The sequence below is a fragment of the Apteryx mantelli genome, chromosome Z (assembly GCF_036417845.1).
Source record: "Apteryx mantelli isolate bAptMan1 chromosome Z, bAptMan1.hap1, whole genome shotgun sequence".
NCBI classification, from domain to species: domain Eukaryota; kingdom Metazoa; phylum Chordata; class Aves; order Apterygiformes; family Apterygidae; genus Apteryx; species Apteryx mantelli.
Window position 1 is genome coordinate 75,066,635 of NC_090020.1, and position 270,523 is coordinate 75,337,157.

General features: G+C 44.7%; 1 protein-coding gene and 1 long non-coding RNA gene across 2 annotated transcripts; one reads left to right on the forward strand and one right to left on the reverse strand.

Annotated features, from left to right (window-relative positions):
* Positions 1-59,440: 59,440 nt before the first annotated feature.
* On the forward strand, positions 59,441-207,453 carry PDZD2 (PDZ domain containing 2). Its single transcript, XM_067315910.1, has 24 exons — positions 59,441-60,011; positions 136,182-136,584; positions 149,533-149,675; positions 150,478-150,610; positions 152,661-152,828; positions 168,151-168,262; positions 170,494-170,642; positions 171,267-171,386; positions 173,902-174,016; positions 175,767-175,840; positions 176,011-176,236; positions 177,340-177,457; positions 179,692-179,824; positions 182,321-182,402; positions 183,370-183,473; positions 184,122-184,281; positions 185,430-186,220; positions 187,435-187,579; positions 189,300-192,954; positions 193,702-193,819; positions 197,478-197,579; positions 199,382-199,652; positions 201,548-201,682; positions 203,278-207,453. The coding sequence occupies exons 1-24, from the start codon at positions 59,533-59,535 to the stop codon at positions 203,442-203,444; spliced, it is 8,103 nt and encodes a 2,700-aa protein (XP_067172011.1). The 5' UTR covers positions 59,441-59,532; the 3' UTR covers positions 203,445-207,453.
* Positions 207,454-213,917: 6,464 nt separating this feature from the next.
* LOC136995403 (uncharacterized) lies at positions 213,918-217,398 on the reverse strand. The gene is made up of 2 exons (XR_010886983.1): positions 217,314-217,398; positions 213,918-214,862 (listed from the first exon to the last, which is right to left on the reverse strand). It is a non-coding gene; the product is annotated as an uncharacterized lncRNA (long non-coding RNA).
* Between the last annotated feature and the right edge of the window lie 53,125 nt (positions 217,399-270,523).

Here is a 270,523-nt window from a genome sequence, read left to right on the forward strand (position 1 = left end):
GGTTTCTGGCTGGTGTGTGCTGGTGCTGCTGGCCGGTGTGGAACTGGGGCAGCTGTGGGGGGCTTGTTTTGAGGGCTTTGGCCCACACCCTTTTCTTTCATTTCACATCGAGGCACTAATCAAAGGATTTAATGCTCTGTACATTGAATGGTCTTAAGTGCAGTGAATCACAGCTCCTAGATGACTAGGATGGAAAGGACTTGCTCATCTAGCCTTGGGTCTTGGTACTTGGGTCATCTAGCCTTTTGCTTTGCTTTCAAAAGTATTCTTTCTAATTAAAGTATGATTGGTGATTGCAAGATGTCTTGTTTGGGCAGTTTAATGAATTATCACCTTCTCTGCTAAAAGTTAAAGCGTATTTACTAGCTGACTGTAAATGTCTCAGCTGTGGGGTGGTTATTTACTAAACTATTCTAATGCAAATGTGTGTTGTTATGTTTCCATTGATCATACAGGCATTGCCCACAGACTTTATTTCTTGGTGGTTTTAGGCTTACTTTTTCTCCTTCCTGCCATATCTGTTCCACTATGCACTACGTAATAGAAATTCCTTGATGTGCCATTTAGCAGTCTAGAGCTATAACAATTAAAAATATTCTTCCTTCTCCAATGAATTTCGATTCTCGGCAATGAGCTATTTGTATTTGTCTAGAGAACATTTTATTAAAGCATTCAGCATTTTATAGGTGTATTTACTTTTAAATGTATTCCAACCAAAAGGTAATTGACTGCAACTATATAAAGAGCATTCATCTTAAGAGCCATGTGGCTAATTGTAGCGCTCTCAGTGTGGATGCAGCTTGAATGCTCCAGGCTGATGGATATGAAATCACTGTTCATGTTGTGAGAGGCTTGTAACCTGCCCAAGAGGCTGCAGCTGCCCTCTTGCAATGTGCGTGTGGTGGCATGAGGTAGGGTGAGGTCTGGATATCACAGTCACAATTTTCCACACTGAACTAGGTCTTAAAGTTTGTTCATTAGTCCTAAGGCCTGTATCGCCTGCATATTTCTTTCGTGGAAGTGGGTTTGGTCGCAAGTGTCAAAAATGTTGGCTAAGCTTGAGAAATACATGGAAACTCCTTCAAATTGATGTTTCTTTTTGGAATCTTCCTTTAATACAATAGCTGCTTCTTTTTCATATACTAAGACTTTAGAAAAGCAGAGTCTGAGTAGGAAGTCTTGCCTTGAAATAGACTGCTTTGTGATTAAGGATTTTATCTGTAGCCTTTTAATTACCACTAGAGATAGGATAATAGCTCGACAGTAAAAGATGGAAAGCAAAGAAGTGCTACTGGTTGCAAGATATGACTGGCATCTTTCACTGTCTCTCCTCAGTGTTTAATGGGGATAGTCCTGCCCTGGGTAGGGGATGCCCTTTAATGTGGTGGAGCTCAGGTTAGAGTCTAACTGCTCTAGGTACCAGCTTCTAATCTATAGTGAGTAAAACTATTAGTTTGGATCTTGTAAGCAAACAAAGAAATACAGAAAAGGTTAGGAAACCTCTTCATCTTTATGTACTATTTGATAATTAAGGCTCATAGGACTATGCCTGGATTCACTGATTTCTGTTTTTATTGAGAGGGAGGGAGAGGGGTGGAACTTGTTTAAAAACTATTGTAAGCTGCTAAGACCAATTACATGATTTTTTTTTAATTGTTAATTGAAAAGATAACTTGATGAGAGCTGGTTACACAACAGAAACGGCTGTTAATCTTTCAAAAATGAATGCAAGCTCTTCTATGAAAGATCTGATATTTGCCTTAAATCTTGTTTTGGTCTACAACTGCCTGTAGTTTGCTTGGCTGCATGGACTGTGGAAAGTGGTTGGTATGTCAAGCCGCGCTATCTCTCAAGATTGCCATAAAGGTAGCTCTGCTGCTCTCAGTGTTTGTGTGAGTGTCAGCGTCCCTTATTTGTGCGAAAATGATCCATTGGGACCCATTTCTGCTAGGCCCAGAACAAACCTGGAACAAAAAGCCTGTGGATCCCATAGTCGTCTTTTTATTCCAGCTCCCAGCTTCTATTTATTGTATTATGCTGTTGGCACTGCTGGGAGGGTTCACTCTTCCTCTGCCCGGGACGGAAATTTTTTCTGTTTGCTGGGAGGTGCAGCTGGAACCTGTATTTGGCAGTTTATGTTGAGGGACAAATTAGAATTCCAGTTTAAATGAGGTGCTGTTTTTTCTCTTTCTTTAATAAAAACTCCTTTAAATGGAATCAGGCTAAAACCCAAGTAAGAATCTTTAAAGAAGACCTTCCGATCTATAGGAGTCAAGGTGGTGATCTGCACAGACGTGCCAGCGTTTGGGAGAGGTGACCTTCACAACAGCGTCCCTGTCTGCTCTCGAAGCTGCCCGTGAAAGAGCAGGCTCTCTGTTCCCCGTGAGTCTGGCCAAATTCTGACGCGATGGCGGGAAAAGTGGTCTAGCTTGTATTGACACAACGTAGCCTGAGATTTTCCTAGACCTGTTTGTTTCGATGAAGCGTGTGTAGGGATAGTCTAGTTTGGCATATCAGGAAAGGCTTATGAAAACATTCAGGACTACACGCAGCTGCTTTTTCTGGCTTCTGGCCTGCTTTCTTCTGGCCACTTGGCGGCAGTTATAAGGTCCTGCTCAGTCTGGGCCACCTTCTGAAGTGAAGTCCTAAAGGATGTGTAAGGCCATGCGTGGTGGATGTGAGCCTGGAACGAGGAAGCCCCTCTCTGTGCTACAGTGTAGATAGAGGCAGTCTACTTGCTGCATAGCACTGTGCATTGCAGGAGCCCAAACTGTTAACCAAAATATGAATTTAAAGGTAGTCTCAGAAGCTATACCTGCCTCTGAGTTTTCCTAATCACTTTGGTAAATGTAATTCCCCCCGCTGCTGTCCTCTTACTCTCCTGTTGCTATGAAGAAAAGCAAACAGGCAGGAGATACTGATTACATGCTTGAGAAACAATGAAACTTTATGGTATTAGAAATGCTGCCAAAACATGAAAAGGAAAGGGAAAGGATGAATCTGGGGGAAAAAAAATATTTTTCCTTCTCACATTGTGTGTATCAGTAATGGATGGAAAATTATTTCAGACAAAGCTGTGAATTTTGTTTGTCCTTATAAAAACACTGTAGTTTTTTGAAAAGCTTCCCTTTGAGAATTATGGCCAACCTTATTTCACAGTTAGATATATTCATCTCTGTTAAATTCAATGGACAAAATCTGCACAAAACAACTGCTTAAAATTATAAGCAGCTTGCATAAACATGAATTATTAAGGTTACTAAAGCTCCTAGAAACCCAGATAAGTGAGTGCACAGTTGCATTTCTTTTTCAAAACATGCATTAATTAATAAGGGGCTTAGTTCCCAATTTGTTCTCCCTCCCACTCCTATTTTCCTTTCATCTGGAAGAGAGGAAAAGTGTCACTTTTCTCCTTCCCTCCTCCCTTTCCTTTGGCCTGAAGCATAGAGATGTGCCAGACTTCAACCCACAGAAATCCATCATTCACAGCCATGATATCCTGAAATGATCACTCACGTTCTGTTGGGGGAGTCACACCCTCAAAAATGGTCAGGCGTTGCATTTGGTGCCTGCCTGGACTACCTGCGTGTCTACTGGTGCAAAGCTGTATTACCTCTGTACGGCTGAAATGAAGTTTCCAGGAGCTGAAGAGCAGTCATGCTAACTTATATGGACAGCATGGAGAGGGCAAGGTGATCACAGGAGACCTGTGGAAGAGGAGTAGGAGAAGGTTACAGATGATGTGGTAGTACCTAGAGATGCCATCCTCCCTCTGGACATGCAGAACAGGAGCCTGCCTCTGTTTTGAAGAACATTTCTTTTGCCTAGGTCAGGTGTAAAATTAGGGGATGCAGTGGAGAGATGGGGCAACCCCAAGGACCCCAGAAATCCAAGTCTACATTACAGATGGGTGCATCTAATTTATCGTCTTAGTGTGGATCAGGAATTGGCTTCTGAAGCAAATCTCCTGGCTGGGCTTTGGACTGCATCATGGAGTGGTCTCAGAGTGCATGAACCAGGATCGTGCCTAGGAGGAAGATCTGCTCCAGGAGATACCTACTACAGCCCAGCCACAAATGGCCACTCGCTCCCTGCGTCCTGCCTAGAGATAGGCCACTGTGAAAACAAGCACACACCCCAAAATGAGTATGTATGGGAGTCAGTTTCTCCATGGGTCTGCTCTATCTGCTGATGTGGGCATAGCCAGTAAGTGTTGGTTGTGGTCCCACAGGTATCGGAGCAGCGGGAGTGTGTGGAGGGGGCTCTTCTCCAGCCTTTTCCTGGCACAGGAAAGAATGCAAAGGTGCTTTTTTAGGAAATGAGATGAGAGCTGCTGTGATTGAGAGGCTGAGCCCCACGTGTATTCAGAGCAGAGTCAAAGTACATACAAATATATGTCAAAGTCAAACAGAGGAAGACCTATGAAACAAAGAGTTGAAAAAGGGAAAATCAAGAGAAGAGCAATGTGATTATTTTTTCCTATTTTGGTTGCTGTGGTGCTGTCTGGAGCAAAAGCAGGTCAGACTTTCATTAAGAGGAAAAAAAGAGGTTGCAGTAATCGAGGTGTGAGATGAAGAGAACTATGATGCTGAGTGCTGGTTGTCTGGCTGGAGAGGGAAGGTCAAACCTTAGTGAGCTTATGCAAGACCAGACAGCTCAGATGAGGGAGCCTCTTCATGGGAACTTACATCTGGGAGAAAGAATGTCTTCAGAGATGGTCATAAAATGTCAAAAATATTAAGAGGCTGCAAGCAAACTTGTGTATAAGGGGTAGGGTTGAGTCTTGGGGTCCTGGAGGTAGCAACAGATGTGAGTTTTGCTTGTGTGGTTTGTACTGTAAATAAAGTCTCCCTGGGAATGATACAGGCCCACAGTGGGGTTATTCTGCTTCTTCTGGAGCTGCTCTGAGGCATATGCTTCACTATGTTTATCACTGCTCAGTGAGGAGAAAATGAGGACGAAGGTAGACGGTTAATAATTCTGTCTGTGATGCTGGCATCTGCAGAAGAAACTCAGGTACTCAGCATTTGGAGTACTGAGCTCCAGAACGATGAAGTCAGTATTTCTGGACTTGCTGGGTTTTAGTGATTCCACTTCTGCTTCGCGCCCTAATGAAATATAACGCAAATGTCACAGAATCACAGAATCACTGAGGTTGGAAGGGACCTCTGGAGATCATCTAGTCCAACCCCCCTGCTCAAGCAGGGTCACCTAGAGCACATTGCACAGGATTGCATCCAGGCGCATTTTGAATATCTCCAGAGAAGGAGACTCCACCACCTCTCGGGGCAACCTGTTCCAGTGCTCTGTCACCCTCACAGTGAAAAAGTTTTTCCTCATGTTAAGATGGAAGTGTCTGTGTTTCAGTTTGTGCCCATTGCCTCGCGTCCTGTCGCTCGGCACCACTGAAAAGAGTCTGGCCCCATCCTCTCGACACCCTCCCTTCAGATACTTGTACACATTGATAAGATCTCCTCTCAGCCTTCTCTTCTGCAGGCTAAATAGGCCCAGCTCTCTCAGCCTTTCCTCATAAGAGAGATGTTCCAGTCCCCTAATCGTCTTTGTGGCCCTTCGCTGGACTTGCTCCAGTAGTGCCACATCCCTCTTGTACTGGGGAGCCCAGAACTGGACGCAGTACTCCAGATGTGGCCTCAGCAGGGCTGAGTAGAGGGGGAGAATCACCTCCCTCGACCTGCTGGCAACACTCTTCCTGATGCAGCCCAGGATACCATTGGCCTTCTTGGCCACAAGGGCACATTGCTGCCTCATACTTAACTTGGTGTCCACCAGCACTCCCAGGTCCTTCTCCGCAGAGCTGCTTTCCAGCAGACATCAAATGTGGTCTTTTAAAAATCTTCCTAGGTACAGCAACTGCTCTTTATCTGTGAGGAATCTAATTTCTGCAGCCACTGGAGAAACCTTTCAAGGAGAGACAAATGTTAAAGCCATTATCTAAATGCTTATGTTCTGCGGCTGATACCTGGTTTTGGCTTAACAAACAGCAAAGAGATTCTCTGGAATGAGTTTGGAGGGAGGAGCTGGCCTCCATGGTGCTGCAAGATAAGGCACAAAGGCCATGGTCCAAACGTTTATCCCTTAGGATAACGCTTATGGGGCAGCGTTGTTAGAGAGGAAAGAAAACCTTTGTCCCATGCTTTATTCCAGCACGGTTTCTGAAAATAACTAGCCAAGGATTGCTTTTGATATATAATTAAAAAAAACTCTAACCAACAAAGGGGCTTTAAAACAAGCAAAGACTTGACATATTTGTTAATACACATGGTAACAGTACATTAATTTTAAGGCATGCTTTTTAGTTTTTTTAAAATGAAATGAGGACACTAACTAAAATTAGTTCCTCTATAAATCTTTCTGCATCCAATTTTCAAGCATAAATAAAACATTTGCCTTGTCTGTCTCTTTTCTCATCATGAGACAATACAGACCATGTAGCCTGTAACTTCTTTAAGGTAATAAGCAGTGAAGGCTGTCTTAAATGATTTGCTAAAAGATATAAAAACTGTTTTCACAGTAGAGGTGGCTTTCGAAGAGTGGGGAAGATGGCAGCAGGAATGTTGGGAGTGCCTTAAAATGGTTTTTAATGCTTGCCTTTGGGAGCAAAACTTTAATGAATTTATCACTGTATATTTTATAATGCGGATTATCACACTGAGAAATGCACGTCAAGGAGAGCAGCCAGTGGACTGCTCATTTTGGTGAGACAGGTGGAAACGGAGGGCAGAGAGGCAGCCAGGGTGAGAAACAGCTCAGATTTGTAGCTGACAGACCCAGGAAGGATTTCCACTGGTAGAATTAGGGAAAAGGAAGGTAGCAAAGTAGATCAGAAGACCACTCCACAAAGGTGCCATATTCCATTAATTTCTGTGATTCAAAAGAAAAAAAAGGGCTTATGGCAAAGAAACTCTTTAAAGTTCTTGTTACGTGACACTTGAGACTGCAGCATTGTCAATGCTGAAGATTTTATTCTCTGCCTTGTTTAAAAAGGAAGCTAAACATGACCTTGGTTCTACAATTGTTGGTACCTCCTTAATGTATGTTAATTAGTAAAGACTATGAGAAAAGTAGTACAGCTGCTGAGGGATCTATATATTCTAATTTTTAACATGTTCCAGATATTACCAGTTGTGCCTGAAGATCTGTCATACAGTTATGGTTGTGTGGACGTTGCTAGTGAGTGTGCAGTCACGTACCGCGTTAAAGCATTTTCACGTATGGTGATGGCAAAACTGTTAAAAAAAAAAAAAGTGTCTGTAGATTATATTCTAAACTCTAACGGCAAAGCTGTGTGTCTTTGCTCCTTCTTGTGCCACGCAGAAGGGAAGAGATAGTAATGTGCAGGTCTGGTGTGTGTGAAGATGTTCCCCTCTGCTTTCAGATGCAGATTTTTAATAAGAAAAGTATGCATCTCTGCTTCTTGTCACCCCTGTCCCAGGGATGTTTTGCATCTCTTGCTAGGTTTTTATCAGTTTCCTGCTCTTTGGTGTTGATGTCTGTTCTTCATAAACCTTCCAGTCTGCCCGGCCTTGCACTGACCCCAGTCTGGTTCCCTGCCTTCTTTGCCGGAAAGCGAGCTGAGCAGCTGCAGATAAAATGAAGGTAGGAGGAGAAAAATCGCAAGGACCGAGAGCAAAATGTGCAGACCAAAGTTGGGCTGGCCTGGGAAGGAGGGGCTTGCTGTGGCTGTCGTATAAATGCAAATAGCCAAACTGTTTCTAACTGTTTAGTGAACTAGCAGATTGTAAGTATAGATAGAGTTGTTTCCCGTAGTGTTTGAACTCTAAATATTTATACCTGGTGATTAGGTTCATTGTTCCAAATTTCCCAGAGACGCAGCGTTGCCCAGGTAGGGGGTTTTGCGAGTTTTTCCTCCAAGGCTAATGGGGTTTAGTTTAATGATAGCATGTTTGTGGCTCTAAAACTGAGCTCCTGGAACCTACTGTTTTGAGTGATGCTTCTTGTAATCAGTCACATTTTGGGAAGGCATAAGGAAACGCATGTTGCAATTGCAGGAGTTAATGCTCCATCGTCTGTTTGCTCCATGTCTTCTTCTCCCGTGTGAGGTGGGGGAATGGCAGGAGCCGGGGCTGGGAACTCGCCCTCCACCTCGCCAGTAAATGAAAGGATTTCTCGTTGCAAAGGGACACGAAAGCAACCTCAGCATCAGGCTGCGATGGGATTTTTGTGCTGTGCAGTCTGTTTTCCTCTTTAAAGGACTACGCAAAATCACTTCCTTACTTCCAGCTACAAATTCAAAAATGCTAACCACCCACCCTATAGCTGCTAATACACAGATTATCTCCACGGCCAACAGCTTTAAATAATCAAACAAACAGGGATAATTTTACCCCTGTGATCCAACAAATAAAAACAAGATTCAGGCAAATCCTCTCACCCATAGTTCTACCTCGGTTTTCAAGGGCAGGGTGAAGGCTTTCATCAAAAGCGGTGGCAGTGGGGAGGTCATCAGGTTTGTCCTACCTTGGTTTGATGATGGGTTAAGGCCGTGTGGCGGTGTGAGGTGCTGGTGAGAGCAGGCTGTTTTGTAATCTGGTGAGACTGCCTGGCCACTGCTGCTGTGAAAGACGTTAAATGAGAGGAGCAAAAACGGGAAGCTGTGTGCGCCGTGCTGCTTTCACGGGAAGAATCGTGGCTTGGAATATCTTTCTTTAGTGACTCCAGTCTTTAACTTTCTGTTGGCAGGGAGAGTGGGCGTTTCTTATCACTAACATGGTGTTAGTACCACTGAGAAAACACAACTCAGTGTTGGGTGTTTTACCATTGCATCTGTGGATTCCTAGTCGTGGACTTTGATCTGTACAAATGCTGAGGAAGAAGGAAGTTCTAGCCCAAAAGTCATATCAGAAAACACTTTCCTTTTAAGTTTTAAAAGTCTGATTCTTTTTGCCTTTATTTCCTCAAGTCAACTGGTTTGTTTTATTCAAAATGAAGTCTCAACTTTTTGTGTTAGTAAATTCTAGCTTCTCAGAGTTTTTAATCTCCCTTTCCCCCTCTGTTCTAGGAAGCTCATTTTCTTATTCTTGCTATTAAGGTTACTTAGTGTGTTGTCATCGGGAAGCAGCACTCATTTCTTCATGGGAAGAAGCTGCTTAATGTTTCATGTATTACAGTGAATAATTAAATAAAGAAAAATATATAAGCCCACAAAACTATCTGGCAGCTGAAAGGAAGAAAGCATTTCTAGTCTGTTGGGGAAAAGTGACACTCTTGGCCTGGTGTCTTAAACCACAAGGGTAAGGTTTAAAAATGAATATGTCTGGCAGGACATTCAAAAGTCTGGATTTTCAACTTTCAATGCATTTATATCATTAATCTTTAATTGTCATATTCTTGAGCTACTGGCTGCTAGAACAGAGCCCAAATTTATGCGGCTAAGGAAAAACAGACTGGTAAGTGGAAAGAAGTATCTTCAGGGACTGTCACCTTGTGAACTGCCAAGGCTAGAAAGGCTGTCAGCACTCCGACAAGCGGGGAGCTTGGCAGTCTGATAGCGCACAGCACTCACACCGTTCACGTAGGATGTCTAAATGCATTGGCCTCTCGAGTTGTTTGCACCCTTTCCAGGCTGCTACAGTTGTTTTCCTCTTTTCCTTTGATTTTATAACAAATCTTACTCTGTCGCGTGTCAAACGCAACTCTTAGCTCTGTGGGGATGGGACAAAAAAACTGGGGAGATGGGACGTCTGTGCAGAGAGTTGGGAGAGGGGTGACTGGTTCCAAAATGATTTAAACAGACCCTGGATTTTTTTTTTTTAATAGATCCAGAACTGAGCTATAATTTTGCAGTGACCTTTGCTATTTTACAAAGTGAGATGAGACACCTGCCATCCTGGTGGCACTCTGTGCTGAGTGCTCTGTACCTCCGTAGGAATTATTTATGTGAATCCAGCGTGCTTGATATACACCGGAGTGACTGCTCTAATAACCAGAGGACCAGAGCAGTACGACTTGCAAATGCTTCGCTGCCCTGCCAGCGTGACTCAGGCCTGACCTCTGCTCAGAGCGAAAGATCAGGGCCAATTCGTCTTGTAGCAAAACAGGGTGAGGAGTAGGGAACTGTTGCAGCATCCTGGAGAGCATCTGAAACTAGGAGAGAGGGGACTTTTTGGTTCCAACGAGACTGTCACAGATTCTTACTGAGGGCTGGGTTACATCAGTGCTGTTGTCCTATCTATGCGCTGCTGAAGTAGTGGCCGTTTATACTGTGCTCAGCTACCCATCCCAAAATTGACAGAAGCTGCACAAAAATGCTTCGTAAGACAGATGCTGAAAAGGCAAGGAGCAGTTGGAGAGGAGCGTGGATTTTAATTACTGCCTCGTGCACCTCAGCACCTCAGCTGTTTTTGAGGGGAAGCAAATGCAGATGAAGTGGTAGCTTGCAAATTTGTGATCGGATATATTATAGCAGAAAGGATAATGGTATTTTAAATGTGTTGCTTGTAGAGATGGCTTAGACTTTTCATTTAGGCTTGATTCAGCGTGGTACTTAACCTATATATTTAGTTGGAATCACATGAATAATGTTGCCGAAATTAGTGACACTGTTCCTGTGGTCCATTTAAGGTGTGTGGTTGGAGCGTGACCCAGTTCCTGCTGAAACAGATAGCAGAAATTTCTATTATTCTGATAAGCCCAGATAGGTTCTAAATCCATTTAACCCTTAGGGCTGCTGCAGATGTCTGCTTATCACGCTACCGCGTGCTGGGAGCGGTGCAAACACTGGCACGCGCTACAGCGAGCTGCGCGCTTTCCTCACTGCGCACCAAAGAGAGTAGCTCTCCTGGGCCCCTAATACCATGCGCTGCCATTTATCTTCTGCCGCTGCTTTGTGCTACTACTTGATTACTCACCTGCCTCAAACATTCTTAGTTTTATTTTGGAAAATCTGCATTTTCTCTTTGCATGTCAGAGTGTCTTCTGGAAGTCAGAGCAATAGTTAGGACAAATTAGGGACAAGTGCAGGTGAGTGGAGAGTTAAATCGTTTCAGGCCTGCAGAGCATCTCCTGCGAACACTTGCTGGGAGGCTTTAACTCCTGTGTTATAGACACAGACTCAGTAGCAGGTAAGTGGAAGCGCTTGTGTCTCCAGAGCTCTTTTGTCAGTAAGAGTGCAACGGTTGTTGGTGCAGCAGGGAGATCTGGAAACCTAGTCACCTTGGTACTATGCAGCTGAGAATTTGAGGCCAGACTGCCACATTGCTGGTAAAAAGCTTTAAAGAGCTGAGGAAAAAAGAATGCATGTCTCTATTTCTTTTGCAGTAACTTTTTAGTTAGAGGCTCTTAAAATGCCGTAGCAGTGAACTGCAGAGCCGCCACCAGAGATCTAGCAGAGCTCAGCGGAGCTCGGTGATCCCGTTGCTGGGGTTTTGCTTGTCGTCTGCAGTAAAAGGATTAAAGCCTTAACCTTTGTACGGCTTTTCAAAGAATAGCATGTTTGTGTTCATACAGTGTAGCAGGAAAGTGTTTTTTTCCCCCCTCCTAATTTTAATGATATAACTAAAGATCTGGGAACGGATGGGCCGATGTAAAATGAAGTCTCGTGCTTTAAACCATCGTAAACGTAGCACGGTGCCCTCGCGCCTCTCTCTGCCGGGGTTGTGCTGTGAGCTAGCCGGGGCACCCTGTGGAGCAATGGGGCCTGAGCCCGGGAGCAGCCTGTGGCCGCGGAGGGGCTGCAGCCCCAACGGGGCTCGTGCCCGGCGGGCGAGTGGTTGGGCTTTTTTTGCCCGTGCAGAAGTAAACTCTGTGCTCGGGCTGATGGACGTGCGAGCCGTCCCGCTGGACCCTGGTCCACGTCAGTCTGGCACGTGGTGGCCAACTGTGGCGGTTCCTTCACCTCCGGCTCCGGGGTGGCTTCGGTTAACGGGTTTCAGAGCTCTGCAGCTGGAGCGTAGCTCTGAGCGAGTGGCAGTGTCAGGGCTTTTTGGGGTTGTTTTTGACTATACCATCACTAGCTAAAGTTTTCAAAAGCAGCCAAGTGATTTAATGAATTTGTTGCCAGCTGCAAAACGGACTGAAATCCTATTAATCAGCTTTGAGAGGGATTCGAGGTCTGTCCCTTGAGCATTTTTCTCCTCTCTTGAGCTGTGCATATTAGTAAAAGAAACAAACCAAAGCGTACGCAGTTTTGTAAGGGCTTTTCAGCATTGATGAAGAATTACAGTAGAGGCAACTGTCAGCATTAAGATCAGCAAACGGTTAAAAAAAAAAATCCTTTTGACTCTTTCTTTTCACAACAGACTGAATATAAGAAAGATGATATAACTTTGTCATCTGGATTAGATAACAGCTTTAGCATCTGGACTGTCATCACATTCAGTAACTGTTCTCGCCTCCATCAAACTATATCTGGAATGGTTCTTTTCTAGACACAACAGTCCAAAATACTATTAAAAATAGTAATAAAAGAGTAATAGTATGAATAGTAATAGTATAAAAAATAGTAATTTACAAACGACAATATATCGAAAACCCATGGATCAACATGTCTGTCACTAAGAAGCTGTAATATCCAGCCAGGTCCAGGACCTGAGAGACAGCTACTTTCCCTCCAAAGACAGTATTTGCAACATTAGCCTCTAAAGAAGGTTGTTGTCATCAACGACTTTCCTCCAGGAAAAAGCTGTTTTAATGACCCTCTGAATATTGCATAAAAGTGTACTTTAAAGAGAATCCTTAATCAGAGCGATGTAACAACAGGAGCATTTACTTATCCACTCTCCCCTGGAAGTGGTAAGTCACAGGTAGTTAACCATTCTCAGGAGGATTCTACCTCCGATGAAATTTGTCCTGCCCTTCCTAAATTAAAAAGCGAACTCCCTGGTGTGTCCTGCACACTGAAAGGAATACAGACTTGAGAAATACACATTAAATTTGCCAACAGTTCTGCACAACCTCTGCAACAAATACTTCTTGCATCATTTCCATCAAAATCTGTGGATTGCAAGCCTATGCTTTCTGGAGTGTAATATAGTTTATCCACTCCACCAAATGCCCATTTGGAAATTGTAAGTGAAATTTAAGCACTGGGTACCAGAACGAACTTGCATAGACAGTTGATTTAGGACACAAACACTTTGTTCCAGTTCTTGACTGTAAGTTTTTCATACTCAATTCACAGCAAGCATTTTATAGTCAAACAAGTTGGGCTGGACATTAGGCTATATGGTGTGTAACATGAAGAATTAGATGCAAATATGGTTACAAATTTGAAACTCTATTTTTGGAAACTCTGTGTAACATTTCTGAGAATTCCACTTGATCTAGAACTCTTGAATAAAGGCAGGAGAAGAGATGTGAAGGCAGTTGAAGTGAATTAATTAAGAAAGCCTAAGTGAATATTAATGGAAACTGCTATATTCAACAATGTACAAGTGTGTCTGGCATTTATAAATGAACTCTGCTGTTTGTTATATATTACATTAGAGAAGAATTCTGAAGCAACATATCAAAATGTCAAACCACAGCATTTTTATTTGAGGTTCTTTTTTGTTAAAATGAATTATTGATAGCCTTTTTCATGGCGGGTAGGAGACATTTCTGATTTTTATCTGCTTATTAGATCAAATCTCTTATTTCTTATGTAGGCAGAACTCTTAAACAATATCTAGATGTGATACATGTAATTACAGAGCTCAGCTTCTTTCTTGTGGGGAATGTTCTCCCCGCCCATTCCTTGTCACTATGATTTCTTAAGCTGATATTTTCATTGGAAGTCTTTAAGCAAATATATAGCCCACCCTGATGCTGGAGGTCAGGATCAGGGTGCGATGGCTTTGTGTGGGCCCACAGACCACACTGGTGGATCTCTGGGTCCTATAAAGGCATCTGAGTTGGCTTATCCTGGGATCTGCGCAGAAAAAGCTACTCCGTTTTCAGTGGTTTGGCTTTGGAAGGTGTCTTGCCTGAGCAAGGTCTAATTTGTGATAGGATTCAGAAAGTCCAAGGGGAGAAAGGGTTTGCGTAGTTCTTGGTGTCTCAGTGGCATCTTTAAATAACAAGATCCCTATTAGCCACTGTCGCCTGCTCCAGGAACCAGCAAAGTCTGGGTCCCCACCAGAGCTCCCAGCTGTGTGTTGGCTCTTCTGGGCTATGTGATGATATCTGTTGCAAATGATATGTAATTACTCAACCTTTTCACTGCTTTGAGTTTCACGGTTTGAAAAGCTCTTTTACTTTTCAAACATAACTCTAATTATGCTTTTGTGAGTTGTGTATTTCTTTTAAAGACTTACCTTGCCCATCAAACTTGGCAACCCCCAGACCCATTTGCTGCACTCCACCTATAAATGCAGAAGTGTTTTTGGCTTGACTTTATTTTAAGGTCAAAAGTCTCTGTCAGAGTTACAAAGGGAAAAAATAAAGCTTCCTCTTCACGGTCTCCCATTCATCCTGTTTACCATTTGTTGTTTTTAATTGCTCGCAAAAGATCCTACATGAGTTGGGAGCACAAACTCAGGCAGTTCTTAGTGGGGCTGTTCCTCCCAAATCAGCTGAGTTTGCTCTGGCACTAGGTAGGAGGGTGGAAGACATGGCCATAAGACTTATGAGGCTCATTGAGGGTTTTAAATCCTGATGGATTAAAATTGTCTCACTTGGTTTTAATCAGAATATATTCACTGGGGACTATGGGTGGCTATAGGAAAACTGCTGTATGGAGGATGGAGGGACACGCTTATCTTCTCCTACCCCCCCAAGAGTGTTTCTGTTACCTCCATCCTGTTGCAGACTGGGAAAATGCAGTTCCCTTCCTGCAGTGTCAGAGGGGATTTTTGCCTTGTGGCTGTGCTGAGCCCCTGCACAGTGGAGCCTGCAAGCACCTTTCCCTGCCTTCTGCCGCAAGCGAGCTTGCCCTGTTTTTTAATGCAAAAATCAGATTTTCTCTCTCATTTTGGGTGACCCAGTTTAGGCTCTTTGAATCTACGGCGCGTGGCAGAGGTCCCCGGTGGCTGGTATTTTGGCTTAGGAGGGATATGCCTGGGCTATTAAACTGAGAGGGACTGACTTAGGAAATGATAGCGGGGCTCCCGACCGCGAGTGAGGAGGGAGGCCCGGTAAGCAGGGTGGGTGCTGTGCTCCTTGGTTAGCGCCTGTGTATTTGGCTGAACGTTTTTCTCTCTCAACAGCAGCCCAGGGTGTATTTAATAAAAGCTGAGGTTTTATTTAGAGGCTTGCTAGAGCAAACAGTCTGCAGCGGTGTTACTGACACACAACCTCATGCTTCATGCCTTAATAGTACCTGACAGAAGTTGGTCATAGGCACTAGCCCAGTGCCAAGGAAATTACAGATCATGTCTCTCACTCTGCCTCTGTCGTGGCCCCTTTTCCCTCTATTTAGGGCAGCCTAAGTCCCAGACAAGATCCCCTGTCTGAATTCCTTCAGAAGTGCTGGGGAAGCCCTCCCCACCTCCCTGTTTTGTCCTTGGGTCCCAGCTGCAAATTAAGCTGCTTTCCTGGTGGTGAGCGTGACTCTTTTGGTGGGTGGGTGAGGATGCTGGGCTTGCTCCAGACCATGTGCTGCACCTCTGACTACAAAATGATGATTGCAGCTCTGTGGTAGTAATTATGTCGGATCGAGGAGTGATGGTAGGAGAGAGAAGCAGTGGGTTGAGATGACTCAGTGTTGGGATGACGCAAGTTTGGGGCTTGACTTTCTCTTCACTGGCTCCAGAAACATCCCTTTGAAAGACAACATCTGGTTCAGCGAGTGATTTACCACATGGCTGTGAGTCTCCACTCTCCCTGCTCAGCACAGGCCCTGCCTCCACTGCAAAGATCTCCAGAAAAAGTGTGAGACCATTTATTTTCGCTGTTTTTGTTGTTATTTAGAGATGTCCCGTCTGGTCGGAGGACCTCAGGTGGTGCAGGCGAAACTAAGGACTTGCCTTCATGAGAATTATTCATGATGAATTCCCTGTCTGTTGGCATTTGGGGTGGAAGAAGGGAACTTTTATTACAAACTGTTTTTATCTCCTCCCACTTCCATTTAACCCAAACCAGCAATTTTGTTTTAAACTCCAGGTTTGCTTTAATCTGGATGACTCTTCCTGTGTAGACACGCTCTGGGGCATCACAGGCTTCTGAGTCTGCGCAAAGCTCCTCTGGTGCTGCAGCAGCAAAATCATGTGTGAACAAAAGCCTCTGGCCCTTCAGCATGGGAGACGGCAGCTTGCGTTTCATTGCCGTATTTATGGCCTTTGCACGGTCAGTAAATTGAGCCACACGGGGAGGAAGTCGCCTGGATGGGGACTCCTTTCCAGAAGCGCCCCCGGTAATGCACGTCACCTCAGCTGCTGGCCGGCTGTCAGGTGGGATTGTCTCTGGCCCTGACGCAGGAAAAGGACAGTTATGGCTCATCCCCCCTTCTCCTAAATGCTTTTTCGGATCCAGCCACTCAACCCCATAGGTAAGGGCATGGGAGGATGGGTTTATGGATGACCTACCTGTTGGCTGGCAGGCAGAGACTGGCTTGTTGTAACTTGGTGGCCTTTCCCATAACATGTACTTTGCTATTCAGGCTGTCCATAATGAAAGATTTTGCAAGTTTTGCCCTGTATGAGACAACATCGCTGTGTAAAAGCAGAAATTGCCTCAGAATCTCTGGTACAGATATGATATATTTTTATTTTTGTAGCCTCTGTTGTTGTCTGTCCTCTTTCTCCTTGTATGTCTTCAGGGGGGATTACTCCTAGCACTAGAACACTTTCTTCTAAATCCCATTGCTGTTTTTCTCATCTAGCTTTAGTATTTACTGTAGAAAATAGGTGGCTTCTGAAAATTAGTACAAATTATATTTGGTTGAGTAAAAGTGTGTGGGTGATGGCTCTGCAAGTTTTCCCACCCTGGTTATTTTGGTCTTGGCTCTCCGGAGCAGAGATTGCTAATCGGGCCAAGCTGTGCCAGAACGTCTGGTGGTTTATGATGTACGCGTACAGGAACTGCTGCAGACCACCAGTTTCATTTTTCTCTTGAGATCTCTCCAGGATTTAAGCTCTGCAATGAAGGCAAGTGCAAAAACCCTTCTCCACACACGTGGTATTAATACTTTATGCGTATTTATAGAAAAGGCTGGTATTTTTTGCTGTTGATATTCAAGTATTGGGAGAAGGGTGGAAACCCTACTAAAAGGCGGTTCTTCCTCTCTGTAAGTAACAAGTGAGTATTTGTCTTCTGCTCTCTAGTAACTGTGTGACACTGAGGTTGGATGGTCATTTTTGGAGCTCTGTCTGCTGAACTCGACTGTACTCGTTTGGGTTAGGCACAGGTCCTGGACACACTTCCACACCACGGCAGTGTTTCTCACGTGTTGCCGCATGTGCAGGCTTGCCCGTTGTTTATGTTTGTTTCTTGGACACCGGATTGAGAGCGTGTGCTTGCAGCACAGTGATAAGCCTGAAGAGCAGAGGTAAGGCATTGCTTCATTTTTGAACTGAGACTAGACTGACTCCAGGAGAGCACAGTGGGGAAAGCGGGGGCTTACTGCTGCCTTCAGGACAGGGAAGGAACAGTAGGACTCGCTCCATATTCATGCCAATAATATAGTGGTAAAATTTTTTGTAATTTCTCCAAAAATCAGCTGTGGGTTTTACTTCTTTGCAGTGGCTATTTTGTTGGTGGTACAGGCTAAATTTCTTGCAGGGGGTGTGTTTTGTGTTCTTATTCATTTAATTGATGTACAGGTGTCTAGGTTGGCACTCATCAGATCAAATACAGACGATCTCTGAGCTGTTGCTCTAGATTCTCTTTACGCTCAGGGGAGAAAAATTGGCACTGCTTTGGGGCAGTTCAGGTCACCCAGAAGTAGGTGTCTAGAAAAAGACTAATGAATTATTCCTTAAAAAAGCCGTTTTTCCTCTGCCAGCTAAAATGGATGTTCAGATATATAATGTAGGCAATGGAAGTGAGGGGAAATTAATTCAACCCTTATTTCCTATAGTGACAAAATACCCGAATAACTTAATTCTAGATTGGCCCAAGATGGCACTGTGTGTGTAAACCCTGCTAAAGTAATATTATGCTTGCAACAGACCATTTGTACTGTCTAAACGCAAGCCACATCTCTTCAACTTGCAATCTGCAGGACACAGAGCATCATGTCCATTTAAAAAGCAGAACCAGCAAAGCCTTTGCTGGCTGCACAGTTCTCCTGGGGAGGTGAAGAGGCAATAAACCAGATGTGACGGATATGTATACAAATGTCACTATACAGCGCTTAAATGATGGCAATGAGGGTGGCAGAAAAGCTAGGAGGTTCATAGCTAAAAGGAAACTTAATGGTTGATGCCCAAAACATGACCAAATATCTTTTTATTCTTTTCCTTTTTATTTATTGATAAGGTGGTGTAATTCCTAGGTTTTAATATTTTATGAAACTGTTTTGCTGTTCTGTTCTTTTATCTCCTCCCCAAAAGACTAACTACGCAGAGGTTAGCAGCCCAGGGTATACTCCTCCAAAAGGGAGAAGAGACAAACCCACAGCAAAATCTGACTGCTAAGGAAGTAGAGTTTCCAAGGAATAGGTCCAAAATGATAAAAAGTTTCTTCCTTCTGTGCATGAGGAAAAAATTCTGAAATACTCAAAAGGTGGCAGGATAGAGGGATAAGTATGGTACCTTAATCTTACATTATAGATGGGTTTTGGAAATTCTTAAGATCAGAGGGATTAGCCAAAGTTATATTTTAATGAATAGAAGATCATCAGGTATATGTTTAATTTCATTTTGTGTCTTAAGTTGCACGTGAGGTTTTTTTTTTTTTCCTTGTACAGTAATTTTTGTGAGTCTGCTTTAATGATTTTCTTGTCTGTCTGGAAAAATGAAAAAAAGAAATTTTAAAAATAATTAAACTTTTCTCCTTATCCACTTTCTCTGTAGCTGTCATCTATAATTCCTTAATGATGTACATGCTTTGAATAAACCATATATTTAAAAATGATTTCTATAGCAAAAAACCTTCATATTTTTGCATTGTATTTTTTTTATAATAAATTTTATCAGGCTACAAATGAAAATTTTTTTCCATTTTGAACTTTCTGTAATGGAATGAGATAAAATCCAATTCTGCACTTCACATAATCCATGGGCCAACTCAGTCCTTCATTTAATTCCATTAAGCTGGTTTTGCAGAGAAAGGAATAATTTACAGGAAACACTTGGCCCCAAACCATTTTCAGAGTGAACGACAAATTAGGTATTGTACAGACCAGGAGGTGGGTCCTACTGCAGCCGTGCTCCTATCAGTAAAAGATTAAATGAAACCCCGAATGGCAGAATGTTTTCCATGAAAAGGAGGGATGATAGCCGGAGCTTTGCAGTTACGCTGCTGCTCTGTTAAAATTGTGCCGTTGGTGGGCTCAGGTCCTTGCCGAACCTCTGCCTCGTGCGTCCCCAGGGGGACGCTGGCCACACGGATCAACACTGATTGCATGTCCCACAGCTTCGACTGGGTGCTTCTGCCCCAGTAGCGAGACTGTTCACATGCAAGATCAGATGTGGAAAAGTCTTGTAGGACTGTGCGGCCATCTCGGCACGTAGTGGCTTTGTGCAGTTTAGTAGAGCCCGTTATTTCAGATGACATCAAACTTAAAAAAAGACTCTTTTTTCTTCTCCCCTCCCTCTCCCTGCAACTGGCAACTTTGTGCCGGTGCCATGGGATGTCCTCCTGCTTCCCCGTCGCTCCCCAAAATGCACAAACCCTCCTCCAGGCACGGTGTAACTAATCCGTTCTGCTGACTGAGTGCTGCCGGCGCCTTTAAAGTAATGCCAGCTCCTATGCACTAAATGTAGCATGGCAGCTTTTCACAGGGAAGCGAAAAACCCCAATCCAATAAGCAGGGAAATAACCATTACGGTGAAGTCCTGGTTTCCCTTTGGTCTGTCAGCTCGCTGCTTGGCGGGACAGACGGGTGGCTTTTCACTACAAGTTGGCCGTGGACCACAGGATAGAAATATGAAGACTTTGTTTTTCTTTAAGCTTGAATCTGTGAAGAGATGCATTTCTTTTAATCTATAGGAAAATCGCTTTATTTTCAGGGATGAGTTTTCAGGCAGTGAAACTGCCTGAAATTCTCTGTGCTGGGATTAGTAAACAGCAGCAAAACTCACACTTCTCTTTACAAATCCCACTTCAAAATGGAAGTGAGGTTGCCCAGCTCAGGTTTTGTTATTTTGAGACTGAACTGTGGTGTTTGAAAAAGAATATCAGCGAGGTGATTCTGATTGTGCAGTGTATTGGCTTTCGTGAAAATTAGCAGAACAATTTTGTAAGCATATTTGCATTTCAAGCGACCGCAAGGCATTCTATAGCGAAGATGTGTTGTGAAGAAAACGGGTTAAATGGTTTCTGGTTTGTTTAATTTGTGGGGAGAAGAGGGCTTTGCAAAAGAGCAAAAGACCCCCCAAAATGCAGCCACTGAACAGATGGAGGTGGGGGCACCCAATCTGATAGAAAGGGCACGGGGGGGGTCCATCCTGCCACGAGTGTCTGCCGAGAGCGAGGGGATGCTCTGCGGTCTCGTAAAATGGCAGAGAGAAATTTCTCTTCTGCAAGAACATCTTGAGGTAAACCTGTTCTTAGAAGGTTTCATAAGGGCAATTTTCTTTTTCTTTTTTTTTTTTTAATTGAACGGAAAATCAGGAAATTCACCAGTGTGAGAAGGATTAAGTGTGGATAATCCATTTTTGTGACTTATTCTGATAAGAGAAGAGCTCATCAAGTCCCTGTAGCCTTGCATCTGAAGACAGTTGCTGACAGATTGCACAAAATATGTCTCTGCATTTTTAGGACCCTGAGACAGCATCTTGCAAGCAGATAAAACCAAATAAAACTTGACAAACCATCTTTGTACTGGAGGGATGAGAAGGAAGATGCGGATAAATTTTGTTGTAGGATTTGAATATGAAATTATGAGGAAAGGCATCGAGTTGAGGCAATTCTTTAAATATTCTGTTAAACATGCAGGATCTCAGTTAATTAAAAGTTATTGCATAACTGTTGCTGGGGAGTGAAAAGTTTATTTTTAATTACACTGTGTTACATAATGGTTACATGATGACAGAGGCAGCAAGATGAAGTGGTAGAGATTAAGTACGCTTTTTTTAATATACTGAAATTAAAAAGTAAGGTGTTGACGCATTCATTTCATCCTTGACTTGTAGTGCCTACCTGGATCTGTTTCATGTCCTATGCTTAAAATCTGAGCTTTTAGGGGCAGTATAATTTGGCTCTGTACTAGTGGAGCCCATTGCCAAAGGCTGCTCTTGTCCATGGCGAAGACTTCTTGAATATGCTGTTCATCAAAATAATAAACATTCTAGTCTGCCATCAAAATAATAAATATTCTAGTCTGCTTTCAGCTTCTCATTTGATCTTCAAATGTTTTGACCAGCAGACCCGTACACATGCATCTGTAACTAATATGCTAACAAATCACTTTTATCATTTATTGTAATTGTGGAAGGCCTATTTAATCTGAATGATTTCTTAATTAATTTATTTAACATTGGTTATAAAACTGTGTTATCTGCCTTGATACAATCAACAGTTGTATTTAAAATCTAAGCACGCAACAGGGGAGTTAAGTCTGTTGTTGTTAACTGGAGAGAACAGCTACTGAAAAGTTGCTAACAGGAAAAAGGGAAGTGTGACTAATGAATTGTGAACTAAATTTTTGCTTATAATGTAATAAAAAACAAACTTCTTTTTTGCCTCACCTAGAAATGCCTCCTATGAAATATTGTCTCCTCTCCCTACTTTGCAGACTCCGTGCAGCATATGTATACCTGTACATTAACCAAGGTCAGAGAGGTGTTAGTTTGCTGCTTTGGGCTGTTAGAGAAATTTTCAGTTTGAACGCTGTGTTTTTTCTCACTCGCTTTACTTTCTAAGCAGATAACGAGATCTCTGATGTCGGGGTCCCGCGGGGGATCCCCAGACCTCGTCAGCCAGGGCCCATCTTGCTGTGCCCCGCTCAGCTCCAAGCGGCTCCTGGGGCTGTGGATGGCCAAGGAGATGAAGCTGAAAGGAAAACCAGCCAGGAAAATGGTGGCTTGCAGAGTGGTCCTGGCTTGACATTGTTGGACATAAAAAGGCTTGTTGGGAGCCGTGAGCAAACTACTGTCCCCTTCCCCTTGCTTTGACAACCTGCTTTCCTAGGAAGGGAATGATGATGATGATGATTTTTGATTTAGCCTATATAATGAGGGTTTTTAAAGTTAAATGGTGAAAGACACTTGTAATATCTCCAAGCAAATCTGGTGTGAGACTCTTCTTTGTGGCCTCAGTCTACCCTTCCCCCTCTCCAAAGGCTGTAATTTATCTAAGCATCCAAGACATTCTTTGAGAAAAGCTGATTGATTTACAAGCTGACTTAATGCAGCTTTCATCAGAAACTCCTGGCTATTGAATATTTGTAGGCAAAGTATTATTAGTGGTTTAGCGTTTGCTTTGTGAAAATGCTGTTTAGTAACTGATGTGTGCCTCTTCCATGGCTTTGTTTTTTCAGGAATGAAGACCATCACAATTAGGATTTAATTGTAATGGTTTTTGAATTCTTTTCTCTTAAAAGTGTTGGTCAGCAAAAGGCTATGAAATTGAACAGATGTAAAGGTTAATAACATCTATTAAAATCCTTTCAATGATGGTGAATTAATTTATTGAATATCTTCAACATTAGGTTGTGTCTGAGCAATAGGAGATGCAAACATCTCTGTCTGAGATGCATGAGATCTTATGGCTGAGTTTGAATTTATTGGAAACGATGAGACTTTCTAACTTCTTGTGACCTTATATGAACACACTTTCATCCTATTATTTGAGGTAGAGATAAACAGCTGGATCAGTATCACATGCCTGGCATTAACATGTACCTGCATGGATAGCAGGCTTGGTGCGCTGATGGTCTTTTTTGTGCTTGTCCATATATCTTTGATTGCCACATAAGAAAAGCTAGTATTACAAAGGGAAAAGCAGTAATTTAAATGTTCATATGTGAGCTGTAGTTTGGTCATCTAAAATATATGCTTCTTCTGTTACTGTCCTTTTGAAGGACTTCATTAAATTCAGATACATGGGAAAAGAAAGAAAAGAAGGGAAGTGGTTGGTGTCGGATATGCGCTGAGCCATTTGATTTCCCACAGCCAGGGTATGATTGGGAATCTTCACAAGGATTAAGATACCTGTATGATTTTGAGGGTGGTATGCTATGATCCTTCTGTTGGCAAGGCGATTACTGTAGTATCAGGACTATATTGTGTGTTGCTCCTATTCGTTATTTTTCTTAAATATTACTGGAAAGCGTGTGTTGCTTGTGAAGCTGAAGGCAGAGGCTTAACAGATAGGCAATGAGGCCAAGATCTGCTTTGGTGTCAGAGAAGGGACTTAGTGGAAGGAATGGTTCAGCTCCACGTCCTCAAGCTGCAGACATATGGCAAAAGGGAAAAGGACGCTGAGGAGTTACAACACACAGCAAATAACCCCATCTAGCTGCCTACCCCAGGAATAACTAACTGTGCCCATTTGGATACCATCTTAGACGCATCATCTAGGCCCAGAAATGTTACTTACTGGAGGGGAGAGCAATAAAAGACTGCCAAGAGTAGTTAGTGCTTTTCCCTGATGACTTCTGGCAACTGTGATTCAGCCTTCCCGAACGCCCCATCAGTCAAGCCAGCGCACCGGAGCCATCGTGTCCTCAGCGGCGCTGTTAACTTTTCTTTGGTCTTTGTAAATTAATTGGCTTTCACCAGCAGCTAGAAAAATAAGTCCGAGCTTTAAACTCTGTCTCACTGTGCTCAGCACTGCAAATTAAAACCTGGTTGTAATCTGGACTTTTGCTGAGCTCTTCTTTAGAGGGAGAGCCCCTCACTCTCAAGGCTAGTTTCTCTGGGACGTGGCTGAAAATATGCTGCTGTCATTGCCTTGCAGGTGTGTGTGTGTCCCTGAGATAGACAGTGCTTGGTATCTTTCTTTGCACCCTGCCCTGACCAGCTGACATTTTACACTGGAGTTTTTGAAGTTTTAGGTCAGTTAAAAAACAAGAAAAGGTAGAACTTACATTTGAAACCTTACGTCGTGGTGCATTGCGAATATTTAACGGTCTGTTTTAGCAGTTAAGAGCCATTTTTCTCAGGGGTACGAGACCTTTGCAGGGAGGGAGTGAGCAGCGAACTGTTCATTTGTTTTCCTAAGTAATGAATTTCTTTCCCCCCCATAAATGTAACCAGAAAGGAGGCAGCATCATTTGGCAACGGAACGTTTATGTTAAGTTTCGTTTTGCCGGAAATGTTTTTGCTTAGTTCTTAAGAACAGATTGAGGTTTTTGACAGCACAATGTGGTGTCCAGCCTATGTGTGGGTGGCAGGGAAGACTTTGTAGGGGGTGCCAGATGTTTTCCTCTGCCTCGGGGAATTTTGCTGAAAACACTCACCCTTTTGGTGCAATCCACTGCTTTGCAAACTGCAGAACCTTATGTGGATCCCAAACATAGGCTTTGCCTGTGGGCAGTGAGCACAAGTATCCACAGGGAGCTCCAGAGGAAGCCAGGAGATCTTCCCATTTGAGTTGGAGTTCAAGGGCCACCCCACGCTCTGAGTTGTCTTCCCCAGTGCTAACACAGATGACTGGGATTCGCAGAGGGTTTGTAATCGAGGTAACATCCCTCCTGGTCACTGGTCGTGCTGGCTGTCACATTTTGGGTGTAGATTCTCCTGCCTCTGTTGGTACTGTGAGAACTGCTGTGTCTCGCTGAACGATATGACTTTTTCCCAGTCATTTTGGAGGGAGGGATTGAAAATACCTGCTTTGCTCTTGCAGTCAGAGTGGAAACTTCCATTCTACTGATTTTTGTTTTACCAGTGCTCAGCTGCCCTGAGATGAATATTGAGTGCAACTACTTGAACGTCTGTTTTCCCACACTGGCTTAGAGGATCAGTTTAGAAAAAAGAGGTCTATACTCTTGGCGTGGACATGGCATTCAATAGCATGGCATTTGGCCATCTGGGGTGAAATGTGCCTGTTTTCTGCCAGTTATCCTTTTTTGCTCCCAGGAGGAATATGGACCAGAAAATTAATAAAGTTATAGGGCTGGAGGGAATTACAGTCTAGCTGCCCATCCTGGAGGAGGACCAATATACTTAGGTAAGCCTTGATTTCTTAGTCTGTTCTTCTAAAAACCTAACTGAAGGACATTACACAACATCTTTTAGTAGCTTATTCTGATACTCCCTGTCCTTGCAATTTTTTCCTAATATATAACCTAAATATTCCTTGCTGCAAATTAAGCTGGTTAATTTTTGTTTTACTCTCAATGGGCACAGAGTACAACTGACTACTGCTGTCCTTTTTATAACCTTATACAGATCTGAAGTTTGTTATTATGCTCAGACCTCTCTTTCTGAGAATAAACAAACTTGTTCTTCTAGCTTTTCCTCAGAGGGATGCACAGCCTTGCAGTAAAATATCCCAAATCTGGAATAATTCTGTGGGTCACCAAGTAGGTTGTCTTGGAAGCTTTCTTACTGTATATATGGTGGAATTAATTCATGGAGAAATGCTTGTTATAATCCATGATGCCTGTCTTTATTAGCACTGTTATCAACATCTAAAAAGTTTATTCATTCTAAACCTCTTTATAAAGGTGACTTTACCAGACATGAATATACATGTAAGCAAAAAAAAAAAAAAAAACTCTAGGACACAACATTATTGAAGTTCATTTTTTTTGTACAATAGCAGTTAAAGTTCTTCTTTCTTCCTTTCAAAATCTAAAATGCAAAGATTCAGGGAATCATAAAGCTTTTTTCTCCCTTCTTTCCTACAATCCTCACTACAGAAATCTTGCACTTTCCAGAATACTACAGAGTAACTTTCTCAACATTGAGGCAACCAGAGCTGGTGTTGCTCTGCAGATTTGAATGACTTCAAGCTATTTTCTTGCAGCTGACTATTTGGCTGTATGGGTGGGTTTTCTAGTTACTCTCTCCTTTCCTAAAAGGTATGAAAAGATGGGTAAAAAACACTCTAAGTAAATTCTAGTTCCAAATTTATCTAACGGATTACAGCTTCTATATCATGGACACAGACTATCTTGCTAATATTTTTAAAGAAAGGAGACAGTGCCACACACATACCTGCAATTAATATTTTGCTTCAGCAAAATATTGTGATGTAACTGTCTTGATTCTCCATATGTACAAAATCAAGCCGTAACTTTTTTCAAGTGTTATTTTGCACTCTGCTTTAGTTTCTTGGGAGATTCTCTGCAGCAGAAACTGGTACTAACTGCTACTTACTCAGCTTATAAAAAGCTCAGTCGGTACCACATGGAAGGATGTTTGTGCTGTGTGATGTGGTGTGGTGTATCCTGTCTTCAAATTAGAGAGGGTTAGAGCTAATTACAAGTGTAATGCCAGGCTACAGCCAGATTGGTGGCCACTTTGCCTATTCTTTTTGCCAGCTTCCCATGCTACACCCACTGTGCAAACATCAGAGATGTTGAATGCTGGTGTTCACTGGTGCAAAATATGGAGCAGGCGTCTACCCACGTGGGCTGCTGCTCTTGCTCCCTGCTGAGAGGCACCGCTCTTGGACAGACATGCTCCCAAGGTACCTTTTTTTGGAGGCGATGGTTTCCCTTGCGACCCTCTGTCCTGGTGTGGAAGGAGCTAAGGAGGGAGCTGACCTGACTGGGGGACCTGTGCCAGCTTCAGCATGGTGACCCTACTGACAGCGTGCAATGCCAGACGTATTTAGGTCTGTTGTGTCGAGCAGCCACCCGGGAACGCTGCCAGCGCTTTTCCCTGCTAGGGCTTTTGCATAAGAAGAGAACAGGACTCCTCTGGATTTTTTCTTTCTTTATTATTAGCAGAGCAAGATAAGCAGTTATCTCCTGTGACAAAATGTGCCCGTAAAGATCAGCTGCCTGCTTGCTTGGTGACTCATTAGTTTGGCTCCTATGGTGCTGTATTAAGCTAACATAGAGGGTGGGAGAGCTTCAGCACTTGTAGACAGCACCTTTGCTCCTTTGAGAGTGAGAGAGGGGTCTTGCTTCCCGAGTACCAGCTGCCTTGGGGGAGCCTGGCTGGGGCGTGCGTGCTGAAGGACTGAAACGCTCTCGATATCCCTGCAGTAAGAGGAAGGCCCTGGCTCTGGCCTTTGCAAAGAGTGTGCAAGCAGGATCTGGACCTAACTGAGATCGGTTTAACTGACTTGGGCCTCGTGAAGTGAAAACTAAGCTAATGGTGAGCATCTGTAGAGGGTGGGGCTTTTTTTCCCTTCTTCCTTAATCACTTAAAAAATAGTTCTCAGGTGCTTTGTTACAGCCAGTAAATACATGATTGAAGAAAGCTGATGGGTCACTGCCTTGTGTGACACAAGTGCCTGTTAGGGTCATATAGTCAGGATAGCAGTGCATATCCAGAGGATACCTTACCTGCATCTTCGTCAAAAGGCAGGAGACATTACAGGTAAAGGTGGAGGAGTTAAAACCTGATGTCCAAGGACTTCTGGAAGAGGGACTGAAGTGCGGTTAGTCCATAGCACTGACACCAGCTCCCAGAAGTGCAATAAGTGATTTGTGGGTTAGTGTTGCTGCTACCCAGTGAGGCTGAGGCTAAGCTTCATAATAGCCAGTGTGCTTCATTTTAAGTGAGGGTTTCTGTTAACTAGAAGGTCAGGACTCTGGATAATAGCAAATAAAACCCTCAATATCAACCAAAAGGTGCTTAATGCACCTTTGTATTCCCTGCTCTTTAGAAATGTTAAGTTGTACCTACTCTACAAGTCAGTTTATTTCTTTCCTTTTTAACTCTACCTGTTTCCTTCATCATAATATCATGGATGCTACTCAGTCCAGATGATCAGCAAATCACCATCATGTCCCTGTCTGTGCAGCCATGCACTCCCCTTTTTATCAGGAGCATGTGTAACTCATTTATGGAAGTACTTGGGATTTGCAGACCTGGTGGGGATTGAAATTGGTTTTCTCTCTTATGGTAACCACCAGTTTCTGTGAACTCCTTCATAAGGAGGTAAATTTTTATAGAGAAATAACTGATAGAAAGACAAAGCTGTTGCGTGTTTAGAGATGAGGTGTCTTACCTGAATTGCTACTTCTAGAGAAGTTGCCTTCTTGTTTTCTGTTTACTTACTTACTGCTTAAGTTGGCACCCTTTGTCCTGGCTAACAATGATTTTCTGGTCTCCCACTGGACACTGGGACTTTGCCTAGAATTTGTTTTCTTAAACAGTAATTCTTGCAGCCTCATCTCAATTTGCAATCATCTCCTCTCTCCCTAGTCTCCCCGATTTTACTAAATCCTAAATATCCTGCATGTCCTTTGCCCATTATTTCTTCCCTGTGCCTCAACCAATTCCCTGCCCTCTTTCTAACATTTACTCCTGAGGTTGTTTTTTATTTAGCCTGTGGTTTCACATTAATTGGTCTGGGTTCTGTGACTGGTTCATCTTGCAGTACAATTTTAATTTGGATCAAGAGTGAGCATACTGTTGCTTTTGCTGAATTAGCATAGATGCTATGCAAGTTATTTTCTGGCTGTCTGCGAGAGGACAGCTCTTGTGCATTGCTCTGGCACCCAACGTGCCATTAGAGCTGCTGTGAGTTGGCTGCTGACGGTTGTCTTCTCTGCTGGTGCGGAGGCAGTACAGCTTACGCCACCTCTGCGGCTCTTCCCCTTTTTGGCATAGGGGAGCTGCGATTAGAAATGGAGCAGTGGCAGTGGGGAATTATAAGCTGGTGCAATTTAGGACAGTTCGGAGATTCTCCTAAGTTGTGTTGGGAAATGGGCTGAGTTGAAGCTGGCACAGAAAAGCACCCAGTTCTGCTGGTGTATGAGCACAGAGCTCTGCTCCAGTGCAGCTGAGGACACAGCTGAGTAATATTTTAAAGATAAGTTTCTGTCATTCGTGTGTTCATATATTATATTTTCGGCTAGTGTCCAGGCAGTCCAACAGATTCTGTTAACAGTATGATCCTAAGGGAATTAGCTAATGACTTTCCATACTGATTGGGTAATGACTTTTCGGAAAGCGAGAGCTCAGCAGAAAACAATCCTGGCAATTACTGTCTGCTAATGTCAATACTGCAAGTGCTGCAGAGCAGCTGCATGAATGAAATGGCTCAACTTCGCAAATTAAGTCTCTCTGTCTCTCTAACCTCCCTGCAGAGTCTGCTACTCTTGTCTGATACAAGGATATCTTCTATGCTCTCATGTCTTCAGGGGCGAGAACAGTTACTGCCTCTTTGAACCATCTTTTGCTCCATCTTCCGCAGTGCCTCCACACAGCGGAGTACCCTGGGTCTTGCCGGTGTTTTGGGCACAGTCCCACGATGCAGCCAGGCATGGCAAGGGCTGGTGGCTGCTGGAAAGGCACGTTCGTGTCCTTCCTTCCTCTCCCAGCTGCGTAGATCTATCCCCTCCTTTGCCCCCATGGAGTTATGCTTCGTGTAACTGCCAGAAAGCTTTCATTTGGGGCAGTCTGGATTTTTGTGCCCTGAACCACCAGCTTGGCATGGGGCTGGGGAGGCAACGCTGTCAGCAGGGAAGTAGCTGGGATGTCTCCCTCGCTGGCAAGAGCTGGCTGCCGGGTCGTCTTAGCTGCGTTTCCCAGCCACACTCTTAGTGTTGTCTGAAGCATCTCTCCCTGTGCATAGGCTGATGCCGGTGTGGTGGCCTTGCTGCTCCTTGCCCTGCAACACCACCAGATGGATCAGAAAAGTAACCCTGCAGGGGGAAAAGATCGGCTCTCCCTGCAGGGCCAGGCAAGCAGCAGCACTTGCCCAGGGGAAGTGCTGGGCTTATGGGACTGGGGGATTCAGGATTGCCCCTGTGGGGCAGAAGCCGGGAATTAGGTGGGCTTGGTGGTGGCACTGGTTTGCATCTGAGAGCTTTGATTTTTCAAATGAACATCTTGGAGTATCCAGATCCTAGTAAAAGAAGTGATTTTAGGTATCCAAACCTGGTACTGGCACAACTGCCAACATAAATGCTGTCCTGAATATCAGTGATCCAGTTGCGAGGCAGTCTCTGAGCAGGTCCCTGAATGAAGGGCTGGAAGTAAGAGGAGAAATAATTGAATGTTCAGACTCTCACAACTCAGAAAGGGCAATTTTTCAGCCAGACTTATCTCCCTTCCAAAAAGGTGCAGTCTAACCTCACATTGACCCTTAGTATGTGCAAAGGAGAGCAGTTATGTGACAAGGACAACCCAGAGGAAAACAAAATTACACCCAGGAAGAACTGGATGCTGTAGGGCTTTGCTCCCTCATGGAGGCAAAGAAGGATGCACAGCACAGCTTGCTGGCATTTGTGGACATTCGTGCTTTTTCTAAGCACCTGTTTTGCCAACAAGACAACAGTTAAGACACACACACAGCTGCAACTGCAGCCTTCAATCATTGTCTTCTACCGAATAATTAGTCTGTATTTTACAGTGTCTCTTGTGCTCCCGGTAGTCTGGTTTGAGAGCCAAAGCACATCACTGGTAACTGAGATGTGCTGGGTCCCATCCCAGATGCTGAAACTCATTTATTAACCAGGGACTATAGTCTAATCGTACTGCTTGGGGTTTTTTGTTTGTTTGTTTTGTTCCCCTACCCCCACCCCATTGGCATAACATGGATTTCACGTTGGTTATAAGGGGGTAGCTAATGTAGTTAACTTTTAAATCCCTTTGAACTTGGCTTCTGTCCAGTCCTGACTGTAGATATCCTCATTCTGAATTTATAGGCCTCATCTTTTGCCCCACCCCTTTATATATATATATAAAAATTATTATATATAATTATATATATACATATAAATTATTTGCCCCTTGAAATCAGAAATGCAAGCAAGTTCATCTTTCCCTCCCAACGTCATTTCCAGAGAGAACTTTCTGTCTCAGGATGGGTCCATGGCTGTTCTCTCCCCACATCTTTCTCCTGGGACAATCCAGGAGGGAAGTGTCCAGGGATACGTAGTTAGAAGGGAATGTCCAAATTGGGCAAGTATATAGCGATAACTTCAGCAAAGCTGTCTTCCAGCTCTGGGCTTTGTGGACTTGCTTGCCAAGCCTGAGGCTATGTGTAATAGCTGTCAGTGAACTTCTTTCTTATGAATTTGTTTAATTGTGTTTTTGAGCCCACTTTATATTTTTGGCAGCCACAACATCCTGTGGCAGTAAGTTCCCCGGTATAATTGTGTGTGAAAAGCCTTTGCTGCTTGATGATCCCACTTGGAGCCCCTGTCCCTCAGTTTGGAAAAAGAGGGGATGAATGGAGGGGCATGAATTAATTGTATGATGTATCACTATTAAATGTAAAAACTAAAAAACCCCACCCCACCTATAAATGGGATAGCAAAGTTTGTAAGCAACAGTAGTTTGGCCTGCATGCTACAGATTGCGTCCCGATGTGTAACGTTCATAAAATATGTCTATAACAAATAATCAGGAAGAGGAAAAACTGGTGATATACTGTAGTTAAATCTAGCTGCTCCACTCTTAGTTGCGTCTTTCTTTTGCTTACCTTAGTATTAAAGTGACTGGAAATTAGTTTTGCATTTCCAACAGATACTCCACAGATGAGGCTCAGACAGACAAAGAGTAGGTTTCCACTGTTGCTACTACTGTTGGAAACAGTCTTATGCAGTGTTGGTAAAGTTGGTTATAAAAAGCAACTTAAAAATGTAAATGTTGAATGAATGATAGAACATGATGGTGAGCTCATAGACTCACATGGTTAAGAATAATTCTTCTTGTGCTCGTTTCTCCCGATGAGGATTGCTTTGCAGAGTTACCTGTGGTATGTGCAAGTGTGTCCTCCAATGGGTGCAAACTCACCTCTACTACCACAGTTGCTCAGGCCAAGGGGAGCCTGCAGTAACGGCACAAAAAGGACAAAGTTGGTTGTGTGTGGATAGGAACCAAAAGAAGTGTTGAGTTGAGCTTAACCTTCCTTTTTAGGTGGACCTAAGCTGATCTCGGACTTGCTGTTGGGCATTAAGGTGACGCGTGGGCCCAGGAATCGGTGTAGCTGACACTTCAGGCACTGTTTGGCTCCTTGCCCCTCTTACCACAACGGGGATCCTTGAGCCTCTCTTCTTTCCCAGGATGCTGTTTTCTCTCCCTCTCAATTTCTAGGTGATACGGCTGAAAGAAGGGGTGCAGAGAGCAGATCTGCCTGGCTCTCTGCAGCTCTTTAATCCCGCTGTGGTTATTGTGAGTTTGTGCCTCCGATAGCAATCCAGTGCTCCCTCTCCCTCCCTCTACAAACAGGCACTGATCCTCACAGAGGATCATGAGATGCCCAGCTTTCGGGGGGATTTATTGCGGTCTTGCTCAGCTGAGGTGCAGTAAGATTTCTTCTTTGCTTTGGCAACTATACTTTTGCCACTCATCTTCATTTACAGCACAAAACTCGAGAGGTTTTGTGCAAACTGTTTCTTCCGCCTTCTCCTCCTCAAAAAAAAAAAAAAAGGCAGCAGCACATTTTTCTCTGGAGACCAAGTATGAGATGTTATGAGTTACAAACTCAGAAGATTATAATGCAGATTGATTTGCAGCCTTTAAGTATGGTGGACATTGCCAGCTGTTGACCATAATAAAGTGCTGTTGTGTCTCTCTGTTTGGAGCCTGCTGTCATCTCTAGCAATCCTATGAGTGGTGCCAAGCGCATCTGCTTGCATGCCCTCAGAAGGAAGCTGCTCCAAAAACTCTTAAAGCAGCCACCATCCAAAGGGCATCCACTCATCGCGTGAGCCACATGCTCCCCAGGAGCAAGTCCCCACTGCTGCCGCTCATCTTCCTTCTACCCTTGCTAAGCCAAAGCCTTGCAGATGTCTCCTTTCACTGCACTCCTCGTCTTCCAACTACTGCCTTTCATCCTTGCCTGGTCCTGGGGCAGGCTCTGCTGCCTTGCAGAAGAGTGGCTTAAAGTCTTATGGCTTTAAATGTTGTTTGTATTCCTCAAAACATTCCAGTTGTGTTGTCTCTCTGTGATCCCACGTTTTAACAGGCTGTAAGTAATTGCCAGTGCTCCCAAGCACTTTTGCACCTTCAGCATTTTGAGTCTCAGTCTAAAACTTACTACTTGAGCCAATTTCTGATATTCTCATTCCTTGTTCTGATTTTGCAGATTATAAATTTAAATAAAAGGACTCTGATTTTCTTCTCCACTGCTCCCAGCCCCTTGCTGCACAGTAAATGACCACTGACATGAACTACACGGAAAATCATGCATGTTCCTGCTGACATTGTTGATGGCAGAGCTCATGCATGAGAAAATCTCCTAAAGCATAGTAGCTCTGTAGACTTCTGCTCTATTTAATACAGGAGTCAGAACATAGGTCAAAACTCCTCTAAGAATGGGAGATGACATTTCCCCATCTGCTAGTGCAAGGGAAGGAGTTTGTCATTTGAAAAGCAGAATAAGAGAAGACAAATGAGCAGGCCAAAACACAGTATGCTACATGGGTAATTGCTCCCGAGTTGCAAATGTGTTCGGTGAGCGAGTGTTGTGTAGAAATGCTGTTGGGAATGCTTGTGAGGACTTTTTAATGATGCTGGCAAAGTGGAATGGTGCTTCTTTCTGACCACTAAACTAAATAAGATGAGGATTTCATAGTGATTTAAAAATAAGGAATAAGAAGAAAGTTATGTGCTTTTTATTTAAACTGTCTTCTCTCCCTCTCCCAAACTGTTCTCATTTGCAAAACCAGAGAACCAGAGATCAGTCTATAGCCATGGTGATCATGTTCCACGTAACTCTCCACAGCTGGGTGACAGCTATGATGTTCCTTTCCATATTGAAGTTTCTATACTTTTGTATACCATGCTTCAACAGTCAGGGCAATGGGGACCCAGAGCCCAGGTCTTGTCTTACGTGCACCTTGTGCAGTCATTCATGCCAAATGCTGAAATTGCCTCTCTGAAATATAAATATTACAAAACGGGAGTTGCCAATAAGATCTGTCCAAGAGGCAGGTGATCTGCATGCAATTCCCCTACCCTCTGAGGGATTTGAAATCAGTATGACAAACACGTCATACTGCATCCTGCCCTATTCACTAGTTTATTGGGGGGGGAAAAAAAAAAAAGGCTGTTTTCTTGCTGATTTTATGGACTAAGTCTAAATCCAGTCTTCCTTTTCTGTTGTTCTGCCTACATTAAATATGCTCCCATGTTTCCATTAAAAATGGAAACAATGTGTTTTGTTTGGGTCATATACTTCCACGTGAATTGAACACATGCACAAAGCTTTTTAGCATTTTGTTTCGGCTAAGAAAGACAAAGAGCTTTTATTTTTTTCAGTTTAGATCTGCATGTGAGTTTTCATGTGTCTTTCGCATTTCAGGGTTAGTACTGGAAGTGAAAAACCAATTGTTTCTATGGCTTTGCTGTCACCTTCCTAGTTTGTTTAAAACTGATTATGCACAGCGATAGACCTGTGGCTAATCTGTGTGTTGCTGCTGCCTTATACTGAGTGAAATGTCAAATGGATGTGCCATCCTGAACAGCAAACTGGTGCTTCACCTGAAGGATCTTAATTTTTTTAACTGAAGGTGCAGAATGTGACTTCCTGGGAAGCTGCGGGGTGCATGTCCTGTATCCCTCTCTGCTTGCGCAGGTTTGGGTGTTTCATGAAATTATGCGATCGATTGCGCACATGAGTGGCCGGCCAGCCACCGGCGGCCACATCCTTCCCTCACTCACCCACCCAGAGCAGGTCCTTTCCCGAGGTTTGTATGATGGAAGACAGATGTTTGAGGGTGGTGGTAATGCTGGTGGTTAATATTTGCTAATATCTAATAGCGCTTTGTGCCGAACTTTAGAGCTGTTGCAAATGCACTTAATAAAGATGATGGACTGCAACCTGTTGGATCTGGAGAATGTTTATACCTGTAAGTTGGGTTATTAATGCATACACTGGCTCCTCTGTGTAATCAGGCACCTGAAAGTGGTGCCTTTTCAGCTGTAAATGCTCAAAGCAGGAATTTTAAATATTCCAGTATGGTGTTTTCTTCTGGGAAGAACATTGCTGACCTGCCTCTGTGCGCCCGTTGACTGCTGTTTGTGCTGTCGAAATGCCAGCTGGCTGCACGTATCTGCATTCAGTCCCATGCCGTGAATGAACAAGCGGTGTTTGGTAGAATCTCATAAATAGCTTTTGTTCATTCATGGAAAATACAGTAATTATAAACACACTAGTTTAATAATGGTATTTAATTAATGGAAGGTTAGTAAATGATGTGTGGAGGAAAGGTTAAAATTTACTAGTGACTGTTGCCTTATGGCTCTTAATTGAATTAAGTGCATATTAAACTGGGCTTCTTGTCGTACCCAAGAGGAACAAGCGTATAGCATTGAAATTTATGGGGTCTAACAATTTCAGAAAGCTGTAGTTTAAAGGCTGTACCAAAATGCTCTGTGGCCGAAGTCCAGATTGTTTTGTATATGTCATAAGACCATGGCAGTGTTAATATAAAAAAATTAGGGAATATGTTGTTTGCTTAAGGAATTTAACGTATATAAAATAATTACAAGTCATTTCCAAGCAGTACCATTTAAAAAAAAATGGACCTACAGTCACAATTTTAGCCTTATTTTACAGCCATTAGTTCTTTTTATAGCTTTTCTCTGGGAGAGTGGGTTGTCCTGTGTGTATTTTCTTTTTGTATATAAAAAAGGTACACAGACACACTGTAAAAAGTTTACTCTTTCTCTTATTACTCATAAATATAGACCAAAATTTTCCCATCCTCTAAATGTATCCATCAATCAAAAAAACCCGATATTCTGAAGAAAAATGTAAAGGAAAACAGCAATAGTCTGTTTCTTCAGCAGAAATAGGACATGCCCAGCAATGTGTCATTCATAGGAAAGAGGAAAAATAATCCTCAGAGAAGGTTTGCAACAAAGTTAAATCAAGCCAGGACCTGCCAAGTCCTAGGTAGTGTGTGTTTGTGTCCCCTTTATTTTATAGAGTCTGATTTCATGTTTGCATTAGTCGTGTCCTCAGCACAGGGTAAGGCATGCTGGAAAGTTGCAGGCACATGTGTAGTGAAGGTTGGCTCATTTCGCAAAGGAGAAAATTATGGAGAAGCTGCTGCAGAGTTTGCTGGAAGCTCTGGATAAATACTAAGGTTTTACTTGCTGGAGTAATTTTCTTCAACTTTTGGGATAAATGCTTCTAGTGGAGTTTTTAACATATTTTGAGGGCCAGAATAAAATACTTTAAAGGAATCTTTTTATGTTTTATGAATATGTATACGTTCCCACTGTGTTCATGTGCCTTCTTTCTGCAATGTCCTCCAGATGTTGTAGCTTTGCAGGTAGTTCACTTGGAGTCAGCATGAGCTTTATCAGCACAGCAAGCCAGGGTTTGTTTGGGGGTTTTATTTTTCTCCTCCCTCGGGAAATGCAAATTGTGCACTCAGGAAAAGGCAATTTGTGTGGACCAAACGGGTCAGTAGCGTTCCCCCCCCCCCCCGAAAAAACCTGAGTGAGACTTTGCAGAGAAAGAACTTCCTTTTTTTGTCACCTACAGATCCACAACCTCCAAGCTCAGAGCCTTGTCAGAGATACTGGATAACTGAATCCCCAAATGCGGGCAGTCTGTGCTTGAGTAGTTTCTTTTTCTCCTATCGCATAGGTTGCAGTATCAGAAATAATCTAAGGAGGCCATCAGAACAAAACTGGGGTGCTGGATATGTAGATAGGGTGTTCCTGGTGCTGGATATTTACTATTTGACCAAGCCCTCAATTAGGGCATTTTGTCAGAAAAGCAGTTTTCCCTCAAAATAGATGAATTCTGTTTAAACCTAAAAAGGCAGATATTGTGCAGAATTTGTTTCCCATTTTTGTTAAAAACATTTTTCTAGTTTTACACAAAAGTAGGGCACACTAGGGTGCACTGTTTCCTTCTGCTGCTTACATACAAAAATGTAATCATAGAAGGATTTTTTTTAATGAAATAATTAACAGGGGGCTATGTAAAAGCCTCTGAAGAATGTCAGGTTTCTAGAAAGCCAGGCAGCTTGTGAAAGGACCAGACTTTTAAGAAATTCAGTTATCTGTCAGATTATTTTAAATGCATGAAGTATCAACAATAAGGTAACGAACACAAGTGATTTACAAAAATATGCAAAGATATTTAGTGGGGTTGGGGGTTTGAAAAAATCAAGAAGTGGAGGAAGTGTTTATAGACAACTACTGAAAAAGAGTAAGAAAACAGAATGTAAAAGCTGCTGTGCTGGGCTCAAACCAGCTCTCGGTCTCTGTGCTATTTGTGCCCTCGCAGTGCCACCAGTCCCAACTCTGCTGGTGCGAGGGTGAAGTGTGAACTTTCAGCCCACGTGAAAGCTCTGCTAGTTCACACAGCATTTTTATGCCTTGATCTTAGGGTACCTCCTATGCAAGCAGATCCCTATGTTCTACGCACAGCTCTGTGCAGGATCGAGGTACTAGTTTTGCGGATGAAACTGATTCCTTTTAAAAGTCAGTGCTGCAGCTTGGGAGCCAGTATCATGCTCTTCTGGTTTGTTTTGTGTTGCAGGGGAGTATTTTGCCTTTTTTTTTTTTTTTTTTTTTTTCCTCCCTTCCTGGGAGAAATGCATCTGGCTAGAACTAGTGCAAGTTAAAACTGATAAATCTTGCTCGTTTGGTAAAGTTAGTCTCTGATGGACTTTTGAATTAATAACATTACTATCCTACAAACTAATGTGGCTGAACATAAGTTGCTTCAAAGAAATCCTTCAGGTGTCACTGCTTGTTAACCTACAACATTTGGGTTAAACAGCAGGGAAAAAAAAAAGGTGGATTAGCTTTGATGTCTGATACTGTTATGAGCGCATTGCTCTTTCCTGCTTCAGAGAGCTTCTCACAGCTGTCGAGAGAAGTACTTAGCCCCAAAATGCAAGACTTCTATCCCCCAGGGCCGGTGGAGAAGAGGTTGTGAATAATTTGACTTGAAGTCAAGGTGGTGCTCGGTGGAGCAGGAAATTAGGAGTGCTATTTTTAAATGCTGAAGAACTTATTAAAAAGCAGTAATAGTTTTCATTAGACAAAGAGCTTTGAGTTTGGGAGGCTTGTGATTTGAGGTAGCATCATTCATCAAGTAAGTGTTTTTTCAAGAGTGCCAAGTAAATCTGTCTTTCTGGAAGTGTTGGTGACTATCAGAAGAATTAAGTAGGGGATGTGAATCTTAGTGACATGAATCTTGGCATGCCAGCTAAGTCTCTGTGAATTGGCAGCTGGTGTTGCCACACATTAGCGTTTAGAATAAAACAAAAAAGACAAACTTATCTAATGTGAGAATAAAACTAATATAGGAATTCTGCCCAGTCTGTGCTTTTTGTTCCTGGCTCTCCTTTGCTCTGTTTCTGTGGGCTTCTAAGCCTCTTGAAGATGAGCAAGGCACAAACTCGCACACGCCCTGCTCTTCTAAGACAGGATAGAAAATGGCACATTGGCACAGGCTTGCAGCAGAGGAGACATTAAAGAAGAGAATTCTAACTGTAAGGGTGGGAATCGCTGGAAGAAGTTACCTAGAGAGGCTGGAGAATCTGCATCAGAGGAGATTTTTAAAGAATTGTTATGGAGAAAACTGCAGGAATATTCTAGCTCTATTTGGTCCTATTTCAGAGCAGGGGGATAGACTAGATGGCTGTTGAGGTACCTTCTAAAATAGGTTAGTATGGTTTCGCTGACATAAAAGGGGGAGTCAACCTTTGATGGCAGTTGTACTAGTTTAAAATTAGAGAATCAGAAGTCTTGCCTCCTTTGCCCTTGCCCAAGACAGAAAAGCATGTTAATACAAAGAATATTTGACATTAAAAAATTATGTACAGCCAGAGCAGAATAAGGTCCAGATCCCCATGGCTGCAAAAAGTCGCTTTGATTCCCCCCCCCCCCCCCCCCGACCTTTGGGTTTCTTAGCAGCGAGTTCTCTGCCTAAGGGCTTTTCAGAGAATGGCAAGTCTAAAGCTGGCAGGTCTTGCGATTCATCTTATATTTTTCTGCTGAACATAAGTCCAGGATAATTCCTTGGAAGAAGTGTAGTAATCATGATAACACATATGTGGGTCCACTAAAACACCCCAATCCTGGACAGGTGGTAAGCTTCAAAAGGTAACTGTTTTCCATGTTGTTAAAATAGCTTTTATTGTTCTTTAACTTTGTAAGACTTTAATAGTTCCATAGAATGTAAACAAAAGATTAATATTTGGGGCTTCAGGAAGATTTTTCTATTTCTTAATGACCAAGATATCTCTTCTTTCCAAAATAAGAATTGTTTTTGAGGTAGTCATACTCTTTAGCACCTGTTTGCACAGATTGGTAAATGAGAGATTTCTTTGTACTGGTCAGTCGCTCTTGTTCAAGGAGCAGTATATATATATATATAAGTAAAACTAATGATTTTTTTTTTCCACTGATTAGTCAATGGAAAGCTGATTAGCAAGACCTTGAAACCTGATATTCCCAACAGACTGTTTATAGCAGTATATGAAACCTGGTTTGCATTAGACAATTAAAGATTAGAGGTGACTTGAGAGCAAGCCATTATGTTTGGAGGGGAAATTCAGACTCAGGCACACAGTGGAGTTTGCATCGTATGGCAATTACCACGTGTCAGCTGAGCCATGATAACTGTGACTCAGTGATTGCCTCCAACAACCTAAGACAGGTCTAAAGCAATCTGCTGGAGTGGTCCTGTCTTCCTGTTCACTACCAGTGCGTGTTTCTGCCCGTTCCCGTTCGCAGGCACTAATGCCTGTGTGACCTGGTCTCGAGCCTGCCTGGCGGTGTGGGCTCACCAGCCCTGCTTCCACGCAGAGCAGTGGAAGAGGACTAGCCTCAAACGACCTTCTGCTTCCTTGGGATGAGGGTGTGTGTGAGGATATGGTACATCCACAGAGCTGCAGCAAGGCGCTTGGTGAGCCATGATACCCTGGCCGTGGCTCTGAATTTTTGGTAGTTACAATGTCATATTTTCTACTTCCGCTTGCTTGCCACCCTCATGACAAAGAATGCTCTGTATAGTTGCCGAGCTAAGGAAAATCATGCTTCCCAATGTCAGACGAGGTTTGCTTCTAGTCTAGTGACTTGCAGAATATGTCTGAAGCTTGCTGAAGCTGCCTGTGGGTTTTAGAACCCACTGCGTTTGAAGTGAGGGGTTTGGGGTGCTAAATCCCCTTCCAATGGTGTTGAAAATCCTTCCTTAAGCCTTTCAGGCAGCTGTTGTGATTCAGACTTGCGGCTCTTTTCAGGCATTGCTCCAGGTTTAATAAAGCGTATTTACAGTGTTTGGAACAGGGTAGGTTTTGACTCTTGCCTTGCTAATTTGACCACAGCACCCAAAAGCAAGGGTGGTGGGAAGAGAGAGTGGAAGAACGAAGGGGAGTAGAGAAATGGCCGCAAAACCAGTGTCTGGTGTGTGCGGGTGGGAAGCTGGGAATTGTTTGCTGAAGGAGGAAAGCAAATTGCACGCTGGTGATTGCGCTGAGGGCACAGTCCTGCTCTCGGTTCACTGCCTGCTGGTTGGGAAGGGCAGCCCGGCTGGAGTTCTGCCTGCTCTCAGATAAATCTCTGCTCTCTTCAGTCTTTACTGCTCTAGGTGTACAGATTAGCATTTTGGGTCATGCTCCCAAGGTGTTTGAAGCAGTGGCAGATTGGTGCCCATTCCCTTGATCTTCATTAAGGTGCATTTAGATGATTTTTGCCTAACTTCACCTGAGCTGCTTTGGGCTGTGACCAAGCTTTTCTCCCTCACTTAGTCTTCGTTATTTGTCTATTCTGCATGTGGAGCCTGGTGCAAAGGGACGGAGACGCCAAGTGCACCAATTCCTCCACGCAGAGCTGGGCCTGGGGGCAACAAAGTTATGTTGGACACGTGCTGGGATTACAGTGCTGCCCGACGCACAAGCTGTTGTGTCCCACCTCTCTGTTCTTGGTTGTCCTGCAGGAATCATGTTGGGACAGAGCAGGGGGAGGGGAAAATCAGGAAGGGGAGAAAAAGGGGACTGTGCAGCCAGGCCCAGCAGGATCCTGCCCGATGCGAGCAGCTCCTGCCGTGTCCCTGGGGGCTGCAAAGGGGGGGGTTGAGCGTGGATCTTGTGTTTCAGGGTCCTTCTTGATGGCGGCAACGGCTCTGACACGAAGATGAGCTGCCGGGCCCCAGTAAGAGGGCAGAAGCGGCGCAGAGGTGTAGCAAGGCCTCTGGGCACGGCCAGCGAGCGTCGGTGCTGTCCCCATGCCGCCGCCGCGCACCTGCGCCCGCCTCGGTCACCGAACGCTCACAGCCGTCCGCGGCGTCCCTCAGCTGTTGGGACCCCGAGGTGGCGGCCGAGGGTGGCCGGCAGGTTTGGACAGGGCGCGTGGGAGGCCTCTGTCCCACCAGGTGCTGTGGGAATTGGGTCCCCGGTGTTTCGGATCAGACGTGTAAAGGTACCGGACCCATGTGTATGTGCAACATACGGACCTCGGTGCCCCGGTTCCTCGAGTCTGGGGCCATCAGGGAGGCCGGGCAGGAGTTGGGGACGGAGACGAGCCGCCACGCAGGTGGGGCCGAGGCCTGGCCAGGAGACCTGGAGGTGGCAGGGCGCCTCGGATAAGGAGGCTGAAACAACCTTCTGAGCAGCTTCTCCGCTCCTTCCTTCCTTCCTTCCCTGCTCCCTGGAAGAGGCCTTGGGGGGGGGGGGGGCATGTGATCTTAAAATTACGAACTGTGACATAATGTATCCAGGCAACCTTATTTTTGGAGCCCCCCCTCTTTCCTCTCCAAGTGTTGTACTTCTGCTTTGGAAGCCTGTCCACTTTATTTTTATCCCTCTCACATGACAATCCAGAAAGCTTGCTTGTGTCCTCACTTTTTTCCTTTTTTTTTTGTCTTTTGGTGAAGTAAAATTAATTTTTCATGAAAGATGAACAGTTTCTAAAATGCAAATGTACAAATGCAACGTTGCAGTGCGGCGGGAGGAGGGAAGTCCTGAGCGACCTGCCGGCCCCCAGGATGCCTTGGCGGGGCTGGGAGGTTGGAAACCCTGGGCACAGTCAGCGCCGATGTAACACCAGGTAGCTTTTCCTTTTCCTTTCCCTCTCCCCCTGCCCCCACCCCTTTTTTTTTTTTTTAATTTAAACTATTGTTAACTGGTATACTAAGCATATTCAAAGAAAGTTAGTCCAAAATGTCTCTTGGCAGACTGTAGCTTCAAGAAAGCCTAATTTCATTCTCCTTCCTTCCTTACTGGATTTCTGTTGCTGCTTGTACTTGCAGGTATTTTGTAGAGCTGCTGAACAATTTTCTATCAATGTATTTTTTTCAGTGAGGAACACAGATTTCATAAAATAGCTATTCCTCATAGGAAACCTTGCCATGGTAATTCATGTGAGATGCTGCTATTCGCTACAGGCAAAACTGCCTGTTCTAGCTTGCCTCCCGCAACGTGTTGTGGGCTTTTTCCCTTGGACTGAAGATTCGCAGTATTAGGGGAACAGCAGGATGATGATGTGTGACCAGCGGTCAGTAAGAAGCTGAAGAGTCTGGGTGTCTAATAAAGAGGTGCATGAAGGCAAAAAAAGAGAAATACTTTGAGATTTCTCATTACAATTCTTTAGAACTTTCAGATCTGTGAAGTACATGTGTTTAATATTTTCATCTTAATTTGGTGTGAATATGTGTCTTTAAAATACTAGGATTTCCCAGTGGATGAAGATTCCAGTTTTTGACCAATTCTACTTGACTGAATTTTTAGGGTTTCTCATGTTGAGACTGGGCATCTGGCTTCAGTTTTCCTTTTCTTAGAAAAGCACTGGGACATTTAAATAATTCAAGGAAGAAATTACATGTGCTCTGCAAACAGATGTCAAAAAATGAAAGAAGCTAAAAATCTAAGCCTCCAAAGTCACTTCCATATATTTCCCTTAAAGAATGCATTTTTAACTACCTTTTAGGAACAAAGTGCCATGCTAACATATACATACTTGCCCAAGGCTTTATCATGGGACAGAACAAAGAAGATGAAACTGAAGTTGCAAACTATTGAGCTGTAACGTGCCAAATGTATGTTATGATACCTCATCAATTTGCCTTATAAAGCCCAGAGTTATAAGACTCAGTATTGCAGTTTTCCAGCCAGTATGAAGACGACAGAATGTGCTTCTATGGTTGAAGATTTCTGACCTCTGTGGTCTACATTAGCTGCTTGTCAATCCTGTGTGCATTTGTGCTGTGCTTTGCAACACCTGAGGTTCAGACAAGAGCTCTCCTGGCTGTGGTAAAAATAAATAATAAAAAACATGAATTAAGAGTTCCCTTTTCTGGGTAGGAAGAGCAGCGTTCTAACTGTGATTTGCATTTTGTGATCTCATTCAGCGCATTTTCCTAAGACTGAGTTCATCATTACGGGGGTGAGGTTTTGATTCTGACTGCCCCTCTGCGTGCAGCAGACCCGCGGGATAGCTCCTGCCTTCCGCAGCCCATCCAGGGAAGCGGCTGTTATGATCCCCCATTGACAAAGCTCTTTATCTAAAGCCAGAATTGAAGCATGTTAGCAGTTTCCTGCCTAACACAAACCCCCAACATAGTATCGTGGGAAAACTTTTAGTGTGTCTTACCTGGATTTACCTGTAATCAAAATAAGAGTAAAATAATTCTACAAAAAGGAAAGGTGGAAGTCAGGCCACACGGGCCTTTGTGCTGCCAAGGGGTGTATGTGTGCGGTGCCTTCCCAGTACTGCGTAGGCTTGGGTAACTGCAGCTACCTAGTATCGTTTGAACTGTCAGCCAAAATATGAAGCATCTGAAGCATACGAATAGTACAAGTATAGGAAGTACAATAATCTGAAGGTAGTCTTGCATATTTTCATAGAATTAACAAGAGAAAAGTAGCTGAAGAAAGACAGAAGGATTATATCCTTCCTGCTGTCAGTGTGAGTGCATTTACTCGGGCTTGGCGTGAGCCTGATGATAAAGCTCCCATTGCCACATGGTTTCTTGGTGCCACTATATCATTAATTTGACTTTGAATTTGACCTGAGGCGAGGAAGTGTTACAGTCCTGCTTTAATGCCTGGGTGGAGCTGTGACAGAGAGACTGATTTCCATCAGCTGCAGGTTTCCTTTGGGCATCTGGCAGAACAGGGAACTGTGCTGGATCTCCGGAGCACTCCAGCCTCTTCCTCCTTTGGGAAATCCCTCCACGCATCAGGCAGGCACTGAGTTTATGAAAATGTTTGAAGGTGACTGAATAATCCAGTGAGGAACAAAGGTTGCTAGGCTTTCAGGATGGTGATCTTCCAGCCGCATCTCCAAAGGTGGATCAGACTCAGTGGAAGCAAATTGTTTCCTGCCACCCACTGTCATCACCATGCAGATGATTGTTTCTTAGTTTGTCACTTGATCTTTTTTCATGGAGGAAGGGGTTGCTCAGGTTTTATGGGGTCTTTTTAAGGTTCTGTGTGACACCTCCTTCTTTCCCTGCCCGCCCTTCCTGGCAGTACCACATTTGAAAAAAAAGCTGCTATTTAATCAGGTCCATATTTCTTGCACGGCGGCTGCCAGAATAGAATAACATGGGGCTTGCAAAGCAGGGAAGGGTGCACCAGCACCGTCCGAAACAACACTTAGTCACGCTTTGGCTTTCCTAGCTGCTGGATTGTCAGCACGTGCTTCCAGGTCCTCAAGAGCTTTCCTGCTTGGAAAGAGCAGCTCTTTCTACATTTTGCAGAGCCATAGTGTCTTCTGTTCTCTCCGTCATTTTTTTTTCTTGTTGGCACAGGGTCTTCTCTGCCTGGGGGCTGCTCATAATGAAATGTTAATCATCACAGCACTAAAACTTATCTCTTTGCTTAGACACATGTGCAGTAATATGGCTATCAAATCTCCGTCTCTGGCAGGATCTTGTTATCTTGCACAGTAAGGCAGCCTGAGTTGCTGTTTCTGGAGATGTTTTTGAAGCTGAAAGTGCTTAAGAAAAGTGCTGAAATACATGTTTAGTATTGAATAAATATTGAACGGAGTTTGGGAATATTTTGATGATAACATATATCTGTATTAGCTCCTGATCCTGTACTTATTTCTAAGCACATGATAAGACAGATGGATTTCGATAGGTCTACTGATATGAGCAATGTTACATAGCCACTTAAGTGTTTGAAGAATTAGGAGTTTAGTTTTCAGTATCTGAATTTTTGTGCTCTTGCTTTTTTCTTAAAAAACAAAATGTGTATTTATTTATTTTTTCCCAGTTTGGTAGAAGGTTTCAGGGAAGCACAGAGGTGTGTGGTGGTTCTGTTTTGTGTCCCTTTCTTTTAATGGCTATACCCTTTGACGAAGGATAACTATCATGAGGACTTAGGTGGGGTAGTCAGCTTGTTGCCTTTCTTAAGTCTTTGTCGTGTCTCAGGAAGCCTGTATGACTTCTTTTTAAATATGATCTGCTGTTACCCACATCTGCACAGCATAATACATGAAAGTGCATATGAAGCTTCTGTAAGTCCAGTGTATGGTTAATATAACAATACTACATAGCATAGTTATGTGTGTTTGCTCCGGATGGACTTGCTCTTCTGTTCTTTCTGCCCAGTAAGAACATTGGCTCAGAAACTTGAATATTTAAAATGCCCAAAGGCAAGACTTTGCTTTCCAGGCTTTGCTCTTTGTCTTTGTAGAGATGATGACTGCATAAAAACATGTGACTAGATAAAGCATTGAATGACTATTTATAGACCATAACATTTATTTATGTATTTTAAATTCTAATTTTAATTCAACACTGAAGTATTTTAAAGCATCAAAGGGATGTATGAAAACTACCATGACAATGATTTCTATACTTGAAATCTCTGCCCTAGACCATGTGAAGCTTTAGTGAGATCATATGTAGCCAGTCAGGATGAACGGGTGAAGTATATGGTGATAACAGGAGTCCCTGATGGGCGATGTCATGTGGCCATCTATCCAATGTGTTCTGCGTTGTGGCATCTGGTCGTGTTAAGTTTGTATGGAGACTTCCAGGAGACGAGCACCTCCTGAAGTTATCCTGTGAGCCCGCACTGGACTGGTTGGGTGTAGGTCCTGTAGTCCTGGCATAAAATACTTAGTAGTTGCCAAAAGCATGGGCAAAACTAACTTTTGAACAAGCTAAACTTGCTTTTTCTCTAGTCTGCTCTCCTCCTCCCCCATTTTTTTCCTTAATAGATTTAAGTCTGCCAAAAAAAATCTGTTACGAGGAATTGGACCAAAGGCCGCAATGTTTTACCCCGTCCAGCTATTGCTGGAACTAGAGGACTGTCCTGGGTTTTGTTGTGCTAAACCTCAGAGGCAGCCACAAAATTTGGCAGCCTCCAAAAGCAAGACCATACATTGCCCTGGGAAGGTCAGAGTAGCCTGGTCTGTTCTCACGCAAGCTTTCCTGGCGCGCACCGCTTAACGCCCTCTTTTTTTTTTTTTTTTTAACCGCAGTTGAATGCAGCGTGTTTGTTCCCGGTGGCCATGCACCGGCTTGAGGGCCAGCGGTCCGCGGCAGAGGTGCCAGTGGCTCGGCAAACGGGCAGACCCGGAGCAGCTCGCGGCGAGGGCAGGCGCAGGGACCCGCGCTGGCTCGGGAGCGGAGGCACCGGCTCTCGGATTCCCTCTCGAGGCCGGCAGCTGAGCGCTGGCAGTGGGAGGAAACGGCTCTCAGCTTCCAGCGAGTTTCTACCAGCAGGGTCAACCATCAGTATGGGAGAGAAAAATGCAGGCTGGCATGCAGGCCTTGGGAGGCTGCTGATCCTCGCTGTAGTTCAGCTGGAGGTTAAGAGGACCAAGGCAGGAATGACAGGGTTATGTTGTGGCTTGTGTCCTTCAGAGGTCATGGATGAGCCCTCCTTGCCTCAAAAAGCTCTGCATTGACTCTGGGAGCTGGAACAGGAGCTAAACTAAAACCGCAGAGTGCCGAGGCTGCCCCTCCAGCGATGGAAATCATGCCACGCATCTCCAGTGCGCTGTGCTGTTGGGGACAGTCGAAGGTACCTCCTGGTTTCACTGATGTATGTACTGAGATTTTGGTGGGTAGTTGGCTTCAGGCCAGCTCTTGCTTGTAGATCAGGGCTGCATGGAGGGAAGCTGAGTTGTGCCAATGTGTTGAACTGTTTTGCACAACAAAATTGACTCTCTGTGGGAGCATGAGTGAAGTGCAACTCGATAGCATTGAAGACAAATGCATTTATTGCCCCCAGTTAGATATTTCTGATAGCAATTTACATCTCTACCACCAACTATCTGAACACCCTTAAGTTTAAAAATTTTGTTAGGCACATTTGCTTTTTTAATATAGAGTGACAGTATTAGAACATCAGATGTTTGTGGTTTGTTTGTAACTTTGGATTCATGATTCCTGCAGACAATGTGGTCCAAAGTTAACATGTTATTTGCATTTTCTTGTTTTATGAATAATTATTGCAGAAGTCTTTCCCACAGGAAGGTCTTGAGAAAAGTGGAACCATTTAAAATAATTGCACATGTACAAAACCTTTTTTGTCTCTTATGTAAATCTTTTTTTCAGAAAGAACTACTGTGTGCAGTAAATTCCTATAGGGGTGCTTAAAACGTCACATAGAAGCCCAGTCCCTTTCTTTAGAAAGTCTTGAAAATGTGGAATTTGGTTTTGTGGCTATTGAGGTGTAGATAAATGCTTATTTCAAGATCATATATGAGCAGTTGACATTAGTGAGGGTTTTTGAAAACCGGGTCATTTATTTAGATGCCTAAATATAGACTTAAACTCTGACTCTGTTATTTCTCTGTATGTAGTTTTGGGCTAGCTCTCTGTGTGCATGTGTGTGTGCAAGAGAGCTATGCTATTTTAAAACTTGGTAAGGGGATGTTTCTAGGAATATGCTTATTTAAAATTAGATTTCTCTTGTGGTTACACAACTGTAAAGTAAACCCAAAAAAGCATCTCCGACTTTAATTATGTTACCCCAGGTTTATGCTTCTATAAATGATGTCAGAAACTAATTCTGAATATTCTGAAAATTCATAATAGTGCTTCCCAGAACTAGCTCTAAACTGTTCAGCAAGTGGAGTAGATCCAAGTAATGGTTAGGTGTGTTGGCATATAGAGGATGCTGAACAACTGCAGAATTATATGGGTGTCATTCTTCAAGAAAGTCTTTAAATATATCTCTTTCCTCATTCAACAGACTTGCAATAACTTGTTTTCTTAAGCAAGCTTTTGTGGTTTTGCTACAAAACTGAGTAGTCTTAAGAGGGCCATAGATATTTATTTTTTAATATCCAACTTTCATAGAAGTTTGCTTTGGTACAGTCTGGAACATTAGAACATGTGAGAATTAGCTGATTTGAAATTTTGTCTTTGAAATAAGTTGCTTCATTCTGGTTTAGATGAATGCAGAGAGGCAAGCTTATCTGTCTTCAATACTCAAATAAGTTCAGTGTAAAAGAGTCTTGGAATAATTTAAGAAGTCATTTAGAAATTGCAGAGCTTTTCCATTGTTCCACCTGATCTGGACTTGGAGAAGAGGCTGGCTGGTGGAGGCATTTGTGTAAAAAGGGAAGGACTAAAGAGAATAATTTGACCATACTAAAGGTCTTCTGTATCAGCGTCATAAAAAGTTTTAATTTGATCCTCTCATTAATAATGGATAGCAAGACTAATACTTCCTCCCCTGCCCTCTTCTTTTTAGTTCATCTGAATGATTTTTGGAAAATACGGTTAGAGCTAGGCACTCTCTCTAGTTTTAAAAGCTTGCTGTGTTTGTCCCTGGACCTCCTCTAACACCACAGCAGTTTTGCCAGGTTGAAAAGTACCCTCTGAAGATTTCTTTCCCAAGCTGAGCAGGTCAAACAACCCGGTTGTTATTTAATGCAGAAAAGACCTAAACCTGTGAAACTGCCTCATCCCAGGCCCTGGCTCAGAGTTCTCTTACCATGTACAACACCACTGCACTTGTTTTTTCCTGGTTTCAGTCTGGGGAACTGCCTGAATGACTGCCTCATACCGAAAGGCATCACACGTGCAGTTTCCAGGGGGGCACCAGCCACTTTCATGTAGGCAACGCTGCAGCAGTATGCAGCAAGAGGAGGGCTAGTCCTGTCTTACCTTAGCGAGGTAGCCAGAGGCTTTGGTCAGCACTACACTTCAAAGTATTACTGTTGTCCTCTGACAAGCTACAAATTTTTTTTCAACTTCCATGTATGCATATTTTAGTAAAACTTTGTTATGTTCCTAGCCAAGTGGAACTACTTTCCAGGAAGGTACGAACCCTGAATTTTGGTGTAATTTCACTGGTCCAGTAGCAATTTGGATGCTGTGTTAGCTATGTCTGTGCAAACACTCTGTTGCAGTCCTACAGTATCCTAGCCCATGACAGCGAGTGCTCTGATGCTTTTGGGTTTCAGTGTCTGCAGCCTCTCTGCTCTTGGTTAAAACCCCCCAGTGTGTTTTGGAAACATGCCTCGTCGTGCACATTTCCAAATGCATAGTTCGCAATGCACTGTGCATAGTTTGCTTATGGAAACTCTTGTGCCTAGGCTCTGTGTAAAGTTGTGGTAAAAACTTGGGGAGCCCTCTGAGTAGAGGAAAAGTGTCCTTGGGTAGTGTGAAGGGTGGAAGGAAGCCTGGAGAGCAGTGATGTGGAGTTGTATGGACATAGAAACAAAGAGAAAGAAGGTAGTGGATGACTTCAGGGCTCTGTGAGGAACAAGCAGCTCCTGCCAAGGGGCAGTGGGGGGATTTGTAAGAACTGAGGCTGCTTCTCCTGAATGCTGCTACTACAGAGGATGTACCTGATGGCCTTTGAGGTCATGCGGGTGATCAAAGCCTCTGCAGACTTTATAGCGGTGGTAAAGCAATCGTTCCTGGGCTGAGAGTGATCCGGCGTTGCAGGGTTCTGCTGTGCTATCAGCATGTACTTGGAGCACATCTTGGTTTAGTGTCTGTCCTTGGGGCTGCTGCAGCCTCGGCATGCAACTCCCAAACTTGTCGTATCTGAGAATCCCATGGCCACAGCTCCTTCATCCCAGATTCACTTCATTACATGAAATCACCATCTGCTCCACGATTTGTAGCCAGTCACTGAATACACAGAGCAGCTAGTGACTTCCCCTCCCGTGCGCTGGGATTTCGCTATTCCCGTACTCAGCAGGGCTACAGCCGCCCAGGCGTCTGGGAATGCGGGAGACCTGAGAGCCTGCGCTCCGCGGAGACGGGCACAGCTCTGCTGAGCTGATCATCTTTCTGACAGCAAGATTGCAGAGGAACTGAGCCCTGGGGCTAAAAAGAGTAAATTACAGGATGGGCCATGGCGAACCGTGGAATTTTAAAACAACAGCACAGAGAGAAGATTAGGGGCTAGGAGAGAAGGAATTACGGGAGCCTTGCTCCAGTTGCCATGGCCCTGTGGAGGTGGCTGCTCACCCCGACTGCCCTGCACGCGGCCGAGTAGCACAGGCAGCAGCAGGACTGTGGTAAAAGGGAAAGGAAGTTGCTTATTCTCATGCAATGTGTCTTTTGCCAGTATTGGGGCTTAGTGCGAGGACCTCGTGTCCAGACATTGCCAGCCAGGTGCTCTGGCCCAGCAGCCGTCCTGGAGGCTATCTGTAGGCACATATCATACTTATAAAATTTTCTAGTGGAATTTTGGCCATCAGAAGACTTTAACGTGAGGCTTTATAGGATGCGTGCAGTGGCCTTTTTGTAGCTCTGTTCCCTCCCTATAAAAACAGGGACAATAGCATTTTCTTGACTAAATATTTTACTAATTGCCACTTGCTTGCAAACTATGAGAGCACCTGGCAAATAAATACCTGTGATGGAGAGCCATGTGAGCACTACAGTACTGGTGGTGAGGTTTTTAAAACCAATCCAAATATACAGCTAGATTTTTACTAACTGTTCTACCTACTTTATGGTGTAATGTTTCTTGTACAAGTTTTGCATTTTTCACTCTGCTTTTCCACTTGCCTAGTTCACTGTCCTCTTCCTGAACTGTTCTTTGTTCTCAGAGCTTGCTTGGGCTGATACTGTAAACATCCTGGCAATTGCAAGGGTTGATTTAAGAAGTCTTAATGTTTGCACAGGTCTTTTGATTTTTGATTTCGTCAACATAAATACTGGAAAATCAAAGCAGTGAAGAATGCAATGTTGGGGATATTTTTGCAAGAGCTGATAGGATGTTTGCCACTGCCTTTGTTCAGCTGTGCTTTTATTAGATTTTTTTTTTCTATCTCTGATTTCTCTGGTTAATTACATGTTTTACGGTAGGATTCATCTGATCACATTCACATATCCCTGTTTGAGTTAGCTACGCGTTTTTCAGGCAATGGAGCAGAAAATGCACTTAAAAGGTATGCTGCATCTTGTCCAAAAGTATATATGTACAAGAGGCCAGATGAACCGCTTCCTAGGAGATCCCGTTTCTCTCTGGTGGCCAGAAAGGGAGCCCACGGTGACTAGCTCAGGTGAAGATTCAGTGGATGCTAGGAAAGGAATTTTTCATGTCCCTATATTCCTGTTTGTTACTTGTGGTAGGCCAAGCCTGAGGCTGTGGTTTGCCTGTACTGTAAATCCAGTTTCAGGCCTCCTAGAGCTGGATTAAAAGCACTGAGGCCACACGATGTAAAATGCTGACTGCTATAAAACTCTCTCTGTCAATTCAAATTTGTTCAAAATCTCTTAAAGCCTGCCAGTGTAAGATTTAAATTTTTATGCCAGGTCAAGTATCAGTAGTCTTCCTACGACTGGCATAAAGCTGACCCTGGGGATGTCCGCTCAGGCTAATTCAGCAGAAATATAACCATGTGCCCATGTCTGATTTGTACCACTGGGTAATCCAGAATGACACAGGTTTGGTACTGCCAGTGGTGCAAGTCAGACCTTGGACTGCTGCAGCAAAACTTTCCTTCAGCAGTAGTATGTCTTTTAGTGAAACATCTCAATCCAGTTCTTAAGTATTTTTTTTTCTCTGCTGTTTTCTTTGCTATTAGTTGCTAACTGAGAAATAGAAGAAATGAAAGCTCCACTTGAATAGAAATTAGTAAATGAACATCTTTTGCTGGTAGGGGATTTATTTCTCTGGTGCTCAAATGCACAGATGAGTTTAAGAAAACAAGAATGATGCCTTCATGTATATATAAAAGATTAATGGTACCTGTCAGATGTAACCTTGAAAGAAATTATAAAGTGGTATCACTTAGGGGATAAAAGGAATTTTTAAAATAACTATATATATGTTTTTCTGGAAGTTTGGGCTAGGCTAGAAATGCCTGAGGGATTATTCTGGAGGACTGTGTGTTAGCCATTCACACAAATCATCTTTTAAAAATCGGTAATGGGACATTTTAATGACCCTCTTTATTTCTTTTTCCACCTATGAGAAAGCGATTATTGGGAGCTTTTTACATCATTCCTTTGAGGATGGTGATCTAGGAGGGAAAAGCTCAGCTTGTCGGAAAAGAAACAGAAGTTGTGTGTATACCATGAATATCCATATATGCTTTTTTGGTAATTCCAGTCTCAAATCATTTAAAGAAAATATTATTATTCTCCAATAAACACCCATTACAGATGACCCTTCCTTAAAAAAGCCTAAAAAAAAGCAACCCCTCTTTACCTCCATCACCTATGTTTAACTCATATTAGTGTCTTGAACTGGAAGACTGGAGATTAAGAAAGAAGTGTTGCTTCTGGATCCATAACTAAAGACTTTCACTGGGAAAGGGAGAAGAGGGCATCCAGTTTATTTATGTGGGTGGCATTTCAGCCTTTGAGAGCACGTCTTGTGTGAGAGGGGTGGGTGGAACAAGGGAAGATAACAGCTGATTTTTCTGCCTGTAAATACTCTGGGGATGAAGGTGAGAAGAGCTGATAGACACCAAGAAGAGCAGAGCGCTATGTAAGCTAAATGTCTGAGGGTATAAACTGATTATGAGTACACTGCGGCTGGAACGTAGACCGTTTCCAGCTGTGAAAGCAGTGATGTGCTGGGACAGCTTTCCAGCAGAGTAACGTCGGGAAGGGGCATGTGTCCCATGGCTGGCTGTGTTGGCGGGTGCAAGGAGGTGAATGTGCACTGCGTCGGCATCGCTGGGTGAGGCGGTCTCCTTCAGCATCTTTCTGATCCTCTGAGAGCTTCATCCCCTTGGAAAAGAGGGGGGCTGTCCCCCGTGCTGTGTCTCGGCTATGTGTGCAGCCAGGGGGCTCCTGCAGGGCAGGAGTGTAAATCTGTGCCCCAAGGCCCGTGCTTGGTGTGGCAGGGCTCTTCCTAAACTGAGAGCCCACACAGGGGTAATCTCTCCAGGGGACTCCTCAAAATAAGTGGTCATACTGTGACCCAGCTATTTAAACAGGATCATAATTATTTCCATACGGCATCCAGCAAAGGAAGTAGGATTCCCCCCGCTCCCCCCCTCCCCCCCAATATCTTTCCAGTTGAGAAGTTCTTAGGCTGCAAACCTCTAACTGCAAAATCTTAGTTATTCTTTAAAGTGCAAACTAAAAATCTTACAGACCACACTTAGACCCAGGTAGGCTATAAGATTAAATCACTGGCCATAGTGTGGGATCCAGAGGGATCCACAGCAATTAGGACAAAATCTCTTTGGTAGAGGGTTGTCCCCAGGAGCGGGGACTCCTGTCCCTCAGGGCTGTCCATTCCTAGCCCTGGCCTGGTTTACTCTAGGCAAGTGTCAATGCTAGGGGTGGAGGCAGAGTTTTTTATATGCAAATCTTTTATTGTTCATGAGGCTGTAAGCAGTTTGGCAGATGTCACCTACAAAAGTAAGCAAGGTGTTCATAACTCCAGTAAGTTCTCTCACGTGGGTCTTGGGTCTATTTCTGTGGAAGTCAAGAGCAAAAATCAATTTTATCTTAGTGTTGAGTTTGCTGTTTTTATCAGGCAGATCTATTTTTTTCCCTTGAAGAAAAATTTGCCACCTTTCTATTTTTTCCTCTTGTCGGTATTGGACAGTCTGAGCTGTTATTCTCACCAGCCTAAATGTGTTCAATTTAGACATGAAACCCGACTTTACAGGGAATGGAGAAGAGTTTTTGTTGAATTTTCCCTGAGGCCTCCCTGCGCAGTGGTGTGCTGCGTGTTTCATCTGGAAGGAGTATTTCCTATTTATGGCTGTCAGAGTCTTTTTACTGAAGCCAAAAAGGTTTTGTTTGAGAAAATCAAACCCCTTGAAAGTACTGTATAATTATCTATGCGATTATCTTAAGTGTCTGTCACGGCTCTGCAGTGAGCTCAGGGGCGTAGACAGGCAACACACAGCGTCTCGACTCATAGGAAAAACACATGGGGAGGAGGATAGCGTTTCGGAAGCTGCCTGCAGAGCGGCTGGGAGCTGCTGGAGCCAAAAGCGTGAGCTGCTTTCACGGACCCAAGTTGGGCAGGTTGGAGATGGCAGCAGCGCTTTTGCTCTGCGGATAGTGTGCAAGAGCAGCCTGTAATGTGTCCACCCAGTGTCAAAACCGTCCAGCTTGGAGTAAAACTCCTCAAATCATTAGGCCAAAAAGGTCATCCAGTCTGATCACCTCTCGAGCTTGAATAAATTTGAACCCTGTGTGGTTTCAGAAGCCGTGCTGATGTTTCTCTCTGAAGCAATTGTATGGGTGTCATTATAATAACTTGCTGGATGTCTTCTGCTATATGAAAAAATCTGATCTCACTGTTCCACAGAAAGATGGAAAATGATGCTGAAAGCTAAAAAATGTAAATGGGACTGAAATGGGGGGATCTGATCTGTCCCACAGCCCAAGGATAGGATTGACTCTAATTTTTGTTCTTGACAGATATTTGTTTAATGTCACCCTAGACAGTGTAGTTCAGTGTTTCGGTATTCTTTACCTGTTTTAGTTTTACCTAACAGCTAACCTAAAGCTACCCTGATGTAACTCATAACCATTACTGCACCATGGGCAAGCAGAACAGACTTTTCCTCTGGCTTTTTTCCTCTTCATTATTGTGGGGTATTTTTAGGTACTTGAGGACCTTTAGCTTGTGTTCTCGCACCTCACCTGCACTGCTTTTTCCTTTTTAGACTAACTGGGCCTAATTTCTTGAGTATTTCCTAACAAGTCGCATTTTCTAGCCTGGTAATCTTCTTGGTGCTCTGCTCAAATTGAGCAGTTTTCCAGCTGAGACATTCCCACGCTAAGTGAGGCTACAGGAGTACTTCACACACCTAACAGGCTTCATTTCTTTTTACACATCCTGGGACAATAACCTGTTTTTCCTACAATAGCCAGACTCCACTGACATGTATGATTCACTATAAATCCTGCTTTTTTTCCCAAAGATGTGCTACCTAGCCAATCCTATGTCTGCATGATTTCCTTTAGCAGTACTTTGCACTTGTCCTTACTGAACTTTATCCTAATTTTTAGACAACTTTTTTTCATTTTGCTGAGATAATTTTGGATTCTAATCCAGTCTTCCAGTGCGTCTGCAGTAACTCCCAGCTTCATATCATCGGCAAATTTAGTAAGTGCTCTGTTCCATCGTCCAGGTCACTAATGAATATGCTGAACAGAACCAGACTATACAGATCCAGCAGAGCTCCACTCAGACTGCCCTTCTGTTTTCACAGCATACCATTAATAACTACTCCCTGGGTATGTTTCCCTAGTTTGTTTATGAGAAAGTTGTATGAGATGGTGTCAAAAGCTATAATAAAGCCCAGATAACTGACATCTAACAACTTCTCTATTATGAAAAGAAATTAATTTGGTTTGATACGATTTTTTTTCTTGTCACTTCTGTGTCTGCTTCTGCTTATGTTTTTGTTATCTTCCAGGTACTTGCAAACCGTTTCTTTGACGTTTTGTTTTAGAGTTTTTTCAGAGAATTCAAGTTAGACTGTCTGTTCTAGCATCCCTTTGCTGCTTTTCTTTTTACCCGTGAAGACAGGCAATGCATTTGCCTTTCCCTGGCACCTTTCCTGCCTGCGTTCTCACAGATAACTGCGAGGCGTTCTGAGATTGCTTCGGCCTGCTCTGTAGGTAATTTAGAAGGTGGCTCGTCACACCCTGCTGATCTGGAAATGTCCAACTTGTATAGAGTACTGATCCCACTGTAGAATGGGGAGAGAAAAGGACATATACCTTTGTAGTGATAATGGGTCATAGTATTAACTGTACTAATCCCCTGTGCATGGTAGGCATTTTTAACAAAGCCTAAGCAAAAATCAAACAGACTTTGCTTCTTTTGCTGTCACTTTTCAATAACTTTCCCTCTATCTGAGCGATGCTTTTCCTGACTGTCGTATTAGTATTAATATACATATAAAGCGTAACAAGAAATATTTTTTTTATGTTCTCCAAGTTTCATTTCATTTTTGTGCTCTTTTGCTTCTAATGTTTTTGCCTGTGTATTCACACTGTTCTTTAACTCATGCTCCATAACCTTTTGGTGTGCTTTCTTCTCGTCTTTGAGATAAATGAAAAGCTCGTGATGTTGCCAAGTCTTCTGATCCTTCTTCTGCACTGAGATGTTTTTGTGCTTGTGCCTTTTAAGCACAACATATTGTTTCTTTGCAAAACTACAATTCTCCTTGATTTCTTTTTCCTTTAAACTTTACTTCATGAAATCCTACCTAGCAGTTTTCTGTACATACTGAGGTGAGGCGTTTCTATTTTGCTGTTCCCAAGCCTTTGCATGTGGCAGATTTCATCATTAGCAGTCACTTCTACATGACTTTCCTTCCACCTTCGTCCCCCAACAAGTACTTTTCTTGTGAATACAGTCAGGTCTGGAAGCACTTTGCCACTAATGATTATTTGACCCATCAGTTATATGAGAATATTGTTTCTAAGGCACAAGGACTGTCTCTCTTGAATTGCTTTCCTTTCTAGATATCTGGTGCTTATGCTCTCCCATTGCCATCAAGTCAGTTGTTATCAAGTAGCCTGATCCATTTAATCTTCTTGGTTTGGGGGTTTACTGTGCCCTCCCCACCCCTTTCCTCTGACTTTCTCCCATGTTTTTTTCCTCTTATTATTAACCAAAGAATTTAACAGGTCTGCCTCCCTCTGTGTTCTGGACCTCAAAGCAAACATACACATCAACCCTTGGTATACAAAGTGATGCTGTCTGTTTTCTCTGCCAGTCTTTTCTGAATAAGCTATACCTCTTATATTTGTATTCCAGTATTATGTCTTATTCCAACAGCTGCCAGTTATGCCAATTAAAAAAAACACATTTGACTTATATTAAACCTGAGATCTTAATTAAGACCTAAGTCCAAGTTAAAAGTAATCTACTTGCCAATCTTGCATTAGATGTCTAAGATATTCAAAAGATTTAATCCAATTTCCCAGTCCTTCTGTGACCTCGTTACCACTGCTGCTTTTAGAGCTGTGTCCAGGCTGCTTCTGTGTTTGTGCTCCCCCCTCCCCCCCTTTTTTTTTGTCTCCTCTATATACTACTCTGAGCCTAAACCTCTCACTGAGCAATGGGCCAATTTCTCCCTTTGTTCAGCCATTTGTGGAACATCATCCTCTTGCTGAAGGTGCCAGAGCCCTCCTGGAGCAACATCTGTAACCCTGATGTCTTGTCTCTCCCCCTTCCTGAGCCTCCTCGGGATCATTCTTGTCCGTCTAGTTAGTGCCACACAGTGAGGAAGGTGGGCAAACCTTGGCAGTATTTCTGTGACACTTTGGATTTGGCTTTTGGACAGCAGCGTCTTGTGAGAGTCTCTGTTAATACCCCCTGCTCTCAGGGTCAGGGACTGTTGTTACAGGCTGTTCTGCCCAACTTGAGTCCCGCATCCTCCTTACGGTGCGGCGATAAATTGGAGACGTAGTCTGCAGACTCTAAGCTGTAGCCTTCTTTTACCTTCCTAGAGCATAGCTCACTGAGCAGTATAGCTGCTAGAAGATTACTCCCCAAAAGAAACCAAGTGACCAGACTTGACTGATTGCAGGATTTTTCCGTATTTCTTTAGGATAGGTCCTCATGATCCTAGAAGAACCCCCTTCTCACCCTCTTGCCTGCTAACCCCCAGCTCTTGCTGCTTCCTGGCCTATCTATGAGCAGCTCCCTCCTTGAATTTGCTAGAAATTGGGAAACTCACCCGCTCAGCTGTTAACATCCATGGGAAGAGGATGACCATGTCCTGTAGATGCAGGGGGAGCAGAGGCACAAAACAGCTCATGGATGGCTTCTAGAGGTCACTTAGGAGCTCTGGGTGCCTGTCCAAGGCAGGGCGTACGTACAGCTGAGTGGTCCTGGGGCACTGTCGAGGGGCAGGAGGCTGCTGGGGGCTCCCCTTCACTCCATCGGCACAGAAAAAAGCCATTTCCAGGTTTGTCTCTGAAGGCAGAGGGATGGGGAAAGGGGCTAGCCACCAAGTCACACGTGGGTGGTGGCAGTCTTTGGAGAAAGGGCAGCAGCTGTGGGAAGAGGGATGTGCTGAAGATAGCTCATAAGGGCTGTTTTGGGAACAGGCTTGCAGCTTAACAGCTGGTTTTACTGAGTCACTGACAGCACAGTGCTGTCAGTGCTTTACTTGCAGGGCAGGTTTAAACTGCTGTAATCCGCCACTGCCAGTAAGGGAAGAGACACCCCACTGATTATTTTACCCCTTCATGTTTGCTACTGCCCTTTCCCTTGACCCATCCCTCCATCCCTCATGCTACCTGATGGGAACCAGCTAAGGGGACTGATGCAGATTAAAATAGACCAAGCCCCAAAACACTGTCATGGAAAAGGGTAGAACCACCTTCTTCAGCAGCAGTGTCAACCAGCTTCAGTCCACAGTGAAACTACAATGTTAAGTGCCTCTTCAGCATTTCTCTGAGCAGAAAGGGTCAGACATTGTTCAGCTGTCTGTTGGAGACCGTTCTGTGTTGGCGTGGGGCTCAGAGCTGTGGCATTTGTGGTTGCACAGTTCATAAATTTTGTCTTCGCTAGGAAGGTCAGGAGCTAATGGTGACCTTTTATTCCCTTGCTGAGAAGGGCAGTTGGTGCCCTCAAGTGGTAGATAGCAGAAGGAAACAGATTTTGGCTGTGAAAGTCCAGGTCCTGAGCTCCTGCCTGCAGTCCTTACTAGCAGGGTTGGTGGCAGCGTTGGTGGCATTGCTAACTGTGCTGTCTTCTCCTTTCAGGGCAAACTGGTGCAGCTGACCGTGGTAGGAAGAAGACGTCACTCCTGGTGGAGTGTGGGATCCCGATGGCATATGCAACTGGACAGCTGTAAAAGCCACCGGAGAAGCTCACTGCTGCTTCCTTCTGCTGACCTCTCTGCGGGGCTGGTTCTAGCGTGGTCATAAAAAAACGGCCTGCTCAGCTGTGCTTTGCCAAGCAGCATGGTTAGTGGAGCCCAACTGCTGTAAGATTAGATGGGTCAGGGGCTTGTTTTCAGCTTTGATCCCGCCTCCAGCATGGTCCTGGTGGAAACAGACGGCTGCCCAGACCCTGGCAGGTGGGTTAGCGAAGGCTTGTGGAGCAGATGCTGGAAGCGGCTCTTCCCATGACGGGGTGCACAGGTGGCCACGATGCCCATCACCCAGGAGAACGCAGGGCTCTTCCTCCCCCTCTTGTGCCAGTGGCTTCAGAACAGCCTGCGGGAGGAGGTGGAGGGTCCTGAGCAGAGCCTGTGTCGTTCAGCCATCCAGAAGCTGCGAGAGTACATCCAGCTGAACTTCTCTGTGGACGAAAGTAAACTGCAGCAAGGTGGTTCCAGTACTTTAGACATGGAGATCTGCACGGCTTACTTAGCCCAGGAGATGAGAAAAACTGAGGTTCTAGGTTTGAGTTTTGGGAACATCCCTGCTTTGGGAGACTATGGAGAGAAACGGCGGGGAGGAAAAAAGAGAAAGGGTCATAAAGGTCCAGTGCTTGATGTTGGATGTATCTGGGTGACGGACTTGAAGAAAAACAGCCCAGCAGGGAAGTGCGGGAGAGTGCGACTGAAAGATGAGGTCCTTTCCCTGAACGGACAGTTGATGGTTGGCGTGGATGTCAGTGGGGCAAGGTAAGTATGAAGCAACAGTTGCTGCTCCACTGCATGTAATGACCCATGGAGTAGGTTGTGGTTGATCCCGATTTGTGAGAGAAGGGGTTTTAACCTCTGCTTTGCCAGCCCCCAAGAGATCTGGGGGTTCTTTCTTGTGGGTCTGTAGAAAATATAAAAGCAAAGCAATTAGTAGGCCTACATTTGCTGCCTGCACATTCACTGGAAAATTTTGAGGGGTCATTGTGTCAAAAAATACCATGTCAGAAGCAGCAGAGGGTCTTCACTAAAACAGGATTCTTTCTGGTTTTCGATAAGACTTTTCTTCTAGTAAAATGAACACAGACTTAGCAGCACTGCAAGGTTATTTGGAGGTATATCTTATTTTTGTTGAATCATTTCAGTTGAGGGAAGCTTTCTTGACAGCTAAATGTTGTCTGAGACTTTTTCAAAGCAAGACATTTTTGTGTTTTCCAGGTTGAAACAGCTTCATGTTAACAAATTCACTTTGATTTTTATTTCATTTCACTCTTTTTCCTGTTTTGGTGTCTCCTGTCCCAGAAAACCTGAAGCCTTTAAGAGTTCAAATCAGAAATGAATGTACTTGTAACAATGTAAATTAGTCCGTCCCCCCCCCCGTTGTTGCATACTGTAAAACTGGTTACTGACCCAGCTTTGCTCTTTGTGGGCCAGGAAACTTGCTCGCAATTCACTTTGCAAAGGCAAAAACCTCTCTCTGATAAAGATGAGGATGCAAATGTTAGTTCATACTTGAGGCTGCAATGTACTTGAGGGCATAAAATTCCCACCCTCTTGCTGAAGGGTGCAATTTAGGGATGGACAGTTTTGGAAACAAAGCACTAGTTGAATGGATCTTCTGTAAAAGAAAACTTTTAGTGGCTTGATCTGCAGCCTGAATAATCCAGCATACTTTGTGGGTCTCAGGAGTGGTATTTTATTCCAAAAGAGAAATGGCCCGGCAAGTGAAATCTGCAACAGGGACAAATAACAGATTTTAACTGAAATAAGCTGTATTTTCCCCTACTGAATATTGTGGGGAGGGAGAAGCTGAATCTTTACACATTCCTTCAGTAAGGATATAGCATTGATAATGAGACTAATTGGTTGTTTGTCTGCTGCTTAAGTTGTCAGACTTGCAAAGCCCAACAGCCTTGATCCGAGGGGGTAAAGCATGATAATTGCAATCTGGCAGAGTGCGTGGCCTTCGCTGCCAATAGGTAGAAAACAGCCTCCACCCTGAAGCCCTCCTGTGACAGTGGTTTGGGGCAACCATTACTCCTGATTCTGCTGCGTGCTTCTGACCTTGTAGAAGTCACCTGGTGTGTCCCGGTTCCCTCTCCCATAAATGAGCCTCATGATACTCCATTTTGCTGCGGCTTTGTCTCTGTGCTCTGTTCTGACTGCTGGTTCTTCTGCACAACATTTGAGTCTTACTCTGTGCTTGCACGTTAGCTTGCAAAATGGTCTTGGTTGGAAAAAGAAGAAGCAGTAGATAATGCAAGCAGTAAATAAAAGCAGTGACTTTTCAATCTGTGGATGCTGGGAAAGGTAGTTGGTTTAAAAAACAATCAGCTCACCTGGATCTGCTGGATTGACCTCTCTTAAACATCCTCTTTGAGTTCAGCTTTTGCATTGCAGGTATGATAACAGGCCTCTGTAATTTCAAGCCTCTATGTGTATAAATACTGATACTGTGACTATAAACTCTCTGATCAGTGGCACCCCAAAATCTGAGAATTTTTCTATGGAAAAAACAATTAGCATGCTGTTTGCCAGAAGTCTCTGTTTCTAAAATCCAAGGGAATCGGTTGCAGAGGCCAGCAATAATGTTATGTTGTTATTAATGCAAAAAGAAAGATAATACTCAATGCAGTCCAAAATGTTTGGGTATCTGTTCTTACTATCCTATCCCTGAAGGCTTCATTTAGGGTTTGTTCCTTTCTGAAAGCTCTGTTAGTAGACCACCAAGCTGTGACTGTTTCTAATGAGAACCATGTGTTCCTTTTTCCTTAGTTCAGGTATTTTTTTGCCATCATAAAGGTAGAGTTCCTACAGTTTGGTGGTATGAGGCCAGTGTTGTTGTTCTTAAGATCCTGATTTAGAATGTTCTATGTCCTAAATTTGGGCTTAAATTGGACGTCTCTTAGTCAGAACCTGATGTATTTTCAGCATCCAAAGCTTCCTTCCTAGCTTACTGTCAACCACTATTTGACTAGGGTGATGCTGGTAGATGACAGTTTGAGATCTTGGTTTTACTTCTCGGAGATCTGGCTGGTTGCCCCAACACCTGTGTCCCACCCTGCACATCTGTTTGGGTCCAAGATGCTTTGGGCGTCCTTCTGGTTTCTCTATTGGCGTTATCAAAATAGAGATAATTCTGTGTTCGTCTATAATCAGTTGAAAGACAGTGTCAGTTGCATTTTGGGAAAACTGTTTCAAAGCATCAACTTTCCTAAAGTATTTCTGTATTACTGCCACAATAGCAGAGCCCTTTCCCCTTGGTTCTTCAAGGTGTTGGAGCAGGACAGCACTGAATGGAGATACTGCGTAGTCCTGGTTGTATTTCTGTCTGTGTGCCTGCCTGTGTAATTATTCGTTGGCTGTGCAAGAAACAGTTCTAGGTGGATACGAAGGGGTTTTATTGCTGTGATTTCTGCATGACGTAGCTGTGCTGGAATTAGTGAAGTTAAAATTCTGCCTGTAGCTCCTGTTGGCACCAGGTTGGATTGGGCAAGCAAAAGCACTGATTTCATGCTTGTTCCTCACTCACCAGGTACGTCAGGGCAGCCCCATCTTGCCTGGTGAGTGTGTTGCAGTCTGCACTGGCATTTTTAGGGTATCTCTTGATTTAGTTTCATAACAGTGGGGAATTTGGCATGTGCTTCAGGACTCCGGGCACGGAGCAGAGGGTTTCATGATTTTGCCTCTTTCCTGGAAGTTACCACCCTTGCTGCAGGATCTCTCTTTGTGGTCAAGCAACTTTTAAAAATCAAATTATCTTATTATCCTCCCTCCCCACCCACCCCTGCCTTTTCACAATCAGTGATTGTATTCGCACCTCAAATAGCCTCTCTTCTGCTGCCTCTGTGCAGGAAAGGCACAAATTGTTCCTTGTGAGTTGTTCTCTCGGCCCCTGATTTTGGCAGGTACTGTGCCTAAGCGTCCTCAGCTCTCAAAGGGGTAATGGGGTCAGTAACCGTGCAGAAGAGAAGCACTCAGTTTCCTGGGAGAGCAGGCTGCTGGTATCGCTAGTCTGTCATTCCCTTTTAGGGAAGCTGAATCTGATTTTACTTTTTAAAAAATTATGATTTATTTAAATTCCACCTGATTGCCATGTGTACAGCAGAAACAGGTTAATTATTGCTGATCTTGTTTCTTTCTTGTTTCTTTTCATTTAGAGAAAGATTATGCATTAATATAATCATCAAAGCTCTTTGCTTAACAGCATATTATTACATTAGAGTAATGATGTAGGTGGTGGTATTTTTAGTGAGGTTAGTGACTGGAGGAAAATTATTGCTCTCTTCAGAGTTAGCAAATTGTGCATGTCTATCAAATACAATTGCAGGGAAATGAGCTGTATTGGAGTACTGAATAAAGGTTAGTCAAAACTCTGCATATTTATTTATCTTCTGTCTATAAAACTGTCTTTCAAAAACACATGGATTATTTTCCCCCTGACAACAACTTCCTATATATTTTGGAACTACTCCTTTCATTTTGGGCTATTACTCATTTTCTGGAGGGAGGCTGTTAGTATTCTTGCAGATGACAGACAAATCCTTCATTTCTTGAGCGTGACTGAGTGGGACTTCTATGAGGAAGTCCTGGGAGGATTGCTAAAGAATTATTTTGTCATGAATCTCCTCCAGTTTGAAATACTTGATTATGAATTGCATCAAGCATAGCTGCAATGCTTGGATACAGCTACCATATACATCTAATCTTTAATATCAGTGCTGAATAGATTTTCAAATTCAAACTGTTTTTGAAGAAAGCAAAGTGATTCCAAGTGATGACAGTGTGGTATAAACATGAGATGTTATTATAATTTTGTCATTGAGGAAACGCAGCCACTACTTCAAAATATCATGTTCCTCATCTCCAAAAATGTCCAAACATCACAATGTGTGGAAATACAGTCAAAGAACTGGCTGGCTTCTTCTTAGTCCACAACCCTGAGTAGCTTCCAAAAAGTGAACAGAGAACTGTTCTGACAGCTGTACCTTTGCATGGCCTTTTCTTAGTCTCTCCTCCTCAGCCAGTGTCCTGGGGGAGTTCCTGGGACTCCTCCCCAGCATGAGATACAGCATGCAGAATGTCAGGGAAATCAGTTTATTTCTGAAGAGGCTGAGAAAGATCTTCAGAAATCAGACTTGCAATGGAGAGTGAGTTTCAAGTGTAACTACTAAAGGTGAAGCTTTGACCTTACCTGAAGTTAGTGGTTTCAAGCACTGCTGAGATCTTCCGTGAGTGCTTGCTGCTACTGCATGTCGCATGTACATGTTTCAGGATAGTTGTAAACATGAAGATAACGTCATGGTCCACCTAACAGGTCAGTGCTGTTCTGAGAAGAATCTTGCACATAGTACTTTCATGATATACAGACATCCTAAATACAGTCCTAGCTCCAAGGGCTAGCAGGTGATTGCAGAGCATGACACTGAACTTCTAATGAACTTCTAAAGACCCAAGTACATGTCTCAAAACACGCAAAGCACTTTGGGCTGCTTGCTTGACACAGTCAGTGACAGTCCTGGGCCTTGTGCTTGCTTGTTTGAACCCTTCAGGGTCTGTATTGGAACAGTTTCTATTGGTGCTGGGAATGCAATATGCAGTCCCTAGCTGTATTCAGAGCCAAATTCTGCTCTAGCCAGTGGTCTTCATGAGGTTGCTGTTCTTCCTGGCCCCTGTGCTGGGGATCTCTGCATGCAGGGAGAACACAGAATGGCAAATCTGCAGCATGGACTGGAATGAAGGACTTGGACCTATGCCTCTTCTGAGCAGAGCCGCTCAAGTGGTGAGGAGAGAAATCTGATACTGTGGATTGAAAACATTGATGTTTCTGAAGAGCGAACCTTTCAATGAACTTTTTTCAAGCTCCCTCCTCCCCAGAAGTTTGAACTGAATGATTTTTTTAATCATAACCTGCTCTGCCCCCACCCCTGACATATAAAAGATATTCTTGTTGAGAAGGACTCCCACAAAAATGTGGCCACCCTTTGATATCAAAGTGCAGTGCTCCAGTTTGCATTTTATATGGGGTACAGCTTCCTGCCACGCTGTGGTGAAATGTTGTCATTGCAATAGGTTAGATGTCCTTGCCATAGTCACTTTTTCCCTGCTGTTTGGGGCTGTGGTTGTCTCTGGAGCATCTGCAAGGTTTTATAATGCTATGTTGCTCAGTGATGTGTTCAAAATGCTTGCAAATGCTCTGACTGATGAGTGGGGATGGCACAGCTTGGGCATGATGAGCAAGATTAACTTTGAAATGATGCCCTGCAAATTGTAGTGGTTTATCCTCAACTGATGCGCAGGTCTGTGAGTCCTGTGCCAGGGTGTGATAAGCCATACCCTGTCTGCTGACCTAGGCTATGCTACTTCTGCTCATCAACTAGGGCCCTCAGTTAAAGGCTTTGGCAATAAATCTGCTCTTTATTAGGGTTAGACGTTAGGGCTGCCTGCATCATTCACTCTTCCGTATGAAAGCATCTGACAGTAGATGGTCTGGTGGTAGGGAAGGGGAGGTTTTCAGATTTTTGTGCCTGTGATGGACTTGGGTTTCTCTGGAACTTATGATGGATTTACTTTCTGCTTGGCAGAGCAGTCTTCTTTTTACATCCCTATTTAGGAAAAATCCCCTCCAAGAAAACTATCCCTGGTCATCACAGAAAGCTTTCTCTCTCTTCCTCCCCCCTCCTTGCGGGCACATCAGCTTGCACAGATTGATTGCTCTGTTTTACTTTGTTTCCTCACCTCCTTCCTAAAGCAAAAATGCTGCCAACAAAAAGTGCTGCTCAGTATAAGCAGCTGCTTTGCCTGGTGTTACTAGGTCCTTCTCTTGGTTATGTTCATAAGAAAATATTTTTGTTTTAATAGGAAAACAAATGGAAATGTATCCTGGCCCTTTGCCCTTGGCCAAGGGGCAAACATTTCTGTGGGAGCTCCTTGTTAAAATATTAACAGGGCTGACTACACAGCAAAAAACAAACACTGTGATCTTGGAGAGTGGAGCCACCAAATACAATCACAGGGAATAGATTTTTCTTAAGTGGACTAAAAAATACCCCCAACATCTTACAGAGTTCAATTAGTTTTGGTTTTCTTATCATACTAACAATCTTCATACTGCAAAATGACGGCTCGGTGTACAGAGGCCTGAGACCTGGGGCTCATTATCACGGGCATGGATGAGTTGCATGTGCTGACGTGTCCTCCGAGCTGCCTGGCAGGAGAGTACTGAGGATGGAGAATAAGCAGCATGTAGGGATCTTGGCTGGGGGGGTTTTCTCTTCCAGTTGAGCTTCTATAACTGGGGAGACAGCAAATGTGTGATCAACCCATGTGAAATGAGAGGAAGCCAATGAATGTATAACATACCTCAGGCACGGCGTAAGTCTCGCTATGCTCCTAAACCCTTGTATGTTGGAGCATGGAGCCTTCTCTGAGCATGTCTGCTGTATTTCATTGCGATAGTGAATATATGCCCCCTCCCCCCCATCCCCAGACTATAACAGGACTAAGAAATAAATGGAGATGTTTTTCTTTCCTTTAAATCCTCAGGAAAGGTGTGGGCAGATTTAGCCACCCGTGTTGAGAAATAAATTGCATTGAAGAAATGAGCTTTATCCCAAATCCTCTCAAGAGCAAAAGGCTTAAGCAGAAGGTCACTAATCCCCAGACTCAACAGAGATCATTTAGCTTGTTCGTCATCTTTGCTTCATTAATCTGAGTGAACCCACACTCAGATTAGCTTCTGCACCCTCTGGTTCCTGCCTTCCCTTTCAACCTCCCTGCGCAGAGTCCAGCGTCTGCTGAGGCACAGCCCATTCCCTTGTAGTGATGGCTATTTGCAGCATCCCACTGCTACAACTGCCTCCTCATCAGGCACTAGCTTTCCAAACCCCTCTTCCTTCTTGTTTTTGCATCTTCTTTGTCTTCTGGCTCAGCTCTGCTTTATCTAAAAGCCATAAAAGACAATGGAGAGACTCCCACTAATTTAAATGGTTTATGTTCTATATATACGTTCATATGTTTGTTCCAAAATTTTGGGAGCGATATGCTTGTCATAGCCTTCTACACACTGTCCCCACTGAACTGTGGGAGAAATGAAAGAGAGCTGGTCTCTCTCTCTGTAGAAGGTGTGCAAAGCTGGGGCTGCATTGGCTGCAGATGTCCCTGGGGATGTCAGCTAGTTACGTGTCTGTCCTTCTGCAGATCTGAGGGATTGTATCAGGTTTGAAAAGTATTGGACAGAGGTTGGTAGTGTTGCCTTAGGAGGTATAAAAACTTCAGAGGTGAAGAGCGGATTGTCTTGAAATGTGTTTTTTGTCTGTTTTCATTCTGTTCCATAACAAGCTTAGAAGGATGTGTCTGGTTGCCAAATGTATGGTGTACATCTCCATTTAATTGGGTGTTCCACTTGTGCTGCAATTACAAGAGAACAAGTTCACTGTTTGGGAGAGGAGCTCTTTCTTTCTCATTGATCTACAGTGGGAATAGTCTTCTGGTTTGGTGAATTAGCCTTGTCAGTTATCCCTAAAGCCAAAGTGTCACCAGGTTGAGCCCTTTTCCATCTTGAGTGGGATTTTAAGTCCTGTATGCAGCAATCATCCCATGTTGTAAGGTCATCTGAGAATACAGTCAGGATTCATCAGAACTTATTCACTGTTGAACTTTTGTAATGCTTAAAAGAGGGTCACTTTTTTTTCTACCACCCAGCTAAAGAGCAGGGGAGGATTTTTGGTTACAGAAGTAGTTATTTTCACAAACTCTCCAGAAGTGCATTTGCTAGCATAGAACAGTGTTTTAGCCATCAATAATTAAAAAAGATAGATGCTCAAAAACCTGAGCAAGGAACACTTTGGGCCCATTATTCCTGCCTGTGCCCTTACACACCAATTTTGCAATGTTCAGTCATTCAGTGTCTCTTCTAATCCATAAATGTGAAGCAACTGCTCTTAATATTCTGGGAGTCCAAAGTTTTGCAAAAAGCACCTTGCGTGCTCAAGAATGATCTCTGTGAGGGAGAAGCTTTGAGCTGCTGCAGGAGGAAGAGCTGATCGGAGTCAGATTACCATGCTCCAGAGATACATGGCAGGTTCTCCTTTTTCACCCATACTGACTGATGTGGCATGAGTCCTGGAAAAGCATGGCAACAGCTTCTCCACTCTTCATTGAAATGTTTTTTTCTCATAATATTGGGCTAAGCAGAGAAGCGTACCTCTTCTCAGAAGAGTTTCAGGACAGCTGTGCAAGCTGTGCAAGGAAGGGGCAGTCACGTCTTCTTGCCCACCTTATGTAACTTTGGGTGTGATGGTTGCTGTCCCGGAAGATACATTTGGGACCAAACTGTGACCCTCTAGAGCTAAAAACATTAACTGTGGCAGCTTAAAACCTGCCTAGCCCCTGTCCCTGGAATCGGGTCTTATTTGAGGAGTGGAGAAGGTTGAAAGATGATGAATAGGAGATGGTTCCACGTGGAGAGGCTGTGCTTGATGTCAGCCTTTGAGAGACAGCTTGTCAGCTTGAACCTGCCATCTAGGAACACAAGTGAGAGGATAAATACAAGAAATGGAGATCTGATCAGCAGGCAAGCAGGTATATAACACCAGAGATGGCTGCTGCGGCGAATAGCTTTAGGGCCAGGCTTTTTTTTTTTCCCCTCCTCTGTGAAAAACTCATTGCTCTTCTTATCAGATGTGACGCCTCCAGGCTCAGAGCATTATCACATGCTCCCTGAAGCTTATTTTCTTGTCTCCTTTCTATGAGGTGTAGGCTAAGATGGGAAGGGCTTATATTTCAACTGTAGGCGCTTTAACATCATTCACTGTTCTCACTACTTTCCCTGGAGGAAACGTACGACGCCCAGCATGGCAGTCTGGGCCTCCAAAGGGAAGCTCTTGTCACAGACCTGTATCAAGAAAAAGATAACTTAGCAGGAACTCCTGGAAGTATTTAAGATTGGGGCAGCTCAGGAGGATCAACTTGTACCTACTGAGACAGGACAAGAGTGGGTAAATATGATTATTAGCGGTAAACTTCATTCTAGAGCATCTGAAACTCTAGAAACCCAGCCAGATTGAAGGCTTTTTAATAAGTCCATCTGTGAAAAGCTAGGGGTAGATGGAAAATGTATTCAAGCTTTTTCAAAATGCGCGCATGCGCACACACACACACACATACACACGCACAAAAGAATCGATGAAATCTGGGATTACTGTTTCTGCTGATGACTAAGATGCTCTTTTCTATTGTTTAGAGTGATGCTGAAGTCTGTTTTTTTACATCTTCCCTAAGTAGGTATTATGGAAAACTGGGCTTTTGAAAAAAAATAGGAAAAATTAATAGCAGATAAATTGAACTTAGAACGACAGTTTTGACTGTTTTTCTGGTCCATTACTTGAGCACTGGAATGGGTTCAGGCTAGCAGAGTAACTATCTGATGGGGGAAAAGAGCATCGGTGATGTCCCTCATCCTCATATACGTTGACCAGCCTCTCTTTGTGCCATAATAACTGAAGAGTTACCAGCTGCCTGTGGATTTCTCATAGTCTGTGCTATTTTTATTATGGTAGTGATAAGAAAAACCCAGATGTGTTGTAACCCCTAAATTTTGTGGTACCACCTGAACGCTGAGCCCATCTCCCAGCCAGAGAGTTGAGGAATGTGAGCAAGAGGTTGTGAAATTCCTTCTCCAAAACTTAGAGCGATGGTAAACAAAACCAGTCTGGCGTGTGAAGTTTTTACTGAAAATGGCTGCTAACACACTAACTGTTCTGTTGAAACACTACGTTTCCTATTTTCACCTGTACAAAATTCCACTAAAACTTAGATTTTTCTCAGTTTCCTCTAGGGGGCAATGTCATATAAATATTAAGCGTTTTGGGGTTATGTCAATGGGCAATCTAGCTTGCCTTATCGAGGATTTCATAAAACGGCAGTGAAAGGTCTTTCTTTACAGGCTTTTTAGGTGTGTATGTTTGCAATATAGCTACTTTAATTGTTTCTTGGACCTATTCACATATAAACGAAGCACATAAATACTGTTTGCATTCGGGGCAGATTCGTGTATGCTGGAATGCAAATGGAGGGAGCTGTTCAGGAAGACCTGATGCTTTTGTTACACCTGTGCAACTTCTACGACTTTCAGCTGGTACTCCAGCAAAAGAGTATAATCCAGTCCTTTGACAGTGAAGGAGTCACCAGTTGCTGTAGCTTATGTTGGTAGTCAGAACTTAAGTGGAGAAGATAAATCTGAATACCAATTTAGTGATCTGTTTGACCTTGGAAACAGAAGGGTTTTGTGTTACTACCTTATTTCCCTAGGAATTTGGGTATTCTCAAATTCATTATTTATACAGCTTGGTTAATGAATGTTAATAACAGCCCAGTTTTCAAATTAATTGTCCATATAAACAGCTCCTAAAATTAGTACAAATCAAAGATGGCTACACTGGCCCTTAATAATTGATCTTAAGGGATATCATCTCTTATTTCCTGTCTCTGCAGTGTAAAAATGGCAAATACAGATAAAAGAGATGTTTTGTTTTTCTCAAAGTTCAGATGTGTAATTTGAAACATGCTTACATGGGCACAAACTTTTTTGTTGTCTCTATCGTTATATTAGTTCCCTCCCCCCAAAATGACTACTATTAAAAGGGAAATTTGCTATTGACTTCCCAACATGAAAATGGCATTAGGGAAATCCTTTTAGAAGTTGGCTTCTTTCCCCTCTTGATGGTAACTAGTCTTCTGGAGCATCAGCATAATGCCCTTATTGGATTATCTTGCAAATCCCACATATTTACTGAATTTGTGGGTTAAAATTCTTTGTAAAATGATCCATTCCAAAAAAGTAACTGGCGATCAGCAGTTGCCAAGTTTCTGAATGCATAAACCTGTTTGTTTGTTTTTCCCCAAACAGGAAAAGCAATTAATTCAAGTAAAACACTTATTCCCCGGAGTGCTCTATTTGAAAACAAGGGCCTGTGAAAAAAAGAGCAGTAGTTACATTGGCTTCCAAGCCAGTAGTCATCGGGCATAGCAAGCAGGATTTGCCCTCTGCTTTGGAGTAATAGGAGCCCTAGCACAATGCAAGGACACAGCTCTTCTGTAGCCTTTGCAAGTTAAACAGGTGAGAACTGCTTTTTAATTCCAGCTGCTGGCCGGACAGGCTTTTTTCATGGATTTAAACGCTCTCCTAACAGAAATGTGATATGGGTTTTGTAAACTTTAAGTTGCTGGGAAAGAGGGGTAGAAGCCCAATTTTGTAGAGAAGCTAATGGTGACTAAGTATTCTTAGTTTCCCTTCTCAGGCTACGTGGATCTGATGAATTGCTTTGGGTTCGAACCATATATTCATGCACGCCTTGGTTTAGGGCTCATGTCTGCATCTTGCTGAGCAGTGGGCTGTAACTATCTAACAGGTTAATGCTGAATCAGGGGGGACTATTCTTTGCCTTCAGCTGGAAGGAGCTATGTTTGGGGGCGTGGGTGTGTGGGGAGGTTGATTCACTCCGAGCTGTGATATCTGTGTGTGCGTAGCCCTGGAAATGTCACGCTTGCATAGCTGCAGGTACCGAACAAACCACCGAGGGTTCATAACATGATCTTCTCCTGCTTCTTCTCTCTTTCTTGACTGCTGCAGAGTGGTCTAAGGAGCAGCCTTATTGCATGGAAAAGCAAAGCTAGGAAACCTGTGTCTGAGATCACTGGCAATAAGGGAACACTGTGGTCTCCAGTGGAATTGCTTCCAGTTTGCCTGCATGGAAACTTAAAGGCTCTGCCTTCCACATTTCCTCCTGCTATTCTATATCTGACCTAATAATACAAAAAACTGTCTCCTCAGTGAGTTTTTAGGTCATTGCCTGCATTCAGAAAGTAAGTGGTATATACAGCAGAGCAGAAAATTTATATAGTAAACTATTCAATTTCATCGGGATGAACTATGTGGTTAATTATTTTGTGACTCATGCTTTCTCTAGTGACCCAGGAATCAAATCATAATCTGGGGAAATGAGTTTGAGGGGAATCATCTGGTAAAAGAGATTTCAGGCAAGTTAGTACAGAAATAAACATCTCTCTTGAGAGAGGTGGACTTCAGAAGAGTTTGGAAAACAACAAAAGAGGTAAAAAGACAAAATGGTAGAAATAATTCTATGGCAGAAGAAGGGCATAGAATAGTTGGTATCCAATGAACTTTTGAGGATTGGGAAGGCAGATTCATTAATTCTGGCTGGCTGAATGGTAATCAAAAGTGTTTTCACTAATGTAATTAAATTAGATAAATATATCTGTTAAAACTGTTCAGCCAGCTCTGATAACCAAGGAAATTAATCCTGAATCCAGGTGTCAGCTCCCATATTCTACTCCCTGCGGTTTTTCCAGACTTGAGGATATTCTCTCACCTAATGATGGTATCAAATAGTATTAAAGAATATGAGAAGGCATATTCTTCCTTGTTTATGCAATCCTCAGCCTACACAGAGGACACTTGGGATCCACTGGCCTTATACTAAGTCTGTGGAGTCATGCTACTCTTGATGAAACTAAGTCAGGAACTCCTTTGCAAGATGTCATATACCTTGTCATATACCAAGTCATACGCTGGTGCAGCTTAGAGAAGAATCCAGCACGTACCCAATATAAATAGCTTAAATTCTATTTAAACTTCTGCCTCATGCATATTGGTGACACTTGCTATCTGTTTATAGTCTGTGTTGCTCTCTGCAGCAAGCCGGTGCTCGCTGCCTCTGTTGCGTGCCAGGGGCACTGCTGAATGTGTTGAACTTTAGTTCTTTTTCTCCTCTGGACACTTTTATTTTAAATCATTTATTTGTAATTTATTTTTACATAAGCCTTATATGACTTACAGCTAGGTATCAAGCTCCTGTCAAGGTATTACAGCCTAATGGGTATCACATGTGAATTTGAGAAATGTTGGGTCCTGGTCAAGCCTTTTCTCCTCACTGCGACCAAGTCACATCACCTGTGACAGGGAGATGATGACAGCAACTTGTTTTGTGCAGGTGCTGGGAGCTCTCGGAGGGGGAAAGCGCTTTATTATATGCTGCTATTACTGTGGAGCATTTCTTTCCAGGTATCTGCTTGTCTGCTGGAGGATTATAAAGTAAGAGCAGTTTCATAAGAGCCAAAATTCTTTTAAAATGTCTACATCTGCAGACATGCATTTTCAGCAATACAAATAAGCCCTACCATATGAGATACCTTCCTGGTTATGAATTTAGCCACTGTCCAGTCTCCCCCAGTGTCTCTAAGAGGTGTTGGTGTAAACAAGTGAGAAGACTTATTTACCTGTAGAGTATTGCTGGAATAGTTACAGAATGGAAAAAATGAATTCTGTTTTTCCAAGGCCTTGAGGCCAAAACACTGTCTTTCTCTGTTCCTAGTGCAAGCTTTGAGAGAAAACTTTGTTTTTGTCATGGTGTTCCAGCCAACATGCAGCTGAAGCTTGATTTCCAGATATGGTATTTGGGTTTTTTTGTGAGGTAAGAAGGTTCAAAGCCAAGCCTTCTGGAGCTGCCAATTTTCTGGTTGGAGCAGTTGCTCCCTGACAAGAGAAGTACATGCAGTTTTGTAAAACTTTGCCTAATGTACCATCACCTGCTTATCTTTTAGAGCTGAAGCAGTGCAAAAGTCAAGCAGTGAGGCTCTGCTTGTGGAATGTATGTCTTTTGGGGAAAAAAGAGCCACTAGGACTCTAGGAAAATGTATCTGTGGCAATGAAATGGTATTCTGTTCAATACAACTCGTTTTTGGTGAGTACTCTTTTGCAAGCCTAAACAGGCTCCTTGGAAAGCAACTGAACTGAGGAGAAAACAGTATCAGAATCAAGATAAGCATGCAAGAAAAAGAGAAACAGGGTTAAATATAGCCATATAATTATTCCTATAGCTGCATGCTTACATAGTAGGAACAGTCTGGTAAAGCTGGGCGCGTCTCCCCCACCCCAGCGCCCCAGATCCTCTCTTCCATGGGGAGCAACGTTGGGCATCCTGGGGTGGCCTGTTGGAGGCGAACCTGCGGGGCTCGCCTGGACCTTCGGGAGTTTTGAGGTTCAGGGTGTTCGTGCTGCTGCCGTCGTTCTCGTCCGATGACTTCGTTTTCTGGGGTTTGCCGGACGTCTCTTTTGAGGACTAGGTTTGTGCAGGGAACATGACCAAAAAAAGTGAATGTGAGGTAAGGCTGAGGATTTAGATCGCAGAGATGTGATACTGCCTGCTTTTTCTTCAGCATTCATCAAAGAAACCTGAAGATTGTGTCCTGGAGAAATGGGTTCATCTGCCTGATTGAATATTTAAATTTTAAACTTACTGTCACTCTTATTTGTCTCTAGGTCAGCTGCATATTGGAACTTTTAACCTTTAGATTATGTCAATTGATCAAAATGTTCCTGTGTTATACTGAGGCCTGATATATATATATATATATATATATATATATATATATTTTTCCCCCTTTTCTTTCAATTGATGACAAAAACTGTTCTTGATCCTCAAGAAGGGCTGTACCAAATGAAAACCTGAAACAGAGGAGGAGCATCTGTTGTTCATAATACCCATTCTATTTGGGTACAGTCAAATGACAGATTATTTTTGACCCCTTAGAAAATTAGTTTGCCTTTTTCCTCCCCCCCGCCCCAGACATTTTAATCACTGAGAGGGTGAATCCCAAATATTAGGGGATATAGGAGTGGTTCCTGATTTTCACATGTATGAGTATTATGCCAGGGTAATTCAGTTAACTAAAAAAGTAACTCTTGGTTTATGACTGTGTAGAAGGAGAACTGGAACTGCAGTATATGTTTTCAAATGCAGTAAGCTGCCATGGATTGGTCCATAAGAAAACACCACAGCTCCAAAAAATTAGCATGAAGCTATGGACCAGTCATAAATCTCAGATCCAACAAGATACAGGGATATTCTAGGGTAAATGCAAAACACATCAGAAATACAAGGAAGATCCTGCCCATGGAGTGCCTTAAGCATCATGTCCAAGATCCTGCAGTCGGTACCAGCTGCCACTGACACGATATGGAGACTGTAACAAAGACACACTGGACCCATCCAACTCGAGCAAGAAGCCTTGCAGATTAAATTTGTATTAGCTGGAGCCTGCAAATTGCTTTAGCAAGCAAAACTGAGCCTGGGTGTTAAGACAATCTGGATCAAGAAAACCAAATTAGGTTTCATACTTAAAGAGAAACGAACACATTTTGGCAATGGCTTTCATAATGGTTTTAGAAAGAAAACATTTGGAAACAGATTCAGTATGTTTCTCTATATTAAATCCAGTCTGTCAAATAAAACTGCTCTTTCTGACTGCAGAGAATGGTCAGAGTATTCCTGGAACAAAATCTTTCTGAAATCTCATGCATGTGTTAAGGAAGACTCTTGAAACATTAATAAGTGATGGGAGTATGGCACATTTTGACAGTCCCTGGGTAGTCGACAGAGATAAAATGCAGGATGCTTGGTGATGTTTAAAAAGCAAACAGGATTTGGGCTTCTACTTTGAATATCATAAGGTATGGAGCACATTTTATTGCATTAACGGAAACTATTCTAGCATCAAATGAAAAATGATGTTTGTGTGAAACAAGCTCTGCAGTCCTGGTTTAGGACATTGGGGAGAGTAATATAAAATGACTTCAGGTTGGAGCACGAGTTGCTGGAGGGGGCAGCCTCTGCTGTCACCTACATTATTCTTGTAGTTTAAGAGAAGAGAAAAATGTTACCTTGATATTTCTTAGTGAGCAGGGCAGTGTATTTCCTAGGGGGAAAGTTAACCCCTGAACAGAGAGCTCACGCACCCCTCTCCACTGCTTGAGCGCCCGCGGTTGGATGCTGGGAGGGAAAGTGGTGCGTGACCATCGTGCTAGCAGCTCGCAGCACATCGCTCCTCGGGCCGCTCTGGAGGTGCAGCGTGCCAGAGCTTGTATTGCTTCCAGCAGAGGTGGACGTGAGTGTCCACGTGCTGGAGATGCCATCCTGGAGCAGATGGCCCATGGTGGTTGCCTTCCCCCCAGCTCACAGCGCTGCTCCATGCCTGGGGCTGAGAGCAAAGTCCTGCTGATTCGCTATCTTCCTCTGCGGAACGGTGATGGGGCAGTCGAGCCGGTGGCCAAACTGACCTTGCCTGGCAGCTGTGCGTTTGGTAGTCCTCCTCCTGAGCTGCGCACGGGGCGAGGGGAGCGCCGGGCGAGAGGCGCCGGGTGCAGAGCCCTCGCGACCTGCCACAGCGCCGTGCTGTCTCTAGCTAGCGGCTGGTGTTTAAGTGCATTTTTCAAATATCTGGTGGCCCTTCAGGTTTCTGATGAGATGTACATCGTGTACTGTGCATGGAGAGTCTTGTTGCCCAAAGATTCAGATCGCTGTTCGTGTGCAAGCAGAGCAACCCCCTTTGGTAGCTGTGTTCCCTTAGGCTGCCGAGCTCCTGGTGTAACATTTTACACCCAAGAGAGCTCAACACAGTTAAAAATAGTTTTCTTGTCAAGATATTTCTTGGGAGTAAAAATGACCTTAGGATACTTGCTGAAATGCTAACCTTTGGACCAGACAGGGGAAGAAAAAATCAGAACGCAGTCTTCAACCCTACAAAAAAGTTTGCCTTTAGTTGCACAACTCTGGAGGAAGGTTAAGAACTGAGCAAACTGGCTTCACCCTGAGGAGGGAGAAGAATGGAATTTAAATAGAGATATAAGGGCGAGTACTTATTTTAAGATATTATATCTTTGTAAAGTATTTCTTTTTTGGGGCATGAAAGATTATCAGAGAGAAAATGCCTGGCTCTGTGTAGTGGTTTGAGGTCTTGCTGAAAATTTTCTTTGAATTTGGGGGGGGGGGGGGGGAGGGGGTAAAAACTGGCCTTTCACTTTTTTGCGTTTAAAGGATAATGTCAATTCTAAATCTGGCCTCCAAGTTATCATTTCTAAAAACAAGCCTAGATAAGTGTTTCCACCCAGGAAAAAAAACCCACACCCTCAGTGATAACAGATTGTTTTGAGCAAAGACATGTTCCAATGTAGAGTCTCAAACTTGGGCCATGCACAATAAAAAAGTTAATGTATTTAGTGAATAGAAATTAAAATAAAACAGAGGCCACTACTAAGAAAAATGGAAACAGTAAATAAGGATTGAGAGATGAAAGATAGCTCAACAATTTTTTCATTTTAATAAGCCTAGCTGGTGTTAAATGTAGTAGGTAGGCAAATTGTTTTAAGACTGTGTGATTTCTAAGTTATTAATATCTTTCATTTCAATAGTATCAATAGATTTCCTTACCTGTTTTCTGCTCTCTGATGTTTAGTTACCACTTTGTGTATTTTGAATTTAAATACAGCATGCTTAATGCGATGTGGATCTATTCCGTTGTGCACTAATTGATACAGTATTATAACACTGTAAAGCTCATACCAGAATTTGAGAACCATCTGGATGAGAGGGCTTTATCTCCTACAGATTTATAGTAACCTCTAAATAAATTCTACGAGGTTATAAAGAAAGTTAATAAAAAATGAGTTCAGAGCGGTAAATGTAGATATGTTGCACCGTGGTTCGGTGTTTGATGGAACATTCTCTGAAAGTGGGAATCTTCTTGTGTATGGAATTGATTTTTAAACGATCAGTCTGTAAATAAACTGCAAATGCATAAAATCTGCTCTAATATGGCTGCTCACCAAACAAACGCTACCCTATAAGTGTTTCACAGACAGCTCTGGGCCCGTCGAGCTCAGCCTCTGGTTAACGGAGCGCGTTTGGAAAAGGTATCCCAGAAAGGGGCGCGTGGGGAGCCCGGGGAGAGGGTTAGGAGCACAGGCAGCCTTACCTCGCCCTCCCAAGAAACCCCCAAGCACACAAACAAAAACAGTCCAGCGGTGAGACTTTCTTAAAATTTCTCTTTTGAAGGCTAGTGAGCTGTCATGTGCTGAATATTGATTAGCCTTAACATAGCCAGTTACAATGTTAAGCTCTCTGGGACAAGGACCATATGTTTTTATTCTTCCATACAAATAACCAACTGTATTTTGAGTGCTATAAAAATAATAAATGTGGATAAATGAAAATATTAAGAAGACTGAGAGGTTAAATTTCCCAACAGCTAGCAATACTGTTTCTTGTGCTCTGCATTTCATATTTTGCCTAAAAAACCCCTTTTTTTCTGTAATAGGCTATAAGCCGAGATGTTTTCTCCTATGTAGCTAAGGAACACAACTGAAGGACATACTAGCATGAGGGCACAAGACTTCAGATCACCCCCCCCCCCCCAAATGACTCAAAACCAACTCATTTACTACTAATTGTACAGTGGGAGGAATAAGTGAGTGTTTGCAAGCAATCTTAGTACAGCTCTTGCAAGGGCCTGTTGGCTTTCAATTTTCACATAAAAACCCACTAAAGATGAAGGTCTCGGACGTTTGCAATGAGATCTGAAGCTGTTTGGAATTTTTTTGGTCACTGGTGTTGTGGTGAGCCCCCCATGACCTTGTGGCTGGCTTATAGCTGGCATGAGAGGAGGAGGGTGTCACTCCTAGATGAGCCCTGGGTGGCTCCATGGGCTGCCGACTGTGGGCTGCGGTATCCAGGGCTGTTTATAGTAGTTGTGTGTTAGAGCTATTAAACTTACTTTTTTATTATTATTATTTTTACATGCTTTTTGTTGTTCTTGTGTGCAGAAGAAATGGTAAGGGAAAGCTTTTCTCTGCAGCATTTGTCACCTAATATACGTGGTACAGAAATGGGGCTTTTTGAAGTTGGTGTTTATGGAGACTTAGGGAACTCAAAGGCCTGAACGTACTGAATCAAGCTAGCAGACTGTGAGGAGATCCACGCGGAGGTCGGTGAAGGGATTTTTGTATTTACACTGGCATAGCTGGGAGCACAACGTGGCCTTTGCAGTGCTTGGCTCTGCCTCTGCCTCTGCTTGCTAGACTTCTATTCAGTTTTAACCCTCTTTTGTGTCATTTTTGTGGTTTCTGGCTGAGTTCTGAAGTTTGTTGTTTTCTTTTAGGAAAAAAAAAAAAGGAACATCATGTTGTTCTGCATATATGTGGTCCTGGATGTAGATACTCATTGTGTTCTCAAAGGAATTTAATTTAAATTTATATATTTATTTTGCTACCCATCAGATCCACCACAGTCTTGGATCCCATGAACATGTACTATGTAATTGACTTTATCTGTGTGTGTTGTATTTCAAGGGTGTGGGACATCTGGTGCCCAGGACACATCGGTGTTTGGAAAATATAAATATCTGTGTCTATTTTAAAGAAAAAATGTTTCTAGTGCTTCAGCTTCCAAAGGTAATGCTTGAAGTATGAATTGAATGTCTTGCAATTTTAGACACTTGGAAACAGACTTAGCGCTTATGAAGTGTCCTTAGTTGCTTCCTTGAAGTATTAACTTCTAATATTAACACGTTACTGGAGCTGATTTCAGTGACAGTTTTAGTTTGTATGAGTGTGCATCTAAGATGACTCGTGTCATCTTTTGAGTGTGAACGAGGAACTTGCATATACAAAGAAGACGACAAACAAAAAGCCAAAAAAAGCAGTAGTCCCCAAATGCCATGTGTCATTTTCCCTATGAAGTGATATGGAATTCAATTGCAACTTCATTAGCTAAGTACCAAACTGATCTTTCTGCAGACTTCTTCTGACTGCACTGGGAAATGGTTTCATCAGTCCACAGTTTCTCCATCCTTAATTTTGCAGTCCTGAAATTGGAGCTGTCCTATTCTGTGGTGCAGTAGAAGGTGGTCTGCTCTTCCAAGTAGTTTTTCTTGTTGCTTGTGTATGTATGAAGCCATTTTTCTTTTGGATAGACTTGCTGTATGTGTTTATAAATCAATGCTTTTATCTGTAATAAAACATATGACTCAAATACTGTTTTGGCTTACATCACAACAGATTACTTTGAAATGCGTGGCTGCATGTGTGTGCCTAAAATATCTAAATGCTATCAGTGCTCTCTACAATGAGAGCTGAGGAGATTTAGGGCCAAATCCTCCAAAATTTCAGTGCAATGTAGGCTCCTAAATAGACCTAGAAAAGCTCTCTACAGCTGTCACTAACTCTGAACTGTCTGACATTAGTGATGCCCAAAGGCTTGTTTCTGTGCTTGTCCAGAGCACTTCGGTCTTGTGTGGGACTAAGCATCTTGCCTGTCCTTGGCCCCCTGGGAATCCCCAGGGTGTTTTCCCCCCGTGCCCTGCCTGGGGGCTCTGCACAGTCAGAAGTTGCCTCCTCCGCACACGTTAGTGGACCGCACATCGTGATTAGCAGCAGCGTCTGCTTAGATTTTACTAGCCGAGATGACGGTGGCAGCGCCTCCTTTTGCACCCTAAGTGGATAAAGTCAGAGAGTTCACAGAAATGGGGAAGATCCCGGTTCATTTTCTTCTTCCGTTCCAACGGATTCAGACTTCGTGTCCTCTTTTCCCACCCAGGAGTGAGAGCAGCCCTCAGCAGCTGTGTGTGCAGAGTGTTCCTGGAGCTACGTCCACCTCTCATGTCGCATCCCAGAGAGAGGGCGTACAGGGGTTAAACAGGTAGCAAAGACTTATTTTGTGGAAAAACACTCTATGGACCTTTCTGGTCTTCATATCTCTCCCAGATTGGACAGGATAATCCATGTTGTCTCTTTTCTCTGTATGACTCTGTAGACCAATTACTTAGGGAGACAAAAGGAGATGTTCCAGGGTGTGATTCCTGCTCCCAAACTCTTTAGTGTTACTACATTAAGCAGTTATTGGAGACAGCACAGAAATGGTTTTTGGAGTAGGGTACTCACAGCTCAGGACAACTTATTCTCCCACATGAATGTCCTGAATCTTGGATTGTTCAGCAGAGGGATGCAGCCACCACCCCTCCTCTGACTGTAGCTACAACCGTGATCTGTTCTCTGCTGTTTCAATAAAGCGGCTGGGGAGTTTTTCCTCAGGAGACGTCAGGCTGTGAATTGTGGAGGGAAGCGAGGCATTTGCTGGTTAGCAGTATCGAGCCCCAGAAAGGGGCACATCCCAGTGTTTGAAAGCTTTCCTTTTGGTATGTTCACTATTGCTGTGTTGAGTTTTGGCACCTAATTAACTACCTGTGCTGTCTGGGAGCTGAGGCACTGACACCAGGCCTATGGATTTTGCTCCAAGGAACAAAGAGGTCTAAACTCCTGGAAGGCTGAAAAATCAGGCTGAAAATCCTGGAAAAACAAGAGAGACTGTCTTTTTCTGTATCTAGTAGTGTATGTGAGAGCCAGGACACCTGTGAGCAAAGCAAAGTTGTTAAAAGACTGCTTGAATTCAGCATGGGAGTCAGCAGACAGGTTTCATCCTTGTCCAGCTTGATTCCAGGCTGACCTGCTCACTAGTTGGGCAATTATTGTATTTTTTTTTTTTTCACATTTACAGTGGTGGGTTTGGGCCTGGTGTATGGCCAGGACTTCTGTCATCAAAATATGAGTGTGACCACAGGTATGTAGTTTAGACTGGAAGAAAAAACCCCAGTCTTATTCAGGAGGAGCTGCCTGCAGTTGGACCCTCCGGGAACTGAACCACCACACATGTGAAAAATGGCCATGAGATGTTAAATGTCAGCCTGTGATAAAGGTGCTGGCTTTGGCACATCAGGCCATGCTCCAGGGAGGAAGACAACCCCTGGGAGCTGCGTGGAGACAGCAGTGGGAATTTTAACAACTTTGAAGGCCCTGAGTGGAAACATTTTCAAAGTGTGTGGGTGAAAGTATGCAAGAGGGCTGTGAACAGCAGTGTGGTTCAGATGGCACAAGCGCGTAGGAGTGAAAAATACACTGTCCAGAGCAGGCCGTGCTGGGAAGCGACCTGTTACCACTTCTTCAGGGCAGAGCTTTGGGGCTGCCCGGCTTCTCCCCGCGGCAGGCGGGGCGGGGAGGGCGGAGGGGGGGGACCCCGAGGGCAGGTGCCGGGCGCGGAGCGGAGCGGCGCGGCGGGGGGGCTCTGCCGGGGGCGCCGCCGCGGTGCCTCGCCCGGGGGCGGCACGTCGCGGGTCGCTGCGCGGCCCCTCCGCGCGGCCGGCGGCGCGCCGTGCGCGCGGCTCTGCGCGGCGCGGGGCCCGTGCGCGGCCGTGCGCGGGGCGGGGCGCGGCGCGGGCTGTGCGCGGCCCCGCAGCAGCGCGGCCGCCTGCAGACGCGCCCCGCGCCCGGGAGGCGGCGGCGCCGCCGAAAGTGCCGCCCCGTCGGCAGCCGCAGCCAGCGCCGCCGGCGCGCAGCGGCTCCGCGGCTCGGGCGCCGGCAGGTGATTAAGCCAATTAACAGCCTGCGGGGATTATAGCCGGCGCCGCCAGCTGCTGCGAGGACGCGGAGCGCCGCGGAGCGAAGGGGCGCCCAGGAGGGGCCGGCGAGCGGAGAGGTGCGCGGGGCTTCGCAGGCGCAAGTTGCGCGGGGCGGCGGGCGCGGGGCAGCGGAGCCTCCGCGGCTGCTGCGCCGCGGGGGGCTGCGGGGGGTGCGGGCGGCGGCGCCGGGCTCCGCGCCGGGCGCAAACTTTATCCGCGGGCTCGCGTGAGGTTGCGATGTGCCCCGGGGGCAGGACTCTGTCCGAAACCGCTGAACAGTTCGTTTGGAGAAAACCTTTGCGGCTCGAGGCACAAAACGTTTCCCTGCGGGACACGAATATCAGATTTTTAAAATGAAAGCCTTGCTGAAAGCTTTGCAGAGGAGCTTCGCTTGGCGAGCTTCTGTGCTGAAGGCTTTTAAAAAAGAAAATATGTTATCTTCCAATTGGATGCAAAAAATAGAGCTGAATTGCCACTTCCTAAATCTGTCGTGATTTCTGGCTTTCAGTTAGGAGAGCTTTTGGTGGCGTTCAAGTGCCACAGCCATCGTGTTCTTTAAATATCTACTAATCCCCAAACAAACAGAAGTCTGTTGGTGCTTAGTGGGTTTTGTACATGTATGGCATAAGCGTACTTAATTCTCATTTCATATTTACTTTATTTTGATACAAATTCGATGCTTCTGCTCAGCCTTGCGTTTTGGCAGGGTCCTGTCTTGCAGCGGAACTGGGGGGACCTTCTGAATGAAGCTAACAAGTAAAATATGCTTTGAAATGGAGTGCAGATGGGAAGCATCTCAGTGTTGCGTTGCACAACAGTGCGCGCGCTGTGTGTGCCAGTCAGCTCACAAAACACTAGGTATTAGGAATGCGTCTGCAATCTGAACTAGACCTTGCACTGTTCAGGAGAAGTTGGGTAAATATCATGCATTAATATCCTGAACAACAGCAGTTCTGATGAGAAAGGTTAATTCATCTCTCTCCTGACAGCACTTCTGATGCCTGACACCTCCAGTCAGCATGTCTGTTAGAAACGTGTGTGTGTCCTAGAAGTAAGTTTTTAATTCCAAACTACCTTCCGATCAAATAAGAATAGTAACCGGGGTTTGCCCGGCTCGGGTGGGTGGTGTCTAACTTTTCTAGAGCTGTTTCATGAGAAACGTACTAGTCTCTTACATGCTAAAGCATCATCACAGGTTTCCGTTTCATGTTGACTGCTCATAATTGGCTGGTAGTAAGCACCCCTCACAACAGAAATTGGGGTTCTCTACGTTGCCGTTCCCCTTGCCCCCCACATCTCACCCTTTCTTCACGGTAGGTTATTTCTCTTTGGCTCCATCTCCTGACTCAAAAAAGGGATCCCTTATTATGGAGGGTGTCTGGAGAGATAGGAACATCTGGGTGGTTTTGGTCAGGCACGGATAGGAAAGGTGATGAAGATGTTTCTTGTCAGACTTGAATTGTGATCTTGGAACCTATTACAGCAAAATGCCTTTGTTGTCCAGCTGAAGTGGCAAATAAGTATTCAGTATTTCATAGGAAGAGAGCATTAGTCTCTTATGTTACTTTTTCTTATGTCTTGGAAAGATTTGTGATATAGTGCCTAAATATTATCATGGTATTTAGAAATCATAATTTAGTATTTCATTCTCACATGGATCTGCTGGAAGGGTTAGTCATCATGCCTGATATATCTCTGCGTGATCCTTTGGTAGAAATGTGTTAATGATATATCCTTTATGTCATGATTTTTCTGCATGGTCAGGAAAGTGTGTTGCCTGCAAATTATTAATCCACTTAAAATAGAAAACCTGTGGCAGTGTGGACAGATCTTGCTGTGATTTAGCAAATGCATGACTACACATGAACTTCGAGAGTGGGCAGAGAGAATCCTGTTCTTTCGGCAGCACAGTGAGATGACAGGATCTTTCCTTTGTGGAGGGTCTAATGTATGCCCTGTCTTTAGTGGAGCACCGTTTCCTTCAAGTGCCAAAGACGGGAGGAGAAGATCCTTAGCCAGACTGTAGAACTAGGATACCCATCCTCCTCATGGCAGCTGGTGACCTCTGCACCAAGCCACCTTGCCCCAGAGTGAAATGGGAAGGTGGCAGACTTAAGGGCGTCCGTCCTTAAGATGTTATTGTGTGGAGCAGAACAACTTCTTGAAGCATGCAGATATGTGAAATGGCAAAGATCCCCCCCCCCTTTTTTTTTCTATATACATATCCTGTGAATTCCAGAAAACACCAGACAGACCTGCTTATGTCACTGCTATTTAATGCTTCATTATTTTTTTTTTAAAGTGTGATAAAGTATGATTGTGTGGGCTTGGGGTGACGAAGGCAGCCTGATCTGGTGCAGGTAGTGCCCATTTTCTTATTTGTGTGGTGCGATCCTTTTCTTTCAGTCTCAAGGAATCGAAATGCAATGGATCTTTTCCTGTCAAGTGACGGGTCTGGAGTGCGTTTGTAGCGGGTATAGCCCTTCCTATGGACGCTAGGTTTTTCTGCCCTTGTGCAGAGTATCCCCTGCATGGGTGCAGAGAATTTTATCCATACACACAGAGTATTGCAGTGGGGAAGTCCCTGGGAAAGAGGATGGCCTCTGGTCAGCTGCATTGGCCTGAGCAATCTCTCCGGTCATTCGGAGCCTCTCCCTTGAGGCTGAATGGTAGCATGTCTCTTGGAGCGTGTTAAGTCCACAAAGTCTGCTGCAGAGGGGAAAAAATACACATCTCAGTAGATTTGCTCTGTGTATCTTCTGAAGTCTGCTTCTAACTTTTTACCATTGCCTGTTATGACCACAGAACCACCACCAGCCCTAGAAAACTGAGCTGAATTATTTTCTGACTTACTGTACCACCAAGGGAAACATCAGCTACAGTAGCTTCCCCCTGCAGAATTTCTGTGTGCAGCATGTCTTGTTTCTATGTTATTTCCTTAAAGAAACTGCTGGTTTGGTGAAGAGTTGTTGGCTGGCTAAGACTCTTAAACCACCCCCCCTCTGAACCCTTCTAGCCCTGGGATACAACAGTCAAGTTGTGTTTTGTCTGCTTTATAAGTAAGGCTAAGGTCCACAGTGGTCACAGAGAACTTTAAGCCGTAACCTGTTTAACATGTGTGGGTAGAAATGGATGCTTTTGTGGTTACTGTGTGTTCACCAAGGACAGCATGAAGGCAGCTGTCCTTGAAGAATGCTTCAAAAGATTTAAACGGGGAGGTGTCCACAGCCAGCCTCATGAAAATGCTGGTTGCAAGGGCTCTAGTGAAGTTTGAGTCATCTAAATATGTCCTAAGTTCACGCCCTCACTCACTCACTCACTCACATACTTGCACTTTGATTCACTCTGTAGGTTGAGGCAGGCACATTTCTTCAGAATCTTGTCACTTTTCTTTTCTTCTTTCCTATCCTTTGTCCTCTTCCAGACCTCACATCGTGGTAGTTGTCCCTCTGGCTGAGAGGTTCATTTTGCAGTGAAGCCTGCATTACCTGAGAGGTGGTGCACAACCTGTGGAGCAGGATTTGGTACCTCTGCTATACCTGGTTGACGGGAAATATCTTTGCTTGTCGTTCGAATGCTGTCAGTTCTGGAGTAAATACACTGAATGTTTAGCTAGGCTAAAGACTTGTAACAGCTCGAGACTACTAATGAAGAATAATATATTCAGTTAAAATACATGGTGGAATTCCATTATCGTAGGCCAAAATGTAATAACCAGGCTAGGGCTTAACCCAAGATGCGGGGAAAATCTTCCCACTTCTGCAGGGACCTTTGTGAATGTTGATAGTGATCAGTGACTGAAGTCACTTGTCATTTGAGCCAAAAGCTGGCACAGGTAATGGTCCGTTTTTCAGAGTTGTAGAGAGCTGGGATATGTGGAAACACTCCTGCTTCTGGATCCAGCCTCAGTCTATCTGGAGTCAGAGAGATTCATCTCCAGGGCTTCTGGTTGTGGAAATGTGGTAGCACACTGGGTTTTCTCAGTATGGGGCCAGCCCAGGTCAAGTAGGTCCTTAAAGTGCAAATTCAATGTTAGGAGAATGCAGCTGTTCTGCACTTAGTCCTGCACTGGAAGCAGCATGGCTGTGTTTGCTTTGCACTACATTGGAGTGAGCAGGCTCAGGCGTGTCTGCTTTGGGGCATGTCATGCCCATGGCATATTTTAACAGCTCATATACTACCCTCCTCCTGATAATGGGAGATAGGCTAAATCTAATGTTGCCAGGCTGGAACACAGATTAAATGACACTGCAAGGGGAAGGCTGTTTGCATAGCTGCTAGTGTCACTTTCTTGAGATTGGGGTTGGCATTGGCATAGTTCATTTAACTTGTCCTACAGCATCCCAAGTGCTTCCTCAAACATGGAGAAACTCTTGGCTCCAGATAAATTCTGCTGGAACTGAAGATTTGCAGTAACTTACAGAATTTGACCTTTTGTCTCAACAAACTGTGGTGCTGCTTCCAAGTACTACTATGCATATGCACAAAATACACAGGGAATTTATCCTTCAGCTGCTGGTGAGCAGGGAGAGGAGCAGGGCAGCGTTGATACTGCTGATACAGGAGCTGTGGTGAAGAGCAGGAATCTCACCCTACTGTACAGGAAGGAAGCATATTTTCAAGTTCTTGTCTGTAATCCAGGACAGTCAGGAATGCCTTAGTGGGGTCAAGCTTCTGTGCTGGTTGTTCACAGATGATCTTGCTGTCCAAGAAGGGAATAACTATACTGGGGGAAATATCTTTTGTCCTATGTCTTTGAACGCTGACCTTCCTCTTATGGGAATAGGATGTTTTGCTAGGTGGAATGATCCAGTTATAGTACTTGTGCTCTTCTAGGTCAAAGCTGAAAGAGTAGAGAGGAGGAGGAAGCAGCAGCTAAAGCAAGAAGTTATGGAGACCCTTAAACACACTGACATGTAGGAAACAGCTTTTAAAAGAGAATAATATGAAAGAGCAAGAGATGCAAATGACTTGCTAAGAGGCCAGCTTCCAGACATGAGATGACCACAGAGGCCTGCTTGGCTTGTACTGGGTATTCATTTGACTGGCTGAAGTTTCTGGCTTTTTCCCAGGTTCTTTAGTGTAAAAATATTTATTGAAAATGACTTCTTGATTCCATGGGTCTTGACCAGTGACCTAGAGATAAGTGTGATTTGCTGAGTTAATACTCATGTCTTTTTGGTTTAGATACAGATTGGATTTGTTTGTTGACTGCTTTTTTTGAAGTGGCATCTCCGGTGTAAATGACTTCCATTGCATTCTGCATCACAGAATCACAGAATCGCTGAGGTTGGAAGGGACCACTGGAGATCATCTAGTCCAACCCCCCTGCTCAAGCAGGGTCACCTAGAGCACGTTGCACAGGATTGCGTCCAGGTGTGTTTTGAATATCTCCAGAGAAGGAGACTCCACCACCTCTCTGGGCAACCTGTTCCAGTGCTCTGTCACCCTCACAGCGAAGAAGTTTTTCCTCATGTTCAGATGGAAGTGTCTGTGTTTCAGTTTGTGCCCGCTGCCTCGCGTCCTGTCGCTGGACACCACTGAAAAGAGTCTGGCTCCATCCTCTTGACACCCTCCCTTCAGATACTTGTACACGTTGATAAGATCTCCTCTCAGCCTTCTCTTCTGCAGGCTAAACAGGCCCAGCTCTCTCAGCCTTTCCTCATATGAGAGATGCTCCAGTCCCCTAATCATCTTGGTAGCCCTTTGCTGGACTTGCTCCAGTAGTGCCACATCCCTCTTGTACTGGGGAGCCCAGAACTGGACGCAGTACTCCAGATGTGGCCTCAGCAGGGCTGAGTAGAGGGGGAGAATCACCTCCCTCGACCTTCTGGCAACACTCTTCCTGATGCACCCCAGGATACCATTGGCCTTCTTGGCCACATTGCTGCCTCATGCTTAACTTGGTGTCCACCAGCACTCCCAGGTCCTTCTCGGCAGAGCTGCTTTCCAGCAGGTCAGCCCCCAACCTGTACTGGTGACTGGGGTTATTCCTCCCCAGGTGCAGGACCCTGCACTTGCCTTTGTTGAACTTCATGAGGTTCCTCTCCGCCCAGCTCTCCAGCCTGTCCAGGTCTCTCTGAATGGCAGCACAGCCCTCTGGTGTATCCGCCACTCCTCCCAGTTTTGTATCGTCAGCAAACTTGCTGAGGGTGCACTCTGTGCCTTCCTCCAGGTCGTTGATGAAGAAGTTGAACAAGACTGGACCCAGTCCTGACCCCCGGGGGACACCGCTAGCTACAGGCCTCCAACTAGACTCTGCACCGCTGAGCACAACCCTCTGAGCTCTGCCATTCAGCCAGTTCTCAATCCATCTCACTGTCCACTCATCCAGCCCACACTTCCTGAGCTTGTCTATGGGGATGTTATGGGAGACAGTGTCAAAAGCCTTGCTGAAGTCAAGGGAGACAACATCCACTGCTCTCCCCTCATCTACCCAGGCAGTCATCCCATCACAGAAGGCTATCAATCAGATTGGTTAAGCATGATTTTGCCTTGGTGAAGCCATGCTGACTACTCCTGATCACCTTCTTGTCCTCCACATGCTTGGAGATGGCCTCCAGGATGAGCTGCTCCATCACCTTTCCAGGGATGGAGGTGAGGCTGACTGGCCTGTAGTTCCCTGGGTCCTCCTTCTTGCCCTTTTTGAAGACTGGTGTGACATTGGCTTTCTTGCAGTCTTCAGGCACCTCTCCTGTTCTCCATGACCTTTCAAAGATGATGGAGAGTGGCTTAGCAATGACATCCGCCAGCTCCCTCAGCACTCGTGGGTGCATCCCATCAAGGCCCATGGATTTGTGGGTGTCAAGTCGGTTAAATGATCTCTAACCCACTCCTCCTCCACCAAGGGAAAGTCTTCCTTTCTCCAGACTTTCTCTCTTGCCTCCAGGATCTGGGGTTCCTGAGGGCTGACCTGACCAGTAAAGACTGAAGCAAAGAAGGCATTCAGTAACTCTGCCTTCTCTGCATCCTTCGTCACCAGGGCACCCACCCCATTCAGCAATGGGCCCACATTTTCCCTAGTCTTCCTCTTGCTACTGATGTATTTGAAGAAGCCCTTCTTGCTGTCCTTGGATGAATGGTGATGATCAAACTGATAAGAAATTGGGGAAAGTTGCTTTCTTCAGCAAAGAGAAGTTATTTCTGATAGATCTTCTGGGGAGAAAGCTGTGAAGGGTATAGGAATGCTTTGTGTGTGAGGTCACTTCAGTTTTTTTGTGTTATTCATGAAATAAGGGAGGAAAAAGTAAAATGCCTTTGGTAGGAGCCACCAGGAATCACCAGTCTACCAAGACCTAAGAGTGATGCAAGAAACAATGTTTTTGAAGACCTAACTGTGCTGCCTTGCTCAATTCCCTAGACCAGAATTTGAATACCAGAGTGAGGAGGAAAAAGTGAGAAGGGGCTTGTGGAGCTTGTACTTACTTGTGTAAGGAGCAGGAGGTGTCTGGGAGAGGCAGCAAAGGAAAATGTTTCTAAAGTGCCTGCTGGGAGGGAGGTGAGCAGAGGTGGGTAGATTGAGTTTGTTTGCTTGACGTTTTATTATGTTATGCTCTGTTACTGCTTAAATGACACCTTTGACGTAAAGAAAGCTCTCTGGTTTTCCTGGCTGGCTGTGAGTTGCTGAAGGGAGGAATAACAGGTGCTGAACTGAATCAGAGCTTGATCCTCAGGGACTGCGGCTGGCATCTGGTCTGAGAGGGAGATCACTGCTGTCCGCTCTTTCGCTTGGCCTCTGCCAGCAGCTTTGGCTGTGTCCAGTGTCTTCAACTTGAATTTAGGTGGGAGAGGGAAAGCTGCTCTTCTCCTGTGGGTACAGAGACCTAATTCATACATACTGTTTTACAGAAGTTTAGGAACGGCAAAGAAACAGTCCCACTGTTTGCATCTTGTAAGAAAAACATGGATGTGTCCGTGTAGCTGGGCTCCGTTGGCTGGTACAGGTGCCACTGGGCTCTTCAAGGAAGCCCAGACGTTGTGGGGGCTTCAGACGGAAACCTCTATTCAGGCCGCTTTCTCCATCTGGACTTCAGTGAAATTATTTAGGATTTACGCTGCTCTACAGGAACATGACTGTTTTCTCCTAGCTGTAGGCTCCATTTTAAACTTTGGATAAAGGCAGACAGTGTCTCATGTCTTCTCAAGTCCAGCTGCTGCAATCCTTTTAAAGTATTGCTTTTACTTAAAAACCGTGAAGTGCCTTCCAGTCCAGCTTCTAAAGCAAAAGTTTAGAAGAGCCAAGATGGTTTCTGAAGTTATCCTCCAGGGAAGAAACATCTAAAGAAGCCGCCACTCAGCCATGGTACTTAGCAGCCTTCCGAAAACAGCTGTTAGAATCACAGAGAGCTGAACTGGAATCTGGTTCATGGCTGAAAAGTTAGTTTCTCCTTTAAAACTAAAATTTAAGAGAGTCCAGCTGCTTGCAAAGTGCAGCAGCTGGCTGAGCAGCCAGGGTGCTCATGGAGGAATGGGGAAAAGTATGTTTTATGTTGTCTACCATGAGCTCAGCTGCTCTTTGAAAACAAATATGAAGTCAGCCAAAGGCAGTTGTTTGCGTTCTAGGTGAACTGAAAGAGCACACTCAGGGAACAGAGGGACGCATGCTGGTAGTTTTGAGGACACTTCATAGAACAGCTTTTAATTTAATGCAGATCTCAAGAGCCATAATGTAAGAGCAGTTTCCACTACATGATGCTATTGCTTACAAAGCCTCCTGTCAGTGCTTGGTTAAGAGCAGGAAGTTGTTGTCTTTTGCGTTGCAATGAAACCTTTCTGAATTCCGCCTGATGAAGGGGAGTATCCCTGAGCTGTCAGGCCACTAGTCCCAAAGTTGCAGCAAAGTGAAAGCAACAGATTATGGCCAAGGGATAAAGGAAACTGAGAGCTTATCTTTCTATGAAACTTTTGACTAATGACGACTTCTCCAGACTAGAGGGTTTAAGCCTCACCTAATGCCCTAAAAATTATACATTTTGATGTAAGATTTAAAGCTTGAGTGCAACAGTAACAACAAAAATTGTACATGAGAAGCCCCTCTGTGGACAAAATCACTGGTGGGGGAGAAACCTTAAATGAGTCGGTACTAACTAAAAATGTGTTATTTGTGGCTTTGCTTTTCTAAATCAGAAAAAAGGTGGCAGCTGAACTGTGGATTCATGGAAGAAAAGCATGTTGGGTTAATCCTCTTTCATTGTACATGTACAGTATTAGTAGAAGTTGTGCATACAAGTGGTTTGAAGGATAGTTCCTATTTATCCTCCCAAACAACCATTTTGAGCCTTTGTTGTTGAGATCGTACTGAAGGTCTAAACATCCATAGGTCTCTATTGCAACATCTGGAATGGTATTTTTATATAAATATCAGAGCAGAATGTTTTTGCATCGTGTGGATTTCCAGGCATCCTCTAGCTAGTCCCGCTTCTTGCAACCTCCTCACGCTCACTTGGCTGTCTGCAGAAACACTGTCTCGAAGTGTTGTGTCAAAAGCATCAGTCATGTTTTTTTACAGTGATCGACATTAATTAGCCTCTATGTTTTCCTTCTCCCCCATTCCCATTTTTAGCTTCATATTTTTCCTTTGAAACAGGATTTAATTTGACATAGTAAGATTGTAAGCTGCCCTTGTTCGAACCTGCCTGCACTGTTAATTTTATTAGGTAGTATTGGGGAGTGGTGGGGGAATTTAGCCTTGATAGTGAATTACTTGCTGACACAATGATGGTCTCTAATGCCTTCAGCAGTAAGTATGTCTTCTCTCTTCCCTCTGAGACCTCACCCTTCTCATTTTCTTTAGTAGTGTTTCTTTTCTACCCCAGTCATTTCAAGCAAATTGCCATGCTCTTCACCAGCCTCCCTTCATCATGTTCCTTGGACTCTTGATTCCAGCATAACCTCAGCTCAGCTCTTCCTCAGCTCTTCTGGTGAAAAGTTCCCTTTGCGTTGTGTAGTGACTCAGGAAGCCTGTCCATAGCCAGTGCAGCTCTTACTATAAGTCTGGGCTCTCTGTACTCCTTGATCACCATCTCCCTCTGTCAGAGGGAGAAGACTCAGTTGCAGGTGAGGAAAGGCTGCGAGGTTCAGTGGGAGTGGCACAACTTGTGCACATTCATCAGCGGGTTCTTCAAGCAGGTGAGGAAGTGTATTATAAAGATGAACTTTGAACCTACTGAATGGTTGGTCTTGTTTTTAACTGTCTTGGGCAACTGTGCTGTAGCTTTCCTTGCACAGAATGATCAAGTTCCTTCCTTGCTATTTCTTTTGGCAAGCTCTTCCCAAACAGTGTTATTTTGGTGGATATAAGCCTCTTTCAGATTCCAGCCCAAACTTTATGGTTGGTTTATACTCCTTTAGCTTTCCTTTTCCTCTCCACTGAGAGCCTTCATTTTGCTCCCGTAGTAAAGCCAACGTCTTTTTATCTTTTTGTCTCATGAGAGAGGTCACCCTATTGACCTTTCCTTGTGCTATTCCAGTTTCACTTAATCTTTCCTGAACTTAGTAACCTGAAGTTGTTCATTGTGCCAGCTGAGATCTTACTGGTGTCTTGTATATTTTCCTGTGCTTTACTGAGACCTCAGGCAACATCTGGCTTTTTCATGGTCTTCCCATGAGCCACTAAACTACCTAAGTCTTTGTTTTCCTGTGTCACTTCCAACTGTTGAGATCCCGAGCTGCAGAATGTATTTCTTAATCCCTAAATGCATGACTGCATTTGGCTTTATTAATCTGTACCTCATGTTAGTTGTTTTAGTCCTCCAAATGCTCTGTATAAAACTCTGCACATCCTCTGAGTTGACAGAGTTTCCCCACTATCTGTTTTCTGCAGTTTTCATTTGCATTCTTCTATTTTCCCTACCAAGGTAATTAATGAAATTATTAGATAAGACTGTCCCAAGGCAGATCTTTTAGGAAATCTGTTTATAGTTTGTCTTTCTCACCAGAATTTCAACATCTGCACAAGCTGCTCTTCTTTTGGCTTTCAAGGGGTGGAGCTTGGTTTGGCTCTAATGCATGTCCTAAGTAGTAAACAGGATGGATCATCGAGCTGGGTTGTTTGGCCATCTATACGCAGGCAAACACTGCATGTGCAGGACATTGGCAACAAGCATGCATGTGTCAGTGCGGTGATGTTAAATGTTTCCTCTCGATGGGTGAAAAATGGCTTTGTATTCTGATCTGTTGTTATCAACACTTACCAGTTCCTGGAGAAGGTTTCTGTTCATCTAAAAAACAAAAATTATGAAAAAATGTATAGGCATATGAAACCAGTGATTTGAATGTAAAGTGAGGATGACATTTTTCATTCATACTCTTATTAGTTATAGAAATGACCAGAGCTGAAAAATATCAACTCTGTCAGCTCTAAGCGTTGCAGGCATTACTGAAATAGCATTGTCACTGCCTCACTTGCTTATAAAAGTGTGTTCTCCACAGAAATGGTCTTAAAAAGCTTCCACTGTGTCCTCTTCTATCGCTTGTGCCAAAAGTCCAGAATAGATCATCTCTGTGGGCCTTGTCCAAGTCCAGTTCCAGTGAGAGATGTACCGTTGGCTCCAAGTGAGCTTTGGCTCTCTCTGAGCAAGCAGTACATCTTCAAAGAGTATAACCTTTCTATAAACAGCAAATATACCGAGTGAGTCGTGTGTTTAAAAAAAAAAAAAAAAAAAAAAGGCTAATTTTTGAAGCATACTTTCTATATGCCTAAAATGGCCAATAATGTAAATTATTAAAGGGGAACATGACAAATCTAGGTCATTAGCTTTATACATTTCAAAAGTGCACATTTGTGTATCAGAGAGGGCTGTACTTACATGATGTTCACTAAAATCAACATCTGCTTTCAGTTCTGAGGAAGGCCATCAAGTACTCTAAATCCATTCTTGTATCTGCTGTTTGCTTTGTTCAGTAGTTTTTAAGCTCTCTTGGCAAATTCTAGCAGATAAAATGAGCAAACAAGTCATTCCTGATAGTGCTATTTGAGGTTAGAAACTCAGTGGCATCTTTGAGATGTTAGCTGAGGCCCTGAGACTCCAGACTACAGTGATCTGAAGACTAACAGTGTTTGTTGTCCAGCCACGAAAATTCACGTGTGAAAATTTTCTCTGTGTTTGTGTACTTGAAGAGACAATTTGAAGTTTTGTCCTTTTATTAATATGTGGAGGAGCAGCCTGTATTCAACTGATTTCCTGTTGAAGAATAATCTGAAGGTAGGCTGCTTTTTTAAAAATATCTGGCATCTGTTCCCTGCTGGTAATCTGCAGCTCTTTGTTGATTGGGATGCTAACATTTGGTTCACAGGATCTCTGTTAAAGTCATGGGAGAGTTATATGTTATTGGTTAGATTATTATTTAGCTGTTTGCGTATCAGTCTTTTAGTGTGTGGTTTTCTTTTTTTATGAGTCTTGGATCTGTCAAAGCTAATCCATACGAGGCACAAGGTAAATTTTTTTTTCCCTCTTAGTAAAAAATGTTCTTTTTGTACTACAAATACTTTCAGTGAAGGTGTGGGAGCGCTGGTTCTCAGCAGGGATTATTTAAGGGAACATTCATTCTTTGGGTGGCCGATGTAAGATGATTTGAACCACAGCCTTAGATCTGAACCATCAAGCCTGGCCTAAAAATCCTTCTCAAGTAGCCAGCTGGTTTTTGTCCTGCTGCCTGGATGCAGCCGGGCGTAAATGGTGATGGGAAGGGGAAAGGCTGAATGGAGATGGTTGCACAAGTCCGTGAGAGCTCTAGGATCATTCTGCATCCTGGTGTTTCCTCATATCCGTTGGATCAGACTTTCAAGATTTGCTGCCCCAGCTGTAGCACTGTGTGGGTTGCGTACCAGCCTGGGAATGTTAAATGGAATTGTAGTGGATTCTTATTTTGACCCAGCATTTTAAAACAAACTTTCTAACACGTGGTTGTGGCTTGCCTGTCGTCACTTTACAATACTTGCAGTTTCAGAACAGATGATTGAAATCACAGCAGTTTTTAAGAACATGCTTGCTCTCTCCCCTAAATTCTTCTCCTTGTGACATAGCTCATTTCCCTGGTGCCTTGATTACTGCGGGGGCCCAGATAGTCTCACTGCCAGTGCAGTGCCTCAGTTCTCCAGGGTCTCTGCTACCGAGCTGCTGCTCAAGGCTCAGATGTTTCAGACGTCTGCATTGCTGTGAGTGGGTTTCCCGTACTGTAGTGCCTGAGCTCCGGTAAGGTTAACGGTCTCATTGGAATGCATGGAGAAGAGACCACAGAATTAAATGAGCAGTGGAAACACTGAATTTGTCTACCGTGCTAAGATTTATAATGTTTGCAGTCTTGTATTGTAGCCTCATTTAAAGTACACACTTAAGCATGGCTTGTTGATATAAAGCACGCCAAGTCTCCCTCGCTGGATTTACAGGCGAGATGCAAGGCCAAAGTTCTGTCTTAGCACTAGTGCAGGATTTTCCTTTAATAAGGATGGTGGAGCAATGGCTTATCAGGACTTTGGGGGCCAGATCCTCTCCTGGAATAAATAAAGCTAAGCTCATTTACATCATCTGAGCATTAATCTCTGTAAGACTTTTCTGCAAATGTATTACACTGAGTGTAACAGAGGAAGAGAGCTCATTATTTTCAAAGAGAAGTGACAGATGAGAGTGTATTTCCACTGCACAAGTGCCATCACTCTTTAACCCCATAACTTAAAATATTTAATGGCCACTGGAATGACAGTTTTTGTGAATGGAAGCTGGCTATATTCAAAACAGTATGAGTAGGCAACTTTTCCTTCATTACAGTAAATCTTGCCAAATACCTAATTTTCAAAGACCAGGCTCTTGATGTGCAGAGCTTAGATTATGATTGGCTGGAGGACATCCACAGCTCGGTAATGAAATACTGATGTATAAAATGATAATTGATCCCGGGAGCACCAGGAGTGCTGAGCCAGATCACGTCTTTGCAGATTCCAGTGCAGCAATGGCAACTGTACAAATGTTGGCACAGGGGGTTAAATGTGAGATTAACTAACTAGGTTCTGCAGAGATGATCCTGCAACTAAATAAACTGTGTACAAAGCTTTAGGGGTGATTCATTGAGGAAATGATTTAACACGCAGCTCTAACCTCTCTGCATTTGTTTTACAGATGCAAGTATAGGTGGTTGCTACTTAAAAAGACTTGCTGTGATTTATTGGTAGGTCCAAGGCTGACCAATCCCCAAAAGTCACTTAGGAAGCTGATAGAATTTTTTACACATCTGTTGATGTTTTATTAGTTGTGCAAACCCTCCTAAGCATATTATTTTCCAGGGAAAACTTATTTTTCTGAGTCAAAAAGACTGCTACGGCACTTCAGTTTCAAAAGAAAAAAAAATCCCCACCCTGCTGCTGTTTTTAGACATTTTGCCCTGATCCTGTATGACTTGTCCTTCCACGAAGCTCTAACAAAACTGGTTTTGTGTGGGTAGTTAAGCGAGCAAGACTTAGCAGTTGTGACGATGAATTTCATGCCCTTAGGTACACTGTGGGACTGTGCTCGAGCTATTCTGTGGGTCCTGATCAGCAGTGGCTGCTGTCTGTCCCCAAGTAATTGTAAATTCAGGCCTTCCCATCTCTCTTGGCTTGTTTTGAGACTATCTGGAGTCCATTCTGCTGCACAGAGGGGGGGAGGATCCCTTGCATAGACTTTTTGGGGGGTAACATCTGTGCGGTTTATATGGAGGTATCTAAACTGTGTGCGTGTCTTAATTCTGTATTACACGGGTCTAGTACAGAGGCTGTATATTCATCACAGAGTGAACCACATCATACTAGTATACCTGACAGGCTGTGGGTGATCGGTGGTGCTTAGAAAATGGTTCTTCACCTCTCCCAAGGTGGTAAAAATTACCAGTATAGATGTGACAGATATCTTTTATTGAAAACTTGAAAAAGTTGAGGCTAAGCTTGAAGCCTGTAGTAAGCAGTGCTTGCTGTGGGAGGAAACAGGGTGCCTGGGGCAATTAGCTGCCTTGCTAATCTTTGCTCCACCAATTCTCTGTGCCACTTTGGAGAAAACAGAACTGCTTTTGCCTTTGGAGTTCTTAATTGGTGCTGGTTCCCTTGTAATGGTAATTTGGGGAAAATCTGAAGGTGAATTGGCCCTTGTTTTGGGGTAAAGCTGTTCTATTTGTGTAGCCCATTTGGGTTAGTGAAACTGTGTATTTGGTGTAAAATGCATGCTTTGAGGAAAAGATGCGTGCAAGAAGTTAGATGTGAAGCTAGGGGCACTGGAGAATATATTATGAGAGAACAGCATTGCAATGGGGCTTCTGGACTGACTTTGTGGAGGCTGAAAGCTGCATCTGGCTCTGTGCTCATTCGTGGAGGTGCAGCCCGCTCAGCAGGAGAAATACTTGTGTAACAGAGACTGGCCCGGTGCTGAGCAAAGCACAGAGCTGGCTCGGGAAGTGAAGGAGTTGCAAAAAGCCAGGCTCAGTTTCTGTGTCCGTCCAGTGCTTGGCTGGGGTCAAATTATAGCCAGTTGGGCTGTAGAAATTCCTTATGGGTGAAGCTACAAACCAGTTTCCGAGCTGCTGTGCAGTCTGTGAGATCGGCTGCAGAATCTTATTCCCTTGATTTAGGTGGCTTTCTTTGAACAATTGCCTATTGTTTCTGAAAACAATCGCACAGTTCTTCATGATAAGCATGGCAGGACTGTAAATTAGGTTACTTTTTTTTCCCCCCTCCATTGGGGCTGAAGCTTAAACCTAGTGGAGCTTGATGGTTCTGCCACCGCCGCCTCCTCTGGGGTTGGGACCCTGCGCTTGCCGGTGGCCGCGCTGCATTTGGGAAACGTTGGGGTCGGCGCTAGTCTGGCCAGGCTGGGAAACAGCGAAGTGAAGGCGTGATGGTGTGGCATTGACGTGCTTGTCCAGTCCGTCAAGATCAAGCCCCGATAAACTCAAGCAGCAGATGCTGACGCTGAGGAGCCTGAGTCTTTGTGCTCTTTTGCCTGGCACTTACTACAGTTTGCGCTTGATTGCTGTGTTCGCATCTCACTAGGGCTGTGTAAGCATTTTCTGAAGTTATAAGGAAATGCTGCTGCAGAGTGCCTGTCTAGCCAGCGTTTAACACAACCAACAGAAAGTGCATCCTGGGCTCCAACCAGCTCGGTTAGTCATATACTGTCGCAGAGCTTTCACACTGCAAGACTCAGGTCTTGCTTGTGTTGTTTTAGCCTAACCTCGCAGGGAAGTTGGGGCTTTAAATATGCTGCGAGTACAGCCAGTGTCCCGCGAAGCTGCTTAATAATTGATATTTATGAGCACAGTTGGAAGCGCAATTGTTAGCGTAAGTGTAGTAGATCTTCAGTTAATTAGCATATCTTCAGCAAGCCTTGGAAATGCACATGCAAAGCAGGCGATGGCTCACATTAAAATCCTGCTTTCAGAAGTGGGTGGAAGTGCACAACCGCAGCTGAGCAGCTTGCTAGAGCTCCCTCGCATCCCCGAGTCACTGGAGTTGTTGATGGCTGCCACCCGCATTAAGAAATGGAAGTGGCAAGAAGTGTTTGTTTTAGTTTCGTTCTGAATTCCCATGTACTTTTCATTACAGCTGCTGACTATGTTTTCTGCATCACTCTCTTTGGACAAAAGTTTGCCACATGAGTGTCTCTCCCTTTCCACTTCTGTCTCTTACTACATTGCAGTGTTTGCATTATAAACATCCCAGGATGATGCTTTAATCCAAATAAACAGAGTCGTCATGGCAATTAAAAGAAAATTGTGGAAGCGCTTGTTGCTCTTATATAATGCCTCGTGTGATGCTGGATTCATAGAAACTTTAATTATGGGCAGGGCCATATCCCTTTTTACAAGAAGGAATGAAATCTGAGTTTTGTGAATAACCACCTAGTGGTGATGGAGTAAAATAGTTGCACCTTGTACTTAGTCTGTTGCCTAAAAGCATTTGGTACCTTGCACCCTGCGAGGAGAGAGCTTGGTGCACAGCGCGCCATGGGGCAGGCTCTGAAGTTTCGTTTTCCGTTAGTTTTGTTTTTCTCTGGACTCTGCCGCTCGCTGTGGGATTTGTGGTAGGTCGGTCACTTCTCGTCTCTCTGCCTCAGATTCCCCCTCAGGAAATGAACTGAAGAAGAAGTGTTTTCCTCTCCTGCCAGCACCGTGGCCATCACCAAGGGACAGATGCTCATGAAATTAGGTCAGTAGTGTTCCATTGCCAGGTGATTGTACTTAAAACAATATTTATAACTGGATAGAGCTTTTTTTTTTCCTTTGGATATTGATTGATTGAGTTTTAGCTGAAGCCAATATATTTTTGGACAGATGAGAAACAGATTTTTTTGTGAGAATTCCTTTTGTGTCTGCGTTAAGAATGCTTTCAATACTTGGCTCAAAAGAATTCAATCTTTTTTCTTCAGAAGATGATCATTTTATAGCATGTTGTACATTAACGTTAATACAGGTATTCAAAGTGCATAAAAGGTTTTTCATATATATATTTTTAACACAAAAATACCTTGCATACCAACAGATGCCATCAGTTCATTCTCTTCCTTTACTCTCTTCTCAGATCATGTCAGTTGTTTAATCTTTTACAGATCTACCTTCTTAGATGTGGGCTTGTAAGTCTGTGGTTTATATTACAGTTCCATTTTTCTTGAACAAATCTTTTCTCAGAACAAGTACATTAAATATAAGCGAGGCAAATGCAAAGCATAATAAGTAATTAAATACAACTCTTTTAGTACAGGGGTCATATAAGTAAGGTATGTGTGTATTTTAGAATGTATCCTGAAATTTAAATATAGGCTAATGGCTGAAAACCCTGGAAGGATGTGAATGTAAAGAAGAGAATCTCTAAATACACAGCTAAATTTGGAAAAAAATGCAGAATAAAGAAGGTGTGGTCAGCTACTATCAGCATGCTTCCAGTAGGATTATCAGGCATTTAGCACAGAAGTCACTTATGAAAATTGCTGTGTGTTATGCAGAAGGTCAGAGTAGATAATCATAATGGTCTCTTCCGGCCTTAAAAGCTACAAATCTGGTAGCGCCAGCCATGCGCTTTCAACAGTATAGGACACGATATACAGAAAGTCCTTGTTGTGAAGAGTTTGCAATTTAAACAAGATAGATAAAGAGTAAACAGGATGTACCAGAGAACTCCAGAGAGGAAATGACTAGGATATGGTTGTTTGTAAAATTGTAGTTTTTGAGAGGGAGCTGTTGATTTATAACCTCTGGGCATCTTGTAAGAAATGGGTTGTGAGGAGGACTTTGAATGAACAGACCAGTGTGTAGAAGGAAAAATTATTGCTGCCATTTTATGACTTGAGAGAAGGGGAGAATGGAAGAAAACCCTGGAGATAAGCCAGTCTCAGCACCCACGGTGGCTGAAGACAGAAGAATGAGTAAAGGCTGTCTCCAAGATAAGTAGGCCTGATGCAGGTTGGACTCAGACTTCATGGGGAGGCCTTTGGGCAAGAATAACCTGCGCCTGTGTCCATCGCGATGGTGTCCGTGGTCTTGTGGCGTGCAAGTCCCCAGGCTCATGGCACCTTCAGGAGCTTTGGGCTTTGCTGCTCTCCTCCGCTAAACCCAACCCATGCAAATGGGGCTGAATGTGGATTCGGAGCCTGAACATACAAAGAAAGCAGTCATCTTATCTGTTAGTAAGGGGAAAAGGTGAAAGGGGGAACTGTTTGCACCGTGAAAGCAGATTAGGGTTTGGGTGATTAGATTTCAAGTTTGAGCACCAGAGCTGAGGCGTGCACATCTTAGGTGATGGTCACAAACCTGGCAGCCATGTCTAACTCTAGGGATCCCTGTTCAAAACATTTACATCTCAGTTCCTTTTAATGTGAGGGCTATAAATTGAGGAAAACTTACAGCCTCTTCTGTTTCAGTGATTGAAGATCCATCTATTATGATGGCTCCTCCATGTGAGCAGTGCGTTTTGTGATGGCATGTGTCCTGTCTTCTGCCAGCATGTGCTGCCATAAGTATCCATGAACAGGTATCTGCCTTGGAGATGCAGTCATGGATTTGTGTGCACAGATCAGACGTGTACGTGACCAGGTGAGACTTTAACAGGGGTTTGTTGCCTCGCCAGGACCTCTGGGCAGAATTACCATCTAAATAGTAAAGACCATTACAGTCTATTTTATTCTGTTTCAAATACCTTTTAAACTGCAGGGATTCCACATGATAGATTTTTTTCTTCCATGTGCAGTGAAAGCATTTTAAAACCAGTTTAAAAAAACATCTGTATTGATTTGACTGTATAGATGCATTTTAAAAAAGTATTGGGAGTAGAGAGGAGACTTTGGGAGCATGCCATTTGGTGCCTCCTGTCAGATGCCAAAATTTGTTAGCAGATGAGGCTTTTGGATATCTTCTCAGCGGTCAGCGGGTTCAGAGTGGTTTGTTTCTTACAATGCAGGATGTGAAATTCCTCTGGGTGCTGTAAATCTTGTAAATTTGCAGGGGGGTGGAATGTCTTAACTTGGAGAGAAGAGCAGCAATACAAGCATTGCCCTTGCAGCTCCTCAGAGCCCTGCAGACCTGTATGCTGGAGGTGACTTTCTGAGATGGAAGAAATTGTAGGGTTTATCAGGAGTGTTGAGGTGTGAGCTCTCCAACTACCGCCTGGAGGCTAGGTGACAGCCTCCAATGGCGATGGTGTGGAGTGCAGGAAGCTGTGGTGGAACAACATTAATTGTCAGACGCGAGTCAATTAAAGCAGCATGTTTGTGCTGGGCTCGTGCTGGAGTTCCCCTTCTGCGTCTAACTCGTTATGACTGGGTGTGCTCAACTCATCCTTACTGCAGTCCTTTTTGCCGTGCTGCTGGCAGGACTGATTTCCATAGTGTACCTATTGTCTTTTCCCTGCTCTTGGACACTCCCTGAATTAGGGGATCTTTGGAGGTGGGACTTCCCTCTTTTGAGTACCTGGAAAGCACCATGCTCATCAGAAGTGTTTACTTAAACATTTCTTAGAATTATGGGGCTCAATTCCTGGTTATAATTTATAAGCTTGTGTGTTCGTAGGATTTTTTTTTTTTTTTGAGAAGCCTGGAAAAGAAAGGTCTTGGCAGCCAAGCTGCAGTCAGCTCTGACTGTGGAGTTTACTATAATAGTGAGGGTTATGGACCAGTTAGCAAATATTCATGGCAGATCACTCCTAAAAAGTGTGTGTGTGTGCAGGCACAGAAGGTTCAGGTATGTAGTTCCTAAGGCTGGCTGTGTAATCTGCCTTATGTCTCCAATAATGATCTCCAACTGAAGTGAATTGTTAGGGAACAAAAATCATTCGATCTGTGCTGTGACTTTTTGGCTGCTCTTCTCTCTTGGTATCTCTTGACACCATGATAGGGACCTTATTCACATAGCATGTATTTGGTTGTTGGCCCATACCAAAATTGATTAAATTCAAGGCATTATTGATCATAAGTAATAAATTATTTTCCCAGATCTTTTTTTTTAACCTATTCAAAGAAGTGAAATACTCCATTATTCATGTTTCTTTCCTCGTTGAAATGGAGAGTATGATTATCTAGTATCTACTGATCTTTAAAAAGTCTGTGCTCTGAGAGAGACCTCAAGATTGCACTTACTTGGTCCCAATCCAAAATTTTGGATCAAGATCCCAGTGCATTTCTCCCTTGTGCCTGCTTTGCATATGGGGGAATTTGTGTTCCTCTGCAACCTGTGGCAAGTGCATTGTATAGACGTTGCTAATAGTGATAACGAGGGGGTATTCCATTCTCCTCCAGTTGCCACAGGATTAATTTATGAAGAGATTGTAGGTTTTTCCCATCACTGCGGGAAGTGCAGCTAAATGTAGGATGATTTGTTCTTCCCTGCTACTATCTCAGATACTTAAAGGTCCATCAACCAGCTCTCAAAGGCTTTTACCACTGTGGAAGTAGCTGTTGGGCAAAATGGAAGAACTACTTGGCAAAAGAAGCAAAAGTCAAGGAGTAGGGCAAAGTAAGGCTTAAATTGTCCTTAAACCACAAAAGGGACTGTTTCGGAACAAGTAAGTGATTTTTATTTGCTCATTTGGGAACTACTTTCTGGGTCATCTCAAGCGGTGGCAGCTGACTTGAGGAAAAACTTACCTACAACTTGAGAGATGGCTCCTAGGGGAAGGAGACTTGAAGGAGGTGTGGGAGGAAGCGAAGGACTTTCGCAGTTCCCGAGGTAAGTCCTGGGTGAGGCATTGGCTGCATGTGGTCTCCCCCCATGAATTTTGTGATCTCCTGCTTCCAGGAGACCTCAGACCTTTTAGGCGTTTGGCTTCCTCTTCGTGTTCACTGAACCAGACCTGACCTCACTTCAGCATCACGTGTAGCATCAGTTCTCTTTTCTCACTTGGCAGCGACAGTTGACCCCAGCAGCTAGTTATCATTAAACGAAGCAGTGTTTGTTCACAACAAAAGCTGTGTAGGGAGAATGCTCTATAAAACATCTGTGTGTACAAATTCTCATCAGCTGGCCACCCTTATTCCTTGTGGAGATCTTGGCAAGGGAAAAGCTTTTATTACAGGTCCTCTTCTAGGATCCTGAAGCTTTTATTTTTAGGTTCTCTTCCAGGAACACCTGCTGCCCTGCTTATCAATCCTCAGCTAAAATGAGAGCTTTTTTTTTTTTTTTTGTCAAGGCTAAAGTCCCATGAAACTGGTAGATCAATCTATGTGCTTTTTGCTAGAATAACAAAATTCAAATGACTTGTTATCTGCATGTTTTGTGCATGTAGGAGTTGCATTAATTACCCTCATTAGCTTTATCTCTTGAAAGAAATGCTCTTGATCTTACCCTTTGTGCCAGAAATAAAATCTGTAGCAAGTCTGCGAAAATAAATAACACATTGGTGAAATTTGTGCAATGATTTCTGAACACCCTGATTCAGCAACATCTGGCACAGTGATCATTTCTGCCTTGCCTTAGCACAACCCTTAAGCTTATCTTTCTTGAACTTTAACTAGTAGGAGCTACCATTTAAAAATGCAGTCCACATGATTAAGAGATATTGTTGTCTTTGATAATATTCAGTGCAGCTTACACTTGTCAGACACTGGAATCTATTTACTGAATTCTTTTCAGACAAGTCGTTTTTGGCGCTTTGTAGAATTTCCTTCCATGTGTCCTCACTGGCTGAATGCTAATTTATTCAGAAAGGCTTAGCTCCAAATACAAGAGACAGTATTTTCAGTGTTTCCTACTGTCTGGACAGTACTGTGTTTTGAGAATTCTTTCTTCTCTCTCCTTTGTGTCCTTAATTTCCTTTGGTAGGTTGTGTGATGATGTGACACAGACACATGTAGTTACGTTAAATGACATTATATTGTAATGGGAAAATGGATCTCCACTGGTAGCCTCTCCACTGGGAAACACCCGATAAGCTCGTTGTATCAATACAATAAATGCGGTCAAAGTGCCTTTGACAAATGACATTTCTAAATTTTCTGTTCCCTAGTAATTTCTAGCCCTGAGGATACAATGAGTTAGCTGATTTCAGCTGAATTGTTCTAAATATTCTGATTATTTCTAACGTCTGAGCCAGTGGCAGAAACGGAGGAAAACTGTAAGGAAAAAGGGATGGAGATTATGGGGAGTGCAAGAAGAGACATTATCAGGTCTGAAGGGGTGGTTGTGTTCATTTAGTCTGACGTTGTGTATGAAAAGAAGTTGTAGACCTTTTTGAATGACTTGAGAAACATGTAATCACTTAGTCCAAGCTTTGTGTTGAGTTGCTTCTCCCTTACTTCAGAAGCCTTAAGCAGTTCAGATATCCATCTTTGTGGCTCTCATTGTTGCAGTATCTGATTGTTAATGAAGAATTAATAAGATGTAGAAATTAAAATAAGGAGATGCTTTTGATCTCTTTTACAGCCTTGAAAATAAGGCACAGTGTCCCTTGCTCCCATATCTATGAAAGTACTTAGTTTGAGTGACAGTTGCATTAAAACATGCTTAGGCACCAAAAGTGCTTATATGCTATGTCAGCATGGTGTTCAGTCCTAGCACCATGCATGTTTTACAGCGTAACTCCCTTTATAGCCTAGATATACTCTGTTTTCCAAGGCACCTAAGCTGTTGCAGCAGCAGATGCTCAGTGCTGGTGCCCTCTTGATTGAGCTGAGAACTTCGGTGCTGATCTTGTGCCTGTGCCTACTTTTGTGATTCATGAACTGTATGTTCTTAGACCTAATTCCCTGAAGGATCTGATGTGTGAGGTGATCTCTGGGTGTGCTAACAGTCATGCATGTATGCACAACAGAATTTGTATGCAGATCAGCTGTTGTGGCCGCTCTTCAATTCAAAAAATGGTTGGAGAAGGTCATGCCCAGCTTACTGTGTAGTAGCTCTGCGATTGTGTCACTTGCTTGGGGATAATTGTTTGGGAGGACATTACAGAAGCCTGAATTCAAATGTTTTCTGTTTTTCATAGCGTAGATTTTGCTTTGTTACAAGAGGGAAGCTGGATTCATCCTATTAATTAGCTGTTGATGTCCTTTGTCACATCTGACCTGACTCATGTCTCCTCAGCCCACATTCTGAGACCTTTGGCAATAAAGTTCTCTTGGTAAGAACGTGATCTTATTTGCTGGAAATCTGGTCATTTGGCTCAGTTAGGAACTGGGAGAAAAGCAGAGCTTTTGTATTTTAGGAATTCCTCCAGAGGTGTCTGTTTTTCACAGGGTGATGCCTTAGCCAGGGAACATGCATTACTAAATTTGTCCTTTGGGTTTGGTAATCCGTGTAAGATCCTCCTAGTCAACCAGGTTTTAGTTCAAAGGAAAACAGGCAATTAAGTGGGGAGGCATTGGTTTCACCTGCCTACCACAAAGAGCTGGTGGGTGCCCTCCCAGTAAATTACAGCTTGCAGGAGGCACTGACTCATCTTTGCAAGCACAACAAGTAGGGGAGAACACTTGTTTGGCTAAAGCAACATTCAGGCCTCTGCGCACTTGTTATTTTCCTGCAGAAACTCAGGAATGGATTGGCACAAGGTATTTCTCCTAAAGGCTCCAGAGAACTCTTTTGGAGGGAGACACCATGTCGTATTTCTCCTCCCTTTGCCCTAGCTGTGGCCATGCTTTTCCACCCTACCCTTGTGCTGCCGCTAGCATTTGTGTGGGCGCATGGTGAGAAAGGTCAAGGGAAACATGCTGTTGAAAACAAACCCTCCTTGCTACACTCCAGGTTGGTTTTTGATTGCATCGTTTCCCTGATCTGCTGATGGGACGGCTGCGTGTGCCCTGGTGCTGGTTCCCAGGTGGGAGTGCGAAAGCACAGCCAGGCACAGCCCTGCTGTAGCACTGATTTAGATGTCTTAATCCTGCTTCTGCTCTCGCCTCTGCTGTTGATGTACCGTATGGCCTTGGGCAGTCGCTTTAATCCCATCGCAGATTCCCCCACAGCAGAACAAGGATAATGCTGGTGACCTATGTGGCTCACAGGGATGTATCGAGCCCTAGGTAATCCAGTTTAGCACGTGGATTAATTAGCGATGCTGGCCAAGCTCAGTTTGTTGGTGAAATATTAGTTTGTTCCTCCTCTCCTTATGGCTCCGGGGCTGTTGGTGAGCCTGTGCATGTGCCTGGTGCGCTCTGGCATCCTTTCCCAGTGCAGGGACCAGTGAAACTGGGAACAGCCTGGGCAGGTCATATGAGGACCCAAGGAATGGGCTTGTTTTAATGATATGCAGTGGTCAGAGAGACTTCAGAAGCTGTAAATAACCGTGAAAGTAAGTGTGGCTGTTGTGAAAATAGCCAGAACAAAATGGATTTAACTTTATAAAGAAGAAACTCTTCCCATTCGCTGCCGAGCGATGTGCAAAGTGAATATAGGCACGTGAATATCGTGACATGATTTATTAGTAATCGCTTCCATAGTATTCCTCATCTATAAATCTTAAGTGGCAATTAGTATGATGGCAAGAAAGTATTATTCTTATTTTATTGAGGTACAAAGACATCAAATGGCCTGCTGCAGGGCATTTCATGAGTCAGTGGTAGGGTTGGGCATAATGCCTGCTTTGGGGAGGATAATTTTTGTATGATTGGTTTGTGTCTGTCTGTGCCAGTTGTATATGTGATTTGGTTAATAATTGTGAACATGACTTGAAATTTTATTAAGTTGTTCACCGATTGTGGGCCGGAGTGTTGCCAGAACTTGCTGACGGTAGAGGCTAATTCATGCTACTCTGTAAACTTGTATAGTTGAGTCCAGTTCATCTTGAGTAACATGTTTCTCCTTTCAAATTCCAGTGACCATTTCCTTTGCTTTATTTAATGAATAGATACCTGAACTTTTTAATGAGAAATATGAAAAACCTTCAACCCTTAACAGCTCTGTAGGTGTCCTAGCTTTTGCTAAAGTAGTCTGCTGTCTTCTTGAAGCACGCAGCTTATATGGGAGCTGTTTTTCCTCCTTGTCCAATTAAACCAGATAATTAAATCTCCCTTTTTGCTCATAGCTTGCATTTTTAATCCTTGTAACTGAGCTCAGCCTGCCACAGGAAGTTCTTTGCATTTCTCAACACAGCGGATCCCTAGTAAACATGGCATTAAATCCAATCCCATGCTGATTCTCTGTATTCATCTGTCTTTTCTTGACCTGGTACTTTTATACTGGGTGTTTCCTGTGCTAATGGTTATTTTATTTAAATGCCAGATGCACTGTGATTATACTTTTAGCTCAAAGTATAGGAATTTTTTTTTTAAGCATTAGATTTAGTTGCATGTACTTGATGTTTAAAGTACAATCACAAAGCATGTTTGGACTAAAGCTGCCTAGATTTAATTTGACAATCAAATGAAAAGCTGGAGGTTTCATGAGTGAAATGGCAACATCTCTTCAGTAATATTAATTGGTTCCTCTCTTCTGTATTCGTTTCATGTCCTTTGTTTGATAGTAGAAGCTTTTAAATCAGCCATTGCTTCTTACCTGGAGGATGTTTTGCAGTTGCTGAGTGCAGGTGTAGTGGATGGACTACCAAGTGCCTGAACTGAAGAACTTGCACTTTTGAGAAACTTTTGACAGTGATACTTAATGAACTTGATACAACTGTGCTATAGAAGACACTTGAAGGCTCTGCAAATAATTTTTCACTTCTGGGGTAAAGAAATTCCAGACATCTCTTTCCATTTGAATGTTTGCCTTAAACTGTGGTGCAGAAATGGTAGAGAGTGAGGACTTCTGAACTGTGTCTTTCTCCATACCTGTAGCATCTCCCTATAAAAGTTGCTTTGGGAACAAGCTTTACATAGCTCTTTACTAGTTTCATTTTTCGTCGATTTTGCTTTGTGAGTGGGGCAAAGCTGTACATAAGAGACTAGTTAAAAGATGTGCAAAGCAAATAGTACAATATTTGAATTGCTTTCTAACACTTGAAAATAAAGAATCAGATTCTTTAGTTCTTACTTGGGCTCTTTGCTCAGGTCAAACTGAGGCTGTGAATAAACTATATTGGTGGGATTTTTTTCATGCCTGCATGAAAGAAACTGTACTGCTGGGAGTGCACATTTTTGAGCAGTGGTGGTTCTTTTGCTTGCATTGGTTTGTTCTGTGTAACCTTTTGCATTTGTGTAGTTCCTAGAGCACCTAGAGAACCCATCTGGAGTCACTGTTTTTTATGCTGCAGAAACACTTTGGTAGACATAGGATTCCTTGGATGAAGCACGTGGTGGAGCTGCCTGAGGGAAGGGATTGCTGACCAGTAATTCTAGATCTGGGCATGCCTGGATCAACTCTCACTTCCAAACTGATGCAGATCAGGCATGGACATTTGTTGGATTAGTGAGCGCATGCAATTTATGCTGGATTTGTGCTGTATGCAGGACACGTGATACCTGATGTGGCCTTACTGTCTCTCAGCACATAGTTAACCCTTCTTGCCTTGTTTGCATGTGTGCAAATTTAACCTGGCAGGGTCAGTTTGTAGTAGCTTGGCCCTTCACATCATGTGGTTGGTGCTATTTTCATCCAGTCTTATGCACTGTAACACCAGATGTGCTTTCTTGCTAAAACATGGCCCAAGAGCAGAGTAAATTATGCTGCGGGCAAGTCCATACAAATGCAATTAGGCTGTACAAAGCTAGCTTGGATATTCCACCCTGCAAAGTAGATGTGTCTGTGATCATGCTGTTTTCCGCCCCCATTTATGGTAAAAGGGCTCCAAACTCCAGGAGCCCTTTTGCCACATCAATGAGAGGATTGCTGTGATACATGGGGTTTGTGTATGTTTATTAGGTCTCATTGATTACTGTCTGTTCTGAAGACAGATTACTAATAAACACAACAAATTGCTGGGGGGGGGGGTTATGTACGGAGTGGTGCTGGCGTTGTCTGCTATCGCATCTTGAAGAGATTCAATTAAGGATGGGGCCGATCTGCTGTATAGTTGAGAATGAGATAGCATCAGTGATATGGAGTGAGATTTCCTGTCTAGTAAAGGAAAAAGTGAGAGTTTAGAGCAAGCAGAGTTTTTAGGACATAGTTGCACATGGGCAGTGCTGTTAAAGCAACAGTTGGCTTTTGTATCATCTGTATTAGGAGTGAACTTTCAAACAACTGCATTGGTATCTCATGCTGTTTCTTTCCAAAATTTTTTCTTTTCTTTTTTTTCTTTTAAAGGAATGTTGTGTTCTCCTTTTCCGCTTATTAACTGTTTTTTTCAAGGACAAACCTCAGTGCAAATCAGTAGCTCAAAAAAACCTCTGCCAAATCATAACTTTAGGTGACTGGGTGGTTGGAGGTTGTACTTTGCTTCCCACCTATGGTGATTTTGGGGCTTTTGCAAGCTGGGAATACAGCTTAATGATGTCGTGGTCCTCTGACTGTGAGAAGCACTGATCTGGTTGTTTAAGGATACCAGGAGGAAGGCACCTGGGAAAGTCGCCTTATCTGTGCTGCGTTGAATGTGGTGGGTGTCCATGGGCACATCATGGGGGCCTTTGCGCTATTCCTCTCCGTAGTGGCCCTGCTCCAGTGGGGAAATATCTTCCAGGACCCTCACTTGCGTTGCACAACTCCTCAGGGTCTTTGGTTAAGTCTTGTTACCTGCCTCTACAGCCTTGAGTGATTAGGAACCGGTTGGTAGTCAAATAGGCTACTTCTCAGGTCACTACCGGTCAGGTTCTTCGAGAGGCAGTCAAAACTGGTGAGGATTGAAGGTCATGCAGTTCTGCTCTACTAGGTGGTGGGTAGAGCCAAAACTTAACAGCAAGGGATTATTTGGGTGACAGAATGGAAAATCTGTTGTGTAAGGCCAACAGCATTGGCTCTGGCACTAGACAGCTGTCCTGTGGAGGAGGGAGAAGAAAGGGAATTCCTTAGGGACTTTTTTTACCCATATTTTCTGCAAGAAAAAGGCAGACCTGAAGCATATCTGGGACTAATGGCACCCTGAGCTGGACTTTGCATCTTTCCCACAGTAGCCTGACCAAAGCCCTGCTCTTGAATTTGCCAGATTTCAGGGTATCATTGATTTGTTCTGGACGCTGGCAGTTTCTCTGACTTCATTACCATTTTTTTAAGGGGAGGGAGGCGTTGTGTTTTTCATCTGTTGCAAAAATGTGTTGACTACATCACCAGTGAATATCCTTCCCTGTTTTCTTCTGAGAAGAAGGTTAAACCTTTTTTTTTTTTTTTTTTTGATTCAGACAAGGGTAACTTGCTCTTTTTTTTTATTTCTCTGCACAGAATTCTACCATTCTGTTACAGAATTAGAGTGAAAATTTAGTTCTAAGTTTTAGAACTAAAATTCTAACATTTTAGTTACACAGGTGCTGTTCAAATTATATTATAAGGGAAATATTAAGAATTAGAGCACGTCTCTGTGGTTGCTGAATCTCTGCTATTGTGGATAAAATTGGAGGGAGGAGGAAAAGCCAGAATCAGCAGGAGGATGATCAAAAGTCCAAAAGGTCTTAGAAGCCTGGTGTGCCTAGAACAGTTTAAAAATGGGGCACCAGTGTCAAAGTCGCTTCGGTGCTTTCAGATGTGTTATCCCGGGAGTTCAAAGGACTCCGGAGCTGCAGATGAAGCAGACCGCAGGCTGAACCTAGGGATGGTGCGAGTCGGGAGCAGTTTGTAACAACAAATTATCACTTAATTTTCTTGTGGTTGTTCTCATCCAATTAAAGTCCTTGCCCTTCAGTTAAAAGGTGAGGCTGATTGGGTTTTGAGGGACGTAATCACTGCTGTGATGTTGCTGCCTGGTGGAAGGGGCTTGCTAACAGATCTTTCCAGTGGGAGGATTATAGCTGAGGAAGGAGTGTGTGTGTTGGATTTAAAGAAATAAAAGTTTAAAGCTGTCATATAGTGGTTTCCACTTGAATGAAAAAGCAGAGGATTATAAAGCTTTTGTTTAAAAAAAAAAAAAAGCAGTATTGTTAGCGAACTGACAATGGAAAAATCATTCTCAAGGAAAAAACACTCTTGGGACTTGGATTATAAAACGATTGTTCCCCTCACGTATGGGGTAAAGCAGGCTCTCTGCAGGCATTTTGGGCAGCTCTCGGAGCTGTGTGTCTTCAAAGTTTTGCTCCTGGGAGAGCAGGTTCTCCCAGCTGAAAAGATCTCAAAGTTACTGTGGTGGGGGCAGCTTTTCAGGTGCGCCAGCAGTGTCGTAACCACTCCCGAGTTCAGGTCGAGTTTAGTGACGTTTTATGCTTTGGTTTCCTAAGGATCCTCACTAATTGTGTTTTTTGACCCTCATGCTTTGTGCAAAATCCTTGTCAGGTGGCCTGGAGACGTTTCTTGCCCTAAGAGGTGGCTGTCCCTGGAGGGGAAAGGAGGGCTCCCTCTCCCCAGCGCCTGCCTGTCGGATGAAATCGTCCCTCACCCCCCGCTGCTCCCTTGGCGATGGAGCCGGGCTGCTCAGGACTGGAGAACTGACAGCTGGAGTGGAATAAATGAGAAAATGAGATTGAGAGTCAGCAGAAAAAGGAGAATATGGAAACTCTGAGGCATTAGAAGAATGAGAGGAAAGAACATCCTTCTCTCCGTATTCCCCTGACGCCACCTCATTCCGTCAGTGCGGAGAAGGGCGATTTGGATGCTCATTTCCGTACCTTTCTGTGCTCCAGTGTATTTAACTTTGATGAAGTGTGCTTTAAGGTGTTAGACGAATAGCAGGGCAGTCAGAAGACACGGGGAAACCCAAATTCATTTTCTTGCCCTGTTAGGGCCTTTTTGTGAGATTCACCCAGGATCAGTTGGGGCCTGATTTTTAGAAATTGATGATAATAAGGTGTCTAACTTCTTTTTGCAGTTGTGCTCCTTTGTGTCTCTCTGGCTAAATAGCACATCTTTGACATATGGGGATGCTGTGGGGATCAAATCAAGGAAGCGCTGTCAGGTGCTCCAGTGCACTCTGATAAGGGATGATGCATTTAGTCATGGTAGTTGTAAAATGTCTCCTTTTCCTGATTTGAATTTGATTTCTGTATATGGTAGGATTTAAAAACATCACCTATCCTTCATGAAAACAGCTTCTTTCTGGAGCGCGTGTGCCTGGGGAGATCAAGGCTTAAGGGTGCCTGCAGAGCCCTGTGAATTGGAAGGGGAACTGTTTGTTGTAAATATTAATTGTTGCAGAAGGAAATGGTTCTTTGCTAATTGGCAGAAATGGGTTTAACAAGATAAAGCTGGACTGGACTACTGCATAGCACGTGCTAGGCCTAGAAATAGCCCCCCCACCCCAAGGCACGCACACGCATCTGTTTTGGAGATGCAAAGCTAGAAGTTCATGCCTCACTCAGTTTTTGTAAGGCTAAATGAGTTACTGCGGAGGTTGTGAAAACCTGTAGAAAGGAGCTACGGGAGAGCGATGAGAGCAGGGAGGCTGGAGGACCTGAGCGAGCAGGCATGGCCAAGCCTTCATCTTTCCGAAGAAGTCTGGGGAGAGAAGGGGGAACGTGTGGATGTCCTGTCCCGGCCTGGAGCCTGGTGCCTTATGAAAGAGCAGGACGTCTTCTGGTGCACCCTTTAAGGACTCTCTGTATCCTGATGAATCGACATGGAATGGGTAACGGAGCAGGTTATTAAAAAATCTTGTTAAGAAAGGTTATTAAAAATCGTGAGGATGCAGGAATGAATCAGTCGGTCTTCGGGCTGCTGGCAAGGAAGTAGCAGCGTTTACGTGAGCAAATCTTAAATCTGTTTGTGCTTCGCTTCAGACAGCTAGACTTCTTGCCTGGCTGAATGTCGGTGAGATTCTCCCTCCCAGGGATTTATGCGATTAAGCCTGGTGTATTTTTTTTGCCTGTGTATTTGGCTTTTCAAATCCAAACTCTTTGGACAGAAACATTGTAGTGAGAGTCTGTTTTGCGGAGGACATCAGTCTGCAGAGACGTTTGGCAGGAATGCAGGATATTTGAATGTGTAGTAACTTGCTTTTTCATTTTATAAACCCTTATGTAAACACATTGTTTGGATCGTTAGGACTCAATTGTTTAACTTTTCTCTCTGCAGTTTGAAAAACAACAGAAAAAGACTAAAAGCAAAAAGCAACAAAACACTACTTATTTTCCTGATGCATCCCTGTAACACTTTCCAAATGTAAAAGCCTCTTAAGATACAGAAAAGCAGCAATATTATTTATACTGCATTTATGAGAAGACTGATCAAAGCAGCACAACTGTGCTTGGCTTTATTTAGCATTGATGACTGCATTGATGTCAGGGTGCTTATTATTTTATTGAATTCAAAAGTTGCGGGCTCTGCAAAGTGTAAAGCCAGCTAAGACTCCAAATTTATATCGTATTATGTGCCATCCTATCACAACACATGTTTTGTGCTCTGATGGCTGCATTTCTTTGTGCGTAGACTTGAAAAGTCTACTTTCTGTTCTGGGCTTGTCTTTTTTTTTCTCTCTCTCTTTTTTTTTTTTTTTCCTTTCCCCCCCCTCTTTGAGGATGCTGGGAATTAGGAAGGTTTGACCTTGGTGGCAGTGCTTGGGTTTTCTTCCACAGGAGAGTGCCAGTCCCGGCTGCGTTTAGCTGAGCAGCCAGTGCTCCCCGTGCGCAGGTGGAAAGGGGTTAAAGGACATTCATGTGGCCTGACTCATAGTGCCCAGCTGTTCCAGTCAGGCAGTTTTCTTGGCCACTAACAATGCTGTGAAAAGGCCAAGTAAAAACAGAGCCACGAAAATGACCAAACACTCAACAGATGAGGTGAGGGCAGTTTCTGTTGATTCCTGTACAGGCGCGACACCTTGTAGCAAGATGTTTTCATTGCATATATGCATAGAGGATGGGGCTGATGCCCCTCTGCCTGGGGTGGGGGGAAAGAGGAGGATGCAGCAAACATGCACGAGCGGATAACTTAAAGGGTTAATATTAAAATGGTAGTATGCCAGCAAACTGCAGCTGGTTAAAGTCTGACTTCAGGGGCTGATCAGATCAGACCCCAAACCAGAAATCTCACAAAAAGCTTTACATAGGGTTTTATGAGTTCTATTGTCTCTCTTGCTATGTAAATGGTAGGGAAATGGCTTTTGTTTTTGTACTGTAAGCTGGAAACTGGCAGTACAGTCCAGTCCTAAATATCGCTGGCGTGGGAGAGCAGCCTTTTGACATGGCATAGTTTAACATTTTGTTTTTTAGATTTCTCCTTTTGTAACTGCTGGTCATGTTGGTCGTCAAAGAAATGCTGCTTTTAAAGCAGAAAATTCTTATTTGTTAGACGAGTCTGAAATAGTTTGTTTTTTCCCTTGGTTCTCTGGACTTTAGATGTTGGCTGTGATTCCCTCCCCCCAGGATGGCCACATTTCTCTCTTTATGAATCAGGTATCATTTTTATACCTTCATTTGGTTACTGGAGGGGTGTGTGTGTGTGTGTGTCATTCCCTTTCTCTCTCTCTCTTCCCCCCCCCCCCCCCCGTCTTTTGCCTAGTCATAGTTTGACCTTACCACATCCTTGGAAGTAAACCTGATGTGTGAGTCTGGAAATAAAAGGTGGTTGATTCTTTCCTAGACCCCTTTTATTTCAAGAGAGTTTCAGTACATGAGGGGAGACCAAAGTCCTCGCGCTTTCCTCGTCTCCTTCAACACGGAGAACCCGTAACTCTGTCCAGCGGCCCTAACCAGCAAGCCCGGGGTCAGCGCCATCGCCGTGTGTTTGCACGCCGGGAGGCGATGGTGTAACTTGCATTTTTTTAATTTATCGTGCAGGCTTTGGGGGAGTGTATAGTGCTGAGTGCAGGCTTACTGTCTTTCACACGCAGGTAAATCTCAATTAACAGGAGCGACGAGAAGACGGTTTGGCTGAAGCTTACGTATGCGTAAGAGAACATCTGCAACCTAAATGGTAAAACCACGTTTAGTGCATTCACAGCCCTAGGCCCCCCCTTGCGAACACTGGTGTGGGCAGCGTGGTCGGGCCCCTCGCGCCTGCAGCCGGTGCTCGGCCGTGCTCCCCGGGGCTGGCCTGTGTGGCTCCTGGTGGCGGGGGAAGGCAGTGCCGGGGGGGCGAGTCCACAGCCCCGTCAGGTAACCTGGAATCGGTCGTATTTGGTGGCTCCTGAAGAGCTTCTCGTTCTCCGAACACTTAGAAAGGTTGGTCTGAGCAAAACGGACGGAGGTTTCCAGCGGCCCTGCACACAGCATGTGGGAGCCGGTGGTTTTTTCCATTGCTTATTTGGGAGCAGAGTTGGCAGTCATGGACCCTAGAGGAGCCGGAGATGTTGCTGTGGGTTTTATGTTGCATCTGCGCAGCATGGCAGATTGGCATGCTTCGTGGTGCCCTACTTGAACCCTGCTCCTCCTCCCTGCGGGGAGATTGTGCATTTAATGGCAGCCCGGGGGTGGAGAGCTGCGGGTCCCGCTCCTGCTGTTCCTCAGGCAGCGCCCAACCAGGGTTTTGGAGCTGAATTGCAGGGTCTCAGCTGCCGCAGGGCGGAGTGGTGGAGCACGTCTAAAGGCTGGGCCTGCTCCAGCATCCGTAGTTGGGTGCTCAACCACTGGAGGGGCCGCAGTCTTCAAATCTGCTGGCTAGGGTCTAAGAGTTTAATTCCCTGATGATGCTGTGAGGTCATGATTTGGATTAATTTACTGCAGGCTATTGCACTTTGGACTCATAAAGTGCTATCTTTCACTTGGATTGTCAACGTGCAGTGAGAGACCTCTGCAACACGGGTGCCAAAGATGTGTTAGCAGATACTGAGTGGTAGGTAACGGGGTGACGGATGAGTGCGGAGCCTCGTGCCAGCACCTGGCTTCCACCGAGTTTCCATCGCAGGCTTCACGCGTCATTTGGGGATAAAACACAGAGTTTGGCACACCAGCCTGCAGAGATGGTTGACCCCTCTTTGAGGTGTCGTAAATGATGCAGAGCAAGCGTTGAACTACAGTCATCGTTTCCGTAGCTAAGGGCCTCTTTTTTGAATGCTTTGTGACTAGGTCAGTTAATACAATAAGGAAATTAGTAAATCTAGTAAATTATTAAATCAGTAAATCTAATGGGGATTAAGGGTCTGCCCTCCCATCCTTGAGTTTGAGTAATGATGATTATGTATGAGTTTAAACTGCCAAATTTGGACTTGTATCCAGACTGCTACTTTAGGCCTCATGTCCTGGCTTCTAGCTTCTGGTCCGGATCCAATACATTAGAATTTATATATGTATATTGGCAAGGCTAAATAGACCTTAAAATATGGTAGATGCTAGTGAGAGATTGGTGTGTTATGTTAACAACTCTGTAACATATGTGTTTTTAGAGGTCTGAATTTTAAGCTAAAATTTAATAAACTGTAGGAGGTAACAAGCTTTTATGTGCAGCAAATGGCTTTTGTGACTATTTTCAGAGTGAACTGGGAGTTTATGCAGAGGGCTAATGGGCAATACTGCTGTGGCTCCGTATCTATCTTCCTCTGCGAGGACTGACTTTGTCGGAATGATACAGAAGGAAAATAAGAATGTATTAGTTATGCTTAAACATAAAACTGAAATGTCACAAAATACATAAATATGGTGCTGATAGCAGTTTTCTTTATAGGGGATCAGCTATTAGGTAAGTCAGCTGACTGCTGCCTGTTTTGCTGAAGGTAAGTCTCTCTAGGTGGGTAAATTCATCCCCAGCCCCTCCAGGATTTATCTTCTTTTTTGTTTTGCAAACTGTGAAAATAATCCCTCTTGCTAACTGAGGTTTGCCTGTGGTGACTCTAAGGCATTAACTTTGAGCATTGTCCAAAGCTAATTAAATTACAGAGTATTGATCAAATTGTTGGCTTCCTGTTTTGGGTTTGTGTCCTCCTCATTTGAAGAAGGAGCTGCCTCTCTTCCCTTCATCTGCTGACGTGCTCGAGAGAAACAGAGTTAGAGAGCTTCAGCCTCCGTTCCCTTGCAAGGAACGTGAAAATGCTGTGGGGGGGGATGAGGGCACGACGCTGTAGGGAAAAGAGATCGGAGAGGAAGGGCAACTTCTGAACTGGATGATACTTCGGGATTTTCAAGGGGCAGGAACATCTGGACAGCTGACAACCTCTTTCTCTGCCGTTTGCCAACACATTTCTGTAGGGTCCGTGCCAGGAACTTCTCTGAAGTTCAGGGCTTTAGTCAGCATCGCTACAAGGAGCGCTTTGTGAGGACGGCGCTGCCCCTTATCCCCCTTGCCTTCTGGTAGCACGGGCAGCTTAGCCAGCACGGCTTTTGGGAATGTATAGTGCCCTGCACGAAAAATACAGTGGCTGCGTTAGCAAAGGCGATTCCACTTCATCACGTGAAAAGCGAGATGGGGAACAGCAGAGGTGGAACAACGAGACTGGTATTAATCCGGTCCCCTCAAGGTGATCGGGCTTTGTGTTTCATTGCCTGCTGCATACACATTGTATGTACCTAAGGGGTAGGTGCAAAATCCAGTAGGACTCAACAGGTTTAATCTTAAAGCTTCTTTTGGAGGTTGATAACCGTTTTTGTTGGATTTTTAACTGTCCTGTAACTTTCATTAATATCTGCATCATTGTCCTGTACTAAATGCTGATTATTACATCCTCTAATATCTTAACAGCTATTCTGTTAAACAGCTCTAGACTTCCACCTGGCACCCACACCGATAGGTAACTTAAAACAGTCCCCCAGCACTTCTCAGAATTGGGCCCATCAGTATTTTATAGTGTTTGCTTCTAATGTATGTTACATATGTGTGGGAGCTGTAGTATCTCGGTCATGTTTTATGATTTCATCCCAGTCTAATGCATAAAACATATGGTACTTGTATGGCATCCACATGAGTGGATTGTACACATATGTGCCTTGTATCTGTATGTGTATATATTGCTATATTTGATCCATGTGAGAGTAAATGTCCCAGCCAAAAAAAAAAAAAAAGTTTATGGGAGAATAAGTGCTACCACATTTCAGAGTAAAGGCTTTAGCAATAGGCGGGCTGATTTTAAGGTTTTGTGTGTAAAAGCTAATAGTGCCTGAGCATCCAGGTAATGACAAAAATGAGAGGATCAACAGGTGCGTGTTGTGTGGTTTTGGTGTTTTTCAGGTTTTCTTTTCAGTACTTCAGTCCTGATGCATAAGGGAGGGGGGGGAGGCATTATCGTCATGGAAACGGGACGTGACGGTGATAAAGATGAATGGGGGCCTCTGGTTTCGGGGGTGCGCACGGCTGCATAAGTGTGTGTTACTGTGCTCGGTGACAATTTGTTCGGCTTAACCGCTGCGCATGCGGCTTCCATTCGCGCGGCACACGGAGACAGTTTATTTAGGCGCTTCTCATCTGACTAAATGCCAATGCATGGAGTCCACTAACTGGCTTTATCTTTGAACGCAAAGGTCTCTAGGTGAGTGTTTTTTGATATTTCTGTTTGCAGCAAAGTTACAACTGTGATGAATTGCTTTAATTGGGTAAAAGAGGAGGAAAAAAAAAAAAAAAGCCTGGCTGCTGCAGAAGGGTGGTGTTTCGGCTGGCGGGGAGGGCAGGCGGGAGTGGAAAGCGGGGTGGCGAGGACTGGCGGCACGGCCCCGGGAAGCCCCGAGCCCACTTGGCACGGTTCCCCGCGGGCCGCGGAGGAGCGACTGCGGCTCTGAGCCATCAGCGTGCTTCAGCAAGGAAATCCGGCTCTTGCGGGACCGGTGGCAAAGTGCCCGTCGACTTCGTCGGGGAGGGGAGGGGTTGGGGTTTGGCTGCTGGAATTGGAGGATCCGTGTGGATTAGGGCAGCCTGAGGGTATGCTGGGTTGCGGTGGTGTTTTTTTGGAAGACTGAAAATAGCACAGTGGTGCTTTGGCTACAACCTCGTTCTCATCGGGCTCACTCCCACATACCTCTTCTGCTCGCTGAAGTGCCCGTGGAGGGGCCGGGAGTACCCGTTTCCAGCTCGGGTGTCCCTGGCATTGCATGCGGGCTCTCCAACGAGCACGAATGTCCTGCAGCGGAGGTGGGATCCGGCCGCCCAGCTTGTCCAACAAAGAGATTCTTGTCACTAAACAAAGGGCTTGCTTAAGGAATACATAGATGTCCGGATGCTGAATTTCTGCTTTTCTGCGTGGGATGAGTCACTGCGCTGATTTTTAATAGAGCCCCTGCGGATTTACGTGGCCGCAGCTCGGACTAAACTCTGATCCGGTGTGTGAAATCGGAGGCTGTCGCTTGGTCTGCTGCTGCCTTGCTGCTTGCAAACAGTTGCTGGTTGGGATAGGGCTGCTGGCTTTTTCTGTGCAGGCGGTAGTTACAAAATATATTATGGAACATGCTTGTTTCTGGTTACACTGACCTTATTTACAAGTTGCTACTCGTTATTTTTAAGCAGACCTCCCAAACCTGCTATCTCATTGGTTGTGTTGCCTTTAATTGAATTCAGTCTAATGTGAAAACATGCTGACAAGTGCAATCAATACCTTCAGTGAAAGTTTAAAAAGGGGAGGGGAAGGAAATCAGTTATATGACATGTATAAGCTGCTAATTCAGTAGCCGTGATTATACGTAATGGGGATTTTTAGTTTTCCTCCTCTGCCGGGACGTGCGTGAGTGTTCCTGCAGTTGGACTGTACTCTGAAAGTTAGAAACGTGATTTGCAAGCGCGCTTGGAGCAGGAGGTGGCAATTCCCCTTTGGGCGCAACCGAGCGGGAAGAGCTCTTAAAGCTGCTCCTAGTGCTGTGGGTGGGGCGGGCTGGTCTTGTAGGTGGCAGTGGAGCAGAAAGGGCAGGAGGAGGAGAGAAATCCAGTTTGGATGTGAGCTGGAGTCATGCAGGAAGCGCGGCACCGAGCCCTCGTGTGCGTACCTGCTTTTCTGTCCCGTAAGTAAACCTGTAAAGCTGCAGCTAGCCTAGATGGATGAAAGTCAAAAGGAGAAAGGAAACTTCTTTTCCTGTGATGCCGTTGCCTTTGATCTTTAAGTAGCCAAGGCTTATCTGCTGAATAAACCCGCTTTCTAAGAAGCAGGGATGGGCAAAAACTCTTGGAATTAAAATCTGTGAGCCTTTGCAGTCTGTTTCTTTGGGCTTTGCATGTCTTGTGGGTGTCTGTAAAGTCTGTGTTGCTTTGAGAGCCTATCTGTATCTAGGAGGGACTGTGTGCCTCTAGCTAATGTGCCCTGTGGATTAAATTACACAAACCCTCCTCCTGCAAAAGTTGATCTGGAACAGCTGTATGGCTTGTCTGTAGTACAGCAACTAGTTTTTACTTCTTTCTTTTTTGACTTGAGCTTTTGGTTTTGGTTTCACTGTCTTCCGTTCTGCGTCTGTCTTCCATCCCCTTTCACTACCTCTGCAGTCTGTTGAATATTCAAATTCTTGATCTGCACATGGGCTAAAAATTATTACTGCTTTGAACTTATAAATGAAGCAAGTGAATTCCCATATTCATTGCAGAAAAGGAAAATAGTCAGTTTGAAGTATAATTTGGAGCCTATAGGAAAATGCATCTGAAGAACAGTTTGTGCTAATTCTATAGCTCTGGTACCAAAGCAGCAGCAGCTCTGTTATCATCAAGAGTATTGCATGTAAGCTCTGTATTTTAATGGTAACTCAGTACGGCTAATTAGTTTGTAGACTCTTTGAAGAAGCTGATGTACTGACTAAATAAGCTCTTATTTTTTCATAGCAACTAAAGGCGCTCTTAATTTACCGAGCAGATAGTTGTAAAACTGCCTTTGGTTTGCATACTGGGAGCAAATACGAGGTCTGAATGTGCTGATTTATTCTGTGTGCTTGCAGCCAAGTTTGCTCCAATGCTGCTTGCTACGAGTGGTGGTAATGTGCCTGAGGGAGGTTTCTGGGTCTTTGGCACAGTAGCGTAGCATAAATTTGTGCCGCTGTGCTTGGTGTGTCCAGGAGGAAGATGTCATGTAACGAATGATCCCGCAAGGTTGAAATTGGTGGCAGTATTACCAATCTTTTCAACGTTTGGAGGCAGGTTCAATCCAATAATGAAGAGCAGCTTTGGGTTTCTAACCAGATGACATGGCTAATCCTGACGCATGTCTAAAGAGGCCATAGTTATTAGGAGATTTGTGGCTTTGAAAGTTCTGATTCCCTCAGTACAATCTGTTAACGGCAAGGATTTGTGGTAAGTGAATAATAAATGAAAATCATGAGAAGGCTTACAGGGGATTTCTTGTGACGTGGGGCCGGTCTGTTCTGTGACAGAGCTGGAAAAATAACCAGGGGATCCTAAATTTCAGACATCATGGTAATTTGATAAGACAAGGGTTGCAGACACTTATTCCAACGCATTGGTTAAGAAAAAAGGCACCTTTGTATTACTTTGAAGGTTGTATCAGCCAGGGAAGCGTGCTAGTGTATTACTGAGGGAGACGATGCATTCGTGTTTCCCATCGCCCTGGGAAATTAAGTCTAAAACGTGACGAGATGTGTTGGGAACTATGGCCGCGCTGCGGGGATACGCGTGCTTAGCCCCGCCGGTCCTGGCTTTCTCATTTGTTTGCCGTTTTTCCAGCCCCGCAGCAAGGGGAAAGGCCTGCGGTGAGCCCTTTTCCCAGGTGGCAGCATGGCCTGGAGGGTGATACCGGGAGCCGTGGCGGTGTATCCGCTCCATCGTCCGAGGGCCTTGGCGGGAGTCGGGGAAGGAGCGCCTGCCACCCCGTCTTTTCTGCACCGTCCCGGCCTTCGTCGCGACGCCGTACTCTGACACACGCTCCGTTTTGCGCCCAGCGGTGTTTTAACCGACTCGCCCGCTGCAAAGGCTCGGGAGTCTGCCTGCCGCGGACCGCAGCGCCTCCGCGTTTCCGGAGAGCCGGGAGCTGCCAGGGCGGTTACGCAGCCTCTCTGTAATTCCCGGTGCCAGGATCCTTTCCTGCCTGCACTCCTCTTCCAGGTGCTGCACCAGGGCCAGGTCTGTTTCTGGACACCGCGGTCCGGAAAGCCAAGGAGGAGAGCGCTGCAGAGGGCTGCGCAGCTCCGCTGGGACCTCTCCCGACCGCACCGGCAGCCGAGGCGGTGTGCCGCGATGTGTGCGGTCATGTGCTTTTGCTTCGGTCGATTTAATCCTGACAGGTCACTGCTCCGTGAACACCCTTTTTAGGGTCACCTTTACGCTGCAGTGTCCATCCCTGCTGTCGTCGCAGCGTGCGGGAGACGCGTGGGTCCCGGGGCAGCCCGCGGGCAAACACACTGGGAGGGGAGGTCTTTCAGGGCGGCGCGGGATGGAGGATGAGACGCTGTGATCGCCATTCTTTTTTATTTTAAAAAATCGTTTATATATTTTTCCCTCTACTGACGTGCCACATGCTGGGTTACATTTGGCAGCATCTAATGAGGTTGCAGCTTGGGGCAAATCCTGACAAATTTTGGCTGCAGGAGCAGCTTGGGAAGCTGGTTTGCTGCCAGGAAAAGCCTGTTGAATGAACAGATTCAGAGTGCAGCCTCATCTACTCTCCTGATAATTAAAATAGTGTGCTTTTTCTGTGCTGCTGCTTTGGGCTGTCCTGGCCGCTTGAGGTAGTTTTTGGTTTTGAAGCCCCTGCCATGGCTTGTCAGAGGGGTGCTGCTACCTTTTTTACTGATAGAGCGGTTGCAACAGGCTGCAAAATCTGTGTATTAAATACAAAACTTCACTGGGTGAAAAGAGTTGGTTGACAAGTTGAAGTCATCTGCGAGCAGTAATCTATTGGCCTTCTAAAGAGGGCATGTCTCTGTCTTGCTCATGTTGCAAAACCAAGTTAAAGTTAGGAAATGGTTTTGATTGCTGCCCTGCCTATTCTTCTCCCTTTTGGCCTCATCCAAACTCACTGGGGTAAAAACAGAAAGCAAGGATGCAATTACAAGCTGTTTTACAGTGTGAGCATGCAAAGAAAGAGGCAAACTTAATACAGGCAGGCACGTGTATCTGGCATTGCCCAACTTCTGCCTTCGCAAACTCTTGTTGCAGATTCCTCTCTCCAATTCCTGTATTTATTTTTGCAGTGAGAAAAGAGGGCAAGAAGCCCTTTGTCCCCCACCCTGAGCGTATCATAGCCTTGACTCTGTAGCACGGCAGTGCAAACAGCCCCGGAGCGATGGGGTTTGGCGGCGTTAGGCTGGTACCCTGGGGGTGGTGAGCCGCTGTGGTGCAGGGCGACCTGCTCTGCCTGTGCTGGTCCTGCCTTCGGGAGCCGGGGCATCCACTAAAACCAGGCTTCTGGCAGCAAGAGCTGGTGGTTGCATTTGTTTTGCTGATAAACCGCCTCCACCTGGGAATTTGGAGAATTGCTGAGTTAACTCAGAGCTGAGTGTCGGAGACTGAAACGCTCGCGTTCAAAGCGATGCGCTGGTCTGGCAGACGCCCCCTCCGCAGCCCTGTCCCTGGGGGGCTCTGATGGGCGATGCTTGTGCTCGTGGGGGACTGTAAAACTGAATGAATATGAGCCCATTTTGCCTGTTTCAGAGAGGGCGAGTCCTTTATTCTGGCCCAGTGTTGGGGATATCAAAGATGTATTTAAGCAGTGGGAGAGGAAGGATTTGGTGTCGCTGACGGAAACTGTTGAGCAAGGGAGATGGTGCTTTGTATTGGGTTATTGTGGCTGGAGACCTGTCGCAGCATGTAAGGGAAGCACGGTTCAGCAGGCCCATAGTTGGAGCCGAAAGCGGCTCATCCCATGGATTTACTGTAGGCACGCACTATTGTCACGGCCAAGAACAAAGTCGCGATGTTAAATAGCTGAACAAACCAGCTGTCCCCGCGGGCTACGGTCATCAAAGGACAAAAATGTCCTTTACAAGAATGGCTGGAAATTAAGTGAAGCATTGATGGCCTCGCTGGGAACAGTGACGGTCTAAAGGGTGAATTAGCTTGATCAAGGAAGGTAAACAGGGAGAGTGATGGATAAGGGTGTCGCTGTGGTCTGGCTGAGAGCCTCAGCAGAAGGAGCAAACCTGTGCAGAATCCGCTCCTTTGCCTTTCTTCCTGGTGCCCCCCCAAACTCAAAATCCGTCATAAAATCACAAGAACTGACGTGCGCAAGTGGGCGTTTGTGTATACGCATTTAGGCTCTTTTTTTTTTTTCTTTCCCTTTTTCTTTCCAAGCTGATTGCAATGTGGTCAGATCACACCTTCAGGCTTTCATCTGCGCCCACAGAAGGTTAGGGTTCCTTTTTGGCTTGTTTCAGTAGGGAGCTGAGGGTTTCGTCTCAAAAACGTGTTTCTGGCTTTGTGAGCTTCATGGTCAAATCACAAGAGTTGAGGATGCTGAAGGAGTTGGGTCCCCTTCGGTAAGGAGGAAGCTGCTCATGAAATATCTAGTGGTTTTGGTATCGTGAAGGATCCTGGAAAACACCGAAGACTGGGTGGTCTTTTGAGGGTGAATAACCTTTGTTGCCAAAACTGGCCCCTTCAAGTAAATTTGTGAAATTTTTATTTCCCCTCAACTAGCCGTGGAGTTTTTGAAGCCTGGCCTCTCGCTGTTAATAGGGCACTTTTCAGGAGCTCAAGCAAGCTTGCAAAAGCATTGGAAAGAAGTCGTTTCTAGAACCCCAACATACTGCTTCCTGCTGTAAAACTGGCTTGATTAAATTTTCCGGCTCTCCCTTTCATTATTAGCAGACATCCAAAACCTTCACTTCTCAGTGCAAAGAGGTACTTTGGGAATTACAGCTGAAGCTGAAACTGAAGGAATGTGGTTTGCCAAAACAATGTTGCAGAGATTTTTTTCATTTAAAATATCGTTGCAAAACTTTGCTGCTGGAGTAAAAGCTGTTTCAGTGGGACGTGTTTTGTTGTTTGTTTTTTTTCCCCCCCTCTCCCTTTTGGGCATTTGCGATAATTTCTATATAGGGCAAAACACAAAAGGTTTTCTCCCAAAGAGGTGAGCTCACCATGCAGAAATACGAGCAGGGAAGGAGGAGAACATCGCTACTAGGCACAGGTGAAGGGCTCCCCGCATCCTTTCAGCTCCCAGGGACGGGGAGGAGAAGCAGCAAGGGAAGGGGGATGGCTCGCACACGGCCGATCCCAGGAGGTCCCCGCGGAGGGTGGCTGCGCCCTGCTAGCCGGGTGGGAGCTGGCGTCAGCCGGGAGTCCTGTGGCCGCGTGGCTCTGCACCCGAGTTCGCAAGCCCTGCTGCTAGCGCAGCTCCGCGGCTCCTGCCTCGGGGCGGGCTGGGCGCCGTGGGGCACCGGCCGCGGGGCTCGTCCATCACGCTGGTCTCTGCGGCTTTGCACGAACCGGGGTTGTCGGTTCATCGGCGGAGTTTGAGGCAGGGCTCCTGGGGCTGAAAGCTGTTCCCATGTGCCGCGTTTGTGCAAAAAGCCTGGATTACAATGAGGAATATCTCCCATGCTGAACTCCTCATTCAATTTTGAGTACAAACCATTTCTCTCAGGTTAAATCTACTCCCCGCTGTCACTGCTGCCTATGGTGACTGGAATCCAGAGGCAGAATTAGATAAAAGAATTGCAAGGAGGAATAAGAAAAGATGTGAGCTAGATGGTTAAAAGATGTGGAGAGAAGTTATTTTTGAGGGGGTGTGATCCTAAAATAGCAGGGACCAAAAGTGTTTGCTAGCCCTGGGAGTACAGCGTCAAGGTGTGGGCACTCCTGATGAAGTGTCAAAGTGTTACAGTTTGCCTGTACTTTGTACGTGGGTCGTGCATGGGTCACACATGAATGGCTTGTGACCTGTTCCTTGTTTCTTAATGTGAGGCATGTGTTTTTCACTTTATGATTTGGTTCCTGTTTTGCAAATGTGAACTTGTTTGGGCTTTCCAATATGGAGCGAGCCTTACACCTTGGAAGGTGCAGAGCAAAAAAGAAATGCTCCCATGCAAGACTGAAGGTTGTCAAACAGATAACACTTAACAAAAATCAATCTGCAATAAAGTAAAATCTTTATTTTGACGTGCTCTCTCAATTTGAAAGTCAAAGTTCAAATCTCAGAAATGTTATTGAAGAGGCAATGGTTTTCCAGTTTAGAAGTGATGTTTTAAAAAAAGCCAAACATCTGAGCTAATGATCCAAAGCTGTGTCGCTGTGATTAACAAGAGCAGTGAAAACACTGAGTGCTGCTCTGTAACTTTCTGCTGCAAAAGGTAAACTTGCCTTTATCTGTATTCCAGTGTGTGTGTTGTGCATGCTGTGCAAACAAGCCCTGGCTGCTGGCTGGGCCCTTGTGCTTCTGGTGAAGCAGAAAATCATGCATGGGCCTAATTAGATGATAGCCCTGGTCTTTGCAAACTTCCCTCAGATGAGTAATTGGAGAATACTCTCGTAAGAATTACGGGCACAGAGCGATTAGCCGGTGTCTGCGTTAGGAACCATGTGTAGCCTGAAAGGGAGTGGGTCCGTAGGGTGAAACCGCTGTGCTGAGACCTGACCTCCGCACTGTGGGTGTTTTGGGGGTTACTTGGGTTTAGCTCTGATGTGGTCCCACAGACGGAGTGCCCATGGGCATTCAGCTGGAGAGCACGGCAGAGCAGCTCGAGTGCGCTGAGTGTGCTCCTGGCACACATCTGCCCGGTGACTTTCATCTGCAAAGCACCTAGTCTGTGTGCTCGGCGGCCGCTCCGCTGCGCGAACCGAAGTGTGGTAACAAGGAGAAGGAGATTTGCTTCGGAAGTGTGCTGTTGATTTGAACTGAAATGCTGAAGTAGACAAACCCCATCAGTGGCAGCCCTTGGCCCTGGGGCATTGGGAGGGAGCAGGCTCCCTACAGGCTGAACTTTCTCCTTTCTTCTCAGTTTTCGGCCACTTCTTTCCCCTCTGTCCCTCCTGCAGTGGGAGGGATACAGAACTGTCCCCTGCCGTATTACAACCCAGTAAAGCCTAACTTCAGGAGGACAGGGGAACCCGATTCAGGACATTTTGGAAAACATATTTGGTAAGAATGGAGTGATGGCAAGCTTCCTGATTATTGACAGCAGCGGTGTTTGGGTACGGATGTGGATTTAGAGGGATGGCTGCAGTCATTCGCCCTTGTGTTGCAGGTACATTACCAAGTCACGTGAAGCAACCGAGTCTGTCTGGACTTGCCCTGTCCTCCAGGGGAGGGTGCATCCACCTCTGGGCTACCGCAGGAGGAAGGTGGTTTGACACCTTCTTTGGCAAAAGCACAGAGGAGCTGCCTTGTTGCAGCAAAGGTAAAAAGCTAATATTTATCATTTTGAAGTGGTAACTAATTATTTTAAATTGCTCAGTTTTCTGGTAACTGAAAATGGTATTTGTAAACATGGCCATGCATCCAGCTAAATGTTTGTCTGCAGCAGAGCGATGAACTAACAAATTGGAGCATTCAGCGTCATGATAGTTTGACTGAATTAAACCACTTCTGTTTGTACTCTCTGCTGCCAAATACGTAACAAATATCATTTGTCTTTTTAATCCTCGTTCTTCTGTCTGTAGCACCCAAACCCCAAAAGCAGTGTGTACTTCTGTCTCCAGGACTTTTAGATGAAGTCTTGGGAGTTGCATGTTTTATAGGAGCAGGTCCTTTGTAAAGCTTGAGTGCAAAGGCTCTGCAGTATAAATGCAATGTCACTCCTGTGTTCTGCTAAGACAGCCAATAAATCACTAAATCCCGAAGGACTGCTTGTTACTCCCAGGGGACAGATGACTGCAATTGCATAATCTGTTACCATTACATTTAGGATGTCTGTCAGAACTCTGGGGCTTTCCTAGGCATGGAGGAGTTGCTGTCTGGCTCCTAGACTCATCTTCTTCAGAGGTTTGCTCTGGGGGGATGGTGGGGAAAAGGCTCAGGGTGCCTGTCCGCACCCTCTGTCCATCTTGGTCGGTGTTTTGGAGTTCCCTGCTGTTCCTTTCCTGTCGCTCTCCCAAAGTGCTTGATGTGCTTCTGGTGCAGGGCAGAAATGTGTCTTTGCATCGTGCCAGCATAACTGCAGTGATCCTGATCTCTCTTCTTTCTGCACCTGAGATGTGATTCAGCTGGTCTTCATCACTTTTGCGAGGATGCCTATCCCTTTAGTTTTAGAAACGGAAGGTGTTAATGTCATGCAGCCGAAGCAAGCCAGTACTTCTGTCTGGAATATGTGTGCGACTCCCTTCCCTTAGGCTGTCGACTCGCGCTCTTTCATCCGGCGTAAGTGAGCGCTGCTGATGGACGCGGAAGTGCAGCCCCTTGCCCAGCTCCAGCCGCTTGTTTTCCTTGCCGTGCCTGTGCGAGCGTGGGTGCGCCTGCCGCGAGCCGTCGCAGGGCTGGGCTGGGTTAAAACTCCCTGTCTCGAGGTTGGAGTTTTTGCATGTTTGCTTTTGGCTGGGTTCATTTAAAGCTGGATCAGTTCCCTGATCGGGTTTGTTTGCGATGTTGCCTAGACGTTTGCGCCAGCACTGGAGCAGGATGTGGGGTGGGAGGAAGGCTGCAATCTTGTTCGGGGTTGGCTGATCCCAGATATAAGGTGTTTGTGAAACTGTGGTGCTTCAAGTCCAAGGGCTTCACCATCATGGGCCTTGCAGCAGCTCCATGGGATGAGGCACGTCGTTGGCAGTTTCCTTTCCTCAAGGACTGGCCTGGGGTGCCCCAGGGGATCTGTAGCACAGCGAGGGAAGAGGAGTTCAGTCCTCCCAAATTCCAGGCCACGTCGTTGCATTGAGACAGGCTAGCAGAAGGTGTCTCACCCGACTTCGGTCACTGTCCCATGTCGCAAGGCCTCGCTGAATGTTACATTCCCATGAAACAGCGAGGAGGCAGCAAGCCGGCAGACACACAGCAGCGCTCCTTTGCACGCTTTCTGCCCTTTTTGAGAGTTCGAGATTTCACGGTGATCCTGTGCCATGAGGTCCTGCCTGCTGCCTCGTCCCACTGGCCCGAGATGCGTTTCCCTCCTCTTTGCAAGCTTCAGCACTCGAGCATTTGTTCCTACTAATACGAAATTCTTGCTGGTTTGGTTTCTCTGTTGAATGGATGAAGATCGGACCTTGCCCAGTTGGCTCACTGCTAATGGTGCATCTCTCTGAGCTGCTGTTGTACACACTGACACCGGCCAGCCTGTGAGCAGCCTGAACATCACCGCAGCGAGCATGAGCACAGTACCATGCTCCTAGCTACTAGCAGTTTTAATCTAGGAGCGGATTGGGTCTAGCCAGCACTTAACGTGGGCAGGGCATGCTTATATTGGCTTATAAAAGGCTGTGAAAATACACCTTGAAATTTCACTTCTAAACTTATTTTTCTTCAAAATTTCAGTGGGTCTAGTTGCATTCCTCACTATAAATTTGGTGAAAAATACACTACGGGGACCCCCCCCCAAAAAAAAAAAAAAAAAAAAAAAGGAATTCAGAGTTTTGTTTCTCCTGAAAGCCAACACTTAGACTATCCTGAAAAAAGCCAGTATGGAGAGCCACAGCTAATGCGAGACTGCAGGAAGCGCTGCTTATTCTTGGCAACAAGTTGACGGCTCTGAGTTGTTTGCCCTCGGAAGGGAAGCGGGAGCCCTGTAACATACCCCAGGCCGTTTGAATCAGCTCCGGGGATGTTTTTAGTGTCTCACTCCATGACTGACTTTTCCCATGCTGTTTCTCCGCTTTCCCCCTGCTTATTAGCGCAGGAAGAGAAGATTGCATCCCGTGTTGTGTGTCATCGCACGCAGAGCCTGGGACAGGAAAGGGCTTGTCGGAGGTGAGACGCTGCACTGAAAACTCCCTGGCTCGTTCCTGGCGTGCCGTAGCTGTGTGCCCACAGGAATACGTTCAAGCAGCAGCTAGATTTACCAGCGTGGTTGGTTTCTATTGAGATAAACTGTCGCTGGAGAGCAGGGCGCCCTGGGGAGGCGGAGGAGGTGTGACGGCAGAGACGGGGTGGCAGTGGCTGTCCCGGCGGAGATGCCGCCCCGAAGAGGTGTGCCCCAGCCCAGCCCTGCGGTGAACCTGCTTGCAAGGTGGCTGGGGAAAGGTTTGGCCCGGTTTCTGGAGCTTGCTGATCCCCCTCTTCGACTGAGGTGGGTGACTTGAATCCTGCCCGAAGATGCCGAAATCGTTGTCCTAGAGGACAACCAGCCTGGAAAGCATCCGCGTGGTGTTTGCCAGATCTGCGCTCGATGGGCCGGGTGCTTTCACGCGGCGGCGGCAGCAGTGAGGTGAGAGTTTGACGAGGAGGCATGTGCTCTTAGATCCCTCACTGTCTGCTGGTCACTGGAGTTATGTGCCCTGTGTTACCTGAAAACCAGGTTAGATCATGTGCCTGTTTCACGAAGAGATAGTTTGTTAATTTTAGCTTTTAAATCCCCCTTGGGTCCATAGATTTCGTTCTGTTAGGATCCACTCTGCCCTATCTCTTTCCAGCCTGAAGAAGATTGAGTTTCAAAAAGTTTTAGCATGTTGCAGTCTTTCGGAGAAGAGCATAAAAATTAGCAGCCTCTCTGTCCTGCTAAGGACATTACAGGTCCCCAGGTATCCTGGGTAGAGGTTCTAAAAGCAGTTGTCTCGGCTGAAATTTCTTTTTCTTGCTCTGGTGAGCTATGTTATATGGCAGTTGGCTGGATATCAGGGATATTCTGTGTATATAATTTCCAAAGTATTTTCTGATCTATCGGGATGAAAGGTTCTGTAGAGATGCAAAAGAGTGCCATTATTATAAAATAAACATACTTCTTCAATATTTCTGATACTAAAGTAAATCCAGATGTTTTCTTATGGCCGCTGGGCCTGCTTTGGGTTTTCCTTTGCTCTGTGTGACCATCTGTATTTGTTCAAGTGTCACTGTATTAGCTTTGAGATGTGATGTGACACAATTTGTTGCAGCATGTTCTTGTCAAGTCTGGAAACCTTTATGTTTACACACACATGCCCACATGTGCACGCACATGCACATATATATAAAATGAAAAAAATACTTACTTTACCCTAAAATACCATTTCCGAGTCTGACACTTCACATACATGCGAGGACCTTGGAATAAACTCAGCAAGTTTGTCAGTTTATATAATTGCAACAATCAGCTCAGCAGTGTCGAGGAGAAATGGGATTTGGCTGTGGAGTTCGAAATAGTCTCCGAAGGAAGCAAATGTGTGCTTCTCTTCGTAGTTCTGATAGAAAGGGAGTATTAAATGCCCCTTAATACCAGCCACCGGTTGCACTTTCTAACATGTGGCTGAACTTTGCAAGTGGTAACTGTGCAGCACTGTTTAAAGTGTAAAATGATTTTGCCTTAATTTTTAAAATTACTGAAATTTTCATGGTTTCTCTCCTACAGAGAAGAACAAGTCTGCCCAACTGCTTAAGGCTGATATTTCATATAGGCTGATATTTTACCATAGCTAATGCTAGAATGAGATCAAAGCAGTAAAAAACAGCCGGGTGGTCATTTTGTCTGAGCACGGAAATGGGAAATGTTTCAAAGTCGATGTTTCAGTGACGTTTTGGAGCTTGCTTGGGGAGCTGCCACTGAGATATCAAGGCCTGATGTTTGTCATCCCTTCCTGGGGCGTCTCGGTGTCCATCACCCTGGCGCCCTGGTTGTTTTTGTGATCTTTCCTTTCTGAATTTGGATTGGGTTTCTCTGTGCTTCAGCTTTTACGGGGCTTTTTCAGAATTCCAGCTGTACCCAGCCTGGCCTGTGACTGCCAGGAATCGGTTTCTCTGCCTTACAGTCTTGGTTTTCAATGAAGTGGATCAATCGAAGCTGCATTGGGGATACCTTTGCACCGTGCAGCTTCTCCTTCCCAGCTGAAGACAATGTTCAAAATAAATAACAGCTTCCGGGTAGAAGTCGGTATCAGCTCTGATCTCTGCCTGCCCGAAACCCATATGGTGTACTAATTTCTGATGTCTCCGAGTGCTCTGTAGGGGCCAAATCCAGAAAGAAGCTTGTCTGCCTTGCACACATTAAAAACTCTGAGAAGTGGAATTTGGGGTCCTGTCTAACTTTTGCACAGTTTTCTGCGTCTAGAGGCTGTACAAATATGCTTTATTGAATCCAGCTCTTTCTTGCCTTCTGGCATAAGATGCTCCTAGATTGATAGAAAGTAATGAAAAAATCTGTGGATTCTCACTCATCTAATACAACCTTTTCTGTCTTTTGTCTTGTGCTTAGAGCCTGCTGGACCTTCTTAAGTTTTTTTGGCTTCTGTCTTAAGTAAGAAAAGAAATTGCAAAGTAAAAGTAAGCCAGCTAAGTAGGCAGCAAGTTCTTAGCACAACTTAAATGTCTTGGATTCCTTGGTTAACAGCCCTGCCTAGGGAAGGGAAGGAGCAAATGACCACAAATGCTTGCTGTATTAGTTCCCTGTCTTGTAATGAGAGTTTGGTGTTACACCAGTGTTGGTTTTCCAACATGGGATGCCTGGTCCTTGGTTCAAAACAAACTCTGAGATAATGATGCCATTTATTGCATCACTGATACCCATCCTTGCAGTAGCTGGATCTAGCCTGTCCTGAAATATCTGACATCAGCTGGGGTACGTGATCATTTACTGCCATTCAAAGGTAGTTGCTCACTGACCCAGAGAATGTTTTTCTTTTTTTCATGGAAAATTATTGTGTGCTTTGAACTGCCTAGAGGTACTCAGGAAGACATAAAAACATGAGTTACTACAGGCTGCACGCCTGGAACTTGTAGGCCATCTCGACATATGGAGTAAATCAGCATGGCTCCACTGACTTCAGTACAGCTGCAGCTATTGCTGCCGGCTGTGAACCCTGCTCCAAACTTTGGGCTTGATGCTCTGTGGCCAGTGGATAGAAAAAAGAGCTTCTATCTTCCCTTTTATTAACTTCACATTTCTAAACAGAGTGAATGTGCTACAACGAGAATTAAAATAGTAAATTATTTTTTCCTGTCTAAGACTGCTTTATTTGGGACAGTCAGTACCTTACCCCTCTCTCATTCCACATAGTTCCTAAATCAAATATTTGATGAATGCATGCACTTGATTACTGGCACTCAAAAATACATCAATGATTAGTTCAGAGATAGAGATCTGTGTTTTAAAAAAAACAAAACCCGCATACATGCACCTGCACAAAAACAAGTCAGGCAGAACTGACTCTGCACAAAAACAGGGTGGGCAGTACCTGTGTGAACCACAGGACTATTGGAAGAGGAGCTGCTTTTCTGTTTCCGTGTGCCAGGAGAAGCAATGCTATCAGGCTTATGTGTGATGGATCAGAGTGCAGTGATATTGCTGCAAGCAAAAGTCATGAATTTTAATCAGCTTCACTGGCTGCCTTGAAATCTGAGTTGAAAGATAAATGTGAAAAACAGGCAGCCCATATTGTTTCTGGAACAAAACTGCCCCTTTTCTGTTGATTAGAGATTTTTTTTCTTTTAACTTGATAATCAAAAATACTTCCATTCTAGTTCTGGAATTTTTTTAAGCTAACCCTTCAGGTCCTGTCTTCCCTCCGTTGCATCCTGCGCGACATGTCACCTCGTGGCCACCCAGATAGCTGACCATGGGTGCAGAGACTTTCCAACCAACGGGGCTCCTTGGCTGTCAGTTTTTAGATGGGTTGGGTTTTTATTTAAATATTCTTAATGGTTTTAAAAAAAGAAGAGGCTTGCCCAGTGAAAACCGCTGAGTGGATTGTCCTGGGAGTTGAAGTCCAGTTTATGTTCACTGGGGAGATTTGGCACAGCAAATGCGTTTGTCCTGCAAGTCTGTTGCTCCAGGCCTGTTTTGAAGGCTACATAGTTGTTATATTCATTTAGGCATTGGTCTTCCTAATCAGATGTAAGCTGATTATAATGTTGTCTAGTAGGGACATCTAAGCTTTGGGAAGAACTGGGCTGAAACTACCAGCTAACATCCGTGGACAAACCACACACCCATCGTGGGTTATTTTCAGTCACTCCCAGGCTGGTCCAGATTACTCTCAGTAATTGAGAGTGTTTTCTTCACTCCTCTGTAAAGAAGTTTGCTTCAGGGGTTATCATAGCTGCTTTTCCTGTTTTGCCATAAGTCACCTCTATGCAGGAATAATTTTCAAGGGTTGTATTTAAGGCCAACCAACTTTTTAAGAAAGGAGAGGGGAAAATTAGCCCAGAAACTCCAGGTAGGGGAAAAAAAAAAAAGACTCCTGAGTCTCTCCTCCTCTTTCAGCCAAAACTGCTCTATTATTTTCTCTTAGGATCCTTTATGATTTAACTCCGCACCTGTTTTCCCATCTCTGATAGCTGTGGGTTCACCAACTGCTCCATATTAATGAAATGTTCGTTGCAGCTGCAGCAGACACTTACTTGATGCTCTTGGAAATTCTTGCTGCTTTTGCTAGTGAGAAAGGCAATATATTTTTGGGGCCTGAATCAGTGTGAAAGGGCACATACAAACCTGCTAAGTACAAATTCCAGCTTGTTTGTACTCTGTTGGCTACACCCTTGGCTCAGAACCCAGGTATTTCAAGAATTTGGGTTGAGGTATATGCTTTCCCAAAAGAGACATGAAGTTAGATTTCCCCTTTTGCATCAATGGGTGCAGTTGCTTTAAGGTCACTGAGTATTTGCTTGCAACAGAAATGTCAATTCCTTCAAGGCAGGTTCGAAGCCTGTGGGAGGGGAGGCGATGTTTTGCTGCAATAGAGGAAACCTCGTGGCTTGCTCCCTCCGTAGCTGAGATGGCTTAGCTCTTGCTTTGATTGGAGTATGCTTACTCTAGAGGAAACCCACCTTATTTCCATGTCCGTTTGCCGGAGCCGGTACGCCTTAGTTTGCAGTGCCGTGCTTTGGCGTACTGAGGCCATGGGAGCTATGTCTGCTTACCTCAGCGGCTGATTTTTTTTTTTTTCCCCTGGGGCCTTAAAAGCATGTATGTATGCTGAAGCAGAAGATTAGTTTTGCTAAGAAGGCTCATTTCAGATGCAAATACTCTATGGGCTGCTGCACAAATGAAGCCTGCCCGATTTTCCTTTCTAAATCTTTACTTATTTATTTTATTCTCCACCGGGAACCTGCACTGCTTTGCGTCATCCACCTTTTCGCGTTGCAGTGACGCGACTTGAGGTCAGAGCGGTGAAAACCAGTTTGGTGGTATGTACCAGTGCCATGTAATGCCCGTGTGAGGTCGGCCTGAGCGAACGTGCCTGGCGCTGAGGGCTGTTTGCTGAGCAGCGTCCACGGCCGCGCAGAGCTCCTCCGTGCGCCTGCACTGCTTAGAATATCTAATACCCAACGAAAGGAGCGTTTGCCGATGCCTCCAGGCATCCTAGTACATCCCGGTAAGCAGTTAGTCGGGGCTGCTCGGAGGGCGTCTCGCCGCCGACGGGGCGCAGCGCGGGCGTCGCGGTCCTAACGCGCGCTTGTCCCTTCCCCTGCAGTTACTTGGCTGAGCAGTGCTGGAATGGCGGCTTCGTCTACCTGATCATGCTGCGCCGCATCAAGCGCAAAGCCCCTCTGCCTCCCTCCAACGGCAACAACGGCAACGGCTGTGACCCCAAAGCGAAGCCGGGCCCCGAGCCGAGCGACAGAGCCGCCCAAAATGGGAAAAGAACGAGGAAGTTCGGCGTCATCACCAGGACGCCGGGCGGCAAGGAGAGCAAGGAGAAGCCTGGCTCGGAGCCGGGCAACGGGCACTGCACCCCCATGGAAGTGGAGGCTCCTCAGCCGGAGCCGTCGGAGGCGGAGAGCAGCGTGGAGGAGCCGTTGCGCGGCGTCGGGGGACAGCACCGGTCCCGGCTGTCGGATGGCGGGGTGCCTGACGCCAGCGACCAGTCTGCCCAGGTACGTTGCTTTGGGATGTTGTAAAGAAGCAGCAGGTCCGCTGGTGGATTAAGGGCTTTGCTTGAGCAGCTTCCCCGATTTTAGTACCCTGGCATTAAATAATAATGGTGAGGGGCCTCTGTCGTGTTACTGTACGATTGCTTAGTATCACACCTGTCAGTATTGGCTTCTGGATTTCTTTTGCTTGGAACAACTGATGGCGTTATGATGCCGTGGCAGGAGGTGTCAGTGGAAGATGGTCATCTTGTCCTTTGAGGCTTCATGTTTAGAGTCGTCTGAGCTCTCCGGGACGTTAAAGCTTATGGTAAAATTGAAATCCAAAGCTCCCTTTTTGAAGGGGAAGGGAGTTGGCACAAGACCACGGTCCATTTATTAACTTGTGTTACAAAACTTGTTTGGAAAATGTTTAGAGACTCCATGGAAGTTGCTGTGAATTTTGCTCTGCATTGATGAGACGGATGATTTGTTAATGTTTGGGACAACAGCGGGACGGGGGCTTTTATTGCTTCTTTCTTTGTCCTAATGGAGATCTTGGGGTTTGTTGCCCAGCTGGAATTTCAGCATTGCTGCATGCACACGCAAAAAAATCACCCGCATCTTGATCAGATTTCAGAATGCATCTATCACCAGAAGAGCTGTTTGTCAGTCTTTCCAAAAACACTGATAGTATAAACAGATGAACGCTGCTGTGCTGGGCTGGGGACTTGCTGCAACAGCTGGTTTTGCTTTTAAGACCACAAAGCTGGTAATACAGCAATGTGAGTGTACATCATATCACTAAATTGTGTTGAACAAAGGTGTGGTATTAATGTGTCCCGAATTGGCGATCCCCGATACTAGTGCATCATGGTGGTGGTTGTTTCAAACTTAAAATACAGTAGAGAGGCTGAAACCAATTAAAAAAAAAAAAAAAAAGGTCCTAAAGAAATGTAACTGAGAAAACCTGCTCTTCCCATCAGTGAGCCAAGTTTGATTTCATGGTGCAACAGGGAGGGAAAGATGCTTGTGGACAGGTTTTGAAATTTACAGTCTGTAAAACCTTTCTGAAAGAGAATGTTAAATTAAAAAAGATCCAGACCATCAGTGTTTTGAAGGCTCTGGCCAGTTTAAAAACTTCTTAAATCTGTTTTGAAGATGTCTAATTAAAGAGATGTCATAAATGAAGATGACCTGAGCTTTGTGGGGATAGCCAATATATAAAAAAACCCCAAACTTTTAATCTAGAGCTGTTTTGTGCTAGTGTTATCTTGATGTTTTGAGCCATCTTAGTCTGAGAAGTAAATTATTAAATTCAGAAAATATATTTGAATGTGAGCAATAAATACACATTTTTAATGCGAAGCACATATAAGATAGCTTTGTAAAACATGAAAGCTTAGTTAAGTCACTGGAAATTTAAGAGCTATCATCTGTTCATTTCTGGTGCATCTCTCATGCACCAGAGAGGCACAGTCATTTAGCAAAATTGCTTGTCTTCTCCCCCTTCCCCCCCCCAATATTTTGCTTAGAGGAATGACCTCTGTATGTGTCAGTATTAATTGCATTTTCCTGACATCTGAATGTGGAGAAATTTGAATAGCGAGAGCCTGAATAGCATGTCTTGATCATCCTTTTCTGTATAAAAACAAGGGGGCCTTACAGAAGCCTCTCCCTTTAACATCTGTGTGGGAACTGCTGTCAAAGGAAGCAGTGGCTTAATTCTGTTTCTTAACAGACAGTGAATAAAATTTTTAAAATTATGTAAGTCCTATTTAAAGAAACGAGGAGAGAAAGCAAGGAATGAAGAAACTTGGGAGTCTCAAATCTCCCTCAACGCTCTTTTTTCAAAGCGTGACCCAGCACTTAGGCATTTGAGATCCAGTTGTGGTAGGAGCCTTTTGAAAACAGTTTCCACAACTTAGTGTCAGAAGTCGCAACCTGCTTCCAAGCTTTGGAGAGCGAGCCAAACCTTTCAGAGCCGTGGGATGAATTATCTCCTCCCGAACGAGGACGAGGTGCATTGGCAGGGCATCGCATCTGTGGGGAAAACCGGTCCGTCCCTGCTGCCCGCGCGGCGCTTGCTGTCTCCATGAGTTGGCTGATTGAATATCCAGCGCTGTCAGTCTCGCGCCTTTGGGGACCACTGCATTCGCTTCGAAACAATCCCAGCCGGTTGCAGCGAGCTCGAGGGTGGCTGTCAATGGGAGGAAGGGCTCGGAGAAGCGGCTCCGTGACCTGCGCAGCTGCGTGAGGACCTCTTGCGTTAACACCCCTTATACTCCCTTTAGCTCCTTCCTACTCCCCTGCCCCGGGAAGCAGGTTGAAGAGTTACAGAAATTGAAATGCTGAAGCCAGGGAAGTCTCTTTTGTCCCTTTTGAATGTTTGTCTGAAGTTGTAGCAACCAAACGTTAGGGCAGGAGAGTTTGGTTTGAGTCTGTGTCTTCAGCCGCTCCCTTACCAAACCCGGCGGGCAGCTTCCGGCTGATGCCTTGGAGAAGTTGTGGCAGGAGTGCTTTCGAGGCAGCTGCAGCTGTGCGTCCAGGGTGTCGTTTGCTCTCGACGTACCTCCTCTGCCACGAGCCTGGTGTTTTCTTTCCGCTTTATTCCTGTGCGCTGCTCATAACAGCAATGCTGAATCGTGAAATGAGAGCTGAGATGAGCGCTGTTTGTCAGATGAACCTACCAGGAGTTTCATGTGTTACCAGCGTATGTGCGAGTGTCAGTCCTCGTCAAGCTTGCTTTCATCTCTTCAGTCTCCATCGGTCTCTCCTGTGCCCTTGGCATTCTTAGTGCCGCATATAAACAAATCTGCTAGGCTCTTTGCTTGTACGTAACCTCAATAAATATTGTACCTGTCAATTAGCAGCCCATATTTAATGTTTACAGTTGGTTAAGTTATGCTGCAATATTTTGGGGATGAACCTAAATGCCTCTTAAAAAGTGCAGCTTCTAAACAGGCTCCTTGCATCTGCATGGCAGGAAGGTCCTGGAGGCCTGGAAGCCAGGTCTGACCTTGGGAGAGACCCAGGCTGGTCTTGGTAGGGGTCATGTGCGGTGATTTAAAAACAGGCAGTCTCTGAGCTGGAGTAATGATCCATCACATCTTGGGAAGATTTGGGCACTTAAATACAGCAATTGAACTTTACTTCTTTGATTCAGCAGCTTGAAACAGGGTAGTGTTTTGTAAGCTAGTAGTTGTAAAGGCAAGGATGTAAGATGGGTATGGGGAGGCGCTACTGGAGTTTAGCTGAGAAACGATGAAAAGAAAGAAACCATGGGCGAGCTAGTTACACACCAATTTTGTGGTTTCACTGTGTTTAGTGATAAGACAGAATTCATCAATTTTGTTCTCAGTTTCTGTATTGGAGTGCTTTTAGAAGAGCTTTGTTCTACTCTCCTGGTTGTTCAGTCCCTGAGGAGTGTTGAGATACAATCAAGTACAGCTGGCACAAGTGATGGATCAGAATTACAAGTTTTGTGAGTATGGTTTGTAATGGTGACTTGAGCTGGTTCAGTCCTCGCTTACATGATGAGAGAGGCTTTTGCTGCTGACGCCAGAAGCTGGGGAACTGGAGGTGAAGTGCATCAAAGCACAGAACGTGCAGGACCAGCCACCTTCGCTTCCTCCTGCCCCGGCAGGAGGCTTTGGAAAGTCCCTAAAGCACCAGGGATTAAAAGAAAAAGCAAACAAACTTCCAGCATCCCCTTGAATGCTCTTGCTTCACTGGATTAATAAGGAATTGAAATCCAGATCCCAGGTTAGCAGTCACCTTTGGAAGCTACCTAAAGGAGATTGGGTAGAATAAGAGTGCTTTCATAACGAAGGCAGGAAGGTGAGAGAGCCTGGGGATTTGTGCGTTTCTCCACTGGGTTATTTTATAGGATATAGGAGAGGTCCAGGGTGTGTGCACCACATCTCCGGGGTTGGTCGTAACGCCTCGGTGTGTGCTTGTGGTAGGAAGCTTTTCCAGAATGGAAACAGGTCAGCATGAGGTAGCCCCGTAAAGTATGTTTTCTGTGAAGTCAGCTTACCATCTATTAAAAAAGGAGGGGAGGTGGGGAAGGCGAGAGGATATTATGCCCAGCCTCACAGAGATTTTTGGGAGGTCTGGTTTATAATGGAATAGTGCTTTGAATCCTTGGATGAAAAGTGCTCTATATTGTTAACCCAAAATATTTTGCAGTGAGCTACAGCTGCCAGAACAGCGTGCTTAGCCAATTTTGCTCCCTTATAGGCCAACGGGGCCTATCTTGCGTAGGCCACAACTCTGTTGAGACCTGTGAATGTATACACAGGTGCACATGGATGTGTACGTACGTAAAAAGCCCAGTCAGGTCTTTGCAAATGGGCCCTTGCTTTTGTATGATTTTAATTGACATGTACTTGATTTCAGTTTATCGAAAACTCTCTTCTTTGTTCGGGCCCGTTACTGCTTTTTTATTAAGAGATGGCTTGTCTCAGGGAAGGCTGAATGCTTTTGAGTTATGTTTTGCTTTGTAGTGAGGAAAGGGTGGCAGCCCTTCTGTAGCCAGTATTTACAAATCAGCATTGGTAAATGCCAGACTTACCTTGCGTTTTTGTTAACGAAAAACGTACCTTATCCTGCCAAGCAGAACGGGGCTAGTGGCACATTATAGGAATCAAAAATTGAGGCTCAAAATAATGCACTTGCCTTAAGGATTTTACTTTTTTAAACATGATGAGAAAAACTTTTCTTATCGGTTTGTTTTACCAAAATGAAAACCTGCTCTGAGCAACATGCTTACAAATGTAAATGTTCACAGCTCCATTGAAGCTGGTGAGGCTAAAATGATTTACATCAGCTTTTTTGGCAACCTAAGCAACGATGATTGTTTCATCAGGGCTGTTACGGGGCTTTTATACGAAGCATGTTTTAGATATAAGTAACTCTGTTTTTAGTTTTTATTGTAGACACCTTGAGATGCGTAAAGACCTTCCTCAGAGTCTGTTTCTGTTCTTTGGTCTTTTTATCTTGTGTATTTGCTTCCAGCTTTCATTAACATGAATCCTGGGGCTACCTACCGTCTGGAAGCTTTAATGTGCTCCGTGATAAGGATGACTTCCCTCTGTTGTGCCGGGGCTGGATCGTCAGCTGTCTTTGGGGCAAGGGCTGTCTTTCAACTGTATTGTACAGCATTGAGAAAACTTGGCCTTGATTTTGCTTGAAGTTTTAGGAAGTGCTTTTATGTAACTGGCACTGATATTACAAATAATTTTTTTCTGCCAGTGGTGTTCCACCTTGCCCTAAAACAGCAGTCATCACAACTTTCTGGGATAAGTCTCACTTGCTACCAGATTTCTTCAGCTGACTTAAGGTTTTGCCTTTGTTTGCTGTGATTTAAGCAATAGCTACGACTGTGGTAGCTGTAGATTTTAATTTCAAATAGCAGTCTGTCCTTTTATTTTGTTTCTAAACTGAATTTTCCAAGGGGGTGGGGGAATGTTGTGTGGAAGAAAACCTGGTAATGGATAAGTTATAATGGATTAGTTTTAATGGGTCATCTGGAAACGAAGTTCTCACTGTTAGAAATGAGCTACCTGCAAAGGCAGAACAGATACGTACTGCGTTGTGTTACGGCAGCGCCTAGGAGATCTCAGCTGAGACCAAAGCTCCGTTATGATAAAACATAAGTCCCAGTACGAATGCATTTCCCACCTGCCAAAAAGTGTTTCTTCATTTTGCATATGGTATTAATGATACAGAAAATCCACAACTGGAATGCAAAAGGATGGCTTCAGCTGAATATAAATTCACACCATTTACATTTTAATCATTAAGTGCAAGTGTTTGAAACCAAGTGGACGTGCCTTAAAATAGAATGTGCTGTTTGTTTAGTGCTGTAATGCTTTAGGTGTAAGTCATGATTATAAAGCTATATACACTTAATTTTTGAGTCAGGGGGCTGAAATCACTGAACAGACCTGAGGGATCCTTTGGGTCCTTGGCACAAGTGGATGTAATATCAGTCCCCAAGAAAGACTCGACTTTAGCTGATATCGGTACCATGGTGGCTTGCTCTAGGACAGGCTTTAATATACTGCAGTCAGCGAGGGTTTATTATTATTATTTTATTTATTTATTTATTTTTGGAGAAACTTCAAACCAACCAACCAAACATTCCCCATAACCTAGCAACAGAATGAGACCAGGCAAGATATTTGTGAGAATGTAAACGCATCCGAACTTTTAAAAACCTGAGCTTTCCAGGGGGAATTGCGGTGCTTAAGCCCCCCTGGGTCAGGGACAGTGAGAAGTCCATTGGCTGCTCTTGAAATAAAGCTTCAGTCGAAGGCAGAAGGAGAGAGAGAGAAGGGGCCTGCGGAGGCACCATCCAGATGGTGATGGCTCAGGATGACAAATGACTCCAGCAGATTTTTATAAGGGGTGATGATGTAGTTCAGGTGCTTGCAATGGCTGATTTAAAGCCCTTGCCAAGGAAATGATGTCAAGGACCAGCCTGTCTCTGGAGGGGGATCCCCGGAGGTCATTTGGTGTAAAGTAGCAGGGTTTTCATCCCCTTCTCTGTGATGCCTGTTTTGTGTATTTTAATTGTGTGTGTTTCAGGGGGCGGGGGGCGAATGTTGTTGCCTTTAGCTGTTCCCCAGGCTTCATCTCCTGGGGTGCTTCTCTCTCCTCACATTTCAGAAATGTACACCAAGTGCCTAGGAACTGTTTTAGCACGTCACCCTATTTAGGTGGTCAGCGGTGGACACTTGAATGGAGTTGCAGTTGTGCCTGTGCTGTTGGCTCCTGCCTATTTCTTGGACATTGAAAGGCTGCATGGTCAACCCTGGGCAATTCTTATTAAAGGCTGCTGTTTTTCTTTCTTTTTTCCCTCTTTCAAGTGGTGTAGGAGATACTGAGAGGCATGGAGTGGCTTGCATCATACAGATGTGGAAACCAAAGCCTGCAGTGCCTCACTGCTAAGAAACATTGTAGGCAGTAGGGAAAGACAAAGAACTCTTGTCTTGGAATATTATAAATTGGAATATAATCAACTGATAAAGGAATTCAGCTTTTTATATTCCTGCTTTTAATTGTTTTGGAGTTGTTTAGCTTGTTTGTATAGCCGTGAAAACAAGACCTGAGGTAGCAGAAGAAAGCTGGAACCCTGCTGCCAGATCAGCCTTAAAAATATCCTAGTAATATCAGATGAAAAATGTACTCATTATCCACTAATGAAATAATTGCTTTGTTAAGAATCTGCAAAAAATCAGATTTTGGCTCCATTTTCTGATACGGAGTCATTCACAGTAATATCTATGATGTGAAGAGTGATGGCTCTTGACTGTATCTTGAGATTGACACGTTTGAGCTAGTCAGCTGGTATCTGATCGTGCAAGTTAATTTGCCGGTTACCGCTGTGTCTCGCCCACGTGTCTGTTTGGAAATGGGGACAGCAGGAGGTGAGCTGGGGAGGAGGCATGGTTTGACCCAAGGCAGGGCAAGGAGCTGGTCTCCTTCAAGCTTGCTGGGAGAAGTGCTTTTAATTTGTTGGGCGTCAGTGAAAGGTGCTGGGGGAAAGGTGTGCTTGTGTCCCACCCTGGCCGCCCATCGAGGGAGGCCGGTGCACTGGCCGGGGCTTGCAGGGCTGCTCCTACACGCTGGTTGCTTGGGGTCTCCTGGCTGCGTATTTCTATATGAGAAATATTCTTGCGATTTTTCAGCTGTATGTCACTGGCACGTTGGCTGCCAGCTCCTGTCAAGACTATTGTGGTCATTTTCTTTAACATGTGAATCTTTTTTACTTTGAGTATCAAGTTTCCAAAAGCAGCTTTGGGGGCAGTGAGGAGGAACTGGCTGTTTGCTTCTGCAGCTGTTATGGGTAAAACCTGCGAGATGCCTAAGTGGGAACCAGCCCCTGCAGACGGACAATAAAAATCCATGGTGAAATGCCAATGGAGGCATCCTGTCTTCTGTGTTAGGACCTGTTACAGTCAATGTATGGATACAGATCTCACATGATGACACATGATTATTGGAATTCTCATCAGTGCTTATCTCTGTTTTTATTTAAAACTTGTTGCCTTTTTTACAAAAGGCACTGCTGAATTGCTGCTGTGACAGAAAGTGCTTTTTGTAGACAACTATTTTACATTTTCCCTTCTACTGTCTGGCTTTTTAACTACTTAGTGCATTTCTGTTTTCCATTTGTTTACACCTTGCTCTTGCCAAGCTTTTCTTTAATATAAGATTTCAAAGCAATTTTTCCTTTGTGAATATATAGATTTGCAGCTTCTTGAACACTGCACAGTCAAAAATCAGTCAACCCCCTTTAAACTCCCCTGCAATTAGCTGGTGAAAGAAAGGGGGGAAGAATGGTTCTGACATATTTTATTTATTTATTTATTTTAATACTTGGAGGAAAAATGGTCCTTTTTGTTTTATTAATGATGTGGTTATGAAATTGAGCGTTTGATGGTATGCACTTGGAGCAGGCATAATGCAAGCTTCCCCGCATAGCACTGGCAGTGTGCTTCCTTTCTGATCTGTAACACACTAGCTTATTCCAGATGTAGACTTGTTCTGAACGGAGGCTGTCTAATGTACAGTGGTTTCACGGTGGAGAAAGATGGCCTGCAGGGACTGACTTGAAACTACCAACTGTATTCTCTGTGCTCACTTGTGGTCTGTTACATAAGATTGACCCATTTTTTCGCTTGTGATTAATCCAAGCAGAATATTCATACTGTCTTAAAACCATTTTAATTATTTGTAACTTATGCACTTTGAAGTTTATCATCTGCAAGTGGAAAAATCTGATCCAAAAAGCTGCTTGCTTAAAAGAACCAAGTTAGGAAAAAAGTTGAGTCACATAAGAATGATGTAACTGGAGAGAAGAATTAGCCACTCCAACTGCAGCCTTATTAACTTGGCCATTTGTGTTTGCTCTTGCTATAGGAGTGCTGAAGGATGTCAAAAATGTAGGTCTGGGAGGGACTCAAAGAGATCATCCAGCCTCATCTCCTTCTCTGAGACCATCTCAGACGAATGATTGTCCATCGTGTCCGTGAAACCCTCCCATCAGGGGAATCTGCAGTCCCCTGGTGTAGGCAGGTCTGGTGCTGCTCTTGGTGACGGATCTGAGCAGAGTTAGAATATGCTTCGGGATGGTGGGAGTGACCAACCAGGGAACAAATCTCTAACGGAAATTTTGGCTTCTCATTCCTTTGGTAGTCTCGGAGCAAGCATGGATGTCTGTTTGAGGGTGCATCTTGGCTGCATCTCGGGTGAATTGCTTGAAACTTAATGGCTTGTGAGGCACAGATAGTCAGCCTGGGACATCTAATGAGCCCTTCTGCATTTGCTCTCTCTTCATCGTTGAGTTTCCTTATTGTGACTTGACTTCATTTAAGGGCAGATGTGGGCTGGTCTCCTTATTCTTAGGAAGGGCCAGAGCAGTGCTCTGGAGCGGATGTCTGACCAGTCCTGGGATGCAGCAGCTGCTTTGCCTCTCTCTGTCCTCGCTGAGGATGTCTGGAGTTTGAAATACCTGGCTGGACAGTCATCGGCATATCTCTCTGCCATAGGCATGAAATGCTTTTCCAGATAAAGCTTTCGGGGCATGTGTGCAGATTTATTGTGTTGTTTATAAATGAAGTTATGAGAATTATTCTGAGTGGATGGAAAAATTCAGATGTTAATAGGAGTATGAAACTGGCAACAGCCAAGTAGCAACCAGAATTGTGCAGCCGATCAGAGGAGACTGTCCAGTAGTTAAACTCATCTTGCTCTGAGCAGGGATTAGGCAGAATCCAGGGACAGTGACATCAGACCTGCGAATTGCCAATTCCAACTACATTTGGAGTTTCCTTTGTGTATTATAAGTCTCTGGAGCTGTGTGAATACACCAGAATCCTAGCTTTCATTTAAAGACTAAGTGAGCTTGTAGTCCCTTTGTTTATAAAAGAAAGCTTGAAAATACGATCCTTTAAAAATTTCTTAAATTAAAGACACAAAATGAATCACTGTGCCTTATTTATTTATTTTTAAGTGTTTAAGCTTTGAGCTGTTGAACCTGGGAATCTCCAGTAATTCAGGGGAAACTGGTTTTCGGTAAAAATTCAAATGCATTTCAAAATCCTTGCACTCAGCCTAGAGCTTTACTGTTAAGGCTTTACTGTGATGGAGTCGCAGAAGATGCGTGTTCAAAGCAGCAGGGTTTCCCAGTTGGCTGTGAAGCATCCCGTGCTGCTCTCTACAAAAGAGATGGCAACCTCACGCGGAGGGAAGGGGATTCTGCCGAGCACCCCCCGTTCTCCGAGAGACCTCCAACAGAGACTAGGAATCTGCTTTTTAAAATGTTCAGCTCTTAAAAACTTGGAGTGAGGTACCTCAAAGGTATGTGGGTATTGGGGGGGGGTTGCTTTGTAACAGCACCGGTGTGATTAAATAAATAGCTATGAATGTTTTTATCAAGAAGAGTGACAGAACAGTGAGGCGATCTGATTTCCAGTCAACACTGAATTGCTTATTCCAGTGAAATGCATATAGATGACCAGCAGGAACTCGAACGACAGCCTTTTCTTTTCTTTTTTTTTAAACAGAATGTGAACAAGTCATTTTAAAACTAGTGAAAGGAATACATATTTGGGCATATGCCAGATTGTTTTGCTGTTTTTAGTGTGGCTGGATTCTGCCACCCGTATTTGGACTAAGAAATGCCTCACTTTGCAAGTGCTTTTGATTTCAGTGGGACTTCGAGGGGAATAAGATGGCTCTTGTATTAAGAGCAGTGGAGTCTCGTAATTTGCTGCTATTGAGTGTTTTGCTAGGTAAATGAATATTTGAGTGCGCAGGTCAGTTAAGAATAGATTTGTGGGGGTTTTTTAATGCATGATAGTTTGAGGAACGCAAGTGGGCACTGCATGTTGTAGGCCTTTGCGTAACTATCATTGCACAGAGCTTTTGCATGTTGTTAAACACAGTTTGATGACTGCATTGCTGAACTTCATTAGAGGGTGTGCTTCGAAAATGAATTCGGCGACTGGACACTCAGAACTGCATCTTGTGAGGAGATAGATTGTCATCATTTTAGCCTGGTCTTGGCTTCAGGGAGAGAGAAAGATTGTATTTCTCTGTTATACTATTTTTATTATGGGTACGAGGCACTTTATAGCAAGTAAGTCTCTCTGGAGCGTTCTTGTGCTGTAGCTAAGTTCTGCTTTGTGTGTAGATAAATATAGTTGACTTTTGCCCCTGCGTTTAACAAGGTGTTTCATGTATCAGTCTAATTTGTCTCAAGGTATTCTCTGTCCTGACATGCCCTGTTACTCAACAGGAGACTGTGTTTTTTATCAATGTATTTAGGATCCCAGTTAAACCTGTTGGGATATTGCTCACGTGCTTGGCTTTCAAGTTAACAAATTACCCACAGGTGTATATGTTTTCAGGATCAAACTTTTGGGTTACCCCTTAAGACACTGAGTTTGTTTTTCCTGTTTCTCATACCTCTGGTCTAGGGGCTGTGTAACATTATTATTTATCACTTTGTTCTTAGATATTGATGTCGATGCTGTCCTCTTTGTTCTCATATGTGGAAAAACTCATCTGGCATTGCATTTAAACGTCTCAGCACAGGGCCCCAGTGGTTGTTTTAAAAAAAAATTGCATTTTTTTGCAGTTAATAAAGGCTCTGATGGAAAAAAAAAATTGGCCTGTAGTCTGCAAGTTGCCACAAACCTTAGGTTCACTGATGTACTTAGCAGTTCCACTTCTCAGAGACAAGCAGTGATTTTTTTTTTTTTTTTTTTTTTTTTTTTTAATGTGCTCTTCACAGTTTGGCATGAAATTTTAATCATTGTCACTCCTTGGGCATTTGTGTACTGTAAGAACACCACTTGCATGCAGAACAGAACCGGTCAGAAATAGATGTCCAGAGAGATGAGCCAGTGTTGAGTGACTTCAGCAAGTGGCCTAAAAAATATACCCTAATTGTGCATTTTCCTGTGTCTTCCAAGCTTGAAAACTTTTGAGAATTTCTCGTAATTCTGCTACCCTGATTCTTCCCCTCTCTTTGAGAGAGTCCCAGCAATTGCCTAATGTTGCTTGCTTGCTTGCTTGTTTTTCTCTTTCCATTTTTGTTCTGCTAATATCTGCCACTCTTGTGTTCCTTTGGGCCCAATCCTTCCAGCAGGACACCTCAAAGCTAGTTTTCTGTTTTGCATTTTGTATTGCTCCAGAGTTTGTAAAGCACTTTTGGGGAAAATATTTATAATCAATTTAAATAAATAAAAATAAAGATGTCCTAAATGTCATTTATTACCTTGCTTCTATTTAAAAGTTATTCTGTGTGGTAAGTTTTATTATTTCCGGTTGGTACAACAGCTGTCAAATAGGGGAATATTTGATGGGCGGCTGGTATTTTCTTTCCTATATCTCAAATACTGCAAGCCTCTCTGGAGAGGTCAACGCTGCCGTATGACGCAAGTCGAGTCCCTGCTGCAATAGCAGCTGCGTTACCGCGGTGTTTGAGGTCCCTCTCGAACGGCCTTTTGCTCTTCTGCAGCCCGTTTGCACAGCTACTGCAGATCTTTGACTTTCCTCTCAAGGCAATTTTGGCAAAGGGGTTCGAGGCTGCTGGCTGCTGCTGGAAGGATCAGGGCGTAGCGAGCGGTGGTTCTGCGTAGCTCAGAAAGAAGCTGCAAACAGCCCTGCGAGGAAATCTCCACGTGCTGAACTAACCTGTGCTGCCTCCTCCTTTCTGCCTCCTTCGCTTGGACCACAGATAAGAAAGGCAACTTGCTCAGCGCGGCTGTATGGCTCGAGCTATACAGGTGTATGGTGATGGGCAGGAAGGCTGTCGGCCTGCAAATCGCTCCCTTCTGTAGCCTCGCAGCCCTCACCTACACCCCTGCGCCTGTGTCCTAAACCAGTAGGCGTTTTCAGGACGCTCTCTTACTGTCTAAATGCAAATTCAAGGACTCTCTGCACGTTTTCTCCCAGCGAGAAGGTTGCCGTATATGGAAGATGCACATACTGAAGGGGACGGACGGACTGGGAATCCAGATAACAGGAGGCAGAGGGTCAAAGCGATCCCCTCACAGCATCATCGTCACCCACGTGGAGGAAGGAGGCCCCGCACACAGGTGAGGTGACACTGGTTCCTTTGCAAAGCTTGAAGTATGTGTGATTGACCATCCATTGCCATCTCTGTTAGCTGAACTCAAAAGACAAGCTGGGGCAATTTGCCCTGCCACTGTTGAAACCGTTGTCCTTGTTACAGGAAGAGACTATGGGATTTTTAGCTTAAAAGCTTGTTTTTGTGATTGGTCACAGAGTCCCCTTCCAGCATGTTTAATCCAAGGTATAGAAAGGTCAAACAGTTGCTTTCATTACAAGTGTATATTGATTTCTCTGAAGGGCAGTACCCCCAGGCTGACTATGATTGCCTTTTCTTGACCCTCGACTACTTGGTGACAGAGCCTGGAAAGTAACCCACCCGGCCCATGGGAAAGGGTGAGGACAAAGTCCTTGCACGTTGGCAATGTGCCCTGGGCATTTGCTACGGACTCTTGGCCCAGGGAAGTGAGATGGGGCCCGTGGCTGAGAGCACAACGGAGCTGTCTTGCTGGAAGGGGATTAGCCTTGGCGATCTCCAGCGGGACCTGGGAAAAATGCGAGGGGAACCTGGTCCCAGAGGGAAGGGGGAACGGCTCTGTTTATAACGCATTCCTAAATGATTTGCTGTGGAGCCCCTTCTGAGCACCTTTCTTTGTTCCTGCCGCTTTCCACCCTTAGGGCAAATAACACAGCCAAAAATCAATTTGAGTTCAGCTTCAACCAAGTCACGTTTTTTGCATGTCTCTGCACACCAACATATACTGTCTAAGTACAGCATCAGCAGAAGATCCTCTTCTGTAGCTCAGTGTTCCTACTTTGTTTCCATAGGGACGGCAGATTGACATCCGGCGATGAGCTCCTCATGATCAACGGGCAGTCATTGGTTGGGCTTTCCCACCAGGAAGCTGTGGCCCTTCTTCGCTCTGCAGCTGGCCTGGTGCAGCTAGTGGTAGCTAGCAAGGTATGTTCAGTAAATCCTCTGTGCTTGTCCTCGGTGATCCCCTGAATAGCTGTTTAAAAGTGTTTGTGCATGCACTGTATATAAAGGGCAGATTTTTAATAGCTGTGATATGAGGCTATGCATGCACATTTGCTTCTCCAAGTTTAACATACGGCTATTGAAAAATGTATCGGTAGCTGCATTAGATCCGTGGCAAATCAGCAAGATAGAGGCCAACTTAGTAATTTGCTTGTATTGTCACAGTAGTTCTGTGTGCAAATGAGTCTGTATTTATTCATGCAGAGATTACTTATGTTCTAGCCAAAAACATTTTCTTAAAATATATGTAGCCTGCTAAATAAAGCAGGCTGTTCTCAGCCTCTTCAGATTCTGCATGTGTAGCCTCTGTAGCTCTTATCTCTTGTCATATCTGTGTGCTTTAGGTCTCTCGATGATGATCTCTTAGTTTGAATTCCTTAATTTGTCCTCGTTAATAGCTTGGAGTGAAGTTCTTGCAGATAAAGTAGCATGAAATTTCAGGGAAATGAGAGTGGAACTCATTTATCAGTAGGGCTCTTAGTTTGCTTTCATCACAGGAGAGATTGGGGGGATATTGTACAGTATTTTTCCTTTAAGAAATGCCTGCCCACCCAAGTGCACTCTCCTCTCCCAGACCACAGCTTGCTGCTCCTTCATTTGGCTTGATGCAAGTGTTTGTTGGGCTGCCAAGCCAGATCATAGAAGTGGCTGGGGTTCCTGGTGTGCCAAGGATGGACCTGTGGGGCAGGGACAGGTGTGAAATTGGGGTGGTGGCCAGAACCTCTTGGGTAGGATTTCATTTATTTACTTTTTTTTCAGCTTCACCTTTAGTTTGCCCTAGCCTGAATGGGGTTTAATATGGGTTTAATTTCTGGATGCTCTTACGGCTTCCTGGAATGCTTTATGCTCCTGTTTGTCTAGAAGAGACTTTACCTGATGATATTCAAAGCAAAGAGCCTGTATCTTCTCTAATGTTTTGCTAGAGAGTGAAATTCATTCGAGACCTTCTGTAGGCTCCCAATGTGGTATTAGCCCCACCAGTGTTTATTCTGAAAACAAGACACTTTGAACTAAAGTAGGTACATTTTGTACTTTGTTTAGACAATTGGGCCTCTTCCAAAAAGCGAGAGAGTAGCCTGCATAAATTGCATCCTAAAATTATTTCCCTGTTCATGTAATAACTGCATCAAAATAATCATGAATAAGCTTACAGCATAAAGCTCCTCACAGTTCTGATCAAACTTTTGGCCCATACTCTGTGTACTTGGACAATTTTCATGTCACTGGGAGGAGAACTTGGTAACCCAAGCAACTGAGGATCTAATCTTTGCCTTGTGTCAAGCAGTTTGAGGAATGTGTAAATAGGTGAAGTGTTCTCCAGCAGATCTTTTTGGATATTATTTGTTAGTATGGGAAAGCAGCCTTGCAGTCTGGCCTGGTGAGCACTCTGAACGCAGGATCTGTTCTGAAAGCAATAAAATGAGACTCTGTCTCGTCGCTGCTTTCAGTTTATGCATGTGTTTACCTACCGGAAAACATGCCAAAGAATGGAGACAGATCCTTAAGCATTTAGGACAGAGTAGATATAGGATTGGTGGGTCAGTTTTCATTTTGTTCTGCTAAGTAGTGTTATCAGCTTACTATTCTTATGCATGTAGATAGATATTCTCTTTCACACGTATTCTACAGGGAGAGTGCAGGAATGCAGAGTGTGATTTGGGGACATCATGAAATGAGTAATGAGTTCTCTAAACTCTGAGTCTTCTTGCAATGACATCTAATAAACTCAGAATATGGAGGAGCAGGCTGTTGGAGAAGCAATGTTTTAGAAATGTATTGGCCTATGCTTACTATGTACGCACTTTAAAATCAGTACTGCTTTTTATAACTGAAACATTATGAACACTTGGAAATATGTAACTGGGGAAGACTATCAGGGAGCTCTCACTGGGCAAGGGAAACGGAGCACTTTCGCCTAGACTTTGGTGGTTCTCTGCATGTCATTTAACCTATTTTGTTGTGTCTCTGGTAGGAATCTGCTGAAGGGGATTTTCTGAAGTACCCATCTACCAGTTTGCCAGACTTGCTTAGCACTTGCTCAGTCCAAGACACTGACTCTTGCACTGATAATAAAGAAAATGAAGAGCCAGAAGAAGAAGATGTGAAGGGAGTGAATGTGGCTCCTGAAACATTGGTTGCTGTAAGTGTGGCTTTGGTGATGTTTTAGTCTGTCCCTTGATGTTGGTTTGTATCTGTCGTGTTCTCCTACAGCTGGACACAGAACAGATCTTCAGGACGGGGCGATCCGACCCAACCCTCTTTTGCATTCAAAGTGGTTGACGAGCTTAACCAGTGATGTGATCAGCTGCAGCTTCTGCCATCTCTGTGTTACTGTGCTGTAGCAAAGCAGCATCACGGGGAGTAAGAGCTCCCATGTCCTCCAAGTTATGTGGCAACAGGGTTTTTTTGTTTTTCTCTCTGTTGCTGGATTGTTTTCCACCCACTTCCAAATGCTTTTGTTGGAACTGATGAGAAGTCTCTTGCAGTGCTTGTGTAGTAACACACTCTTCTTTCCCCTCCTTTTGTAACTAAACTTCTTTAACAGTTTATGATCCAATTCTTCAAGTTGTTATTTGCTCTGTTGAAGCCAAGAGACTTTGGGGGAAGAGCAAGAGTCTCTGGCTGTGAACTGTAACTGAAGCTCTGCTGAATAAATTCTGCCAATTGATAATCTCACTTGTATTCCCTTCAGGGCTGCATTCAGCAGAGATTAAGTGGATTATTGTTATTTATTTCTAATGTAACAGTTCTTGGAAGCTTCATCTGTGTCCTGGACCTCTGTTGTATCGTGCAGACATAGAATAAAATGGTGTTGTCTACCCTAAAGAGTTTACAGGCTAGTTTTCAGGCAAGAGAAAGCAGGTGGATTCAACTGAAGGTTTCATCTTTTTCTTTTCTCGTCTTTTTCTCCCTCTTTTCTGAGGCAATTATAATAAATCTCTTAAACCTTTGGAAGGACTCATACACATGCTGTCTCATTTATTGATTTGTTTTTATTTTATATTCTTACACTTTCCGTCTTTCATGCAGTACACCACTCCCCAAGATGAGTCTTGTACTATAACCAAGCTGATGCTGGTATTCACTTTATACCTGCATGTTATCTCTGATTTGCTTCAAGTCTGTGCTCTCAAACAAGTCTTTTGTGTGACAGGTTTTGTTTTCTTGTTGCTTTATTTCTGCGCAGTCTTTCCTTCTATGTGACAGGCTGACTATTTGTGGGAGGGAGGGAAAAACAAATAAATCAGGGATGCTTAGTGTTGATGATAGTTCTAGTGTTTGTGTGCTAACTTCAGTGGACATCTAAGCATTCTTTTGGCTTTAAAAGTATTTTGCAATTCTTCTTGATGTTATGCTTCAAATTCTGGTAATTGTTTGCAAGGCTTTGGCTCAGCAAAGCTTGAAGGTTAAAATCAATTTTTGCAAAACTTAATTATATAGGGCTTCAGGATGCAGCTACCTGGTGTTCTAGTGAAATTTTCAGCGTATGTTAACAATTATTTGTCGCTTCATATGCCCCTGAGTTTCCAGCAAGGGTTTCTGTGATTTTCAGCGATGGCTTTTTTGATGTTATCAGGTGTTTCCTTTCCAGATTAATAACACTAGAGGAAACTCAAGGTAGCATGCATGTCACTGAAGACCCCATCAAACAAGCCCACCCAGGGCCCTACAGCAGAGTTTATAGCCTGCCCTGGAGTCTGTACCAGAGCCACTGCTGCTCTTAGTGGTGCTATCCTGATTTTAAAGCTGGTTCAATCATGCCTGCCTATGGGGCAGTCTTGCCTCTGATGGTAGTTTCTCTGTGCTTATATAATGCATTACTGAGGGGTGGAGGGGGGAGGAAAATCATAGGAATCTGAGTACAACAAACAAATTAAAAGAATGGCAAGAGGCTCTTTTTTTCTCCTCTCTATTTCTATTCAATTTAATTGCTTTTTTTTGTTTATTTGGGGGTAATGGTGGAATTCAGAGGGATGTAAGTTATTTGTGTCTCTTGGGGCCAAATCCTCTTCCTTTTTCACTTGAGCTGCAAATGAAATCCTTGCTTTTCTAATCCAGGGTGCGGGATGCCTTTGCGTTCCCCTTGTGTGATTGCCATCAGGAGTGCAGGACACGGCTCTTTGCAGCTCGGGGTGGGCGGTCGGTACAGCGGGAGACCCACTGTGGGCCCACCGCCTGCCCCGGCCTGCTGGCGAGAGCTGAGCCGGGCACGCATGTAGGAAGGTAAATGTATTGAAGAGAGACACTTCATGCATGGCTTTACTTGGTCTGGCAAGAAAAGGAGGATTTTTCACCGTAAGGCTTTTTGAAGCTAATTTGAAGGTCAGCATGAACATGAAGCATCACTTTTTTTTTTTTATAACTATATATCTAACGTATATAATCATATATATTCCTGCAAAATTGCTTTGGAAATTACTGTTCTCTGCTCCTCCAGCTCCCTTGATGATGACTGCATGGTTTCTTTCTCTCATATATATACTCCATATATGTACTGTAGATAAGAGGTGACAGTGTGACTGATGCTTAAAGCAGAAGCTAAGCTTGTCTATTCTTTTACTCATGCAGATATAATTGTATTTAGACTTCCAGTGGGGTAGGTACTCAAGGTCTGGACCAGTGTAACCGAGATTGTGAGCTCGGTTTCAGCCCAGAGCCCTTCGCTTTGGAAGTGATTCCCAGCCCGACTCTGATCAGGAGTTATCTTTCTTACCCATGGTTTCTCACCTCTGACAAGAGGTTAATGAGTTTTCTTTCTCATTTTACAGTAGTACTTTTGGAGCCTGAAAGGGATGGTGTCAGTGGTGTCATGTCCTGGGTGGTTAGGTAACAAAAAGTAATTCAAAATGATTTATTGTCAGCTGGGGGTCCACTGTCCCTTTTTGTAGTCCTAGGGTCTGACTCCACTTCTGCTGTTTCCCCTCCGCCGCTTGTTGCTGCTGTGCCGAAAGGCCAGGTGAACAAGGAAAACTTTAAAACTAACCGTGTGCGACCAACCGTTGCGCACTTGCAGCTTGCAGGGCTCAGGGGCAGTTGTGTCTCACTTCTGTAAGCTGTAGTTACCATGGGAGGCTTGGGGCAATAACAGGCAGGTGTTTGCTGACCGGCGTTACGTAAATCTAATTCTAGAGTCTAGACACAGAAGATACCACCAGATTTACAGGACGAAGGATTTTGGAAGCTCTTAGCATTGTCTGAGGTCTTCTTTCATTAACTTTGTTATGAATATAGCACAGTGCTGAGCAGAACCATAAATTATAGTCCTGCTGTACTTGCTATTAGTGGGTTAACACCTGATCTTTTACGTGCCGAAGCAGACACAGTGCTTCGGCGCAGAGGGATCGATATCCCTGCCTGAACTCTGCAGAAGGCCCTGGGAGAGGGAACCCCTGCAGCTTGCAGGTGCGCAGTGAAGGCTATCATGAAGTCGTGCTTGGAGTCAAAGGGATGTGGCACCAGAAATAATCATTTACAGCTGAGACATATACTGAAATAGTCATCCTCATAGATATTCAGAACGCAACTGGAGCAGGCCCTGGGCAACCTGATTTAAGTTATCACAGAATCACAGAATTGCTGAGGTTGGAAGGGACCTCCGGAGATCATCTAGTCCAACCCCCCTGCTCAAGCAGGGTCACCTAGAGCACGTTGCTCAGGATTGCGTCCAGGCGGGTTTTGAATATCTCCAGAGAAGGAGACTCCACAACCTCTCGGGGCAACCTGTTCCAGTGCTCTGTCACCCTCACAGTGAAAAAGTTTTTCTTCATGTTCAGATGGAACTGCCTGTGTTTCAGTTTGTGCCCATTGCCTCGCGTCCTGTCGCTGGACACCACTGAAAAGAGTCTGGCTCCATCCTCTCGACACCCTGCCTTCAGATACTTGTACATGTTAATAAGATCTCCTCTCAGCCTTCTCTTCTCCAGGCTAAACAGGCCCAGCTCTCTCAGCCTTTCCTCACAAGACAGATGCTCCAGTCCCCTAATCATCTTTGTAGCCCTTCGCTGGACTTGCTCCAGTAGCGCCACGTCCCTCTTGTACTGGGGAGCCCAGAACTGGACGCAGTACTCCAGATGTGGCCTCAGCAGGGCTGAGTAGAGGGGGAGAATCACCGCCCTCGACCTGCTGGCAACACTCTTCCTGATGCACCCCAGGATACCACTGGCCTTCTTGGCCACAAGGGCACATTGCTGCCTCATGCTTAACTTGGTGTCCACCAGCACTCCCAGGTCCTTCTCTGCAGAGCTGCTTTCCAGCAGGTCAGCCCCCAACCTGTACTGGTGACTGGGGTTATTCCTCCCCAGGTGCAGGACCCTGCACTTGCCTTTGTTGAAATTCATGAGGTTCCTCTCCGCCCACCTCTCCAGCCTGTCCAGGTCTCCCTGAATGGCAGCACAGCCCTCTGGTGGATCCGCCACTCCTCCCAGTTTGGTATCGTCAGCAAACTTGCTGAGGGTGCACTCTGTGCCTTCCTCCAGGTCGTTGATGAAGAAGTTGAACAAGACTGGACCCAGTCCTGACCCCTGGGGGACACCACTAGCTACAGGCCTCCAACTAGACTCTGCGCCGCTGAGCACAACCCTCTGAGCTCTGCCATTCAGCCAGTTCTCAATCCACCTCACTGTCCACTCATCCAGCCCACACTTCCTGAGCTTGTTTATGAGGATGTTATGGGAGACAGTGTCAAAAGCCTTGCTGAAGTCAAGGGAGACAACATCCACTGCTCTCCCCTCATCTACCCAGGCAGTCATTCCATCACAGAAGGCTATCAATCAGATTGGTTAGGCATGATTTTGCCTTGGTGAAGCCATGCTGACTACTCCTGATCACCTTCTTGTCCTCCACATGCTTGGAGATGGCCTCCAGGATGAGCTGCTCCATCAGCTTTCCAGGGATGGAGGTGAGGCTGACTGGCCTGTAGTTTCCTGGGTCCTCCTTCTTGCCCTTTTTGAAGACTGGTGTGACATTGGCTTTCTTGCAGTCCTCAGGCACCTCTTCTGTTCTCCATGACCTTTCAAAGATGATGGAGAGTGGCTTAGCAATAATGTCCGCCAGCTCCCTCAGCACTTGTGTCTGCTTTGAGAGGGGCGTTGGACCAGGGACCCCCAGAGGTCCCTTCCAAACTAAATTGTTTTGTGATTCTGTATCACTTAAAAAAAAAGAAAAAAAAAAAAAAAAAAAAGAAAGAAACAAATCCCTTCTTTAGGTGCTGGCTGTTCAGAGTTTTCCCTGTGAGCAAGTTCTTTAAAACCTTAAGTTTTGCTCCAGTATTTCCAGCCTGGCAATGTTCTGAGCTATTCAGCTTCCTCAGGACACAGTAAAAGAGTTTTTAGTGTTGCTTGAAAACTGTAATTTAAGAGAAATATCACTTGTAAGGCTTACTTAAAAGTCCATTTGTTGTGTTACATTAATAAAAGTTTCATAAATACAATTTAATTGGAGCTCTCTTTCTACAGAGTCTGGTTATGTAAAACCCTGTTTAACATGAAATGTCTCTTCAAGTTCTAACTTTAATAAAACTTGTGCTGCCAGGCAGAAAAAGGATTACATTAATATCCTTAAAGCGCATTTCTTTCAGAGCTAGTTTGGCCAAAATGTTCTTAACTTCAGACATGAAATACCGGGCCACAGAGTTTGTGTTAAATTGTCCAGAATTACTTTGGGGATTTTAAACTCCCACCCCAAATCCATATTTTGCCTTGTGCAATTGACACTGATATTTTAAAATGTTATTATTTGTGTCCAAGTGAAATAGGACCATATGATATTATTTGCCTTGGACTATTTAATTCTAATTCATTTTTACTAGCATTTCTGTTGCTTGAAATTGAACCTATTTGTCACTGTATTGCTGGGTGGCAGAGCAATCTGGGAAATGAACTCTGGACAGAAAACGGATCTGCCTAGAATTTGCAAAGCGTTTGATGACTTTGGAGCATTTTGGATGCCTGCATGGAGGTGTGCAGCATTCCTAGTTGCTTCTGAAAGTTTTTTGCCCTTGTTTCTGGTGCTGTTGTTCAATATATGATGTTCGAGTATTTTCTTTATTAAGTATTCAACTGTACTGAACAGGTTTATACGAATGGACGGATGAGAAATTTGAAAAAGTTAATACGAGAGGACAGTCTCTGCCTGGGGAGGCTTGAGTGCACAGCTGCTGGAAGCAGGGGGAGAGCAGCGCTGGAGACGCTTGCTGCCGGTGTTTGGGGGAGGAAGGAGACTCCGTCCTTCTGACAGTCCCCTCCTCTGTTTCCCACCCCCCTCTGCTCCGGGGCTGTAAAACCTTTTTGCTAGTATTGAATCATTTTGTGTTGACCTTAAGTGCCTGATGTGTACCTTAATCCAAGTTGTGGGCGCGTTGCATGCGGAGACTGCCGTGACCCACCAAGGTCTGATACTCCTACTGTAACAGAAACAGGATGTCGCCGGTTAAAGTTTAAATACCAGGGTTTTTTTGCATGAGTTGGGTTTCTTTATCTGTGCCAAAACCCACTTATGTTTTTGGCAAGGCATGTTGCTGAAATTGGAAAAATAAACCTGTTTTGTGAATATGCAGAAATGCGTTTGTCTCCCCCCACCTCCTTTTTTTTCTTTCCTTTTTTTTTTTTTTAATCTGAGCCTTAGGAACGTTTAGTTATTTCCCATTGTGAGCCTTTCTATCTTACTGGAGAATCCATATGTAATTACCTCTAGCCATGCAAGCATAATAAGGAAGAGGATAACAATGCCATAAGTTTAAAAACACTCTTGGGGTCAAAAGTTCTTCTGGAAACACTGGAAGAGCATTTCAGAGAAAGCATTAGCATTGAAAAGGAGCAGGAAGCATAACTCAACAATTAAATGTGTGCAGAGCGTGGGGAGGGACCCTCATTACTTAGAGGACTTGAGCGTTTGTTCCCATTAAGGCACTGCAACCTCAGAAGAGGTTGCTGAAACATGAATCACTTTTCAAATAGAATTGCATGCCTGGAGAAGCAAGAAAGACCTTTTGCTGTCAGTAATCTGCTTTGCACTGAAATATTTCACTTGGAGGGAAGATGAAGAGCATGGTGTGAAGCTAAGATGTGGCCAGCCCTGGTCTTGGGGAAGGGCTGAGTGGCTCCTTTCCTCTTCACGGCGAGGGCTGGAAGCGTTTGCAATTCCTGCCTCGTTCTTACTGATTGTCTCCTTCGGCATTGATCCCTTTGAAGGGACGGGCGAGAGCAGGGTCCAGCCTCAGCTTAGCATGTGTTGGAGCTGCTGGTCAACTATAAATACTGCGTTTGTTAGAAGTCTGACAGTATTCTACCTTTCCGAGATACAGTCTTGTCTAGCGTATCCGCGGGTCTGTGCCTGTGTGGTGCCCTTCACTCATGCTTCAGCTGAACAGGCGCACTGGCTCCTACGGTGAATCCAGAAGAGTGGTGAAATGCAAGGTTTTAGAGTAAATATAGTGAGGAATTTGGGCAAGAGAAAATGACAAAGTGTTTAGGGACCAAATCTTGCTTGCCTAGTGTGGTTGTTTCTCTCGTGTGTGAGTAGCCCTGTTGTTTCTAGGTGCCCTGTCACATGAAAAGAAACTATTGCAATTCTTCCATATTGCCATGGGGTTGCTCTGTAATTGCAAAGGGCAGATGGTGGTGCTGGGGGTGCAGGCAAGGGGTTGGGGAGGGTATGGGAATTTTTGTGCATTTTATGATTTTGGGGAGGACGAAGAGTAATGGAAGGCAGCTAGGGGACAGTGTCATTAAACTACTATTTTCAGCAGGTTCTAAAATTCTTCTGTCATGGAGACTTTAATGGAGATAAGATCTTGAGGTCAGGAGAGAGTTTCCTAGCAGCAGTCACACACTTGCCTGTTCCTGACTTCCAGCCATCCTGGACCACTTTCTACTGCCTCTGTGTTAAAGACAAGCCTAGGGGAAATTGTTTCATCCAGAGACTGATTATCAGCAGGGTTCCCTGTAGATATGATGCAGGCTACAAGCTGTGAAATATCTTCTGTTGCTTTGGCTGGTGGAAGATAACCTTTGTGACTTGACCATAAATATCAGCCTAGACAATGCCCAGAGTTATAATTCTTGCTCTTCCATGTAATGTGTTTGAAAGCCAAGTCAGCAGAGTAATAGAAACACAGTTTATCTACAGTACAGGTTCTGTATGTTCTTTGTTTTTCTGAATGAGGGTTTTTCCCATAAAGCAACAGATACACAGTACAGCCCATCTCTCCTTTGGCTGTTTGGATAACTGCCCAGCTTTGAAGGAGATGAACTGCCTTTAACAAACTAAAAATAACCCCCTCGTGGCACTGGAACAAGAGAGATGCTGTCACAGCCATCCAGTTCACATGCATTAGCAGAAAGATGATAAAGGCTCTAGGATTTGAGAGTTAGCGTGAATATCGTATCATCACATCTGCAGTTTGTTTATCTGCAAATTCTTGAACGTGTACACAGTCCAGTCTTGGTTGGGTTCAGCTCAAATGTGTTCTAGATTTACTATGCTTGAATAAATACAGCCTATATAATACACAGGCTTCAGGTATGAAAGGCACTTAATGCTTATGGATTCCATATCCTCTCATCTACTTAGGATGATATAGACTGGTTTTAGAACTGAAATCCAAAGCTTTCCACCAGCTGTATCATGGGAATGTTCTCTGCAACTGTGGGTTGACTTCAGTATTAGGGAGGTCTTGCTCTGTTCTCAAGAGAGCTGTCTATTTTGAGGACTGTCTATTGCCGCCTTTGTCCCTCACCCCGAGTAAAAAGGTTGTAATTAGAAAAGATCAGATGCAGCTTATGGTTTGTCATAATGTATGGGCTCCAGATTTGTGCTCAACCATGAGCAGTTATTAAAGAAAACAGCTGAGGAGTCAGACCAGCTTTCACACAACTTGAGCTCCATGTTTGTCTCCTCTGTTTACCAGGGTCAATCTTTTGGCAACTCTCTGCAGCACATGGAGACATCTTGTGGCCTGTGAATATACTGCATGCAAACATGTTTTGATTTGGGGGGGGGGGGTGTTAAAGCATAAAAAATTAAAACAGCAGTGATCTCTTTGTGAACCGTTTCAGAAATGCCTGAATTTGATTTTCTTTAGCTCAGAAGATGATTGTAGTAAAAATCATGATATGTTGCAGAAGAAGAGTAATTTGGCCCTAAAAGCATTGGGAACTGATAGCTAGGAGGATCTTACTGTTTCCAAGGACTCATGGCTATCTGTGATATCCTCTTCTTGGAGAACTTATTTGCATTAGCCATTTCCTGTGTTTCTTTCTCTTTAAAAGGATGTTTGCAATGTTTGGGTCTTAAAAACTTTTCTGTTATTCTTAGCAACCATTTGGAAATTTAAAACTTAAACCTGCTTTACTTAACTGTGGCCCTGACCATAAAAATGGCATAGCACCAGTGAGTCTTTGAAACCAGTTCAGCTGAAGTCTGTCTACGCTGAGAATTTGTAGGCTGCCAGCATCCTCTGGGCCACGGTCAATGTGCTGCGTTCCTGATCCCAAGCTCATCGAAGCATGTTCTGGGCCGTGGGAAGCTCTCATACAAAATAATTAGAGCACTATGTAAGATGAGAGCAACTGCTTTGTGCTGCTGTGTGTTTGCATTCTGTTTGCTGAGTGTGCAAGTGGTAGGTGCTGCTACGTTGGTATTGATAAGTGCCAGGTTACATTTCACATGCAGGTTTATGTTTGACTAGTTTAGGGACTTGGTAAAGAGCAATTAAAAAAAAAAAGGAATTCTGTACCTTTCGAAGCTGACAGTAATGCTCTTTCTAGCAACTACTGCATTACAGCAAAAACTTAGGCCTGTTTTTAATGTAGGCATTTGGTAGAGTGATAGACTAGGCATTCTTCAAGAGACTGCTTTAAAGGCTTTTGTTTTGTTTATTTAGCATTTCCATCTATTCAGAAAACAGGGCAGCTCCCCTTCTGAAACCCTTATCTGACTTCCTGATCTCCTTGCTTGCACATGAGCAGAGAGGTTTCCAACACTTTCTTTATAATTAGTGAATGGAGGCCTGGGTTCACATCCCCTTTCCCCAGGCGGGAGGAAGTACAGGCTGCGCCCGGCGCGTACCAGCGCAGGAGTTCCCAGGGCTGCTGCGGGGGGAGGCTGCCGGCGCCGGCGGTGTGAAGTCTAGCCCAGACCTGAGCCCTCCTGGCGTCCCGTGCTGGAGGCTTTTCTAGGATGCACTAACCGACTAAGGCACTAAATAAGCACTGACACGTAGGCTGGCGTTCCCCCTCTTCTCCGTCCCCGGCTCCATTTGGATCTTGGCACTTGTGTCGTGACCGTGTGGAGCGGCGATGCCCTGCGAAGAAGGGAGCCCTGGAGCTTGCTCCAGGAATGATGGGCTCCGGGCTGCGTTTGGCCTTGCCGCCAGCCCTGTGGCTTTGGCCGGGGGCGCGCTCACCTCCGGCTGCAATCCGGGGCATTGGGAGGTGCTGCGTTTCGGCAGGGCGCAGCTGGCCACCACGGCCTCTAACGCGGGTGCGTTCTGGCTCGTCTCGGTCTCTCCAGCCATCCCTGAGGCTTTGCACGCGCAGTAAAACCAGAGCAGTAAGCAGTGGAAAGCCCAGTGCCTACCCTGATTAAAAAATCTGCTTTGTTTGCAGTGTTAACACTGCTAAATTACAGTGCTGCACTTTGTAATTTATCTGGGGGGTGGGATGGGGGAGGATTCAATTAAATAGAAAAAGACCTAATTTAAAAGTGGAGGTATTTTACTTTCCATGCAAGGTAAGAGGGCCTGTGGAGCTCCCTGTCTATGAGACACATTTAAGGCTTAAAGCATGCTGTGTCCCTGAAAACCATAAATAATTGCATGAATTACTGGAACAACTAGAATTATAACAAGTCTTCAAAGAAAATCCCCCAAACTTTGGGAAAGTTTAAAGCCTTTAAGGCATCAGCTAGTCTCGAGGGACTAGAAAGACTTTCTGTAGGGACCAGGTTAATCCAAATTGGCGTAAGGGCATTTTGTACCCTTCTCTGAAGGAGCCAGTGCTAACTGCTCTTGAAGACAGAGTACCGGAGCACAGAGTAGTTGCTGGGTTTATTCTGCTGGCTGCCCTATGTATGTAGCAGTGTTGGTGCTTTCATGATCAAATATGAATACTGCTTAAGAAAAGGCTGTCCTGACTTTGGCAGGACCGAGGAAGTCGAGAGCTGTCCCATGGAGCTCGTACACCGTTGCTGCAGGAGAGGGCAGTGGACTTGCTGCAGTTGGTTTGACCCTTTGCTGGTGCAGGTATGAGTGAATTTGGCAAGCCACAGACGGCTCAGGCTAATTCTCATCTAATTCTCAGTGCTTTCTGCCTACTAGTTTCACTTCCCAAATATCAAGTTGAACTTGTCATCTTCTGCTAACGCTCTTCAGCGAAGAAATCCAGCAGGCTCTACCTTGGGGAGTTAGATGGGCTCACTGCTGGGAAAGAGAGCGCCTTAGGAGCTCGGTAACAGCAGCTGTAAAGCAGTTTGCTTATTAAATTGTATCATCCCATGTGTGCTGCCTTGTTTTTGTAAATCGGTGATGATTGCCAAGCTGTTTGTGGTTAAACAATGCAGGCTCTTTATAATCCTGCTCCTCATCTCGCCTAATTAAGGGCCTGGTCACGCTGGAGTTTTGCCTGAGTAAGGGCTCTGGGGGCAGTTGTTCATCCTGGTGTCGTGCCAGGACTGTGTGTTCGTGATAGCACTGTTTCCTTTGAAATCAATTGAGATGTCACCATCACTTGATCCTGGAGTTACTTAATGAACTGGCAGAATGGTCTCTATTTTTAGATCTCCCTCAAAACTACTGTGTGTATTAAAACTCCCCTTGTCCTTAACGATGAAACGGCATTGAACAGGATTTATTAGTTTAGTTTAATGAGAGGCATACAAAACTGAAATAATAAGCTCCGTTTCCTTGAAAGCAAGGAAAATTAAAATGGCATGGTTACAATCCTGGCAGCCGGCTTGAGACAGTAAAGCGATACTTTCACGTGTGGCCAGAAGGATAAGGTGGAGCTGCGTTTTTTTCTTGTCTAAGTTATGACAGTGCAGCCAACGTCGGAGCCAAAGATTACAGACACACGACTATTGGGAGTTCTTGAAAGCTTTGTGGATTGGATTTCTGAGTGTTTTCAGAGGAGGATAAAACCCTTGGTGGTTTATTAGATGAGCTCAACAACTTAAATAAGATCTACTTCATAGCTTATATTGTGAGGGCTAGAATGTCTTCCCCTAAATGTTTATAATCCATGTCAGAAAAGTATTTTTGCTAAAATAAGAAATAAACAGAGACATAGGTAATTTAGATGTTTTTGCTTCTTACTGGAGTCTGAGGCCAAGTTGGATAAAATGTAATTTCAGGAAGCCACTAAGAATGTCTTGAGGCTGTACTTAGTGTTTGTGTTTGCACACACATGCCCTTCTCCAGCTCATACGTGCAGTTGGGTGTTTCCTGTCTGCAGGCTTACAGCCTCTAGGATTGCACAGTAATGACGTGAAGGGACGGGTTGTATTTTATTAATGGAGGTGGCAATTCTCTCCTGTTCTTCCTCCTACCCCACCAGGTTGAAATTTGTGTAATTGCAGAATGCATCCCTACTTGCTTCTGTTGCATAGTTAAAATAAATAATTAAAAGCAGGAAATCTCTAAACCAAAACAAGAGCCCGTGTAGCAGGAACTCGGGATGTACCAAACGGTTGGCTCTTGAGCCCTGGCTCAGTGTGGAAATAGGATATAACAGTGTGGATTAGAGTGTGTGTGTAGGCTGCTGCCAGCTGACCTGAGTTTCTTCTCCTGTGCTCTGGCTGCGGGAAGCTGTGTGGTCATGTCAGGTGCAATGCCCCGTGGCCATGTGCAGCACGGAAATGAAACAGCTCTGCAGCGCTGGACCATGCTCAGGTCCCAGAAATGGGAGAATGGGTCCATCCCTGTCGGTCAGGAGAGACGTCCTCTGTGTTTCCGGGCTGGGGTTTGCTCTGGGGCTGGGAGGACCCCAGGAGATGCTCTGAGCATCCTGGTCCCTGTTCAGGGAGGGGTCTGAAGGAAGGGTCTTTGCTCAGTCCCCCATTCAAATGCTCGTCGCGATGGAGAGGTTTGAAGGAGGAGGCTTGGCGAGAGTGAGCAGGCAGCATGCTTGGCACTTCCTAGCTGCAGCTTTTGGGCACTGGGAGAGGGTCAGGGAGGAGGAAGCAGCAAGAAGCCAAGACGGATGGAAGATGGGAGAGACGCGAGGTGCTGGGAGAGGTGGCAGGGAATCCGGCAGGGGTAAAGAGAGCAACTTGGAAGAGGCTCAGTTCATAAGGATGAGCAAAGATTAAGTGGTGGGATTACTTATGTAAATAAAGTGTGCTTTTTCATAAAATATGCAGATTGGTCTTACCTGCATAGGAACTCCAGCTTCCTTAGGCCGTTGACTTGCTAAATTAAAACAGCTGTACAGCCTGGTAGCACCTCACGCTGCTGTGAGTGAGAAGCAGCACTGTATCTGCAGAGTGGAGATAAAACAGGCTGCTTCATCTAGGCATCCCATCTTGTTTTTCCCTGTCCCTGTGCTTCAAATATTCCTCCTCCACAGAATTAGTGCTGCTGCTGGGCACCTGATTAATTCTCACTGCTCTAGAACCACCAGATACATGATTTCTGCCCTCTGCAAGGGAGGTGTTCTCTCTTGTAATGGGTATTCTCGCTTACGTGGTCAATTCCAGCATAACTTTGTGCGATGCATTAAGTCCTGGCTCTCCTCTAAACAGCCGTACTTTAGGCATGCTCTCAAGGAGATGGTAGAGAGAGTTGGTGATACTTTGGCTGTGACCTAGTCAGTGATGGTTTGGGTATTTGGAGGGTTTTTTTTTGTCTGATTTCTTACATCTTTTCTGGAAGAATCCCTCATGAGGATAGTCAAATTGTAAGCACTGGTTTTATTAGACTAATAGTTATTTTATTCTTAAGATGAATCTCATTATGTGGAACTGCGTTGCAGAGCGTTTGGTGCTAGGTGTGGACTCTGAGATCACTGCTGCAACACCTTGAAAAATCAACAAGTAACAGCTAGGATGTGCAAGTTTTAAAACTATGTGTAGCTGTTAATGTTGAAGGGAGATGAATAAAAAGCCAAAATTGAATGTCAATTTCCATTCTAGATCCCTGTTATCTGTCATCTTTATCTTTTTCTGAAATTTTTATCCTTTGAATTGAAATCATAAGGTCTAGACTCTGTGCAAAAGATTAGTTTTGGTTTTCTTGTTTTGGGGAGAAGAGGGTTTGCGGGATGGGAGGCAGATGCTGTGCAGAAACAATTTTGCCATTTTTAATCTTGAAAAATGGGAATAGAATTTATTTTTTTTAGCAATAAAAGGTGTGTTCAGTGGTTTGGGGGGATTTTTTTTTTTTATTATTGACTTATAGCTAGTTTGTATGACAGATTAAAAATATAATGTGACCGGTAAGTAGCTTGTATTGGAAATTTGCTGTCCTTGTCATAAGCTTTCTAAAATTGTGCAGAGAATGCGTGGTAGATAATGGGGTGAAAGCATGGTACTAGAGTATGAATAAGGAGCACCTCAAGGAACTGTGTAGTGGCACATCTAGGAAACCGTTACCACCGTAACTTGGTAAAAGAAGCATGGGAGGGGAGAAAGAAATGGCCAGAATCTTCCACGACGTATGTGTTGAAGAGAGTCCTTGCATGTTTTGTAAAGAGTATCCTTGAGCAGCTCGGCACCTCTTCAGAGAGACCAACTCGGAAGGGACGTGTGTGATCATGCAGCTGAAGGTGGCAGGTCTGTGGATTGTCACCTTATATTGTCACCTGCACCTGGGCAAATGCCAGTAACGTTTGACACTCACCTTGCACTTGTCAGTGCAAGGCAGCAGACAGCGGATGAGCAGGTTCCTCCTGTCTCTGTGCGTTTACTCAGGGTAGCAGGGTTGTGGTTCTACATGTAAATTTAAGTTGAATTTTTCCAGACTTTTGACTGCTTAGCTGCGTAACCCTCATCACCTTCTGTTGAATTAGCTTTTTATCCACAACATGTGTTGGTATTCAGCTGTGGACACTAGCAATAAAATAACACTTTTCTTTAAGTGGTCGTATCTGTAAAGATGCTGTTGTGATGTCTCTGGAGGTTTGTTGAGCTGAACAAACTGCAATAAAAGCTACACTAAAATTTTGTGAAAATGCATGGAGAAGCACCTGAATGAGCTGGTTTGGGTACTGGAGGCAGTCTGGAGGCATTAGTATGGTACCCTGCAGAGGACTGCTGTCTAGGCATGCCCTTAGGTAAAAATACATAGTAATATCCAAAGGTACCCCTGAAAACTACTTACCAAAATGTGTGCTGGCTTAATACAATGACATGCTTTGGAAAATGATGATGTGCAGTGGAATTTTCTATCCCTGATATTACTAAAGATTAAAAGAATTCCATCAACTTCTCTTATTTGCAAGTAAATCAGGTTCTTTGTTTGTTTTTTTTAGGTCATGGAAACAGAGAAGTCTCAAGATCCAGCTTGTGCAGAAGTGTCCAAAGGAAACAACCAGAGTCCAACTCTGGGAAGTGGCATATTGAAATACAGAAGTCGATCCCAAGGTAAAGCAGGATTGATAAAAGATAGCAGCAGTAGATTTTTTACATTGTGTATTTCTTTTAGCTCTCTGAAAGTGAGATAGGTTTTCTTTCCTTTGGACATCATATTAGTTTAATTTGGAACAAAAATTCCAGCTGTAAAATGTTTTCATTCAGCTTCCTGAGTTGAACTATTATATTGACAGATGAAGCCAAGGTTTTGGAAGCTTCTTTTTCTTTCTTTTCTTTTCTTTGTTTTTAATGGGGAGGGGTGGGGTCTTTCAAAACGCCATCACCAAAATACCCATTTATGACAAATACTCCCCACATTTTCTATTGTATTGCCTTGTGCCCAAGTCTTAACATTAAGCCGTGTGCAGAGCTCAATCCCATTCTCATCCCTAAGACTCTTAGAGACTCCCTCCCTCCTGTGTTCACCTTAATTTCCATTTACTCAGATATTTTTAGTATCCTCCAGGCAGATCCTCTGAAAGCAATATGTATTTAAATTCCTGGCCCATGGGGACCGCTCGGACCTTACTGCGGGAGCAGAACTGCTGAAGCCTTGGGCTGGCCACCAGTGCGGGGCATACTGGGGTGAAGCCCCCGTTCCTGGTGGGTGCTGGTGCCCCAGGCTGCGGGTGAGCCTGGGGCGAGGGTAGCCCCCTCCAGCTGGGGCTGCCGCACGGGAAGGGGACGGCATCCGGAGGCAGAGAGAAAAGCCCGGGGAGGTGGCTCTTCTCCTAGAGGAGGCGTTTTCCACCGCTGGTCTGGTCTGCGGTCCCTGGTCCCTGGGCTGCAGCTGTGCTCTGCTGGCAGTTCAGCCCGCCTCATCTCGCCGTGTTTTTGGACAAGGATAGCGGAGGCTGCTGGGCTCTGGGCTGAACCCTGTTGCACCCTGCGCTCATTCAAGGCAGCCGGCTCCGCTCCCAGAAGCAGAGGAGGTGAGGTAGATGGATGGGAAAGGCTTAGCTGTGGGTCCCTGGCGGGTCTGGGAGCGAAAGACATGCCAGGAGCCTGGGTCCTGCCAAAATAGCCAGCCAGGGTGTGTTTGGCAGCAGCACCCTGCATGCCTAGGGACCGGGAGATTTAAAACCAGAGGTAGTTTTGTTTGGACTCCAAAGCAGGGTGCGGGTTGGGAACTGCACTCTTGGAGATGGGCACAAATTCCACCTGTGGGAGCGGCTGCAAAATCATGTTGATGCTCGGTAAAAACAAACTGCTGCCCCGGCTTTGCGTTCGCTCTGCGTCTCCCTTGTGCTGGCACCGGTGGTTCTGCAGCCTCCTGGTGAAGAGCAGGCGGCACAGAACGGGTTTGGGGCTCCGCTGGGTAACTTTGCAGCAGATGCACCTCCGTGTGTGGCCCGTGAGCCCGGTCCCGTGTAAGGATGGGGTGGTGGAAGAGGAAGGGAAAGCAGAGCTGCCCCCTTCAGTGGCAGCTGCAATTTAACTTGGTTTAAAGTGATCTTAAAGCCACATCATTAAATCCGACTTGTGTGAATTTTGTCTGCGTCTCAGGTTTTCATCTGTAAAACACGGGTTGAGGGCGCTTCCCTGTGTGACAGGGAAATTGCAAGGATAAACATGTGGGAACTGCTGTGAATGGGGGTCATGTAGTTACCGCGGAGAAATGAGAATCGGAGGAGCCCCGTTGTGAGGAATGGGGAACTCGGTGACTAATTACAGGATGTCCTTCAAGACAAATAATTCTGTTTCTAATGTGAGTTCTGTCTGTCTGTGTTCTTCTCCTCTTCAAGACACCTAGGATTGTTGCCAGAAGGAAAGAAAATAACATTTATTTGGCACATTTTTCCTTTCTCCATTCCAGAAAAATTTCTCTCGAAGTGACATGACACCTCTAGAAACATATACAGCTACAGTGTCATGTCTTTTAATTTTAAATAAATGAAGTTTGAGAGCTTAGTGCAGTGGCAAGTGCCACTGGATGAGAACAGCTGAATTTCTTTTCTGTCCCAGAGCTACTGGCTCAATTATCTTTTTACTTACCACCGCAAGTGACAGTGCTGAAGATTTCAGCATTTCTGAATGATCTTCTAAAACCTGGGGCACCAGGAAAAGTTTTCATTTGAGGATGATCAAATCTAGCTTGTAACTGCCCGGTGGCATACTACATGGTATTGTTTTAAGGTATTGTTTAAGTTAGGATTTGCAGGAGGTGATTATTGCATGCTGGTGTGAGGATAGCCCGGTCCTGAGGTAGTTGTCAGATGTGGTATTTCTGTGGTTTTCCCTAGGTGCCGGATCCCGGTTAGAATCCGTGGGAGAAGATGACGAGCTGACAGTGGAAAATGGTGAACCGAATTATGAAATAGCAGTGAAATATTCCCGGGGAGGGAGAAAACACTCTCTCCCCCAGCAGCTGGAATCAGCAGGAGCCAGGCAGGTGGGTAGAAAGCCCAGCTCTGAGCAACTTGGTTTCCTTCATCAGCTTGTACTTGATCCTTTAAGATCTATATGACTCCCTGAGAAGTGACTGTAATGAAATGTGGCTGCTTATGTACATCATGGGGACCAAAACCAAACTTTGACACCAAAATGGGATATGTTAGCTACAGATGGAGAACTTCTTTGCTGTGAGGATGGTGAAGGGTGGTACTTCTGCTATGGCCAAGGCCTAAGGCTGGTATCTATGAGATGTAGGTCTAGAGATGTGAGCACAGAAAAGCCCTGCTTCTTTTTATTTTAATCACATGATGATGTAGGCATTTTTTTAGCAGATAAGGACTTCACTATATCATGAGTCTACCCTTAATCTTTTTAATTTAAATTGGGACTGGTACATTGCAAAACGCTCCTACTGTGTGAAATGTGGGAAAATTATGGCAAAATTTGCTTCGACTGTAATGAGCAAGGACTTTATCCCCTGAATACTTATTTGAATATATCATATATTTCTTTTTGCTCCTGTCTGTAAGATTCCTCCCCTCCTCCCTTACACACACTATTTTCCCAGCATGATGTCCCAGTGCAATCAGAGTAACTTCCCGTGTTTGCTCATGTTTATTAGGACTACCATATTGTGAAGAAGTCTACCCGCTCCTTCAGTGCTGCCCAGGTGGAATCCCCATGGAGACTGACCCAGCCGTCCATTATTTCTAACATCGTCCTGATGAAAGGGCAAGGCAAGGTGAGCATTTCTACACGTGGCTGGTTCCTCGCGTGTACTACGAGCTGGCGTGTAAGAGCCTGAGGCATCTCCCATGACTTCCAGCTCCTGACTGTTTATTAAAGTGGAGGTGTGCCTGGTTGTGACTCTCAAAGGTAGCCAATAATAATAACAATAAATTCCATTTTCAGAAGTGAATGCCAAAGTTATGCCTGCAAAATGCAGGGGAAGCAACGTTTGTATCTCGCACTTGGGGTGGGGTGGCTTTGATTCTCATTTGGTGCATCTGGTCATTACTGAGCTATCAAGTATTACTAACAGGCCTATAAATATGTGTGTCTATGCAAAATTGGTACTGTTACAGAAGAGTACCTGTTTGCATGTGTATTTATGGACAAGCATGTTTTATCTCCATGGTATCTTTATACATTAAAAAAAAACCACACAGTAAATTAAATCCAAATAGAGGTTCCTGGTTGATTGTTTCTCTGAGAGTCCTGAATTTTCTGGGTCACAGAGTCCTCTTATCCCCCCCCCCCCCCCCCCCCCCAGTAATGTGTTTGCACATTCGCTAGATGCCAGCTGGCTGAATGCTGAGGGAGTAGAACTGGATTTCCCCAATCTAATCCACACTAGTATGGGAACTCTTGCTTATATATGCTAAAAATGTGCTTTTTTTGTTGAAATACTGTTTTAAAATCATCAGATGAATGTATTTTGGACTAAAATGACTTATTTTGACTTTCAAGCTTGAGTATAAAATGAATTCTTTGCTGTGCTTTAAATTCACCAAAGAGTTAGAAATAAAGGCTGCTCTGATAGATTGGCACACAGTTACTGTAGCTTTCCTTGATTTGGGAGCTTCAGGTCTTCCATGACACTTTCAAGCAAGTATTTCTTGATTTTTTTCACTTATTTATTTTTTGAACCTGTTCTTCCTATGAGAACTGCCTTATTTCTGCCCATGTGGTAAACCGCCCCCTCCTGCCTTTCTGCAGTTGACTCTAGGGCATTATGAAGCAGTTGGTAGCCTGCAAACTGTAGTGACTTTGAACCACCTCAAATAGCTGCCGTTTTGGGTACTTTTCACCCCATTCTGGGCAATCACTTGCACTGGCTACAATCCGTATAGTAGCGCTTGCTCTATTATCTCTGTGCAGACCTGGGACCTGAAGAGTATTTCCGTGGAGTCCCTGTGTTCAGATGGCTCAGAGCCAAGGGTGTGACCTTGTTTTTTTCCCTCTTTAGGTAGATCTCTGTGGGGTGCTTTTCCACCAGGGAGTTGCAGCACCTCTCCAGGAAGGTGCGCCAATGCGGGAACCGTTGTGCCTTCCAGCAGTGTTTCTCCTAGGCCACCTCCTGGAGCTGTGGGGAGAACCGCTGCGGGTGTGCATCGGAGCAGCCAGGGCCCCGGGCTCTCTGTGGTTTGCTCTGTGGTTGATTATTGCACAGTAAACCCTTGTTTGAGTTATTTTGGGTTACAAGGTGGAGCTACGATACCTCCTATCTGGAAATCAGTAATATCTTATCAAATTACTAAAGGCTCATAACAATCAATAATAAACGGTTGTCTACCTTGTATTCAGAGTAAAACAAAAGAGGCCGTGTGTTGTACCGGGTTGTAAACATGGTGTTAGCGTCTGCTCTGCCAGCTCCCCTCAGCTAGACAGCACTGCCTGAGGCTCTAATAATAACCATTGCTTCAGATCATTGAAGCACAACAGTTTCTCACTTCCCTTGTCCACCTGGTTGGTGACTTTTCTCTTTAGTATGTAAAATATGCGTACAGGGGTGACAAGAGGAGAAGTATAGGGGAATGGATGAAGTGATTCGACTGGGAAATAACTCGGCAGAAGGGGGAGAGATTGGTTCTGCTGGGCTCCTTCATTCCCTGATCAGCTTCATGAGATGGTCCCCCAGCCAGCTAGGGCAGTGCAGGGGCAAGAGCTAACAGATGGAGCCCTGGGGAATATATTGATCTAGATTTATTTAAGTAAGACGTGGTACATGTCTCCAGAATAATTAAAAATGTGTATGTGCATGACAGTCCCCCCCACACCAGCCCTTACAGCTACATTCCGGACATTACAACACTGACCTTATGTCATGTTCTTAAGCTTTTATTTTTCCTGAGGAAATGCAGGATCTGTGACAGCAGAGAAAACTACAATTAATCCTGGATATAGATCTCAGGGGCAGGAATCCACTGTCTGTTAATTTAAGGGCAATGTGTTACAGTTTTTAAAAGTGGAATAGGACAGCACAAAGCTATTGATCCTATGTTCCACAAAAATGACTTAGGATATCACTTTTTGCCTTTTAGTTTAACGTGCCTGCTGCTACTTTTTTGGGCTGATGATATTAGGGTGAAAGTAAATCAGGAGATGCAAGCGGCAAATAAGATTGCGGTGTCATTCGTCAGAAGCTATTACATTTTCATCTTTCCTTTGTTTTGTACATTATCAGGGAATCTTTCCCAGACAGGTGGTAATAGAATAAGGTGCCAGCTGTGCATCTCTTCCTCCTTTTTCTGTAGGGTCTTGGATTCAGCATTGTGGGAGGTCAGGATTCTGCTCGCGGACGCATGGGGATTTTTGTGAAGACTATATTCCCAAATGGAGCAGCTGCTGCTGATGGAAGACTTAAAGAAGGTATAGTAGAGAGAAGTCAACTGCATATAAAGGACCACAGTAGGATATTGTTTCAGTCCAGCAGAAGAAAATCAAGTACTGCTTTATTTAGGCACTTGTCCATCTTGTCCATCTCCAGGAAACTGTGGAGGATATAACACACCTTGCTTGTCTGTCCTGGGGAAGGTTGATCATAGCAGTCAACTTGAATATGTTGCATTTTGAGAAGGGAAAACTACAGCATGAAACTACCCCCCCCCCTTTGGTGAACCTTATTTGACCAAGCCATAAGTTCCACTTCTTCAGTTGGGGCAGGACACTGGTAGCAGTGAAATGTATCTATCCAGCCAACATCTGGCCTAGAGGTGCTTGGCCAAGAAGGGGTTATACAGAAGGGCGTGCTTGGGAGAATCTCTTCTGGATCTTTGTGATCTCTGAGCCTCTTTGCAGTCTGTCTCAGAGCCTTATGGTATGATTTAGATGTGGAAAAAACAAGTAAAGGTCGTAACCAGACAAAGAAGAGAGGAAGGATAGGATTGACATGAGATAACACAGCTGTTTAGAAAAGAAGGTATAGCCTGATTTATTTTTTTTTCTTTTTTTTTCCCCCACTGCTTTTCCAGTCTTGATCTCTGTGCTGGATGTATGGACTGCTCTGTGTGCATTAGGACACTGGTCTGAGCGCTCCTATGCCAGGCAGACTCTTACAAGCTTAAAAGTCCAAAGTGGTCATGAATGTAGAACAGTGATTTACAGCTCTTCTGAGGGAGCTGGGTTACTTCTCTTTCACAGAAAGCTGCTCCTGTGTTACTTCTCTCCTTCTCATATCATTTCCCTCTTTACGTCTCATCACACTTGTTGCATTTGAGGCTGGTTTTGGTGCCAACTCTCGAACTTCCTGTCAGAAAGAAGCGGGGGTCCCTGGAGCATAGGTTGTGCGCTGACCGTGGGAAGCCAATAAGTAGCAGCTGTCCCATAAACCCATGAAGTCTTCACAGGATATTCAGAGCTCACATACTCATTTTTTTTTACCGGGACTAAGGAAGGAGAGGAGGGAAAGACTTGGCTGATGACATCGCCCCATCTAATTGTGCACAGATGTAAGTGTATGTAAAACTGCAGAAAGCAGATCTGGATCCTGCTCACTTCGCCCTCCTTTTAATAAAAAGAAGGTAGATCAACACAGCTGGGTGTAAGTGGTAAGACCCAGAGCCTGGAAAATTGTAATAGGTGGGCAGACATGCAGTGATGCTTGTTCATTGGAGTGAGGAGGTCTATCGCAATGTGTGGACCACTGGCTTTTCTCTCTGCACGTGCTTAGTAAGTGGAGCACGTTTGCTTTTTGTACATGAATGCAAGGCCAGTTTCTTTGAACAGACTTTGGTGTGATATGCTGTAGTGTTTCAGTTAAATTCTCATTTCTCTTATTGATGCGCACCAAAGAAAGGGAGTTTTGTGGTCCCCTTGGACCTCATGTTATGAGCATCTATATTTCAGGCTGCAGTTAAAATCTGTAGTGTTTTCAGTTTGTTTGTTATTATAAGAACGTTAAAGATCCCTGCTGAAGAACAGGCTTTACTCTGCTAACTCATCACTCTATTAATTTGTAAAGGCATTAGGACAAGTAAAAATAAACTGAGAATAGTAAAAGGCTTTTTATTGAGCAGTAAATTGGAATCCACATGGTAGCAGGTTGCTTTATTTATGAGAAGTTTTGCTACATCTCTATACTTTGTATATTGCTGGCTTCATTTTTGTATCTGACTTCCAGGGGATGAAATACTAGAAGTTAATGGAGAATCTTTACAAGGGCTGACCCACCAGGAGGCCATTCAGAGGTTTAAGGTAACAACCGTAGATGTAGTAAGAGAGATGTCCGTGCTTCTCTTCATTCAGTGCCATTTAGCACCTTCAGCTTTATTCTTTCGCTGCCACAATTTACTGTATGCGGGTTTACCGGCAAATGTTGTCATCTCGCATCATCTTATTTGGCTATTTCTCTGATGTCTCTCTAGCAACTCAAGAAAGGTGTGGTGACCCTCACTGTGCGCACGAGGCTGCGCAGCCCCAGTCTCACGCCCTGTGCAACTCCCACCTTGCTGAGCCGGTCCAGCTCGCCCAGCTCCAGTGCCAGCGGAGGCACTCCCGTCCCCTGCTCCGATGACACAGACAGCTCCTCCTCCAGCCGCAAAGGCCCCGGCCCGAAGGATAGGATCGTCATGGATGTGACGCTCAATAAAGGTGTGAAGGTTCATTGAAATGCCCTTGGAGAATGCAGCCCTGTTTATTGGGGGAGTTTCTGGGAATATGCTAATGGTTCTAATACCCAGGGCACCTACCCATGTCATTCTGGTCTTGGAGAGCTCTCTGTGAACCACAGGATGGTGGAAAAAAACATCCTCTGATGCAGAGCCCTTTGAAGAGGTCCCCATTTCACATTTTGCTTCTCCCAGAGTCAAGAGGAGGCTCTTCCTTTCAGCAGCATGGACACTGCTACAAGGGAGAGGCTGCGAGGTGCCAGCCCAAATGTGAATCAGCCTCTCTGTAGCCCAAATGACCATGTCCTTCTAGTAAAGGGCAGCCCTGAAGGTGGCTAACCTACGCAGTGCATTCAGGATTGCCCAGATGAGCTATCTGAACTCCTTCATGAGGACTTCTCTCATTAACAATAATAGTACAGGGTAAACTTGGAGTATACACTGTATGTGGTGGGATGGCTATATCTATCTTAAAGGCTTGAGTGATGACTTTAAAGGTTGGACTAAAAACGTGGAGAAAGAAGGTCAGAAATCTGGTAACTCCTATTTCAGGTACCATGTTCCATGAAGGAAGGCAGAGGTGAAAATGAACAGGGGAAATAATTAAACCACAGATGACTTCTTACCCTTCTTCATGCCTCTTTGTTGAGGGATGCCATGCAGATATTTAATGAAATTTTAACGAGTCTTACAGTTGGCAGTGTCTTCTCACATTTTCCGAAATAATTTTAAAAGTGACATCTTTATTTTACTGTTCTCCCATTCCTTTGTGTCTCAGACCTGATCAGACCTTCTGTGACATTTCCAGGCCCAGGCAGCTCCCAAGGTACTCCGAAAATTTGCCGGGAGTAGAGTTAGTCCTCTCAACGATGGACCTCAGAAAACAGTCAAGATCATATATTTTCAGTCCTGATTGCCACTGTGGGTCTTGGCTTCCTGAATGCCTGCACCTAAGGCCAGCCCTGAAACAATACGTGATTCTTGGTCTCAGATGTGATGTGGGAACACAAACACTTGTGTGTCCAGTGTGATTACAATCTGCAGGGACTCAACAGGACTTTTCTTTGTACTTTTTGTTTTTCACAGAGCCAGGGGTTGGGCTAGGCATTGGTGCCTGTTGTCTCACGCTGGAAAATAGTTCTCCAGGGATATACATTCACAGCCTGGCCCCAGGATCAGTGGCTAAAATGGATGGCAGATTAAGGTTAGTTAAAGCAAAAACATGCTGGAGTAGTTTTACAATAACATGGTTTGAGACCTTGTTTTCACCAATCAGTTGATGTAGCAGGGAGGGGATTTATACTTAAGTGTTCACCAGAAAGAAAACATTTAAATAAAGACATTCCAAAGTGGTATTTAATACCCAAGAGACATTCTTCTGTGTCATGGAAGCAGCAAGATCATTAAGATTTGGGTTTTTTTTTGTTTTTGGTTTTTATTCTCTGTATAGAAAACTGAGCCTAATAGCACCCTTCAGGAAGGGGGAACAGCCAGAAATGCAGCTTCATCAATTTTTATCAGAGCTGCAGCCAGAGACTCCAAATTGGCAGGATATTTGCAGAGCTCTGTTAAAAGCTCGGTCACCTGAAACTCTTAAGAAGAGGTGGGGGGAGTTTCTTGCAGCGCACTGTGCCCATGGCTGCAGCAGAGCTTTTCTGCCCTTACTGTCTGACAGAAGCACGGCAGGTCGACCTGCCCGTCCCGTGTACTCCACTGGGAAACTGGAATGGCTACAAGGAACTGTAAGAGAAAGAGAAATTGTTCCTGGGATTCCCTTGTGCTTTACGCTGCATTAAGTGACAGAAAGTTATTTTTTGTTCCGTTCCTGGGGTCCTCATTTTTAAAAACCCTTGGAGGGAAATTTCCAAGGCCTCCCATTTTTCTGCATCCCTGCATAAATGCTTGGGGGCGCTTGGAGCAGCGCTGGGGAGGGAGGGCTGCACTCAGGGCAGCGAGGCCGCGTGATCCGCACCAAGCTTGTGCCGTGAGTGCTGGTGTGGAGAGGCTCTGCAGCAGCCTTGCTTTCACGCACTCGCTGGTGGAGAGGGAGAGCTCTCTGTTCCCTGTGCATGCAATGGCCCTCGCTTGCTAGAAAACTGCGATAGAGGAAGTTGAGTTTTGGAATGGGGGAACAAGATAATTTTATGGTTGCATTCCTGCCAAAACTCTTCAAAGTTGCTACCAAATAGAAACGTCTAGAGGAGACAGTACTTTAATACTGACTTGCTTTCTTGTAAGCCCTTTTGGAAAAGATTGCAGTGCTGGTTGTGCCTGTATGTAACAGCTGTATCGTTTATTAGATTATGTGATTGATTATATCCAGGCATGCTTCCCAGTTTTCTAGCTTGCTTCTTTGAGACATTGCTCCTGTTGTCCCATCAGCAGTTTATGGTTCCATAAGCCAAAACTAAGAGGATGGTTTTGATTCTGGAAAACCTCATTAATCAGATATGGGCTTTGCAATACCAGGAAGGGTTTGAACCCAGCTCCTCCCTATCAATCCTGTGCTTGTATAAGTGATTCCGTTTTCATAGTTTCTAATAGTTGTTTAAATCGGAAGGACAGGCAAAGCAGTGACATGATTTCACAGCAGTTGATCGCCCTTTTGCTTTCTTGAGCCCATACCAGAATACGGGCCACTGAAAGGCTGCCATGTGCAATTGCCATTTTGACTTTGGCGTGAAGACTTATAGTGCAATTTCATTTCCATTGTCACAGCTAATCCAGCATAAATCAGCATCAGTGGATTGTTTGAAAATGTCTATTTAAAGTAAATGCTTTAGTAATTACAGAGAATGCTTTAATGATATCCCTAGTTGATAATCTTTTCTTTTGAATAGTTCCAGATGTCTGAGCACCAATGATCAAGAGTTAAGAAATTGGAAAAACAAAGCAAAACAATTTATTCTTCCTCTCAGATGAAGGGTTTTTTTTTTCTAAGTGGGTTCTGTACTTTAATTTGAAGCAAATACAAGCTTATCTCGCCCAATTTTTTTCTCAAGTCATTTCTAAACTCATATCTAACTTATGAACTTCTTGTTGGTATTTGTGTTAAGTAGTTCAATATGATGGTAAGGAACAGCCCATCTGAATCTGATTTTTTTTTTTTTTTTCCCCCTGTACTCAACAAGTATCAGGATGCAGAACTGGAACTGAAGTTTGCTTTCATCCTAGTTCGAATGCAGCCAGTTTTCTCTGTTGATTTACTAGGGTTTGTAGCGCTGACAGTAAGTGCAAAAAGGAGCCCTGGACCTCCCTCCTGAAGTTCAACAGGACTCAAACTGTTTGTGTCACTGGGAGCAAGAGCAACACTGGTGGCTTTCGAAATCAGATCTTTTCCGAATAGTTGTATTTTTGAAAAAGTTTGGCTACCAGTCAAGAGCACAAGTGTTTCTGTATGAGGCAGATGTGATTAAGTAGCTGTATTTCTCCCTGCAGCCGGGGTGATCAGATCCTGGAGGCGGATTCAGTGAGCCTGCGCCACGCAGCGCTGAGCGAAGCCTATGCCATTCTGAGTGAGTGTGGTCCGGGTCCAGTCAGCCTTATCATTAGTCGGCATCCTAACCCGAAGGTGAGGAGGAAACGTGTCGGGGTACCTATGTGGTGTTTTCATCTTGTGCTGTAATTTGCGGCTTGCTCTCTGAAAAGCAGCGAGGAAGAATTTTGGAGTTTTCTCTCTGTGGCGTGCGTTGTGCAAGAAGTCAGGCTAAAGGATTGCAATGAAGCAAGTTGTAGCAATGTTAGAGCTTCCTTGCTGCTTTTCACTTAGTCACCCGTTGATCAAATGTGATTTTCCTGGAACTGCTTGAGTGAAGTGTTCCCCTCATTCTTCATATTTGGACCAAGCGGCAACTCAAATATGGCCTATGTCTTCTTCCTTCTTAAAGTTATGTTGTAGTTAGTCTGTGTTTGAGTAGAATATAATTTGGGCCAGGAATATAAACATCACCAGATTGAACTGATCAAATATAGTAAAGTAATATGAATACTGTTTTTAAAAAAGTAAAATCTGTCCAAGGACCAAAGTTTTCCTTTAGGAACTAGAAAAAGAGAATCTGGAATGTACTGCTACCGAGAAATCTGTACAAGAGTAATTTGAAAATAAGAAATAAGCCTGTGTTTACAAAGTGAGTGATTATTTTCAAGTAATTAAAAAAAAAAGATGATAGAAGATCAAACCCATTTAACCAAGCTATAGGGAATAATAACTTCTTTTATTTCAATATTTCAAAGAATTTCATGAGTGTACAGAACCTTCCTGTTTAAACAGGAATGAAGCTGTAAAAATATTTGCATTAGGGAGTCCAGAGAGCTCTGACTTTTGAACTCCTAACTACAAATAGAGACCTTCAGAAGAAACCCGAGTTCTCCTAGATGTGGATTTATTTTATAATTAATTGTGTATTTTCTGCTAAATCAAATATACAACAATAGGCAATTTGATGCCTGCTGCCCCGGCTTTGTTATCATTGCGACAAAGTTTTGTGATGCTAAAAAGAAAGAGGCCGTGGCTCTGTTGGTTAAAGGTAAGCATGGGAGAGGGTAAGAGTTGGGCCTATAGCCGATGCAATTGGTTGCATTGGCAAAGCATACCCAGGCAGCGGGTACCCAAAGCATACCCAGGAACCTATTAAGTGGATCCCTGGTGCTAAAAAGCGGAATTGTTAGAGCTTGCAGGAGGGTGGATTTTTGTTACTTTTAGATAAACAAAGAAGAGACCGTCCGTGTTTTGCCTACCAGCAGACACGAGGCTGGGTGTGCAAGCACCCCACAACCCGCTGCGATGGCACCTTCAAGCATGTTGTGCCTCCTTGCACCGGGGCCGCGTCGGTCTAACGGGTTGCACCTTCTCCCCGTACCTCCATCTTGTCCGTAGTGCTGCAGTCCGACCTGCGCCTGGTTTTGTGCTCAGGACGTCTTGTACACCAAGGCTGGTGCAAAGGTCCTGGAGCATACGCTGCACGAATATGCATGATCCACGTCCTTGGAGGACTCTGTGCCCCGGGAGCCAGGAGACTTTGAGTTTCCTGTAAGGTCATGCCACAGGCGGAAAGCAGAGAGATATTTCTACAGAGGTTCATGTTGTTTTAGACATCTTTATACTTAATCTCTCATTTCATGACACAAAAGGTCCACGGTACGTTTTGGTGCTGAATATATTCAATTAGGTATTTTCATGTGCTTCCAAGAGAAATACCACAAAATTTTCTTTCTTCTTGTTATTCTGAGTGAATGTGGCATTTAAACTATGCTGAAATTGCTGAGTTTGCTTAGGAATCTTTCAAATTTTCATGGTTCAGAAAGATTCAAGTTTCTCATCTCTCTTTATGCTAAATTTTAATTAATGTAAAGAAATCACTTTAGACAGAATTACCTTGCTTTCTGTTTTTAAATACATACTCCTGCAGACTAGCTGTTTCTGTTCTAAAATTACATGGAGTTTTCTAGTAATAAGAATTAAGTGCACTGCAGTAATTCAGGACATAATTAGCATACTTCAAGTATTGTAGTCCAGTATTATTCTTAAGTCGGAGAAAACATTAAGTACCGATTACTGATTTAGTTTTCTTAAGAAGATGAGGAGAAATGAAAATTAAAAAGGCAGCTAATATCTCAGGAAGTCTGGCTTTCTTCCGGTAGGTTCTTTAAGTGCTGAATGTCTTCTGTTGCTGACGTAGGCTTGTACAAAGCAGCCTTTGTCTATTTTAAAGTAATATTTCTCAATAAATCAATGTACAGTGTTTAATTGAGTTAAAACTGTGCCGTAATGGCTTCATTTGATTACTTTAAGCCTGGTGCAGTTTTATTTGTTTACTTAATGTGGCACTTGGACGTCGTCTTCATGAAGTCGGCTGGTTTCTACTTCCCGGTTTCTGCAGAGGAATGGCGTGGAGGGGATCTGAGTCAGAGGCCAGAACTTAGGAGCGCTCAGCTAGCTCCTCTTTGCTGAGGCTTTAATACAGGAGCATATCTGAAATGAATCGTGTATTTGTAGTGATAAGTGGTCAGACTCTCATCTTCACTTCTTCTATCCAATACTGATCTCTTGTCTTCTACTAAACCTTAGGTTTCTGAGCAGGAGATGGATGAAGCAATAGCACGCACTACTCATCGAGAGAGCAAGGATACCAGCTCCTCTCATGGTACAGGTAACAGCATGTTCTCTCCTAATATTTGTTCTTTTCCAGGTGTGTGAAGGGTTAAGGATATGCTTGTGGATTCCTCACCATCAATATTTTGAGGGCCCTCAAACTGAACAGTTTGGCGGTTGCGATTGCTCTGCCCACTGCAAAACTTTCAGCAAAAAAATCCTGTTTCACATGAATCCACTCTGTAGGTCTTGTTATTTGCTTTGGATTTGTCTAGGCAGGCTGCCATAATCTGAAAGGTGGGGTGCCAAGAGGAAGTTGCTTCATCTTCTCTTTGGGATTTCTTGGAAGGAGAATGTCCCGATAGGGAAAGGGTGGGAGGAGTCAACTCCATCCATCATATTTATCCTTATAGATGACAAAAAAAAAAAAAAAAGTATTAGTGTAGCCATTTGAAGGAGTGCAGGTATCACATACTGGACTATGTGTTTTAACTCCATCTTAATCTTAGAGATCACATCAAAATGCTGTGCTCTGGTATATGCCTGATGGTTTTGAACCTCAGCTGTAGCATTTCCTGAAATCTTACAGATCAAAGCAAACTCTTGGTAATGGCAGAATGACCTGTGAGGTGATTTTAAGATTTTTAAGGCATTTGTAATTATCCTTTGTATATCAGTGACAGCTAGGACCTTTTTGCAGTAGACCTTGCCCTTGGCCACTAATTTGTCTTCTGCAGTTGCACCTCATCAGCAGTGTGCTCCAGCAGGTGAGGGAGACTCTTCTGTTTGTCTCCTCTTCATAGCTCTGTCCTGTGCCTGGCTGGTGTAATGGGTTTCTGTGATAATGTTTTGCTTGATCTGAGGGCAAGCTTGTGAAATGTTAAGTAAGTCTCACTTTATTTAAGCAATTCAGATAATAAGTGGGAATAAGTGCAGCCCCCAGCTCAGATGGTGAATGAGGAGCTTGTTTGGATACATGGGCTGCTACTATAACTTTTGGCATCTAACTGAACTGTGCTTAACAGGAGCTGTACAAAAAAGCCCCTCGCCCAGTGTGAAAGCCAAACAAGGAGAGACCTCATCTCCCCTCAGTTGGACTATGAAACGCTTCCTGGAGCCAGCAAGCCGGGTAAAAGACATAAATGCAATAAAAACAGCTCTGCTTCAAATTCAGCTCTTACCCAAGGATTAAATTGTTCAAACCAAACCTCTGTGCTCCTTCCCTGTCACACGTGCCTCATAAAGGGGTTTGTTTCTTAAGCCACATGTTTGAAGCATGACGGTAGGGCAGAAGAGATGAGATGGCAGAAGATGGAAGAAGAAACCAAAGATGGCAGAAGAGACCAAACCCTGTAGGCAGGTTGAGCGCTTGGTCTCTATACATAGCCATTGTAGGGGGAAAGTCTCCGTTTTTCCTGGGAAAGCCAAAGAAACCGTATGAGCTGTGTCCGGAAGTACAAATCCTTCCCTTCTCTCAGTGAAGAAGGTATGCAAAGAGAATTATGGAAGTGAATGGTTTCATCCCTTGCTTCTAGGGGGATTTGACAAAAAAAAAAAAAAGTTATTATATTAGCTAAAAATGGATTGATGTGCTGCATTTCAGCAATTTGTGTTTGACCATTTGGCCCTCAGCGCACCGTCAGTTCCTCTGTTTTTAAAATTGTTGTTAAACTTACTTCATTGACAAGGGTGATGTGAGCGGGGTTGTTAGTGCTTGTGGGCAGATAGGGGCGTTATGCAGAAATGACCACCAGTCACCGGCCGCGCTTGTTTTCAGCAGGGATCCGTCAGTTCGGAGGCAGAACTTTCCCAGTACTTCTCGCATGATGGCCCGAGCCAGCTGTCGTTCTCCGACGCTGTAGCCGGCTCCTGCGATGAGGAGCAGCTCCGTCAGAAGAGCAGGAACAGTTTGTTGGATGACAGCTCTCTCCCTCCCGGTAACCTGAGAAAGCGATGGAAGTCTGTCTGGCCGTTTGTCTGATGTGGGGGTGGTCACTGAGCTCTGGTTTGCTTTACCGAAGAGACCCGGTGATTCCTTTGTTGGTAGGACAATGTCTGCCAGCACGGTGCAAACCAGCGCTGCTCATACGAAGTTTTGGAAAATGGATGGGGTTTACAACAGTGCGCATAAATGCCTGTTTCCATGGTAGTTTGTCCAAATTGCTGCTCTGATTACATGAGAATGACTTTTTTTTTGGTTGCTCTGGCTGAAACTAGATTGACAACATTATAATCTTTTTCAAATTGCTGATGATCATCTGATTGATTACATTTAAATGAAAGTGTTCTTAGCAGCCTCAAATATACAACTTTGCAATACCACATGTAGCGGTGTAAAAACAATCAAATGTTCAATTTGACATCAGATGTTTTGCATATGTATCTTTCTCCCCATAGTAATTGGCTGAAAGAATCTTATATTTTCCTTACTGACATGCACCTGATTTCAGATTCAAAGGGTATTACATTTGTTCTCCCTTTCCTGTGCTTCTCAAGTAATGTCTTTGTCTACCACTTATTTTTCTCTGCAGATTCATTATTTAACGCTGAAAAGCATTTTTATTTAAAAAGCTTTCTACAAAATAATCTGCAGTCCTTTCTAAGAAGGCTGTGAAAAGGGTTCTTAGACTAATTAGTCTTTAATTTGAAACTGATTGTTGTGTGCTTGTGTTTTTGTTCGTGAGAGCATTTCTCACTCACTGTAAATTGATTCAGGCAGTCCTGCGCATAGATTTAAACAAGACTTGAAAGAAATTCAGTTGTTTAAAGTAAAATACACATGTGTATGTGCATCCCTTTCTTCTTTGGGTCATAGTCATAATTTAGAAATGGGCTGAAAACAAAACCAGATGTGCCATGAACTGATTTCAGGAAGCACCCATAAATTGTGGAGCCATCTGTCATCTCTCTTGCTGTGTACTGTAGTTATAACTTAGAGGGAGGACATGAAGATCCTGCTTTTTGCTTTGCGAGGGGAAGTTAGGCTTCTTCTGCAAACAAAGCCACATGTCCTCTGCTGCAGTGGGATGCATGGTATTAAAAATCACAAATAAATACGATTAAGATATAATGCTTTTTTTTCTAGCTGCTAGAGAAGCAGGAGTGGCAAAAGCAAACGGTCTGGCTTCTCCAAGCAGCGGGAGGTCATCTGGCGTTCACAACAAGCACGGGGAGTCTGTCCGGCCCGGCATCCTCAGTGACAGCCCCAAGTCTTCCCGCAGCCCCTTCCATCGGCAGCGAAGGGTCGTTTTCTACGATGGTGACATTAGCGATGACGATGAAAGCTCCCACTTGCAAAGAAGCCAGAGGGCCAAGAGCCAGGATGATGCTGGCCTCGTCATTACAACCTCGTCCGTAGAAATCGATGACGAGAGCCAGGAAGGCGAATCGCCTAGATGTGTTGGCACGGAGACATCTTCCCCCCACTTCAGCCGCTCTGTGGAGTCTGCAGATAGTGCAGTGGAGCAAGTAGACTCTCCTTTTTTCCCGATCATAGCGTTTGATTACTCAAGTGTGCCTGAAGTTCGTCTCGGCAGCCTGAGTTTGAAGGAGCTCCGGGAAGCACAACTGGAATCTAAGAGATCTCCAAAACTGGAGCACCGAGCTGTCACCAGAGTGAAAAGCATGATGAGCACAGAGTGCCGAAGCCTTCAGAGGCAGAAGACGGAGGAGCATGGCTCTTACAGCAAGCCCGTTGCAAGGATGCTCCCCCACAGCAAAAAGACTGAGGCGCCCGACAGCGCCGGGCAGGGCCAGGGTGAAATAGTCACTCTGGTTCGCAATGAGCACGAGTCTTTCGGCCTGGATTTGGAAATCCAGGCCATGCCCTTAAAGGTGGTCGTCACAGGGCTGCGGCCGGGTGGAACTGCTGAAAGGGTAACTTTTTAACTGCTTGATTTCCCTTGGTTTGCTTTGCTTTTGCTTTGCAGGGATTGTTATTGTTAAGCAAGTGATCTGCTGAGACTAAGTGCAAGGGAGACATTTGTCTCCGCTGGGCACAGCGTCTCACCCCCAGTCATTCTAAAACTGCTGCTGAAGGAAGAGTTTTCAATTCAGAAGTGCACACTTGCTGATTCAAAACTGAGAAAGTCAAGAGGCAAATATACTAGTATAGATTCATTCACATTAACAGTTAGTTTTGGGGGGGTACTGTTCTTTTATATTCTATCTTTTTACTAGAAACAAGAAAAAAAAAAGTGGCAAAAATGCTCATTAAGAGATGAGCTGTGTTGCAACCTGGAATGTGCGTGCTTTAAATCCTGCTCCATTATTTTGTCTGCATGTATTCCTGTATTCTGCAAATCTGATGCCAGGAGGCCCGGAGGCTGGCTGGGTTTGCCAGGTGTGGTGGGGGTGCCGGGAAGGCATTGCTCTTCTGCCCCTCTCACATGTACGCGTTGCAGCATGGATACTTGCTTCATGCTGCATGCGGGATTGCTGAGCTTGGCCCAGCTGTGCAGATGCAGGATATTCTGGTGCACAAAGCTGGATGCAGCGTTTTTAGCCCAGTTAGAGGGGTAAAGAGGGGATATGTTGTAGCAGTTTGAATTGGGCTGTGAGAGTTGGGGTGGTGGGTGCTATTCCTGCCCTTCCTCTGATTTACTCTGTGGTGCTGAGAAATACATTTAGCTTTGTACCTCAAGAGCTCAGTCCCTGTCCACTTTATAGTCATTTAGCAGAGTCCCATTGGTCCAACAGGAGATAGCAATCAGGGATATGTTTCATATGCAAAATGCAAAAATGGTAGACAGTGCTCCTACAAGGAGTCCTGAAGAAACTATGTCTGATTCAGCCAAACTCCTTTAAATGAAGGGAGCTATGTCCTCCATCCTCGCGTCGGTCTCTCTGGAAACCCAGCAGCTCTTTTGACCTTTCAGTTTGAGATTGATCATGAATTTCTCTCCTGTCAAAGCACAGTCTGCTCTTTATTTATGTGTTGGCAAACTGACGGTAGTGGTACCTGTGCTCTGCAGTGATGTGAAATAGGGGATGTCACTCCTACGCCATTAATTACTTCCCTACAGTCTTTGTTCCTGTGGGAATGCTTCTGAGGTGTACTTATAATTTCCTTGTATTTGTCATCGCATCAGGGGTCAATGGGCAAGATGGCTGTGGGAGATGAGATTACCACTATCAACAGTATCCCCGTCAATAAGATGACTTATGAGGAAATCTGCTTGCTCATGCAGTGTCTTCCCACAGCTGTAACCCTGGAGATCCAGAAAGCAGCACCAGGTGAGAGGAAGTTTGCTTTCATACCATTTATTTTGAGTACCAGTGTCTGTGTTGGTGAGTCAGGCCGAGTGCTTCATTGCTGAACCAGGCTTCAGGGTCCCCTCTAGCACCATGGTGAGGGATGGAAACCTAATCCTGTGTGAAGTGCTCAAAGCTCCCATTTATAGTACATCCCTCCTGTCAGCGTGTGCAGAGGTCTGAGTCATCTCATGCAGACCTGGAGTTAACTCAGCAGCAGTGATGCACTGACAGCCAATTTTATTGCTGTGCTTGTTCGGTAAATATTTTGACTCTTTATAATCACATCTGTCTCCTTTAAAAGCTGAAGCTTAAGTTGTGTTTTTGTGAACACACAATAGGATGATAAAATCCTTCTTTTTCTTTTCCTTTCATGAGTCAAAATTGTCTAATGTGCAAAAAGGAGAAGCAGAAAATCCAAGATAAGAACTGGAATCTTATCAAAATGTTTGCACGTTTCATATATATATATATATATATATATAAAATCTAGTTTAAATTGGGACGTTGGTGTCTGTTTTGTTCCTCACTGAGGTTGATCTATGCTGCTACAGCAATATTATTCGTATCTGCAGGCTGTACAAATTACGTGGTGTGGAAATGAGTGTTTGAAAAAGAAAGCACGCTTTTCAAATTCAGAAAGGACATAATATTTTGCTTCCTTCCAAATTATGATCTTCTTTGTGTACCTATTAATACCTGGGAGCCAAAATTGCTTCCAGATGCTTCAATTCCAGTTGTTCTTTAAGGAATTCCTGGCAGGGCAGAGCCTGTTCCCATTTCCTTAGATTACTCTGGCTTTTGCAGACTTCTAGCACTGGGGTAGGTGCAGGTTGGCACTGCTTTGTCGGGCACCTCTCCTGCTCTCCCCTTCCCTTTGCCCTGCCTCGCTGGTGGAGACGAGGGTCTCCTCAATGTGTGATTCAGACTGCTGAAGCAAGGCAGTACTTCAGGTCCTAACCAGGTTGAATGTCCCAGAACCCATGTAGAAAGGTGCAAACAGATGTTTGGGGTGAACTTGTGGAAACCAAAGAGCTGGAAAAATGGGTGAGTGGGAATGCGTTTGAGTGCAGCAGTGACAGGGAGGTCGGTAGGTAGCCCAGGAGTGGGTTAACATGTACTGGAAGTGAGGAAAGCTCTGTGCCTGAAATCCTGTAAAGCCCTTATGCTTAACGCACAGCCCTTACACGGGTATTACATCACCCATGTGTGTCACATTAAACACCTGCAGAAGTGCCCAGAGGATCGGAGTCAAGGTATTTATGCACAGCTCATCACTTTGTTATCTGTTCACCTTTGGTTGCTCTGCCAGGGCTTTGAATCCTCTGTGCAATCTACTGAAGGCATCTTCGATCAAAAAAGTAATGAGAAATGTTACTGCTCAGCCTGACTTTACTGCATACTGATACTTTGGTAGCTGGCTGCTTGGCTGTTTAAATTTCAAAGATGAGAATTAAACAGATCGTGACTACCTACCCAAAATAGATTGTTCCCTCCTGTGTGCCACTCAAATACACGGGGTTATGATTAATTGGAGTTGTTGTAAACATCATTACAGAAGAGGAGGAGTGCAGGGCAAAAGGAAAACATCTAGGCTGAATATGTGGGTGTCTGTTTTGTAATAAAACCTCGTGTTTTGTATATCACTTTCCATATCTGATAGGATTTTATATCCTTTTTTTTTTTTTTAATCTTGATGCAGCTGTCAGCAGATTTACAAACCTTATCCTGACTCCAGGGCTAGATGGTCAAAATCAGACCAATCTCAGCAACCTCCTTGTGACTGAAGAAAAGAGCTGTGGGAAGGAAGAAGGAAGCGGTTTGCAGAATGATGGTCCAGGCTGTGCAGCGGAGAGTCCAACACTGCCACCTCATGCCAAGAGCAAAGATGTGCAAACAGGCACCGTGCAAAGCAACCGCGCCGAGGACAGTGCTGCGATCCCCGTCACCGATATCGATGACTTGCTCGGCCAGATGAGTGCCCCAGAGGGCAGAGGTTCGCGGACCCCATCGCGAGCAGAAAGCCCCCTCCGAGACGAGTACACCACGATGTGCTGCTGTGGGACTGACGAAGGCTGTCCCAGCTCTGAGCCACGGCTGGCGAAGGGGGAGCTGCTGGAAAAAACTATGAATTGTGCCGCTAACGCACAAGGGGTTTTGGGGTTGTCTGCGTTGGACTCCATTAACACAGGCAAACTTTTTACTGTGAATAAAAACTCTTTAAATAATTATTCTAGGAATTTTAGCAGTTTAAGTGAGGATGAGTTGCCTGCAGCAAACTCTCTGGAAGGTAAGAGAAGTGACCCATTTCCAAAGTCTATGTACGGGGCTGCAGAGGATTCTCACTCAGATGCAGAGTCTGTCACGGAAACCTTTGATACCGCTAGTGACGTGTTGCTCCTGCCCTGTGCTGCTGCTAATGCTCCTGCGGGCTGTACTGTAACAGAGTCGGATGAGGAGCAAATCGAGATTTGTTGCATCAATAATGAGCTGCAAAAGCCTGCTCAGGAGGAGTATCTGCCATCTGCAACAAGCTTATCCCCTCTTTCCCCCCCAGACCCTTACAGCAGCGAAGTTTTGCAGACTGAGGACTGCACGATGTGTGGGTTGCTGGAGAAGAGCATTAACAAACTAGAATTGGAAGATCAGAGTGGTCCCACCCCATGTTCCTCACAGCGTTTAGATGTCTCCTCTGCATCCTTCTGTTCTCCTTCCTCAGTTTTCCTGCCAGATAAAGACACCCTAAAAAATTCAGTAGGTATCCCTGAAGTTTACTCTTTGCATAACAATTGTGCCTTAAGTGCAGAAGAACAGATGGGCTTGGGGAGCGGTGGTGGACATATGAAATGCTGTGAATCCCTTGAAGAGGAAGGGTCTCTGCATTGCAAAAAGATAAACTGTTGCTCTGCTGGAAATGTCAATGGTTTGGAGAGCAACTTGCTGGAGAAAGAGGGATATTATGATGAACAGGGATCCAAATTCGAAAGTGAAACAGTGGTTGATGACTGTAATCACACCATTAGTTATTGCTTAGCAAAGAAAGAAACCAACAGTTTTTCCAACTTGTCTAAAACAGACAGCAATCATGGGAACGTGTCGTCACAAAGAGCAATATCACTCAGGTCTCCTTTTCCCACTAGACCTAAAGATCCAAAGGCTAATATAACCCATGACTTGCCAGGGAAAAATGAGAAAATTAACTCTGTGACTTCAGGAAGGAGTTCAAATGCAAAAGTCCAAAGCTCAGGCACAAATCACTGCAAAGGAGCTGCAGTACCGCACAGCCCATCCTCACAGAAAAAATCCTGTCAGGAGTCTAAGGCACAAACAGCACAAAAAAATATAATGGAAACCCTTTTAAATAATCAGAAGGCCAAAGCAGGACCAAAGCTCAAGGGGTTCTCTATCAAAAGCAAAACAAAGGCAAATTCAGACTCTTCTGGGATTAATCCTACCAAAGTCAATGGGGCTGATCAGAAAAGGCCTTCTGTTTCTCCACAGCTGTCCCCCAAGCTCCTGGGGAAGAAAGCACCATCATGCCGTAACTTACCTACAAACACAGATCCTGGCAAGAATGTTTCAACAGTCTCAAGGACTCTGAGGTCAGAGCTAGAAGGTAAACCATCTTTGGTCATTTCTGAAGAATCACTTCTGCCTTTCTCGAATGGCACCAGCAGCCCGGTAAAGAGCAGTGAAATGAAATGTGGTGGCTATGGGGAGCTAATGGATCAGCAGCAGGGATGTGGAAAGCAAAAAGAAAAGCAAGCTTCCACGCAGCCTGAGGTGTGTCAGGGTAAGGGCCCTAAGATGGATGATTTCAGAGCCACGGACAGTCAGCCCAAAGCTGCTTCATCCCCTAAGGGGTTACCAAAAGTTGAATATGTGAGAGGGAGAACTGAGAACCCTGGAACAGGCCTGAACTCGATCAAGAGCGTCAATAATGAAGATGACCTTAAGCAATTAGATCTGCAGAACTTAGGAACATCTGCTAGAAACTCCCCTTCATTGAGGTCTCTCCCAGTTCAGCAGGAGCAGCCGGAAGGACAGGAGATTCAACGCACTTTCATTGAGGTGAGGCTGTCCTCTTCCTCCTCGTCTTCCTCTTCTTCCTCCTCTGCTTCTTCCTCACCAGCACCATTTCTGCAGCTGCCATTGATGGAGAAAACAGAAGAGGTGAACACAGAAGTGCCTCAATTGACTGAGGAGATGAAGGCCACGCAGTATTTTTCTAAAGTGGATGTCACTGGAGATAGAAATCTCTATGGTTTGTCGAAACCCGTGATGAGGACTTATTCAATGCCAACCCAGTTATCAGGTCACTTGAGAGAGGATTGTAATGCTGCAGACATTTCAGCTCATGCTTTGCAAGGCCCTCAGAGCCATGGTGCAGATGAGAAATCCCCCCATTTGGAGATGGGAATGTTAAAGGTGGTCCATCTCAGTCTTCTGAATGGCCAGAGTGGGAAGGAGCAGGCGTATGCTTCCAAAAGCATCCCAAAGGTGCATGGGGACTCCCCCTTAGCCAGTGACATTAGCTATCCCGCCACTGATAAGCTAAGAAATTTCAGGAGAAATTACTATTATTATGAACTGAATTGGCCACATGAACCTACCTCATCCTTCTCTGTGAAACAGAGAATCAAATCCTTTGAAAATCTGGCAAATTTTGATAGGCCTGTTGTTAAAGCTATAGATATTCACTCAGCCTCTAAAACACCTCTTGGCAGAAGATCGTGCAGCGGGATAGGTGCCATAGCCGCAACCAGCCCAACCGAGGTGTCACGGGCGCTGAGACGAAGCTTAAGCTCCTACGGCAGCAGTCCGAGCCAGGACAATGCTCCGGCATTGCCGCAGCTGATGAAGTCATCCACGAGCATAGACTTGTCGCACACAGCAAGGAATTCAACCGAGGGCAGCAAAGGGGAAGGTAAATCGGGGAAGGAAAGTGCTTTGGGAGACCTGGCCGCCTTACCACCCTCGGTGTCGCAGGTCCCACGGAGCCGGGGTCACGGCCGGCAGCTGCTGTCCCGCTCCAAGCTTCGGGAGCTGAGAGCCCTCAGCATGCCTGACCTGGACAAGCTGTGCAGTGAGGGCTTTTCCGGGGACCCGCAGGCTGGCTATTTCAAAACAGAACTGGAAATCACGCCCAGGAGATCACTCGGTTTGCCCACGGAGAGCGATGCCAACCTGAGCGCATCTTCTGCCCTCTCCAACCTCACAAGCGGGACTAGAGTGAGCTCGAAAGGGAGCAGTCCTTGGAACAGCGGCTCGGGAACGCCGGGGTCAGCGTCAGAGGATGACACCACGTGTGACAGCTCTCCGGATGGGAAACGTTCAGAAAAAAGCTGGTCAGTCAGGTTAGTTTAAGACTTTCCTATTATTATTTCCATTAGCAAAAGAGATCTCCTTCTGAAGTGTTTCTTCTTCATCCCTGCAAGGCTCTTCTGAGGCAAAACTTTCCAGTTGCTTAGGACTTGCTCCAAAGCACATTTCAGTGGAAAGGCTTTGGCCCAAGTTCATATTTAACTAAAAACTTGGATGTCGTTTTTTGTGGTCTTTGTCTTTCAAAGCTGCTGTGCTGTTGTCTGGTGGTGGCTGCGCTTCAATATGGGATGAAATACGTTATGCCGGCAGGGTCAAGCTCTTTTTCTGTGTCCCTTCTTAGTGTTTGTAGTCTGGTTTTTGGTTATGTAACAGTAGCAATTACTGTCTCCTGCCCACCTCAAATGGGGAGATTGACCAGCATTTGCTGTCAGTGCAGCCTGTGATGACAGATGAGTTTGTTGTCCTGCCAGAAACAGTTCTCAAAAGTAGCTGTCGCTTTGTTGTTGTTAGTGTCTCTTGCTAAAATCATTGGGAAAGGAGGTGGGGGAACAGAACAGGCACTGGTTTTCAGGATTACTTCTGAATTGTCTTTCTTTTTTTTCTTCCCATTCTCCTACCCCAATATATACCATTTGTTACCTGTTTTCAAGATTTATGCTTGCTAATGACCTGGCACTCCATCACTTGTTTTAATGCAAATTATACTGTATACTTGAAACATATCTCTACACGGTTGAGAAATGTAAAGCTGTCTTTTGTATTTTTTATATTTGTTTTAGCTTGGATCAGCTGCTAGTCTCAAGCCTGGACCAGCAAAAATTACAGTCTGTTTTGTCATCGCTAATACCAAAATGTGATGCTGCCACGATGCTCCAAGAAGTCAAAGCAAGAGTAAAGGTAATAACCAGAAGATAAAACTAAATTATGGGCAATAATTTTACTTTTTCTATGACAGATAAAATCTCCTCAAGACAATTTCAGAACTCCTCCAATGTTCCCCTGAGAGGTAGTTTTTCTTCTGCTGTTTCTACAATGGCTGCTATAAACCCATGATATATATGAATGGCTTTTGTATAAAAAAGCTTATTGTTTGCCCAGTGCAAAAGTTTTTATGAGCCATGATAAACAGACGGATTTTAAATGGAGAAGTATGTCTCCATTTCAGTCATTATTACAGCTGAGAAACTCTTGGGTTGGCCAGTAACTGCACGTCAGATCTTAACTTTCCACCAACCATCTGGGTCAGACCCACTTTCCTTGCGAGCAGGGGAAGTTCTGCTCCTCTCTGGCTTGTAAGTGCTCGCCTTTCACTAGCAGTAAGGTCACAGGAACTGAATTAATCATCTTTAATGCTGAACTGGTGGCTGGCAACACCAGGAAGCGTGGCTACTGGAGTGTTTGTAACAGACCCCTGTGCCCTCTTTGCTCTGTCCTGTAGGAAGCAATTACTGCCTCAAGGCAACCTGCTTCGTTATTTAGATGTTTAAAGAAGGCCTCCCAAGTGAAACTATTGCTCTTTTCCCCCTCTGCCCTGCGTGTGTTTGTGTGTTTGGGATGTTTCCACGTTCTTTTTAAATCCAAACTGAAGTTAATACAATAATGACGGCACTGGAGGGGAAACTGCCATCTGGTCTGCATAACTGCTGGTTGAGCCACACTGGGAGCGTTCCTGAGTCTTACTCACAAAGGTTGCAGTTTCGAATATAAAATGGGCTGAGGGGAGCAGGACCTCCCCAAACTACTCAGCTTTACCTCCTTCCAGGGACAGCCTAGCTAAAGCTTGCAAGTCCCAAGAGCTTGGTGAGCCAGGTGGGTTTGGTAATTTTACCAAAAATTTTAGGATTGGGTTCTGTTCCTCACCGAAAGTAATTAAGTGTTCTTTAAAGTATTTTGCGTGGGATCTTGGAGAGATTATTTATTCATGCCAGTTTCTAAAACCTAAGAACTTGAATATTTATAAAACTGAATGCTTTTTGGAATGCACTTCTTGTCTGCATAGTTTCTCATATCCACATTTAAGCCCAGTATGGCACATATGCTGGAAAACTTCATGCTAGTCACATGCTGGATTTAAGTCTACAATAGGACAGTTCTTCAGAATTATGCAATTGCTGAAAAATGAGATGGACATCTGTGCCTGATTCGGATTGAGAGCTTCCCCTGGGAAGAGTTTGTCATCATCTTTTGATCTGAACAGTGCTGAATTTATTGCTAGCATTCAATAAGTGCTAGTAATATAAAAAAATACATTTTATTGATTAGACCTCTGTGATTTATGATCTTTGGCTAACAGACAAAGCAGAGATGCAAGAGATTTGAGTACTTTCCTGTTGTGTTGCTCATTTCTTCTGTAGCTCTAGGCAAGTACCTTGGATAGAGATGTTATGCAGTTACGTGTACTGATTCCTCCCAAAGCCCAGCAGATGGTTGGGATCACTGTAGGCCTTGTACTTCCACGGTGTGACTGATTAAAGCAATAAGCATCCCTAGACAGGCGTCTGTGACCCATATTACACGTGGTTGGTGAGGACAGAATTTGACAGCTGGGAAGTTGGGAAATGCTTGTCATTAGGAGTAGGAAGCCAGTGTTCAGATTGTGTTGGTGACTGGCCCAGGATACATGGTCCTCATATAGCCCTTGAAGACTAGAGGCCTCTAATTGTTTTCCACTGTAAGCAAATTATGTCCTGATACCAACAGGGTGAAACTGTTGCGAAGAATGTGACATTCTTCAACAAAAAGGGCTTCCTTAGTAGCTACCAGTCAAAGATGCTAAGATGACTGTCACGCTTAGCACACATGGTTGGAGGGGACCAGTGCTGTTCTCGCTTCAGTACAGGTAGGAAGGGTCTTGATAGCTACAAATGACTGCGGTCTAAGGTGTTCAGCCCTGACTGCTCTTCTTTCCCCAAGCACTGATGCATCAGTGGTTTGGAGCAGGGTGGCACAGATTTCTGACATTGGCTTTGTGCTATGCGGGGATGCCTTGAAAACAGGAAAATCCTCTGGGGTCACTGCTTGGCAAAAGCATGCCCAGTGAGGCCAAGAATTTGACTGTAATACTGAGCAATAATAGTAATCTGTGGTTCTCTGTGCCTTTTGAAATGAAACGGAAAGGCAAGCCCTGAGTTAAAGATGTCAAGTTTAGTGAACTAAATATGTCGTTTAATGATAAATAGATTAAAAGGTTCATTCCTAGTGATGTGTCATTAATTTTAGTGTTGGCAGTTTCTGGAAATGATTGATGTTGGATGGGATCCCAGGGTAAAGCTGAGACCTGCTTTCTGCTCCCAGCTTCTGATGCTCTGCCACACATTCAGTTGCTATCCCTTTGCTCCACCAGATGACTGCTTGTAGTCCCACTTAGTCTGCAAAATGTAGCATCTGTAACAATGTCTGGTTTTGTCCTAATAACTATTCAGAAGATGGCACCAGACTTGCTGGACAGGACTGCTTTTCTCTCATAGCAAATTCAGTATTTTGGCAGCAGCCCATCACTTCAAAGAAGTCAGCTTCGCACCTTTGTTTTGATCCGGAGCCAAGTTCAGCCCTGGTGCGCGCCAGTGCCAGTCTGTTTCCTACGCTGGATGCTCCCGTTTCCACAAGGGTGGACTGTAGTCCCAAGGGGTTCACATTGCTAACAGGCTCATTGGTTTCATCCCCCAAGTGAAAAAGTTCTTCCTGCTGTCCTGTCTAACCCTCCCAAGCTGCAATTCATAGTCATCACCCCTTGTAAGACTATCTGGCACTGCTGGGAAGAGGTTGATGCCATCGTCTTTATAACTGCTCTTCAAGGGCAGAAGAGAAAGGGGATAACAAAAGTGTCAGTAATTCCCTGCACAGTACAGCGCTTGGATTTGAAAGGTGACAGCAGGGATGTACAGTGTCTCTGAAGCAAATTGCACAAAGAAATGAGAACTGTGACAAGCTCGGGGATGGCTCGTGGGGTTGGGACCCTTTGGTGTAAGGAGATCAGTAAGGAGATCATCATGGAGCAACAAACAAAGCATTGCTTTCGACGGAGCAAGGAGGCTGTCTTGGGCCCAGGGAGGATGAGGGAAGATCAGGGCTTTCTGCTGCTTTCCAACCTGTGGGGCTGGGGGAGCCCTGTGACAAGCCCGTTTGGCCCCCCATAGCATAGACCTCACTCCCCTGAATTACTGCCTCAGGTGCTCTGATCTATGGCATGTGTTTTGGGGAGGGATGAGAGAAAATACTTGATCTTGATTGCAAAATGTCCAGCAATGGAAGGTTTATTAAAGCCTTTGTAAGTGAAGTTGCCCCAGGTATAGTACCTGTCCTAATTTTGACTTTGCTTTCTAGCCCTCGAAGAAATCGCTGCTGCCATCTGAGTTCTCCCATACTGCTGCTGCTTTTGTTTGTAACGTGAACAGAAATGTATTTAACATCTCAGAGTTTTAAATCTATGAGTTGTCTTTTTCACTTGCCATAGCTTGAGAGTACTGGGAATTCATCGTCTATGGGAACTTGGTCTTGATCTTTGCTTTTGTTCTTCCTTCCTTCCCCCTCCCTTCCACCCCCATTTTTCTGATAGAGCAAAGAAGATGCTTACTTTGTAGTCCTGCGTAAAGAAGAAGGAGCTGGCCTGGGATTTAGTGTTGCTGGAGGAATAGATCTGGAACAGAAATCAGTCACAGTAAGTGATGGCTGCAAGTCATTTTTTTGCAAAGCTCACTTTAAAGCATGCTGGTGATTAGATCAAGTGCTCATTTATCAAGACTCACTGCAAGTCATTCGCAGTCATAAAACAGTGTCTCTCAGAGGCGGCTGCATACCATCTGCTACTGAAATCAAAGAGAGAGTGTCTGGGTAATTTTTATTATTGGAGATGGATGCCAGTTATGTTTTCAAGTTTTAAAAATGTAACTTGTCTGTTACTGGATGGGTTCGGCTGGGTCTGAGTTCCAAGGATGTAAATAACATTTTGCATACAGCTGCAGTGCATGCAGCCTTTTGGGAGAGAGTTTAATTTCCAGCCCTTGAAAGTGAATTCTGTGCAGCAAAGTTTTGGAAGGTTTTTGCAAATCCTGAGAGTGACTGTTTCAGATCTCAGCAAACACTCTGGATTTCACTTCACAAATTTTTATTGCTGTTATCAAAAACTGTTGGAGTTCAGTAAATGAGTTCAAAAAAGCCTTATACAGTTTTCTGCACCAAGGACATTATGTCTGCCATGAAGTGATTTGGGGAGTAAAAAGTGATATCAGGCAATTGAAATACTATCCAGAAAGGGATCGATGAGACAGAGAAATGCAAGACAATCAGTGTCCCATATGACAGTATCTTTACATTGGATATGCTTTTAGATTCTACTCAGAAAGAAATACACATATCCATTAAGTGCTGAGATTAGGAAAAGGCGATGTCCTCAGTCTTTGGGGGCTGCAGGAGCCATTACAGGAATGTTCTGGTTTTTGCTCTTAAGCATGTTCCTGTATTTAACATTAAGCAGCCACTGATTTAGAATATGGTCCCAGTATAGGGACCGGGCTCCACCCCAGCACATCCCTGGAGTGAGAGGGAGCAGGAACCAAAAGACCTCTGACTCCCTGCTGGTGGTGAAATAGCTAGAGAAAATGCCGTACTGAATCGTGTGCACCAATTTGCTGCCTCGAACCTTTGTCCAGTGGGCCTGGGACTGTGTGAACAGGTGGCTGAAACCATGTTCTGGCTGCTAAAACTGCACAGTGCCTGATAGACAAGTCTTTAAATACCAGGACTTGCCCTTTTTGGTCAGTTGCTTTATGTAATTGGCACCCATATAAATCTCATCTGCACCCGATGGAGTTTACTCGAGGTTTAATCCCTCTGCCTAGGGCTTTTTTTTTTTTTCTCCCCTAGAAAAGATCTATTTCAAGTCACTAAATCAGTCTTTTGCATCTATGCATGTGCTATTTTACCAGCCAAACTGTGATGAACGATTAAATACCTGTATAGCTTCAATACGTCAGAGCCTTTCTGTGCACTGATGTTGTGCACAGCTTAGATGTCTGCGCCTGAAAACATCATGTGCACGTCACAGTCAATGGGAATTTGGGGAGGGGGTGTCATGCAGTGCAGCGTCGTCCTTGGCGAGTCTTCTGTAGCATGAATGTCACGCTAACGTATGTGTTACGGGAAGTATGTTAACAGAAGACCTTTACAGAATTTGCTGAAATCATGTGAGTGGTTTGTGATGGTACCTTCCCTAGCTGTCCTTGGTTGCCTTTGGCTTAGAAGTGACCGTGCAATAATATCATCTTTATCCTCTGCTTTTCCCCATCTCTGACTGCAGTTCTTGTCTGGTCACTTAGACCTTGACGTTTGGGGCCGCTTGCTGGAGCGGATGCTGTGTTTTACGTGGACAGTAGGCACGGACCGCAAATTTTGGTAGCGGGCGCTCTGCGCTGTGCGTGGGCATGAGGTTGAAGCACCCCTAAGTTAAAATCTTTCTTGTAGGTCCACAGGGTGTTTTCGAAGGGAGTGGCATCCCAGGAAGGGACTATTCATCGAGGAGATCTCGTTCTGTCGATCAACGGCAAGTCGCTGGCGAGCTCGGTCCACGGGGATGTCCTGAACGCGCTCCATCAGGCGAGGCTGCACAAGTACGCGGTCGTTGTCATCCAGAAGGGAAAAGACAAAGCCAACAATTTCTCCAGACTTGAGATATCGGCTACTGGCAGAAAATGTGTGGGGTCTGGAAAGGATGTTGCCATGGAAATAGGAGCAGGTATGATCTTTGTCCAAGAACAGTTGGAAGGAATCCCTTGCAGAGCAGACTAAGGGAAAAAAGACCATGTGTTTTAGATTAAAAGTGTCTGTGTCTTACACAACTGAAGGGAGCACATGAAATTACCTTTAACTTTTATTTGTACTCTTTGGAGCACAAATCCAGATTTTTTTTTTTTAAACTATCATAAATAAGCAGCAACTTAGAAGGACGTTTAGGGCCTAATCCAATTTCTACTGAAGTTAGTGATTGCCTTTCCACATTCTTTAAGTCTAGGATAAGCTCCTTTAAAGTAATAACAGTAGTCAGTGCAAGAAAACAAACAATCAAAAGAGGGAAAAAGCTCAAAGGAAAAACCAAGCCCTGCCATTTATTATTTGTAGGGACTGAACTTGCTCTTTGTAATAGCAGATTTTATACTGTTTCTAATAAAAACATAGCAAAAGTTATTTTGGTGTTACAGTAAGTGGAGCTAAATCCAATCCAAGGCAGCCATCCCATAGGAAACTAGGAATAAATGATTTAACTGGGTGTCAGTGAAATCATGACTAAATTCCTGTTTGGGCACGAGACAACATTTCAGTGCGAAGGCTGCGCTCAGGGTGTTATAAATGGATCTCCTATATTTTGGAGAACTAAGACACGTAACCCTTCAGTCGGTGCCTGAGCGTACTGTGCTGCCTTGGGAGGATTGCTGTGGTGGGGTTCAATCCTGCCCTGGCTCCCGTGTCCCCGAGCGGGATCAGGCAGTGGCTGCGGCTCGCAGCCCAGAGATTTTCTACCGCAGGCTGCTACCGACCCATCTTAAACCTCTTGGCTTTAGTCTTTATTCTAATGGGTTTTTTTGTTTGGTTGGTTTTTTTATCATCTTACGCTTTACCTGGGTTTGATAGTACAGCATTGTAATGCAGCTAAAGAGAAATACGGAGTGCTCTGTAAATGAACAGACCAGCGTTTCTTTAATTGTTCCCGTGGGTTTAATATATATAATTACTGCAGAATCCCTTTCTACCCTAAATTTGCACGTGCCCTGTGAGTTGGCAAGTGCCAAATATCTGTTGGCTGCAGGCACTAGAGGGCAACATTATCTCATAAACAAGTTAGAAGAGTGTTATTACCGATGCGTCTTCATTGTGCCAGGCAAAGCTCGTCTTCAGATGTTTAAGATAACGGTAGCAATACTTTGTGATAACACAACTGCGTAATTTTTACATTCATACAGGACAAAGAGGATCCTTTTTTCCCAGCATTACGGATTTATTTTCTCCTGAGTAAAATCATAATCTATATTAGCTATAGCAATATTGCATTCTACAAACATCTAACACTGGTACTGAAGAGGCAGCATGCACCTACTGGTAATTATAGTTATGTCCATAGGTTTGACACCAGGAACAATTATTTATGCTAGTCAGTGATTACACCCTTCCCCCCCATACTCCCACCCAAGAGGCTGGAATGTGTTTGTTTAACATAATGTCTGATTCAGTACTGCTATTTAAAAATATGTGGTTCATTGGATAAGCAGGCGGTATCAAATCAAAGAAAATGAAATGTTCTCCACTTATTATAATTTTTAAACCCTTTTGTTGATGCTGATGGTCTTTGGTAAGTTCAGCCTTAATGTTGCCTACAAAAATGCCTTGGCATGTTTCTGATGAACGTGTAAAATCTAAATGTCTCTGTGCATGATTACATTTTGCATCGTCTCCCCCTTACAGCTGCAGTAATGTGTGTTCGCTTCTAGGAGAAACCAAGTGACAACATGCTCGAGTTCGAACATGAACTAAACTGTGAATTGCTTTGTCACAGCAGCAAAAAAAAAACCCCAACAAAACACAACTTGCAAGTTACTGTTAACTGAATAACAAGATGCTGTGTGTATTCTGTTGCAGATCCAAACCTGGATATGAACGATGTCATCTGTGTTGAATTATTGAAAACCTCTGCTGGCTTGGGATTCAGTCTTGATGGTGGGAAAGCTTCAATTGCTGGAGACAGGCCCTTGCTTGTAAAAAGAATATTTAAAGGTACTAGAAACATGCATACGCAATAGGTGTTATCCCACTTTTCCTCTTGTGCACTGTACAGATGTTTTAATTCTTAGACTCAAAGCTTTTTGGAGCGAAGGGGGATTTTGTTGTCTCCCCCATTTCTTATTACTTATTAGCCAAAATGGTCATTATAAAAATGCGCCTGGGACTTGCTAGGGACTGCGTCTGCTAGTAAACATTTGTGGAGAAATCTGATTTATGAGATATGATGCAGTTCCTACCTGGGATTGTCCACTGTTGCAGATACTAAATTTCAGCAGCAATATCATATGTCCCAGGTTGAGAAGCTCGTGTCCTGTAAGAAGCATAATGCTGATAATGAACATGGTTTCAAAGTACCATCCTGCATTTTACCCAATTACTATTTTTTCCCATTTTTTTCCTGTCTTTGTTAATTTTCCTGTTAGATACAACTGTTAGCTCTCACCAAGAAAATGTGACGTGCATATTCAAAAATTGCCTCTCTTGGCTGCTGTGTGGTCAGCAGGTGGTTGAACATGTATGGACTGAGTATAGAAAGGAAAGCAACACCAGAACTATTCTGTGATTTTAGTTGTGTTCAGTCGGGGATGCAGTTTAGCGAAAAATACAGCGCTTCTAAGGGAGGCTGAAACTCTTGGTGAAGCTGTTGGTGCTCAGCATATTCACAGGATCAGATTTCAGTTTCGTATTTCCTCCTGCAGGGAAGGAAAACCCAAACTGATATGTAGAACTGAGTTCTGCGTTGTTTGTCAATTTGTGTGTGTATGTGTGTGTGTGTGTGTGTGTGTTTGTTTTCTCCTCTTTAAAACGCGATTCTGAGGGTGAAGGACATGTTTAATTTTTGAGGTCATTAGTTTATGTCCTTAGTTACACACTCTCTCGCGCGCGCGTGTGCGCTCTTTCGCTCGCTCTTTCGCTTTTCCTCTCGTGCTCTCGCACTTGGTCTTGCTCTCGCGCTTTCACGCTTTCTCGCGCTTTTGCACTCTCGCTTTCGCGCTCTCTCTCCGTGATTGCTGATGCTGTCAGCTAAATTACCGTTATGGGAAACATGCCTTCAGCAGCAGCGTAGGGTGTGCCTCTCTTTAGGAGGGGTGCGTGTCTGAAGTGTGCTACCCGTACTTGGTTCGTCCCTCCCTGTTAGCCAGGTTTTGCAGTCCGCTGTGTTATTACCCACTTACAGCAATAAAATCCTGTTTGAGGAAAAGGTATCCATGTTGCACACAACCTCCATGTTTATGCAGGTTGTGTGCAACATGGATATGTTATATATATACACATACACACACACACATATATATGTTTGTGTGTGTATGTATATATGTGTATCAGTCATGTTTTATGCTCTCAGACATCTCCCTTCAGAAACAGAACTGTCTGAGAACAAGGATTTATCACTATCTTGGTTAAAGTAACCTTTTCTGTGAGATGCAGCATGGACTAAGTTGCTAGTGCTAAACGTAAGTGACTTGTATTGAAATTGCCACTGTTCAAAGAATCATTTATTTGCTCTTCCTCATACTGGAAAACATGGTTGGGGTTTTCTTGTATTTTTTTTTTTTATTTGGACTTTGTTCCCCTTTTGCTCCTAGGTGGTGCTGCAGAGCAAGCTGGAAAAATAGAAACTGGAGATGAAATTCTCGCTGTTAGTGGCAAATCATTACTTGGCCTCATGCATTACGATGCCTGGAACATTATTAAATCTGTACCGGAGGGTCCTGTTCGGTTGCTGATCAGAAAACACAGAACTTCAGTATGATGGAAGCGCTGCATCTAATCACACCTGCTAAGACAAAGCATTTAAAACCACCTTGAAGCCGTCTTTACATTTCTGACGCCACACAGAAGTGTCTTAACGCCCTCCAGAGGAGTGCGAACGGCCCCAGAGAAGCCCTGAGCACGCTGCGATGTGCCTCGTCCCATCTCGCCTAGTTATCGAGGATGTCGGAAGCCGAACGCTGCAGAGATTTTTGTGTTATGTGGCAGTTTTGATGGAACTTCAAGACATTTACCCGGGCTTGGTTTAAAGTGTTTTGACTGAGATAAATAGCACTGTGCCTGTCCCTGATATTTTTAGTATCTGCAGAGTGGTGGGAGCATAACTTGTTGGTTGCCCTCCTGTTGACAAGGATGGGTATTTAGACTGTAATATATCACTTAGCTATAATTTGACTTCAGGGCACATATTTAGGGTCTGGTCTTTATTTCTTACAATAAGAGAATGTCTGGAACAATCTCACTTTATTCTTCTAAGTGCAGTTTTGCTAAAAATGCGTGACAAAAGAGAAGTATAATTTTGCACAACTTTTTAAGCCTAAAACTTGAGTGTTTTATCGCAAAGCTGAAAAATCCCCTTAAAACTGATGAACTAACTCAGCATCCATCACAACTGAATCTGTTCTTAGTGGCGATTTGTATCCGGAAGTACTTGGCATTAATGCAGTAGAAATCTGTATGCAAGAAAATCACGTCCAAATATTAGGTGATTGTCCACCAAGAAAAAGCACACATTGAGCAGTTGTGATTAAAATGGGAACGATTAAAAATTGGGGTCTGAATTTTAAAATTTGGGCTTCTAACATCAGGCACCTTTAAAATCGATATGTTTTTAAAATTGAGATAATTGCAGGTGCTGAGCACTTGCTGATCCCACAGACTTCAGCGATTGCTAATTATGTCCGAAAGCCGGGCCAGTTTTATTTGACGACAAGAGGTTTACGGCTGCCTAACTGCAAACACTCAAGCTGGAAAACAGTGGTCTGAGGGTGCGGATTTTAACAGATTAAATCTGAACTGGCCATATTTGTGGTGGCTTTCCATCATTCTTCTTTTCTTTTCCTGTCCCCTGTTTATTTTTGCTTGCGCGAAAGCGGGTGAGTACGTGTGTGCTGCGTGGAAGGTGTTAATGACCCCGGCGGCGGCAGGACGGGGCTGGTGCCGAGGGTTCTGCACGGTGAATTTGGAAAGGGTTTTTCTAGATCGTGGCTCATGAGGAGAAGCCGTACGGTAGATACAGCAGAACCGTAGCGGTTGCGGTGCCACCCGCGCTTAGTTTGGGTTTTCCCACCGCTGCTCGTGGTCAGTATCAATAGCAGGCGCTTCTGCGGAGTGTTATTTATAGCAGGCTGTGTCAGGAGCAGAGCGCGTGGATGAGAGAGGTTAGCCTGCGCTGTTTCTCTCCCTACATCTGGGGTGGCTAAACAGCATAGAAGAGGTGCAGGAGGAAGCGGGCCACCAGCCTTATCAGCTGAGGACAACTTGCTCCCGAGCCCTCAGGCTGCTTGTCGAGCTCCGACGGGAGCCCCGCGCCGAGGGCGCCCAGCCTGGAGCCGCTCCAGACCTGCAGCGCTGCCGACTTCCGTGGGGAGCCAGGAGGCCGAGTAGCTGCTACAGAAAGGTCTGGGCCGGTCGCCTGAGCCTACCCCGAGATCGTGCTTGAGTTCAGTTGGTGTTTGTTCATCACAGCTTGTCGCCGTTGCTTGCAGAGTAATGGAGCGCTCGCTTTGGTTCAGCTTTGGTAGGCTGCAGCCGGCTATGTGCAGAAGCAAACGCCGATCTGCGAGGCAACCCGAGAGCAGGCGAGCAGGAAAGCTGTGCCACGGTTGCTGATAAGTCAATAGATTTAATTCTTTCTCGGTGACACGCATTAGCACAGGAATGTGGGGCGAGCTGTAGCTCTAGGTTGCAGGAAAGGCAGTGCTGGACGCGGTCCGACGGTTGCTTGCCCTGCAGAATTGCTATTGAAGCTTCTTCAGGTTCAGCACTGTGAAGGGGCGGTGGAGATGGGTCCCTCGTGGTGCCAAAGCTGGGCCGCTCCGTCGGGACCGACCCTCGCCTTTGGTCACCCCGGGGCAGGCGTCGGGAGGGGGCCATGCCCCGCGCAGGGGGACCGCGCTGCGCCTGCAGACCTGTGCTGGGAAAAAGAGCTTGGCTGTGCTTGTCGGTTGGGAAACACGGAGAAGACATTTGGCAATGACAAACAAACTGCGAGGCCTTGTTCAGGAACGACCGAAATCTGATTGTAACCGACAGCGTGTATAATAGATACATAAAATGCATGTGGAGTTTAATGCAGCGTAGTGACTACCTGCCTGTATATGTATAATACGTGCAAGTGCAGTACTGACTTTTTGCTACTTCAATATGGTAAATCACAATTGTGTTTTAGGAAATGGCATTTCTTTTTGGTCCACGGTTTAAAATTCATGAAGTCCCAACCCAGGGAGCATATTGCTCCCTCACTCCTAAGCCAGCGTGAACTCAAAGGTGAAATCTTCATTTTGTAAATTAAACTTAATTTGAGGTGTCTTAAAATGAAATGTGGTGAATACTTCAGACACTTATTTGCAGGTACTGTTCATTGTGAGTGATTTAGAAAGCTTTCATTTTTCAGTAATCAAATACTATTCAGTCTTTTCTTTTACATGCACGTAGATATGTGTTGGGTCAGTAACAGCAAAGAGAGGGGGGAATTTTTGTGTGTGATTCAGTAGTGACTATAATTTAAAAGATAGATTTAATGTTTAAAGTCTAATAGTTAATATGGATAGAATGACACACTTCTCTGCTAACTTTACAGCAAGAATAAGATTACTTTAGCCCTGATTGTTTCTGTCCCTGAAAATAATTATTTTTTGTGAAGGAACAGGAAACATCCTTAGTGATACTACCAGTGTTGATATCATTGCAGTAGCATTTCCAGATGCTTCTGTTGAGGTGACATTCCTTATAAAAGCCCCAGAATTTATAGGAGATGGTTCTGCTTTATTAAGAACGGGAGGGACAGGTCAAACAGATGTAGTGACCCTGCCATTACACATCTGGCAAAGTAAATGTTGTTACTTTTCTGAGTGCCTGGTAACACTGAAATGGCACATTTCATTAGTTCATCAGTATTCGATAGGTTTGTGATCATTTTTAGCCTTGCTGATGGCACGTCGGTCCCCGAGGTGATTCTGTCTGTGCAGGAGAGTTGGCCAAGCCCTAGGAGGATGGTGACTCTCTGGAGACTCACAGCTCTGTCTAGGAAGACAAGAAATAAGCTTGTAATTACATGCTTGATCCCAGACCAGTCCCGAAGGCATTCCAGATGAGGCTGAATTTCCTCCTAAATGGATTAGGTCTGGCAGGGCTGACAACTGCTGCGTCCCGGCCTGGAGCAGCTCAGGAGGATGCACATCCTGGGTAGGAGAGCAGGCTCTAGTGTGATACTGGGCAATAGCATGTCCTGCAGCGTTTTGCACCTGGAAGCAATATCAGGTGGGGAGGGAGCCATATCGGATGATTTTCTTGCTAAAAAGATTCCTTTGAGGGCAACTAAGTATTAAGAAAATGTTGAGTGATTCATGTTTCCTAGTAACTCTCACTTAAAAATAACCCTGGTTAATATTCTGCAGTTGTTCTTGTCAGAGGCGAAAGGAGCCATTCCTGGAGAGGAATGTTTACATGCTTCTGCGTTTAGGGTATGTAAATGTACACATGGAAATATTGAGGAGGAGTAGACTAGATCATGTGAGGAATTGGGATCCCACTCTAGGTAGGTTTTGTGTATTAGGCTGATACACTTCTTGTATGATATTGTATATTTACACTTTTATTTATATAAATAAAACTTCTTCTAATGAAAACTGTTTAAAATGCCTTGTATATTATAAAAAGTGAGTGCAATAACATGAAATAGATTGTACATTTTCAAATTTGCTGTCTCTGTTATGTAAATCTGTATCTCCATAAACTGTTTTGTTTGGGTTTTTTAGTGATTTTGAAAATAAATGGTATCCTTAGTACTCCTCTAGATATTTATTTCTGTTATGCCAAAGTCTGTCCTGTTCTGAGCTGGAAGCGTAACCTGGAATCACAGAGACGAGTCTGTCCTGGAGAGCACAGTCAAAGACTGTTAAAGCTGTTGAGATGTGCGTCTGAGCTACAAGCGTACATACTGCCCTCTTAGAGCTGTCATTCAGCATAAACAGGATTAAAGCATTTAAGAAGTCTTAAAAGGTGTTGTGTAGGACCTGCTCTGGTACCTTGGAAGGTGTGCTTGATATTTCCACACCCAAGGAAAACGCAGATAGCAAAGGTGAATGCAGAGTTTTCACTCAGCAGCAGCCGCTGGAGTGTGCCAACATTAAATGCTCCGCGCTTCCCACTCAGCTCCTCAGATTTAAGGAGAAGGGGTTGTGTCTGCATGGACTATGCATCTGTGACTAGCCCCAGCCTGATACTTGTTGTCTTCAACCTTCCCTAGGGAAAAACTCCAAGCCATGGTAAGCAGGGGGTGCTGGCAGGGCTGCGTGGCAGCTCTCTGTATGGGGACCCCAGGGAGCTGAGAGGACCTGAAGTAGCTGTGGTGGAGCTCCTAGCAGGAGCTGCAAGCCATAACCTCCTAACTGGGAAAGCTTGGGTCAAGTGATCCACCTTCTGATGCACACAGCTGGCTTCACTGGTGCTGTACTGCAGCTTGAAGCAAGCCTGCTGCTGAGAAGGGTGAGCTGGGCCTGGAAAGCCCAGTCCAGATGTCCTCCAGGGAGCTGCTCCAGCATGGGGAGTGCCAAACACAACATGAGATGTTCAAAATCCAGTGCTGTCTGAGAGGGTATGGATGCATCAGCTGGTCCCCGCGAGGTAGGCTGAGCTGGAGAAGGGATCTTGTTGTGGGTTAAGTTTATATCCACGTTGCAAACCTGTATGAGGTGCCCTGTATTGTGCTCACTGCAGCAGCTACACTGTGAATTCCTGCCTGGTTCACACTGTTCATGGTCCTGCTGCTTTGCTGTTGTGCCTTCTCGCAGGGTGCACAGCATTAGCCCACGTCTCTCCTCCCTGTGACTTCCAAACCTCGAAGCCCAGGTTGCTTTCCAGGCTGTACACATTGGTGGGCAGGGCAGCGTGTGAGTCCATGGCAGACATGCTGGTGGGCCATGAGACCTGGAGAAGAGTGAGATGGGGAGGTCCTTCACTTGCTTTAGGAACGTGCAAAGTGGCTTTGCAGCAAATCACTCCAGTTGCCTCAAACCGGGAAGTCTTTGCTGCCAGCGTACACTAAGCACTTTCCAGCAGGAGACCAGTTTCATCGGGGTGTTTTGTGGGATGCAGAGCAGGGGAACCGTACAGGTTCCTCAGGTGCAACGTGCCACCAGAAGGGGCTGGGTGGGCTGTTATTAAGGTGGGGGAAGACATTGGCTTTCCTGTGTCATTGGCACGGAGGGCACCAGCCTCACGTGGCCTGCTGGTCCCCAGGCTGGTTCCTCAGAGGAACGTGGAGGGTATCTCCCCCCCACTGCTCTCTGGCAAGGACACTGCTGGATATGGTGGCAGAACAGCAGGCTGTGCCCATTTGCTTTCAGTTTCCGAGCCCTGCGCTCCCAGGGCATGAGTGAGTAAACATCACGTGAGGAGGGAGAAGTTCCAGCTCTTCTGCTGAATCACCCCGTGCCGGGGCAGATCACGAGGCGGGGAGGCCACCCGCTTCCCGGCATCCCCCATGCTGCCGTGCCCCTTTCTCAGGCTGGAAGGGGAAAGGAGGAGCTTTGCGGTCTCCCAATCCCCCGTCGGCACCGAGCCCCCTTTTCCCAGTGCCCTCTCCCTTGCAAACAGCTGCGATGAAAGGCGTTATCGAGCGTGCGGTGTTTGGCAGCGCCTCCGAGCCGACGCAGGGTGGAATCTGGTCCTGCCCCATGGGGTTTATAGATAAGATTGTGCAAGGTGTAAAATGCCCAGTAAGAAAACAACAACAATAATATGAGAAGGGGATGTCGGGGCGCAGGGCGAAGCTGCGGGAGGGCAGCGGCCCACTCGTGCCGGGTGCAGCGAGACATGGCGCAGAGCGGTCTCAGATGATTTTTGGCATTGGATGGCTTGCTCCAGCACATCTTCTCTGCAGGAGCCCTGCGTCTCCCGCAGGGCTGCATGGTGACCCCTTCCTTGTGTGGGAAAGAGGAAAAAAGGCATTTTTGCTGTGAAGGTCTCCTCTGCTTTTCCCTCTCCCCTGCTACCCTCAGCGCTGAGACAGCCCCATCCCTCTCTCTTCTTTCCATGACTCCTCCATATATCCATACTCCTGTGTATCCTTCTTCCACTTTCTCCTAATGCATGATGTGAGCTGGAGATCGACAGAGTTCGAGCGTCAAAGAAAGGTGGCTTTTACAAGATCGGTCTTGAAAGCCTTTAGTTAAAATCTTAATTGCCCCAGACCATACCTAAGTGAAAGGAATACAATACAGATAAGACAATAGACTTAATCCATAAATGGATTAGTGCATGTGACATTTTTTTTGCACTAAGACATCCAAAAGCAGTAGAAAATTATATTTGTAAGCCGGTCTCTTAGGGACTGTGTATTGCCTAACGCGGATGCGTTTCAGAGACCAGGCGTTTTCTGAAGACCTGGGAGCTTCTGCAGATGGGGAGCTTGGCACTAAAGACAGGAGGGGTTTGCAGTTTCGGACACGGCTTCTTTTATTCCTGTATCACTAACATAAAGAGTTGATATCTCAATGAGATCAGTGGCGATACTTATTTTATTATTTGCGATCAAGTTTGTGATTCAATCCAAAAAATTCCCGGTTACTTGTTATTTTTGTTGTCTTTCCTGCTGTTCTGCTTCCTGTTAGCATCACTCAGCCTGACTTAAGTCCAAAAATAGCCCATATGTCTCTGATATTCATGGAACTCATAAATATTTCTCTTCTATATTTCAAATTTACTGTATTGCTAAACTTGACCAAAGGCTAAATGTTGTTGTCTGCGTCCCCGCACAAGGGCGACATGAAGGAGAGCCCCTGGCAGGGAATATCCGTGCTCGGGAGGAGGAAAGGGGAGAGGGTGTGTTGCAGCCGGGAACGATGCCTGCGTGCAAACGGGGAAGTGACGCCGCGGGGAGCGTGTGACTGCCAGCAAGGAGAAGCAGGCGTCCCCAGGCGCCGGCCCCGCGCTCCGCTTCCTGGTGCCCAGGGCATCGCCCGGGGCTGTGAGTGGGTGAACCGTGCCCCGCGCCGCCCCCGCGAGCCCCCCGGCCTCTCTCTGCCCTGGGCTGAGACCCTGCAAGCTCGGTTCAGGGGTTTGCTGCTTTTCCTTCTTCCCAGGCGCTAGGCAGCATAAGCGCCCTGGCAGCACCTCTGGCCGGTGCCCAGCCGCCCTGGCAGCGAGGGATGCTGCATTACCGCGGGCCGATCCCTGCTGCTTCTGGCAGAGGAGGTCGTGTCATTTCTCCCCTTCGAGACGTGCTGTCATCGCCTGCCCTTTGCACAACGTCTTAGCCTGTTTGCTGGGAAAGCCAGCCAAGACTTCCTATTCTCTGTGCAGCCATGTGTTCCTCGAAGTGCTTGAATCAGCTAAGAGGTTTCCCAAGCTAGCCATTATTGCAATGATTTCTGAAGAATTTTCTTTTTCTTTTCTTTTTTCCAATCTCTTTAAGTGACCATAAAAAAAAACTTCTTGGTGCAAATAAGCATCCCCTGCTGCAGTAGGGCTCACCCTTCCATCACGCAGCACGCCAAGCTCTGATGCGAAGGATGTTTTTCAGCAATCGAGGTATTTCTAAAGTGAACCAATAATAAAAACGGAGCCTTCCTGCCTTTTGGTTCGCAGCCCCGCGTGGGCTGGCCTCACCTCGGTGTGAGGCTGAATCAGCCTGATGCGGCGGCTCTGAGCAAACAAGCTAACCCCAATCCGCTCCGGCTTTGCATCGTTTTCCTGCCCCACGCCGCGGCTCCCTTTGCGCGGCACCTGCCCGGGGGCCGCGGGGCACCCTGCCCCTCCACTTCTGGAGCCGGGGTTCGTGTGGCTTGGTGCTTTAGTCGCAGCTCGGTCGCATCCCTTCCAGGGGCGCGGAAGGGAAGGTGTGGGAGCAGAAATCTCCTCCCTTATCTCTCACAGGCAGCCGGGCACAAGGCAGCACAGTCTCAGGTCTGATCCCGCGCTCGGAGCTGGGGCGGGAGGTGCAAACGGGGCACCTTGAGCCGGGCAGAGCACCCGAGTACAGACAGAACCCAAAATGCCCAAGGAGCGCTGTGATGAGCATGGCAGTGCTCTGCTCAGAGCCCCACGGGCCACGGGAAGGGGCCGGGTGCTCGTCGTGGTAGCTCCAGGCACCTGCACCCTACCCTGCTCCCTCCATGAAGCCAGCGGGAGGTTCATCTCCAAACAGGACCTCCGCAGCCCGTTCACCTGCCTATACTCAGTGTCGTTAAAGGGAACCGTTTCCTTTCGAGATTTATGACCTGGGCTGTCTCCTGGAGGCTGGTGCCTTGGCCCGGGAAAGCGGCGCAGGAGCAGAGACGAGCAAAGCTCCTGCTGACCCTTCGTGCAAGTGGGGAGCAACGCCAAAGCCCTCCTCCACCGCGCAGTGCCTAGAGAGGGACCTGCTGGTGACACGCACATAAGGCAAGATCCCCTCAGGACGGCCCATGACTGCAAGATCAAACGACACAAATACAGCTAATTATTTGAGGTTACTGCACTTTATTTTATGGGATGTTTTCTGCTGCTGAAGGGATTAGTGAAATTTGCTCTTGTGCTTTTGGAGGAGGTCTGGTCTGGTTAGCCTTGCACTTGCGAAGAGACTGTGCATGAGAAGGGCCACCAGCCTCCCTGCACCTGGTTTCTTCAGCATCGCCCAGACCATAAAATGATGCATCAAAGACCCTTGCTTTCAGCTGAAGCAGGTGTCAGCAGTATTGCTCACTGACAGCCAAGCCAGCAGACAGTCGCCTGCATCATGGAAAGCCCGGCCAGACAGGGAGACGTCACGTCATATCCCCGAGCCTTTCCTGTCCAGCAGCCTTGGGTCCCTCCGGATGCACATCATGCCCTCGGGCCTCTGGTGTCACGGTAGGCAAACGAGTCCCTTTCAGCCCTGCTGGCTAAAAACAATCAGCGGCATGCGAGACGCTGCTTTTCGGTTGACTTAAAAAAAAGGAAAACATCCTGCAGGGAACGGGAGGGGTGTTGTTGTCTGTCGTCTAGCAATTGGTTTAGGACATACCCCTTGTGCACCCTGTCTGGGCTGCAAGCTGGCCGCCGGCGCCGGGCAGGTTTGCGCCCCAGCGACCGCAGCCTGGCTGGGACGGCGCCACGCTCGTCGGCGCGGCAGGTGCCCGCGGGCCCGGGGCTAACGGGAAGAAGTGCGCCGGGGTGGGAAGCCCGGCAGTCCGCTCCACCAGCTCGGTTTGCTCTGTTGTTTTTGGTGTCAGGTGCTTGCGGGTGAGTCAGGCCCCTTCGGGCAGACACGCCTGGGCACGGGCAGGAGATTTTGCTCCCCTGCCCTGCAGGGAGGAGCCGGTCGCCACGCTAGGCTCCGCGGGGTGGTGGGAAGGGGGGTCTTCGGATGTCTTCGCAAGGCTGATGAGACTTCGCGTTATTTGTGTTCTGTTGGGGCTGCGAAAAAAATGCGCCCACATAACACTTGGCTCCAGGCTGGTGGGCCTCCTCTGGACTTGTTTCCTGGTGCCCTCCGAAGGGACGTTCCTCAAAGCCTCCACTGGTGGCTGACTGGGAAGGGACAGGGACTTGCTTTGCTCTGTCTTTTTTTCCATCTACTGAAAACCAGAGCCTTTGACAAGGAAACTTTCAGCCCTCTGCACGCCGGGAACATGTGCCCCAGGCGTGCTGCTGCCTGCCAGTGACGCCGGGGAGAAACAGCCACCAAGTCCCAGGAAAGCCTCCAGTGGCAATCTTGGGCTCTCCTCTCCACGGACATGTCCTTGGAGCCCGACTTTAGGGAGAAAGAATAAGTTCTGCAGTATCCATTTGCTAGTCCTTCTTGGTAAGTAGTACAATTTCTCCCCTGCTAAAACTCCAGTTTCTAAACTCTTTGGAGAAAACCAAAATGTAACCTCGACAAAACTCTCTGTAGTCCTTTCTGCCTGCATCCAAGACTAAGACTTTAACATAAATGTGTATCCCTCATCAATGCCCAGAGATTCTCTTCCTCACAACTGCAACGCCTCCGGTAAAGCTAATACTGCCTCTGGCACCACCAAGCTATTCTGCAGGCAGTAGCTGCTAGAAAATATTACAACAGGCAAATTGTTTTCCCATTTTGAAGTTCGGGATATAGGTTATGTCTCGTTCCTCTTGGAAGTAAAACCCTAATCTCCCCATGTAAATCTACTGGCAGTCTTCTGAGGTCTTAATGTGTGACTTCCAACTTCTAAGTATTTGGAAGGAATTTGTATAATATGATCACTCATTCAGAATCCTCAAAAAACAGAGCTATAAAAACACTGACTCATTTTCTTTGCTAGCACATCATATTTATTATCTCAACAAGAATTCAAGACATCATACATGCATGCAGCATACACTGAAACATCTGGCCTGTATCCAAAATAGGCCTTTCAGAAAAACAAGCTCATGTTGATACAATCGTACAGCAGATCATTTGGAGAAGCAACACAAGGTCTCAGTGCCTAGGGAAGACATCATCAAGCTCTTGCTCATATACTGGCATTGGTCACTTAGATGTAGGTCTTTTTCCTGAGCTCATGGCGAGTGCTAGCACTCTCAACAACCCTCAGAGAAACATAAAAAAACCTTCATGAAAAATAAATAGTCCTTACAGATCTAGATCAAAAAAAAAAAAAATACTGCAGTACTACTCAACTCAAATACCTCAAGGATAACGCATCCCCCGAAGTTTCAAAACATTCATGCCTGCTACAGCTTGAAATAGTGGTCGGGCTCTATGAGCCTCACACAAAGATTCCTACTGGATTTTAAAGCAGCACACACTGAGCAGAATACTTTTATTCAAATACATTTCAGCTATTAATGTGAATACTAATGCTGAATTTTTCTGAGTGCCCCAGTCAGGCCTGATCACTGTTTAGCTTCCTGAAGGCTTGGTAAGGACTTCGCAATGCACCAGGAGCCTTTCGGCTGAATTCAGGACTGCCTTTAACCAACAGCCCCGCTAAGTTGCATGCGGAGCTAGCCTGGAAGCTGGTGTTTAGCCTAACAGAAACTCTTTGCATTTACTTTTTAATGCCTGAAAAACTGACTTCTGTACATGTCAGCAAAACATGTTACTTTGCAGTGCTAAGACGAATAACAATTATTCTTGAAACGTTATGTTCTCACTGAAGAAGCATCAGCTGGCTCAGAGGAGGAGGGAACTGGCCTCTGGCTCAAGCAAACAGCAAAGCTCCCAGTAGTGTCACTGGAACTGGGTTAGGTCCTATATACAGAAAGGAGACAAAGTCAGTCACCTTCTGCGAAGCAAAATCGGTGTTAACAAATAATAGTCCTATAGTCAGTTGTGGCAGAGTTTAAAGAGCTATGTAATGACAATTTTGCAAAGGCAGATTCAGAAGAACTAACTGAAAAAAATCATTACAAATATAGACGAGAATTCACTGGGCAGGAGAGAATGTAATTTGAGCTGACCCAGAATTCAAAAGGTACAAGTATGCACCTCTATAAAATGCAAAGGTATTTATACGCCAAAGCAGAGAGTACTAAGAAAAGCAAGAATATGACTTTAAATTACTTTTCCCACTACATCTCCTAAAAGAGATCGTTACTTTGCACATGTCTACATACTGACTTGAAGGCAATTACAAAACACATTCAGTTATTATAGCCATTTTCTTGCTAGCTTACAGCCCTGAAAAATACTGTTTATGTGTGACAGGCCCGACCAGAAGTGTTGCTGTTTGCTGCAGCTCCCTCAAAGCCAGCCAAGCGTAACCGCTCAGTGAGACAGACGTAACATCACCACCCACTGGATGAATTACAGCAGCTTCTCCATTCCAGAACCGAAATGAACCTACCATGAAATGAAATGGAAAGAGCCTCCACCTAAAAGTATCATCGCACTTTTAGAACTCCAAGGTTACTTTCTTGCACTAAAACTGTAACATTCAATTTCATTGACATCGTTTCTTTAAAGAGAGGTAGTTGCTTTCTTTGAAAAAAAACAATGTTCTCAAGAAAAGCTCAGATTTAACTTTAACATCAACTTCTATTGATAAGTTATTGTTACTTATAAAAATACATAGCAGTATTGTATTTTTCTCAAGAAATTCTTTTTAATATTGAAAGAATGCTTTCACCAGATGCACATACCTTAATGGCTGTATTTCTCTGTGTAATATATACTTATATATATCCCTTTTCATATTTAATGATATACTAAAGTATGCTCCCTCAGTGATGTATTATTTCCTTTATTTTCAGAAAGCATTATGCTTTCTTTTAGTTAATAGGATGTATTTTGTCATGACTTGAACAGTTCTTCGTACTACTTTTTGAGCCTAAACATCTAACATCCAATTAATAGTTCCATGAAATACTCATCTCATACAAGTGGGGTGCATATATATATATATATATATATATATATATAAAATACACATGTAAATATATATACACACACATATATATAATATAATATAGACTAGAATTATGGAACATCTTGTTAATTCACAGAATCATAATTATTAGTCAGTGAAGCAACATCCTATAACAAATAACCTTTCAATAAAAGACCGTTTTAAATTAACGAGTGAAATAATCCCAACACCAGATCCCTGTCCAGCAGAATCTACGCTTTAGGAAAGAAGAACAGTCAGAAATGCGCATGGCAACTAGCTTTTGCCCTGCGTTGCGGGATCCTGTCTTCCAAGAGACGGACAGGTTTGGCTTGTTCCTTGTTCCTGGAGGTGCTGTGAGCCACTGGGTGAGGGGCAGCTGCGGGGCCCCGACGGTCAGGAGCGCCACACGGCGTTATCTTGCTTTCCACCTGTTATTCCCATATATCTGTATGCATCTGCGATAGCTGTAGTGTTCTCCAAAGAAATCGTGTTTTGACGGCCTTCCTTCAGCGGCTACAGGCAGCGAAATACAGTGGCAAAGAGATTTTCTCCATCTCCGTGGCCTAAGTGAAGTCTCTCATTCCAAATGCATCAGCCCAGGTCTCCCCTGCTTTCCCGTGTGCCGTGGTGGAGGCAGCTCACGTCTCCGGGCAGAACAGCTTTGCGAGGAGGTTGAGGATCTTCTGGCGCAGGTTCCACTTGTCCCCGATGCGGCGCAGCTGCATGGCGCACTCGGCCACTGCTTCCTGCTCTGCAAAGCACGCCGAGACGGGCCCTCAGCACCAGCAGCGCAGCCCCAGCTCCTCCCGCCCCGCGCCCACACGGTAACTCCAGCAGCCTCTGGGTTTTATTCTTTTAATTTTATTCTGGAGGAGAACTTTTCTGGGTTTAAATTTTTACAAGGGCCGGTAATTTCAGAAAAATTCTTTTTTTTTAATTTTTATTCTAGAAGAGATCTTTTCTAGTTTTAAATTTTTACAAGGGCTGATAATTTCAGCAAAACTTTCCCCCCCCCCCCAGTTTTATTCTAGAGGAGATCTCTCCTGTGTTTAAATTTTTACAACAGATTTTTAAATTGTTTCCTATCAGTTTTTCAAAATTAAAAATCCCCCCCCTCCCCCCGGTTTGGACAGTCGCTCTGTTTCGCTCCCCGGGAGCGGGGCCGCCCTGCCCTGCGCTGCCCTGCGCTCCCCACGCCGCGGGCGCTGGCCGCGGCCCCGGTGCTGGAGCGCGGTCGGGGCGGCGGCGCGGCGGAGACCCTCTCCCCTCCCTCCCCTCCCTCCCCTCCCTCCCCCGCGGGACCCCTCCGGTACCTGCCGGGGCGGCGGGCGGCGCGGCCTTGCGCAGAGTCCTGCCGGGCATCATCGCTGCGGTGCGCTGCGGCGCGGCTCGGTGCTGTACGGTACAGTGCGGCGCGGGCCGGCGCGCGAATGCGGACGGCGCGAGGCGGCTCGCGCCTAAAAGGAGGAGGCGGCGGCGCGGGTTTCCCCCGGCGGTGACGTGAGGCGGCCGCGGGGGAATCCCGGCCCCCCCGCGAGGTGGCCAATGAGCGGGCGGCGCGGGGCGGGGGGGGGAGGGGGAGGGGGAGGAGGAGGGGCGGGCTCGGGCCTGCTGCGAGGGGCGGCCCGGGGCGGCCCGGGGCGGCCGAGGCGGGGCCGCCGCCCGCCCCACGCAGCGCCGCGGGGCTCTCCAGGGCGATGGCGCCCTCGCTGCTGCGCAAACCCGGGCGGGCCCCTGTCGCCCGCCGTTGGCGACCTGAGGCCTCTTGTTGCTGTGCCGCGCTGCGCTGCCCCAGGCGTCGCGGCCCCGACGCGCGCGGCCGGGCGCCCTGGCGGGGTCTGGGGGCGCCGTGGGGACCAAGACGCGACGCTGCCCCGAAGCGAGGCGCTCGCCTTTGGGCGGCTCGTTCCCAGCTTGGGGGGCGCCTTCGCCGCCGCAGGGCGCCGTGCCCGCGGAGAGCCGTCGAGCTCCCGCGCCCGCCCGAAACCGCGGGGGCTGAAGGCCGCCGGCCGGGTACGGCCCGGGCTGGGCGCGCGTTTCAGGCGAGTCCAGGGAGGAGGACCTCATTTTTATTTCAGTTTGAAATGTCTGAAAACCAACACTTACAATTTGCGTCAGGTTACGCTTTTTATGAGGCAGGCGATCCGAATTTGTAAAGTGCCCCCCCCCCCCCAGCTTTGCGCTTCGTGCGCACTTCCAGGAGCGCTGCCGGCGGCGCATGAGTCACCCGCCTGCCTCCCGCCTCTGGGAGAGCTGATCCCCGGTGCGGGGGCGCACAGGGTGGGCTTTTATTTGGGGGGTAAATGAAATGCAGGAAATGAAAACAGGATGACGTAAAGGGAGTGTGGAAGGGCCAGACCTAGCAAAGCCCTGATTTGTGGCTGAAAGACGGTAAATGCCAACAAAACACCATCCCTGGCAGGAGAAGGCACCGCCATGTAGTGTAGACCTGCAGTGGGGCTGTTAAGATGCTCCTTTCCTGCGTGATGACTGATGACCTTAAAGTCTAGTGGGAAGAGGTAGCTTTCGTCGGCTCAGCCCAGCAACCCTTTTCCCAGCATGTGTGCGTCCAGTCTAGGGCAAGCTCCTAGTCAGGCTGAAAACAAGAGCAAACCTCCTGAAACAGGGCTGGGATTTCACTCGCTGCATAATAAATCTCCAAAAACGCTTTGATGACCTTGCAAAAGGCACTGGGCATGGTCCAGCCTTTCCGGTAAGACAAAGCTGGTGTGTGGGAAAGAGGAAGCCGCGCTGAGCGCCCTGCTCTCCCTGCCGAGCTGGCTCACACGCCGGGACTGCAGCCCCGTGGCGCCCCACAGCCAAAACAGCCTGTCCCCAGGCTGCGGTGGGACAGCACGTCGCAGCTTTTATCTCTGCCCGCCACTCAAGAGATGGGCTGTCCAGCACCCATCTGCAACCGCGGGAGAGTCGTTTTTGACTAATGTACTGCTCTGGTTTGCCACTGCGGTGCTGGGTGCAAACGCTGAACCAACAAGTGACTTCTTAGGGTGAGACTTACTAATAAAGGCTCATGGCTAGACGAGTCTTTTGTAGTTACTGTCTTGAAACGGCAGCTCGCTGGCAGCAGGCCATGGGTGGAGCGTGGAGCGATGCTGGTGTCCCTTGGGACATGTGTGCTGTGTTGCAACCTGGGGCCCAGGTGTCAGAGCACCTTCAGCAGCCCACAGAAGAGTCTCTGGTGCCTCTTAGAAAGTTCAAGCAAACAGCCCCGTACAGGTTTTATGTCAAGAGTGATGAAGGGGTTGTTTGCTTAACTCGATTTCTTTTGGATCATTTTTCAGCTGTAAATGCATGTGAACACCCTTGTTTCTAAAGCAGGCCTGTTCAGGGGCAGCTGCCCTTTATCCTGTTACATAAGAAAGTGTTTCTTCATAACAAGTCTGTTGGGTTTCAGAAGGCGGGAAGCCTGATAAACAACTCAGGAGCGTATCAGACCAGATGACGTGTCTCTTCCCTCGCTGTAGGTATGTCATTACGGTCTGGAGCACATGATGCTCAGGGCTGTATCTCACAGCGATAATGTGGGCCGAGAGAAGCTTGAAGGCTGCTCTGTAAATCACTGCAGCTCCTCCGGGGCTCCGGTGCTGGAAGGCCAGGACACTTCCTGAGACCCCCATATGCCCTGTACACACTGCGGTGCCTCGCAAACCGAAGCGCAGAGAATGCTCTCACAAATGCAGGGTGTGGGGAAGAGGGAAGCTCCAGCACATTGCACTGCCGTGCACCTGCATCTTCCTCCCCCGGAAGAAGGAAGCAAGCAGGGGGGCAGGAGCAGCCAGGATGAAGGGCCGTTAGCTGTGACATCTTCTCCTTCCCCCTTTCCTGCACTTAGCCCAAGCACTGCAGTAGACTGGTATGGCAGGTTAGCATATTCCCAGCACGTGGTGTGTTTTCCCTCCCCTTCCCAGGGCTACGTTGGTACTGCAGCAGGAGTCGTCCGAGCGCAGCTCGGGGACTGAGTCGGAGACACAGCGGTGTTGGGACCGACCTGGTTTCACTGACCCCCCCAGGCTACCATCTCTGTGCTTTGCATTTCTTCTTTGCTGTTACCCCAGCTCCTGAGCTGCCACGTGGGGTGGTGCTGGGAAAGCAGAAATGGTTATTTTGCTCATTTAGGCAGACCCAGGGGAAATCTGGGGCTTGTCTCCTTTGTAAATTCATAGACAGATCTAATAGGCAACGTATTTAAGTGACTCCACTCCAGTGAGGCGGAAAATGAAATGAACCTTGATCATGTTCTGCTTAGCAACAGTTCCTCACAGAAAAGGAGGCCGAGCTTTAAAGGCGACTTCTCCCTCTATTGCTGCAGCAACACCAAGAGATGGGCCCTTCTTGAGGGCATGTGCGGGAGAGGAGGTGCTTTCCATCCTAGGGCAGCTTGGCACAAACTAGTGGGCAAGTGGAGCTGCAGGTTATTGCTTGATTTTATTCTAAACAAATAGTGATAGGATAATAAGAGCAGGGGGAGGCTTTGGCGTACCAAACGCGGTTAACAGACCTGTCTCTGAGACAGAGTAACTGAAATGCTCATCTCTGTCTGAGTGCCACCTTATTGCTGCGGTGGGAGCTGCGTGCGCGGAGCGCAGCAGTGCGAGGCCGGCAGCCCCGTGTTTGGAGTGGAGCTAACTCGCGCCAGCTCAGGATCTGGCCCACCTCCCAGGGGGAAGCTGCAGGGAGAGGTCTGCTCGACAGCGTTTTCCTGGGGCGGGGAGGTGGAAAATCCGAGCCCTTCTGGAGGGAGCAGCGCACAGCACAGTGGGGCTGGCACTGATTACGGTGTGTCACAGCAAGGGCAGAGCAAAAGACGCCCCTTGTGGTTTCAGGCAGCTGATGAGCCCCGAGGCTTTTGGTTTCAGTTCCCTTAAATAAACTGGTGCAACTGTGGGAAGCACAGGCCTCCGGCAAGCTGCTGCCCCAGAGAAGCCACAAAAGCTGCCTCTTGCCTTGGCTCCCCTGAGCTGGGCGATGGCGGCGTCTCCGGACCCTATGCGGGCATACCCACCGCCAAGAAAATGCAGCTCCGGGAGCGGAGAGCAGGAGTGGCAGGCGGATCACGGGCCTCTCACTGTAGTATCCTCACCTGGATGCCGTTGTTCTTATGCCAGGACGGATAAAACAGGTTCCACTGAGCAAAACCACCCTTCAGAAATGGAAATATAAGGAACTGCCAGACACGATTCCCTTCTCCCTTCCTCCTGGTTTATTTTTGTGCAATGTCATTTAAAAGCAGTGAAATTGCACAGCTGGGAAGAGATAATCAACTTGAGAAAACAGACCAGAGCTTTCCCAGTGTCCTGGCAAATGTGTTCAAAGTAGGAACATCTTACTGAAACACGTGACTGACTTTCAGTATGAATAAGACTAGGAGGCAGACATGTTAAAAGGAAATCGAATGTTACAAAACGAAATCGAGAGTAAGAGAGAAAGGAAACCAACTTCTTTTTTTTCCCTCTGAACTCATTTATTTGCGCTGAATCAGCTTCAAGCTATTTTTGAGTCTCCCTATAAGATTTTGAATAAATACTTTGCCACTGCTTCATTAATAGAATTCGTTTCCTGTTCTTCCAAACGGTGTCTGGTATTGACAGCTTTGTGTTAACCGAGAAACTGTCTCCCTCTTTCCCTTTTCCCATTTCTGTGTATCACAAAGTTGGTGGTTCCTGTTGATCCTCTTGAATCTAAAAGCATTAGCAGGAAATGAAGGTCTATTGTACCAAGCGCATACTAAAGGTCGTATCAGGAAAGCAAGGCAGGGTGCGGCTGCGCTAAGCCCGGCGATGATAGCTGCCCTGGCTGCCTGCTGGCCTCTGCAGGCATACTTTCTTTTTGTCGTTTCTTAAATCAGCCTGGCTTTTTTAGCTGTTGTTTGCTCTTCTCTGGTACCTTTCATCCAGGGATCTTTCGCTGCTACAAGTAAAGCTTCACAAATACCCAAGCCTTAAGCATTAGTCTCGGCTTCACTTTTCAAGGAAATGGCTTTGCTCTATGTTAGCAGTTTTCTTGCAGTAACTGAAGCAAAGCTTTGGCCCATAGCAGGTGCTGCTGAGTTCCTGATACTTCCACTACGGCGAGGGAAGGGGTTAATGCAGATTTAAATAGTTACATGAACGACTGTAGCTAGTTCTACTTTAAATTGCTGGTGTGATTCAATACAAGACAGGTAAAGAAACCAAGGAGGACTCCTGCTTGCCTGCTGCTCAGATGGACCTTCTCCACTTGCACAGTTCTTATCTGCTGTTTAAATATTACCTAAAGGCTCTACCACCAATTCTTAGACTCTCCCTCCTAAGCTGTTTTCTCTAGCCTGCTTCCCCTGAAAGCTTAATCATATAATTTTCTTAGCAAAAGGTGGACTTCATGGCCTGTTGATATATTGCAGTGTTTCGTCACTGCTGGAGTGGGTAAACACCCATTGAGTCTTTTCCTCTGTGGACCACCTGTGTGCCATCCAAGCTGCATTATTTATTTTCCTGTCTGCAAAAACCTGAAAGATTACTCACATGTATCCGATCTGGTCCCCACCAAAGCCAGGGCCGCTTTCCTGTTGACACTAATAGTATTTGGTTCAGGATGTGCTTGTATGCCAGAGCCCCTCCTTGATATATCTGGAGTGTAAGTTTGCATTGACTGTGTGCTCTTTAATCGGGGGTAGCTGTGAGAAAACTTAGTTGACCGAATTTTCCTGGCCGTAGGTTCTTAAACAGTCAATTCTAAATTAGCCAGGGGCAGATTATCTGGTGTGCTGAATTTTCTGTGAAAGCCGAAGACAAAGGCTCTAAAGGTGGCTCCATGTAAGGCCCGCCTGGGTCTGACAGGGTTTATCGGAGGCACAAGAGGACCACCAGCAAACTGCAAACAGCAGTCGGCAGCATCAGCACCCTTGTGCATCAAGTCTCTTCCTTTGGATCTTGAAACAGGTGCCCGTTCAGTCCTTAGAGCTATCTCTATTCAGCCAGTCTGTGCTCACTGAAATGCTTTCTGAAGAGCTAAAAAGGACCCAGCAGAACAGATGGCAAAATTTGTTGGTTTCTTAGGTGGGTCTGAGCACTCTTGAAGATGACCATACCCTCATAAAGGCCAGTCTTTGTAACTGCTATCCAGAACAGGTAGGTATTAGTAAAGCAAATACTGGTATTAGTTGCTGTTTGTCAGGGTGCTGGAATATTTGCTGAAGAATTCTTCTTGGTGTGCGTAGGTGTCTCTGCAAACCCCAAGAATTTTGTTAATACAGCTGCACCATCACTGCCATTTTTTTTGTGCAAGTCCTTCCAGAGGTTGTGACTATGGTTATTTCCATCTTGCTATCTTTGCTGTAAATTTGGATGTACTCCACTTCTGGAATGCGGTGCATATCATGGCATGCTTGTCTGCCAGATCTTTCTCAGGCTCTCCTATTTCCCCGGTTCCTTACAGCCTCCCCTGCACTTTGCACTTTAAATCATAATTTTTGCATATAGTGAACAAAGGATATGTGGGATTGAAAATTGGGAAATCCCATGTATGAGATACCTGGCAACTCCCTTGCCCGCTGGTGCCATTGCAGCTGAGCCAGCAATCTGGCAAACTGTGCAGGGCTCGTTATCAGGGACTCGCCATGGGCCATTGAACTCTAACAGAGTTAGTGAATCCAAAGGAACTGTGCTAGGCACCGACGTGGTGACCTGCAATCCCAGCCTGGCACCGAGAAGCCCTTCAGCACCTCAGTGTCTCCCCTGTGCCCTGTGCTCTTTGCTGGGAAAGAAGCCATTTTGCATGGTTAGAAGATTTTTTCAGACCATTCTGAGCATTTTCTCTGAGCTGGGCTTTTGAAGTGCACTGTTTGAATAATCTCCAACTGGATAAAGAATCACTCACTGCCCATAAATCACACAAAGCAGATTTAAAGTGGGAAAAATTTTAACTGGGGAACTTAGAGAAAGAGGAAAGCAGAATTAATAACAGAAAGCAAGGATCAAATCAAAGTTAAATGCAGTATCTTTTGTGAAACGTCCTCCATTGAAATTTTGAGGGCTTAACTATTTTATTAACTGTAAAGATTAGAAGTCTACATTTGGAAAAAACAGACAGTATGTTCAACATTATGAGAAAGTATAAGAATCTCCTTTACAATTTGATTCATCAGTGATTTGCATGAATAAAAGATGAGGCATGTTTGGTCTGGAATTTAGGGGCTGTATCTTTGCTATAACAAGGTAAAAATGAGAATATTATTTGGGTTTCATTTAGAAAAAAGCTTCATGAAGCACAAGACTCTTGTGGTTAGGTCATCACAGCCCAGTCAGGAGCTTGCAAGAGTATTGGAGCAGGCTATGCCCCTACCCCACATGTGCACGTACACATTGCCGGGATATACCCCCTCTAGGGCACTTTGGTGAGCACCAGCAGCCTCCAGCAGGAGAGGCCCTCACGGGAGGAGGCTCTGTGCCTGCTCTCCATTCCAGGGTCTGCAGAGCTGCATCACGGCAGTGTTAAGTCTGCTATATGCCCCAGCTCTAATGCTCCCTATGCAGGCTATACTAGCTAGGAAGTGGAGCAGACTGAAATTATGCATGTGTGAAAGCTAGCAATTTGTCCACAGACTATGAAGGCAAAGGACCACCTGGCTCATCACTAGACTTACAGTGGATTTGATATCAAAGGGCTGGCCAGTGTAACATGTTGTGAGATAATTTCACTTTAAAGCTTTGCCTCTGATTGATTGCTCTAAAACAGTTCATTTCCTTTTGTGTTTAATTTTTCTTACCCAGAAATATACACCAGGAAAGGAGGGTAGATGTCTTTTGCTGCCAGTTCTATATCAGAAAGAAAACCAAAACCCTTCTGGGAGATGGAAAGACACTTATAGCTCCCCCCCAGACTTGCTGCAGGAACTTTAGGTATGAAGGGCTGCAAGAAGAAATGCATCAGCACTTCCAGGCAACCCCCCATTTAGACAACAAGGTTACAGGAATATTGGCAGATGCTGTGTGCCGATAGCGGAGACAATAACCTCATGGCACAGCTGGCACACAGACGGAGTCCAGATCTGCCCCTTCCTGCCCACGCATGCTCCTTTTGGGGCTCTCAGTGTTTACTCAAGAGATGTGTTCAGCTCGCAGTGAAAAGGAGGGCTTGCTGACTCCGGTGGTGGGATAAGGTAGTGAGGTGCTGATGGGAGAGTGCTGTCCTCCCTTGGCACTGATTTATCACCATCATGACCTAAAGGCCATTCCCATCCACTGTCTCCCTGTGACCTTCTCGACTGCAGTGGGACCCCTGCAATGGAGCAGAAGCTTCATATGGTACCACCAGCCTGCATCCACTAGACCCTAATTCCCCCTTTGCTGAATGAGTGCAACGTTCAAGATCCTACTTCATTTTCAGATGACATCAGGGAGAGCAAAACCAGCACCAGATTCAAAGCTCTGGTGTTTTGCTTCCACACTGCTTCTAAACATGGGAACGAACTTCCCCTGTGTGTCTGCAGTTGTGTCCTGAGTGTCCCCCCAACTCCCTTCAGTCATGGGTGTGCCAGTATGTGTTGCTGATTATTGGTGGAAGAGAGAAAGCCACTGGGATGACCTTTGGTATTAAGAGTAAGAACAAACAAGTCAAAAATAATAATAAAAAATCCCCCCTCAAGGTTTAGGACACTATGTTCTTCCTCACCAGAGATCTCTGTGCAGATGTATCAGCCAGCTCCAAGGGGTATAAAGGAGAAGTAAATAGAGGAAACAGGAAAAGGGTTTTACACTTGAGAACAACATTGTGTTTTTGCATTTTTCAGCCTGTGCCTATTCTCTGAGCTCTCTGATCTTTGGGAAGGCCCCAATGTCTGCTGCTCCCTGCCCCACTCTCCCCCTCCTGAGGTCTAAGTGCTGTGTGTACCCCATGAAGGAGGACCCAACATGCCCCTCTGGAGGGCTGTCATGGTCCCCTCCAACTTTATGTGTGCAGGAGAGGAGCAAAAGAGTGAGGTAACTGGGGACGGAGAGGCCCAAGGGGGAGGAAGCGAAGGGGACTGTGGTGAGGAAGTGTGTGGGCTGCATCCTGGAGGCAAGTTTAAGGGTTGACTTTAGTGCTGCAGCCATTTTTGGGTTTCATCGTATTTGGTGGCAGTGATGCCACCTTCCTTCCCTATTTCATCATCCCCTCAGCTGGAGCTGGAGCTGGAGCTGGAGCTGGAGTTGTGCCAGCTGCTTGGCTAGGAGAATAAAGCTGGGCAGGGGAGCTGGCCAGGCCTGTGTAGGCAAGGAGCTCTGTGTACATCTTGGACATATATACTGTTTTTTAGGGTGGGGGGTATACTTAGCTGTTCTCTAGTCAGGAGTGACCTTATCCTTTTGTTTAGCTGGAGGTCCTGGACGTCAGTCTGGATTTTTTTCTGTTTTCTTTTTCTTTTTTTTTTTAACACAGGGTGATTTCATTGACAAGTGATGACAGGGATCTGGCATAGATCTGGTGGCTGGTGTGTTGAGGCTGTGTCTGTGGTTATGGCAGCAGAGGGACAGTCCTGCAGCCTGCACAGACCATGGGTGGAGGGCAAGGAAAGGCAGTCTGAATATCATGTGAAGGAGGAGAGGGAGGACCTGCAAAAGGGACAGAGAAAAAAGACAGTGGGAGAATCCCAAATCTCTGGGCCAGGCAGAGGCATAGATATATCCCCTATGTTTTTCTTATGGAGACAATATGAAGAGCCTTTCTCTCCTAAAAGTTGTATTTGCTAAGAAAATTGGTGCTGGGCTGTCTAAAAACCTTCTAGGGGAGATAGTCCTCCTGGAACAGCCTGGTTTGAAGGTGCTTTTTCTCCATGTGTGAACCAGCAGGTGTGCAGCTGATGGCAGCTATTCAACTGCCATCCTCCACCCTGGCATTGTGCTGTGCTCGAGGGCCCTGGGCCACTGGAAGGCAATGCTCCCCAGAAAGGTGGCTAGCCTGTGGGCACTGTCCCTGTGGTTGTTGTCACTGTCAGGGCACCATTGCAACACGAGGTAAACAGGACCTCGTGACATGAGTCAAGAGAGTGGCCAGTGTGGTGGGCCACTGATAAGGCGTAAAAGGTACTTTTGTTTCTGGACCCTGGTGCTGTGGGCATGGGTGACTGAGGAAGAAGCTACCACTGCTGTCCTGTGGTGACTCAGTGAGATGTGACTCACTGCCCCAAGTGTCCCTGGTGACCCCCCCCCCCCCGGGTGTCCCTGATGACCCTGTGGGAGCATGGTTGCTGGGATGTCCTTGGTGACTGTGATTACTGGGGGTCCCCGAAGACCCCATGGGATGTGACCTCCACCCTGGGGTTTCATTGATGACCATGTGGGATGTGAGCTCCTGGGGCATCCCTGGTGACTTGGTGGGAGGTAAGCCCCCCAGGGTGTCCCTGATGACCCTGTTGGATTTTACCCCCTGGGGGGGTCCCTGATGTCCCCTGGGTGTCCATGGGTGGCCCTGTGGGATGTGACCCTGTGGGGTGTCCCTTGTGGCCAGAGGCTGCCCAGGCCAGGAAGGGCCAAGCAGTGTGAGGCTGCAGGCTGTCTGCGATGGGCCTATGGCTGCGGTCCCCCAGCCCCCTTCCCTTGCTGGCCTCTCCTGGAGTTCCCCAGGAGACCTGGTGTTGCTGTTGCCTCCTCCTTCTCCTCCTCACCAATGATGAAGACCCCCTTCCTGTCACTTGGGGAGGGTTGTTACAGACCGTGGGAACAGCAAAAGCCATCCCACAGCAGGGGTGAGCCGGTTGGGCCCCTCCTTGGCCTTGGCTGCAGCTCCCTTTAGCTCCTTGGCCACAGTCCCGACCACGAGAGTTGGGCAGGAGCTGGCCTCCAGGCTGCTGGTGCGGCCACCGCCACCGCCGGCTCCCCTGGCCTGAAGCTTCCTGCTGCCTGGGGAGGCCACGTCACGCAGACGTCAACGCAGAGCTGGCAAGGACGTCCTCTGGGCGCCAGCTTGGGAGTTCGGGCAATGAATCCAGCAGTGATGGTCTGAAGTCTAAAAACCCAGACATCAGGCAAGCCCACAGAAGTTTGGCTGCTTAGGCAGAACTAAATGGGAAATTTCAGTTTTGGCTCAGGGCTGTGAAAACAGACCTTTTCTGTGGTATCTCAGCAGTTGCCAAAAAGCAGGAAATGCCAGCACCCACAAAAATAACAAGTAGAATACCTTATCAAGTTTTAAAAACCTCAAATAAAAAAAAATAGTTGGTACCATATATGGAAAATCAGAGGCAGGCTGACAGTAAGTCAAATGAACAATTGGACCTACAATTCTGGGAAACCTCAAAGACACAGAGGTGACTCTCTAGAACACCTATTTATTAATTTCTCCCCCAAGACAAAGCAGCACAAAGAATTCCAGCATGCACAATAAACAATACACTGAATCTGCTATTGGAAACTCTGATAACCATTTTATCTACCCAAGATGTTCTTTGCAATGCCTATTTGTGATTTTATTTGTTTCCAGGTCACAGGTTTTCCCTTCTTTTATTTTTCTGTGTTGCTACTGGGTTTGGAGCAATCATTTGTCTCTTCCCTTTCTAAATGCTGTTCTACCAACCAAGCACATCCTTAAATTAAAGAAAACACTAGTATTTAAGCAGGCTGGGTAGAAAATAGCCATACTATTCTTCTTTTTGATTTTTTTTGTTGTAGTTTGTTGTAGTCTATTTATCCTTGATTGTAAGATATTTGAGACCAGGGTCTCAAATGATACTAAACTGATATTATTAGTAACTTATTGGTGTTTGATCAAATTACACTGTTAGTCTACCTAGATCATTTATAATAGAACTGGCTGGAAAACATAATTGGAGCAATCACAAAAATAATATGTTTCATTTCACACTTATGAGAGGTTAAAGGAAATTCACATTCTTTTCCAGAAATATGGGAAAAGTAACATTTAAACTGAAAATCTTGGTGAGAACCTCCCTTGTAACACAAAAGCAAAAGTATTAGTTCTCCTTTGTTAGTACATTGGCCAGATTCATTGACCAGGAGCAGAGAGAGATTGTAAATGTCCTTAATTGGAATTTACTATATCCATTCTAAGGTGAGAGTTTTATTAGCTCAGTTACTTTTAATATCCTCCCATTAGACTAGCATCTTACAAATCCAACAAGCTGTAAACTCAGCTTCTATATACGTACAAAATAGTGGCAAATTGAGAAATCAAGCAGATGGCAGGCAGGAAATGGAGGTTACTCTGTGACCTCCCATGATAATAGAGGCCTTAGTGGTTTACAGACTTTTCCCAGGAGTAGAACATTATGTGTTGTTTATAGAGCAAAGAGAATGACAGATTTCATAAGAGTAAAATTTCTAGGAGCTGCAGCTGTGGTACATATTGATATCTTATATCTTCTGTTTCTTTTTCTCTGTTTACTTCTCCTCTATATGCCCGGGAGTTTGCTATGCAGCTAAAGTGCGTAATAGGTCTTTTTTGAGGAAGCACTCAGTGCAGATCTGTTTTGAGGAAGCATTCAGTGCAGCCTGCTGCTGAAGCAGAGCAGTGCAGTCTACCATGAAGAGAGAGATTTTTTTCATGCTTCTTCTCTTAATATCTAAGGTCATTCCAGCTGGATGCATATGGCTGCTCTTCCTTCCCCACCAATAATCAATATACGGCCACGCTCAATGATAAAAGTGATTGAGGGAAATTCCTAATATGAGTCTAGGTTTATCTGGCAATAATATTTAGGAGTGGAGCATCCAAGAAGAATTTGGTCTCTTCTTGCAAAAGCGACATTCAGCTGCAAAACAGTAATAGAAACATTGTTTTGTTCTCTGGGACAGTGGGATGAGTACTTTCTCCTGTGCTTGTAAATGATTTGATCCCACGCTCTGGGCATGAGGGAGAATTTACACAGCACAAAGCATTAAGCATTGCAAGGCAGGGTCAGCTCAGAAACTTGCCTCTTATGGTGGTTATGGGATGCCTGAAAAAGAGGATGCTTAGAATATCAAAACCAAGATAGGCATAAAGCAGTCTTTCCCCTCTTTTATCCTACCAGTTTCTGGCAATCTAGAAGATTAAGGATTCTCTGATTCAGAGGATACATTTCAGGGATACATATTAATTGTATTTAATCCTCCAAATCTATGTTTTCTTCTGAATCCATTTACACTTTTGACTTCTACATCATTCCTTTTCAGTGCAGCTAAATTCTATATAGGAGTCACTGACCTGCAGACTGGTTATCATAGCTCTTAAATCATCATCTAATCATCTGTCTACTAACTCTGGTCATATGACTCATTCTTTATTTGGATAATTTGCAAGAAATGTGATCTAGATAATAGCACTACGCTTTATCAATCCAGGAATGCTGAAGCACATTTACAGGCATAAACCTAGGAAAGTCTGTTGGGTTTCTAAGGTATGTCTGGTTAATATCTCTTTAATTTATGACTGTACACATAGAAAATCAGCTGATGGGAGAGTCTGTTTAAGAACAAAACTGAGAAGAACTTTTATGCAAAAGAGGAAGTAGTAATTAAAACTTGCCTATGAAATTATGGGCTATACACATCTAATATTTCCTGAAAGAAATAGAGGAAATGGGCCAACAGTAAACTACATGTTTGAAAGTGCACTTCAGCCAATAGCCAGTACAATTAACGTTTACCTCTACCTGTTTTTGCTTTAGCCTTAATGGATGTTTCCACAGTTCAGTTAATCTCTGGTATGGAGAGGAGAGTAAAAGAGGCTTCTCTGTGATCCATTTTTATACTGTTTGTCTGATTGCTTATCAGAGAATTATCAGGAATTCTTGATTTTAGGTATAGACTAGTCCAGAGTATGGCAAATGCTGACAGTGTGGGCTACAGGGCAGGAAGGGGTTCTTTTAAAAGGATAAAATTTAGAAGCTTTAGGCAGGTGAGAATTTTTACTGATTGTCAGGTGATGAAGCATAGAGATGAGCAGCTACTGGGGAAATCTGCCATCTAATCTGATGCGGATGGGACCGATGGAGAGAAAAAGCTAGTCTGCCATGGAGCAGGTCTGTAGCGTTCAGGGCTGAGCTTGGTAACTCAGAGGGACGAGACAGCACACTGAAGAGAGAATGTATAGAGAGAATATATAACCCATATATAGTATTGTACCAACAAACTAAGACCATTAAATTATGTTCTAAAAGAGACCAAAAATGCAAAAACTGGAAAAATAAAGGGAAAAAAAGCCAAAAAGCTTCCCAGGACCCCTTATGGGAATCAAAATCTTTGCCCCTCTCCCTCCTATAGACACTGGAGAAGTAGCCACTTCTCCTTATTTGGGGTCAGATGCTCTGCTGGTGATTACGTTGCTAGATAGTGAGATGTAAGGTCACTCTTTGTTTATTGTTGATCCTTACTATTCTCCATTGTGTCATGGAGTTTTAGCCTAACCACAGCCTCAGAGTTGGAAAACCCCTGTAGGTAGTATTTTCTCTTGCCTTTATTCATCTGACATCTGTTGTACAAACGCTGTGTGGAAGTTGTTGCTGTTTTTCAAGCACAGCAAACAAAGACTGAAGGAGAAGCCACCCTGGGGATGACCTACTCATTAAATAAATGATCCTACCAGTTCCCTAAATTCCTCTTTCTGTATGGCCCCACACCTGGGGACTGAGCCTGGCTCACTGCACTGGGACAAGCATGTGTGCGTGACGTGTGAGCCGAGGATCAGATGCTCTATTTTCCTGTTTGTTCCCTCAGCTTGGCAAACCCAAGTTACCCAATACAACTCCTGTAGCAGTCAGATGTAATCCCTTCTCTTAATGCTGACCCCTCAAAATCTCTGTGGGCCTACGTGATCAGCAGCAAGGTAAGAGGTATGCCCCCACGGCATGCCTCATCATTCCCTGCTAGGTAGGTTGGCTTCAGAGCTGCAGGCCTTTGGCCCTCAAATCCCCGTCCTAATACTGTGACAAGGGGTATTTAACTGAAGGCAGAAGTGTTTATTTGAAGAGGAAGCCCTCCACAAGTGCGGAGACCCTGTTGAATGGCTTGAACTATGGCAGCAATGATGCAGCCAGTGTAAAGAACACTTTGAAGACTCCTTTAAAATACTGTGTTTTGCCATCTGCATAGTAAATCTTGTTTTACCATTTCTTTCCTTGTATTAACAAGGACATAATGATCAAGGCTCAGTCATGTTTATGTAAAAGGGGCTGTTAAAAAAAAAAGGTAATGAACAGGAGACTGAGAACAGCTTGATTTTCAGAGCAAGATGCCGAAACATTACACAGCTATTTTAAGGGAAGCAGCACTATTGTGTTTGATATAGATGTATAATGACAGACAGATGTGATGGATATGCAACAAGTTTCCACACAGAGCCTTAGCTCTGACACTTTCATATAGTCTCCAAACGTAAAAAGGGAGACAAGCTTTTTTTTCATTATTTTGATGTCATCCTCCTAAAGTGCTTTCCAGTTCCCAAGAGAATTGGAGGGCATTTGCTCACTGAGGAGTTTGTTCAGTTTAATTCTGAGAAAACCGTGATTATGACATGCTGTATCTCGACTGCTGCTTTGTCCATCCAGATGTTTCTGGGCCTTAGTTTTGAAAGACAAGATGGAAGAGTGGGGGCAGCGTTGGGGGGGTGGTTGAAGTTTTGAAGTTTCCAGAGCCTTTGACGCTGTTCTGGGCTGAAGGAGGAAAGGGAGAGCAGTGAAGAGGGAAATAAGGGAGAGATGATAAACATATTGGCCAAAAGTACTACCTATTTCCATGTGCAGGGGACAAGTGGCCCTGGAAGCAGTAACAGAAGCCTCCAAACCTAAGCGTTGGCTCATCGCTTTACCACTAACAAAGCAAAACCTGCTGGGCTTGGATGATGCAGCAAGCTCAGTGCAGGAAGCTGTTACTAAAGCTTTGCCCAGGCTACTTCCTGGAAAATAACTGTTCTCGTGCCATTCTAGAGGAAACAGCGAGCCTGTTCTGCTGAGTGGAAAAATAATGGCAGTCAATTCCTGAGCATACATAAAATCCTGTGAAAATGAAGGCTTTGCAGGAGATAATTTGGGCGGGGGGACTGCAAAACTTTCTGCAAAATGGGTCTTGCATTGTTCTCACAGAAGAGCTTATTTATTGCTCCGCACGAGAAGGCACGTCACTGCCGTCCAGCGGAGCAGTGAGTCATCCCCCGAAGTCTCTGCAGCCCTGTAAAATTCCCATCCATTCTCCAGCTTCGTTCAGGTCACGTATCAAGTCACCCCGACAAAGCAAACCCTGAGTTACTGATTCAAAAACCACAGTAAAGCAAACTCTTTCTAGGCTGGGGGAAAAGAAATATCTGAATTCTTGAACTCTGTGAAAATGCAGGTTCTCAGACATTACTTGCTGGCTGAAATCCCAGAAGTTGAAGGTTTAATCTTAAAAAAAAAATCCCTGCTTCAAAGCACACTGAAATCAGTCACAATACTACCTGCAAGCTAATGTCACACTTCCCTATTTACATATATTAAAAGGGCCCAAAAAAGCAGAACAAAAATATTTTCCATTTCAAATTCTGTGAAAGATCTCAGACCTTCCTTGAAGTCTTTCTCATTGCAGATATCTTTTCTGATTTAAGGTTGGTGATGTCTGATTTTTTCTTCATCTTGTAGTTCAGCACTGGCTGATCATGGTGACTTGCCTAGATGATGCTATTTTCTCTGGTCAACTGAGGTAACACAACCCTTTGGGCAAAGTGGACTCAGCAGTTCTTTTGCATCGTTAGGATGTGGTTGTTCAATGATTGATATTGTCTGACTAAGACAACCTTCGTCTACGTAACTGGCAGGAGTTTATCTGATGGAACAAGCTGCTGAAGAGAAGCATTTGCATTCACCTAGATTTCACTAAGTGCCTCTTATCTTGCTTTAGTGTTGCTGGATGGCTGAAGAAGCAAGGAAAACCCTTTGTAGTCTTTACTTGTAAAAGCTGAAGGTGAGAGGCCACTTTCCTAACTCAGGGTCCTCACATTCACTTTCACTCTTATCTAGAGAAATAGTGCTCTGAAAGAAAGGGCCTAAGGCCCAGTTATATGAAAGTGGCAGGTTCCTTCAGAAACCTTTCACATGTCTTTAAGTGTAGGCAACACAACTTGCGGGTGTGGATCCCACTCTGGAAAAATTTGCCAACTCTTCAAATGACTTCTAGTGTGACTGTTAGGCCTTCACACAAAGCTTACCCATGCAGAGAAATATTTCCCAATAGTCAATTTGATATTATATATTTGAAATTCACACTCTTAGCTGCATAAATTCCTCCAGTTAGGGGACAGGAGCAATACTATACAATTAGAGAGGTGACCAAAAATTCTTGTCAGATGGCTGTAAGCAGCTGTGCGTCATCCATGCAACAGAGAAAAGAAGCAATAACAGCTTCTAATTATTTGGAGTAAAAAACAGGTTTTATAATATAATGATCTGCTTAGGGATAGTTCTGGGACAGAGAAACTAGTAAAGTCCATCAAAATGATATCTTCTGACTGCTTCCTGAGGCTCTAGTTGGCAGCATGAGACACACAGCAGCAGGGCTGGAAGCAGCCCAGCATGTGTGGGGTTTGCATAGTCAGTGTCTGGAGCCACCTGCTGAGGGCTCAGGGCTCGTGTGGGCTCACCAAAGCGGGGCTGTACTCCCAGCACAAAGTTCGCTTCAGTTAGGTAGTCCTTGTTAAGAATATTGATGTCCGTTATTGGGAAGATCAAATGAAATTTTTGCTGCTGATGCTGTATCTTTGCACAGCAGCCTGAGACAGCCATTAAGGCTGTATCTGTTTTGCATGAAAGTGATGCTTGTGTGAGCTCTGTTTAAAAATAGTGAAGGCGCTTGAGTAGAAACTCTGTATCTGCAGTTGTAGTTTGCAGCTCACTCATTCAGGGATCAAGTTTTTGACTTCATTAGAGTCCTGGGTAGGAAGGAAGATGGATACAAATGACTTTTGAGTAGCAGCAGGCTGAGATTTCTGTAGATGTGCTGATTCAGAGGCAGGGCATTGCATTAATAGCCCAGAGACTGAGAGGGGGAACATCCAAAGTACCTGTGCATTGGCAGGGTCCACCTAATAGCCAAGCTTCAAGTCATATAAACATACTTCGGCAGTTCAGCATCTTGTTTCTCTTTTACTGATGAAAAAAAAAAGATATTTCAAATGACAGCAATTGAAGTAGCGTGTGATTTTGAAATGAAATACAGTTCTATGGCTGCTTGGCAGATGGGGGGAGGTTGTGTGCACCACTTTCCTCCATTCTCACTGTGTTTATCCGGAGCAGCTGATGCTACCAGCTGCCCCCATCCCGGAGTCATGTGGAGCAAATGAGTACAGCATTAGCACAGCCAGCTGGAGCTCTGCTGTTGGAGCTGATTTAATTTCACATCTGGGCTTCTCTCCACCTGTGAGCCTTGTGGGCAACCAGCAAGAAGTTCTTTTGCACATTGGTTTCCATTAGCATGTAGCTGTGTAACTTCTGCTTTGGGTGCGTGAGCCCTCTTGGCGCTGGATCAGGCAGATCTGCGGAAGTGAAGGCCAAGGGCTGCCCTGCTCTCTGCCCTGTCCCTCTGTCAGGGGTTACCACCACGTTAGCTGAACTGGCAAAAGGAAATGCTCATCTGGCCCGGAATCAAACACTTCAAATCAAAGTGCAATCTCTTAGCCTAAAATATTTCTGATGGTGATCGATGCCAGGCTTTGCCCTTGGGGACCATGGGTTTCCTTCAGCCTCTCCTGTGGGGTGGTAGTTTCCTATATGGGGACCAGGTGGGCAATTAATACAATTTCTTACCTTGCCACAGGGGGCCATGCTGGATTTTACCTGTCAGAGCTTCTGACTTAGCATTGGCTCTTGGGTGGTAACCAGACACATCTGGATGGTCACTATCCAAGAGACAATGCTAAGTCAGAAGCACAGCCAAGGATATGCAGAGGTGGAAAGGACAGGATCACCAGCGAAGAGGCCTTACTACAGCATGTCAAACCCTCCAGAATTGGATTTTGAGCTTCCCAGAACTTGGACCTGCCTGCACAGGTCTTCAGCTCAGTCCAGAAATTGTCAGGTGTTAACCTCAAACCAAGTCTGAATGCTCCACTTTGCCATGGAGAAATTTTAGATCAAACCCATTGTTTCTGCATGTGCCACAGTTTCTTCTCTCAAACACCATCTGTCGCCTAGGAAAGCGATGATTCTTCTCACTTTGCAAGGAAAATGCCTTCTTGTTACTCTTACTAACCTCTAGTAAGAAGAGTAACAGTGAACAAAAATGACACCTAGTGGGCACAGCCAATGTATCACGTTCAGGTATCTTTTTCAGCAGATGTCTCTGAATCTAAAATGAAAGGTCATTTAAAAGCATCTAATGACTACAATTATCTGGCTATTCTTGAGTTTGAGTGTCTAAATACTCCTAACTTCTAATAGGATTGCAGGATATTGTTATATTGATAGCAAAGTGCTTTCAAACTCGAGCTGTCTAAGGACAAGACTAACCTTTCTCTGGAAAAAACTACATAATTTCTGTGACTTGGTTCCCTTATCTGTAAATTGTGGAAGTTCTAGTTCCTTCTGCTATCTAGGTATTGTAATGTTTAGTCCTTAACAATATTTTAGAGCTGAAGAATGATTAAAAACCCTTATCCTTTGTGGATTAAAATTTAAGAAAAGGGAGTGGAAAAGGCCGGATGGTTTTTCTCTCAGTGATGAAGAAAAGCTGATAGGCCCAAACTGTTGTTATACAAATGCAACTCCGGCTCTGAAATAGAAGGGTTAGAGCAACTTAGCCGTGTTTTTTAATCTTGACAAATGTCAATGCTGGGGTCTAAGCTAAAAAGTCACAAGGTGCCCTCCCGGTGGCCGGGTGGCATTTGGGCTGACGTCCTTCTTACAGGTGTGTATGCCGAGGCTGGCATTGCTTGGGCAATAAGAAAAGCGTGAGGCATAACACACTGCATTTTGGCAGGGGCGAGAGTGGGAGTGAAAGGTGTACATCTGTGAGCCTTTGCAAATGCACATGGCTCTTCAAATTGGATTGAAGTCCTCTTTTTGGACTTCACAGCTAGCTCCTGATGGGGAGATTCACCCAGGCTTGGATATGAGGGACTCTGCTCATCTGCTGAGCAGTGGCTTCAGTGGTGTTGGAGATTATGGTGAGAACAGAGTTATGCCTTTTGTATTCTCATAATTCCCAGAAAGCTGCTAAACTGAAGTTATCTTATTGAAGTGATTCTGACTGTTCCAGAAAGTATGATGTTGAGTCAAAGAGAGGATATTCGGCTGAGGAATTTGCAAGGCCATGTAAGACAGACACTGAATTTTTAACTGGTGGGGTTTTTTTCCCCATGTCTCTTGCTTCACAGTTACCTGTGTTAAATTTTGTCTGCCATTTCATTGTCTAGTTTTTCACTGTTGCAAGATCATTCAGCAGTTCCCCATAACTTGCAGCAGCAGTGGTAACGAAGAGAAAGCTGTCCTACAAATTGCCCTGCCCTACGAGTACCAGTGGCTCAAAGGAGAAAGTTGTGTTTGCATGTTCTCCCAGTTCTGGGGAGACTGCAAGCAAGGGAGATGCTGTTGTGGATAGTAATTGTGCTTTTACAACATGTGAAATTCTATTCTCAGGAGGGAGGGCTGGCTGGTGCCAGGATGGGGCTGACTTCAATATTGGCTGAACCCATGTTCACAGGCAAGGCCCCGGCTTATTGGCAAATAATGGGAATCTGGGGATGGATTAGAATGCACACAGAAAGGAAAAGATTTGAATGTCACTTCAGTGCCATAAAATGTCATGTCTTAAATCCGAAATGTAAAACAAAACATGCTGGTAAAATGGAAACTGTAGAGAAAAATTTTCTTTGAAAAATATCCCCGAAATGAAAGATTCGCAAAGACCTAGTTAGAAGCACTGAATATGTGTTCCTGTGAAACGCAGCAAGAGCTTTTCATTAGCTGTGTGCTAGGGGGTGGGTTTTGGCTGGGTGAGAGGACCTTGCTGCAGGGAAGCAGCAATGTGAATTGACCTGAGCTTTAGGGCAGAGAAGTGAACTGCGGTTCCTGCAGCTCTTGGGGACGAGGAGGGGAGGCTGCTCGTTTGCTGGTGGCTTAGCTCCCTCTGCTGTGTGTGTGAGCCCAAGGCTGAGACACGCGAAGATTTGTATCAGCCTCCGAGGGAATCAGACCTCATCTCAAATGTGCTGGGTTGTTACTTGCTCTCAGTGTTTCTCCTGCCAGTGGCCTACCACTGAGCCAGCTTCACCGGTGTTTGCCATGAAGGGGAGGCCAAGGCACAGCGCTGCCAACACTCCTAGCTGCGTTTACTTACTAGGAGACTGACACTTCCAGTTTCACGTGGGAAGAACTTTGTTTTCTTCTAACCGCTAGAACAACAGCCTAATATAAAATAAAAGAACAGTGTAACATTTGCACTTTTTATTGGTAGGTGAGTTGTCTGCTCCTAACAGAAAATTAGTATATATATTTGCTTTTCTCTGCTGTTTTCCTTATTGGCCTTGCTGATTTTCTGTTTGCCTTTGATGATATCACACTGTACTTCTCATGGGCACTGCGGTAGGTTGAAAACTATTGTGATTACTTCACACTGGAAGGTATCTTATCAAAGACGCCTTCAGGGCAGTTAAACTGAGTTGTTTCACTATCTGCACTCATCTTATGGTTGAATTAGAATGACTAATTTTTTAGAGTTATTTTAACTGAACTCTGCTCATTAAGTTAAGACAGCAAAACGCATCAAACAGCTTTCTCTGACACTCTTCAATCCTCTCCAGCTGCTCTGGTCTCTTGGTGGTCTCTGCTGGTTTCAGTTGGAACAACCAAGGCGTCAGTCTGCACAAGGGGTTGCTTGAACTACTCTTTGCTGGCTACAATCAGGAATCAGCAGATTATCTTCAGTGCCTCTTGGTCTGTATGCCTAAGGCATCCCAGATACTTCCAAGCTGTGCTGTAATAAGCTTAAGACTTACTAAAAACTTCCCCTGACCCAGAACAATTGCATCCGTTCTTAATTTCAGTGCGTGTAGCTCTGTGGCTTTGTTAACACTGAGACAAAGGAAAGGGGATATACAAGATAAACATTCTCCATATAGAGCTGCTAGTGACTAGCACCCAAACCCATCCTTACGTGCTTAAATAAAGGACAGGTGGTTTTTCCTCCCCTTTTTTAATAGTCCATATGAAAGCCTAAAGTAGTCAGTGGGAATCTTTCTGTTAACTGCCGTTTGTTTGGGACCAGGCTGTAGGTGATGGACAGAAAAGCTTTTGAAAGCACTCAGCAGTGGCCTCTGCTAAAACTCCTGCTCATGTGTCAGGAGCTGCTGCTGCGCAGTGCAGAACGCTTTGCCATTTTCTCTCCAGGTACAGCTATGCCTAGATGCTAATGACTGTTAGACACTCGCCTCCAAAGCCTGCATTCAACTTTACTGTGTAAAAATACCTGAGCTCTTTGCTATTTCCTTCCTATGCTGGTTTCATCTAGATTGTTTTAACAGGCAAACATTGTTCTAGTCTTTGCATATTTGTTTTTCATTCGAACTCAGATTAGATACTGTGACAGGAAGGCTAATAGGCTCATTTCAGTCAAGTTTTCATTCCAGACATGGCTGTTGATTAGCCAAAATATGGCCCTAAAAAACTACAAAGAGCTACTTCGAAACAAGCTCTTGGAATGACTGAATTGGGAGAGACAAAAGTACACCAAGTATTTTGCCTACTTCTGCATTAGCTTTCTAGGGATTGCCAACATGTGAGCACATGAGATCATGACATCGACTTTGTGGTGTTGTGATGGTGTTTGTGTGCTGTAGTGTTTATGTCACACAGTGGAATTAGGTTGTGGGGCTTTGAAAGAATAAAATAATACTAATGGAAATTACAGTCATTTACAGCTGAATCAAAAGCAGTGAAGGAAAGCTGTTGCCTAGTTATGCTTAGATTTTGAAAGAGATGTCAAATGACTATTAATTTGATTTAATATGATGGATTTAATTCACGGTTGCTGGAACACATTATAAATCAGAACGTATGTATCTGTGAATATATCTTTAAATACACCAGGCTACTTCACTTTCTATCACTATAAAGGTCAAGACACACACGTGTACTCTGAAGAGACATGAGTCAACCTATAACTGATCTAATCTCAGATTTCTAGGATAGTAGTCATCTGCTCTATATCTTCAGTCCTCTGCTTAATCCTCTAACTGCAGGTGCATTTACTTACTGATTTTAAAAAGTGGTTTAGTTCTGGTGTCACAAACACTCTCAAAGGTGCTTTACCAGGGGGTGTAACTGAAAGATTTACCCCCGAGATGAAGTGGATTCTACTGAGTTCTGAGTAAAACACTTTCCTACTGGAACTGAACTGAATTTGCACCATTAAAGAATTGCGTCTTTTCTACTTTATCCCTAATTAGAAGAGCATGCCCTCTGCCTGTGTCACTAGCCCCTTAGGCAGGTAGGAGGATCAGAGCTCAGCTGAGGTAAATTTGATTGATAAAACAAGATTGATTTATCAGAGCTGAGAGTGGGTTTGGTGTATGACTGTGGTCTGTGTTGTAGTAGTTACTCTAAGTTATGATAATCTTTGTGTGATAGCTGTAGGACTGGAAACACCAGCAAAGGAGAAACACACTCAAGGTTTCAGGCCCCTATTTGAACATGACTGAAATTTTAAGGTGAGAATTTAAATGTGTGTGAGTTGTGATCTCTCTTCTTGTATCTCAGATTCTTACTGCCTCACTTCAAAACACTCCCCTGATTTTGTTTCCCTGCAAGCTGCACAACCAGCTCCAGACAAACTGTTCGCTCCTGCTTGTTCCTAAGAAGCTGTGTTTATGACCACTGTTCCTTCACACTTGGTTACCTCATGTTCGTAGGCTGGTTAGAGAAGGGTCAAAGGATTGGTATGTTTATGTATGTTCAAGGCTCAAAATGCCTGTGTGCTTTGAGCTGTGCTACTACCCGCTCACCTGGACTTGGAATGCAGAGTTGGGTGGAGGTGGAATTAATTGTTAAACAGTTATCTTATCTGGAAAGCCATTTGGTTAGGGAGAAAAGCACTCAGGTGACACACTGTTAGGTGACTGAATGACTCCTCGACTCATGAGCTTGCGAGATCCCCTTTTCTCCAGGCAAAACTGTTGCAAATGGAATTGAGCACAATTAAGCCAGCTGAGGAGTTGTTCTCAGAGCTCTGCGTTCCTGGAAATGTCAGCTCTCCGCAGAGACATCACTGAGCCACTGATAGCAAATCACTGCATCATGCGGGGAACCAAAAGGTGGTGCTGTTACTGCACAGGAAGAGGGGGAAAAGTGGATTCCAATCTCTGCAACAGTCTTTGGGGTCAGCTAGGGAGCAGGGGAGAGCTGAAGTGGTCGCTGCTTCTCTTTTCAGATAATGTGATGCTGGAGGACTACCTAATTTGCTTAACGACTGGTGTTCGTGGGCAGAGCCCATCAAAGTAATAAAAACCTACTCAGATGGTCTCTGGAATGAAATACATGTCTGGAGGGAGGAGAAGGAAGAAAAGGGAGGAAGGAAATCACAGCCTTCCCCCTTGCAAGACATCAGACAGAGAACAAGATTAGAAGATGGGGTCTGTCAGGCCAAAAAGTCCATCAGAACAGGTCAGAAATTAGCTGTTACCTGAGACAAAAATAAGATGGTAGATGTTTGAAGGGCCCTCAAAAGTAAAGAGAAGAGCAGTGGGAGAATATGGGGACCCTTAGCACAGAAGTGAGTGGAAGCAGGGCTGTGCTCTGTCTCTGCTCACCAAGAAGACACAAGCAACGCTTTTCCTTGGGTTGACAAGTCAGTTTGTGTTTAATCTTGGTGTAACACTCCTGAGGTGGTCTCTACAAAGACATGTTGAATGGAACGTTGACCTATTCAGACTGAGACAATGACATCTTCTAGACTAGCACAGTAATGATTTTTAGGTGCTGTGCAGCTGGGTTAGATAAGAACTTTCTCTTCCACTGCGGCTCTTATATCCTGGCGGGAAGGAGATCTGTGTCCAGCTTATGCTTCTGGAAATATTTCACTGTTGTTGCCCAGCTTAGCAGACATCTGATATGTGCTGGATTCTGTCCTTTGGGCCTGGAATTGTCCCTGGTCACTGTTGGGACAGTGAGATTTGGACAAATGAGAGATTTCAAATGCAGCCTTGGAGGGGTCTCTCAGGGGTGACTTCAGACACCAAGGCAAACTTCAGTGACCAATCCTGGCTTTTGGCAAGCAGCAGTGTCAAATCATTCCGGGAAGCATCACAGTAGCAAGCCCTCCCACCATCACTGTCTCAATATGAGATGCTGCAGTGATCATTTGAGGTATCAGGGGACCCAGTGGCAGTCCTCATCCTCCTCCTTGCCACAAATACAGCCTCCACTGTGAAAACCTGCAAGGGGGTCTGAACTCAAGTTTCTCCCCTGTGGCTGCAACTACCAGCGTTACTGAAGAACCATGACAATATATTTGTTAAATGAATTTGAAATGTTGCTCAGGAATTTGATGAGCTTTATGAGACCAACCCACATCTTATTTTTGTGGTTGTAGAATACTGGCAGCAGGTGGAAGTGCCCACCATGTTGTTAAACTCTTTGGTGTGCTTTTGAGCAGAAATATCCCTTATGCTTGTCATGCTCTTGCACTTTTGCCCTGCTCATCCTGCAGTACCTCTTTTCCCTCCCAAAGGTAAAGAAAAATAAGTCCAGGGAGTGCAATGGATAAAAAACAAGGAAAGAGAGAAGGGTGAAATTTAAAGGGTAAAAATGTAGGGTCAGGAGCCTGCGTAGGGAACAGCCCCACCAGCACCCAGGTCTCCCTGAAGTGCTCTTTTCTAGTGCTGTCACTCATGTGTCCCCATGCCTCTGGTGAGTTGCAAGCCTGAGCTGTGTCTGTCCAGTGCCCAGTGCTTGTGTGGGAGCTCCTCTGCGCACCCCTGTATATTCATAACCTTTAGACCTCCTGGAAAGCAGCTGCCGTACAAACTTTCATGTCCTTCGGGAGGTAAGAACTGGTGAGATGCTATATTTTTCTCTCTACTTAGGACACACAGTTCTGATTAATACTAACAGGAGTTAATCAGAAACTTTGATGGAGTGTTCTGTAATCAAAATCTTTGTTATCTGAAACATGCCAAACAGTAAACGGATGTGTCAGCCTGTCCCTGTGGCAGACGTGTGTTGTACCTGTAGAAAAGATAAGTGGAAATAAACAACAAATATTTTGAAGAGAAGTCGCTAGGTTTCTTTGTGTCTTAAGTAGTTTGTATGTAACTCAGAGTTCTTGCTGTGCAATGATATTCTTGTTTGTACTGGATGTTTCAACTTCTTATCATTAGTGTCTTAAAGCTTGTTTATTGAACTCTGGGTCAGTTTATTCAGGTTTAATGACTCTTCCACTGCATGTTTTCACTTCAGGCATGGGGAACACTTCATATTCTGTTGTATGGCTCTTTCAGGAGGTTGATCTTGGGTCATCAGTTGAACTAGTAGATGAATGATAGTAGTGTCTGTTGTGGTCTCCTTTTCTTTCTTTATTTCTCTTTTAACATCTGGTTCTGATTTGCTCTTTATTGTGTAGAGAGCTGTTGGTTAGGACAAAAAATAATTGTGTGCGGTTCCTAAAGGACAAGCTTAGCCTATGTGTGAGGTTGTCCTCTGAAGAGTGAAAAAATCTTGTGGTTTAAGTACAGAACTGCAGAATTAAATGACCCATGCTCTTTTCTTGGTACTCCTATAATCTTTTTGAGTAAATCCTGACAGGGGAATTGAATCATAAGATATATTTATGGTCATGCAAAAAGGTTGTGGCATCAATAGAAAGAAGTCTGGGTTCTTTCTGTAGTCTTTTCTACTTGTGTAGGAGGTCTTGGTGAATATAAAAGAGGAACATGCATTTCCTAGAGGATACTCTCAAACTGGGGAATATCAGGTTGTAATAAATCTGAGTTCTTTTCGATGGTTCCTACACTGTCTTCCCATGCTTTCACAGGTACAAAGGAACAGCTTCCAAAAACCTCTGTACCAAACACTTTCATAACCTGGGCTAGCAGGTTGGTCTGTTTTTCCAAATGTAAATCTGGAACACAGAGACATTGACCTGTAAGTTGTCCAGCAACTTACGGATGCTTCCGCTTATGAGCAAAAGAGAGAGAGATGTGGAAACCATCATATAAGCTTCTTCCTGTATTTCAGGCCTTGGTGACGAAGTGCATCAAATTTGTGCAATGCTTCAGAAAGCACTGAATATTTTCAGGTAATATTCTACTGCCTCAAGTCTAGGACCAAGATGCATCAAATGCGAGCCAGTGCAAAAAACATGCATCCTAATCTTGAGAATAACATTAGTTCTGCTGACTGGCATGAAACAGGACTGTTCATCTGGAAATTACACAAGAGAGCCATTTTGCCTCAGTGTGGTAGGAATATTGTGAGATCCAGATCTGTTCATCTGTCTGTCCTGAATCAAAGTTCTTCAAGCTTTCTTACCAAGAGTGAGATGGACACTAATAGTTTCCCCCATCCACTTGAGGGATGCTCTGAATATCCACCTGAATAGCTCTGAAGAATATTCTCAGGTGCCATTCTGTAGGGTTTGTAATGGATTTGAATCTCTGGTTGCTCATGTTTGTGGATTAGTCTGTTTACCATGTAAAGAGGCTATTTCTCTTCTGCAGATTGGGTTGACTGAAAGTGAACCTTTGCCTGGGAGAATACTGTGGGTACACCCTGAACTTGCCGCTACCCTGTCCTGAATCCTGGCCCACAGTAGGAGGTTGAACTTAAGATATGAGTCCCCTGAATGAACTGGAGCTGTCGGAGGCCTAAGAATCGCACTTTCTGTTTTCACAAGGCCTTTCACCATTTTACAATTAAAGAAACATGAATATATTATTCTGATAATTTCTTCAGTGAAGAAATAAACAGAAGCTGCTGTATGTTTTGAACCTGAAATAAAGTGGAAAATTCATAGAAAAAAGAGGAAACCTGTTAAGATTGGTTTTGGGTTTCTCTCCTTCATTCAGTGTGACATTTTCAAACCTGTTCAATACTTCTTTTCTTTAATGAAAAGGTGTTTACCTCTTGTTTGTTTTTGCTGTCTATGAAGGACTTCCTTTGTGTTAAACATTTCTGCTTTTCAGTGTATTTTCTAAAAGTAGCATCTCGGGTATGTCCAAATGCAGAACAATTCTCCTGCAGAGAATGTTTTGCGCTCTTAACTATTTTTCTCAGTTTTTGAAATGTGAAAAGGTTCCCAAAAATCTGTGAAGTACTTTGAGACTTTGTGATGTTTTTTTCCTATTCAGAGATGATCTTATGGTAAAAGGCGCTGGACAAAGACTGGAGAGAAACATTTAATACCTGGCTTTGCCACAGAATCTTTCCATGGCATTGGTCAAGTCACTCCGTCGCTCTTTCTGTTTAATTTTCACCTCCAGAGGAGAACACCAACAATCCCCTATCTCATCAAATCATTGTGGCAATAAATTATGCATGTTATATAAGGAGGTGATTGGATTCTACAGGGGCAACAGCCAGATAAATATTTGGTCTGCTTTTTGTGGAGTTTGCCATTCTTTCCCAGTAGCTTCTTTCCATAATAATTTCTGTCTGCAGATAGTCAGTGACTGACCTGCAGTCACTGTTGAGCACACTGACGTTGATTTGATGGTCATTGCAAACACAAGCAACTGCAGACAGAGAGTTCCTGCAGTGACTGGATGCAGCTAGAAAAGGGGGGAGCCCATGGAGGCCAAGGTGATTCTCTGTAGCATAACTGTTTAAATGAACTTTGTCTTTCTTAAATTCAGGGGAGAGGGTCAAGGTCGGTTCCTGCATCATTATTTGAGCTTGCTTAGTAGGTTGGACATGGGTCCAGCTTTATTACCTGGAAGCCAAATACTGCCCTTTTTTCTGCTGTCACCCCCCCCCCCCCAGTTTTGCTATTGCTGCCAATAGCATTATGTCTCAGAGTCTCTGTGTCCTTAATGCATTTAACGTTGCAACACATCTGTATAACTTAGAACAGGGAGGGGGCTGAGGATCAGGTGACTGGCCCAGGTTTCCTCAAGTCTCAGATTCCCCTGTAATGGGGGGGAAGCAAGCCCCCATCATGGAAATAATGAAAGACTAAATAGCAAGTAGTTATTACGACAGGGATGGCATGATTGAGAGCTGGATGTTCACTGTGATTGCAAGCACTGACACACAGCTCTGCAGCACAAGGAGGCTGTAAGTATTGGAAGCTACAGGTAATGCATGTCTGCTACAGCAGTGGGTGGCATTCAGTGCAGCTTCAGTTTGCTTCCAAAAAAGGTCAGTGTCTGAGACAAGGAGAAGCCTCCCAAACACCAAGGGAGAGGGGAAAAATATAGCGGATTTATTCTGCAAAATCCTTCCCCAAAGAGAGTAGTAATTCTAGCATAAAACTGATTTTTATTCTAATGTTAAATATCTACATGGTGAGATGATCTGCAATAACAACTTTTTCCTAGTTTTTGTGCATAGGCAAGCCCCGTTGACTGGAAAACATTGCCAAAATTGTCCGCATCATGCGAAGTACCATAATAAAGATCTGTAAAAGAAAGTCTATTTAAAGAGTGACATCTCTTTCATTTGCTGTATCTGCCATCTCTGCTGCAGTAATTGCCTCATTTATGTAAATAAAATGTTTGATGCTAGCGTCTGATAATTCAGTGACATCCCACATAGCATGTTACAGAGCGAAGTAGCCGATATTGAAAGCTTACCATAATCCTTTCAAAAGTATTGTAGCCATTCTGCCCAGCTACTGACTATGGAATAAATTTAGTTAAAACAGGAAATCATATGAAATTTGTCAGAGCTCTGGATGCGTATGTGTAAGTGCTATTTTTATTTAAAAATCAAACGCACAAGAATGAAATGAGACCAGTTTCACTTGAAAGTCACCTCCTAGTCCACCTCCCTTTTGGAAGAAAATACATTCCTAAGGCTTGGATTATGGCATGAAATTGCCTTGTTACTTGGAAGGCAAGAGCACATCCCATGGTAGGTGCACGCCTGTAAGACTAACTCAGTGGGCCCAAAGGCTTATTTTTAAGTAGGCTTGTTTTTTAGTAGGTGTTTTGGATTTTAAGCACTTGTATAACTGACTATGGGATTGTAGCTATATGTGTGTGCTTGAAGTCTGTTAATAAAGGGCCTGAGTAAAGGTCTTGTGGAGATATAGCCTCCACCCTGCCCCAAAGAAGTTTCACTTTTTTGGTTGGTGGGAGATGAGCATTTTCTGTACTGATTCCATAAAAGTGAGTAGATCTACCTTAATAGTTTTGGCTCCTTCCTTCCCACTCCCATTAATACTACCACAGATCTTCCTTTATCCAAGTATTCCTTGTTGTAGCTGCTTGATTCCTTCGTACCAGCACTCTCCATTCTCTGAGGCTTTTTTCTTGGTTGTTTAGCACAAATACGGCTTTGTTAATTACTTCGGTTGGCCAAAAGGCATGACTCTACACTGAATAGCTGCTGACCTCATGAGAAGCAGCTTTTTTTTCCTGACCCTTTCAGTGCAAAAAGGTGTAATTCTTATTTTCTTTACTCAATTTTGACTACCTGCCAAAATTTAAACTCTCTGCCTATGTTCTGGCCATTACCTCATGCTTTATACATGAGTGTTTAAAGCAATACTCAGGAGACACATAATGCTGGTGCCATTTAATTCAACGCTAAACCTCTTGCATCCTTTAAGTGGCTTGGAGGCCAGTGCTGTACCAGTGCTGACTGCTGCTGACAACCTCAGGGTGAGCGTGTGTATTCCCAGTGATGTATACATATGTGTTCCTGGTTTTGGCAGAGGGCTTTTCTGGCAACCTGGGACTTAACAGAAAGTATGGGGATGTTTCTACTAAAACGACTACTTCTAGCCCAGACACCAGCTGCCTCCAGAATAGTAATCACAGTCTGTACAGAAATGGGTTGCTTAATATACTTTCTACTTTAGAAAAACATGTCTCTCCCCCAATATTTGGGAAATTTAAAACTTTATAAGAATGATGTTTCAATGTATTCCTGCAACACTAATGCTCTGAATAATTCTGCTAACCAGCAAGGATTAGATAATTGAGTCATACTGGTGTTAGAAAACAGCCTAAGAAAAGGAATAAATATCCCTCTTCCACTTCCTGCCATTTATGTTATTTTCAATTTTTGGCTGTTTGTTAACGTGAAGTGCAGTGTGTGTGTGTGTTAAATGATAGAAAGCGGATCATTTCTGTGAACTGCCCTTTTTTAATTCTTTTCCAATGACCTTTGTTCTGTTGATGAAAATCAGGATATGAAGTTTCAGAGGGGGACAAAACTAGCTAAAGTAAGAGGTCAAGTGGGAATCCTCTATATTGAAACAGAGGAATCCAAAATGGAGCACAACTTGTGTCAGCAAGTTTCCTTGAAAAATGCTCCAGTACTTATCAGAAATGGGAAATTTTCACTATGGCAGAACTTCAGAGGAAGAGAAGGAGGGAAATAACAGAGAAGTTTTTTCATGTAAAACTACTTATGTAGAGGTGCACATGATGATATCTTTATTGTTCTACTGTTGAGACCCAGCATAGCTTCAGTGTGTTAGGCCCTGTCCCAAAATAAAGCAAACAGTATCTGGTATCCTCAGGCTTTCCAAAAAATAATGAAAATAAATACAAAGTTGGTACTTTCATTGGTTTTGGGGCCTGAAGGTAGTAAAGAATCAACAATTTCTGTCCAAGAAAACTTTTTGAGATTGTTCTTATTCAATACCACCATGAAACAAAGTTATAATGTTTAATGAAAGAGGGTAGGAGAGAGGAAAATATCCCCATCTCAGCATGCTGAACAGGTTTAAGTTTGTCCTTTGCCTTTCTCAAGAGCTCAGGTGAATGACACATGCTGGTAGGTCTTGGTCTTTTTTTGTTTTGTAATCAAGTATCCACAGGTGCACAGGCCAAAGCAGTTTTTCTAGACAACTTGCTTTTGGGGTTCCTTTTTATCTAGTGACCAGAAATTCTAGTCTGGATATGAGAAATCCTGTAAAAACTGTACAGTCTTGTGAAGGGTTTAAATTATAACATATTAGCATTTCCTAAGTGGAAAAAAATACTTTTTGGGAAAATTCCCATCTGGTCCTGCTCAGATCACAGTATCTGGCATGTCTCTGAAATGAAAACAGCTGTAAACTTCTGGGAATTTCATCTTACTCTTCTTTTTTCCAAGCACTTGCCTTCAGGAGCTGGGACATCGTGAAACATTAAGTCTTGTAGGACAGCAAGAAAATGTGAAAGTTGGCAGTAGTGAGTGAGACGCAATCCTAAGAAGCCCCTTAAATTTCATGTTCTTGGTCTGTAGTTCACACATTTGCAGCCTTCAAAGGATCAACTCTGGAAGAATTATGGTGCTGCTTCTGCTGTCCCTGCTTATGTTTTTCTTATTTTTAACTCTTTTGGCAAGATTCGCTCTTTTTGCTTGTCCCCTTAAGGAGGCTACAACCTGTAAAAGTGGCTGCTGTCCATGTATTAGAGAAGAACAAGGTAGAAGGTACCCTACACCTCCGTGCCTGTTTTCCACTGAAAGAGAAAGGACAGAAGATGCTGTACTGATTAGATTTTGGAGGAACTCTCAGAAGGGGGCACTGTTACCATCTCTGTTACGTTAAGTAAAGAGTCTAAGTGTACCCAGGACTTCTGACTCTTGGAAGACATGTTGTGTTGCTAATTTTGGATTATGCATGGCTTTTTGGTGCAGTGGGATTTGGGCAAAGGGCAGGAGAGTTTTGCTTTCCCCTTTGGTCTCTGATTGCAGTAGTTTCCTAGAATAGAGTTTTTCGCTGGGAACCTTTCATTGATATGGGGCTGAGTTCTTTAGGTGACAACCTTCCTTATTTCTTGATCAACCCTATTCCAGAATTGGCATATGTTTATAAAGAAAGTGTTATGCTTACAAAATACGTGTACTAAGAACAATTGTCATAGATCACAATAAAGGTCTATCCAGCCAACTACTCTCTCTTCAATGATGGCCAATAACAGATGCTTTAGGAAGAATTTAATAAGGTGAGCCTAGAGTGAAAACTCCTCTGCTGTCGTCTTCTGGCTCCAGTAGTTTGCTACTCAGGGGCTTCCTGAGCCAGAGACGGTGTCTTTTCTTTAGTAACTCCTGATGGATTTTTCTTCCATGGATTGGTCAAACCAGTCTTAGAACCCATGCAAGCTTTTAGCATCCACAGCTCCTATGGCAGTGAATCCACAGTTTAGATATCTTTACACAAAGTCTATATCTCTGTTCACCTTGAATCTACTATAGGTAATTTCTTCCACCCTTTTGACAGCCTCCACACTCAGGGTAGTGAGGGCCTTCTCCTGCCCCGCACAAATTAGTGCTGCTAGCAGTGTCTGCCACCTTGCCCAGGTCATTTATAAGTAGGACAGCACAAATTGCTGTGAGACACCACCCTAGGTACCTTTTTCCATTGGGGAAAAACTGTTTATCTGTACACTTTGTTTTCTTTAATTATATGAATGTGAGGGACTTCCCTTTTATCCCAGGCCAGCTGAGTTTCCATAGAGCCTTTGAGTGTTTTTGTCAAAAAATCTTTTGTAAAGCTGTAGTCTGTCTACAATGTCACAAAACTGCTTCTCAGCCCACGCTGGCCTTGGTGACAATGCTGGCACAGGCAGAGACTGCCTGTTTTCCTCCCTGATGAGGACAACTCACCGGAGGGCCCATTTCTGAGAGGTGGTATGGATGAGGCAGGTCAGGCCAGGTTTAACTCTCCTCTCTACCCTATGTACCTCTCCAGTGCTCTGCCAACATCCTGAAAAAGACCTTCATGCCACATCTGAAGGCATGCAATATCTAATCTTAACTTCATACAATAAAAACAACACCCTGGTGAACTACAGCGCAACACTTACATATTTTCAGAAACTTTTAAGGGAAGCTCCTTTCTTTCCCTCTTTCCCTTCCTACTTCAATCTACCCCAGCCAGTAGTTTTAGGACAACGGAAACACCATGTGTTTCCCACAGGAAGCAAGTGCTATGAATGTGAACATCCTGATCTGCTCTAGAGAGGACTAACCCCAAGCTGGGTGAACATAAGTATCTCTGGATCATTTGGCACTGCCGGGGATCAGTCCCTGGAACAGATAATATTTAACAGTGTAGACACCATACATTAAGCAGATATTCCTTGTTCCTTATTGACTCTTATACACATCCTGGTAGACTAGTGAGTATGACTTCCCTCCATCGCAAGAGCTGTGTTGGCTTTTTCCCAAGAGTCTTATTTACCTCATGTGCCTTGCAGCTCAGCTGTGATATCACAACCCATCAGCAAAAGAGGCAGCAATAGCTTTCCTTTGGGCCATGTGGTCACCAGTCCTGAAGGTGATACCTCACTGTTTCATTTGCATGTTGAGAGGCTGGATAGCTTGTGGCTGTCTGCTGTCTTCCGCTACCCATTAGAGTCTGCTCACCCATCTGTGTAGGCCGCAGGACTGTAATGACTACGGAAGTTTGGTTGTGCTGATCTTTGACAATGTGCACAATGGTCATCTCTTTGCTTGTTCCCTTGTTCTTTGCTGCTTGTTTCCTTGTTCGCTCTACTTCCAATTTTCCTTTGCACAGCTTAGAAAGTTTTGTCAAACAGATTGAGCACTAGAGCACAGGTGGGTTTCTCTTCTGAACTGTCCCTTGCAGCTGTTCTGCAGAACTGAACATACCTTCAATTTTCCAGGTTTGGGCAGGGTGGAGATGGAGGGTCCTACAATAAATGATGTTGGCAGGAGGGCAAGGCAGGCATATGACAGATTTTCTTTGAATTGGCTTGGAGTCAGTGTAGCCTGTAAGTTTCTCTCTGGGTGAGATCTAAGAGTGAAGCCCCAACCAATTTTGAAGAATTTTGCTTTTGTAATAGCATTGCCTGAGCAGCCCTTGCCTGCTGCTCCGTGCTTGTTTCTGACCTCTGATGTCCTCTTAGTTGTACTGGTTTTGTGTTGCATTGCTGCATGTTTTACTGTGTGTGAAACTGTGTTGTTGCAAGGAACTCTTAACACAGCAAAAAATGGGAGGAGAGAAAGGGGGGTTTCTTACAGTGGCATTGCTGCCAAAATAAATACTTGTCAAACTGCTTCTGTGCCTTTTTAGTAGCACTTTTCCTTGGTGTATTTGTGTTTAACCCTATATTTGTTTGTTTCATAAATACTATAGTATGGATCTAAACTGCAGGTCCTGTATCATTGCCTTCTTAGCCTTAAGTCCAACCTTTCACTGTTTAAAAAAAAAAAAATCTTGCCCATCTACAGCCCTGTATATTTTCATAGTGGCAATAATTAAACGAATAAATATGAGCTCCAAAGATTCTCTAAGCCCCCTTTCTTCCAATCTCCTCAATCAGTTCTCACCGGAAGCTGGGCCAGCTTTTCTCCCTGTGCTGCTTTATATGAGGAGGCAAAAGAGCGGCTCCAGATTTATGCCAACACATAAGTGAGGAGAAAGCAGGGCCAAAATTCACTCCTTCAGGTCCAGTGGTCTTGACTTCATTTCCCTCTGCTTTCTAGCTTTGCACATCATTGGAATGGTTTTTATATAAGAATGTTAAGCAAAATAAAGCTTCATTTCTAGGAGTCTGGTTTTTACACCGAAATCTGGCCTACAAAGATTCTTTCCTTCGACAGGACTTTATTTCCGTGAGGCTTCCCACATAGAATATTTAAGAGATTAAGCAATACAATAGGCCAAGTCATCAGCCTTTCCTCTCTGGACTCATGGTTGCTGCAGCCTTGATGCGGTTTGGTGCTTTCCAAGTAGAAGGAGGAGTTGTTTAGTGGATGTTTACCCATATTACTTACAGAGCAATTGCTTATAGCTGTGCAGCTCAATTACTGTGAGTGGTCTCAGGTCTGCTGAGAGATTTGGCTTAGAAAAGATGTTTAGATAGATAGAGATCTACAGATCAGGGTTTGTGTCAATAAAATAACAAAATAAGATCTTTGACGTTTTATTTCATCTTGCATTAGAAGCTCTGAAATTTTATTACAAATACTGTATTAAAAATCACATACCCAAAGCAGAAAAGATCACTGGTAAATGAGTAAATAACCAATCACTGAAACAAGGATTTATTTCTCAAATAGAAAAAACGAGTCAATGAGAAGCTGTGATTTCTTCCTGGCCACATAGAAAATCATTTCTCTGAGAACAAAACTTGCATCTCTGGAATCTCTGTTCAGTGTTTCAGTTCAAAATAGCTCTTTAAAAAGCAAACCAAATGCACAACATGGAGTAACTCATCAGCTGGGGACAGTCCTGACAGAGATGCTTGAGACTGCAAATTAAGGCATCAGTAACATCTTCCAGTCTTGCTGGCAGAAGAGGGAAGAGAACACTAATTCCTATTTGTTTATGCTTGTGTTGGCTGTTTTGAATTGTTGATATGTCCCTTGAAACTGCCTCTGATCATTTCCCATTGAGCACAGAGGCATGTGGTGGTAAGCAGAGACCTGGCCTAGCTGCTGGACTTTCTGCTGCTGAACTCAGCACACAAGCTGTTCAGAGCAGCAACAGATGTTTCTGCTTTTTAAGGTCTGTGGGAACCTCACTGAACTTTTTTTTCCCCCCCTCTTCCTTGTAGGAACAAATGCCAGCATAGCTGAGATCCAAAAAGCTTGACCTCAGCTCTATGTTATTATTGGAAGGTATTGCGACTGGATATCCTATTGTCCCTTCTCAAGTAATAATCTGATAGCTATTAATGCTGTATTTGCTTTTTCATGCATAGTTTCTATGTGTTTGTTATACAGCTACTTCCTGGCAATAAATACAGGAGCACGCAATCACTGTTGCCTTCAATGCAAGGAGGTCCTCGAGATTCATCTTGTTTAGAAAGCATTAGACAATCTAAAAATAAGCTTCTTAGCAACTAAAACAACATTTCCCCTTTGTCTTGTTTGTGCCATAAGCAATCACCAGGTTCATTATATTAAGGGGATCCATTTCAAGGCTGTTCATAAGCAATGACTGTTTTAGGTGCCCAGATGTAGATATCTCAGAAACCTGAGCCCAGTATGTTAAACATGAGACTTTCAGAATGAGTGGATATTTTTGATTTATTAAAAATATATATATATTAGGGCTTGAGTCTGTGCATGGCTTCATTCCCTGTATGTCAATAGTACCTGCTTTTGCCGAACAGACCCTTGCTAGACAGGGGATTTACTTTCAGGAAAAGACCGGCTGTATGCCATGTTTCCACAGACAGTTTCTGAGTGTGAATTAAGAGCTTTGCTTTCCAGCAGAAAGCCCTTAGATGCCATCTTGGCAGTAGCTGTTCAGGGCAGGTGCTACATTCAAGCATCCCCCAGCCTCCCTACCCAAATCCCAGTGTTTGCAACATGTCAAGAAAGGCTCGGCACTGGGACAGACCTCAGCACCGCCTTTTTTTCCCCTATGTGTGAGCGTGCCATGTCCAGTCGCGTGGACAGAGGGGAGCCATGGGACAAAGCTGTGGCTGGGCAGTGGGTCTTCTGGGGTGACCAGCTTTGGAATAGAGTCCTGCTCTTGTAGCATGAGCTGTGGCCTCCCCCCCGGTCTCAGCTGGTAAGAAAATGAGCCAACTGGCTGTCTTGCACGTGGGGTTGGGAAGTGGGAAGAGGTCATGTGCTGTGGTGGGCACAGGCTTTTGCTGAAGGGTAGGAACAAGAAGGAGGGCATGTGGGGCAGGCAACATTCGTCTGCTATGGTGCCTGGCAAAGGAAAAACGATTTTTTTCTCCCACAAGTAGTTCTGCCATTCAGCTCAACAGCTGTGATGAATCAAAGCATGAGTACAAGCTCTTGGTGTTGTTCTTACAACGAGACCATGTTGGCAGGGTAAGTTTACCATTGATACGTGATGTACGGTAATGGCTTAAGGTTATTTAGTCTTTAGCCAATGAAGTGACAAATTGCTCTGCTAGGTTTGCTTGAGTCTCAAAATGAAATGTTTTTCTGTTGGGAAAAAGAAAATTTGGCTCTTTGTTTTTATGCACTGGGCCTCCAGTTTTCTGAGCGGTAACATTTCAGCTGAATCAGATGTTCCAGGAGGCTGTTGGAGAAGCGCGAGCTCCTGTTCGTTGCGCTGCCTTAGGGAGGTGGGAATGTTTTAAGGCCTGCCAGCCACGCTTATGAAATACGGTGCTGGACGAAGATGAGGGAGCCAGTGCCCTTTCATGGGAAATGTAAATCCCTCCAGCTTCCTGCTATGGCTGTTTGTTTAGAGATGGCTTAAGACTGAAAAATGAGGGTATCTAGCAATGTTTGCGTTACCAAATTTTCTACATGCTGGCCGGGTATCATGTGGTATCAGAATACGCCTGGCTTACGGCTTTCACGAGGATGGCAGACGAGACTGGATTTCACCCCTGTGATTCAGCATTAGCAAGTCGCATAACCTTTCTGTGTGATATTGTCAGTCCTGGCTGTGATGGGGGTGTCACGTAAGGTTGGCTGCTATGAAAACACCCCTGCTTTGGTGTTAATCCCTGTGCAGAACATTCCTCTGCTTGGAGCTGGCAGGTGGGCTGCTGCGAGTAGCTGGGTATGTTGGAAAGCCGGTCACCCCCCTGGGAAAACAGCGTCGTGCCCCAAGCGCTGGCCTGGCTCCCGTTCCCTTCCCAGGGCTTCTCTCCAGCAATGGTTCAAAGCAAATCTGTCGGCGTGCCGCTCGCAGCCTGGTCTGCCCTCCCGCTTTGCGGCAGCCCGGAGGGAAGCGGTTGGCAGGTTTTGCTGTCGGAAGTGGCTGTTTGTCCAAACCAAAACTTTTTCTGGGGAAATGGGAAGTCATGATGAAGCTTCTGCTGGAGAAACAGTTTCCGAAGGGCAGACCAGAGCCCTGAGCAGACACAGGCAGAGGAGCGACCCACAGCCGAGCGGCCGGGGGCCAGCAGATGCGTCGGGATGCGGGAGATTGCAGTGCGAGGCCTGGCCCTGAGCAGGCTTTCTTTTCATCTTGGGGAAAAGGCTTGTCCCCAGGTCTCCCTGGTCTTTTTTTTTTTTTCCTGACAAAAGGGAAGGGAAGTTTTTATGTGATCTCTTGTAGGGTCAGCAATTAGGTACCCAGCCATGTGAGCTGGAGCCACAGGCACAGTTTGCAAGGGCATAGGGTTGTAACAGGCTTAAAGATCTATCTATCTGCACCCCTTCCCAGAGATATTTTCACAGACTTGTAACAAATTTCAGAAGTTTTGGAGGGTTCGAAATCCTTCCCTTGTCAGCTCTTCCCCCGCCATCACCCACGTTTTTAAAATGCTGTTTCATGCCTAGGACTTGCCACGAGCCCCTGCCACAGTCCCGGCGTGAGTCCCTGCCAGCTCGCTTAGGCCCCGAAGAGACTTTTCACACTTTCTAAGGTTAATTAATAAGGTTAAGCCAGGGCCCAGTTCAGAGAATGAAAGGATCAAAGCATAAGCAGTCGCTTGGTTTGTCTCTATGAAATCTGGCTTTGAGTGTATCTGCCCCTGGCAGCCAGCTCAAGACTGAGACTTTCCTGGCCTTTACATTACATTACATCTAATGTTGCTTGTTGTGCAACTTTCTGCGGAGATCATCTAAACAGATTTGTTCAAAAGCAGCAAAGCAGTGTGGAATAAAAGGATATGACAATAAAGCCCCCATTGACGTGAATAAATGTAGTGGTGTATGTGAATTCTGGTACAATGGCGAACGGACGGACTTTCCAAATTCTTCCTGAAGTAACAACAAGGGAAAACTTTATTAAATATCTTCCCTATGATATACAATACAAACACTTGTAATAAAGCCAACTCTAATACGTGACACACTGTCTGCTAATGCTTTGCTAACTCTTCCATTGCAGCAGTCTCAAATGCAAAGAGTTCCTACATTCTTCTACATAGATATATTTACAGTAACTAAAACAATAATGAAATATAAAAGTACACAAGCCTTGTGATTTACACAGCGTAGGTGCACAGGGTTCACAATGGTTGTTTGTACACGCGTACAGAGTAGGGCTATCCCTTATGCCGGGAGGGAAGGACTGAAAGGGACAGGTTGTTTTTGAAGTTTTGTATTCACATGGTGTCAGTAAAGAACTTGGATAAATCTGCCACTGGTGGCTGGTTGTGTGTGTAAGACATTAGTGTGTAAGCTGGAATAAGAGTTATAAGGAGGTTTTGCAGTCTCTCTTCAGATTACTATAGTTACAGATATAATGAACAATAGGTATTGTATTAAGTATTTGTTAGAAGTGAGTAGCTGCTCAGGCTAAAACTGGGTTTTGGGACAAGGAAGGAGTTTTTTATAGAAGCAAGGATGAGGTTTACAAGAAGACCTGGGACCCCAATCTCCCACTGACAAGTTTTCTCTCTCTGGCTCAGTGCATTTCAGCAGTTTGTGTTTTCAACACTGATACTTCAAATTCCACCCCCTTCTTTTTTTATATTTGCCCAAGAGCTGTTTGGCAAATTCAGCTTAAATTTAGGAATAGTTTCAGATGAATTAAACTGCAATTTTCAGTGACCCAACAGCTCATCAAGGAAATACTTGTCAGTGTCCTGCTGGAAAGTAGCAGAAAGACCCAGCCCTCCGTCCTCTGAAGGACACCGTTCCCTCTCCCCCAGCCCTTTCCCTTTCCTATGTGTTACAGGTTTTGCAATGGGCTCCAGTGCTGATTGCACCAGGGATGGAGCGAGGGCCTCACTCTCCTGGTGGCTGAGCATCCTAAACCCTCGCGGAAGCACATTTAGCAGTGACTTTTCACAGCCCGGCAGGGTGAGGACATTTCTAATAACGATTAGTAGCTCCTCATAGTGTTTTATGAATTCATACACGTTTTAGATCTGTAAGTTCTCGTATTATAACACCATGTTCCCAAGCCTTATCAGCATTTGCCACAGGTCAGGCTGATTTTCTGACTTGCTCAGTATGTTGTTGTTGTTTTTTTTTTCCAGAGCCTGCTGCCTGCAGAAGTCACTTGGTTTCTAGCAGGGTAGAAGTGTGACCGGTCATGAGAGCTGCTGCTAGATTTTGTAAGGTTAGGTTAAGACGACAGAGTGCTTAACTTGTGGCAGTCTGACACAGAGTTACGATAGCACAGTCCTCCTCCCTTGTATAAACATGCCATTCAAATGCTTCCTCTCTGCAATGCTGGAAACATCAGCATAATTTACATTAAAATAGCTGCTGGTGAAACGTGACCAAAACGCAGGCAAGTTCTGCGCAGCGATCCTGTCTGTTCTCATGGGAAATATGCAGCTACTTGCACGACGGCTGGCTCCAGCCGCGACGCAGACCGCTGGGGAGCAGGCGGCTGCTTGTGCTTGCTGGCTTGTTCGCGTATTCTGTGCTTGGAAAGCCCTTCGTGCAATAGGTATCTTAGGCTGTAACTGGTACTCATGCAGTCTGTGGCAATACGAATAAACCTCTCTGACAAGTGAGCTATTTTGGTTTTTCTTGGCTTGATTTTTTTTTTTTTTTAAGCTTGGATCTATTGCACATTCCAGTTGCAGAATGAAGGACATTCGGTTCCTCTCACAGCAGATTAAAGTTGCTGCTCTGATGAAATACTTAGTTTCCTCTCTTTCTCCTCTACTTGTCTTTTATAATTAGTTCATTCACATTCTATTTCCAGTTAGCCAGATAAATACAATTTTTCATGGTAAATGTTTGTGATGTTTGCAATTACACTGTCAACACATAATGAAATGTATTTATTTGTGTCACCACCGTAATACTTGGGGTTTTACTGGCATTGCTAAGAATAATTTAGGATGTACTGCCATCTAATGGCTCTGTTAACAATACAGGAAATCTAATAGCTTGGCTCGTGGTAGCTTCAGAAAGAAAAATGAAAAGGTTTTCAGTTCCATTATGGAAAATTGCATTTAAATTACATCGCTGAAGATAAAATGTGCGGAGTTCCTTTTTGAGTGTTTGAGGTCTGGCAGTCTTTCACGTCCTTGTTATGGTCAGGGAAAAGTGTAAGTACAGGAATATACTTGTATTTTACTATCATGTAATCTGAAGAATTCTTGAGTCTGTGTCATTAAACTTAATGATCTTTCTTAAAACAGAAGGTCAACAGAGAGCTTTTGAATTCAAATTTTGGGGAAGTTTTCCTCTGGCTTTGGCTTGACTTTTTTTTTTTAGCGATACAAGGCAGTGAATGAATGCAGGCCTGAATTCAAGTCTGTGCAGAGGAGATTTTAAATCCGGATTGTCTCTCACCTCCACTGCTAGGAAACACATCCAAAATGCACTTCCAGATGCATTTTGCCATGATTTCTTCAAAGCACAAAAACAATATGCCTTCCCAGCAAGGCTGTGAGTATTTCTGCCGGGCAGAGAGGTTTCTCTTTGCTGCCAAAGCCCAGACCAGTCGAGTTGTCCGTGCTGAATGTGGGTCTCCTGGCTGCCGCTTGTGCACGTGCACGGCAGCCGGCAGGCTCAGGTTTGCAGCGCAGCTGCACGTGGCTCCGGGGACCGCGCGGCCGGGGAGCCCACGGTACAGCATCGCACCCGGAGGACATAGCGGCGGCGGAGCCCGAGCCGTGACGGCGGCGAGCGGCTGGCCCGGGGTCGGCAAAGCAGCTGGTATTGCGAATCCCGCAGAGAAGGGACCGCATCTCCGCCTGTGCCTTGTGCAACACCCATCTTGTTGCTGTTGGCAACCTGTAACTGAACAGGGGAAGCCGGCACACGATAAATGGTGTGAAAGTGTCTCCCCTTCCCGCTGCCATCCCCCCAGCCCCGACTCTGACTCTGCTCCTGCCGCTGCCCGCTGGGCTGCGGGGCTCCCCTGAACACACCTGCGTGCCCCACTTCTCCTACCTGACCTGCATCTGGCTCGTCCAACCTCCTGCTCTCAGCGCCTGTCACCCCCGGAATATTAGGAATATTCCCTGATCAATTTGTACCGGTTATCATTTGTTAAATTGCCTCTTAGAGCATCGTTTTACGGTACTACGCCCATGGCTCAATCCATGCAGCGCTGCAAGCAGAGTTTCTTAATCGGGTTGTATTCCCCTTGATGACACCAGGAAGAGTGGGAAACATTGATTTCTCCTTCCTGCAGACTTTTGTTATTGGCAGTCTTGTGTGTGTGTCTGATATCCAGAAGACATAAACTGGAGATACTTTAAAAAACAGTATGTACCTTATGTATTACTGTTCACATCTCAGGCTTAGCTGAAGGAGGAGAAAAAAAAGGGTATGACCACATAAAAATGCAAAAGTTACAGAAATAGCCATGCCTGAAATGGCCTGGCTGGGTAAAAATTGTAACTTTTGAGGTTAAATTGCTTCATTCCCTTAGGATTTGAGTGACTAGACTTTCATTCAAATTCTCTGAAATAAATGGTTAACACCTTTATTCATGTCTCTTTTTAAACAATGCTGTGCTTAAGTTACCTAGGCATAACAACAACTTCCATCAGTGCAAATGAGTTAGATTAAATGACTAAAACTCTTAAAAGAATATGAAAGCCATTCTGTCAGTGTCCAATAGAGTGCATCCCTAGTTAATGCCACTGACTGAGCAATGCCATAGACTTTTCCTCTGGGAAAAGGAAACCCAGTGCAGCCTTCAAAGAAGTAACTGCTGGGTGAGAAGAGACAGAAAAAGAAAAAATCACTCTGGAAGTGCTCACAAGGAAGTTATATACAGTAAAGAAAATTGTTTTCTGTCCTAGGGAAGATGCATACAAAGGGGTTATGCTTCAAAAAAGGAAGCTTTTCCTCTATGGAATTGGAAGAGCACTGAACAAGAATTACTGACCAGAGTTTCTTCAATCTTTGCATGGTTTCTGGTAAGGAGTGAGAGCTGAGATTATTCAGGATGAACTTCTTCCTTCCGGCCTGCTTGTCTGCGCCCTAGGATGAGAGGGAAGGAGGAGGTTCTGGTGCATTGCACATACGTTTTTCTTTCTATCTTCTTTAAGCTTGCGGTTGGATAACTCTGGACTAGGATCACCCCCAGTCCTAATTGATTTGCACCCAAGGTCACTTTGGCTAAGGCCCTACATACCCAACAGTCATGGTGTTGTTCTAACAATGATTTATTTTCCTAAATCCAAATGAATTCTCTATGCCAGTGTCAGACAGCATGCGCACAACTGGGAATTTCAATTTTTCACTTGGATGCTTAAATTCCACCAGGAATGAAGTTCTGTTAAATCTCACATAACTTTGATCATTTTGAATGAAAAGTCATTTGGCAGCAGGAGGTCAAAGGAAGTCGTTTAAACTGATTGTTTGTAAAGGAAGCTATCAGTTAGGATTTAATGTGTTTGGCCCAAACTGAACTTTAAAATGGAATCTTAAATGGCTTTTAGGTTGGTCTTCCTTCCTCCCAGCTTCTGAGCTGACTGCAGTAAGCCCAGTGCCACGGTTCAAATACAGTACCTCTTCTAGTAATTAGTTTTTCAAAGCTTATCAAAAAATGCTTGTATAGTGTGACAGGAGTTAGTGAGATGGTAAGCTAGTTCAGGAGAAAGAGCAATATTTTGTGCATGGGAATTTTTCCAGTGCAGAGAGGACACGGCAGGGTGGGCTTTTCTGTTTGCATAGCAAACAGCTAAGGCAGCAGGAATGATTTTAGAAATCTTTTCATCTCAAATCAAAAATTTGATGTCCATTAGCTAAGTCTACCCTTTCTACAGATTATGTAGTTCATTTGTACCTAGCTTTAGGATTGATATTTTGTTTGTTTGAACCTAATCCTAATTTAATGCAATAGAGATAAAGTCAGTAACTGTACCTTTTCCTACCTGGGGACGCTGTTGCTTGCTTGGTGTAATTTACCTTACCTTTCCCACCCAACCATCCCTTTCCTGGAGTAATGGGAGGAACTCTCCTGCAATAATGCACACTGCTCCAATTCACTTTAAGCCTTTTTTTCATTCCACAAGCCTTGTGTGACAGTCACTGCAGAAAAGGCTCTTACTTAAGCCAGCAGCCCTTTCTGAAAAAAAGGGAATGTTAAGTGAGTACAGGGAAATCTCTGTTCAGCCAAAATTATCAGAACTGCTTCTACTTACAACCTGAAATGCTCAGAAATCATCAGTCTCTTCTGAAATGATAGAGCTGCTTTTTTTTTTTTTTTTTTTAACTGCATCCTGCAAGTCTGCTTCTAACCCGCTCCCATGCAGAAATGTTAGCAATGGTATGGGTGGCTGGTAAAACTTACAAAACCAATTTTCTGAGCTCCACTTAATCCATATGGTTCAAGCAGTTCTCCCCTGGGAAAAACATAATCAGTGGCTTGTCCACAGGGTTAGCGTCCCAAGAATAGATCTCAGCATTCTTGGCATGGAGAACACCTTTCCTCAGTCATGTGGTCTAAAGTTAAGCTGACATCATTTTAATATTTGTGCCCCTTTTAGAAAGAAACGTGGTCATCCATCCCTTTCATTTGTTCACCTTATCTTGACTGCCTTCTCCACATCATCCGAACTACCTGTGCAGAGCAGTTTGTGCCTGGAGTCCCTGCACATGTTCTTACTACTTCTTACTTTCCCCTCCCTTCTATTGCATTTACATGCAGAAACACTGTTTGAGTATTGGGCAAATCCACATATGATGAAATTATGTCACTGGCTTTTTTTCAGCTGTTTGGTTCCGGCAGCCGGTCCTTCACAGTGGTGTACTAGCCTGTGCAGGTTAATAGAAATGTATTAATGAGAGAAAAATAAGAGGCTGATTTCTTCAAAACCTCAAATGCCTCTGGGTGTGAGTGAGACGCAGCGGGAAGGACCTTGCGAGTTTGTCATTGGAGCCTTTCTTAAGTGGAGCCAGCCACATCTCGCAGCCAGAAAGCAAGTTGGGTCAAAAAGTTGGCAGAGCTTTTGGTTCAGTTTTGGCCTTCGTCCAAAGCGAAGGCACTGCGAATGCTGCCGAAGGCAGAGCTCTGCCTCCCACTGCTGCAGCTTGAAGGCTTTGTAATGGTTTACCCTGGCAGACTGTGTCGTGAAATGGGGCTTGGGTGAAAAGCTGGGCTGCGGGAGTCCTCTGGTTCAGGCTGGGCTGTGGGGGAAGGTGGCTGCTCCCACTGAACCAGCCGGTGCCATCCATCACTGCTTCCTACAGGCACGCAAGCCCCTTGGAGCAAGTCTGCTGCGTGGGAGGTGGTGCCGCATCCCGGGGCTTTCTGCACTGTGGCAATATGGAGCGGCGTCCGCTGACCAGCCTGCGTGGACCCTCGCTTCCTGAGGAGCTCGACCTAAGCACAAGGGCTGGTGCCACCAGCAGCCCTGGCAAACCCAGACTGCAGCTGAAAGGGCAAAGGAAGGGATGACATGGGCATAGAGATTTGCATACATGCAGTCCTCTGGGAGTGGGCAGGGAGGATATGTCTAAAAAAAATTGCATTTATTTAACTTTGACATTTTCACAGAGTTGTGGAGTGAAAACAAATGCTTCCATGTCATATTCAGCCCTACTGCTTTTGTCTGTGTTTTCAGTTTTCAATTTGCAGGAGTGAGAAAAAAGTCTTTGAAGAGATACATATGTTTCCCTCTGTTTATGTGCCTTATTTTCCTCACAGATGCTGGAATACAATGAGCAGTTTTCCCCTGCAGTCATGCCCAGCTGAGCCTGTGCAATTCATCCTCACACAGCAATTCCCTGCATAGATGTGTCAGGTCTTCCTCTCTCTTCTCTGCTCCTGCTCTGCTCTCTCTAGCTCAGTCCAGGGCATTTATACGGATCCAAAAGTTTGGAATGAGATTTTGGATTGCATGTACTTGTAATTCAGCTCATAAATTAGCACTGGAAAACTATACTGCTTTGCTGCGATGTCTGCCTGGTAGTGTTCTTGTAACGCTGTCCACAAGGGTAGGTTATTGGCAGAAAGCTCAAGCCATATCTTGGAAGTTTTTCCTGTTGCCTTACGCCTCTCTTTGACCTGTCTGGCTTGGCTGTGACCCAGCCGCTTTAGGCTCTTGCTGGTTTGACGTCCCTCACCCACAGTCACGGGGCACACAGCTTCCTGCTGTCCTCAAGGAGGCAGCTGATACTACAGAAAACGATCATCTCGGGTTTCTCGCTTCTCCTGCTCACTCTTAGGTTAGCTCAGATTCTTATTTTTTCAAAGCAACACAATCAAATAGTGTCTTTCTTGCATGGCACTGAAAATCAGGGTAAAATTGGCTGCTAGACATTTCCTGTTTATGGCACTTCTTGCCATATTTTGACCTCATTCAACCTTAACTCTTTTCTTTTAAGATAGAAATGCTGGGGGAGAAAAGGGCTATCGAACCAGGCCTACTCTGTTATTAATTATGAATTATTGCCATGTTGCTGCATTAATGATGGCTCTTTTATGTGAGATACCTTGTATTTCTGAGGCATTCACAGAACCAACTACCATGTGGTCCGAAGATTATCAAAAACCTGCAACTAAGTGCTGGCTTGCAATTTGTAAGTATGGACACAAGGTGAGTTTGGGCTCTGAGCATGGGATTGGGACAACCCCTCGGTAATGCAGATCTGGCCTTCGAAACCGCATTGCTTAAACAGTGTTAGAGGACATTTTCTCTCTTCACTCTACAGTGCCAAGGCTTTCTGCTTTTGTATTTTGCTGTTTGCCTTAATGTGATATAGCTGACTGAGAACAACAACCTGACTTTGCTGTCCACACATGAGAAATCCTGCATGTTTCCAAGTAGTTGTGATGAGAATTAATTATTATTCATATTGTGCAGATTCAGTGCTCATTTCTCCAAATGGCTGCAGGTAATGTGGACGACTGGCAGAATAAGGGAAAGAATATGCATGTACCAGCCACAAACAGGGTTAGTATAACTGAAGTCATGAATGTCTCTGAGCTCTTGCAATGCAGTCCTCTCCTGGGAATTACAAGCCAGTGGAAAAATACCTTTTCAAATGTGGGTTTTTGTTACAGAGTAACACACAGCCATGACTACTCACCTCACACTCTTTAATCTTTTAAAATACCTCTTTCCCTGATTTGACAATCTGTGGCATACACAGTTAAAAGCTGACCCAAGTAGTCTTTGGTAGAAGTCTGAGCAGGAATTTTGCCATTGATTTCAGTAATGGCAGAATCCAGCCCTGGTGTTTTTTGTCTTGTTAGTAACATACCCTTTATGTCATTTCTCACTGAAAATTTTCAAGAAATCTATCAATTGCAAACCAAACGCGGCCTGAAATGGGACTGGGGGGTCTGAGCATTGGTGCTGTGAATACCGCAGCTTGCCAGATATTCATGTAATTGTCTGCAGGCCAGCACATAGCTTTCTTTTTAAACACCCCATAGCAGAAAGTAACACATTTTCCAGTAAAACTCTTGACTGGAATAACATGAACCATGCCATGCAGTGACTACAGCTGTGCCAGGAGGGTAGATAGCAGTATGCATAATCTTGACCAGAGTGCGCATTCTGGAAGTAAAATTACTTAATTAACATCAGGAAAGGCATGCTTACCACTCTATATTTCAGTTATAAATGCCAAACCGTAGCTTTGGCAGCGTTTGGATGTTAGATATACCATGGGCTTTGTCAACGCCAGTTGGGGCTGCAGTACACAAGCTGAATGTTCAAATTTTTATTTTGCTTAGGTCGATTAAGCCTGCAGTAGGTCAGGAGTGACTGAAGGATAAACATGTATGAACTAGTTTGTCAGTTTGTCGCACTGTTAATGATTACCCGTCCTTCATTACGCAGCAGTATGAGTAGCAGAGCTAGCATATCTAGCAGCTGGCTAATGAATGCATTCACTTTTGTTCAGGCTGGGTTGCCAACAGGAGAAGGTGCTGTTATAGTTACACATTAATCGCTTGTATTGCGGAGTCACTGATGCCATCAGCTCCCGGAACGTGAGCCCTGCCAACGTTAGCGGTCAGATGCAGCACTGAGTTGAGGCCACTTTAGGAAGAGGGATGATCTTCTGGCCTTGTTATGGTGGGCTGCAACCCAGTGCTGCTCTGGCCAAGGAGGAAAAACGACAGTGGAGGCAGAGCCAGGAGGAGGCAATGATAGGGGAGAATGAGGGGTGAGGAGGGAGACTTCAAGGATGGATGGGCGGAAAGTCCCAGTGGAAAGACAGAGGGAAAACAGCTTGGGAGAGCAGGCTGCAGACCTGGGAGCTAATGGCTTAGAGGCCAGGTCTGTGTTGTGCAAACTGCTTGGTCTGAGAGAAGTCTGACCCAGCTGATGAGAGACATCAGATAGGCCCTCTCCTGATGTTTCTTCTCTTGTGGGGGAGGAAGCTGGCCAGCAGCAGCAATGACTTAAACTGATGAACACGCTTCTCAAAATCAGGGCAGGTACTGGATAAACAGAAGAGCCCTACAGAGCTGCTGCTTGGCTGCCCTTGTCCTGGCCTGAGACTTGAAAGAGGATCTGGAAGGATCCCTCACCAAAACAAGCAGAGGACTTCAGGGTAGCGAGCCCACGCAGACGCATCACGCGGCTGATTTCTTGTGCTGTGCCTGCTCACACCACATCTGACAGTCTGTTTGCTTGCATGGGCCGCCCGACTTGGAAACGCCTTATCCCAAGTGCAGTATTTCATACATACTTTTGTAATTCATTGAAACCCCCTTTGCTCTCATGGCAAGTAGCCACCTAGATGTGCTTAATCCAAAAATAAGTGTTGTAGATTATAAATAGCTCTTGCACACACTTGGAACATATTCCAAGGAAATATTGGATGCATTGCCTGAAGGAAGAGTCAGTAAGGAAAAGCAGCTTGCTTCAGCTAAGTGCCAAGGCATGCACTGCTAGTTTTCCTTGTTATTCAGGAGAAATGAGTTGTTGTCAGGACTGTTCCTGTGTTTACTCTTTTTTTTTCCCTGCCTTTTAGGTGGAAAAACTATCGACCTAACTTTGATAGGGAATATAGCTACAGAGGGTCCTAGTATTAAAGTGTGTCATTTTCTAAGGTATTGAAATCATGCTCATGTGCTCAAATCATACTCACGAAAAATCACATTTGAGAAATCAGAGTAAATATGAATCGACAAATACTTATTTTCTCTTTATGTCACTTTTTTTTTTCCTTGGCTGATGCATAGACCTGGAAAAGCTGTTACTTTATGTATAGTAAAAGACAAGTATGGTTTGCTGGCTGCAAAGGACCATTGGGATTACAAGGACAATGTAACTTAAATAACACGCCAGAGTTTTTTGGTTCTTCCAAAGCTCTGCTGGAGATGATGAACACTGTTCAGCACTTTAATAGACTTCTTCCTTCTGTCTTTCACAGGTGCTTGGATCCCCATTATCGCAGCAGCTGACAGTCTTAAAGACCTCACTCCATATACTCTCAAAGACACCTGTAGCATATATAACATTAATCACTGTTCACTGTCAGTCCTCTGTGGTGTCTGGTAATGGGAGGAGGGTGGGTGTGAAGGGATTGAGGCCTGGATCCGAGAAGGTCTTGTCATGGTAAGTACCTGCTCATTTCCATGCAAAAGCAAATTTGCCCACAGGCAGAAGCAGCAGATAACTCAACCCGAGTGTCTCAGTTCCTGGGACCATATGGAGAACTGCACACCATACATTTGATTTTGCTGATACACCCATTACCTGAAATAGATAAATTATTTGCTTTATAATCTACAACACTTATTTTTGGATTAAGCACATCTAGGTGGCTAAGCAGGCATGGGATGTAAGATCTGTTGTTTTCAGGATGGGTTGGCTTTAGCTTCCTGAGTTGCATGCCAATTCATTTTCCTTCCTTGCAGGATTTTTCCTTAACACAATTAGTAGTCATCTGTTCCCATATTATAGCTCCTCTGTCTTATCAGTTGCAACTTGGAGTCCTCATTAATCACTCCAGCCGCTACTGCTTTTCTTTAAGCTTCTGACAAGGAAAATAATCGGCTATTACTCAGCAGCCTCTGCTAGCCAAGGTGCTGAGGGCCATCAACAACATTTTAGCTCTCTGTCTTGGCTGCTGATGACTTTGAACACCACTTACCCCTTTCCAGAAAGGGGAAATGGAAGATGCATTATACTATTGTACTTACATTTTAGGGCAAAGTGTCTTCTGCCTAGTGTATGTATTTCTGCTTGTATTGAAGTGGCTGGGCATAAGCTCTGCTGTGCATCTTTCCTGTACTGAATTAATACAATACAGTATCATATTAATTGTACTACAGTGCCAGGAGACCAGGATGATAATTACAATTATTCTCTATGAGCTGGACGCTAACAACTAACATTGCACTCTGGTATATTCAAAGCCAGTTCGCGGACCACTCAGGTCTTCTCTGTCTGTAGAGCTTACTTGTTGAAGCATCGTGCCAAGCCTTTGAGACTGTGTTAGTATAAGTTCAATAGTCAGACATAAACCTGAGCAAATCTGCTAAAAATAAATAAATAAATAATTGTAATATGGGTCAAGCATGCAGAGCACATCAATGCTGTGACCTAGAGGTGCAACTGCAGCTGGCACAGATACCCTCTTGATGCCTTTAAGCGAGCTCACTCAGATACTGTAACTGTACAGCCGTGGGGCTCAATGCTGGCGACGCTGCCAGCCACCAGCCACGTCCCCCGGCCGTGCTCACTGCTGTCTCCTGCAGAGCGCTGCCCGTGTGGAAGTGGCAGTGCAGCGTATCTGTGAGAAGCTAGTAGCAGCCAGCTTCAGACAGAGAAAAGGAGGTGTTTATTTGGGCAGCTGAGATGAGGAGCTCCCTGCTAAAGGGTGCCAGGTTTGCTAAAAGTTCATGTGGGCTCTAGGAGCAATCAGAAGGGAAGCTCATGGGAGAGGAATTCACCGAGGCTTCCTAGCTGCGTAGGAAGGAAGCCCCTGAGTTGAAGATGGTCGTATATGTTTGTCATATATGTTTCTAAATTGCCTTATGGCCACTGTGTGACACAATACAGGGCTAGATAGGGTCTGAGCTAGTGCAGCCACTCTTACGAGTTACTGTCATGTCTTTGGGCTGGAATGTGGATATATGTATTTATAGTGGGAATAGAACTGAAGGTTTATCTCCAGAAATACCCTTCTCGTCTTTTAATCTAAAAGTTGCTATAAAGTTGTTAAATTGCTACTTATGGTAACAGGAGTAAAAGCCAGACTGCAAAAGGCAGCACTGGTGCTTGTGTGAGTGTTTAAGGAATTACAGTGTGTGATGAGTTTTGAAAGTTATTCTAGAAAGATGCAAGGAATGCAGGAGATCAAGCCCAGACTGACTGTAATATCAGAGCTCCTGCAAAGGAGTAAATATGAAAAAGAACATGTCTCAGATTCATTGGTATAAAGCACCCATAATTTCTTGTTGAGGCCAGTGAGTCTCTCTGTAATGGGCACTTTTAGCCTGAAGCCGAAGCAGATGTATATTGCTTGTTTTGGGGAGAGAAGTTCTTCTCAAGATGAGATTTTATATTTCTCTTAACAATTAACGCTTCAGTAAATGCATATTTGAACGTGAATTTTCTCCTTTTCTGGCAGGAAAATGATCTTTCCCAACATGCTCGGTTTGCTTCCTGCCCATGCTCAACTAACTTTGAAATCTCCCACCTGCATCATTGATCACTGGCAGTCAGCACTTTGAAAGCTCAAAAGAATGGACTTTTTTTTCCATCACTGATTTTCTTTCCTACAAGTGTCCCATGCCACTGCTTTAAATTTCCTATTTTCAGCCATCCACTGTAGAGAGTTCGGATGAGAACCAATATAGTTTCTTTTGAAATAGGTATTAAAAGATTCAGATAATTTCCTATACTTCTCATACGGTCATCAGCAGAATTATACAAGCTGTGTTCACTACTGGGCATGGGAGGTGCCTGGAGAGATCTGTTTTTCCACAATGAATATGTTAGAACTTATTTCTGAGTAATTTATAGTTGATTTGTTAGAGTGGTCAATCCTCCTAGAAAACAGTCTTTTATCTCTGACAGAACCAGCATGGCTTTAATGGGAAGGAACTCTTTAACTGAGACAGTTTAAAAACACTTGCCTTTTGACCCCTTTCTTTGAGATTTGATTGAATGTGTGGAGTGTTTTTGCAAGGAGTGCAGAATAAATAAGCAGTGAGTGAGCTGTCACAAGCTGTAGAGTGAAGGTCGTATTCTTCTTTTTTCGCTTGTGTTTTGCCAGATTAACTTCAATGAAATGGGTGACTGATCTGAATTTAGCCCATTTCTGTGATGAGTTACATGTGTTGCACCAAGGGTCAGAACGAAACTCCAGTAAAAGCTGCCTCACTTAGAAGGAAGTCGGGGGGAAAAAACGTATCAGTACTAATAAGGTGATAAAAACGGCATGCAGGAGATGAAAAGCACAAAATACACTGTTATTTCCATGGCAGTGAAAACTGTGCACCATTAGTGTAAAGCTGTTGCTTTCACTTTCATGCCAGCTTGCTTGTCAGTTTAAATAACCTGCCTCCGTCTGTAAGTGGAGGGGTTTTATGTCTGGGTAAACTCTGTTTGCCCACTTATAAATTATATGCAAGTAAAAACATTCTTCCGTCATTCGATTTAGCGGCGAGGGTCAGAGTGTGTGCGTAGGTGCGTGTGTGTCCCAGCTTTTCCAAGGAGGGCAGGTGCAGTTAGCACCGCA

Excerpts from the sequence above, each read along its gene's own strand:
- PDZD2 (XM_067315910.1), top strand. The coding sequence starts at position 59,533 with ATGCCCATCACCCAGGAGAACGCAGGGCTCTTCCTCCCCCTCTTGTGC. Across the intron at positions 176,237-177,339 it reads GGATGTGACGCTCAATAAAG|AGCCAGGGGTTGGGCTAGGC; the intron begins GTGTGAAGGTTC and ends TGTTTTTCACAG. Across the intron at positions 177,458-179,691 it reads AAAATGGATGGCAGATTAAG|CCGGGGTGATCAGATCCTGG; the intron begins GTTAGTTAAAGC and ends TTCTCCCTGCAG.